Raw genomic sequence first — 259,949 nt, forward strand, 5'->3', positions numbered from 1 at the left:
CCCACTAGTGATGTGCGGGTTAGGGCTTCCCTGACCCGCACCCTACCCTAACCCACCCTGCTATGACCCGCGCCCGCAGCACCCGCTTCCGGGGGGCCTTTTATAGACCCGCCCTGCCGATGACGTCACAATGGCATCACAGAAGGGGCGGGACGAGCAGATGCGAGACTATAAAACCGGAAGTAGGATGCAGGCATTTGAAGGTGGCGAGGAACACTGCGAGGTCGACCTGAACTGGCTGACCTCTGAAAATCGAGATCAGGGCAGAGGACACACTGCCAGTGAATAGCCAGGAGGAGAAATCTAGCGCCTTTTCTTTAGAGGAGGGGAAGTGGAGTTTCTGTAAGTTATTTCTTAATAAAGGCTTTGCTATTTTAAATTTTAATTAGTCTTGGTGTTTTTTTTGATGTTACTGGTCCTTTAAATATATATATACCAGTTTGGTAAGATTCTTTAATATGCCACTTAATTTGATATAAACTGTTTGTTGCTTAAGTATTCATTTTGGGGGTATAGTTTTCCTTTAAATAGTGACTGTCTATGGCAGGCCATGACTGGCACTCTGTCGATTCTGACAAATGCCAGAGGAGCTGCTGTGAGATGCCATAGAAAGTCATTATTTAGTGGGCTGGTGGGGGATTGTTTGGACCTCTTTGTACGTGTAATGTTAGGGCCTATTTGGACTCCCAGTCCAGACCTGGTCTATGGCATCTTACAGGAGTCCCTCTAACATTTGCTGCAAGTTGCAACCCTCAGGCCTGCACTAATTGTAATAGGTTAGAAATTGTTGACCTGGCTTACTGAGCTGCTAGTGGGAAACATTGGATGGGGAAAACCTTGCAATTTTAAAGAGTTTACAAAATGGAAAGCATTAGAAATATGAAATGATTTACTAAAAAAAATGATTTTGTGCTATACAAAATGTTGGCGCTATATAAATACATGTTTATAATAATAATAATATTTAAAGCCGATGTGTTTTTGTGCAGACAACTGAATGTGTTGTGTATCTATGTGGAGTGCTGCCCCTCCAGGTACTGTATGATCAGGCCTGGATTTGTGGAGAGGCCACCAAGGCCCAGGCCTAGGGCGGCAGGATTTTAGGGGGCGGCATGCTGCCCAACCACACCCACATTGGTTCAGAAACACTGGGGATGTGCAGGTGATACAATAGCTTTTTAAATTTCCCTCAAATAAAAAGAAGGGAGCTGGGGTGATGAACAGCAGTGGGCCTAGGGGTGCCTCTGTGTATGATGCCACCACACCAGGCACACAAGAAGTGATGCCCCCCAGCCATGCTGCTGCCAGATCAATCCTGGACCTCTATAAGACAGTTGGGTGGTTGATGAGATGAATGTAAAAATAAACTTTATATAGGGACCTGTGTGCTGCCCTCCCTAAAGATGGCAACCTAAGCACCAGCACAGAGTTGCCCACTCCTTCCCACGCTGCTGCTTTCTTATGATCTTCATCAGATGTCAGAACCCTAACTGTCTATCAACCTTCTGGATTTTAGAATCATGCAATTACCTCTGAAACTACTAAATAGAAAAGGTGAATGTTCATTGTAAAAGTGCACAGAGCAGCGCCCTGTGTAAGTTTGATTAAATCATTTTTTAAAATTTCGATACCCTTTTAATATTTTTATTTTTTCTTGAGCTAAACAGGACAAACAGGGACATTGAAGAGACTCATGTGTGAGGTCAATATCCCCAGTGCACAGATAAGCCCCCTGCATAATGGACTGTTTACAAAACACAAAGACCAAATATGGAGTAGTTTGGATTTCCCAAAAAGCATGCTCAGCACAAGCCTAAGTATAACAAGGGGGTATATTGTGCCTTTAAAATATAAGAGTAGAGTTCCATTTAAGTAATGTTAGGATTCTGCTTCCCAAATAAATCATCCCAAGCCTGAACGTGAGTGCAAATGTTTTGGTTCCACTGAGTTGTGCAGAACAAGATGGGGGGGAAGTGAGTAAAACTGTCACTGGAAGCAGAGAATAATGATGTAACACAACCTCCCCAGCGTCTATATATTGTCATATTATAAATATAAGTTATCCAGCAGGAAGACTGCTATTGCTATTAGTAGCCTCCCCTAACAAATATGCCACCCTCCTCCCCTGGCTGTCAGTACAAACCATATCTGGCACTTGCCCACATTCCTGCCCGATGACTGCCATTCTCTGTATCTCACTCCCCCACTGTTAAACATCTCTTATTACCTGTTAGCTTAGTTATTTATCTGTCAGATGTTTTTTTCTGTACCACAAGTGCCAATTATAAAGTGAATGTGCTCACAGAGGAATACAATGGGAAATTGTCATAATTGCCCTTGTGTGTGGCTTTTGTTGCTCAGGTAACCTGCCAACACAGACCTGTGATTAAACAGCGGCACAGGATTTACACCCTCACATAGGGAATAAAGCAAACGTAATTCACTGAAAGACAAGCAGGTGCCAATCAGAAAGAACAGGAGTAACTGAAGGAAAGCAAACCACACAAACTTAACCCCCCCACTAATAAAAATTCCTACCTAGTACCCTACATAGTCCTCCCTCCCTAACTGATGTGTCCCGCGATCCAACCACACGTATGCCATACATTATGATCCAATCACAGGGGACTCCGGGGAAGGCTGGAGCAGCGTGAGGGGAGCAGTTATTACACAATGTGTATGTAATACGGACTGTTGTGATCAGGGCTGCCATCAGGGGGGCACAGGGGTACTGCTTTACCGGGACCTGGCTTTAAGGGGGGCATGGAAGTGCTGCACTATTCGAAAGAGCCGGGCCCCCCTTCCAAAGTCCCGAAATGCGGAAGTGACAAAAAGCCGAACAGCCAAAGTCCCGAAGCAGTGAAAAGACCCGAAGTCACGAAAACAGCCAAAATTGAAGTCCTAAAGCCAGGGCCGGAACTAGGGGCAGGCAGAAGAGGCACTTGCCTAAGGTGCAAAGTTAAGTGGGTGCCAGGCACGAACCTCTTCTGCCTGGCTGTCCCTAGTCTCTAGCCTGCCAGGTAGGGTTGCCACCTTTTTAAAAAAAATGTTACCGGCTGATGGGGGGGCGGGGACACAAAGGGGCGGGCCATTACATCAAAAGGGGTGGGGCCACGCCACGGACACCACGGACGCTAGAAGAGGCAAAATAAAAGGTAAGTTGCAGGGGATTGGGGGCAGGCCGAGGGCTCCTTTTAATTGTATTACAAATTTACCGGCAGCTACATTGCCGGTAAATTTGTAATACCGGCCTTGGCAGGTATTTTACCGGCCTAGCCGGTGGCAATCCTACTGCCAGGAGAGGATTTTCTCACCCACACCAACGTTTCGCATCCATACCGGCACAAGATCACCCCTCGCACACCTCAGGCATGTCACTACCACTCCTCCCGCCGCGACACTACCCCTCCCACTCCTCCCAGAGCGTTACTACCCCTCCCACTCCTCCCAGAGCGTTACTACCCCTCCCACTCCTCCCAGAGCGACACTAACCCTCTCATGCCTCCTGGGATGTAACAACCTCTTACACATCTCCCGCCCACCAAATGTGTCTCTGCGGAAGTGTGGGAGGCGGAGTGATGAGAGGGAATCGCCTTGGGTGCGCCAGTGAGTTGGCCCGGCCCTGCCTGAAGCAGCAAAAAGACCCAAAGTCACGAAAGGAGAAGTTGAAGTCCTGAAGCCACAAGTTCAATTCTACTGAACACCAATGTGTGTTTTTTTTCATTTATTTTAATCCTCTGGCCACAAATGTATTATTTTAATAGGCCCCTGCCACCAATGTTTTTTTTTTTAAAAAAAAACTTTTACGAGGGCCCTAGTGCCAATGTTTTTTCTTTAAATTATAGGTGGGCCGTGGTCACCAATTATTTGTTTTAACTTGTAGAAGGGGGGGGGGCCTAGCACCACAGTTTTTTTTAACTTATAAGTTGGCCCTGACCATCAATAGCTTTTTATAACTTCTGTGTGTAAAAATGTTGTTGTACAGCCTGTGATTTGTAACGGCAGCACAGGTTGTAAAGTAACAAGAGGTTCATAGTGAGAGAACACAGCAATATAAGGATAAACGTGAGGGCTTGCGCGCCGCTCTCACTTGCCTAAACATGTCACGTGACACTACTCACTATCGCCAAGCTCTCCAGCATTCGCTATAAATAAGGTTACACACGCGCGGCAGCTACAGTTACTGGGATCTGTCACTCAAAACTCACACCCGTGGGGCCTCCACGGCCACATACGCCCCACCCACCACCAGAAACACCGCCCATGCCGGCACGCGGCTCGTTGCCTTGGCGATTCCTGTTTTGTAGTTGCCGGAGCTCCGCCTCTGTTCCCGCCCAGTTGTCGGAGCTCTGCGCTTTAGCTGTGGAGACGGCTCCTCCCATGAGAGTATAAACCCCGCCGTGTTTGAAGCTTGTGCGGAGCGGCCGTGCGGGAGCTGCCAGGTAAGAGGCATAGGGTGGCGGCTATGGGGTGCGCTGCAGTGTCGTCAGTCAGTACGTGTGATCTAATGATGTGTTTGCGGTTACACACTGTATAGTGGCTGTCATTGGCTCTTTCACTCAGTGGGGCTCATTTATAAACAGCGGGCGAAGTTGCACCTGGACAGTAATCTGTGGCAACCAATCAGATGATTGCTTTGTGTTCAATCCACAGCTGGTCGAAATTAGATAATCAATGGTTGCTATGGGTTACTGCTCAGGTGCAAATGTGCCCAGTGTTTATAAATGAGCCCCAACTGACTGATATATCTGTGCCTACACTATTTTATTTATTCCCTCACTTTAGCCACATTGTGAGCTCTTTGGCCAAGGTTTTAACACAAAATGTAACTTGAACTCTTGATTTTTATTTCAACTGGTTTGTCCATAGATTGGGGGGGGGGGAGTAGTTACATACTCATGGCTGCTACATATTTCCACCCTACTGTATAAGGAACCCACTGCCTGTAACTTCAGTTCCACACGAATGGCACCTCTAAATGATTATTATTTTCTGTAAGCAAGTCATGACTCTCACTCACTCCTGGTGTAAGCTAGTCATGCAGAATTAATAGCAAATGGAGGGCACACCAAATCTTTCAAAAAGTAATATGAGGTGCAGAATCCCCTTGACAAAGGCCTTGGTGCCGAAACGTTGGGGCCATTCTCATTTTGCTGGTAGGTGTATCCGCTCCTTGTTGATGTCTTGCTTGCTATGTATAATTTATGGGTGGTAGACATTGTATATTGTTTTTGATGTTGTACAAATTATGCCATTTTGTTCTATGGTGTTGTTTATGTGAATTTTTTCTGCATAAAAGTAAAACAACTTTTTTTTAAACCCACTCGTGTTCTCTAAATTGTGTTTTTTGCGTGTGCAAACATATGGACAAATTGTAAGCTAGTCATGACCCACACACACACGTTCCTGGTGTTAAAGTGCCCATTCTGTGCCTCCCCATGGTTTTGGGGGAACACTGGATCCTTTTATAACTTTTTTTCATAGATAGAATTAGAATTCTACCTAAATCAGACATGAAACACATGCTACATACTGTACAATCCACTCATTTGGCTGATATGAACCAATTTGTTGGCCGCTGGCCTGTGCTCCAATTGCTGGATTTTAGTGGCCAATGCAGTCATCCTGATGTCCCAGTCCTGTGGGATATTCCAACCAGTCTGCTCAATATCTCCAACCAGAGATCACTTCGGAGTCCATGGTTTGGCTCATGAAGCTGCCAATTCTGTCAGATCTACTGTATGTACGGCCAATGATTAGAAGGGGTTTGTGACATGATATTCCTACAGAAATACTCCAGGCTGGTGCAGTTTTCAGGGAACAGGAGCACCGGCCCTGGGTCTCCGCTCATTATAACTTTCATTCTATTTTGTCTTTCTCATGCAGGTGGATCCTGCCCCCTATCATGCTCCGCACTTAAAACATTCATTCAGAGGGGGGCTACATCACTAATGCAATGAGCACAATAGCACAAATGTGGTTCATTGGTTATTACTAAAGACCAGTGGCTACTCTATAATGGTGCTGTGAATGTGGCCATACAGTGCATGTTTAATCTGGCAGTTTATCTGCCCATGACCTCCAATGGGAATATCAGGGCAAAAATCATCCAGATATCAGTTGGCCAGGTTTGATTTTCACGTTGGATAGGGGACTGCATTGGCTAGTTGATGTGGTCCTCATTCTGACAGCTCATATACCCACCATTGTAATTATTGTGAATTAAAGCCTGGTATCGTCCACATTAAGTAGGCATAACGGGGAAAGATCTGCTTGTTTGGTGGCCTCCCCAAATGAGTGGATCTTCTAGTGTATGGTCACCTGTGTGTGTTTATGCTGCTGCATGTACAAAGGTGAAGAGAAATATAATAGAACTGAAGTCAAATGGGCAAGAAAAGCAAATAAATAAAAGGCAATTTGCAACCTATTCTATAGAATTCACAGTTACAGTGACTTGTTAACTTTATTCCCCTAGTGATGGTTTGTCTTTTCCTCCCCTAGTATCGTCCTCTAACAGGGACTTGGCATTTTTGCTGTGTGTGAGCTGCAGTTCCAGTGGAACATTGAGATTACTGGCTTTCCTCTCTTTCGTTAGCATTAGTTATCAGGTAACATCACAGAGAGAGTTCAGAGTTGATTTAATCCCACTCATGGAATCCTTACAGCACATGTAATTAGACTGGCAGAAGACTGGCAAAATAAACCTTTTAAAATTTTAATGACGTCTTGAAATTGCACTGTTTGTTTGGAGATAGATAGCAGGCTTATTGTGAAGTTTGTATGTGAAGTCAGGTCTCCACACAAGCCTCTCCCCACAATTTCTCCACTAAAATCTCAAGTGAGAAAATGCCTTACAAGCGCCTGAACTAGAGTTTTCTGAAGTGCAACAGGCAGAACACCCCACTGCAACAACAGGAGCAAGCTACATCTGATACACACGCTACTCATGAGAATTACTATTAACCTCATGAGAAAGCAATGTAAAACAAACAACAAGAGCTGAGGAAATGGGTGAAACTGTAGACAGAAGGCAGATCTAACAGCAGCACAAGGGAAAGGAAGAGTTGCCAAACAGAAACCTACTATATACATAGTAACATAGGTTGAAACAAGACTATATCTATCAGGTGCAGCCTATGCTCAGCACTCTGTGTTGATATTGAGCAGTAATTTCAGCCTCTCTGTTCATGATTTTTGAGTCTCCCCCACCCTTGGGCCTATTGCACATGACTGTACAGCCTTTCATATAAATAATAATAAAAATAAATGGATGTTTGCGCCGAACACCCTAAAATGTGTCTTTACTGGTTTAATACAACTGTTACAGCAAGTGCTTGTTCGTTAGTGGCGTAACTACTGGGGGAGCAGGGGGTGCAATTGCTTTTGCTATTACTTTAAAGCAGTGATCCCCAACCAGTAGCTCGCGAGCAACAAGTTGCTCATCAACCCATTGGATGTTGCTCCCAGTGGCCTCAAAGCAGGTGCTTATTTTTGAATTCCTGACTTGGAGGCAAGTTTTAATTGCATAAAAAACAGATGTACTGGCAAGAAGAGTTTCCTGTAGGCTGTCTGTCCACATAGGAGCTTCCAAATGGCCAATCACAGTACTTATCTGGCACCAACAGGAACTTTTTTCATGCTTGTGTTGCTCCCCAACTCTTTTTTTAAATTTGAATGTGGCTCATGGGTAAAAAAGGTTAGGGACCCCTGCTTTAAAGTAACAGTGGTTTAATCTCTCTTCTGATGAAAGGATTTTATCCACCTGAAACATTCTCTGTGGCCATAATAAACGGGTATAAACCTTTTTATGCAATGTGTGTGTGTGGTTCCAATCTCTTTCTATTGCATACTCTACCTTTCACCCACTGATAAATACACCCATAGGAATGAATAGTAAGTAGATGAGGTATTGGGGGAGTATGATGTATATAGTGGGAGGTGTAGAAGAGGAATGTTGATGAAGTTATAAGTATGTGATGCTGCTACCCGTAACTCAGAATTATCAGTGTTTTCAAAATTCACATACAATCATACATCTAAAATGTATATAATGTTGGGCAGGGCAGGCAAGTGGCTTTATTAATTTTCAGATTTCAGTGACTCACAGAGTGATGGGGTCAGCTTTGGGCTGATAGCAACCTTACATTGAATTACTGTTATCTGGTTTTCCATCTCTCAAGTCTAGTAGAAAATCATGTAAACATTAAAGGGGACCTGTCACCCTAAGAAGTAATTCCAAATTATTTTTCATCATATTAGTTGAGCAAAATAAAACTTGCACTACATTTATTATTTAAATTGTGTTTCCTTCAGTCTTGAAATTTCACAATCACAGCATGCAGGCAGGAGCCATTTTGGGGACACTGTTATTAAGACAAGTTGTGTATTGTCCCAAAATCTTCTGTATGTGCCCGAATGGGGGACCTAATGCCCATGCACATTGCCCTACACAATTGTAGAGTGAGGAGGGATGGGGAATGTGGCGAGAGCAGTGACATCTAGGAATTACTGAATGGAAAGTGAAAATAGACTGCCCCACCTCTATGCCTCGGGCATGGAGACGGGGAAGGTAATATTTGATTGAGAGCTCAGATATTTAAACGCCTTTATGACAGGTATGGATGGTTTAGTGAAAAAAACAATATGGGTTTCATGTTTGATTTGCAAATGACTTTTGTTATAGAGCATTTTATGTGTAGGTGACAGGTCCGCTTTAAATAAACCCAATAAGCTGGTTTTGCTTAAAATACGGATTAATTATATTTTAGTTGGGATCAAGTACAAGGTACTACTTTATTATTACAGAGAAAAGGAAATCACTTATAAAAGTTTGGATAAAATGGAGTCTATAGGGCATAATTTTCTATTCACCTTACTTCAGCAAAGTTTGCCTCACTTCACCAGGTGTATTTTCACAACACATCTCCATATTTACTAAAAATCGTCGGTTCACATTTTCAAGAGAAATGTGGTGAACTTTCTCCTGGTGTAAATAAATTTGCCAGTATATTTCCCCATACAATAGAAGTGGGGAAAATTCTCAAGAGAATTTTCACATGGAGAAAATTAGAATGGAAAGGGCAATGTTGATTGCGATTTAAACGTGGCTGCTCTATCTTTATAATGTAAGTTCGGCAGCCTGAACCTGGCGAAAAGGGTAATTTTTTACACTTTGATAAATTACTGGATTTTTGCCAGCCTGGGAAAAAAATTGCCTGGTGAAATGGCACAAATTGCCTTTCTCGCCTTTTAATAAATGGGCGAATTCACTGCAAATTGTCATTTACTCTTTAGTAAACGTGCCCCTATGGGAAACAGCCTTTCCATAATTCTTTCTGGATAACGGTTTTCTGAATAATGGATCCCATGCCTGTATGAGGCAAGGCCACATGGTGGGGTGAAAACTGTTAACTGAAATCCTCTGGCTGATTTCTGTCCTACTGAAGGCAGTAGCCTCCTCTTTCTTCCGAATTAAATTTACTCGTTGCAAAGAGGCTCTAGCCTAATAAGGGATATAAATATGTGATAACAGTTACCTTTTAACCTTGCATCTACTGGGCACTATAGTAACCATACACTGAGCAGGGCAATGTGTTATATGACCCCTGTTAAATGTAATAAAGAAGATATCTGGCTACCCTGTTCTAGACTAGCGTGCTCTTGCAGCCACACACCCATGTTCTCCAAGCTGACTTACCATACATAAAAACGAAAAGTAATTATAACGTTTGCCATTCTATTTTCCAGCATGGGTCATCGGGGCACCCAGACCTATTTCTTTATGTGACAGGGATAGCAGCAAAAATGGCTGAGCTGGAAACCTATTGTAAACCGTAAATAAAGTTAAATCATCCATATCTTGCTTTGTCTCAGCTGAACAAACTACAATACCAAATATTTAGTGGGATATTTACTTAGTTACAGGAAAGTTGCAGCCCCCTGGCTGGGGTTCTGCTTCATTCCACACACAAGCACCTTGCTGTTCTGTCCACTCTAATAACATTTTATAAGTGGGAGTTGTGGGATAGAAACATAACGGTAATTAATGACATCTCACAGATCAGTGACTACAGTATGCTTCTAATTGTTCATTTTGTCCATGATTCAATGAATTTAATATATTGTTAGCGACCCCATGGGCTTTTATATGGCTTTTATGTTCTGCCAATGTTCTCCGAGCCTGAGGCACTAAAGGAAATATATATAATAATTGATGTTCATGTTAAAACATACATTATTTAAGGTTATTTACATTTTGGTAATTTAGATTTTCACACAGAATACTGTAAACGTGGTGGTTAAATTTTAATGGTACAAATAGGTTATTCCAGGCCAGTGTATCATGCTTTCCATTGACTTTTAGAGGAATTTAACAGTTTTTAGATGTTGTGTTCGAACTTGGATTCTTGGCAGCTTTGGGTATTTTAATCTTTTTTTATTTTATTTTTTTCTGTAAAAATTCAACTTAAAAAAAAAAAATCCAAGTTTTAATAAATAACCCCCATTATGTTTTTTTATGAAATTTAGTTGTTTTTAGCGGGCCACCAGGAAAATGTAAAAGCAGGGTTCTACTGTATATACATGTTTATATACTTACTGTGTATTTTATTTATAATTATAACTTTGTTATAAAATACAAAGTATTTATTTCCATTACTAATGTTTATTTATTTAATCAGGGAGTTCTTTAAGCGTCTTCGTTGGTGCTGATCTGTCCGCAAGAGAAATGAGCCACTGGCAGGAGAGTTTGGCTCCGTGCAATGCAAGGGATTTTCCGCACTGTTCTGAAAAGAGAAATGTTCCTGACCAGATATATGTTGAGTCAGCAAAAATCTTTCAAGATATTCATATCAAGAAACCTCCAGATAGGATTGTCGTAAAGTATGGTAATGACTCTGGTATGCCTTTATCCAGCTTTAAGGATGAAAAATCTCGGTGCTGGGCTTATGAGCTGGCTTTTAATACTCTAAAATGTAAGTTGAAATAATTATACATTAACAATTTTTTTTGGACTTGAGTGAAATATTTGGTGTGTGTCAGGGTGCATTATAGAGGGTTAAGCAGAAAAAGTAGGGTGTATTTGCAGTCGCAATCTCACATCTCATGTCTTACCTGTTTTCTACTTTTCTTTCCACCTTTATACTACCTGGTTGTCTTATAACATGATGCATGTGGCAAAGAAAAGGCTGGCCTGTGCCTACACCTCACTGAATTTCTTATCTTGTGTAGAGTGCAGCCAGGCACCGGACAGAAGTCCTCTTTAAATGAGCATTGTGGGGCAATTATCTTCATGCATTTTTGTGTAAGGTCCTGGTGGCAAAAATTAACATATTGCCCATACTACAACCATACTGCCCAACTCTTGGGTAACCAATGTCACGTCAGGATCAGTTTTGAGACAAGTCTGCAATTGATCTGTAAAAACTGAAAATTGTATTTATTAATGCACCTAGTTGGTTGGGGCATGGTGCCCTGGCTGATCCATAAATCTTTGCTTTCTGTCTGTTTTGGGAATCATATTGTTTCTGGTGCCAATGTATGGGCACCTTAAAGCAAATTAGCATTACTCTTTTTTTTTTTCATGTTGGTTTGGCCAATAGAGGGTACTGCTGAGTAATTAGTTATTTCCACTCTCATAAATAAACACAAATAGGCAGACAAATAATGATTACTCCATTCAGTATATATGTGTGTGTTACATGTGCCATGTGCATGGTTAAAATATGTTAGGCAAACCCCACTAAGTTGTTTTTTTTTTTTTTTTTTTTTTTTAGTGCTTGTTTTAGGAAAAATTGCTGTAGATGTAACCAAGGCGTATGTATTGTGGGTTATGTGCATGTTTTGAATGAATATTTTGAATAATAAAATGTTTTCCTTTCTCATGGAGTTGGATTTAATGGGACTTTCCCAGACATTTGTGTCACATGAAAAAAAGAGCAGGGCCAGATGGGTTTATGGAATGTATTGCTGCTTGTTACAATATGTTGCTAGGTGCCAGTGCTAGAATGTTTAATCAGGATTGGATTGCAGTGATAAGTGACGCAGCATCTTGCTTGTACCATTATATAACTTCTAAAGTCAATTTGCATAAGGATGAAACCCTTTGATATGTGTGAGAGTTTGTTTAGTTTATACTGACCAACATACAGTATTATCAGTCTCATTATTCTCACACACTTAATAATATAAACAGATATGGGACCTGTTATCCAGAATGCTCGCAACCTGGGGATTTCCACACGTTAAAGGAAAACTATACCCCCAAAATGAATACTTAAGCAACAGATAGTTTATATCAAATTGAATGACATATTAAAGAATCTTACCAAACTGGAATATATATTTACATAAATATTGCCCTTTTACATCTCTTGCCTTGATCCACCATTTCGTGACTCTATCTGTGCTGCCTCAGAGATCACCTGACCAGAAATACTACAACTCTAACTGTAACAGGAAGAAGTGAGGAAGCAAAAGGCAGAACTCTGTCTGTTAATTGGCTCATGTGACCTTATATGTGGTTTGTATGTGTGCACAGTGAATCGTACGATCTCAGGGGGCGGCCCTTATTTTTTAAAATGGCAATTTTCTATTTTTGATTACCCAATGGCACATACTACTAAAGTATATTATTATGATAATGGTTCATTTACATGAAGCAGGGTTTTACACATGAGCTGTTTTACTCAGTATCTTTTAATAGAGACCTACATTGTTTGGGGGGTATAGTTTTCCTTTAAGGGCAGAGACAAACTGGGAGAATTGCCTGGCGACTAATCGCCTCTTCTTTGGGCGACTAATCTCGCTGCAATCCGGGCCTGGCTGCAATGCCTTCCCGCCGGCTAGAATCTAAATCGCTGATGGGATGGCACTCTGAGCACTTTGTTTTCTGAAGTCGCCGGAGGTTTCCTCGTGTGGCCAGTGATTTTATGATTCTAGCTGGCAGGGAAGGCAGTTTGGGGAGATAAGTTGCCCGAAGAAGAGTCGATTTGTAGCCGGGCCACTAAATATCCCCGAAATCTACACGTGTCTCTGCCCTTAGACTGATAAAAATAATTTCAATTTTAAATAAACCCTGTGGAATTGTTTAATCTCTAATAAAGATTAATTATATCTTAGTTGGTATCATGTACAAGGTACTGTTTTATTATTACAGTGAAAAAGGAAAACATTTTTTTAAAAATGTGAATTATTTGTTTAAAATGCAGTACATAGCTTTCCTGTAATTAATGACTTGGATGGGTGTTAGAGCTCAGTACCAGAAATTAGCTCTGACAAAATGAAGCAGGTGAAGAACTGACACAGATCTGCTTTGATATTTTACAAACCCATTTCTGGCTATCAAGAAACTGCTGAGAGTCCTTCAGTATTCCTTAGTTTGACATTTTCCCCAACAGATATTCCATGTAAGCTTCCTTGGGGGGGCAGTTTAAACAGATTGTCCTATCGTATGGTCATTGCATGGCAGTTTGTCTGGAAATGAATTTTGCTTGGTGTATGGTAGATCTGCAAGAGAGTCCTTGCTTTTCGAACACCATACATTTTGAGCATATTCATCAAAATAATGGCGCCCAGATACACCACACATCACCAGGCATTTGTGGGTAAAACAATGGGTATATGAAGTTGTATATTTATTTTCAGCTACTTTGTTCCTCTTTGTAAAAATCCAGCATAAAAGTAATCTTCTGCTTGAAAATATGAGGAAAATACACTTTTCCAGAGCGACTTTCAGCAGAACTTGCTTCTTGAATTTTGCAAGTTTGTTGTTAAATAAAACACATGCCTTGATAAATTTGCCATTTATTTACACCGATTCTTAACACCATTTTTTTCAGTGTAAATCGATGTACACAGTATGATAAATAGACCCTTCAGAGTATTATAAATCCATACATCAGAATATGAAACTTTTTCTGTTCTTTGCAGATCAAGATCTACTTGAAACCATATTACTGGACAGCGGCTTCTACCATTCTCAGCCACTAGTAAGTAAAACCTTATTATATGTATATAATGCTGTGAGTATATTCAGTAAGTTGTAATGTAGTGGGAGAGGTTTTATGGAGGGCTGTAAGCACCCAGCCTTGCATTTCATGTAGCAATTGTTCCTTACATGCTGCAGATGAGTAGCTCAGTCAGGATCAAACTCTGAAAACACGGCATCATTTATCACTGGGATAGCAGTTAAACATTTTTACATTACTATGAATAGCTGTCGTTGGATTATACTTTTGTTTTAAACAAACCGATCAGATAAGTGTGCGTGTGCAAACATGTTCATATCCAGTAACAATATAGATTGAATTATACAGATAAGTATCTGTTATCTGAAATTCTTGGGACCTGGGCTATTCCTGATGAGGGTTTTTTTTTCCCCATGATGTAGATCACCATTCCTTACAGCTACTAAAATGAAATTTAAAACCACTGACCCACTGTTAATGTTCATCATTACAAATATACCATCATTCGTTATACATGTTTGCAGGAAAACTTACACACATGTTAGTCTTACATCAGACACCCCAAAACATACCAACATCCAGACAATTCATTCGCTGCCAACATTGATCATTAACGGGCAATAGAAACCTATGTGACTATTCACCTGCCCTCTATCACAGGTAATAACTCACAATGCTCCAATCAATGCATCTCTCACTCTCTCTCACTCTCTCTCTCCCCTTCGTGAGACAAGAGTTGGAAACTTTTTTTTTTTATACTATAATAACAGAGGGCCAGTGACTTCCATTTTTCCTTTGGGTCTTTTCTTGATTTCCCTGATCAATTTCTCTGTTTACTTTTTTTTGTTCTTCATCTCTCACCGTTTTCCTGCTGCAATGATTTTAGCCGGACGAGATGACCAGTCTTGTCATGGTGATGCTGTATGACTTCCAAGACCGAAAGTTTCAGCCGCGCTGTTTGTTCCGTACAGAGGAAACCATAGAGGAGGTGCAAGAAGTGGAAAAATTACTTTGCGGGTAAGTGCCAAAGCACCAAATGTAATATTTACAGGATACTAACTGTATGTTGGGTTTGGGTTTTCTTTGTGTGTGATGAAAAACATGGGTGGGTGGGAGGGGTAATTATATCTGTTATTAATAGTGCAATATGCGTCCAAGTCTACAATTCACTGATTGGCTTCTAAATCTTTAGGCTAATGCCAGACGTGGCTGATTCTTGGCCTGCGAATAAACACCGGCAGAGAATTTAGCCCCTCCACTGGCACCAGCCTTTCCCTATGTCTGTACCTAAATTCATTGCATCGGCCCAGATCAAGGCACATTGAGCATATTTCCATGCAGAAACGCACAAGTATGAATTCTGTTGCTGAAATCTGCTCCATGTGCCTGCACCTGGGCCCAAACAATGCTACCTACAACTAAACCCAACATCTCAGCTTCCCAGTGACAGCCTGGCTTCACCCACTTTTTCTAGGAGGGGGTGGGTCTAGAGGGGTAATCCTTAATCACCCCCTGTGTCTTTGAGTCATTAAATATACCCCAGTTATTGGGGAAATATCAGGTCTGCACTTAGTAGTATTTTGCTACGCACCCTCCGCTAAGTATCTCCTCATCCTCCCTGTGCTGCTATCACTTACCAACTCACATTGCACCCTAGGCTGCTGCATCCCCCCCAGTTCTGGCCTTACTCCCCTCTGGCAAGTAGAAGTTGGTCACTCGTAGAAGTGGGAAAGGATCCCAAATTGAGTTTAAGAGCTTTACAACTTCTCACTAGTGCCTATCATTTCTAAAATGCTTTTTATTATTCTAATATCCTATGTTATTTCATCTTAGGTCCAATACCAGACTGTCTGCTGCCCTTGCAAGAAGTCGGATTAAACATGCCATTCCATCCATTGAGTTTATATTGCCAGAAGGTGTTAGAAAGCAAGAGCAGCGATCATCTACAGTACCACTCTATGCCTGGGTTAATACCGCCAAAACCAGGTAATTCCTAATGCTGTTCTTCTCAATATGCATGCTAGCTATTGTACAGACAACTATATTGGGCTTTCCCCAATCGCAATGACTTTAGGACAAAGCCTATATCACACCACAATTCTGTGCCATTATTTTACCAAGAAAGACCACAAAATAAATGTATGTTTAATGCTTGGGTGCAAGTTACCCTTCTGTTTCTTTCTTTGAATTCAGATATTTATTATATTATGGATACATAAGAAATAGTTGTTAATATAGCAATATATATTTTCTCAAAAATCTGTATAATATTTAATTAATATTTTCCATGAAACAGAATGCTAGCAGTGCTTTTATGGATGTAGATTATAATGGGACAATATCACTAAAAGGATTTGTAAAGTATGGGTACTTCTGGCTTAAAGGATAATTAGCTGGTGTAATGCCCATGTAAAGCATGGAAAAAAGAGGATGCTTTGAACATCCTATCCCTTATATATAAAATAAAACCCTCGGGTAGTTGCTATGTACTTGGAAGCCTAAACAGCAGTTTTTATTATGTATTTTGCATATTATAAAAACTTGGTGTCTGGTCAGTAGATTTGCTGCAGATCTTTCTAAGCAACTCTAATGCATTAAATGGTTTTTGCAAACAGTGTGACCGAAGCCTGTGATGCGCTGAAGAGCGAAGGTTTTACTAAAGCTGACTCTCCAATGGATTTGGTTGGTTATAGATATTGTATGGACAAGCACTGCCTGGATGTACTGGTGTTTCCTCCTTATCTTAAAGATAAACTCTGCAACCTGGAACTATTCATGCATTACAAACTTGTACTACAGGTAAGCACATTGTGATTATTCCTCAAACAGAACATGTATTCACTAAACAGGGTTGTGTGCTAATCCAGATCTGAACAGAACTGCACTTCCAGCTACTGATCTATAAATTGGATCGGTGCCGTTTGGAGATATGTGTGTGGTTAGACTTCAGTAAACCTAGACGCTGGTCCTACATATTTGGTTATCCCAAAGGTGCAGCCATCATGAGTTCATCAGTGAAAGTGATTTTCTCATCCGCATACGGCTCTTTATGGGGGTAGCTTCTTTTGTGCTGAGAAAGTTTCTACTCTTGTGTGTTTGCATTACTTTATGGGGCAGATTCAATAACGGATTCAATAACGAATTTTTGTCAGCTTTGCACCCATCGCACCACTTCACCAGGCACAAATACGCTACGAATATGAATCAGGTCTGGACTGGGAGTCAAAATAAGCCCTGGCATTCCAAGTACAAAGAGGCCCAAACAGGTCCTAGCAGCCCACTAAATAGTGACTTTCTATGTCCCCTGATAACAGCCCCTCTGGCATTTGCCAGAACCCACAGATTGCCAGTCCGGGCCTGAATATGATAATTCACTAAAATGCGAAGTTTCGTCCCGGGCGTCGAATGCTGGCGTCTTTTCGCTAGCGTTACGAGAAAATTCCCTAGTGATCTTACGCTTAGGTCAATTTGCATAGGGCAGGAAATTTAAATTTGTATGGCGGTCTTTATTATAAATGTTGGAGCAAATGGTTTAAGTTACCGGTTTATATTAAACATGTCCAGGGAACCTTAATAAAGACGAGAGTTATTATAATGCCCTACACATGAGCCCACTGTAAAATTAACATTCCATATGTTATAAAATGTCTGGAGAAAACCGTTTACCGAAAAAAGTAACGTCTGTTTGCCAGATCGAAAAGTCGTCTGGCGATATAGTGCGAATGACCGCTAATGAATGTCCCCATTCGCTAGTGAATTTGCGCCTGTTAGTTAATTGGCGATGTCCCTAAGGGTGGTAACACTGGTGAAAAAGTCTCTAGCATTGGCCACTTCGCTCTTTAATAAATCTGCCCCAATGAGTGGAGATGTCATTGCTTGCCTTGGCTGAGAATGCTTTGTCCCTAAACATATGCCACACAATAAAAATGGTTTCTTGCTATATATAGATAGATCTTCTACCATAAGAGACAAAATAGTTTAGGGGGGTTATGTGTGCTGGTTTTCACTTCATTCTATTATCGTATTTGGTTTCCAAGTAGGATATTAATTTGGCTCCTCTTTTTCTGGTTTAGAAAATTAAAAGTAAAAGCTCCAGACATTCATAGGATGAGAGTGTATGATTTATTACTTTATTGTCTTGTCTCTCCAGGCTGGGAAGAGTTCCTCAATGCTAAAAAGCAAATCATTGCACCAGTGGAAGCGTTGCGTGGCAACACATTTATATAAGGCTATTTATCAGCGCAAGCACAATCTGCCCAGTTTGGGAGCTTGATCTTTTAATCCTTTAAAAACAGCCCGAACATAAAATATTTGTGGGCTTCTCTAAGCATAGACCGTTGCAGTGCTGCATGAGCCGAGATAGTGTAGGAGTAGAATGGATTTCCATGGTAACAGTCATAAAGACACCGATCAGCTGGGTCATGTATTCCATGTTTTGTCTTACACAGTGGGAACAATGTCTTCCTCCACCTTTTGTCTGCCTTTTATGTTTCAACTTTAATACAATTCTCTTGTTAAATGTTACATTTTGCATTTGAACTTCAGATTGGGGTTTCAGCTATTGTCAAGTAAAAACTGCTGACAAGGGCCATTCCTTTAACCATCCCTCTAAATCGTATCAGATTTACGGACAATAGTTACTTCCATATAATTCTGTATATCACGGCTGTCCAAGACTTCTGTGGTGATTTAAAGGAAAACTACACCGCCAGAATGAATACTTAAGCAACAGTTTATGTTATATAAGTGGTCTATTAAAGAATCTTGCCAAACTGGAATGTAGATTTATCTGTAAATATTGTCCTTTACCTTGACGATTTTATGATATTCTCTGTGCTGCCTCAGAGATCACCTGACCAGAAATACTGCAGCTGTAACCAGAAGAAGAAGACACAACTTTGCCCATTAATTGGCTCATGTGACCTAACCTGTATGTGTGCCCTTGTTTTGTTTGTGTGCACTGTGAATTGGTCCCAGGGGGCTGGCCATTTAGAATTATCAAATGGCACATACTACTAAAGTATGGAAAATGGTTTATTTGAATAAAGCAGGGTTGTGCCAGAGGTGCACGATTAATAATTTTGATATATATGCATATAAAGGATCAGTACTCTCCTTTTGTAGTGAAGTATATGTGCTTTTTTAAAGTAACATGATAGTTTAGTATCTTAATTGAGGTTGAGCATAACTGTTCTATATTCTACACAACAGCCATAAAGAACCTATAAATATACAGTTATTAATGGTTTATTTATATACAGCATTTACAAGCACAGCTTTGGTGTCTGCAAGAGTGAATGTTCCTTGGTGTTGATCATACCATGTATTGCCAGATTTAGAATTAGGAAGTGTGCCCCCCCCTTCTGCAACTGTTTCAGCAAGGAATATTATTTCTTACCCAGACTTCAAATCTCAAGAGGTGCTTTAACTCAAGAAATGTCCAGCTGTTGACATTGAATGAACTGTAGAAATAGGGATGCACCGAAACCACTATTTTGGATTCGGCTGAATCCTCGAATCCTTTGTGAAAGATTCGGCCGAACCGAATCCTAATTTGCATATTCAAATTATGGATGGGAAGAGGAAAACGTGTTTTACTTCCTTGTTTTGTGACAAAAAGTCACGCGATTTCCCTCCCCACCCCTAATTTGCATATGCAAATTCGGTTTGGCCAGACAGAAGCATTTGGCTGAATACGAATCTTCTGAAAAAGGCAGAATCCCGAACTGAATCCAGGTTTCGGTGCATCCCTATGTATAAATCCCCTTACTGCTGGATGAGGCTAGAGCGATGGCATGTTGCTTATTGAAGAAATTTATTGAGCCATAAAGAGTAATGGGACACCTGGTTAAATGCTGTCTTTTTTTTTTATATTATAATGTACCTTTAATGAATAGCGATAAGTAGATGTAAGGTAGCAATACTTTAAAGCGGTAATGTGGCCAATATACAGTATGAACAGGAATGAAAGGTACCCAATTTATAATTCTAGCAACAGGTTCATGCTAAGGTTCATGTAAGACATTGTTGCATGAGACAGTTAAAAGTGAAAGGCCGGCCTTGATCTTCTTCATGTAGTTGTTGCCAATAGGCTGCAGCATTTGCTAACTAGCCTCACGCCATTCTGTGACTTCCCTGCTCATATTTTTGCTGTTCTTAAGATTTGTGTAGCTTTCCTATATCATCTCCAAATGACACATGTACCCAAAGCATTGTGTGTATTTGTATGCATGCAGTGATGTGGCTAGCCTGGTTATTAGTCAACCATGCAGCAAGGGGATTTCATACCTCCCAACTGTCCCGTTTTGAGTGGGACAGTCCTGATTTTGACAGCTCAACCCGCAGTCCCGCATTTGCACTGAAATGTCCCAACTTTCTTTGATTTCCTGCACTGAACAGCCAGAAAAAGATACAAAGTTTCTAAATGAACTGGCTTTTGGCAGAGAGCCCAGAATAGATACTTTTGTAACAGTTTTAGACAAGATGGTCTCTTGGGGAAACTGATTTGCAGCTTAAGGGCAGAGACACGCTGCTATTTTGGGAGATTAGTTGCCCAGCAAAAAATGGTTCTTCTTCGGGCGACTAATCTCCCAGAACTTCCTTACTGCCAGCCAGAATGAAAATCGCCGGCGGGATGGCACTATTATCGATTTGGCTTTCCGAAGTCGCCTGAAGTTTCCTCGTGAATTGGTGACTACGGAAAACGAAGCATTTGGAGTGCCATCCCGCCGGCGATTTACATTCTAGCCAACGGGAAGACGGTTCGGGGAGATTAGTTGCCCGAAGAAGAAGTGATTTGTCGCTGGCTAATTTCCCAAAATAGCAGTGTGTGTCTCTGCTATAAAGGAAAATTCACTTTCATTAGCAAAACTGTTATAAGAAATAAAAACCACAAATGTGTTCAAACTTTCATAACTTGACAGATTGTGTTCAATGGATATGTTAATGGGGGGTGCCACAAAATGGGTTTTGTCAAAGTTTTTTGCCGTGCTTCACGCGCCAAATGTATTTGCCAAATGTATCGGTTTCCAAAATGTTTGGAGGTATGGGATTTTATAGGTTTGCTAGTTTTATGGTTTCCCCCTAATCCCCCCCCCCTAAAACTTGCTAAAAATGAATTAAGCAGCGTAGCACTAAACTAGGTGACATCAGGTGTTCTTTATAATTCTCTCATATTTAAAGTATATTGTAGAAGTAGAAGGGCCAAGGTGAGACGTTGGGGATTTCAGCACGGGACTTCACATGACATTATTTCCATCACAATCTCTGTTTTATGGCGAGTCATTTGTATACAATAGAGGAATTATTATATACAGTAACTGTTTCTTCATTCTTGTCTGTTTCCAGGACAAAGCCCATATTGTTTCTGTACATTCAGTGAGAGCTTTGATGAATGTGGAGGATGACATTATTGTGGCTGTGCCTTGTCCAGGGTACATTCTGGCCCACATGTCAGTGCTGACCAATCAATATGCCTCTAGAATCTTTGTATGTGGAATAAAGTCTGAAGCAAAGGAACAAGCTCTGCAGGAACTGCTTGTTGATATGGGATGTAAAAGTAGGTGACTTCCTCCAGACTGTAAATGTATTTAATTAGAGATCCTTCCCATTGGGGTAAATTGCTACAACACTATACTGAGAGCATAGCTAAAATGTCTGTCCATCTTCCATGGACCTACCACTGACACGTTATGTTCTAAGTGTGTCTCGCATCTACTATTTCATGTATAGCACAATAGTTTATTTTTCCCTTTGTAGCTACTACCACATCACCCTTGCCTGTCTATCCACCATACAAGAACTAATCATAATACAGGTATGGGACCTGTTATCCAGAATGCTTGGGACCTGGAGTTTTCCTGAAAACAGATATTTCTGTAATTTGGATCTTCATACCTTAAATGGGTGATTCACCTTTAAGTTGATTTTTAGTATGTTAAAGAATAGACCATTCTAAGCAACTTTTCAGTTGGTCTTCATTAATTGTTTTGTATAGTTTTTTTTGTTAATTATTTGCCTACTTTTGGCTCTTTCCAGCTTTCTGATAGGGGGTCACTGACCCCATCTAAAACAAATGCCTGGTAAGGCTACAAAAGTATTCTTATTGTGACTTTTTTTTTGTTACTCATATTACTATTCAGACCCTCCCCTAATTAGATTCCAGTCTGTTGCTCAAATCAGTGCATGGTTACTAGGGTACTTTGGACCCTAGCAACCAGATTGCTGAAACTGCAAACTGGAGAGCTCCTAAATAACTCAAAACCCACAAATAATAAATTAAAAACCTATTGTAAAGTGTCTCAGAATATCACTCTCTATATCATACTAAAAGTTAACTCAAAGATGAACAACCCTTTATGTCTGCTAGAAAATCATGAAATCATGCTTCTAATAATGATATTTTAGTTTGGATCAAGTACAAGGCACTGTTTTTTATTATTACAGAGAAATTTTTTTTTTAAAATTTTTCGTCTATAGGAGGCGGCCTTTCCATAATTCGGAGCTTTCTTGGTAATGGATCCTATACCTGTAGTTATCTGAATAGTTTAGCATATTGATCTCTATTGATTTCATTAGTAGGAACCATGATAAGATAACCTCATCCACAAACTGCAATTGTTTTTTCAGATGTTAAACTGCTGAAGGAAAGCTTCACTGATCTGGACCCAAGTGATCCGAGGTTACAGAAGGCTAAAATTATTCTCTTGCTGCCTCAATGCTCTGGATCTGGAGTCAGTGACCCAGTACAGTTTGTTTTGAATCAGCATGGAGGTACTGTGTATGTTTAGAAATTTGTTAGCTTTTGGGAAGGGAAAAGCATTTTGAATTATTCCTGTCCTCATGTAGCATCCATCAATTTATTTAGAGAAAGTACCGTAATGCCAATGAAGAGGGAATATTACACTTCATACCAGTAACGTTAAATTAATAAATGTATAAAAAGAAGATATTGGCACTAAAACCAGTGTAAATACCCTATTCAGCTCACAGGACACATCTATAAAAATTCCTTTACGTTGCCTTTAAATAATAACGGGCAGTGCTGCTAATGAAACAGGGGTCATTTACTATGTTCCTGGGGAGAAGGTCAAAAGTGTGCCCCTTACTGTGTGCAGTGTAGGCGGGCACAGACTAGCTCTATTTAAAGGGGAAATATTGCGAAAATGAAAATTATTAATATAAGCTTCAGCTTGCTGAAATAAGAAACTTTCTAAATACAATCAATTAAAAATTCTGTTGGATTTATTGGACCATTCATCTGACACCCAACTGCTGCATGAAGACAGAATGAAGAGAAACAGATGCAATAGTGAACATTATTTCAGAAACAATTCAGAATGTTTAATTGATTGTATTTAGAAAGTTTCTTACTTTGTATGAGGAAGCTTCTATTATCCCCTTTAATATTTGCTATAGGGTAGGCAGTACAAGACCCCCTTGCAGTCTGTTCCCACCACTGCCGTCTAATGCCACACAAGTTGGAGGACATGTAAGGGCTTGGGAGGCATGCAGACACCCCTTATGAATACATAAACGCCAAATGACTGGCAGCACTGTACTCATGGGTGCAGCCTCAGGTCTTTGTGCTCCATAATGAAGACTCACTGGGAGAGGACCACATAGATGTGCTAATACTGGCCTCACATGATTGTATAACCTGCCAGATATCAGTCAAGCAGGCTGTGAAGAGGGCACCATTTTTTTTTGATTTAGCAAAACTTTCCAAACTGTATTCAAATATGATGCGGTTTAGTGAGGGGCAGTGTAATGGGTGAAATATTTGTATGTAACTTTCCTTATCCACTAATGTGAATTTCTCCAAGTCCACACAGATGTTTTGGCTGCAAATAAGTGAAATACGATTTCAGTGTTGTTCTCTTTTGTGCAGACACGTCTTTGCTTCAGGATTTTTCCCAAGGATCTGTCAGAAGTGATAAGCTAAACGCCCTTTCCAAGCAGCAGGTCACAGAGCTAAGCCATGCAATGACATGTAAGTGAATGGGAAACTCACCCAGACAGCACTTGGGGAAATATACCCTCTTTTATTTGGATACATACATACATACATACATACATACATACATACATACATACATACATACATACACTCATGTATGGAGATCTCAATAAAACATCCTTAGAATTTCAGCACATTTGCTGTTGTGAGTGCCATTCTGTTGACCAATGCTCTTATTACCTCTTTTGCAGACTTGGCTTCCAGTATCCTGGGCCAAATAGAGGTCAATCCAGTCAATAATCTATCATACTGTGGTTAATATACACAAGCCAGGAGACTGCATCTACAAGTCAATGCAGTCCTCATTTAACATGATTTCCTAACTCACCCAACAGATATTTGGCCAATTTTCAGCCAGATGTCAGGCAGCCAGCAAGGCCCCACCCCATACACAGGCTAATCTGCCAATTTGGTCTGGAGGAGTCTACAGATTTTATTGTTTTGTTTTACTGCATTTGCCTTATGACTAGACATTTGTTCTAAACCAGTAAGATAGTCCTGACTCTGTTACTTCATTTTTGGCTTTAGTCAATAAAGTGCAAGCTCTTGTGTACTGTACCTGCTCAGTCTACCATGAAGAAAACGAGGAGGTAATAAATCAAACTTTGGGACAGAAACCAGAAAGCAACAAAGTTCACACATATAGGTAAGTTGTTCCTTTATAAATAGAAAAAGTGTAGCCTATTGCTGAAAACTGTGATGCACATTGCTCACTGGACTATTTTTTAGATTATTGGTAAAAAAAAAAAAACACTGGCACAGATGATTGAAATCTCCATAAGCTTACTTTCAGAAGTGGAAATTTTAATGGAATTACTGATTAATAGTATAGAACAGGGATCCCCAACTTTTTTTTATTTATTTATTTATTTTTTTACACCCATGAGCCACATTCAAATATAAAAAGAGTTGGGGAGCAACACAAGCATGAAAAAAGTTTCTGGGGATACCAAATAAGAGCTGTGATTGACTACTGGTAGCCCCTATGTGGACTGGCAGCCTACACGAGGCTCTGTTTGGCAGTACACATGGATTTTATACAACCAAAACTTGCCTCCAAGCCTGAAATTCAAAAAGTAACACCTGCTTTGAGGCCACTGGGAGCAACAGCCAAGGGGTTGGTGAGAAACGTGTTGCTCGTGAGCCACTGGTTGGAGATCAGGTCCGGACTGAGAATTTAAATAGGCCCTGGCATTTCAGGTACACAGAGGCCCAAATAAGCCCACACAGAGGCCCAAACAGCCCCCACTAGCCCTCTAAATACTAACTTTCTATGGCACATTATAGCAGCCCCTCTGGCATTTGCCAGAACCCACAGATTGCCAGTCCGGGCCTGTTGGAGATCACTGGTATAGAACAATGTCCTTTGCAGCCACATTCCACATGGGCTAACTGGATGATCCTACAGAGTTGATGATAGGAATGAGGCAAGATTTCATTTAACACTCTGAAAGGACCTTAGATTAGTCAAGTTATGAAATTTCTAATTGGCAGTCACATCCAGCCTGTAGTCCTCCTGTTGGGATAGCCCTGGTCTTGGGAGATCCTTCTGGTGTGTTTTTTTTTTTTTTCAAATATAAATATCATACTTTCTAGAAATGGTTCCATAATATGCTAACTAAATTAACATTACATGCAAATATTTTGAAGGCATTTTCATTCCTGGCTTTACCTCCCCTTTTATTCTAAAACTGTTGTGTTGCCTTCCACAGGATTGTCTCTCCAGTTATTCCGCTTACCTCATCAGAACTCACATCAGCATCTGATAAGTTTATTAAAGTCCATCCAGCTGAGACTACCAATGGATTCTTCCTGGCTGTCTTGACAAAGGAGGTAAGACACATAATTTACTAACAGAAGCGGCTGCGACACCCTCCTATTGGCACACCTTACCACTTTTTTCCAGCAGAATCATGTTTTTGCAGGGGAGGTGAGGGTTTGGGGTTAATGCTAATTTGCTGATGCTTTGTCTGAACATTCCATTATGAGTTTCTGCTGCCCATTCCCCAGTGTGACATCAGCTGTTCTAATATGTCCCCTCCTTATATAGTTACATATTCAGACATGAATAGTCGCAATGGATGCCTGAGAAAGCAGTCAAGATGGAGCACAGCCCTATAGTACAATTACTGCATACAAAAGAAAATGCAACAGCCCGGGGGCCTTCCCCCTCCCCCCTATTTTTATTCCTGGCTTTACCTCCCCTTTTATTTTAAAACTGTTGTTACTGTCCACAAGATTGGATCTCCAGTTATTCCACTTTCCTAATAGAATTCACATCAGCACTGCCATCTTGAATATTTTCCCAGGTATTTTTTTGGCAGTGCTGTTCAACTTCTGTGGTACAGAGGGCCTGAATTGTTCTGCCATATGTGATGGAGGACGAAATGGAAGCCAGTGTTGACCACTCTCCATTTTAAAACTACACCCACTATAGGCACGTGCCTAGGGCGCAAAGTTTGGGGGGCGCCAAGCATTTACCTTCCCTGACGCCTACCCCCTAGTCCAGCAAGTGTTCCCTCCGGCACAGACAAGCTCCACATTGGTGCGCACCAGTTTACACATGCATGTGATCGTCTGTGCGACTGTATGCGTGCTCATGCTTGTTTGCGCGCATGCGGGTAGGGGCGGCACGGCTGTCCTGGCCCAGCACTGGTTCTCACATAAACTTCTAAGATCCACATTTATATCTACATTAATTGTAGCATCACACCAAAAACCAAATGGTTGTTGCTCACTGCAGGGATATAACAGCAAACATGTAATGGTATATCTGCAGGAATAGCGACACTCACGGGACTCTTCTGAAGCTTAACAAATGTGATACTGTATTGAGTCTCCAATAAAGTATCACATTTGTTAAGCTTCTAGAGAGAGATCTCTACATATGCCGCCTCCTTCCCATAGCTAGCACAGCAAATCCCAGCACATAATAAAATACAATAGGGACCCCTAACAACTATTACCAAATGCTAACACCTCCCCCCCACTAGACTCTTACATTCAGCATAGGACAGACAGAGTATGGCAAACACAGGGAGTGTGGGGCACACTCACGGGCAGTGTATGGCACACACAAACACCTTCTGCACATGTTCCTGCAGGCAGTTCTTTGTCCATGTACAAACAGCACCGCCAAGACCATTATAACTTCATATAAAAAGCAAGCATTTAAACATTTCAACATTCTTGGCAGCACTTAGTAGGTCACATACTTGTAACCTCATTGTCCAACTTCCTCCTAAATCAAATGATAATGCCACTCATCGGCATAATCTTCAGTTTGATCTCTTAACAATCAAAATACATGGCAACATGAAGACTTCTTGTTCATAGGTTTCTAACTAAAGCTCTCTAGATACATCTTCTCAATCTGACTATCCCCCAAATATTTTAAGAATACTTCCAGTTCTAATTACTAAGAATATGATGGACTCATTCCTTCCTGTCTTTTGTAGCCAATTCCAACTGAAGCTGTGTCTGCAACTGACATTTTGGCTAGAGCTGCCTCAAAGGGCCTTCTTGATGGCATTGGGAAACAAAAATCCAAAAAAGAGGGGAAGAAAAAGAAAGGAAGGGCAGCTGTTCAAGGCACGACTTCTACTCCGGCAAAGATCAGCGATTTTCTAGACCTAGAAAACCGAGTTGCAGCAAAGTCATTGACCCCTGATGTTGCCAAGTCAAATGTACAGCCAGTTGGCATTGTGGGCAGGAAGCCCTCCAAGCAAGTCATTGTTACACCTCCTACAACTGCAAGAGACAGAAGTTCCAAAAGTCAAAAACCTGCTAAGCCTAAAGTTTTGGGTAATGATGGAATTTCTCCCAGGATAAAGGCACATGAAAACATGGTGGTGCTTCAGCCTGTGAAGATTATGTTGCCACCAGTAATGATGGCATTTTATAGTAACCCACTAGCAGCCAGAGTACGGAACCCCATTCCTCATTACCCTCCTCGCTGGAATTTTGGAATGGGGAGCAGGACATCTGATGCCTTCGTATCAAAACTATCAACGGCTGTCAAACCTCGGGATAAAGTGCCCTCCAGTGTCCTTCAGCATCCCAAACCTTGGCACTAATGGGTCAAATCTGGGTCTGATTTATTTTGTAAATTTGTCATTCTATTTAACATGAGTATTGGACTTTTGTGTGCACAAAGAACACAAATGGAAAAAGTTACATGTCATTCACCGTTTCTCTGGTATGTACAGGAAAAAAAAACTACTGTGGGGAAGACTTGGGTTTATCATAAGGAGTTCCGAAAATTATAATTATTCATACCCCAAGGCTCATGTTGCCACCGACACACATGGTGAATTGCAGAAATCCTTGCCTCTTCCCTACAGTTATTAAAGGATAAGTAAACCTTAAAAATAAGTGAATGTAACATTGATGAGGGTGGTATTCTGAGCACATTTGCAATGTACATTTATTATTTTTAAGTTCCAATATATTAAGTGATACATGTACTTTTAATATGAATAAATTTTGTTACAACAGCTCTGATGTTCTTCTGCTTAGGAAAAAAAATAGAAACCTTTCTCAAAACTTTCCTAAGCAGAAGAACATCAGCGCAGCCTCTTCTGTTCTCCTGACAACTTCCTTGACTAAATAGTGGTCAGACTGGTCGGAAAATGACTTGGAATTTAAAAAAAGAATAAATAATGAATGTAAATTGCAAAATTGCTTAGAATAGCACCCTCATCAATTTTACATTCACTTATTTTAAAGGTTTACTTATCCTTTAAGTCTGAGTCGTTACATCGGGTTAGGGATCCTGAGAACCAATCACAGAAGAGAGAAGGATATAAGATCTAACCTGAGTTAACATTCAGATAAATAGGAGAGGGTTTAAACAGAAAGATATAAATGTTGCTCAGTTCAGTGAGTACAAGTTGAATGTGATTTGGTACATTCCAGGAGGGGTAGAGGGTTTGAGGGTTTGCATGTGGGGCAGGACAGGAATGTGTGTTTGTACTGTGACCCACCATCACATGGAAGAGCAGAGATAAAAGCATAAAGGATATATTATATCATGTAGCAATCACTACATATACAGGTTTTGTATCTGTTATCCTGAAACTGCTTATCTAGAAAGCTCTGAAATGCTTCATTGCCATATACCGGACAATTTTTTATATTTTAGTGATTTCCTCTTTCTCTGTAATAATAAAACAGTAGCTTGTACCTAATGGCAAGTAACCTGCATGAATCCATACTGGTGGCAAAACTGTACTACTGGGTTTATTTAACTCTTAAAGGTATCTAGCAGCCTCGTGATCCACATATTGAAAAGCCCCCTTTTCCAGATATAAAATGCTGGTCCCAAGCATTCCAGGGAATACACCCCGTACCTGTATTCAGAGTGATGTCCAACATACTGTGCTCCAGCTGTTGATGCAACTCCAGCATCCCATGGGCCTCCTCTACAGCCTTATGCCTGATGTTGGGCTTTTGTGTATTATATGAATATAAATGAATACCACGCTGAGCAATACAGAGGATAGCAGTACAGAAGAACTGGCCTCTCATGAAAAGTGTCATTCATTGAGGTTGTATTTATTATCCTGCAGTGCTTTATGCCCTATTATATTGACATTAAAAGTGCCCCTAGTGCGGAGGAATTTATTTTGCACAGCAGCTCATTACTGGAATGAAGAGTCTCTCTCTCTCTACTTTGTCTTCACTTGTCTGGAATTACTGGGACACTGGAGGGGATCGTGTCTCTCACAGCCGGAGAATCTGATGAAGAATATGATGAAACTTGTCTGATTAAAAAGCTGCAGCTCTCAGCACTTGACAGGAGCCTTCCTCCCAGACACATCAGCTCAGGCCTCATCAAACAAGAGGCAGCACCAGGCCCAGATCATGCCGACGTGGCAATTAGCTGCCAAACTGTCAACAAAAAACTTGTAGCAGCGGCAGCAGAGAGTGGTAGCTAGCCATGCCATATTTTTTATATAGAACTTAACGAACCAGCCTAAAGCTTCAGCATCTCTATAGTAGCAGTTACGATACCTGGTCAGTGACTGTGCAAACACACGACTATTTAATGACTATACAGATAGGGAAATTAGATGTGAATATTCAGAGTAGAAAAGGATACATTAGATTGAAATTTAAACAGAACTTTATGTACATAAATCTCCAGCAATATACCAAAAAAATGTTGCGTGGGTGTGGGCCCAGCCCAATAAAAGTAATGGAACGTATAAAACATGAAATTACTAACAAAAACACCATTAATTGTCACTGTTCCACTAAAGAGGCTAATTCGCTGCAGTTTGGTGCATAAATCATACAGGAAAATAATATGTAACAAGAGCTCACCACAACACCCAGTCATATTCACAAATTAATTAGCTTGGACTAATGCAATGCTAATATGGATTTAGGGTAATACAGACTCATGCTAATGTCTCTGGATAAAGAGATTCAGCCACAGATTAGTATAGCTAGATGCCTATGCAGCCAGATAGGGATAATACCACCATTATGCAGATTGGTTACTCAAATGCTAATAGAGAGGTTTATAATGCATTGCTGGTGCTTATGGGGGGAATGAAAAGCTAATGCACATTAGTTATATCACAGACAGCTTTAAAGCAGAACTAAAGCCTAACTAAAGAAGTAGCTAGAAATGTTATTATGTTTTGTGCTTCTGTACCAGCCCAAGGCAACCACAGCCCTTTAGCAGTAAAGATCTGTGTCTCCAAAGATGCCCCAGTAGCTCCCCGTCTTTTTTTCTGCTGATTCACTGCACATGCTCTGTGCTGCTGTCACTTACTGAGCTTAGGGAGCCACTCACAATATACAGTACACATAGAATAGAAATGTCACAATTCTATTGGCATGTAATTACTACATGGCAGCACAGAAACCAGTACAACTCACATCAGAATTTAATAATCAGTTTTGTAACATCCATTTATATTATATGCCAACCTCATTTTCTGCTTCATACTTAGTGACGACCCCTAAGCTTAGCTTCTCAACAGCTGCTCAGAGCCCACTGAGCATGTGAGTGTCACAGACACTTTCCAAGATGGTGACCCCCTGTGACAAGTTTGAAGTCCTGGATCATTGCTGCTATTGACAAGCTGAAACTTTAGGCTGGTGAAATAAGTTGATCGAACGATTTTTCTTCGACCAAAAAATAGTTAGAAAGCCTATGGGGACCTTCCCCATAGGCTAACATTGAGGTTCGGTAGGTTTTACTTGGCGAAGTAGGGGGTCTAAGTTTTTTTTAAAGAGACAGTACTTCGACTATCGAATGGTCGAATATTCGAACGATTTTTAGTTCGATTCAAAGTCGTAGTCGAAGGTCGAAGTAGCCAAAAAAACATTCAAAATTCAACGTTTTTTTTATTCTATTCCTTCACTCGAGCAAAGTAAATGGGCCCCCTAATGTGCAGACAAGTCATGGGGCAGCTACTATAGGCGTTTGTGAGGGAGGCGCTGGTGGAAAGGGGGGGGGGGTCTGTGCATGGAGTCCAGCAGGGCTCAACCCTGTCACATGACTTGGGGCAGCTGGGAAATTGACAAAATGTCTAGCCCCATGTCAGATTTCAAAATTGAATATAAAAAAAAATCTGTTTGCTCTTTTGAGAAATGGGTTTCAGTGCAGAATTCTGCTGGAGCAGCACTATTAACTGATTCATTTTGAAAAAAATATTTTTCCCATGACAGTATCCCTTTAACTTTTTACTTACCCCTCGGAGCAGATTTAGGCATCAGAATTCACGGGCACCATCTTTAGCTGCTTCGGTAATCTTCAGAATGAGACCAACGCTTTGGTAAAACTGGTGCGCTGCTTCAGAAACACTACTATAGTTTATATAAACAAGCTGCTGTGTAGCCATGGGGGCAGCCATTCAAGCACAGGATACACAGTAGTTAATAGATACATTCTGAACAATTCCATTGTATACTACAGAGCTTATCTGTTATCAGCTGTGTATCCTGTGCCTTTTCTCCTTTTTCAGCTTTGAATGGCTGCCCCCATGGCTACACAGCAGCTTGTTCATATAAACTATAGTAGTGATTCTGAAGCAAACACATCAGTTTTACCAGTGCAGGGCAACAAGAAATTATATTTTCATTACTTTAATACACTTTAATTTTTTGATGTTACTGTTCCTTTAATATGGCAGTGTTTCATTCTGATATTATCCAGTGGTACATTCTATAAGAAAATATATATTTTATTATTTTTCATATAGTCACATTGTTACTATTCTGTTTGATAACCGATTAGAAACTTGTATATGCTAACTTTTTTATTTCATATTCAAGTTCTTTTTGAACTAGCACACTTATGTGTAAGGCTAGGACTACACGGCCGACGCTGGGCGACTAAACGCACGTGTCAAGTCGGTTGCGACAGGAACAAGGTAAGTAAATATAATGTCATAGTGTCGCAACTGTTATCCGACGCCACACGACTGTCGGATGCAGATACAGCTTGCAGTGTTTGTATCTGACAGTCGTGTTGGATCACCGTTGCAACACAATCCGACTTTATATTTACTTACCTTGTTCCTGCCGCATCCGACTTGACATGTGCGTATAGTCGCCCAGCGTCGGATCGCATCAATGCCGGTCCTAGCCTTACTTGTTATATAATTTGAGTCTGCAGGAAAGTAGCTGTCATGTTGTTATCGTCTTGCTGTTTATTGTGAAACATCCAATAAAAATATTTGAAACAAAAAAGACAATATATATACCTAGTGATATACAGACATTCTACTGGAATCAGATGAAAGTGAGTGCAGGACTGTCCAGATAAAGTATCTTCAATATATTGCAATATATGGACGAATAATTCCTTTCTTAGGGTTTTTTCCTTTATTATAGTGACATGAGCTGTCTGTACAGGTACAAGTGTGGCCAATAAGGGGCTCATGAGGATAATATGGCTGCACATCAACTGAGAGTAGAACAGGAATCACACAAAGAAGAGAAAGGCACGACGTATAGTGAACATGGCTGTTTATAGAGCCGCTGCATACAAATAATGCATAGATAAATGAACTCGTACTAACACGTTGCCATTTAGTCACACATACCACATACATACTTTTTTGGCCGTAAAAAAAAGTGACTTCTTTTTTAATTACAATTGGTTTTACAAAATAATCTTTAAGTTAATATATGCAAAGCTATTTTTAAAACAAAATATCTGCAAAGGATGTTCCTTTTCCCATAGATCACGTCCGTCATTTCATCTGAGGCCAGAGTTTATGGATTGGGAGACCCTGGGCAATGAAGGAAGGCCCTGGGCAATGAAGGAAGGCTCTGGGCAATGAAGGAAGGCCCTGGGCAGTGAAGGAAGGCTGGGGCTCCAGCATGAACCAGATCCTGTTAGCTAAAGCACATAGGAAGGGCCCTGTAATGTCTGACACAGAAAGCACAAAGTGCTGCATTAAGTAACTGGCAATATGTTGCTTTTAGGCTTCCAGTTTCATTTTGGACACTTTCTATTACATTGATTGAGATACCCATGATGCACTAGAGAAGGCAGTGCATCATGGGTATCACTGTTCCCTGGGGGCTACACTCTGCCAATGGAACTGCCATGCCCAAGTGTAATTACACTAATTACATCTAAGGCAGGAGTGCCCATACTTTACTAATGTAATGTCTACTTTTAGTTATATTGTCCCATTATCATCTACATCAAAGTATTGTTAGCATTCAGTTCCATGGAAAATATTACTTAAATATTGATTTATGAGAAAATGTATATTGCTATATTTAACAAACAGCTATTTCTTAAGTAACCTTAACATAATAAATATCGGAATGAAATGCAGGTCACAGGAGGATGATTTAGACAAGTTGTTTGTCTTGAGATCTACTGATCAGCAGCTAAAGGTCTACTAGTAGATCCCAATTTTAAGTCTAATTTTGGCAGCCCTTGTGGAATTTTTCCGAGTGCCTGATACCCCGTTTTTTGTATGCTGCTCATGTACACAAGGGGACTGGAACTTGTGGCTGACATATGGTGCAATAGGATCCATTTATTGCCTGTTAGCTTAGCTTGGGATTGCTGGGAGCAGCAGTGTATATATCATGTCAGTGCTTCAGTCACATTGGGAATTCTTCGCTATTGTTTTCATGAAGAATTCTAACCAAAATAATAAATTGTATACGGTCTGGGACAAGGCACTTGCGCTTATGTAGGGCCACTCACCATAAGGGGAGCCAGTTGGACGGACATGTAAACCCCCTCCACAAAAATGTAATCATTGAACAGCCTCTTTGAAATCTTTAGAGAACTGCCACTCTGGTTGTTAAAAGGTTAACAGTAAGGCTGCAGCATCCCTTTAATTACTTAGAAATCCTTCTCCTCCTCTAACCCACTCCCCCCCTCCCTTAGGAATTTACTTTGGATGTTGGCTCATGAGCATGCTCAGTTCTTCTCAGCTCAGATCACTAAACACACCCTCCAGTCTAACACCTAATGAAGAGACAGCATTGCTGGTTCTTATAGAAACTCTAGCTGTCTGATCCGATTTTTTCTCCTAATCACCTCTGCTGAGCTCAGCTTAGTTCCGAGAGACTGGCAAATTGCCAATATGGTGTCTCTATTCAAAAAAGGTTCCGTTCTCAGCCTCAAAACTATAGGCCAGTTAGTCTGACGTCCATGGTAGGAAAGCTTTTTGAAGGGTTAATAAAGGATAAGATACTGGAGTTTATAGCAAATCATAATACTATGAGTGTGTGCCAGCATGGTTTTATGTGTAATAGATCTTGCCATACTAACAATTTCTTTTTATGAGAAGGTAAGTAGAGACCTCGATTTATGCACTTTGGCAAAAATAATATAAATTCAAGGTATACACTAAAGTGTGTTGGGAGTTTCCTTATAAGAGAAGGATCTTGGGGTCTTTGTTGATAACAAGTTGTCTAATTCTGGGCAGTGTCATTCTGTGGCTACTAAAGCAAATAAAGTTCTGTCTTGCATAAAAAACGGCATTAACTCAAGGGATGAAGACATAATTCTGCCTCTTTATAGGTCCTTGGTGAGGCCTCATCTGGAGTATGCAGTGCAGTTTTGGACTCCAGTCCTTAAGAGGGATATAAATGAGCTGGAGAGAGTGCAGAGACTAAGTGCAACTAAATTGGTTAGAGGGATGGAAGACTTAAATTATGAGGGTAGACTGTCAAGGTTGGGGTTGTTTTCTCTGGAAAAAAGGCGCTTGCGAGGGAATATGATTACACTTTACAAGTACATTAGAGGACATTATAGACAAATAGCAGGGGACCTTTTTGCCCATAAAGTGGATCACCGTACCAGAGGCCTCCCCTTCAGACTAGAAGAAAAGAACTTTCATTTGAAGCAACGTAGGGGGTTCTTCACAGTCAGGACAGTGAGGTTGTGGAATGCACTGCCGGGTGATGTTGTGATGCTGATTCAGTTAATGACTATAAGAGGGACTTGGATGATTTTTTGGACAGACATAATATCAAAGGCTATTGTGATACTAAGCTCTATAGTTAGTATAGGTATGGGTATATAGAATTTATGTGAAAGTAGGGAGGGGTGTGTGTATGGGGCTGGGATTTCATTTGGAGGCGTTGAACTTGATGGACTTTGTCTTTTTTCAACTCAATTTAACTATGTAACTATTACATTGTTTAACCCCAGCAGAACTTTTTATCAAAGTATGTTGTGTCTGTGTGCATGTGTGTAACCAGCATTCTGCATTGCATGAACTTTACAGCATTCATGTCCTGTTTGCACATGTCAATGTTACTGATGATGTGTCAGAGGGAAAATGGCCGCCGGGTGAAAGCTGCTATTTGTTTTAGGAAAATGTTATAGCGCTGGCAAATGGAGGGGTATATGAGGTACAATGATGTGACTTGGGTGGGGAAGATATGCCCAACTTATATCCATGGAGCCTTTACATGTCCTTTAAGGTAGTAGTAAGATCCAGCAAGCTCAGTATGACATTGAGTGAGTCAGTTCCCTCTATTGTGATTACATGTCACTTGTAAAAATTCTACTTAATGATAATTATCCCCTAATACGACATTACCCTAAAAGATGTTCAAAGGAGCCTCTTGGGTCAGTCTCCTGTCAGTAGAATCAGGTAGAAGGAAAGCTGCAAACAGAAACAATAAAGAGTATACACATGGCCCTGGGGCGGCTGATACGTGAGAGCCATGGGGAAGGGAACGTTTAATAATGGAAAGTCTGTCCATCAGGTAGAGCCTCAAACAAGGCAAAACTGTTCATTTCTCTCCCTCATTAAATGCATGGCTTGTTCATAGGAGTATATTTATCAAAGAGTAAAGTAAGAGATCTCCACAGTCCACTAGAGTGAAATTCCGCCTCTCTCCATTCATTTCTATGGGATATTGAAAGGCTCATTTATCAAAGGATGAACTTTCACTTTCACTTTCACCCATTGATAAATACTCTTTTAAAAATCCCATAGAAATGAATGGAGAGAGGCGGAATTTCACTGGAGAGGACTGTGGCGATCTCTAACTTCACTCTTAGATAAATATACCCCATTGACTGAACACAGATACCACCCATAGCCAGAAATGATCATTTGAATACATACATATTATCTGTCTGTCACTTACAGTATCTATTCCAGCAACTCATTGGCATGAGAATATTACAATAAACAATTCCAAATACCTGTTGATGAATTAGCCCCACAGTTGAGCAATGAGCCAGGACATATTACACTGGAGATTCTATAATAAATGAGGGCAACACAAAATCCAACTTAATATTGGGGATCATGTGCTCTTTCCCAAAAATGATAAAAATAACAGTGGTCACCTGGGATGGGGCATTTATATGTCCCCTGGAAGAAAGGCAGTGATCAACATTCTTGTCTATGGCCTGTAGATAGTTATGAATCTAGAGCCTAAAATGTAGTCTTCTCAGTTCATGTCTAACAGGCAGCAGCATCTGGCACAAGTTTAGTGATCGCCGAGAGGATTTATAGTCACGTTATTGCACACAATTTAATCTCCGCTCCCCCATATTCAGTATTCATGTTCCATCTCCATAATAACCACTGTGATGAGATGTAACCCAGCCAATCATGACAGCCCCTAACCTCGCTGCGCAACTTTGCATTGTGGCCACAAGTACAAGGGTGCTGCTCTTGGCAGTCTGATGATGTGCTCTATATCTTTTCTTGAACAACATGTCCCAGCCTCCTCTACATGCTAATGTGTATACGACGGAGCTGTAACTACAAAGGACTGCAGCTTATACCTTGTGTCTTGTTCCCAGCCCTGGATGAGGACAACATGTCTGTGTGCACTAGGCCATAGCATAATATTGGTTTTATTCTCTTTTAATGCATTTATCTTTAATGTATTCTTATTCATTTTAGATTCTGCTTTTAAAAAAAAAAATACTATTTTTTTATGCTTCTGTCATACCTCCCAACATTTTTGAAATAGAAAGAGGGACAAGATTTGCCGTGCGTAGAGCACTACATTTTTTTGACCATGCCCATTTTTGTAGCCACACCACCTAATTATCATGTCCATTTTAAAAAAAAATAGCAAGTTATGAAAGTTTGAACACATATCTGTGGTTTTTATGTGTTATTACAGTTTTGCTAATGAAAGTGAATTGAACTTTAAGCTGCAAATCACCGTTTCCCCAAGAGACCTGCTTATCTTTAATTGTAACCATTGTTTCTTTGCTTATCTTAAATTGCTACAATTACTAATTTGCTTATCTTAAATTGTTACAAAGATATCCAAGTGCACCTGCCACATATTCTGGTCTCTCTGCCAAAAAGCCAATTAAGTTAGAAACGTTGTATCTTTTTCCGGCTGCTCAGTGCAGGAGATCAAAGAGAAAGGCGGGACATTTCAGTAACAACCCAGAACTGAGAGTTGAGCTGATAAAATCGGGACTGTCCTGCTCAAAACGGGACAGTATGTTTCTGTGACTAATGCTGACGGTAGATAAACCCTATGCAAAAAGCTATGGCCGGCCAAGGTTCAGACTGATGTCCCTGCCATATCTTTTTGCTCCAGTATTTTGGGAGGAGAGCCTATACGATTTTGCTTTATGTGCGTCACACATTCAGTTTGTGAGGGCTACTGGCCCTAGTAACCAGACGTCAGATTAAACAGCAGATTTGTAGAAACGTAGACCAGAAATAGGAAGCAGTTGAAAAGCTCCCAATAAAGCAGGTTACCACTGCCTACAACACATGAAAAGCTGCTTTTAGGGCTTTAGCACATGGGCAGATTCGGGGGGGTTTTAGTCACCTGGCGACTAATCGCCTCTTCTTTGGGTGACAATCTCCCTGAACTGCCTTCCGCCTGCTAAAATGAAAAATCGACTGCAGCAATGCACTCGCGGCACTTCGATTTCCGAAGTCACCCGAAGTTTCCTCGTGAGGCAACATCAGGCGACTTCGGTAATCGAAGCGCCGTGAGTGCATTGCCGCAGGCAATTTTTCATTTTTACAGACGGAAGGCAGTTCAGGGAGATTGTCGCCCCGAAGAAGAGGCGATTAGTCGCCAGGCAACTAAATCTCCCCGAATCTGCCCATGTGCTAAAGCCCTTAAGGTGAAACTTGCATTTGCTATAAATCAAAATCTTTGAGCATGAAAATAATTAAGTGCCGTCGGGTCTGGTTAGAGAAATCCCAGGGAGTGACTTTGGCAACGCATGATCTTTACCTTCCATCAGGTAACAGCTACCTCCATTGAGGACATTATGGCAGCATTGAGTGAGTGAGGCTTATTAGATGTTCAGCGATGAAATGAGGCAGTGAACTAGGGGCGGCTGAGTAATCCTTAACATTGAAGTACTCCATGGCATTCACTACTAGGAGAGTGCAGAGAATCTCATCTCGTCATGAAATGTTCATCGTATTTACAATCTGAAACAGAATATCCAATGCATGAAATGACAACCACTGACAGGGAAAAGGAAAAGTTATGAGTAGATATAGATTTAAATTCATGCTTCTTTTTGCAGTACGCCATGGTGTCGGAGAACAAGAACATGCTCGTCGAACAGCGGGTAAGGGTTAAGTTCTCTGAAGACAAAGCAGCAGAAAGATGACTGTACTGCGCCGCTGTCCTTGAGTGCGCTACTTTCACTTTAGTGATGACGTCATACTCAAGTGATGACAATTCAGCCCTTTGCTTGTGCTTATGGCATGTCGGCAACGGGACGTTTCTGTTTCAAAGTGTCAATTAGGGACAAAACCCCGCGTTTTACGCTAGTTGTAACTCTTCGGGTCACAGAGTCCAATGGAGGAGGTGGAGGCGGTGCCTTCTGAGAGGGAGGCCTGGCAACCAGGCACTTCTGATACCGCAACTGCAAAAACAAACACAGTCTGAGTGTTAATGGTACAGTAGGCCAATAAATGTTCTCCCGCTGTGTGTGTGATATGTAGTGAAGTCAGCGTACCTGCTAAAATGATATCCTCACCTGAGGCCATTTATGTTTGTACTATATATGGCAGCATATAACCTTGATGCCATGTCTTAGCTTAAAGGAGAAGGAAAGGCTAAAATTAAGTAAGCTTTATCAGAAAGGTCTATATAAATACACCAGTAAACCCTCAAAGTAGTGCTGCTCTGAGTCCTCTGTCAAAAGAAACACTGCATCTCTTTCCTTTTATTGTGTACACATGGGCTTCTGTATCAGACTTCCAGTTTTTAGCTTGAACCTCCAGGGCTAGGGCTTGAGCATGCTCAGTTTGCTCCTCTCCCTCTCCCCCTCCCTCCTTCCCTTCCTGCTGTAATCTGAGCCCAGAGCTATGAGTGAGCAGGGAGAGACTCAGGCAGGAAGTGATGTAACACCAAGCTAATATGGCAGCTGCTATCCTTAACAGAGAGAGTTACTAGTGCTGTTTACTCAGGTATGGTAAAGCATTCAGCAGAATAAATATAGTGTTATAGCTTGCACTGTTGTGGCTAATCTATTGGCAATAAACTGGCTCATTAGCTTTCCTTCTCCTTTAAGACATATGTTGCCCATGTTAAAGCGGGTGATTTATGGACTTTAAATACTTTTGGTGTTTTTGGAGTAATCATGCAAACCAGTCAGTTCTTTGTAGCTGTGAGATGACGGACGCATGAGATATTTCTCATTAGCTATTCTACAGTATTGCCCCATTTTTACGTTGAATAAATGTGAAAATCTTGTAGCTGACCTACTTTACAAAGCCCCCACACCCAATCATCATCTGCTTTGTCCTTACCATTACCCATAACTTTCCTCCAGAGATCTTCTCCCGCTACTATACACCATTTCCTAAGAGCATTCAAGCAAATTCCATATGTCTCCACTGAAAATATGCACATCTCATAATCATACTTTATCGTACAATTATTCTGCTCGACAAACAAAGCAGTCAGGGCATTGCGTGGTGTCTGCCCAGCAGCTCCCTTCTCTCAATATATTCATTTGTACCAACGAGTAAGCAGTCGCCCGAAGAAGGGGCGATTTGACGCCGGGAGACTAAATCTCCCGGAATCTCCACGTGTGTCTCTGCCCTTAAGGTAATGAAAATATCATGTACTGTTGCCCTGCACTGGTAAAACGGATGTGTTTGCTTCAGAAACACTACTATAGTTCATATAAACAAGCTGCTGTGTAGCAACGGTGGGAATTGAAAAAAGACTATATGGCACAGGATAAATAGTAGATATCAGACTACACCATTGTGTTGTACAGGTCTTATCTGCTGTCTGCTGTTTAACCTGAGCCTTTGAATGGCTGCCCCCATTGCTACACAGCAGCTTATTTATATAAACAATAGTAGTGTTTCTGAAGCAAACACATCAGTTTTACCAGTGCAGGGCAACACTGCATTATGTTTTTATTCATTTAAAAACACTTATTTTTTTATGTTACTGTTCCTTTAAATTAAGAAATATTTATGGTTTAAAAGGGGTGTTAGTTAGGTTTACAACATAATGTTGCATTAGTGCTCTATGATTAAGAAAATATGGAAACCTGACACCCAGTTAACCCAAGATCAGTTTAGAATTATTTATATCATTTTTATTACTATTGTCTATTACGGTAGGATGTTTCACTTCCTTATATGGGGTTATGGTGACCAAACCACCTGTTTTTGTTTCCCAACCCATAAGTTTAGGACCCCTGTGTTAGATTACCATGCATGCAGCTTGGACGGCTTCAGAGACGCTTGCTGCATTGGGCTCACACCAAAACACGTGAGTCTCGAAATGCTGATTCCCAGAATCCATGATGAAGGCGAATGTACGAACGTCTTTCCCAACTCCCATGAAGGACAGGAAGCGAACTCTGCATTCCACTATGACCTCTTCGTCCTACCAAAGAGAGAACCACAGGTAACTGAAAGGTAAGAACAGTTTGTCTTTTGTCTGTAGGGGGCAATCTCTTGCCACTTAGACTCAATGCCAAGAAATCACTATTAATGGTACATAATCTTCCCACTAACTGAAGATGGACTTCTAAAACAAGCGCATAGTTGGGAAAAAAAATCAATCTCAGGTCAAAATCAAGCTGAGCGATATTCTAGCGCACTGAGAATGACACATGAGTGCAACAAGCCTTAAAGGGCATGTAAAGTCTAAAATAGAATAAGACTAGAAATGCAATATTTTGTATACTAAACATAAGCATGAAGTTACTGCACCACAAGCCTAATCAAACAAATAATTGATCTTTCAAAGTTGGCTACAGGGGGTCACCATCTTGTAACTTTGTTAAACATCTTTGCAAGATTAAGACTGTGCACATGCTCAGTGTGGTCTGGGCTGCTTAGGGATCGTCATAAACAAAGCTGCTTGAGTTCTGCATGGCTGGGAAGTAAGGTGGGGGCTCCCCCTGCTGTTCATAAGTATGATTGTTTCCCTGCTCAGCAGTTAGGGACCGTCTGACAATTCCTATCCACAGCAGTAAATGAAGGGAGAATTTCACTGCATACAGTTAGGTTTCTTATAAAAACGGTACACATTTTTTAATCAAAGTATATTGGAGATAGGTTTCTTTTTCATTAAAGAAAGTAAAAATGGGATTTTATTTTTTTGCCTTTACATGCCCTTTAATAAATAATGGCCTTTCTCGCAGAGATGACAAACATCTTGATATCAAATGATTATTCCATGTCTCAAAGCCTCCGAGTTGGTTGGTACATTGCTGCATTAACAGCAGCACCTTATCATACAAAAGGTAATGAAATGTGAACGGTGGGATTATAGAGCCGCAGGTTTATCGGCAGTAGCAGGGAACATCTGTGAAGGATGACTAAAGAGTCGGCCATTGCTGATAAGGAAATCATAGGGCAGGAAGCAATTACAGGGAAAAGTTCATGCCAAACAAATGCAGCAACCTGGGAAAAGAAACCAAGTGGAATATTCTCACTTTTGAACAGAGTTCCATATGAAATATCAGTATGTTAGATGACATTTAGCGGCACGGGGATCTGTTATACGCAAGGAAATTGATTTGCCGTTGGTTGCCCAATGATGAAATTGCTTATATTTTATTAATGATCTTGATGCTGAAAATCTCATCTCTTTATTTATTCATGATAAAGATACAGGTGCACAAATAAGAGCTAAAAGTAGCAAACTTTGTACGTGTACACCAGCAAATAATAACTGCTGATTGGTTGCTGTGGGTTATATGTCTGATTTACCCATAGCTTGATTAAAGGCCGCACTGCCTGAAATGTTGCTGTAATGTCCGTGCACCAATAAAGGCTTTTATATTCAGAATTGAGTTGGTGCTGTTCTAACTCTTCTACTAATACTGCCAGTGGAAAGTGGCCATTGGAAAATGTGCACCAACAAAAGGAAAAAGGTGATTGTCGTGCTGACTACTTGCTTACTGATTTACACATACATAAATGCACTGACCGAGGAATAGGCAACCTTTTGGCTTCTCCCTTGCATCACACCACATGATTGGCCTTCAAAGCAGTTACGGATACCAACTTGCTGGAGGGAAAATAATTACTAGCAACAAAAATGTCACCCATGAAAGGGAGGCGAGCGCAATGTTGCCTCTTCACAGATCAAAAGATAAATTCTAGATGATGAATTCCATTGAACATTGAAGGTTTCTGAACCAGGGATGATAGTAGGATCCAGAAAGGACGTGCAATGTAATGTTTTAGGGTCACAGTTAGGGCTAAAAGACACAAGCGACTTCCAGTCTACAAAATGTTGAGCATATGAAATATTTTACTTTGTTGTATGTCACAATTTCCAATAAATATAAACCAGGACATGCAAACATGTATGAGATGTGTTGTAATCAAATTCTCACATGTAACAAATTCATCAAGTAGTTTGTCATCACCCAAAGATATCCACTGAAATATGCTGGTTGCCTGTCTAGTTTAGCTGTATAAGAACATGTACATGTATCTATAACTTTCTTTATTAGAGATGACACTTATTATGCACTGAAGGCTGAGACCATTCGGCCATGATCTACATAAAGTGGCACCAACATCTGCCAGGTGTGAGGACTTCAGCCAATGAAATTACCAATCCATAAAGCACAATAAAATGTTGTTTACATGTAATATGGACTAGTCAGTTGGTTCACTACATTCATTGGGGTAAATTTACTAAGCGGCGAAGATTTGCCAGCGACGGCTTCCCACCCATCGATACACTTCGCTAGGCAAAAATTTGCTCAGACAACAAATTTTTGCTAGCGTTACTTCAGCAATCAAAGCGAAGATGCGCTAGCGTTCAATTATGTTACGCCTGCGCCCGTTAGTAAATCGGCAAAGTGCCTGAAAGTGGTAACGCTGGCGAATCTGCCCCTTAGTGAGACTCAGTACATAAGCTGCCCATAAGCCCTTGTATAAACCACACTTTGCATAATCAGTTCCATTTCCCATCCTCTCATTTCCTACCAAAATCTCAAGATGTCACTTTCCATGAACAGCAAAAGCAAACCACATCCAAAACTGATCTGTTTTAGAAGTTGAGCGCACATGTGCTCAACTTACATGTGCTACATGTGCTCTTTCAAACGACTACTACTTTATCATGTGTCTGCTCCATAGGGGACAGTAGTAATGTTACTTTGGCACAGTGAAAAGCACTTTTTTGATCCTGGCCCAAACTGTCCATAATTCTAGACCAGTTGCATTTCATAAAATGTGCTGCATTTACAAGTCACATAACAGAACAAAGGACATGAATAAGAAAAATTGAGAACCATTTGTCTGAGGGGGGAACTATCACAAAATGCTAATTTAATTTAAGATTCATCTCACTTTCTAAATCTCACTTTCTAAAATCTTTAATCAATTCAACATGCAGTACTGTTTCTAAAATAAAGAAATGACTCTTTCTCCAACCCACTCTCTTCACCTGTCTTTCTTTCTTCTCTCTCTTTTTAAGGGAGTTGAAGTCAGTGTTGAATTAACATTTAGGTCTAATCGTTTCTTTGAGGGGGGCTGCTTTGTCTAAAACGGGTAGGCAACCTGCGGCTCCGGAGCCTCGTGCGGCACTTCATCCAGCTTGCTGCGGCTCGGTCTTGCGGCTTTGCCTGGCACGTCGTCTATACAGCCTTCACACCTGCTGGCGGCTTCTTGAGTGTGCGACCGCGGTAAGCTAATGGTTAGTTTACCGCGGTTGCACACTCAGGAAGCCACCAGCAGGTGCAAGGACTGTATAGACGTCCCAGGAGTGACAGGCAAGACCGAGCCGCAGCAAGATGATTCATCATGGTCCTTACCGCGGTCACACACTCAAGACGAGAAGGAAGATCAGCATGGAGTTTCAAAAATAGAAGTCACATTAACCAGATGAGAACACTAGCATTTAATAGGGCTATTCAGTGTTTAATTTATTTCAAAGTAGCCCTACACATACACACTGCACTTCTGTTCGTTGTATTCTGTAACAGTTAAAATTAAAAAAAGGTTAAAACTTTCAAAAGTTTATAAGCGGTGTTATGTTTTGCGGCTCCAGACTATTTTTCTTTAGTGGAAGAGGGGGCAAAATGGCTCTTTTGATAGTAAAGGTTGCTGACCCCTGGTCTAAAAGGTAAAGGAAGAGCTTTCTCTTTTCAAGATAATCAGAAATACTGTCTCTCTTCATGCAGGATTTGTGCCAGAGTCAGTTATTTTGTTAGATTTTGTTTGTGCTGGGGTTGGTTATTTAATTTAATTTAACTTTTAGTATGATTTAGAGAGTGATATGCTGAGGCAATTTGCAATTTTTTGAGTTATTTATCTTTTTATTCAGCAGCTCTCCAGTTTGCCATGTCAGCAATCTGGTTGCTAGGGGCCAAATGACCCTAACAACCATGCTTTGATATGAATGAGAGACTGAAATATGAATAGGAGAGGCCTGAATAGAAATAGGAGTAAAAAAGTAGACACTAAGGGGCAAATTCACTAAGATTCGTAGTTGCGCCAGGCGTAACTTCGCCACACTTTGCCAGGCGTAGTTTGTTTAGCGATCCGCAAATTCACTAAAATCCGAAGTTGCACTCAGGGGTAGCGTAAGGTTGCGAAGTTGCGCTAGCGTTGATTCGCTAAGCGAAGCGAAGTTACGCTAGCGATGGTTAATTTGCATATGTCGCCAAATTCAAATTTCAATGGAGGAATACGTAGAATCACTACAAATGCCTGGGAAACCTTCAAAACATCAAATAAAATTTTATTTTGCCCTACACATGTGCCCACTGTATAGTTAAGTTGCCATGAGTTAGGAAATGTTGGGGGGAAGGAGGGGAGCCCCAAAAATTTTTTCGATCTTTTTCAGCCTATCACCCATAATATTGAAAAAACGCCAGCTTTTTTTGGGACTTAGAAAAAATTTGAACTTTTTTTGAAGCAATCCCTATCTACTCTATTGCGCCTCGCCTGGTCTGAGGTGGTGAAGGAAGTCTAGCGTAAAAGGTAGCGTTCAGAACAATGCGCGCGTTCGTGAATTTGCGTAGTTACGTCCATTGCACAAATTCGCCAGGCGTAAGGGTGCGAAGTATCACTAGCGAATGTACGTCAGCGTTCGTTAGTGAATTTGCGATGTAACGAAAATGACCAACGCTAGCGAATTGACGCTAGCGTTAGGCGCTTCGGCGCTTAGTGAATTTGCCCCTAAATGTGTAGCCTTCCAGAGAATTTGTTTTCAGATGGGGTCAGCGACCCCCTTTTGAAAGCTGGAAAAAGTCAGAAGAAGAAGGCAAGTCTCACCTTTTCTTTTATCACTGTCACTGTTGCATCAGCCACATTCATGATAACAGGAGTCCCGTCTTCCTTGTTTGATGGGGTCAAAAGACTTTCAATGGCATCATTCAGGATTTCAATACCTATTAGTAGTAAATAAACAACACCAACACAATCGCATTATTCTGATGAGAAATTCCTCGGTAATGCTTTGCTAAAGCTGCTTATGACGTATTCTTCATAAGAAATAAGATACAGAGCAAATGTACCTGAACAGGTCTGCTCTGAAGGCAATGGCACATGAGTATTTAGATCACTGCTGCACCCACACTTATTATATTCCTTTAAATTACAGGATTTATGCGGTAACTTACCAATGGGTTTAGAGACTTCTATCATTCCCAGATACTGAACATGAAACTTCTGTACAAGCTCTGTCTTTGGTGTTGGAAATTCTACTGCTTGGGAGGAAAAGGACTGGAGTTAGAAAGGGATTACTGGGAAATAAACAATCACTTTAAATGTATGTGAAGCTTCTCTCTGAAGGGTATGATCCTCATAGATTACTTGTCTACTGGATTCTGTTGGTGGAATACATTCCCTGCAAGTAGGGTTGCCACCTTTTCCAGAAGAAAATACCAGCCTTCCTATATATTTATCATTTTTCCCTATAATAACATTGGGATCAACCATAATTTTTACAGGCCAGGCCTGTAAAATATCAGCCAGGTGGCAACCCTACCTGCAAGCCCTGTAAGGCTTCATCTACATACCTTGGTCAGTCTTCCATCAGCCTTAATCAGATCTATACAGACACACTTGTGAGCTGGATCTGAATGCAACGTTCTAAACATCAATGTTTAAGCTATTAGGATGCAGAACTGTATTAAGGTCCGATGCTGCCCTAGGGAATCCGTGGAAGAGACTCTGCGATTTTTTTCTAAATATCAAAGAATAAATTTATAGGCACGCTTAGGTGCCTTAATATAAATATGGCCCTGTTAGGATGTGCTTCAAAGCTATACAGACCCACATTTTTTACTTTTGTAAACCTGTAATCTGATTTCTATTATACTTCTGACCCTCAGAGAAAAAAAGATATGGGTGAAATTAAAGGGCTCAAAAGAAAAGACCAATAAATATATGGGATCCCTTATCTGGAAACCAGTTATCCAGAAAGCTCTCCCATAGACTCCATTTTATCCCAATATTCCAAATTTTTATAAAAGATTTCCTTTTTCTCTAATAAAACAGTAGCTTGTTCTTAATCCCAACCAAGATATAATTAATCCTTATTGGAAGCAAAACCAGCCTATTGGGTTTATTTCATGTTTACATGATTTTATAGTGGACGTAAGATATGAAGATCCAAATTATGGAATGATCCATTATCCAGAAAACCCCAGGTCCCAAGCATTCTGGATAACAGGTCCCATACCTGTATTAAGGCTAGTATGAGATTTTACTGGGAACTTCTCCCATTTACGGGCAACAATGAACAATATATTATCAGGCTTATGGGGGTCAGTAGATGCTTCCAATTATTGTCTGTATGGCCAAATAGTTGATGGAAGAAGAACCAAACTAGCCTCCTAGACCTGGAAAGAATGGTTTCATGGCCCACATTTCAATACACAGCAAACTGGGAAATTAAAAGTTCAAATTTTTTTTTTGTAAAAGCTGAATGTCTCGTTGCTCAATCATCATCATCTGTTCCTTCGACTCCCAGTGGAGTATAGAACATCCATGAAGACTCTCCATTCAGATCTATTTGTTGCTATTCTCTTGATCTCATTCCATGTTTTTCCCATCTTTATAATGTCTTCTTCCATTGATCTTCTCCATGTTTTTCGAGGCTGTGCCTTTCTTCTTGATCCTTGTGGATTCCATTCTAGGGCTCTTCTTTCTATAGATTCCTCACCCTTCCTGAATGTGTGGCTCAATAACACCATTATTTTATATTCTAATAAACCACTGCTTACTTTGCCCATTTAATTTGCTACATTATTGTTCTACATTGGGAAATTGCATACATATAACAAATGCTGTTACTACTGGCAGCAAGCCTCCTGGGCTAGCATCACGTACCCTGCAATGGGACATCTAGGCTGGCATGTGGCCTCTCCTGCATTGAGCTGCAAGCCGTAGCTTTGGCATTTTTCCTCTCTGCCATAATCTGTTTGGAAAAGCAATTGCATATTGATCAGAGCATGGCTGAAGGGCCAACATTTTAAATTATTTCATGCATGAATTTACTGTACAAGCACAAGAATATTTCACCATTATCTGTAACCTTTTCTTACACGGATATGGTTTCTGAGCAGAGCGGGGGCTGTAAATTATGGCACTTGCAAAACGAAAGAGATAAATGAATGTAATTGAATACATAACAGAAGAATCAGAAAAACATACAAAAGAAAGGTCTTTGTGGTGTGTCTAAGCTTTGTGTAAATGTGACTGATCAGCCCATGGGCTATTTGGTCAGGTTCTTGCAGCCTGTGGGTACAAACATGAGAAATGTGCACATAATACAGATGTGCCAGTCCAGTCTCAAGTTGACTAATTTGTAGCATTCTGTAGCCAGAAACTGGAGATTTGCCTACTGGATGTCCCTGATATAAACGGGGGTCTTGAAAAAAATATATATGATATATTCTCTCCCATAAATCCTGTCCTGGGTACCAGCTAAGACAAGCTTGGTCTATCCAGGCTTCATACCCAACACTGCCAGCAAAATAATGGCCTACCCCCTCCATCCGTGAGTCTTTCTTACCTTAGAACAGATTTCGTGAAGACTTGTAGCAATTGCCTTAGCTGGTGTGTCACACCGGAACACGTGACATTTTAATATTCTTGTATCTTTGTCTCTTGCCACATAAGCAAAGTCCCTGCGCAGAAAAAAAACGAGAAGTTTAAATATATATAGAGAGATGAACGGCCATTGATATAAATGTCATCAGACTGTAGTAGATGTTTACTTATTTTTCAGAGATTTTATTTTCCTTATAGTTTTAAGAAATAAATGGCTTAATATTCTACTGCAAGGCACCCAACCATGCTGTGTATCAGCTGTGCACAGCAAATTGCTGACTCGGTCTGGAACCAGCCAATTAGAAAAGGTAAATTTGTCAGTGACTCACAGCATCAGTGTGTTGGCTGTAGCTTGTAGAAAAGTTAGGTTGTAGAATTAATAAATGAACTGATAACTTCTAATATAAGTCTTGAGTGGGAGCACCCGGGAGATATATATCTATATCTATCTATCTACCTATCTATATATCTATTTATTTATTTATTTATATATATACACACACCTCTAAGGAAATAAAATATTGAACTATTTGTGACAGATTTATATAGTTGAGCTAATAATTAATATGAACAATTCTGCCCCATGAAGGTTCACATAATGAAAAATTATTGTGGAAATAAAGGTCCAGAATAGACATTATTCAGTACTGCTTCTGAGGGGTGAATATTGTAACAACAAAAAATAAAAACAGAAGCCCCACTGTGGGAAAGATCCCAAGATCGGGGGCAGTGGTGTAACTAGAGTGCGCCGGGCCCCAACTGCAAAAAAAACCTTCAGAGGGGCCCCGCGCACTCCTATGCCAATCATCCCGCCTGCATCCAGTCTGACTCCGCCCCCATCTGGACTCCGCCCATGGCTTGCCCCGACTTGCTTCCCCTTCCTTGCCGGTAAGAGAGCGTCTGGGGAGGAGGGTTTTTTTATTAGCTATATAGAGGAAGCAGACCACACAGTCCGGGCCCCCCTGCAACTGCGGGCTCTGCTTTCTCTATAGTTATGCCACTGATCAAGGGAGCATTTTACCCCATTACTCTCTCTGCAAGCTAACAGTGTGCATTGATGGAAAAAACACAGCTACGTCTGCCACCAGGACAAGTGATAAAGACATGAGATGCTCAGAGATGCCTATATTGGGCTTAAGTCACTGCAAAATGTAATTGTGTATTTTCCAGCAAGGGAGCAAATAAAACCTGCCACCCTGAATTGTGCATTGCAAATGAGCAAAACCCGGGTGTAATATATTTCCCCATGCAGCTTAATTGGAATTCCGGTTTCTTCATTGAGATGTAAGGGGTGCATCTCTGTGCTCATAAACATTGAGAGCGGCTGGAAATCCTGCTGTTATCTGTGAAGACATGACCAAGTGCACTTTGTGCCTGATCTATATTTCATACTTGGTGAGAAGAATTGGGGTGCCAGGCCCACTCTCATACACAATGCTCAGATCTCACCCCAGCAGATTCAGGGCATGACTGGCACTTGTCACAATTCCCATTGCTGCCACTGACAACTGATATGGTGGGAACTATAGCGAAAATGAAAATGTAATATATGTTTCATCATACTGAATTAAGAAAATTTCTAAATACAATCTATTAAATATTCTGCATTGTTTCTGAAATAATCAAGTTTATGTTCACTATTCCTCTCTCACATCTGTTTCTCTTCATTCTGTCTTCATTCAGCAGTTGGGTGTCAGATGAATGATCTTATAGGGGGGCTTCCTTTCCTAGCAGAAGTAGTCAGGGGCGATCCTGTCCATTTTGCCGACTGAGGCGGCCTTCATTTTGCCGCCCCCACCCCACTCATCTTTTCAGTGCTGGAGGGGGTCGGGCGGTCCATGTTGCGCTGGAGGGGTCGGGCTGTCCACGTAGCGCAGAGGGTGTCGGGGTGGTCCACGTCGCGAGTGCAATTTCGCTCTCTGCACTAAAAGAGCCGAATTTCCGGATTGAAAAACGGAAATTCGTCTCTTAGTTACCAGGAGCAGCATTTTTGTTGCCTTTGGCAACTAGGGGGGGCGCTCAACTCGCCTCATTGGTGGAGCACCCCTGGATGTATTAGAGCTCATTCAAATAACTGATTCCAGTACAAACAAAATCACTGCCTTTTGCACAAATCCTGCATGTAGAGAGACATGCTGTCTGGTGATTTTAATAGAGTGAGCTCTAATACATCTTCTAGGCAAAAGGAGCCCCCCTATAAGATATATTGGATTTAACTGTCAATGATTATCTGACACCCAACTGCTGCATGAAGACAGAATGAAGAGAAACAGATGCTGAGAGAGGGATAGTGAACATATACGTGATTATTTCAGAAACAATGTAGAATATTTAATTGATTGTATTTAGAAAGTTATGAGGAAGCTTTTATTAAATTGTCATTTTCGCGATCGTTCCTCTTTACAGACTATAGTAGAAGCATTAGATTGCAGACTTGTCCAAACGGAGACCAGTGTGCCAGATGTGGCCCTCCAGGAATGGAGATATCCATAGACCTCTTTGTAGGAGATAATACCTTTATAGTAATGCTGAGCCCCAAATATATAACATGGAAGAAAGCAAAGCTAATTGACAGCTCTAGTCTATTGCATGTTGTGACTCGAGTAACAAAACTGTTGTACAAGTACAGGCATCGGTCTTACTAATGACCTGGGTATGACAGAAGATATTTGGTATTTACTGATAAACCAGCAATCAGCAGTCATGTTGTACAGTGCATGGAGATGTCACAATATCCTGATAGCTCTTATAAAGGGCTGTAAGATTCCTCAATGTGCTTCAGCTTTGTGTTCATCTTTGTCGCTAGGGAAGAATGAAGCTCCTTAATGTGCTACTGGTCAATGTGCGAACAAGAGAATTGTGACGGGAATGTGTAATGCCAACTTTGTTTACATTGTGGTTTATTAGAAAGCAGTAAAGGGTAAGTAATGTGCACATCAGTCTTGTAGACATTACAGCCCTCCTAAAAAAAAGAAATTATCCAAGGGCAAAAGCGCCATTCTCTAACAATTGGGACTGTGACTTGGCCGTCTAGGAATGTTAATTGAGAACTCGCTTCAATCGATGGGGCTCTCGAGGGGCTCCCGTACATATCTGTCCTTTCCAGGAAATCATGGAGCAGCTTGTCACTATCCAAACGCTTTCACCTTGACCTTTCCACAGGAGCGCTGGGCAGCCATAAAAGCTTCATTACTGGCCCAAACCTCCCTGCTCACTCATTAGAAATACATTGAGCTGAATGGGGAGGTGAATGCAGCTGGCCTGGGATTATGTGACCGCCTACACAACACACAGCAGGCTACATTTGAGACTAGTTAGCAGGCTAGTTTAGAGATGAGTTAGCAGGCTAGATTTGAGACTTGTTAGCAGGCTAGATTAGAGACTAGTTAGCATGCTAGATTAGAGATTAGTTAGCAGGCTAGACTAGAGACTATAATTTATGTTGGTGCCAAAGAAATATGTAATTATGTAGGTACTACTACAAAACTAATTAATAATTCAAAGTCAAATATTATTAAAGTTAATCATGGAGAATATTTCAAAAAAGGAAAATGTGAGTATCCCCAAAAATAATGAATCAATCAATTAAAAAATTGAAAAATTTATTAGGACATCAGAGCAAGACCTAACGCGTTTCGTGCCTGCTGGGGCACTTACTAATTGTTTTCTGATTGGCTGTATGCTGTATAAAAGCTCATTTCCTGTGGGTGAGACCTTAGCCCATGATTAAGTACCTTGTTGGTGCGAAACGCGTAGGGCCTATGGAGATTAATTTATACTTTTAATTATGACCACTAAAGATTTAACCTTTTAACTTAACTAAAACTATTGGCCCTGTGGATTCCTCTGAGTGCCGGATAGCCCTGTGCTGTTGCTGTGCGACCTAATGCCCATGCGCAGGGCCCTACACAATTATAGAGCCTGAGGAAGGAAGGGGAAATGTGAGGAGTGCAGTGATATGTAGGAATTGCTGAATGGAAAGTGAAAGTAATTGACTGCCCCACTTTTATGCGTCAGGCATATAGACAGGGCAGGTAATGTTTGATTGATAGCTCAAATATAAAAACCCTTTTATAACAGGTATGGATATTTTAATGAAAACAAGAATTTAGGTTCCATGTTTAATTTGCAAAGGACTTTCATTATACAGCTTTTTATGTGTAGGGGACAGGTCTGCTTTAATATGAATGTGATCCATTACTCGCGGGTAACAAAAGTTACTTGTCAACTTAGTGAGTATAAAAATAGACAACATTTTATACTCTGATTGCTGGTTATGACTGTATGACATACCCCAACAACTCTTACTCTCTACTTACTACACACACACAGCCACACAAACACACAAACACAGGGGCACATTTACTAAGAGTCGAATATCGTGGGTCAATTAACCCTCGATATTCGACCATCGAAGTAAAATCCTTCGACTTCGAATATCAAAGTATTTACTGCAAATACTTTGATCGAACGATCGAAGGAAAAATCATTCGATCTAACGATTAAATCCTTTTAATCGAACGATGTGATGGATTTTAATCCATCGATCGAAGGATTTTCCTTCGATCAAAAAAAGCATAGAAATCTTATGGGGAAGGTCCCCATAGGCTAAATTTGATGCTCGCTAGGTTTAAAGTGCCGAAGTAGTTAGTCAAAGCTTTTTATAAAGAGACAGTACTTCGACTATCGAATGGTCGAATAGAAGAACGAGTTTTAGTTCGAATCGTTCGATTCAAAGTCGTGGTCGAAGTAGCCTATTCGATGGTCGAAGTACCCCAAAAAAAACTTTGAAATTCAAAGGTTTTTTACTTTGAATCCTTCACTCGAGCTTAGTGAATGTGCCCCACAGTGAAATCTAGAAAAACATACAACACATAGACACAACCCTTGCCATGAAAGTCACAGTTGTAAGTGGTATAACATGTTATCACACAGCTACTGCATATTAATGGCTTCCTTACATTCAGCTTATCTCAGCCTTAGAAAAGTGAGTCAGAATAATCATTGCTGCCTTCATTGATTTCCTCTGCGGCCCCTTGTGGGGTCTATCAGCTAATAGCTTTGTTAAGATGTAACACAACCTTCCGAGAGGGCAGGACGCACTCGCTGGGATGTCTAGATTAAAGATCTACCAAATCCTCCCAGGGTTTTCCTATTGGCTGGCAGATAGATTAAGTCATCCCGCTTGCTTAGAATTGGAGGAAAAATGAATGAATAAATAGAGAGAAAATTCTTTGGTATTGACCTATTGACCAACAATCTTTCTCCTGATCGTTTTAATTCATCAAAAAGCTGCTTAGCAACAGGGTTTTTTGCAGCTCACGTTTACTCACTCTTTGGGGGGGCTTGAATTTTTTTTAACCTGATTTCCAAGTACACTGTTCTAAACTTTCTAAATACAGTCAATTAAATATTCTGTACCGTTACTAAAACAATCAAGTTTATCTTCACTTTCCCTCTCTCATCATCTGTTTCTCCTCATGTCTTCATGCAGCAGTTGGGGGCTCCTTTTGCCTAGAAGATGTATTATACAGTAGCTCACTCTATTAAAATCACCAGACATCATGTCTCTCTACATGCAGAATTTGTGCAAAAGGCAGTTATTTTACTATTTTGTTAGATTTTGTTTGTACTGGAATTAGCTCTAATTCATCTGCTAGGAAAGGGAGCCCCCCTATAAGATATATTGGATCATTCATCTGACACCCAACTCCTGAATGAAGACTAATGAAGAGAGACAGATGCTGAGAGAGGGATAGTGAAGATAAACTTAATTATTTCAGAAAGAGTACAGAATGTTTAATTAATTGTATTTAGAAAGTTTCTTACTTCAGTATGAGGAAGCTCATATTAAATTTTCATTTTCGCGATAGTTCCCCTTTACGCAACTTTCAATATAAACACAAAAAATAAATTTTCCATGGTTTTAAAGTTGTGTGTAAATGCAATTGCTGTTGAAAGTAGTGTTTATTCTTTTGTACTCTCTGGGTTTGACCTTTAAAACAATGTAACAGGAGTCAGTTCTCCTCTAGGTCCTTTAATCAGCCGGCTTGCAACATTATTTCAGGAGTCAGAGCCAGACGTACGGAGAATATAAACAAACAGACAGTACTTCCAATGGTGTGCATGCACAGTGCAGTGGGGTGGGCAGTGGGGGAACTAGAGTTGTGGCAGGGGGCCTGGGGGGGCCTGAGACAGCAGCCCCGGTGGGCCCCGGGCTCCCCAGTCCGACCCTGGTGATTCTATTTGAAAGCTGGAAAGATTCATAAGAAGGTGGCATATAATTAAAAAAAAAATATTCAAAAATAATGAATTAACGATTCTATAACCTACTAAAAGTTAGTATGAATCACCACTTTAAAGGGTGACATACAGTAATGTTTATGAAAAGCCAAATATAAACACACAGTATGCAATAAAGATGTTTATTCTTTAACCATAAACCTGACAATTAAAAAGGACAGCTGATACCAATTCTACCAGTAAGGATGAAATAAAGTAGAAATTGTATTATATTTCTGCCAAAGGTGGCAACCCTAAAGAATTTTTTAATTGGACATATATGAAATGCTTGAAACTACAATCCCCTTTTAAGGCTACAATGGTAAACTCTGCCCTTTGTGTTGTGGGGCCCTTGATAGATTTGAAAATGATATATCCCATTCAGTGGGAACCATATATAAAATCACAGACATTTTATCGTCATTGCGAGGAACCCAGAAGCCCAAGGCACACGTGAAATATAACTGCACGGTTTAGCAAGCCTGCAAGGTTTTGATAGGAAATATACACATAGAATGCATGCAACAAAGAATAAAATGATTTACCTCTCCCTGTATCCAGGACAGCATGAAGAAATAAAGCAGAAAAGGCAGGTTAGAGGCAGGTTAGGAAGCAGAGTTTACAAATTCAAGGCACCCAGAGCATAAAGAAGTGAATGACTATGTTCATCTCCCATTTACACAAACTATGTTAAGGTTGAGTTTATCACTATACAGCTAATTGCTTCTCCTTGGCTGCTAAACCAACATGCCATTAGCTGAACTCCATTCCCAAGCAGCACTGAAGGCTGTGCATGTTGGAAGGCAAAAAGCAAGGCAGGGTGATGCTGCAGAGCCAATTCCACAGGCAAAGAATGGAGCCAACCCCTGGCAGCTGGATTTGGAGACGCAGCATATGCATGTGAGCAGCATCACCTCTCCGAACTGATAAATGAGGGAGGGGAGGTTGGGGAGCGCAATAAATCAAGGGATCGGGCAGCATTAAAGTATCAAGCATCCTTATGTTCCAATCAAAGTTACCGCCATGTGTTATAGGTGAAGTGATATACAGGTTTATTGCGGGGAGTTGATGAATGGGCTTCAGGGATTCTTTACAACACTCACTATATGTCAGTGGCATTGGAATATGTTGTTACTGAGAAAGGCCAATGCTGATTTATTATAACAAAAGAGCAAACGGTAAGAATGTACACAAGGTCTCCTTTACACAATCATTTCCATTGTATTTAACTGTATGGCATAACAAGAAATGAGTCTGTAATATCCCATTGCATTCCCATACCTTCTGCTATACATTGAATAAATGGAAACCTTTATTTCTTTATGAGTTTCAGGGTACCCGCAAGTCATTTCCTTCGGCAGAGAGAAAGAGCTCTAGGAATGAACCTGATCTTGTCTTCACTTTCCAGCAATAACAACATTACTGAAATCCAGCAAGGAGATGGAAAAGTAACCAGTGGCAGAACTACCGGGGGAGCAGGGGGTGCGGGCGGGCCAGGGCCCGCACCCACTCAGGGCCCCCCGGCAGTCCGTGCGCCACTGAGAAATGCGGGCTAATGCGGCGGTACGGAGGGGGGCGGGGCCTGGCTGCGCATCACGCACCAGTGCCCGCCTCCTCAACGAACGCTACTGAAAGTAACTCATGTCACAGATAAGTGACTCAAGGGATGGATAAGTGAATCCATATCATATGGTGGGAAGTACTTTCTCTCTCTAATGAGCTGTATTTAGGGTGATTAAAAAGAGGGATGACTGGCTTTGTTCCCAGGTAGGTAGGAAAACTATTGGCAGCAGTTATAGTGGCGCAAGAAAATGACAGTAAAGGCGGCCATACACGGAGATATCCGCTCGTTTGGCGAGGTCGCCCCGATATGCCCCGATATGGGCAATATCGGGCTGATCCGATCGTGGGCCCTAGGGCCCAACGATCGGATCCTAACGAATAGTAACGGGCGGTTGGATCGCGGGACCACATCAATGAACAGATGCGGCCGCGATCCAACGGGATTTTTAGTCCCATCCGATCTAGATCTGCCCGACTTTCGGCCAGATCTCGATCGGAGAAGCCCGTCGGGGGGCCCCATACATGGGCCGATAAGCTGCCGTCGGTCTGTCTGCAGCTTTTATCGGCCCGTGTATGGCCACCTTAACGTCAAACCAGTGTTTTTAAAATGTACCGTAGTTGTTTTGAAATGCAAAGTGAGGAGATACTGAAAGTCTAATTTGTCCTAGACCCTTCCACAACTCAAAGTGACCCCCCATCTACACATATTAGACAAGATATAATGTTTAAATGCTTTTTTAATGAAGATTTAGAGGCCCTTTATTATTAAGGGAAGCATAATTATTGCAGCTGCTGAAACTGAAAGCTTAATTGCAATAAACTCCCTGCACTGAAGTACCCCAGAGACATACACGCATCATAACAAACCACAATGTTGTAGCTGATCCTATTGCATATAGTGATTGTGATTCCTTTTGGTGTCTGTTGGCTACTACTTGCTCCCTTCTGTGCTACAACAAAGCATTCCCTAAAGCACCAACTACCCATAAACCTGTAAACATTCCCTTATTCTATTCTTACGATATTTCAAGCCTTCTATCATTCTACCAAATAATGTGAGGTTTTAATAAAGACAAAGAATGAGTTCCATGGAAGAATATTCCATTGGATATATGTACATCAATGGAGGCTTGGGGGCCGATTTACTTAGGTTCGAATGGTAAATTCAAATTTTCGAATTTTTTTTTTTTGGGTCAAAACTCACAAATTCGAATTTAAAACCGCCAATTCAAATTTCAATGTAAGATTTATCACAACTCGACCCTGGAAACAGTTCTAATTTGACTATTCACAACCTTAAATCTGCCAAGTGCATGTACAAGTCAATGGCAGAGGTCTGTTGAACCATTTGAAGATGTTAATTTTCTTCCTGACATTCAAGTTTTTTTCAGAGGAAAACTCGATTCGAATTCGATACAAATTTTCGGGCCATTCTTACTCAATCCAGGCCCGGATTTGTGTCAAGGGCCACAAAGGCCCGGGCCTAGGGCTGCCCAGCTGCTTCTAGAGATATATTGTGAGCCACGTGCGGTCACATGCTCGCAGGGGGAGGATGTGCGCAAGTTCGCCGGCAGGCACTAGGACCTGGTGGCCGGCACATGCGACCGAAGGGGGGGCGTGCGCACGGGTGGGCGATAGGACCCAGATGGCCAAGGGGTGGCAAAAAACGGAAATCCGGCCCTGATTTGATCGAATATTAGACATTCAAGTGCTTTTATAAATAACCTCCAATCCGAGTTGTGAGTACATTCGAATTTATTAGAGTAAAAAAAATTCACACATATTCTAAATTTGACCTTTGATAAATAACCCCCATGTCATTCCTTCTTTTCTGGGTTATATTTTCTTTTATGTATGTAGGGTGGGAGATTTATCCCAAATTTTTCTTTTTATGTCAGAGATACAGATTGCTTGTTGTTCTGCTGTAATTGTGGATTTGGAATAAGCAAGTTTATGCAGGGAGCCATCCGTATGGCATGCGAAAATCTGTCCCCGGCTCTATCTACATCTGACTCATCCATGTAATATTATATACTCATCCGCTTAAAAAAAAAAAAAAAGGTGATTATTAATAAACAGAGGCTCCAATAATAGGGCTAATTAGGGAGAAATGGATGGTTAAATACCAATGTGCAGATCTGCCAATATGACTGTTGGTCGTGGGCGTGTGATGCGGTGAAGCGGACGTGCAAATCATTTCACATGAGGAACTAATGATTCCTTGCTGTGCGCTGCAGGGTGCGGGGCGAGTCTGAATTTCCATTTCTGTCTTCCTATTAGCCACGTAACAAGCTTTTCCCTGAATACACTGTATACACCACTGTTCTGTAGGTGTCTGGAAATGTAGTCTCACCTTTACTAAATGCCTAAATATCCAGCTGTGCAGAAAGGAGAGTCAAAATATATAAATAGTAATGGCAGAGCTTAAAAAAGAGTTTACAATCACTGAACATCTTTTATGAAGCCAGGCGTTTTATGCCTCTTTGCTGCTACACAGTCTGTTGCAAGGGGATGTAAACTAAAATGCAATTTACAGTCATTTGCTACTTTTATTGGTATTAGCAGTTTTATTGGTTTCATGTTGCTAGGCAGGCTTCAGCACAACAGCATTGAAGGCAAAGTGTATCAGGAACTGGGGGCAATTTATAAACACTTGGCAAATTTGCACCTGGGCAGTAACCCCCGGCAACCAATCAGATGTTCATACCTCCCAACTGTCCTTTTTTCAGAGGGACAGTCCCTCATTTGTACTGGAAAGTCCATATTTCCTCTGCACTGAACAGCCAGAAAAAGAAACAAAGTTTCTCACTTAATTGGCTTTTAGCAGAGACCACAGAACAGCTAAAATGTGCAAATAAGATACTTTGTAACAATTTTGAGACACAAAAAACAGTTTAGATAAGGAGAAATATTTTCAAAACTTTTCATAACCTGCCAAATTTTGTAAAATGAACATGGTAATTAGGGGGTGTGGCCACAGAAAGGGGCGTGCTCAAAAAATTCTACGTGTTCTACGTGTGAAAACATTTTTTGTCCCTCTTTTTACTTCCAAAATGTTGGGAGGTATGGATGTTTACTTTCACTGTCCTACCTGCAGATGGCTGAAAAAAGGTAATCACAGATTGGTTGCTATAGGTTATAGATTTTTTTATATTCAATTTTGAAATCTGACATGGGGCTAGACATTTTGTCAATTCCCCAGCTACCCCTGGTCATGTGACTTGTGCCTGCACTTTAGGAGAGAAATGCTTTCTGGCAGGCTGCTGTTTTTCCTTCTCAATGTAACTGAATGTGTCTCAGTGGGACATGGGTTTTTACTATTGAGTGTTGTTCTTAGATCTACTAGGCAGCTGTTATCTTGTGTTAGGGAGCTGCTATCTGGTTACCTTCCCATTGTTCTTTTGTTTGGCTGCTGGGGGGAAAAAGGGAGGGGGTGATATCACTCCAACTTGCAGTACAGCAGTAAAGAGTGATTGAAGTTTATCAGAGCACAAGTCACATGACTTGGGGCAGCTGGGAAATTGACAACATGTCTAGCCCCATGTCAGATTTCAAAATTGAATATAAAAAAAATCTGTTTGCTCTTTTGAGAAATGGATTTCAGTGCAGAATTCTGCTGGAGCAGCACTATTAACTGATTCATTTTGAAAAAAAAAAAATTCCATGACAGTATCCCTTTAAGGTATGAAGATCCAAATTACAGAAAGATCCATTATCTGGAAAACCCCAGGTCCTGAGCATTCTGGATAACAGGTCTCATACCTGTATTAACCAGCAAAGCAAAAAACTGTACAACCCGTTTTTCTTATGTCAGTCTAAATTGCAAGGAAGAGGAAATGAAGTAGTTAAGGACATAAGGGTCCCAGCCTCTTGTTTTCTTTTCCAGAGCTGAGCACTTTCAAGCCCCTCACACACATCGGCTTCCCTCCATTCAGCTCCTCATTAAACACTCATCTCAAATTTCTTGACATTTTATCAATTGCTAAATGTATGTATATGTGACTCTATTAGAGCTTATCTGCCAGGAGGAAATAGTAAGGCTGTAGATAAGAAGGATATAATATTCAACTATTAATGGACAGATTAGGAAAAAAATTCACAATTTTTAAAAAATCACTCTTAATGTACTTTGTCAGTTTTGCTATTAAAGGGCCACTATACCCCACAGAATTGCACTTACTATATGGATTGTCTACACGGGCATAGTCATATGTTGACTGTACAGTCATACTTTCATTCTGCCAAGGTAAAACGATTACGGTTCATAAACTAAACCAATCAACAACCTCAGAGCTGAAATGATACAAAACATACAGATAAATGGTTTGTGACAGAATGTATATGGGGTTTTGGTTCAGACAATCACACTAGGGGTAGTGGAATCCTTCATCAGGTTCTGGAATGGTTTCCTTCCCTATTTCAGCCTATAGAAGGACAGCGCCAACCCAGTCCAGCGTAACAGAGAAGTGTCAGCTCTGTGGGAACTGTAAGTAACACTGGGCTGGGGAACAGTTAAGAGAATATATGATCTATCAATTGTACAAACATATCAGTATAACTTTTGCATTTAATTAGAAATGTAAAAATTAGAGGAGAATAACGAGTAGGGTGATCTCCAGTAGTGTAACTTCAATGCAGCAGGCTGTGGGGACAGACCCTGGGTCTCCTATATGGTAGTACCCCTGCCCAGCCTCTTCTGCCATATTAACTATGCCACTTGCTGCAAACGAGCGACAAATTGGGAGAGAATGAGAAGGGGCTGTTATTAAAGGCCCTAAAACGCATGTTTATTCTTGGGATCCTATTGGGCCTGTACCTGCAGGACAGCAGTCCTACTCTGAACACAAACGAGATGCTACAGGTTGTAACCTCCTGTCAGATGATTATGTTTCCCTGTACTTATATACTTAGGTGATCCAGAGTATACATGAATACATGAAATTCCCTATATGACTCCAAACTGTCATACATGTAATACTGTCCCAGCATTTAATGATCTTCTAAAAATGTATCCAACCCCTTACTGAAACGCTGAAACTACAGCACATCTTACTGTGAAAAAAAACTTGCATGGCAGAAGTCCCTTTATTCATTTTGTCGCCTTTATCTATTCTCCTCCAAGTTGTTAAATGCCCCTTTAGACAAGAGGGATTGATCCAAGTTGACTTCTAATAACCCCATATTGTATAGCAGGTAATACAGTAGAAACCCCATTTTACGTCTCCCGGAATTGGTGCCATAAGTCACTGTCCCATTCAGGCAAATTTTCTTTACTGGATTTAAAGAGGTTGTTCACCTTCAGTCTGACCCGATACCCGTGGGTCACCTACCAAATGCCGGCTTCCAACTTCCTGGTTGAACTTTTATAGACACACACCTCTCGCCCCGCCCCTTTTGTGGCGTCGTCGGTCTATAAAAGGAACCCGGAAGTCGGGCTCAGGCAGGTGCGGGTGGTGGCAGAGCGGGTGGCGGGTCGGGAAGCCCAACCCACACATCACTAGTAGAGAGTGATATTCTGAGACAATTTGTTTTCATTTTTTATTATTGAAGGTTTTTGAGTTATTTAGCTATTTATCAGCAGCTCTTCAATTTGCATCTTAACCAATCTGGTAACTAGGGTCCAAATTACCCTAGCAACCATGTATTGATTTGAATAAAAAACTGGAATATTAATAGCAGAGGCCTGAATAGAAGGTTCAGTAATAAAAAGTAGCAATAACAATACATTTGTAGCCTTACAGAGAATTTGTTTTTTAGATGGGGTCAGCGACGCTCATTTGAAAGCTGCAAAGAGTCAGAAGAAAAAGGCAAATAACTATAAAACTATTATATTTTTTAAAAATAAATAATGAAAACTAATTGAAAAGTTGCTTAGAATTGGCCATTCTGTAACATAAGAAAAGTTTTATTTACACAGTTTTGGCACAATCCCCTGTGAAAAATAAAATCGGGGTATTTTAGTTTAAGGCAGTTATGTCACACAAATGACATCACTAACATTTACAACTGATGACATCACTAAGCTCTGTTTATAAGGTTATATCATATACAGATGAGAGCCTTACAAAGCAGATTATCAGTTATCTGCAGTTGGTACTGATGAAAAAGAAGTGCAGTGCAGGCAGAATAAAAAATCGACAATAATAAATGTTACTTTTCATTTAAAAGCACTCAAAAGCTATAAAGCTACATGAAGTCCAAGGGTTACTGTGACAAGTGTAGTTAATTTGTTGCCAGCAAGTTACCCCGCACTAAGCAACGTTATTTCTGATGTACAGCAAATGTAATTGCTTGTTTGAGCTGGGAAAATGTTTGGAGCTCCGTGTCGTGATTCCAAAGTAACGCTTTCTATTCATTCACAGGGCGCTGGTGTGATTGTGAAGCGAGTGCTTAGCAACAGCCTCCTTCCCTAAGAAAAACAGAATTTCCCACGACAAAGAGACGGCACGGTGGGTGCAAATCAGAGAGCCGATCAAAGATCTGGGAGAGTTTGCTGAATGGGCAGCTGGGAAACATTCCCAATGAACAGTGATGGCTTTGGCAATACCAGAACCAACTTTTTTTTGGCTGTGGTTGGAGTCTTATGGAATCAGGGACACGTTGGTACCCAGTGATCCCCCAGAAAATATCTGATTCCCGAGTATATCATGTGTTTGCAGTCGTCTCTTATTATCATTAGTCTATGACAGTGATAGAGCCTGTGTGTGGGCTTTGTGACTTTTACTGAGAATATGCCGTCTTGTAAAAAATACATTTCTTGGGATTCATCATTCACTCTATGGTCACTTATAGGTTTAGAGTCTCTGAGTACTGTGAGGTCACACTCATACCAAGTAAACAAGAACATATACGACAACATTACAGAGTATGGCATTTAAAGGGCAAGTCAACCCCAAAATAAATAAATTGCCTAATAAAAGAAAATATAAGTCTAAGCAACTTTCCAATATACATTCGTTACAAATTTTTAGTTACTTGTAAAAACAATTGCTATTGAAAGGAGCATTTGCTTAACTCCAAGTTGTAAACAATGTTGCAACAGATTTGTTAATCAGCTGCCTTGTCTTACATTGTATCAACAGTCTGAGCCATCAGGGCAGATAATAAGCAGGGACAGACACTGATTTCAATAGCAATACATATACAAATAACTTAAAAACATAGAAAATTTGAGTAATGAGCGTATATTGCAAAGTTGCTTAGAATAATGTTTTATTTTATTAGGCAAATTTTTGTTTTGGGGTTGACTTGCCCTTTAAGTATCGAATTAACCCTATGGCTGCACCCTGAGTGACCGAGCCGTAGCTTTGTGTGTTAAAAAAGCAGTTTTACTGAAAATGCCTTTAGGCTGCACAATGGAGAGTCAATAGCAAGGAAAGGGTAGCTCTTGTGTGCAAACAGTCTGGCTCGTATGAAGAACAGCGTCCTGAAGTGTCATTGTTCCAGCTCACACTCACACTCACACCAAGGTCATACAGAGAGATAAATCAAAGAATTACAGCCCTGGCGGATGCTTTGGCAAATGAGCTTTTCTACAATATACAGCCCTGGCATGATTTAGTCTTTTGCACACAGTAGAGGTGATTGCTAAAAATAATGCCATTTGTGAACCATAAAAAATCAAGCACATAAGTCACAAACCTGTGATGATAAGGAGGATCAGCAGCAGCAGGTAAAGCACAGGGAGCAGATAGGATTCATGGATCTTGATGTGAGCACATGCAGCATCGCCAGCTTTCCATCAAGAACTGGAAGAGGCAAATGCTGTGAGACCCCTCCCATCAACACCAAAAATACTTCCAGCTCTGTGTGCAGCGCTCCCAGTCTCTCTTCTGCCGTGCAGCCATGAAGGTTAACCGACTTGAGACCACAGAAAGATGCATTTTCTATACGATGAACTTGCACAAATGTCAACATTGAGCTCACCAGAGAGATACGGTCTGATATGCTCCACACTCGCCCAGTAACTGCTATTAATAACCATGCACAGTTCTTATTATGGCACAGTTACAGATATGACTTTAAAGGGATCCTGTCATCGGAAAACATTTTCAATTTTGAAATCTGACATGGGGCTAGACATTTTGTCAATTTCCCAGCTGGCCCTGGTCATGTGAGTTGTGCCTGGAGAGAAATGCTTTCTGGCAGGCTGCTGTTTTTCCTTCTCAATGTAACTGAATGTGTCTCAGTGGGACATGGGTTTTTACTATTGAGTGTTGTTCTTAGATCTACCAGGCAGCTGTTATCTTGTGTTATGGAGCTGTTATCTGGTTACCTTCCCATTGTTCTTTTGTTTGGCTGCTGGGGGGGAAAAGGGAGGGGGTTGATATCACTGCAACTTGCAGTACAGCAGTAAAGAGTGATTGAAGTTTATTAGAGCACAAGTCACATGACTTGGGGCAGCTGGGAAATTGACAATATGTCTAGCCCCATGTCAGATTTCAAAATTGAATATAAAAAAATCTGTTTGCTCTTTTGAGAAATGCATTTCAGTGCATAATTCTACTGGAGCAGCACTATTAACTGCTTCATTTTGACAGTATCCCTTTAAGTGGACAGATTTCTGGCTAAAATCTTGGTACTGGCCTGATGGAAGTTTTACCCCTTCTAACTTAAATTGGAGAGGGGATCAACTAGTAGTTTATTAGGATAAGAGGTTGAACTGAATGATTATGCTCCTTTTTTCAATGTAATTATGTAAGCAAGAATGGAAACCCAGGCAGTTATGGATATTTCCAGCGACAGAAGAACGTCTCTCACCCTTGTGCCATCTTCAATTGACATGAAAACACTCCCATGAGCCATTAGCCGGGCATCTTTTCCATTACATGTTGTTCCACAAAGAATTCATCTATATTTGTAGCTTTTGGGCCATTCCATATAACAATCATCAGAATGAGATTAGGTGGTTTAATTGTAGGCTCTGCACTTCCATAAAACTAAATGGAGCATGGAATATATAATAATATAATAAAGGTTACACTCCTGCCGGAGACCAAGCCAGATTTAAACCTTATTAAACAGCCATACATCAGCAAAAGATCACTGAGCTCTGCTCACTGAAGCAGGTTTCTGCTAGTAGATGATACAGAATTACGGAGCAAATGAATGAATTGCAGGGGACCCATTACACCCATTGACCTGTCACCTATAATGCTGCTGCTGCACTTTTGATCTTATTATCGCTTTGTCACATATTTTGCCAATGAAACACAATGTTCTAGTTATTTAGTCTGAAAGAAGGGCACCAGACTGGCCATCACTTTTGTATACTGTCATCTTGTAAACTAAAATAAATGAAAGGACAGTAAAAAATGTGAAATATCAGCCGGTGGGTGTGCACTGAAAGGGAAGATACTTACATTAATATTTTATGTTGGTTTTTAATTTTTGGAAGGTGCCCAATGTAGAAAATTGCCATTTCCCTAATAGTGGAAATTTCAAGGGACACTGCAATATTTAATAATTTAATATTTTGCCTAGTGATTACACATACATTCAACAAGGCAGAGGCACCTTCCTTTTAGAATGGGAAACAAACAAACAAACAAATCCCCATACAATTTACGAGGTATGATTATCATTGCAGTGAATTAGTCAGATTATTTAATAAGGCAATATTATTGCACACTGCTTTATTCCAACTGAATCTATGGCCACATAGATCAGTCAGTGGGACTCTTGTGTTTTGCAGCCACACTGGGATGCTCAATGTTTGCCAAAAATCTTTAGTCTGTGTATAAATGAGCCCCGGCTGATATTGACTGCCTTGAGCACTATACTCCAAACAGCAGTGTGCATCCCAATCATTACTCAACTCCTTCCTTGATCAATTATTGGGAACAGCATGTAATGCAAATGACAGTAAAAGAGCAATAATTTAAAAAGGCAATTAATATGCTAATAAGGTCCTTGCTGGCCTTAATTTGGATGTACATAACAAGTGTAGTTATCAGTCGGCATCACTTTTAGATCACACGCAACCGGAGGCAAAGCAATTAAAGCTTGAACTCTATTACCAAATAAGTAGGTATATGAATTAAGGGTTTTTTCACCTTCCTCTGGATCAACTTGAAATTAGGAAGGATTTACTTGGGCAAAGGTCCAGCTTGATGGCAGCTATTATGTAATCAGGAACAAACTCAAACAGTGATATTAAACAGAAAATCACACTTTCCCAAACTGGATACTTTTTATTCAGGGCATCATAAGCACAAATGAGCCTTATGAGTAAAACGTAGCATAAGATATAAGGAAATGTAGGATATTGCTGCACAAACACTACATGTCCTCATCCAAAATCTGATAAAAGTAAAGGAATTGCCAAACAGCCTGTTCAAGGATCTCAGTACAGTATTTGGCGAGCGGGGCTTACAAATTCTACCTATAAAGAACCACATTAAAGATTTTTAAACAAACAAAATATTCTTGTATTTCTGATTGGTTGCTCTGGATGTCCAAGTGCCAGTGGATATTACGATCAGCCTTTATTTAAACGGCAGTAACATATAATACACTTTTTTACTATTCTTTGTTACTAAAACTTATTATTAAACCTATTTCCTTTCACAAATATATATATATATATATATATATATATATATATATATATATATTATATGAGGCATACATTTTAAATGCAAATATGCTTAATATCAGTAAATTACATAGTGTTCCAGAGAAAAATAAAATAAAAATAAGTATGTGTAAAGAAATACTCTGGAAGGCTCTATACTAACAACACAACAGACAAAAACATGATTTCCATCCAGCACAGCTCCACCTTTATGTATAAACAACAGATCCCTCATCGGAAAGATGTCACTGTTTGAATAAATTGCTGTTTTTCTTTAAATGAGTGTGTCTGTCACTAAGATGCATGAGTTGCATGTGTGAATCAACTCCATTGTCTTCACATTTGCTAATCACAAACCCTGTGCTGCACTTGATGACCTTCAAATAAAAACTGGTCAGTGCATAGATTTGGTGCTTATTTTGTTTTTCCTGAAAATAGGAAAACTTGAAGCAGAAGGGCCCTTCCCATGGAATGGTGTTGTGCATGAATACAAGGACTCCCTTGTCATTAGAAAAAAAGGAGGTCTCATCTTCTGCGCCTGAGTGTTTGCTAGGAGAATGTGCATCATATCTGTGAAATACACTTGCTAAAGAAGATGCAGAACGAATACACAATAGTGTCAGTCTCTCACACTCACCGTTGTCCATGTTGCTGCCCATTCTTTAAAAATTCTGCAGTTATGGTTTATTATAAGTATGGATATTTATTCCAAACCCCTTTATCTGGCATCACATTACTTTTCCTTCAGCATAAACCCCTATATAGCAATGCCCCACTAACCTGATCAATCACTGCTAGTCCCAATTAGTACAGTTTTTTAACTCTGCTTTAATATCTTTTCTACAGAAATAAAAAGTAGGATAAAGAAATAGAGCAAATACAGGGGCCTGTACTCTGCCAGACTATGGGGGCTTGCTGCTGCCATCAGAGGGGGTCCACTGTGCTAGAAGAGCTGAATTGGGGGTTTGAAAATGGGAAATCTGGCTCTTAAAGGAGAAGAAAAGGTACAGAGACAGTTTATTGCCAATAGATTAGCCACAATAGTGCAAGCTATAACACTATATTTATTCTGTAGAATACTTTACCATACCTGAGTAAACTAGACACGCTCTCTGTTTGTTTAGGATAGCAGCTACCATATTAGCTTGGTGTGACATCACTTCCTGGATGAGTCTCCACCCAGATTACAGCAGGGAGGGGAGGAGGGAGGGAGAGAGGAGCAAACTGAGCATGCGCAAGCCCTAGCTCTGGAGATTTAAGCTGAAAACAGAAAGTCAGATACAGAAGCCCATGTGTAACAATAGAAGAAAATAAAAGCTGTGTTTCTTTTGACAGAGGACTCAGAGCAGCATTACCATTAAGGGTTTAGTGGTGTATTTATATAGACCTTTCTGATAAAGCTTACTTAGTTTTAGTTTCCTTCTCCTTTAAAGTTAGCAGTAGCGGAAGAATTGGGATGCTGCAGCTTGAGGTGAGTTTCTCAACTCGCCTCATTGACACAGCTCCCCTGAGCAAATATATGTAAAATCCCCAAATAGCATTTATATACTTTTTTTTTCTAAGCTGAAAGGCAGTACACCATTGTCTTTTAGCTTACCCTGTAAAATACATCCTTTAATATCAATATCTTTTTGATGAAATAGATATGCTAATGCATCACTGTAGGTTCTTATCTATCTGGGAAATGTATGGAAAGGAGCCTTATTACAATTAGGCTCTTCTCTTAATTATTTTCCATCTCCACAGAATAAGGTGCGGGTTAGCAATCTAGATTGGACTGTGCTTTATGTCCCATTGACCCCATGGATAAAGCCATTAAGCTATTAGGTACGCAAGTATTTTCCCAGTATTGATGAATTTCGCAGATTGCAGGTGACCTTGAAGATAATTCATGTCCCCTTAATTATGACAGTTAAATGAAAGGAAGCCTATCTTCCTGTAATTTCCTTGCCTGATCTACAGTCAGAACTGCTTATAAAATGTAAGCTTACAGTAAAATAAAGCTTGTGTAAATGTGACGCCACACCTGTACCCCATTCAAAAATAAATAGTAGGTTTTGCTCTAGACCTGGGATGCCAGTTTAGAAGAAGCTCACAAACACGACGGTCAATTAATCACATGACATTTAATCACAAACATTTTGGAGGAAAGCTTGAGGAGCAGTTCCCCAGCACATCTCAGCTACATGGATCTGATGAACCTGCTTTGGATCTTATATAAATCTTTGCCTTAATTTGGTGAATACTTGTGTAGCTTGTCATTCTGGTGGACACTGGGCTTTTCCAAGATTATTTATATTTACATAGGTACCATTAAGAGCCTCAGGCGGCTCCTCAATTAGAAACGACGCTGGTTGTAGCTAGCCACTAATTACATATTCTTAATTTTCCATCTTGACTATATTGCTGATTAGAACTTGCACAATAACCCCTATGTTCATAAATCAACTCCAAAGTCTTCTGTGCCAGGAATTGGCCAAATGTTTAGGCATAGCCAAGTAATGTTTCTAATTCAAGTGTCATTAGTAACTAAGCAACCATAGGAAGGCTTTTGCTTGCTTCTCCAAGGAACAAGCTACTAGTTATAGGTCAAACTACCAGACATGGTCTTAATCTAAAAGGTCTAGGCTGAACTTGGCTAAAGAAAGGTCTTAGTTGGGGCTCTGCAAGAGAAACCCAATATACATTTGTAGGAAACATTGGATATGCTTTATCTGTGATTTTACTTTTCCATGAGTGCATGATATCGACTTTCTAAAAACATAGTTTAATCAGTGACAGTGAGGGTTGCACAAGGCAGTTGCCCAACATTTATGTCTTTCTTTAGAAGACAGAACAATGGCAAGGAAACGTGATTATGAAATGTAGGTTTATTCACTCATAAATCATCAGGCTGTTGATAACATGACATTAAAATCACATTATGTTGAGCGTATTATTGCATTTTAACCGAGTGATATATGATCCTTGTGGCTCAATGTTAGAACAATGGAATACCCCGAGGCATGTTGGAGAAATTGCCTGAACTTCATTGGCAGGAAATTGGCAGGTATTTCACTCATGTAGGGGCACAGGTACCTTGTGGCAGCATACATGGAGATGCAATAATAGCCTTGGAATTTAAAACAGAAGACGTCTACAGCCTATGGTACTTTGAGATGATAAGACAAATTATTCATATGAAGTAAAATGACTGGTACACTTGTGGGGCTCAGGTGCAGTGCACCAGAATTTGCTGTTCAAGAATGTGAGCAACATTTAAACTACACTATCATTTAACTTGAACCAGATCTGCTGCCATCGGAATTTCATCACTGAAATTGTAGGACCTCCATAGGGTTCACCAACTGTATCTATTAAAGGAAAACTATACCCCCTGAACAATGTAGGTCTCCATAAAAAGATATCGCATAAAACAGCTCATATGTAAAACCCTGCTTCATGTAAATAAACCATGTTCATAATAATATACTGTTTTAGCAGTGCCACTGTGTAATCCTAAATAGAAAATTGGCATTTTAAAAAATAAGGGCCGCCCCCCTGGGATCGTAGGATTCACGGTGCAAACAAACAAACCAAGCAACCCATACATGTGAGATCACATGAGCCAATTAACAGACAGAGTTCTGTCTTTTGCTTCTACACTTCTTCCTGTTACAGTTAGAGTTGCATTATTTATGGTCAGGTGACCTCTGAGGCAGCACACAGACCATCATGAAATAGTGGTTCATTTACTTAAATTTATACACGAGTTTGGTAAGATTCTTTAATATGCCACTTTACGATATAAACTGCTGCTTAAAGGAGACATTTTGTGTAAAAAATTAGAATGTACCAGTGCGTTATACTCATTTAGATATAGAAGAATTGTGCTTAAAAAAGTAGTGTTTCAAGCTGATTTATTGAATATTTCTGCAAAAACCCTAATAATCCCTCCCTTCTCTTCCACTTCCTGCTCCCTGAATTCCCAGGCTGTGCAGGGGAGCCGGCGGCTCTCAGCTCACTGCACTGTAGGACAGGAACCAATCAGAAGCTAGCAGGACCTGATAGGGAACTGAAGTCTGTCTGTGCTTATGTGACTGCAGGGCTGTGATTGGCTGTCCCCCTCTGCAGGGACCATTAGAACTAGCCCACCCCTCATTTGAAAACACATTCAGGGACCACATTAGGGTTTTTTCACTTTTCCTATATGTCTCCTTTAAATATTAATTTAGGGGGTAAAATTTTAACAAACCTTATTAGTTTGTTTTCTCTGATTCAGCGTCCAACCCTTACCAAACTGATAACTACTCATCAGAGAGTAAACACATATGTCAAATAGGTCACTGTCCTATAAGTGTGAGACATAATCCAGACCAGATGGAGTAGTGCAATGGTGTAAATCTACAATCTGCCTTATCTAATAATATACTTGTTAGCTTGAAGTATCAGGTAGAGCTTAATCCTAAAGGTAATGTCACACCTGGAGATTCGGGGAGATTTCCTCCCCTCTTCTCTTCTTTGGGGCAACTAATCTCCCCGAACTGCTTCCCCGTGTCTTCTAGTAGCAACTATTTGTCGTGGCTACAAAATGCTAAAAAAATACCCTGCTGTAGACAATACTGAGAATTACCTCTGTATGTAGTGTCTTACCAAAGCCAATTATCACTATTGTCTATATTGTAGCCGTGACAAGTTGCTGTTACTAGTAGCTCTGTGTGTCTTCACTCTAAATTGCTTCAAGGCAAGAAACTGGGATTTCCAGAATAATTTTGTTTGTATAAAGGCAAATGATATATAATATCAATAAAATGTTTTTTCAGACTTTGTTAATTTGGTTAAAGATGTCAAAGATGGGAAGTCACAAAGTGAAAGGCATCTTTATCTGGCCAAAACCTGCTCAATAATAGTTTGGTTTAAAGGTCCCCATAGACGCAAAGATTTTTCTTGCCTAACGACCGATTTTAGCGAAGTCCGACCAATCCATCGAAATTATGGTGCATTTAGTGGGATTCGAATGATCGTACATCTTACGATTTTTCGGCCGACATCTGTCAGAAAATTGATTGGCCAGGTTAAAAAATCTTTATCGGTCCCAGTGCAATCTATCTATGTTTGCAGGGACAAGCAGTTTTCCTGGCTATTTCGCCTGAAATGGTCTTTTTAATTGATGGACAATTCGTACGATCGTTTCGAGATAATCGTGGTCTCACGATGACGATCGGATCTTTTAAAAATCTTTACATCTATGGCCAGTTTAACTTAGATGATACAATAAAACATCTTATCGTTCTGGTGGGTTGCTTTTGGCTTCTTTATGTGGCAAAAGTAAATAGACTGAATGCAGGTCACATATATCGGCTCCTTAGTTAGAATATGAATAGCTGATAGATAAGAGAAGAACAAGAGAAGTAGAGAAGAACAGAAATTGCATTCTGATTACATCTTCTATGCTAAAGCTGGCAATCAAGAGTCTATTGTAGTTTTCTTTCTATAGAGATATACTCTTACCAATATGCTCGCCACTAGCACCACAGCTCTGGATAAAGGCCTGTAGGATTGTCTTGCACAAATGTAGAAGTGCACTTGCCCAGAACTAAAGTGCCTGGGGATTGTATTTCAAATTTCATGTGTGACATTCATATCTCAGGGACTACCATTGGCTGCTCATTATTTCCTACAGTCTACAGCCAAACTTTCTGCAGGTGATTACCCCCTGATGAGAATGGGATGTGCTATGAGTTGCCACAGCAGTTCCAGTATAACAGGGATATTTACTCAATTTAGCCACAGGAAATCTCAATATAGGCAAATTCAGTTGTGGTTTTACCTTAAGGGTAAGGGCACACCTGTCTAACTAATCGCCTCTTCTTTGGGGCAACTAAACTCCCCAAACGGCTTCCCCCTGTCTTCCGCCGGCTATAATGAAAAATTGCCTGCGGCATGGCACACGCGTCGCTTCGTATTCCGAAGGGGGAAGCCATTCGTGGGAGATTAGTTGCCCCAAAGAAGAGGCTATTAGTCGCCAGGCGACTAAATCTCCCTGAATCGCCAGGTGTGCCCTTACCCTAAGCACTTGCCACAAACTGACCAATGATACATAATAGTACAAAAAGTGTAATCACAAAAAACTCTTTTTATATTGAATCAAGTCCAATTTTGTGTGTCCATGTGATCCATCTGTTTTGATCAGTATTTCTCCCAAGTCCTATTTATTGTCCATAACAGGGAAATTGCCTTTCATAGGTCTAATCCTGGTAAATACTAAGTACTGCTGGAAACAGCCTACTCAAAGGTTATGCTAGACATGTAGCATTCATTAATCATTACTATATATATATATCCAGCTTGTATTATATGTAGCTCCTGTATCGGTAGCATATACAAATTATTTACACGTGTATTTACTTACACGGCAGGAGATCCGTGATTTCAAGGGCTAGCTGGTTCTTAGCACCTGAATTTTCCTGGTATACAGAAATATTGATCAATGGACTCCCCTTGACAAAGACTTATAACCGAAACTTCAGGGTAATTCTCATTCTGTGGCAAAGGTATCCTTACTTTGTATACAGTATATGACTAAACTGACTTTTTTCTGTGATTGCTTATTTTTTTGTAAATATAGATCTTTTGCAATAACACTTTGTCTGTTTTTTCGGTGTGCAAGCCCTCTCTATGAAATTTTCCTGGTATCCCAGTGGGCCAGTCCGACACTGGTGCAACGTTTTGGAGTAGAACCCATTTGACAAGCAAGGTTAGATTAATTAATCAATCTATCAATGGTTGTGTGCTAGCCTAGAATCAAGTAACTGCTATTTCAGACGCAGGATAAGTACTGTAAATGTGAAAAAAACATCAGTCAGTGATCACATTGGCTGTACTTAGTATTTAGGGAGTATTTAGTCTCGGTTTGGATGTCTCACTATGCAGATTTATCAAATGATATCTGCCTACATTGTCAATACATGTTTACTTGGATGCCATTCCTGAATATCAGCAAACTGGCCAAAGATGTTCAGTGATCTTAGTTTGAAGCTTGTCCCCTGGCACTGTCAGTTCTATTATTTCCCATAGGCACCAGACATTAGCAATCAGCATGTTACATTAATTATGCTTTGTTAAGAGCCAGATGATGATGTTTAGCAATGCTCACTGATGAGCTACAAATATTCATAAATTCACATGCAAAAAAACCAAGCACTTTGAGTAAAGAAACTATGTTGGCCACAAATTGCTGCATATCTCTGGCTCTATGTCCAATGTTATTACAAGGAGGGTATGCCCATTTTTGTGCTCCAGATGGTTTAGAGCTAATAAAGAATTCTATGAAGCGTCTGAGTTTGCACATGCTCACTTTTGGGCAGGCACCAGAAAACTCAACTGCTAACATATTTAAAATCTCGTGTTCTATTCATGAAGAACGACACCAGCAACACACCCAAACTTCTGAAGAGAACACAACATGGAGTTTTTCCAAGAAATACCGCAAAATCAGGTAAATAATTGGTATTCGGAAAATGCTCATGAACCCAGTGCTGTGATAGTACAGCTCTGAGAAACGACTGCTGTTTTACTACTGTTGTAGAAATGTCTGCTGTTTTACTCTTAGCTTAATAACCGTGTTAAAGGAAAACTATACCCCCAAAATGAATACTTAAGCAACAGATAGTTTATATCAAATTGAATGACATATTAAAGAATCTTACCAAACTGGAATATATATTTACATAAATATTGCCCTTTTACATCTCTTGCCTTGAACCACCATTTCGTGACTCTATCTGTGCTGCCTCAGAGATCACCTGACCAGAAATACTACAACTCTAACTGTAACAGGAAGAAGTGAGGAAGCAAAAGGCAGAACTCTGTCTGTTAATTGGCTCATGTGACCTTACATGTGGTTTGTATGTGTGCACAGTGAATCTTACGATCTCAGGGGGCGGCCCTTATTTTTTAAAATGGCAATTTTCTATTTATGATTACCCAATGGCACATACTACTAAAAAAGTATAATATTATGATAATGGTTCACTTACATGAAGCAGGGTTTTACACATGAGCTGTTTTACTCAGTATCTTTTAATAGAGACCTACATTGTTTGGGGGGTATAGTTTTCCTTTAAATGAACAATTTCACAGGGCTTATATAGACAACAGTAATTGCCCGCAATATATAAATAACTGATCTGAAATAAGTGGGATAAAGCTATTTCTCATAGGAGTTAAGAAAGACATCAGGCAAACCATGGGAATTTTCATACACAGACAGCAGAGAATTAAATGCATTGGGCAGACATTTAAATAGCTTCTTAATTGATAAAAATGGCACCTGTTTTGTTAAAAGACACAGCTTGTGGCAATTCCAAGCTACACAGTCGCTTCTAACGATCCCCCATGCACAGCCTTATATGACTTATCAAGCAAAGAGACTTTCAATCCTGAATGCATCCAATGCAATGCTATCTGATCTTGACTACTTGTTGGCTCCACAAAATGTGGTGGGCCTCCTTGTGCACAGCATTCTTTTATATGTTGCTTTCTACAATACATCTAGCACCTGCCCTCCTATCCTGTGTGTCATGGATTCCTATCACTGGGTCTCTAGCTATTGTTGGACAACGACATGTATCCTTTGGCATATAACCAAGGATGAAAGCTTTCTGGGGGTTGCTGTCCAGCAAAGTAAGGGGACCCAAGGTTAGGAAACAAGTAACCATCATCAAATTGAGTTATGCCTTAACCATTTCATGGGTAGAAACAATATACAGGATATACAGTGGCTTAAGCTGGCCATACAAGGGCCGATAAAAGCTGTCGACAGACCAAGTCGGCAGCTTATTGGCCAGTGTGTGGGGACCTCCGATGGGCTTCCCGCTCGATATCTGGCCGAAAGTCGGGCAGATGTGGATCGGCAGGGTTAAAAATTCCATCGGCACACGTCGCAACTGTTTGTTGATGAGCCCGTATTGTCTGCATTATGATCAGCCCAATATTGCCCACCTCAATGTGAGCTTATCGGGAGAGATCCTCTCGTTTGGCAATTGGCGAGAGATCCGCTCGTTTGGCGATTTATGTGTTTGGCCACCTTTAAGCAGATAGGCAATACCATGGCACATTGAACTGTTATAGAGGAGACAGGTATGGGACACTACTGCTTTTAATAGCCACAAACAAGGTAAGATGTTAAACCTACTCCCATAGGTATTTAATGCCGTCTGACCTACTTCTTGCCGAGAGCTAGTGTCTCTCTGCACAGTCTGTATGCTGAGATGAAACACTCAGGATGCAATGAAGTCAATTAAGAGATAAATAAGTCATAAAGTTCAAACATTTATTTTAAAAATGGACTGGAACGCATTCTGCTGCTATGGCACATGAAAAATCTCTTACAAAAGCAAAATATGAAAAATGTGCCAGGGATTATAGGGGTACTTTACCCAAAAACTTTTTTTTGCATGAAAAATGAAATGCTAAGCAATTATCCATTAATAGAACAAAAAAAGCCATTGGTTTTACAGTTATTTGTAAATTAAATGAACTGCTACTAAAAGCAGTATTTTCTTATCCTTTTCTCTTCTATGGTTCTGACTCTTGAAACAATGTAGCAGTCAGTCAGTCCTCAAAACAGGTCTGCTTTATAAGCTGCCTTCTGGTACATGGGTTCAGGAGTCAGGAATGCAGAGAATAAACACAGCCAGACAGACACTGCTTTTAACAGCAATTACGTTTCCAAATAACATGAATGCATAATATGAAAGAATATTATTGTCGTTTTCTTTTTTTCTTTTTGCGGAGAACCCTTTAAATGCCAGCAATCTCTCACCACCAGAGTTGTGGGATGAGCTACTTACTGACATGGAGGAATGGAGGAAAAAGTAGTGACAGCTTAAGTACGACATACACCAATGGCCTTTAAATACACAAATCTTGGTAATAGGTAGCAAATTTGAATTCACATATCAACGCACCACATTTGATTTTGATATACACACATGTGGTTAGCACCACTCTTGGCATTAATGTTTTAACACAATTAGGAAAGTGGGCTGAGTGCCTTCTGCCCTCAGTCCTCTTCCTTCTGCCCCCGCTCACCACTTTAGAAACTTAGGGACAAGACTGTCGGCTGAAAAGAGAGTGCTGAAGAAAAGAGGGTGGAGGGCTGAGCAGGGAGGGCGGAGGGAAGAGGGCGGAAGGCAGAGGACTGAGGCCGGAAGGCAGAGGGCAGAGGACTGAGGGAGGAAGGGAGGGTAGAGGACGGAGGTGTGATTGCAGATTTGGACGATGAGTGATGGTAAAAGCAGCCGATGCACCATTCCAAAGGCATAGGACATTGCATGAAGGACATGCATGAAGGATGTCCTAAAATGTGTTCCGTAGTGCAGGGAATTGTGGGGTTTGGAGAATGAAGGCTGAGGACAGGTGGCTGTTGATACAAAGTAACAGTAGTCAGCCAGCTCAGCAAAGTAGTCAGACAGATCAGCAAGAGAGCAGGGGGCTAGGCTTAGGGAACTGTTCCAAACCATTAACAATCATGACAAGTCTGCATATTTTTTAAATAATGTATATTGCAAAGTTGCTTGAAATTATGTTTATAAAACACAGGTATTGGACTTAAAAAACATGAAATAAAAAAATAGGATTGTTTTGCTTCCAATAAGGATTTATTATATCTTAGTTTAGATCAAGCACAAGGTACTGTTTTATTATTACAGAGAAAATGGATATCATTTTTAAGGGTAGGACTACACGGGCATTTTCTGTGCAATACGACGCGCTGCGCAAAAACGCAGGTGTCAAGTCGGATGCGATGGAAGTAAAGTAAGATATACAAATGTCGGATGGTGTTGAAGCATTGATCCGACGCGACACGACTGTTCCAATCGCTCCAAAATCGTCAGTGTAGTCCTACCCTTAAAGTGTCAATTATTTGATTAAAATATGGCCTATCTGGATAACAGCTTTTTGGATAACGGAAACCTATACTTGTATATATTACACAAGCATCAAATAGTCAAAAAATCAATAGTTTTGTAGACTAGGGAGAGGGCTAAATGGCATATTAATAAATCAGTAATGTTGAGACGTATGATATTTTTTCTGCCCTGTTTAAATACAACTCAGTCATGTCTAGTTACATTATATATTCAATTCTTTGCATGGGCAAAATGTGGGGCCCCTATACTAGTGTAACAGTGAGGCTGAATGTTTCTTATAATTCTGGACTTCTTGGTGCACATATATGGATATTTATAGTAATATACTATAGGGATTTTGTAAGCAGGCCCTGCCTTGGCTACACTGAATGCTTTATCTAAGAGTATCTGTGTTTGGAAAACATACACAGCTAAAGGATATTACACATTCCCCTCCTATGATCTATAACTCAGTTAGTATTAGGCTAATGCATAAAAGCTTGGGGCATGGGTTGCCACATTAACTGCATGTTTATTTCTTTAAGGCTTTATTGATTGCAGGAAATGATGTTAAGATGTTAAGTAACCGGCTATGAACAAAATGAATATAATGGTCAGACACTAGAAATAAATCACGGCACAGAGTTGGCCAGTACTTAATTAACATGTTTTCTTGCCTCACTTAAATAAATTTCCCATGGAGGTTATAAAAATGTAAAATGTTATCTCTGGGAATAATTCCTGTGTTGTAGGTAAATTTGGAGGCATATGATAAAATGAAATTTTTATCAGCCCGCTCTCTGGGTGCCATTAATATTTAATTATTGCATGACTTAGTAAATCATTTTCTTTGATGTTGCTTCGGAAGCTTTCATCTTCTCAGGTTCAACCAGTGTAAAAGTAATGGGAAAAATACATGAATTGATAATAAAAAGCTTGAATTTGTATCAGTTTCAATAAAAGGCAAGATGCTTTTTCCATATTGTCCTTCTTGTAATGGGGTTGGAATGTTTCGAAGTCTTTACGTGACCATGAGACTCTGCAGTAGGGGGCAGATTTATGAAACCTCGGGTAGGGTGTCTGTGGACAGACTGCAATGTCAGAGCCCCTCCATATAACAAACATCACTAAGAGGCAAATTAGAGGGGACTTCCATAGGGGCCAGGAACAATGAGTGAGTGCCAGTATTGCAGTGTGTTCTATTTATCAGCAAGCAAAAAACACTGGATATTCATGTAAACCCTTAATTATATCCGATGACATACACACGTAAAAGCCGATCCATGGAGCTCACACTCTACAGGCAGGAGGTCAAGAGCTTGTCCCCACTTAGAAAGTCCTTAGTACCCCACCCCAGGTTACACATTCACTCACTCGCTAACAGCAACTTCTCATACATCAACACCCGGGCTATATAAAATATATGGCAGTAAGTGCTGTGCTGCATTAGCAAAGTGATTCTTCAGATGGATTTCACAGACGGAGACGGAGTTAATGTTTTTTATATTTTTGTTCTCTTGAAATATTCATTTTTATTGGTTAAAAGCTATGTTTGATTTATTCTCTCACGCACGTTGTTATTATTATTCTCAAGAGCTTGCACATGTAAAGCCACAGATAAAGAAACTTTCAACAAACTAGTAAAAAAAAAAAACGTTCTGGAGATGATTAAAATATATGGCTTGTACAGCTATGGGATCCATTATCCGGAAACCGATTATCCAGAATTACGGAAAGGCCCATAGATTCCATTTTATCCATATAATCTAGATTTTTAAAAATGATTCTTTTTTCTCTGTTATAATAAAACAGTGCCTTGTGCCTGAAGTTAAAATTAATCCTTATTGGAAGCAGCCTATTGGGTTTATTTAATGTTTACATGATTTTCTAGTAGACTTAAGATGGTCACGATCGGACTTTCCCATCTCCCGACCTGCCACTAACCATTCAGATCAAAGTCTTACCATTCAGATCAAATAAAGTACCTCTGACAGCAATCGTACGATAGTTATGTCTGACAAAGCTGGTGACAGTCTCCCACTGAAAATCGTATGATCGGCAATACACGCAGAGATATTATCGGCAGCTGACAGAAATTTTCTAACCTGTCCGATCGACCAAGCAACCGATCTCCGCCGGACGAAAAATGTCGGGACTCTACACACACGGTCCGAAAATCACACGAATCCACGATTCGTACGGTTGGATTGTTGCGTCTGTGGCCAGCTTTAACGTATGAAGATCCCAGGCCCTGTGGATTCTGGATAACAGGCCGCATACCTATATTACGACACTGCTATGTAATAAAGATAACCCCAACAGTAAATTGTCTGGAGGGAATAACTGCCTTACGGGGAAACTTCAGACAAATTCGGAAAACAAAGCCCTCCAAGGGCCATCACGCCGGCGATTTACATTCTAGCCGGCGGGAGGCAGTTGAGGGAGAATAGTCACCCCGAAGAAGAGGATATTTGTCGCCGGGCGACTAATCTCCCTGAATCTGAGCGTGTGCCCTGGCCCTTATTGTGTTAGAGTAGTGCCCCCCACTCTACAGACAGAAGCAGTGTACCCTCTTTCTCTAGGCAGGTACCCACCAATACAGATAAAGAGTGTGTATTTTGCATGGAAGAACTAGGGCTCAGAAATAAAAAGGCAAGGTCCAAGAGCAGGAATACTTAGGGCCACAACCTACATCCATGCAATAAGTTGTTTGCACTTAGCCCTTATGCTGCTACAGTTCCAAATGAAGTTGCAAGATTCAAGGAGCTCAAATTTTTTTATGAAGAACGGCCGAGGGCAACTCATACTGCCGCCTTCTACCCCTGAACTACAGTTACATGCAGCATCCCAAATCCAAGAATATTCCTTTATTATGCTGACATTTCAGTGAAGCTCGGTAGATTTTCTTTTGAAAGAATTATGAAATGAATTTGCTAAAGATGTTCTACCATCAGTACTTTCCTGTGTGTAGCCTGAATACTAGTGCATTTATTTAAATCAACCAGAGATAGCACCTGATTGGATGTTTGTGTTAAGTACAATACCATATAAAAGACTGAAATGTACAGGGAACACAACAAAATACAGTTCTTCTATAGTGGCAAAACTAGAGGGGACAGGCTGAGGGTGTGAATACAGCACAGTCTGTCCCTCCCCGGCCATGGGGGCACACTAGGAGGAGTTCATGCTGCAGCCCTCAGGGGCATTCATAGATATCTTTTTTGGTAAGGAAGATTTATTTATTAAAGGGGTTGTTTACCTTTAAATTAACTTTTAGGGGCAGATTTTTGATTTTCGAATTAAAATTTCAAGTTTATTTTAGTGTAATTTGACTAGGGAATAGTCCAAATTAGATTCGAGTTTTTAAAAAAATCGAAATTCAAATTTCGAAATTTATCATCCTTTTAAAAATTTGATTTAGACTATTCGCCATCTAAAACCTGCCGAATTGCTGTTTTAGCCTATGGGGGACGTTCTACAATCAATTTGGAGTCATTTGGTGGACTTTTAAAAATCTAATTTTTTTTGTTGAAAAAACTAATCAAATTCGATTCAAGTTTGCGGGTCGTCGATCCTATTCTGCCGAATTTAAAAAATTAGATTTTTTTTTTCTTTTTAAGAAATTTAGAAACTCCCATAAACTTGAAATTGGACCCTTGATAAATCTGCCCCTTAGTCTGATGTAGAGAGTAATACTCTGAGACAATTTGCAATAGGTTTTCATTTTTTATTATTTGTGGTTTTTACGTTATTTAGCAACCTTCTGGTTGCTAGGGTCCAAATTACCCTAGCAACCAGGCACTGATCTGAATAAGAGGCTGGGATATGAATAGGAGAGGTCTGAATAGAAAGACGAGTAATAAAAAGCAGCAATAACAATTAATGTGTAGCCTTACAGAGCATTTGTTTTTTTTAGATGGGGTCTGTGACCCCGATTTGAAAGCTGTAAAGAGTCCAAAAAAAAAAAAAAAGGCAAATAATTCACAAACTACAAAAAATATATAATGAAGACCAATTAAAAATTTGCTTAGAACTGGCCATTCTATATGATACTAAAAGTTAACTGAAAGGTGAACCACTCCATAAAGGGATTTAGTTATGTTACTGTTCTTCTTCATGTTCCAGTTCCTATAGTTCTTAATAGTGGCATGAAACATGCTCTTGTGCTCACCTGCTAAGGTCCTCTAACCCCTAGAGTGTTGGGTAGAAGAAGGGAAAAATCATGCACAGCTTTATTTGTGGAAAGGCCCAAGGTGTCCAGAACATTAACTGTGTCTATGAAGTATTGTAAATAGAAGGAGAAGTGTGGGGACTCCTAACAATGCCTGAGGACTGATGACCCCAAGATATGTCCAACCTGCAGCCTTTCAGTTGTTGCTGAACTAAAACTTTCAGCAAGGTCCCCTATAAAAAAAAAAAAAGCCTTTGGGTGGGCTCTTGGTGGATTCTGGGAATGAGAGATCAGAAGCAGTTGGAGAGTCACGGTTTGCTAGTTAGTATTTTAATTTGACAATAATATATAGAGATTAAGTTAAGTATGTCATGTAATAAGATTAAGATGTAATGTGAACCAAAGATCTTCCCTGGCAAAGCACAAAATACTCACTCGTCCTGGAAGTAAGCCTGGTTTCTTGAATTAGCAGAATCAATTAATGTGAAGAGATTGACGTAGTTAGTTAAAACAAATCTTTTTAGAAATGTTGTATCCCAAGCACTTAGGGTTTGCTCCAGTTCCTCTCTTGTACAAAGCCCAGTGCATTACTCAGGCTCAGGTGATCTTATACAACATGAAAAGCCAGGCAGTCGGAAGAGCAGGGAAAGAGCAGCCTGTACTTCTGACAGTTATTGAAGGGAGGCAGTTTATAGGCTGAACCACGACAAATATCAAAGGAGGTTTAACTGTAATGACAGCACCGGGGAAGATAAAAGCAACGTGCCTGAGGGACAGAGACAGGAGAGATATGAAAGGAAACCACAGGCAACTCAGAGACATGGGAGTGTAGTTTTTTTTCAGACAGGATCCTATGTGACCCGAAGCCCATGGGCATAAAGCAGTCTCTCTGTCTACTGAGAAAATCGACAGTCGCTGCTGACTTTTTATTCAGTGAAACCTTATTCAAAAGGAGGATAGTGAAACAGTACATTAAACATAGATTACACCAGGGTGAAGTGGGATTGCCTGCTCTAAAAACAAAACGCATCAGTTCCTAAATTCCTTCAAAAGTCAGAACCAGCAGTGCAGAGAACAGAAAGGGACAGAAACGCCGCTTTCAGCAGAAATTATATTTACATATAACACTCAAACCGGGGAAAATGTTCAATTAAACGTATAATGGAAAGCAAATTAGAATTACACGCTCTTTGCAAACATAAATTGGCTTGAGGTCTCTTTAAAGTGCTGAAACTTGTCCTCCATGAGTCGCACACAGACAAGAAGTGAGTCTGAAATGTATATCTGAGTGATAATCACATGGGCCATTCCCATTTACAGCATAATCATTGGAGTTGATGCACAGCAATTGCCTTTGTTTAATTATATGTTTCCTAGAGAACGCTACGACAATAAAATCACTTTCCCATGTTCTGTGGACCACTTGTTGCTCTAATCAGATTAGAACTCGTATTCATAAGCACATCTACCGATAACGGTTCTGTATAAAAAATGATAAAGCGCCAATCTGAATAACAGAATGCTTCTAAGTCATTGAGCTGCAATCATAAATCCAATATATGATATACTATGAAGCAGAGACCTTGAATCTGGCTCCTGTATAAGCATGGATATGAGTTGATGGGCTACATATCACAAATAGTTGTTACAGGAAAACATTATACCTGAATAATATCTGACCCCTCTGTTTAAAGGGATACTGTCATGGGAACATTTTTTTAAATGCATCAGTTAATAGTGCTGCTCCAGTAGAATTCTGCACTGAAATAAGTTTCTCAAAAGAGCAAACACATTTTTTTATATTTAATTTTGAAACCTGAAATGGGGCTAGACAAATTGTCAGTTTCCCAGTTGCTCCAGTCATGTGACTTGTGCTCTGATAAACTTCAGTCACTCTTTACTGCTCTACTGCAAGTTGGAGTGATATCACCCCCTTCCTTCCCACCCCCAGCAGCCTAACAACAGAACAATGGGAAGGTAAACAGATAACAGCTCCCTGGTAGATCTAAGAACAGCACTCAATAGTCCCACTGCGACACATTCAGTTACATTGAGTAGGAAAAACAACAGCCTGCCAGAAAGCAGTTCCACCCTGAAGTGCTAGCTCCTTCTGAAAGCACATGACCAGGCAAAATGACCTGAGATGGCGCCTACACACCAATATTACAACTAAAAAAATACACTTGTTGATTCAGGAATTAAATTTTATATTGTAGAGTGAATTATTTGCAGTGTAAACAGTGTAATTTATATATAAAAACTACATCATAATAATCATGACAGAATCCCTTTAACAGCACCAAGTAGCCATCTAATGAAATGTTTAAAGTCAAGTTCAGACAAGTCACTGTACTTACCGTCCATTGTCCCGGCCAACACCCCAGACTCGAATACTAACAATGGGCTGAGAGTGAAGCAGTGTACGGTCCATAGGGTCCACCAGGTTCAGCAAGTCATTTTCCAAGATCAAGTACATGTCTTTACCCTACAAGAGGGGACAGAAGAAGAATAACACTGTTGCCTCTAGACATTAGAGATTCTACTTTAACAGTATGTATTATGAGCCTTGGTTTCAAATGCTCACTTCTGTCCTGTTAGGAGTACTGTGATGAGAGAAACGTTCTGATCACAGACAAAACCCAATTTGATATCACAAAATGGCACATGGCTCTCATTGTATCTACTCCCTTGTATAGAGCAACAACTACAGCAAGGACAAGAACTCCAGTTGTGGTTGTGCTAAATCTTCCAGCACTGAAGCCCCACAGGACACACACAGAATACCTGCCCCTAATTTTCTGATGTTTTAAATTATGAATACTAACTAAATTGCATGACTTAAATGTAGTATTATACTATATAAAAAATAAAAAAAATTTTATTGGGTGGATATTCTCTTTATCCGTCATGAAATTGTGGAACAATAACTAATTGTGGTGACAATGACTACATCCACTTGTTTCAGCAGTATGAATGTCTGCTGCATTAGACCTGTTTAGAGCAGCAAAAATATATAATTGTTCACATTCACCTCAATGAGATGAGATCCTGACTTCCGGATATTTTTTCAGGGACATCAAGTTACAATTTAGCAACATATATATAGAGAGAAGGCAGTCAGGCATGTACGGTATTTAAGAAGATATATTTGTTTTGGTTCTGCTAACTGGTGCTGGGATTGATGCCATGCACTCGGGAGCTCAGGTCAGGCTTAAAACAGGTCTAAGTGTGCAAGGAATGGGTGCCAAATCTAAATGAAGGGTGAGGCAGGTGGGGGTCAAGTAACAAGACTGGGAAGATCCTAGTTGGCTCAAGAATAGATATGATAAAGCCAGCAGAATGGCTAGTTAACTTTGAAACATGACTTGGGCAACAGAGTCTCCATGATATGGTGAATGCAGAAGAGACGCATCATCTGCCACCTATTACTGGAGAAGAAAGGAGGCAACTTTCCATGGCCAGAACTGGCGTTAAAAGGATTATTCAACTGAATTATCTTTTAATATGACACATTGATATGGTAAGACAATTTGCTGTTGGTCATTATTTGTCTTCTTAAATTATTTAGTTTTTTGGTTCAGCGGCTCTCTGGTTTTGAATCTTGCAAACTATCTGGTTGCTAGGGTCCCATTTAGCTTTAAAGTCTGAATTTGAGACTGGGATATACAGTAAGGGTTTCAGTATACTGTAAATACAAGTAATAAATAGTAACAATAACATTGTAGCCTTACAGAGCAAAAGGTTTTTGGATGCCAGGGTCAGTGACCCTATCTGAAAGCTGGAAATTGGCAAAAGAAGGGAAATAATTCCAAACTCTAAATTAAAGAGAAGATCAAGTGACAAATTGCTAAGAATAGAACATACAAATGAACACACTTGAATTGAACTCTATAAGCTGACATATGTATCTAGAGGAATACCGATACGTTTGATAAAATTTGGGCACCCTGGACTTCATCCCCTGCGACAAAATACATAACACTGTATAAGATTTCTGCCAAACTTTTGTTTGTTATGTTTATCTGTTTAAACAGTTACACCTACTAAAAAGATACTCTTTAAAAAATGATGTGGAGTGACCCTTTTTTGTGTGAAAATGAGACAAAATATCTTATGAGAATTTCATATGGTCAGTGAGGAAATCGGTGATTTTATATGGAAATCGGTTTTATCAAACAAATATTAAGCACCCTTGTCCAAATCATGTTATAAGATCCAGTCCAGCATTGAGAAACGTAATTAAAAAGCCCAGTTGTTGTAGTAGTAAGTGCCAAAGTGCTTAGGGGTTTTTTTTTTTAATAAAGTCCAAATGTCAAAAACCTGAAAAAAATTTTTTGCTATAAAATCCGAATTTTTAGTGGAAAAAAAACCCTCACATTTTTCGAGATTTATTATACCCCAAGGATGGAAAAAGTCTGAATCCAAATATCCTGCATCTCAGACCTGCTGAGGTTGAACATAAGTCAATGGGAGAGGTCTCTATTAATTTGGTCTAGCCTGAAAATCCACTATTTCTGACTTTTTGGTAAAAAATTTGAAAAATTGAGGCTTTTCTGGAAAAAGCAAGAAAAAATTAGCAGTTTGTGATAATAAATCCGAAAAAAATTAACCGATTTGTGGAAATAAATCCCAAAAAATCATATGATTTGGATTTTCGCTCGATTTGATCGAGTTTGTCCCCAATCTGATTAAATCGTGCTTTTTAAATAATAATATGGTCAAATCATGGATTCTAGTTTGCTCAGACTTTTTTTTAATAATGCTATCAGAAAAATTCAGATTTTGATAAATAAGGCCTCCCATGTGGATTCTGAATGTTGGTCTGAATTAAATAACTTGAAGAAGAAGCAGGGCCACAGGATCGGAGAGAATAAGTTTAAAAAATATTTTTATTTATACAAATTTAAAAAATGTATATCTGCATCTCCATTCGCCCTACGCCTTTTCGCACCCACGTAGGGCACTTAGTCATGGGCTCACTGAACTAAATAACAATAGCCTCTTGCCTTAGCAAACAGATACCTGAGACCTTTATGCTGCGCATTGGCTGCAATCCCGTAACATGACAAAAAACATAAGTGACTTAAAGCTAAAACTGTTCATGAGCAACAGGACAAACTTTCGGGACTCTAAGGTCCAATTTGGCACATTACTGCTAATATTACAATGATTACCAACACAATTTGGCATCTATAGTATCACTTAAATTCCCCTTCCATATTTCAACACAATTGATTTTCAGAAATGCATCTAACATGCTGCAGTGTGAAGCAGTCAGAACTCATTCATATTCATTCTTTAGCTTCCTATGCCTTTGGGCAAATATGTTTATATCTCCTTGTTTCTTACTGCCAAAAATTACTTTGTGAAGTATGGGCCAGAGACTTAACATGCCAGAAGAATATGCGCTCAGTGCAGTGTTAAATTAGTAGCGTTACACAGGGAATAAAATTTGACAAAACACATAATTTATTTTTTCTTAACTTCATAGAAATAGTAACTTCTAACACCCAACATTGAGTGTTGTTATTTTAGAAACCCTGCACCCCTTCTTGAGTTGCCAAAAAGAAAGGGCGTGCTAAGTGTGCTTACCTCTCCCCAAATGCCAACAGTGTCTCGGATGTCATTCTTGCTGTATGATAATTGCCGGATACAATTGTTCACTGCAACGCTGCTTTTTCCTGGAGCCAAGTCTTCTTCTGCCATTTCTACCCAGCCCAAAGAGCGCACTGCAAAACACTAAAAAAAAAAAAGAAAATTAGGACATGAGTATAAATGTACAACAGAAACCTGACGACTGGGTAAACATTATCACATTAATACTTCATGAAGATTTGGGGCAAATTCACTAACCGCGAAAATTCGCCAGAGCTGGCTTTGCGCACATCGCAACGCTTCACCAGGCGTAAATAGCCTGGACAACGCTAATTCACAAAGATCCGAAGTTGCGCACAGGGTAACGAACGCCTGCGAAATTACGCCAGCTCAGCAGTTCGAAGTTACGCTAGGTGATGGCTAATTAGCATATGGTGTGCAGTTAAAGTACAATGGACGTATATGCTGCAGCAAATACATTACACTACACAAGGCCAGGGAACCTTAATAAAATTATATAAAGTTGTTATAATGCCCTACACATGTGCCCACAGTATAGTTTAGGTGCTGGTCTGAGGTAGCGAAGGCAAGTCTGGCGACAGAGGTAACGTTCAGTAATATCAAAAACTTAGTGAATTTGCGTAGTAACACTACCGAAAATTTGCCTGGCGCTAGAGGGCGAAGTTGCGTCAGAGTCTATTTCCTTGGCGAAATTAGGCCAGAGATTTAAGCCAGCTACCGTTAGTAAATCGACGAAGTGCCAAAATGGCGTCACGCTGGCAAATTTTCGCCAGCGTTAGCCACTTCGCACTTCGCCCAAGGGCTTGCTGTGTCTCTGAGAGAACACAAAGCGATTTCACAATGGTCAGTATTGGGTGAAGAAGTAGGAACTCACATTACTACAGTCTAAGGGGCAGATTTATTAAGGTTTGAAGTGATTCAAATTCTAATTTTTTTTTGGTCAAAACTCTCAAATTCGAATAGTGATTTATCCAAACTCCATTGGAGTTTTAATTTGAATTTCAAGATTTATCATGGTCCTTTGAGAACTAGGATTCAAGTCAATGGGAGAGGTCCAGGGATCAATTTGGTGATGTTTGTAGCCTTCTTGACATTCCGAAAAAACTTGGAGTTTTTATAATTGAAATCGAATTTGATTCGAGTTTTCGGGTCGTTTCACAAATTAGATTTTGCCAATAAATTTCCACTAGTCCAATTTCGAATTGATGGGACTTTACAAAAACTCACATGAATTCTAAATTTGTCCCTTGATAAATGTGCCTCTAAGTTGTAGACCATCTCCAGGTCCCTGATGCCCAGCTCACCCACTTTTATGATTGTATTGTTTATCTTCCCTTTAAAGGTGCCAGCTTATGATTCCTCCCAAACCTTATAACTGGGTTAGCGATGTGGGCAAACATTTGCTGTTGGACTGTTGGAGGTTTCATTTGTTTATATTATGCATGCATTATTGCCCTCGGGTTATCATATAGAAATACATAATGTAACGCTGAATCCCATATATGCTTAAACATACATGCTCATAAGATTCCAAGCCTTATATCTTGGATATACTCTAGTCACTTGTACTTTCCCCTTTTTTTATTTTTTTACACAATGTATTTTCTATCTTTACGGTATTACAGTGAGTGTGTGGAAATTATATGTTATTGCATTATTTATCTGGCAAGTGAGCTGATGAAAAATTAAAATGGCTATTCAAGGAACCAGTTGGTGTCCCAAATGGATAAAAACAGACAGATCTGCTTCTAGCAGCTACTAAGATGCCAATACAAAGCCCACACATACATACATAGTCCAGTACTGATAAATTGCTTACAATTAGGGGCACATTTACTTAGCTCGAATGAAGGATTAGAAGGAAAAGTACTTTGAATTTCGAAGTATTTTTTTGGCTACTTCGACCATCGAATTGGCTACTTCGACCTTCAACTACAACTTCGAATCGAACGATTCCAACTAAAAATCGTTCGACTATTCGACCATTCGATAGTCGAAGTACTGTCTCTTTAAAAAAAACTTTGACCACCAACTTCGCCACCTAAAACCTACCGAGCACCAATGTTAGCCTATGGGGAAGTCTCCATAGGCTTTCTAGGCAATTTGTGATCGAAGGAAAATCGTTCGATCGATGGATTAAAATCCATCGATCGAACGAATTGAGGTTAATCCTTCGACTTCAAAGTCGAAGGATTTTACTTCGATGGTCAAATATCGAGGGTTAATTAACCCTCGATATTCAACCCATAGTAAATGTGCCCCTTAATACCTGGCCAGCATTTCATCGGCCTGGCCGGTAAAAATAATGGTTGATCCCAATGTTATTAATAGGGAAAAAAAGATAAATATAAAGGAATCCGGTATTTTTTTCCAGAAAAGGTGGCAATTTACAATTGGTGCCTTGAGTAAGAGGGAGATTTCACCAGCAGCACAAAACAAATCTGTCACTTTTACACCCTCCACCACCACATACAAACAGTAGAGCTTGTAATAGGCATCAATGTGTATTCTTGGACTTATGTAAATCATTTATCTCATATAAAACAACAAACCTCTTTCCATGGCTTCTTCACTCAAATTTTACTATAAAATAGAGATCACCTATGATCATGGGACCCTGAGACAGCTTCAATATCCTTATATTATATAACAGGGGGAACATGATTCCTGATCTAATGTCACAGTAACAATGTAACTCATGTAGAGTGGGAAGTAACCCCAAGATTTTATTTGCTGCATTGTTACTTAATTTTAATAGTGGGAAAAGATAAAAGGGAAAACACAGTACAGAAAAAATAACAGAGAAGTAAGCAAAGCGATAGCTTTCCCCCCACATCCACCCCTACAACCATCTCTATAACTGATCTAGCCAATAAACATTCACAGTAACATGGCAAGACATAAATGAGCTATCCACTCTAACGACTTCCATTCGTTTTTTTTTAGAAATCAATCTCTTTTTAAATAATGACTTCCTGTTTTGGCAGAAAAGAATGATGATTTAAAAGAGACCAATTGCTATATATAAATATTATAGATAGAAGTTCTCACACAAGACGATTTTTAGATAATGTCCTCCTGGACTACCTGTACCAGCTGGAGAAAATTGGAATTAGAATACAAATTCAAATACAGCTGGAGGGCATAATAATTTACCTTGAAGTCCCTTAAAGGAGAACTAAAGCCTAAACATGAATATGGCTAAAAATACCATATTTTATATAATGAACTTATTGCACCAGCTTAAAGTTTAAGCTTGTCAATAGCAGCAATGATCCAGGACTTCAGACTTGTCACAGGGGGTCACCATCTTGGAAAGTGTCTGTGACACTCACATGCTCAGTGGGCTCTGAGCAGCTGTTGAGAAGCTAAGCTTAGGGGTCGTCACTAATTATCCAGCAGAAAATGAGGTTGGTCTGTAATATAAACTGATGCTACAGGGCTGATTATTAAATTCTGATGCTAATTGCACTGGTTTCTGTGTTGCCATGTAGTAATTATCTGTATTAATTACTAATCAGACTTTTATTGTGACATTTCTATTCTATGTGTACTGTATATTGTGAGTGGGTCCCTAAGCTCAGTAAGTGACAGCAGCACAGAGCATGTGCAGTGAATCAGTAGAAAAGAAGATGGGGAGCTACTGGGGCATCTTCAGAGACACAGATCTTTACTGTTAAAGGGCTGTGGTTGTGTTGGGCAGGTACAGAAGCACAAAACATAATGTACAACATTTCTAGCTACTTCTCTACTTAAGCGTAACTTCACCTTTAACCTGAAAGAGGCCAGCAGGTTTTTGACTACAAACACCTCTCCAATATTTTCCATGTATTACAGAACAGGCCTCACCCTACTGCAAATGAAAAGTATATTTAAAGTAAATATGACATAAGTAATCTGTATAAAGCAATCAACCCCATTGTCTTATGAGTTATATATATATATATATATATATATATATATATATATATATATATATATATATATATATATATATATATAAAACTTCCAATGAGTATTCACACTTCAAGGCTAATTTAGGTTAGTTTTCTTTGTTTCCTTTTAGAATTGATAAGAAATGGATATTATGGACACTGTAACATGAACTTTTTTAGAAAGCACTGGTGACACCTTGTGGAGACAATAAGGTTTTTACATTTTTATGCTTTTATTTGATTATTCACTCGGGCATAGACACAGATATTTAAAAAAAAATTGTTATTGGATATTTATATATTTATAAAGTACAATATTTTGGATATGTATGTCACATGATATTGATATGTCTCTTAAAAAATCTTTTTCACATGAATTGTAATGTTATCTAACCCGAGGTTCATAGAACCAATTAATCAATTAAAAGAGTGGACACCTGAGCACGGATTGGCTTGTTGTGAAGCACACGGGTTTTTAAGGTTTGGTTTTATTATACTTTGTATCATCCTTGAAAAAGGTCCCAATGGGGACCGAAACGTTGGATATTGATACTATGCAACAATAAAAATTATGTTTTTTTAAGGGAGTGCTGGTCTGGAAACTATTGGTATATCATATATACATATATGATAAAAAGCCATGAATATCCTGTAAATTATATCCTTATAAACGGTGAGTTCTGATGTCATTTCTGTCACATGACTCACTTAAATTTGTGTAATATAATAAATAAAGTACCCCCAGTTGCAAAATATGAGGATATTATAAGTTATCTCGGAGTTCCATGACCTGTATAAAAATACTCGGCCTTCGGCCTCGTGTTTTTATGTGGTCATGAAACTACTCGGTAACTTATAATATCCTTATATTTTACAAGAGGGGGTACTTTATTCACTATATATTTATATATATATATATATATATATATATATATATATATATATAAAATTACAGAAAATACGGTAAAATCCTTTCATAGGATTTATTAAACAATTAAAGTCAGGGATGATCTAAAGAAGGATCAGAAAGAAGTGCAGATGCCACTCTATAATTGCTGAACCTACAGCACTGGGCAAACTGGACACATGTTTCTGTAGAACACAAGCTTCACGTGCTACATCCTAATGTCACATCCAGCTTGGCTAAGTTCAGAGCACAAGAACATTTCTTGGTACTTTACTAAAAATGTATTCCTCCCCAGAGTGGCCAGCTCTTTATATTCTGGTGTTAGTACGGTTAGTACATTACCAGGCACTGTTCCTCCAATGCTTTAAAATAAGTAAGGCAAAATCCTGCCAAAATGTTTAAAAAGGATGTTAAAACACTGAGATTATTTTAATAGCTAATGATTCAGAACTGCAAAGTGGGAATAGTTATAATAATTGCCACATTATCTATACATGAAAAATTATCAGTGAAGCATCATCAGAGCAGTGCTGCCTCCATGTGGTCATAAATGATGCTTCCTTTTTAAGAGTAGAGATAAAAGATATTAATACCCTGTTTCCCTGAAAACTCTTTCATTTCCATTGTCTGTCTGTTTTCAAACAAGGTGAAGCGGTAGTGTCTCAGGAATTCTATGCGTTTGGTGCTGATCCATTTTATGGTATAGACTTGAGCTTAAGTCTTTGTTCTCCTATTATCCAGAATATTTCCTGTACGCTGAGGATTTGGGGAGTTAACTCTTTATACTCATTCCAGGAGTCCGTAAGTCACGTGACACATAAGAACTGGGCTCACACCCTGCATTAATGATAAAGTCTTTTTAATAGATAACATTAGGAAAATGCTTCTATGAACAATGTCTAGTTCTGTTGAAACTACTGTTTATATGTGCATATCTCAGGCTCAGTGTAGTACATGTATGGGACCTGTTATCCAGAATGCTTGGGACCTAGGGTTTTCCAGATAAGGGATCTTTCCATAATTTGCATCTCCATAAGTCTACTAGAAAATCATTTAAACATTAATAGGATTGTTTTGCATCCAATAAGGATTCATTATATCTTTGTTGGTATCCAGTACAAGCTACTGTTTAATTATTATAGAGATTTGTTTTTTTTTTTAAATCAGAATTATTTCATTAAAACTGAGTCTATGGAGACTGCCTTCCAGTCATTCGGAGCTTTCGGGACAACGGGTCTCCAGATAACGAATGCCATGCTTGTATGGAGTTTTGAGAAAGAGGGGTGTTTCTGTCATGAGGCCATATAAACTCAAAGGTATTGTTTCATTGCTACAGAGAAATAATTAAAAAAAATTTTTTAATTTTTATTATAATGGAGTCTATGGGAGACCTTTCCGTAATTCGGAGCTTTCTGGATAACGGGTTTCCAGATAACGGATCCCATACCTGTACTGAGCTTTCCTCTAGGTTGATGAGCCCCTTGTTAGAAGTGGTGGTTCCAAAGCAACAGCACGTGTTACCGTTGCATAGTGCTGCAGTATGCGTCTGCAACTTTCTTCTATGGCTGAACTCTAATGCTTGGTCAGGCAAACAGCCAAGTCTTGCTGCAAAGCAGCCATATTTAAGCACTGCAGTTGCTGTCACAGCCCTGAGAAAACTGTGCAAGGTAACCTCTGTTTCATATGTAAACTAAAGTAATAGACCCCAATAAGGACATAGTTGTTGGCTTACATGATGATTAAATGGGGATTTAGGTATATCCTGCTGTAAATGAGTCACCCCCGGTGTTCCATGGCTATTTAATGGTAGGAGTGATTTTATACAGGTCAAGGAACTTGGGAGCAAATTTACTTACCTTCGAAGTTGCGCCAGCGTTGACTTCACTTCACCAGGCGTAGGTTCGCCAGGGCTGTGCAAATTCACGAAGATCCAAAGTTGTGCACAAGCTACCAATCATTTGCAAAGTTACGCTAGCTATGTTACGATCAGCGGTTCAAAGTTACGCTAGCGATCGGAAATTTGCATATGGCGTGCAGTTAAAGCATAATGGCCGTATATACAGCAGAAAACACATTATACTACACAAGGCCTGGGAACCTTAATAAATGTATTCTAATGCCCTACACATGTGCCCACAGTTTATGTGCCATATGTTATCAAATGTAGGGGGGAAGGAGGGTAGCCTAAAAAAATTCGCTAATTTTCAGCCTATCACCCTTTAAAAAGTAAAAAAGACGCCAGCGTTTTTTTGGGACTTAGAAAAAATTGCAACTGTTTTTGGACCAATCCCTATCTACTCTATTGCACTTCGCCTGGTCTGAGGTGATGAAGTAAAGTCTGGTGCAAGAGGTAACATTGACGAAAATCCGCAACTTAGTGAATTAGCGTAGTTACGTCCCTTACTTCGCCTGGTGTAAGGGAGTGAAGTAGTGCTAGAGTACTACTCAAGTGGGAGCATCTAATGGGACGGGGATTACAAAGATTTAGGGGCAGATTTATCAAGAGTCAAATTTCGAATTCATGTGAGTTTTTTAAAACTCCCCTAAAGTCCAATGAACTCGAAATTCGACCAATCGAAATTTATTATAATAATCAAATTTTTTAAACTCGGGTGAAAAGGATCGACCCAAACACTTGAATCGAATTTGAATCGAATTCGATTTGAATTTTAAAAACTCGATTTGAGTTTTTCTCTGAAAAAAAACTCAATTGTCAGGAAGGCTGCAAACAACTCCAAATTGATCCCTGGATGTCTTCCATTGACTTTAACAGCAATTCAGCAGGTTTTAGGTGGCGAATAGTCAAATTTGAGTTCTTAAAGGGCCAGATTCTGATACATCCTGAAAATCTATTTGAATTTTTTGAAAAACTCGTTTTGACCAAAAAAACTTGAAAATTCTAAATTCAACCCTTGATAAATCTGCACCTTAGTGTAGCACAGAAAGGTCCTGGATGTGTGAAGAGGTAACAATAGAAGGGAGAGGAGAAGGTTACATCTGGGATGAACTTTGTGACTTAGGACCCCTAAAGAAGGTTGTGCCCCAGATTACCTACTGAACCAGTTATACCTTGTCTGCTTCTAGGTAGCAGGTTAAATTGCAATTTATCCACATGGCACAAACAGCACAACAAGCATGTACCAAATATTCCTAATGACCTCATAACGGCCACATTACTCAACCATATCTCCATGTGTCACCAGCTTAATACTTATACAATGGCTGCAACTCAGGCCTTTCCCACCCACAAAAACACAATCTCTCTCTCTAATATATAGATGAAATGATTGCTGCTTGGCTGTAGGCGAGCCATATTTCTATCTCTGTGGTGCCAGCTTATCTGCCATTGTAAATTAAATATGCCTCCTCGCAAACAGCACAGCATGAAAATAATTTATATGCAAATTATTTTCAGGAGGGTTGCTAAATAAATGGATCTGCATGTTTTATGATTGCGAGATTGCCAGCGTTAATTAAAATTAATTGCTTGTACAATCCATGGGAGCCAGCTGCAATAAAACATTCCATGAAGAAGAGCTCACTTAGAAAAGTTTTTTCCAGATTCACAGATATACAAGTGACATGCTCTAAAATAACCTGATAACTGACGGTATATAAGCCCTATGTAAGCCGTTGCCACATATAAGGCAGCACTTTCTTATTTGTATGGTGCTCATATTGTCCTTCAATGCCTACTACTAGAACTGAATATAGTGTATAGGCAGTAGCACCCAGGACTACCATCAGGGATTGCAGATTATTCTATCAGGGGGTTCAGAGGCAGAGTTTGGGTGGGTCAGCTTGGGCGGGTGGCAGGCATGCATGCGGGGCCCCACCATATTCTTCATGACTGGCCAGCAGGGAAAAGGGGCTAGACGTCTGGATGTTGTAATTGGAGAGGACAGGGGACAGGAGAGATGGTGCAGATTGAGTAGAGATTGGGTGAATAGGCATGATTACAAAGCTGTTGTGGGGGGATAGAAGGGGACCAGGGATATTGGTGGACCAGGGGTAGAACAAATGGGAATTACAAATTTATAAATATTGCCCATGTGGCAACCATAACAAGAGGCAGCCGAGCAACAGGAATGAAGAACCCTTTTTGAAACAGGGTTTACATAAAAACCTGCAATCTGTATATTTTCCTCTGTGCTGCCCCAGAGATATGATAAAAGGGGTTAAATATCCAATCCAGATCTAAAACCCAAAGAAAAGGCTTTACAGAACCAGGGAAACTAGGCCTTTTGACATATTCTGAGATATTCAATAGTTGCTCTCTTGTGATTTTCACTTTTCCCAATTCTAACAATAATTAGTAAAATCCACAAACATAGCCATAAACCATAATAAAATAATGGAAACCCTGATGTAAAGAATCTCACGTTGAAGGGGTCAGTAAAGGTGGCCATACACGGGCAGATTAAAGCTACCAATATCTGTCCTTTAGACCAATTCGGCAGCTTATCTGCCCTTGTGCGGGGCTCCCGGCGGGTCCTCCTGATCGATATTAGGCCAAAAATTGGCCAGATATCGATCGGTCAAGTTTGATTTTTCTGTGATCAGGACTGCAATTGCCTAGTTGATGCGGTCCCGAGACCCATCGGCCCCCAGGGCCAAACGTTCGGATTCACCCAATATCAAGCAGCCTTAGTGGGCATTTCAGGTTAAGATCCCCTTGTTTGGCAACCATTCCAAAGGAGCGGATCTTATAGTGTATGGCCACATTTAGCCTCTATCATACTAAGCCAGCAAGGAAAAGGTGAAATGTTAAGACCCTCTACATCTTGATAATTAATACAGAAAAAGAAAGTTGGCCAGGGCTGATGTCAGAGGAGCACTTCAGGAGACAGGGGAATCTTATTCCCAAACGTCTGCCAGTATGTGCAAAAATAATCTGCCAGCATTAAAACAATACAGAGCTTAACGTATAATAAAAATACATATGCAGCAGTGACAGTCACTTCAGCTTGTTGAATAGCAGCAAAGTGGTTGATTTGTATGATAGAATAAGCACAGTGGCCCAAGCACCCAAGTTTTGGGCCCATTTTAGCCCATTTACAAGCCAAGCATTCGGGTTTTTCAGAACTGCTCACTGATAAGTCAAGTCATCTGTATTAGAAAAATACTGTATTCAACTACCAATCCAGGCTTAATGGTAAATAAATACAAGGATCACTGGCTTTGTACATCCACAAGGTGGCAGGAACATCCTATGAATGTTAGAGCGGAATCACATCTGCATTGTGGAATGGTTCCTGACTTTACCAAGCACAACATACGCCTGAAGAGAAGCCAATGAATGACAAACAGGGTATATTGCATTAAAAAAGCAAAGAAAAAGAATAGTGCTATCACTATTATACATATTTGCTATACATTTGGCACTGAGACATATTTATACATTATTTCCCATGGAATATAGTTTGCAATGCTAGGGCAATCTATGACCCCATAAAGGTCCAACTTACTTAAAGGGGAACTCCACACAAACATAACGTAAGCTTTTTGCAAAGTAAACATGATTTCAAGCAACTTTGCAATATACACCAATTAAAAAATATACAGACTTTTCATGATTTTTAATGGTTTGGAACAGTTCCCTAAGCCTAGTCCCCTGCTCTCCTGCTGATCTGTCTGACTACTTTATCTAATGAATCAGATAAAATTGAGCATAGGACTGGCCAGATATGGGATGACTTTGAAGTAGTTGGCCAGCTTAAATATATTGCAATATATGGACAAACAATCCCTGTTTTGTTTAAAGGGTAAGGCATTTTTTAGTAGCAGTATGCACAAAATGTCGCTGTCTTAAATATATTGATAATGGGTTGAGTGCAGAGGACTCTTGTATTTGACTATATGTATTTTGTGGTCACAGCCTCATTGCACCCCCGCCTAATGGTTTTAAAAAATAGTGGTGAGCACAACTTTCCCTTGTTTGTTATAGTTTATACAGGAGCAGTGACCAGCTCCATGTTGTAGCTCCCACCCTTCCCAGCTATAGTCAGGTGATCCCACTGGTGTCTAATAAAAGGGCAGCCAAGTTTGGGGTTTTACTTTGAAAGCAGCAAGTTAAGTTGCAGGTAAAACCAAGTCCCTTTGTAAAATGTATAATGAAGCAACAGAATTCTTAATGAATCAGATAAAATTGAGCATAGGACTGGCCAGATATGGGATGACTTTAACGTAGTTGGCCAGCTTAAATATATTGCAATATATGGACAAACAATCCCTGTTTTGTTTAAAGGGTAAGGCATTTTTTAGTAGCAGTATGCACAAAATGTCTCTGTCTTAAATATATTGATAATGGGTTGAGTGCAGAGGACTCTTGTATTTGACTATATGTATTTTGTGGTCACAGCCTCATTGCACCCCCGCCTAATGGTTTTAAAAAATAGTGGTGAGCACAACTTTCCCTTGTTTGTTATACTTTGCTGAGCTGTCTGACTACTGTTACTTTGTATCAGCAGCCATCTGTCCTCAGCCTGTTAGTGACACTGATGGCCATTTTGACTGTTGTACAGCGGAGAATGGCACTTAAAATTCCCATGTAAACAAAATGTACACACTGAAATCAAATGAATGTACTATAAAAGTGTTCAGATTGCTCTTTTGAGCACTTTTACAACATAAATATATTTTTCTGTATATTATTCGTTTTTATATTGTGATCCAGTCACAGTCTTGATCACAACCCAAGTGAGAACCGGGGACCTGTTTGAGAAAAGAGCTTCACACATTTCAACCCCACTCACCTGAAGAAAATATGCAGTGAAGAATGGGCCAAAATCTAGTGCACTGATCCCCAAGAACTAAAACTTTTATTATTGCACTTATTAAGCACTAATACTAATGCAAATAGGCAATTGTAGTTGTTTTATTTTTGAGCATTTTTTCTAACACATTGCTTTGCAATACAACATTTCACAGGAAACAACATTTTCTGTGGCATTATTTAGAAGATAAGTCAAGAATTTTAAAACTCATCAGTGCTCTGTGCTCTATAAACTAAATCTTCATTTATAGTATATTCAGCTGAGCATAAAAGTCTACTAACAAAATGGTGACACTTGGAGATGTTTAGTGCCTGATGGCAGTATTCTTACCTTGGATTCAGGGTCACTGTTAATGCTAGAGGAATCCTCTTCTTCAGACTGAGGCCCATTTCTAAAAATCAGAAGACATGTGTCTTTTAGGGCCACACATATATAAATGAAAAAAATACACGTTAGTAAAGTAATATTCAACTAAAAGTGTCCTCATACTTTAAGTTACCAATATTTTAAGCTACCACAATTACTGGGCAATTATAGCTCTCTGTTTTAGAGGATTTGCTAACAAAAGAGAAACTTTTCAGGTCTATCTATACTATTTGTCACCTTAAAGGGATCCTGTCATCGGAAAACATGTTTTTTTCAAAACGCATCAGTTAATAGTGCTACTCCAGCAGAATTCTGCACTGAAATCCATTTCTCAAAAGAGCAAACAGATTTTTTTTTATATATAATTTTGAAATCTGACATGGGGCTAGACATTTTGTCAATTTCCCAGCTGCCCCCAGTCATGTGACTGGTGCCTGTACTTTAGGAGAGAAATGCTTTCTGGCAGGCTGCTGTTTTTCCTTCTCAATGTAACTGAATGTGTCTCAGTGGGACATGGGTTTTTACTATTGAGTGCTGTTCTTAGATCTACCAGGCAGCTGTTATCTTGTGTTAGGGAGCTGATATCTGGTTCAACTGGAAATATAAAAACTAAATCATTGTACACTGGAAAAATGCATTCAGTGCAGGTATGGCTGGGATCCCTAATTCACAAGCCCATTATACAGAAAGCTCCAAATTATGGGGAAATAATGTAATAATAAACAGTAACTTTTACTTGATCCCATCTAAGCTACATGAATCCACATTGGTGGCAAAACAATCCTATAGGGTTTATGTAATGTTTTCATGATTTTTAGCAGATTTGGTACGGCAATCCAAATTAATTAGAAGAACACTTATTCGGAAAGCCACAGTTCCCAATTATTCTGGATAATAGATCCTACACCTGTACTGGAACTTGCCATTAAAGTGGACCTGTCACCCAGACAAAAAAACTGTATAATAAAAGTCCTTCTCAAATTAAACATGAAATCCAAATTCTATTTTTTATCAAAGCATTCATAGCTGTTGTAAACATTTAAAAATCTCAACAGTCAATCAAATATTGTCTGCCCGTCCTCTATGCCTTAGGCATAGAGGTGGGGCAGGCAGTTACTTTCACTTTCCATTGAGCACTTCCTAGATGTCACTTCTCTCCCCACATTCCCCCAAATCTCTTAACCATTTAATTATGTATCCAGGGCATGGGGATGGACATCAGGTCCCCCATTCTGGTGCACAAACAAGATTCTGAGATGATACAAGGCTTGTCTTAATAACAGTGTCCACAAAATGGCTCCTGCCTGCTTGCTATAATTATGAATTCCCAGACTGAAGGAAACATTTGGAATATTTTCATTGGGTGAAGGGTCCCCTTTAAGATTGCTACAAAATGATTCTTGCCTTAGCTTTAAAGAGGCGTAGCGTAATGTTGCTCCTTCAAACTCTTTTAGGCTCGGATCTGGGTTGACTGTGGCTGCATGCAAATCCTAAAGAAATAAGAAATATCTCAGGTTACAGCATGAATGTAGTAAGGTTCACAGAACGGCTGAAAACAAGGGAGAAGCAAAGATAGTTGTACATGTTTATAAAGATACCTTGTACAAAGAACTATTGTGTATATGCATCAAATGTCCATTCTGCACTTATTGTATGTAAAATAACTTGGTGCAGCTCTGATATCTATATCCTGACTTCAAGTAAAGCAGTAGTATACGTTTTCTACAGACTTGGATGGCTGGCATTTGATGAATATACCCCAAGGTATCTTCAGGTTTCTTGGAAAAACAAAAACAGGTGCACTTTTTCTCCAAGCAAAGAAGCATACAGGATTTGACTCAAAAGAAAAGTTCATGCGCTTTATGCTAATATCCAGATCAAGAAACATATTCTCAAAGAAAAAAACTGGTTAGAAAGCCGAAAAGGAATAAGGAAGAATTTGGTACCACATCAGATAAAGAAAACCTGGGATTTTGCTTTTAGGCTAAAGCCGCACCTGGAGATTTGACAGTGTGACTTCTCCTGAGACAAAGGGCATGTCTACATTTTGGGGATAATACGGTATTATTCTCATAGGCTTTCAAGAGGTTTAGTCAACGTGACCCGGTGCTAAATCTGCCTGGTCTATGAATGATAATTGTAAAAAAAAGCAGCCACTGCCATGCAAACAGAAATAATAGGGTTGCACTTTGAAAACCAGATACTTGCCTTCCAAATGTCAACATTAATCTTTCCCCCATTCAGAACCGCAAAATCACTCCAAAGCTGTTTCTATACAATTATTCACACAGGAGGAGGCACATTGGTAAAAACAAACAGAACAAAAAAACACAAGACAGTCTCGTTAGCATATAATAAGATGGTAGGTTACCATCTAATTCAATTCATTGGTGCAGACACATAAATGGAGCAGTATATGCTCAACATATTGTTTTGCCTATTTTAATTAAGGAATATCTATAGTGATTTGTTATTTTCCCCACCTTAACAGGCAAAGACTGAATGTCTGCCTGTGGTTCTTCTGAGCAACTGTGAGAAGGAGAGAAGGCCCTCTGTATAATGAACTACTTTTTTAGGCTGATGCTATGAGTGGTTTGTTTATACATAGCTCAATATTCCTATTTAAACAAGCTGTCTGCATTACAGTGGGATGGGGAGCAAAAGCAGTGAAGAAAATATGCTTTGTTTTTAATTAAAAGAATAGGCAGAATACAATTTCAACAGAAACCCTATTTATTGTGCTCATATTGAACTTAGGTATATATAGGTGTGTACTGCTCCTTAAAACAGGCATACATACTGCCAAGTTGGGGGCGGGGGGTCCACCCTTATACTAGTATCACTTACAGAAAATTCTATAGTAAAGATGGGCAAATTCGTTCCACGAAATTTGCAAAACGGTGAAAAATTTGCAAAACATTTGACGCACATTAAAGTCAATGGTAGTAAGTTTAATTGTCGTCAGCGGCGAAATTGTCACCGGCGTCAACGTTTTTGAATTTTCGCGAATTTATTCGCCGGTGGCAAATAAATTTGCCCATCACGATTCTCTAATGCTCATACAACATATTAAAGGCTAAATATACCACTAGAACTTAAAAATTGTTTAAAATAAAAATACTATAATTTATGCACTAGACTTACTCAAAGGTACAGTACCCAAGGTTCTATCAGAACCTCCCCAATTTTGCTTTCCTGGCCAGGTCTCTCCCTACTGTCTGAGACACACACATTCTGAGTGCTCTATACGTGCTATTACTAAGCTTGGTTCAGAAATCACAATAAAACAACACAAGCAGAAGAAGGTTGCTCACTTTTAAATGAACTTTTAGTATGATATAGAGCAGGGGGTCCTCAACCTTTTTTTTACAGTGAACCTCATTCAAGTGTAAAATAATGTTGGAGAGCATCCAAGTTCATGGGGCTTCCAAATAAGGTCTGTGATTGGGTATCGGTAGCTCCTATGTGGACTTGCAGCCAACGGGAGGCTCTGTTTGACAGTACACATGTTTTTTATGCAACTAAAGCTTGCCATGAATTCAAAAAGACGCACCTGCTTGGAGGCAACATCCAAGGGTTCATCCAAGCAACCATGCACTGATTTGAATTTGACTTGATTATGAGGTCTTAATAGAAAGATGTGTAATAAAAAGTAACAATAACAATGAATGTGTAGTCTTACAGAGCATTTGTTTTTAGATGCAGTCAGTGACCCCCATTTGAAAGCTGGAAAGAGTCAGTGGAAAAATGTAAATTATTTAGAAAAACAATAAAAAATAAAAAATAAATTCTAATTGAAACGTTGCTTAGAATTAGCCATTCTATAACATACTAAAAGTTAACTTAAATCTGAACCACACTTTTAATGTGATAGCTACTAAAGGCAGTGTCTGTCTGGCTGCTTCTTTGCCCAACTGGTTCTCAGCTTCTGTAGCAGAAGCAGCCGATTAACAGATCTGGAGGAGAATTGACTTCTACTGCATTGGTCAGACATAGAGAACAGAAAAGGATAAACAAACAGCTTTTCATTGGAATAACAGTTACAAATAACTTTAAAACCAATGAAATGATTAATGAATGTATACTGGAAAGTCCCTTAGAATTACTCATTTTCTTTCATTTGGATGGAGGTCCCCTTTTATACAATGAAGTATAGAATAAAAATTGTGGTAATCGCCGGGGCAACTAATCTCCCCGAATTGCAGCGTGTGTCTCTGCCCTCTGACATTAGGCTCTTTACTGCTCTATACCTCTAGTGCAATAAGTTGATAACACAAGAAATGCCATTTCACTTTTAATATTTTGTTATACTTTAGTTCCCTTTAAGCAGGATGTCTGCTACCAATGTTGGCATTCAATTCAGTGATTTATGATGGATGTTTAAGCAAACCTGCTCCTGAAATCATGGAACAATATGCATGTGAATGGCGTAAATGCTCAGCATATAAAATACAAAGTACAGGTATGGGATCTGTTATCAGGAAACCTGTTATCCAGAAAGCTCTGAATTACGCAAAGGGCATCTTCCATAGACTCCAAATAATCCAAAATTTGAAAAATAATTTCCCTTTTCTCTGTGTAATAATGAAACAGTACCTTGTACTTAATCCAAACTAAAATATAGCTAATCCTTATTATAAGCAAAACCAGCCTATTGGGTTTATTGACATGATTTTCTAGTAGAATTAAGGCATGACGATCCAAATTACAGAAAGATCTGTTATCTGGAAAACTCCAGATCCCAAGCAATCTGAATAATAGGTCCCATACCTGTATATGTGAAACTAAGATTAAGATCATGAACAAAGAAATTTTATCTATAGAGATCTGGCTGCCAAACAATAATCTCAGATTCACATATTACAACTCGCTATTCTTCAACCAAATTTCCAAGAGCCCAAAAATACAGTCATTATTACAGCATTTTTTGACATTTTCAACATATTTAAACATACAGGTATTGACTTCTATACAGCCTTTGCCAGCTACTTGAATTTAGGGACTGACTCAGAATATACAATATATATATATATATATATATATATATATATATATATATATATATATATATATATATATATATATATATATATAGATATATATATATATATATTAGTTCTTGTGGACGCACACCTTCAGCCAGATCAGAACCCGGGTGCTAGTCGAGGTAGGTTAAATGTAGGTAAGCAAATAGACAGCACTCCAAGGAATATTCACCAGGGTAATATATGCGAAAGAAGTTTTATTGAATCCGACGTTTCAGCTCTATTGCAGAGCTTTCATCAGGGAAGGGAAAACAGAGAATGGTGTCCAGTGAGGGATTTAAAAACGCTATTTTGGCGCCAATGAACGTTGCTATGCAACCAAAACGCGTGGAGATGGGGGGGTGTGACCGCTTGCACCTCGATAGCCGCTCCGCCCACCGAACCTCTGTGTCATAGACACCGCCCACCAATACAGCACCATGGACGGGGCGGTAACCACGCCCACAGTACACCCACTTTAGCAGCTGTCGCTTTCTGGCCACAATATTCAGCTGACACTTAGCCGGGAGACTGGAGATTGCGCTATAGAGGAGTAGGTCACCATGTATAAGCTTGTTTGGCACTGACACTTTCCGCACAGTCCTATGTTGTTTTGGTTGCATAGCAACGTTCATTGGCGCCAAAATAGCGTTTTTAAATCCCTCACTGGACACCATTCTCTGTTTTCCCTTCCCTGATGAAAGCTCTGCAATAGAGCTGAAACGTCGGATTCAATAAAACTTCTTTCGCATATATTACCCTGGTGAATATTCCTTGGAGTGCTGTCTATTTGCTTACCTATATATATATATATATAGATATATAGATATATATATATATTGTAAGGGGCAGATTTATCAAGGGTAGTGGTGGGCGAATTTCGCAGCGAATTTCCACGTTTCGCCATTGCCAAATAAATTTGCGAATTTGGTGCGAAAATTAGAAAAAACTTTGAAGCTGGCGACGGTTCCAACGCCAACGTTTTTTGGTCGCTGGCAACAGTTCAGAAACCGTTGACGATTAATGGACGCCCATTGATTTTAATGAGTGTCCAATGTCGGCTGCGCCAAAGTTGCTGCCGGCGTCAAAATTTGCGTTTCACTAATTTCCCATCACTGATCAAGGGTCGAAGTGAAAATTCAAATTAAAAAAAATTCGAATTTCAAGCTATTTTTTGTGTACTTCGACTCGGGAATAGTCCAAATTCGATTAGAATTTTAAAAAAAATATATTTTTTTTTATTCAAATTTTGAAGTTTTTTTTTTATTCGAAATTCAACCCTTGATACAGTAAATCTGCCCCAAATTATCACAAATTAACCCCTCCAAGGGAGCCAGTCTCACAGTTTGGGAAGCACTGCCCAAGAACATAAAAACTTCTGATTGAAAAGGTTATATGTATTTTATTTTGCTTTTTATTTTGCTTTTTGACAGGCCTGTCAAAAAGAAAGGGTATGAAGTGCTAAGATATGTTCTTGTTGTTTGAGAGGGCACTTAGCAATTCAAGATGAGCATGTACATTTCTATAAATATGATATCACCTAAGGAAACGTCCATTTTTCCATGTGGTCGGTCTGCAGAACGGAGGTAAATTCTATACTTCACATTCACCTTTATGTCAGAAAACATTACATTATGGAAATATGGAAAAGTGCAAAGTCAGCCAAATGTGCTAAATGTCAGCTAAGAGTCATTTGTATTGTTAGAAAAAATAAACAGCTCTGGAGAAAGGAGACAATCTCTCTTATAGCCGGCAAAGGACAAATGAATGGATAATGGGTTTCACCAGGGGCGATCCTGGCCCCTCTGTCGCCTGAGGCAGCAGCAGTTGCTGCTGCCCCCCCTCCCCTGGAAATTCGCTCTTAAAGTACCAGGAGCAGCATTTTTGCTGCCCCTGGTACCTTGTGGGGTGCTGCCACCTGAGGCGACAGCCTCAACTTGCCTCATTGTCGAAGCACCCCTGGGTTTCACCAACAACAAAAAAAAAAAACACTTTGGGAGTTGTGAGCCGTTTAATAATCCTCAATGCTTACATTTTCTACAATGGGCAGAAAGAACACAAAAGTGCTATTGTATTTATAAAAATTAATACATGGTATAAGAATAGAATCAAACATAGAATTTACTCATTTCATATATTATTGTCTGAAGCACAGTTACAAATATTGTTTTAATAGTTTCAGTTGTCTTTAATTTGGGTTGAAAACGTCCAAACCTCCAAATGACCCCCTCTGCATGTTTACAGATACCTAGACAGATCAATATACTCATATATATAAAAATATATATACCAATATCTATTCCAAATTAACTGAAAGATCACAATAATCCTGGGATTTAAATTTAGATTTAATCTGCCATCACTGACATGGGCATTGTACAACCTTGCTGCCCTCACCATAAAGAACCAACTACACTGCTTCAAATGAAAGTTCTGTTCCTCTAGTCTAAAGGGATGGCCTCTTGTTAATTTCTATGTGAAAATAGACCCCCCCCTATCTGTCTATAATGTCCTCTAATGTACAGTACTTGTAAAGAGTAATCATGTCTTCTCACAAGTGTCTTTTGCTGTGACAGCCTTTCTTCAAAGTTTAATTGTTACATTTCTTTTACCAGATTAGTTGCACATATCTAATATCTCTGGCACATTAATATCCTTTTTTAAGGACTGGTGTCCAAAATGTAACTGCATACTCAAAGTGAGGTCTGACTAGAGGCATAAAAAGTGGAAAAAATATTCTTTTATCCCTCAAATTAATGAGCTTGTTTATGCAAAACTGTACTTTATTCGCTTTAGTTGCCACTGACTGGTACAGCCGAGAGTTAACATAGTTTGATAACCGGAAAGATCCCCAAATCCTTCACAACATTACTATTTAGTGAATAAGTAGCATTTCTGCCAAGTGCATAACCTTGCATTTATCAACAGTGAACGTGATTTGTCTGTTTGTCTGCCCAGTAACCATCTGTGTGGTACTGTATTAAGGCTTTAGCAAAGAAAAAAAAAAACAATCCACTCCAACTCCAATGTCTAAGTTTCTACTCAGCTTCTCATAAAAGGAAATTACATCTGTATTCATTGCACAAACAAATATGCTGGCACAAACTCATAGATTTCTAATTTGAAATGTATTTCAGTATTTTATCTCTTACTAAATTAACAGGCCTAGTTTTCACACACAGAACGGGATCCCTTTTTGAATAACTGCATCAGCACCATGCCAAACAGGTCCAGTAAAATTAGCAATTTGCAATCACAGAGCTGAGTTCTTACCCTGGGTTAAATGTCATCAGGTGCTGCAAATTTGTTTATTTTCATGTGTTCTAGCCTCTTAAGGATAGAACTCCAGAGTACAGCTCGAGCCAACACATTGCCATGCGACGAAACGCATATGACGTGTTGGATGTGCTGAAGATACAGGAAGTGAAGGAGAAATTGCAGGCAAGATGTACATTTATCCAACTGTTGGGTGAAAACGCAGCGTACCAGAAGAGGATCGCTCCGTGGTACTCACTGGTATAACCCTGGGCCAGTGCAGTTTTCTGCTGATAGGAGCACCACCCCGGGGTTTCAGGGTTTTCAATCACTTTGGCTCCCCCAAGTGCACAAAGCCTTTCCTTTACCTTTAATGATAATAATAATAACCATAAAAAGCCACATTATTGATTAAAGTCAGCGTGGTCAGAAGCATAGATTCAGTGGTAAAATTATGCATGTTAAATCAAACCTCAGAACACTGATCATTGCTACTGTATCTAACAGTTGAGTACATTGAGAATGAAAGATGCTTTGATAGCCATACAAATACTAAGATAAATTAGCTTTTATTAGCCTATTTTTTAATTTTTACACTACAGAAAATACACAATCAAAAAAGAACTTTTTAAGGAAACATCAACATTTCTTTCCTGTTGGAGTCTGGCCATCAACTAATTCAAATGTTCTCCTCTTCCTTCTAGATTCCTTATGATAAAAGCAGGAAGCACATTAAGGAAGCTCAGCTATGCCGGGAAGGAATATGTTTCAGTGTGGCAGATATAGTACTGTGCATATTAGGAACACAGTAACCTTCAATGCATTAAGCCAGAATTTTGAATAACAGGATATGAAGCACACCATTCTCAGGCTAAACTATTTAAAAATCCTCCTTTATTTTCATATAGAACAGGGAGAACAATAGGAGAAATGGTATCCAAAAAAGTCCTAAAAAAAGATAGGAATATTGGATTATTGGCACCCCTAAAATATGGCACTTTTGTATGTGGAGATTGTGCACACTGTAATGGAATCATACGTGGGGAGACGATAACACACCCAACAAAAGGTTTTCCCATTAGGATTAATGGGCACTTTACATGTAATAGTAAGGAAGTAATCTATATGTTAAAATGCCCATGTGGATTAACATATATAGGGCAGACGAGTAGATCCATTAAGACTCGGTTAAATGAACATAAAAGCAAAATAAGAAATTATACAGCAAAGCTGGAAGAAACAAATAAACAGGAAGAAAAGAAAGACAGAATCTCTGAATTATCAGTAGCCAAACATTTTTTTCACAGTAAACACACAGTGTCGCAGTTAAGATGGACAATATTAGAGCAAGTAAGTTCTGTCAGAGCAGGTAACATACAGAAACAGTTACTAAGAAAAGAGGCAGTGTGGATAAAACGACTAGATTCTCTAATGCCGATGGGATTAAATTAAAATTTTAGTTTGCAATGTTTTTTATAACTGAATAATGTAAGACTTTGATATTGGATTAATTTGTATGATGTACTAACTGTATTAACTGGTTTTAAAATTAAGATGAATTATTTATTTATGTATTACAGGTATTAAATTATGTACCTATAATGAATTGAGAGTGTATGGAATAAGGACTTTTTGTACTAAGATGTTAAGGGGTTAATGAAGTTGGTGAACGGTCACATGATGTAAGGGGCACTTAAAGCATGAGGTTCACTGTGTGTGTAATGCACCTGAGGAAGGGGTTTTCCCCCGAAAGATTGTGTGTGAAATTCCGCTGAAATAAAATGTTTTAAGGGCAAAGCCTGAGGATGGTGTGCTTCATATCCTGTTATTCAAGATAAGGAATTTGGCTGACTTGGAGGCAGCTTGGGAGTGGATGCACCCTGAAAAAAGTAAGTGGTGTGCTGAAGAAAAATCGTATTAAGCCAGAATTTGTCAAATGCATCAAGTTATTCTTGAAAACTGTATTCTAGATTTTCGGTTTGGTGTTAATAACCCTGACCTTTGCAACTGAAGTGGGGAGGGGCGAAGCTTCTCAGTTACTTGTTTGGGGGTAAGTGTATAAAATCATCAATTAGGAAGTCCTTATGACCCAGTTGCCAAATATAACACCAAAGCTGACAGATTCATGGTGCTTTGGGCCCAACGAAACAGACAGACAGAGAATTCAAGGCTTTGGGGAACGTGATAGATCATTTCTAATTGTTTGTACCAGTGTCGAACTGGAACACCAGGGGCCCACCCAAAAACCTTAGACCAGGGGCCCACCAAGGAACCATAGACCAGGGGTTCAATCTCAGCACTATTATTATTATTCTCCTCACTCAACCTCTATTCTCCTAGTCTTTATTCTTTACATACTATAATCTATTATTCCATCTATTTAGCCTCTTTGTTCTCAAAGAAATAGGAAATGGCCATGAAATAGGCCAAATCCTTAGCAGCACAAGGGCCCCCTGACACCTGGGCCCACCGGGAGTTTTCCTGGTATCCTGGTGGGCCAGTCCGACACTGGTTTATACAAATTTTGACCACATCAAGGTTTATATTAAAAGAATGGTTGACCTTTACTTAACTTTTAGTATGCTATAAATAGCCTATTTCTAGCAACTTTGCAATTGGTTCACTCCTGAATCTATAAGCTAATAACACCTGTAAATTATTTAGAATTTAAATTAATTTAGTATCTACAATCAGGTGACTGATAGCAGCTTCTCTTCCAGTAGCACAATTGACTCAACCTGCAAAGAGCCAGCAGTAACTCCATTTTATTTATATTTTCCCCATAAGCTTACATGTACTTATTGTGCTGACAATGGCTACTATCAGAGCAGACCCTTACAGCCTTCCTAAAAATACATTCAAATATATATTTATTAAGCACTGGGCACCTTCTAGATTTAGTTACCCGAAACATTAAATTATTATTATTATTTTTTGATTTGTATAGAATAGGTATAATATAGAATTAGGCTGTCATCCTTAACCACTGGAGAGCAGGTACTAGATTTTCATTTAGGGTAATGCCATAAGCCTAGGAAAGAAGCTCAAAGGGTGCCAAGATGCCTTCAATAAAGTCTTAAGGGTTAGGGCAACAGAGTGTGCCTTACTGATTTTGGCCTCAGAAGACACAATATTGAACGGTGCAATTATTTGCCCATTTATGAGCGGGAACAACCGTACCTTAGGAATGTGACTCAAGCCTTAGTCTCAGCCTAAAGTTGGTTAAATGCCTCTCCTTCCAGGCATTGATTCACTTCCCATGAGATGTACACCAATCACGCAGCCCTGAAGGGTATTATAAATGTAGTGGAAATCTCCAAAAACAATACATAATCAATTAGCTTCTCTTATTTTTGTATACTGTTAAATAATTACTTCCAATGCACAATTGATTTCTGCTCAGTAACGATTACTGTGACGGAGCCCCCAAAGGTACAGTTGAGGTTTAATGATTATTTAAATATTAAAAATTAATTATAGAACTATAAATATACATTCAATAAAGTTGTATGTATTTGTATGTATTAAACACAGTATCTCTGTTCTCTAAGTCAGTTCTCCTCCAGGTCTGTGACTCAACTGGCTTCTGCTACACTGTTTTAGAAGTCAGAACCAGCAGAGCAGAGACTATAAATAGCCAGTCAGATACTGCTTTCAGTAGAAATAACATTTATAAATAAATTTAAAACCAAAGATAATTTTTAATTCATGTAAACTGGAGAATCGATTAGAATTATTTTCTTATTATTATGCAAAAGCAAGTTTTGGGTGGGGATCCCCTTTAATGCTTAAAAGCCATATAAAAGTGGCACGGGTGCAAATAAACAGCACTGGAAAGCAAAGCACACTATGCTCACTTAAACAATAGAACAATTCACTTAGAGGCACATTTGACAAAGGTCACATTTTTAAAAAGTTTTTAAAAACTACCCTAAACTCCCATAAATTCGACCAATCGAAATTTATTGAAAAAAAAAAATCAAATTTTTTAAACTCGGATCAATGAATTTGATTCGAATTTTAAAAACTCGATTCGAGTTTTTTCTCAGAAAAAAACCTGAATGTCAGGAAGGCTGCAAACAACTCCCAATCTGATCCCTGGATCTCTCCCATTGACTTAAAAAGCAATTTGGCAGGTTTTAGGTGGCAAAGTCGAATTCGAATTCTTAAAAGGCCAGAGCATGATAAATCTCGAAAATCAAATTTAAATTTTTTTTAAAAAAATGTAATTGAAATTGAATAATTCCCTAGCCAAATTTGAAGGCTTTGACCATAAAAAACCGAAAATTTTAAAATTTTCAATTCGACCCCATTTTACAGAGTTTGCCACACACAACTCTAAAGGCATACCATTGGATTGTAACCTGCCTGTCTAACCCACTTAGTTAACCCATTACTTTATAACATATGATTCTGGCTTAGAGCATGTCCAGACAAGCATTTTTCCCTGTGCTTAGTGTAATGGGGTTATTTACTAAACTCCGAATGCAAAAATCATTAAAAATTGGTATTTTTCTTTTTATAAAACCTGACTTTTAAAAAATCATGAACTTCTTGGAAATGTATTAAATCCCGAGGATGGAAAAGTCCAAATCAGAAAATCCGGCATCTCAGATCTGTCGAGGTTAGATATAAGTCAATGGGAGAAGTCCCACATGAAAGATCCTAAAAAATCTTGAAAATCGGATGAAAAATCAGAAAAGAACTTGAAAATCAGATTTTTTTCCGCAAAGCAAATTTTTGGGAAAATGTAATAATAAATAAGCGCAAAAAACAGGAGCAAATTTGATGGGAGTTTGTAGCAGAAAATATTGAGATAAATTCAAACTTTGATAAATAACCCCCCAAATGTGTTCAGCCACAAGAGAGCGCAGGAAGGAAAGCAGACTATTAATTTAAAGGGGCAAGTACTGACACAAGTGCTGAAGCAAGTGGAATGAAACATGCTGCTTTACACCTGCGATCGGCACTTACATGCTTCTATATTAGTACGGGCCCATAAAGAAGAGTCCACTGCATTCCTTCCTGCTCTCCCCTGCATCTGAACGCATTTAAATTGAACACAGAGGAGACCAGGGAAAAGAGTTTGTTGGGACGAGCCCTTAGGATGCAGAAGCCACAAATATGTTCAGTTTTTGGAATCTCTCTCTTGGACTGCTGCAACCCTCTCAGTTGCCTTTTAGCAAACCCCTCACCTAACGATCAAGCTGACAATAAAACTTCAGGTCCAAAATTGGTAAAATTCAGTTTTTGTGGGTTGCAATATGTCTCCTCAAATATGTTTGCATAAGCAATGGCAGGTACCTTCCCTTGTGGTAGAACAAGGCATTTAAAAGAAAACACAGAACCCAATTCTAGGTATCTACATTCTTCCTCCCAGGTCCGGACTGAGAATTAAAATAGGCCCTGGCATTTGAGGTACACAGAGGCCCAATAAGCCTACACAGAGGCCCAAACAGCTCCCACCACCAGCCCACTAAATACTGACTTTCTATGGAACCTTATAACAGCCCCTCTGGCATTTGTCAGAACCCACAGATTGCGAGTCCGGGCCTGCTTCCTCCGATTAACGGCATTCACACAAGGAAGATGGCCATGGTGCTTGCTCTACCTTAGCATACTAAATCAGCATTTAAACAGTGGCCATAATGTAAATGTATGGCTATGTTATAAGTATAACTTAAAATAGGAATCATCTGTGCACAAACAGCCAACTAAGCTCCACTAGGGCAGCCATACTTAGTAATAGGGCAGTTGATTTCATAAGAACATGCTAGAAATGCAACTGTAAGTTGTACCTCATATTCTGGTGTGGGGGATGAGGTGACAGAGCTAAGTGATCCCTTGCTTGAGGCTGGGAGATCTGTAGGTGCTGACTCAGGGTGCTCCCACTGAGTTGCTCCAGTCGGTATATGCCAGTAGTAGATGCCAGCAATATCACTGATTTTCTTCCAGCCAGGTGGCAGGTCTGGATCAGTTTGAAAAGAGTGGTCGCTCCATATATCTGCTGTGAAATATAAAGAAAGAAGGAATCAGAACACCAAATTAGCCATCGTGTTAATTGGATATTGTTACATTACAGCTTTCTCCCTAATTTCCAAGGACAGTACTTTGTTTAACTCCTGGTCCCTGGAAATGCACCTTTCTTCAATGGTGATTCAATGGTGCAAGTCTGGCGCAAGAGGTAACGTTCAGTAAAATCCGCATTTTAGTGAATTCGCCTGAGAGCAACTTTACCAGGCGTAAGGGAGCGAATTACCGCTAGAGTCTATCTCCTTCACTAGCGAAGTTATGCTGTGCCCGTTAGTAAATTGGCAAAGTAACAAAATTACTTCTCGCTAGCGAATTTTCGCTAACATTAGTCACTTCGCCCTTTAGTAAATCCCCTATAGGAGCTAACAGATATGATGCCTCCTTAAGCACAATTTTCAGATGCACAAAATGTACCTGAAAATGATGACAAATAAGAACTTAAACTGTGACAAGAGCAAGCAGAGACTCAGTGAGTTTATAGGACAATATAAGGAAAGGCTAACTACAAACCAGTCAAGCCGAGCTATCAAACTTGACACTAGGAAAAATATTTTTTAAAGAAATGGAATAGAAAATAAAAATGACCACTAATATGAATGATGGAGTTATCTGGATAATTAGTTATTTAAAGAACCGTTAAATGCAAGAAGGATTAATGTTTTCTGGGAAACTGGAAAACACTGCTTAAAATAAAAAGGAATGTTCCACGTCTGAAATGACTTTTAATGGAGGCTTAAAATAGGCATTTTTGTCTTAAAACATTAATGAAGTGTTAGAACTATGCCAAACTATTCTATTTTATCCTTATAAGCTTGCTAGCAATGAAAGGCACAAGTGGAAGAAAACTACACACAGTGGTCACAATCTCCCTCTCTATATATATTTTCCCAAAAGCACCATTCTATTCTGTATTGCATACACTTTTATGTATTAATAACATCCAGTTCTTTACTATACAACTGGAGAAAGGACTTGGCCCTACAATGTTTTGCTTTGCCCCAGTATAACTTCCGGTAAATCAGACTAAAATGACCAGGTCTCCTTGTTGATAGTTGTGCTCTAAGCCATGAAGCTAAAGGTGGCCATACACGGGCAGATAAAGCTGCCGATATCGGTCATTTAGTCCAATTTGGCAGCTTATCTGCCCGTGTATGGGGGCTTCCGACGGGTCTTCCCGATCGATATCGATAGGGAAGGTTTGATTTTTACCCGACCGACCCGTCGGAGCCCCTTGGCGTATCGTAATTATATCGTCCGACCATATGGCCGAACGTTCGAATTACTTCCGATATAGCCATGCCGTTAGTGGCATATCGGGGAAAGATCCGCTCGTTTGGCAATGTCGCCAAAAAAACGGATTTTTGAGTCTATGGCCAGCTTTAGACAGCATTATTTTTCAGTGGGTACAATAAATGAATCCCATGTCACAAAGAGTAAGCAACACTATCCCACAGTAACCAACAGCTAGATATTTTCAAGTCTAAGAGAGAGAGATCCGCTCGTTTGGTGACACCTTGAGGTGGGCAATATCGGGCTGATCCGATTGTGGACCCTAGGGCCCAACGATCGGATCCTAAGGAATAGTAATGGGCGGTCGGATCGTGGAACCGCATCAACGAATAGACGCAGCCGCGATCCGAAGGAATTTTTCGTCCCATCCAATCGAGGGCCAGATCTCGATTGGAGAAGCCCATCGGGGGGCCCAAAACGCGGGCCAATAAGCTGCCGACACGGTCTGTCGGCAGCTTTTATCGACCTGTGTATGGCCACCTTATGGCAGTTGAATAAATAAAAGTAATACTTTCTGGGTATGGAACACGACACAGCACTCTAGCTTGAAAGGGCATGGCACTCTAATGTTTAACGTACTGGAGATCTCCAGTATATAAGTAGAATAATAAAGCACTTGAACAGGAGTAAAACAGATAAACCTTGCACTAGTGTACAAGCAAACTCCAGGTTTTTTTTATAATGTGTTTGCCTTGCAGTGTGGCTCTGTGTGTTTCACCGATAGTAACGTGTGTTAAATGAGGTATCCCTTAGGAAACAAAGATCAACACAGAACACTATACAAACTGGTCTTTATTTTGGTCAGAGTCGGCACATACTCAGTGGGGAACATTAATGAGACCAATTTTATTAAATACTTAACTCTGATGGTGTAAAAAAATGATATACTGTATATGGCACACGGCTTCAAAAATGTTACCAAGGTTCACGGTAAAGTAGACATAGAATTCAATTCACACAAACAACGGGACTTTTATAACATTAGAAAATGTGTATTAAACACATACAGTCAAAATGTATGAGTAAGTGCCCACCTTTGGCACAAAACGTGTCAGGCTTGAATATGTCCAAATAAAGATTTTTCTACTTTTTATATATCATCTGGGCTTCTTTTTCAACTAACAATAAGTCTATCCTGTTTATGTTTTTCGTTTGATTTTACTCATGGCCCTTAAACTGGGGGTCTACTTGGGATTAGACTACTGTGAAGGACTTTGATTTTAAGGAATAAAATCATTTGGAATTCCCGTTGATTTTTGGATTATGTTTAATCAGTAGAAGTACACACCACAGCTATATAGTTATTTAATTAGAATCAGATGGCAGAAAAATTAACTGTAACACTTCCAAACTGAAAATAAGCAACATTGTAGAGTGCCTCTTTATTAACCTTAGATACAATTTTTTTGATATCCCTTTAGGAAATAGTCTCTACTGCCTGCATTAGGACTCTCTCCAATAAAATTCAACTTGATTGTTTTAATTCAATAATAATATATTATGCAGACTTTTTGTTTCACACCTCATCTTTTGGTCAACATTTGTACAGGCCAACCTTGGCTTAAAATAAGGGTTCCAAAGCTCTCTCTGATGATTCTACACACTGGACCCTAACACTGGACCTCCTTGGGGGCAGCCCCGCAGAATGAGAAAAATGTTACATTGTTTCTATTTGTTTTAGTACTTTTATACAATTTCTGGATACTCTGAAGTCTGGTTGAAAGTAGAAATAAAACGCTGAGCTTGTATTTCTGTTCTTTTAACTGACTCTTAAATGGAACAGAGCAATCTCATATTCAGCAGTATAAAGGTTTCCCTTGAGCTGCCATTTCTGTTGAGCAGACATGAGGACTGTCAGCAAACAGAAAGTACCCAGCACAGGTGCTCAAAATAGCCCATGAGGATTCAGCCTACCGGTATGATAACACATGAATAATAACGAAGGATCATATTTTTACCATGATAAAAAAGCTAAGAGTAAAATCTAAGAATAAAAACATGTTTTTTTAAACAGTACTTTCATTTTGCTGCATGGATGAAGGCATTCAAATGGGTTGTTCACCTTTAAAGGAGAAGTAAAGGTTAAAACTAAGTGAGCCTTATCAGAAAGGTCCACCAGTAAACCCTCAAAGTAATGCTGCTCTGAGTCCTCTGTCAAAAGAAACAGCATTTCTTTCCTTCTATTGTGTACACATGGGCTTCTGTATCAGACTTCCTGCCTTCAGCTTAAACCTCCTTGCCCCGGGTGTGAGCATGCTCAGTTTGCTCCTCTCCCCCCTTCTCTGCTGCAATCTGAGCCCAGAGCTATAAGTGAGCAGGGAGAGACTCGGGCAGGAAGTGATGTCACACCAAGCTAATACTGCAGCTGCTATCCTAAACAAACAGAGAGCTTCTAGAGCTTTTTACTCAGGTATGGTAAAGCATTCTACAGAATAAATATAGCATTCTAGCTTGCACTATTGTGGCTAATCTATTGGCAATAAAATGTCTGTAGCTTTCCTTCTCCTTAAGCTTCTAGTATAATGTAGAGGGTGATATTCTGAGATAATTTGCAATTGATTTTCTTCTTTTATTATTTGTGTTTTTTTAATGAAGGTCAATTAAAAAGTTGCTTATAATTAACCCCTCCCGGGGGCGTAACTATAGAGGAAGCAGACTCTGCGTCCTGTAGGGGGGCCAGGAGGTATAGGGGCCCCACGAGGCCCTAATTCATATACAGTTTCAATAAATATTGTTAAAAAACATCAACTGCTAAACATTTTGGGGCCTGAAAAAGAATTTGCTGTGGGGCCCAGTAATATCTACTTACACCCATGGCCCTTCCATAACATACTAAATGTAAGCTCAGCCTTGACGTGGCGTAAACTTACATATTTTGACCAAAGTGTGGTACCAACACCTCATTTTTTGTGAATTATTTTTAAAGGCAAACCATGCGCTGGCAATTTTCTCTTTCTCCCCCTCTTTAAAGATGTAAAACCTCTGCCTGCTGAACTAATAAACATACTACAATTGGAATAACCTGGACTCTCAAGAATGTTGACTGATATATACAAAGTTACATTTAGGTCAGTTACATTTAGATCAGTTACATTTTAGACAAGGCTATCAATTATGACTTTTTCAGTGATCATATGCTTTGAAGAGATTTGCTCATGCTTAGCAGGCGCTGATTATTGACCATGGGTGCTAACAGGTAGGTTACTATGAGGTGCACAATATCGAAGTCATATTATACCTCCCTGTTAAAGGTTAAGAATAAGAATAGGCTTAGTCAAGCTTAGTATCCCCTGAAATTGACCAAGAACAATATATATGTATATAGTATTGGGTCTGGTCCCAACCATGGCAGAATTGTACTGGTCTGACCAATAGGCGCAGGGAACTCATACAATTGCAGGGAAGCAGAAGAAGGGATACTGACACTTCTGGGGTCAGCAAACCGCCCTTTCACAGTACTACATACATTTGCCAGGAATCAGAAGATTGCGGTTAATCAAAAGCCCAATGTGGTGGTTTTCAAAGAAGGTTTGGCCCACTTGAATGTATATTATTCTTAATACTCTTAATGCTAGAGCACATTCTATCTTACTGTGAGAGCCACAGGTTGGGAATTCCCTGTGCTAAGCCCTGTGGGCCCTCTACCTGTTCCATAAAAGAATTCCTCCTGATTCGCCTTGTGCCTTAATGGATTTACAGCATTGCGAAGTATATCTTTCAATAATTAAACAGATGCATAATAAAACTTTCATGCCAGTGCTAGAAGTTGAGAATCTTGCACTAAGTCCTCTGTGGCAGCGTTCATATTTCTGGCTAACAGATGCTACGGCCCACACAGAAATTCCTGCTCTGAATTCCCTATATGGAGGGGGGGGAGCTGCTACCTACCCTGGTAATTAAGAATGACGATGGTCAGCATACAGGATCCTGGCACAGCAGAAACATTAGGAACAGCTCACAGGCAAACAAGGCAACACTAAAGCTCTATTTTTGGTAACACTGCTCATCATTGAGCGAGAAATAAACAGAGATAGAAAGGGAATGCTCCCTGCTTTGCTGTGTGATGGGGTCGTCATAGCAACAGAAAGTGCAGCTCCCATGCAGATATCAGTGAAATCATCCCTTGGTGGGAGGGGATACACTGAGCTGAAAGAGTAGAATTTAGGAATACCTGATGGTAGTGATGTGCGGGACCCAAGGGCAGGTTCGGGTCGACCTTGCACTGCTCCTTGCTGGTGGCGGGTTGAACTCTTCTCCTGCTCTCGCCGCCCGCCACCTTCAAATACCGGCATCCGACTTCCGGTTTTATAGTCTCGCGTCTGCTCGCCCGCCCCTTTTGTGACGTCATTGTGACGTCATCAGCGTGGTGACGCGGGTCTATAAAAGGACCCCGGAAGCGCGGGTGTGGGCGGGCGCGGGCTGCAGCAGGGCGGGTTATGGACGGGTGCAGCCAGGAAAACCCTGACCCACACATCACTACCTGATGGTTATACTGTAGGTGCCAGACTATCAAACAACAGAAGAATCTTACATTTTGCCAACGTGCCTATTGTTGACAAGATACTTTATTTACCTAATGCAAAAAGGAAAGTTTGTGGGAGCACTCCATGGCTTAATAAAAATGTACTAAAATACAATGGAAGTGCTACTGATCTGGCCAAATTAACTACAGACATAGAGAAAAAGAAGAGAAATTGATCAATGCACATTCCCTGGAGGCTTATCAATTTTATGATCATAATTTTGTAACTAAAAAACCCCTGTCTTTGTAAATACATGCATCTGCATAGATTACTTACACGACAGGGGACCAGGGAATGTGCATTGATCAATTTCTCTTCTTTTACTTTATTTACCTGCCTGCTTACAATGTGATCATCTATAACTGCAACAGAAGCTGTGAGATCACCCTGACCTAACCAAAACAGAAATAAACATGAACCACAGCCATAAGCCATTAATTCTCCTGTTTTTTTTCTCAATACATTTACCCCAAACACTTATAGTATTGTTATATCAGAATTTTCCCCTTTGTATTTGATTAATGTTAATATTAAAAGGTGAATGAATTCTTAGATCCCTATGAAGGTAATATTGACTCTACATGCAGTGTCAGCCTTGTGTAAGTCTCCATTGTTTTCATTCCCCCTACCGCAGCTCTTTGTAGTGTTATAATTCCCTTACAAGATGCCTATAGGCGTATGGTTTAGTGAGCAGGGTCACCTTTTCCAGCATTGGGGATAAAAACAGACAAAAAACACCACCTATGTCATATCTGCACCAGTTTTATATTGCCATCTAAACAGGCCGTGAGTATATCTAGCAACTTTCTACATATACTCATGTTCTGTTTAGATGGTAATACAGGTATGGGGTCCGTTATCTGGAAACCCGTTATCCAGAAAGCTCAGAATTACCGGATGTCCGTCTCTCATAGACTCAGTTTTATCCAAATAATCCAATTTTTTCAAAATTATACCCTTTTCCTCTGTAATAATAAAACAGTACCTTGTACTTGATCCACACTAAGATTTAATTAATCCTTACTGGAAGCAAAACCAGCCTATTGGGGTTATTTAATGTTTAATTGATTTTCTAGTAGACTTAAGGAATGAAGACCCAAATTACAGAAAGATAGGTTATACGGAATAACCCAGGTCCCGAGCATTCTGGATAATAGGTCCCATACCTGTATAAAACTATGTCAATTTAGCCATTCAGCAGTACTAAGCACAAAGCAACAGTAACATTACAGGGTAACTCATTAAATCCAAAGTTATTCTCCAACCCTAGGGAACGTACAGTAAAGCCTCCAAATTGGTTAACAAAAGTTCTAAAAACAAACCTTAAAAACAGCCACAAATTTATGGAAAATCAATAAAATTTCAAATAAAAAAAAACACCCCACAAAAATTATTTTAAAATAAGTTGTTCATATTATTTGGTGCTAATTAAATAAATGCTACATTTCTATAAAAATGTGAAATGGTTAAACCAAAAGAAGTTAACATACTGTACAAGTCAAGGATAAATAATACAGAAATAGTTCCCTTGTAATAATATTTATGGAGAAATGGTGCCGTTGGCAGGAAATGGCTGCGCTCGAGTGATGATTATGAACATTCTTTCACCCATAAGCACTTTCTCTGCTGGTTTCTGTGCAACTTCAAGTTTTTATTTGCAATTTATCAAGATGGGAGGCTTTTGAGAGAAGTATCCTCCAGCCAAGGGTATGATTGTTCTACTGTGTATTGTAGTAACTAGGGAACATCTCTATAATGAATGTACCACAGGACTGGGAAAACCCAACCGAGTACTACAGACAGTAGCTATGTCTGTTATTGTAATATAGTGTTAATGATCAGCTAGACAGATGGTCTTCTCGTCTTAAATAACAAGGAAATGCCACACTTAATACTAGCTTTGTTTAATATGTATTAGGGCATTATATTGATCTGATACTACTTTCCAATTTATGCACTCCCAAAGTGGAAGGGGCCAAGGGCAGACCTGGACTTCTCTGTAAGGAACGTGGCATGGATATATCACACTTATACCATATCATTTCAAATGGAAGTGCAATGTGTAAATGTAAGCACTATTGAGGATAGTGTATCTTTTCATTTTCTGAGTTTGACTCTAATGGACAGATTTATCGAATTTATGTGAATTTTGTTTTTACTCGAATAAATTCAAATATACTCAAAATTCGAATGTGAGATTATTTAAGAAAAAGTTTGATTGTCTAATATTCGATTGAATAGTCCAGACCCAAATTTTTTTTTTTTTGGAATTCGAATCAAGTTTTCCCTAAGAAAAAAACTAGAATGTCCTATATTTAAGCAGCTGGACTAGTGTGTAGGAGAGAAATGTATCAGCTTCACTGCACTTGCAGTAAAGCAGAAGAATAAAAAAGAACAAAATAAAAAAAAGTATTTATTTATGAAACAACAGCAACACAATAAACTTCATATTATTATGACCCCAAAGACCTCTTGAATTGTGCTGTATCGAGCAGAGAATGAAATACATGTCTTGTAGAGAATGCCGTTTTTAGAAGCATGAACTACTGTATTTCTAATCCATATGCCAATCTGAGATTTCATACAGAGTACAATCAGGCTTAGAGCTCTCAATCCCTGCCTCCCTTCTGTATTCACCCTCCCTACACCAACTCAATTTATGCTGCTGCAGAAAGCCCAAGCCATGTCCCCAGCTCAGTTATAATGATTAGAATCAGAGGACGTTATGTCATCCAAGGTCCAACAAACCCAAGAATTGAGCTAAACTCTGATGGTGTTGATACCAGAGGATGCTGTATCTGTAGCACCAGCTCAAGCAAAACAAACTTCAGATATTTACGTAGGTCTTTAGATTATATGGTTCAAAGTATTCAGATACCTGCCAGTCCAACATCTCATTCTGAAACCAAAAGTATTAATATGAAATTGGTCCTCCCTTTAATGCAGCTATAAGAGCCACTGCTCTTCTCTGATTTGGTTTCACTAGAGTTTGGAACACTGTTGGAGGGCCTTGTTTTCATTCAGCCAAAAAATCATTAGTGCATTTGGGCACAGACGTTGAGAATTAGGCCTGGCTTACAGTTCATCTCAGGTCGACACATCTCAAGAACTAAACCCTAAAAATTAATATGGCTAGAAATGCCATGTTTTATATATTGGAGAAAATACCGGCAACACACTAAATGGGTTGTAGTAGTGCACAACAAGAATTTTACCTGCGAGTATATTTTGAATTAGTACCTAAACTCCGTAACTGACAGTAGCCCAGAGCATGTGAAGTGAATCATCAGAAAAGAAGATGGGGAGCAACTGGGGCATTTTTGGAGGCACACATTTTTACTGCTAAATGGGCTGTGGTTGCCTTGGGCTGGTGCAGAAGCCCAAAACATAATGTAGAAAATATCTAGCTACTTCTTTACTTAAGCTTTAAGAGTTTTGGGCAAGCCAGACATCGCTTTGTGCACAGGGACACTTATATTGAAGCAGTTAAAGGCCTTCCCCAAACAGCTGCTTTAATAGGACAAGGGGTCTTAGACCAATATATTTAAAACAACCCAAGACCATTGGGTCTTGAGTCGACATTCCACATTCTAAGAAGTATAATATAAACAAGAATAACTACGACCAACAAAATGGCAAGGTTCAAGTTTTCACTTGAGTAAAATTATGAGATGCATATATTGGAATGAACCTTTGGGACCCAGTGAGCTTTTATTTATGGCTGGACCATTAGTTATGGGCTTACTACCCAACCCACCAACATATACTTTATGTTTGGCTATGAAATTAGCTTTCAATCTTATGTCTGTGTGCTCTATGGACTGACTGTTTTGCCCAATTCATTCCAGCTATTCTGTTCTATGCAGTACTGTATATTTTATGTACCCCATACAGCACAGTGTGCATTTTAGTTATCTCATCTGGGTATTCAGCATGTCACACACAAATAACTTGTAAATTCTAAAGCCCCAAATGCCAATAATTGAATCTTGCACAATTCATGAATTTGGCAGCACACAATTATACATAAAAATTACCTAAATCCCACAAACACAGGCATTACCATCTTTAGTCACTGGATAGGGCGATTGGGCTGCTGTGTGTTTATGAGGCCAGGCTGAACCAATCTACCAGTATCACCATGTGACAATCATAAACATTTACTTCCCCCCCTCTACAACCATTAAATTCACCAGAAAAAGTATTTAGAATAGGCATCTGTGATATGTTACATAGCCCTCAAACCAAGACCAATAAAGAACTTTAGTGAATATTAATTATTCATTCAAGAAAATGGTACCCTTTGCCCAGCTTTAGGTTAACAATTTGCTTGCTTTCTCTGCCTTTCTCCAGCATTCAAATAGGGGTCACTGACCCCAGCCTCCAAACAAACTATTGCTCTGTGAAGTTATATTTACATTATTTATTATTATATATCTTTCTATTCAGGCCTCCTCTTATTCATATTCTAGTCTCTCATTCAAACCTGGCTTCTATGGAGAATCGGACCCTTGCAACCAGATAGCTACTAAAATCCAAAGCTGAGAGCTGCTGAACATAAAAAAGCTAAATATTTAAAAAACCAATAAAAAAATTAAAGTCTCAGAAAATTACGATCTACATCACACCAAACGTCAATTTAAAGGTGAACTAACCCTTTAATAATAATTTATCAAACACAGCTGCATTATCACCTTCTAAGTATCAAAAGTAAACAATTCATATTGTTCTTCAAGAATAAACAAATTATGTGATGTCATGTGGGCATCACTGTATAATGGTGGCCATAGATGTTAAGATTTTTAAAACATCTTTTCGTTATTGTAAGACCAAGAGATCTTGAAATGATCTTTAAATGTACAATTTGTCCATCAACTAAAAAGACCATTTTAAGCGATATCGTCTAGTAGACTCTAGTTGAAGCTAGGGAAACCGTGGGTAGCCCCTGCAAACAATTAGACAATGGATAAATTTCACTATGACCAATGAATAATTCCTAACCTGCCCGATCGTTTTTGTTACCAATGTCGTAGAAAAATCGTTAGATGGACAATAGTTCGGTTTCCACTAACCTCACGATAATTTGACAGATTTGTCAGATTACACTAAAATCGGTGGTTAAGGAGAGAAGCATCTTAATAAAGTTCATAAAGTTCTCCAAAGTTCTTCTCGTCTTTGACTATCCAATGAAATATTGCCAGGGGTTCTGCTTAGCGTTTACATATATTCTCGAGGCACTGACAATTCCATTGTCCAGAGAATATGGGCAGGGCTGCTGACACATGACATTATGTAAGAACAGGAAAGAGAGCCAGAGGATACAGGACCTAACCAATAGCCAACTTGCAATAAAACCAGTGCTCATTTCCAATACTTTATTAACATGACCAGCATTGGCAGAGACCCAGCAACTTTGATAAGTCGCAGTTAAAATGTCCATTTTGGTGACATTACCTTAGCTCACACTTTATGGAGGCACTGTCAAATATATTTAATTGGGTGTAAGTGAATGAAAAACACAAAAGTGAAATTTTATGAGAACTATATTTTTCTTGGTTGGAGGTGCTTGGCTTTTTACAACCAGCAATAATTCCCCTGTCCCTTTTGAGCTAAACTAGCTCATGAAAGGTACAGTAATTTATCAGTATTCCTTATTAATGGAGGCTTTATATCACTTCCAGAATACTAGTTGATATCATTATGTGAAAAGCAGTCCCCATGGGAAGGTCAGGACATTATTAATCTGTGCTACTAACAACCTGAATAAAATGCAATATTTAATTACAGTAGACAACGAGAACATGCTCATCAGCATCCAAATCAAATCATTCATAACCCAATTTAACAAAAACACAAGATTTAGTTTATAAATACAAGTACTGATTATTAGTCAGCTAATACCTACTGTATTCTATCAACTGCAGCATGTGAAACCCAGGAGTGTAAACTTGAGCAGCAATTATATTATAGCATGAGACTTTCTCATGGCTGCTAAATTGTACAAGGAAGTCCTCAAAAATGTGCAGGGTTGCCCTCTTGGGTGCCACCAGCCGCCAGCCAGGTTTGTCAACTGAGACACTTGCTAGGTAATCACCACAACAGGAACATAACAGGTCAATCTGCTTTTCAGGACACTTCTAAAAATGAGCCAAGCTGTGATAGTATGGTGCACTCTATTAAATGAAGCCGTGCAGCAATGTCATTTTTAGCTTAAAACAGAACGAAAATCTAATGACAACCACAGCAGATGTCAACTGACAACCCTGCTGAAAAACTCTGTGGTCCAGGAGACCTTTTGACGGGGTTTTTTTTCTCCTGTAACAGGGGTGGGGCTGGCCCACACCTCACTCGTGAGTATTGTTCTCGTTACATTTGCATTAGCTGTTTCTAACGGATAGGGCAGAATGGGATATGGTCATGTTTTTGGAGGTTGGAAATTATATAAGGATAGTGATAGAGAACCATTCTGTAAGCCTAGAATATGAAAAGGCGTATTGTTACATAGTAAGTAAGGTTAAAAAAAAGACACACATACATCAAGTTCAAACTTTTAAGTCAATATATAACCTACCTAACTGCTATATGATCCAGAGGAAGGCAAAAACACCCATTTGAAGTCTCTCCAATTTGGGGGAAATTCCTTCCTGACTCCAGTCCCTGGATCATCTTGTACTATGAGCTATCTCCCATAACCCTGTATTCCCTCACTTGCTAAAAAGCCATCCAACCCCTTCTTAAAGTTATCTAATGTATCAGCCTGTAAAACTGATTCAGGGAGAGAATTCCACATCTTCACAGCTCTCACTGTAAAAAACCCCTTCCGAATATTTAGCCAGAACCTCCTTTTTTCTAATCAGAATGAGTGACCTTGTGTCAACTGGAAAGACCTACTGGTATATTGATGAATATTATCTAGTCTGTAGAAAAGAAGAGATATGTTCCGTGAACTTTAGATTGAGAGTGGACTAAGAGGCCACACAACCCACTCTGAGCACAGAGCAACTCATGTCTAAAGATTAGAATCCGCAAATAAAAAGGAAACTATATAGCATTATGGCATCTCCTACTATTATGTAGGAAAACTTGCTGGGTTGGCAAAAGGGCAGTCTGTAGAAAAGAAGAGTTGTGTTCCATGAACTTTAGATTGACAGTAGACAATGAGGCCACACAACCCACTCTGAGCACAGAGCAATTCATCTCTTAAGATTAGAATCTGCAAATAAAAAGGAACCTATAAAGTATTATGGCATCTCCTACTATTATGGAGAAAAACTTGCAGGGTTGGCAAAAGGGCAGAAAATTATTACATATAAACATAAATATCTGTGCAGGCAAAGAGCCATTCCCCCATACTTTACTGTGTATTCAACTGGGTACATTTTTCCTATATGCAAATACAAGAAAATGCATTAAATCCATTAGGCAGCAAAAGCCATAAAGTATTCTCTCCTTTATCATGTTCTCTGCAATTTTCCCTTTGGCTGTCATTTCACCAGTAATTTAATAGGGATTTTACCTGTGGATGTACTTTTACAGCTTTTATTAACAGCCCTGATAGACTATGTTCATTCAGCGCATTTTTATTCTCTACGGTTTCCATAAAAGTGATCCCATGCTAACTGAAAACCATAATAGAATTTTGTTTTCCTAAGATATGTAGTACCTAAGATTAGTAAAGATATGCAGAGTGGGAAAATAATAATGAAAAAATATTCAGGAGAAAACTACTTGTCTCATTGCCTCCGACTTAGTTTATTATAACAAAACACAATCAATATGAAAAGCCAAGCCAAGAGCAAGAGGGGATAAATGAGTGGGGAACAGCTCTTGTTTCCCTGCACTCTGGCAGATTGAAAGTATACATTATACAAAAGGATTCTAAGGACAAATACAACTTTAAAACAAGATACTAAAGTGCAAGTTATTCTGACATAAAATAAAATATGTGGCAACACTCAGGGCAAGGGTTTCCATAACCTGGCAGATCATAGACCAGGGATTCTTAACATCTGGGTGAGGGTCCAATATGAGTTTCATGCTATTTACAGAGGGTTCGTGTAATCCCCTGAATACAGAGACATTTCCTCCTGCAACAGAAAATGGTAATAAGAATTAAGTGCATAACTGGTTCTAAACTACCCTTTGGGTGGCAAAGCTGATTCCCTGACTTAATTTGGGTTCCCTTAGTTACAGGTTAATAAATATTTGGGAAATGATATTCTGTTTGCATTCAGCTCTTACTGTTTGTTATCTCAGAATAACAAAAGATACCTCACCCGGTGACACCCAAGAGGAGAAAGGAGAAGAGCTTGGTCAGTAACGTAACTTGGTGGGGGCGGGCCCTGGTGCGGGCCGTGCAGATGGGCCCGCCCCCACCCTCATCTGCGCGATTTTTCTCTGCCGCCGACTCCAGCGCGCACGATCTTCCGGGGGGGCCCTGCGGGGGTGCGGGCCCTGGCCCATTTGCACCCCCTGCTCCCCCGGTAGTTACGCCCCTGAGCTTGGTCTAGTAGTCAAAAAGGGCCCACAAGATGTATTTCTTGGGTTGTTGAGCAATAATTTCAAAACCCACATATTACTATGTGGAACAACCATATTTCTCTAATGACTTTATTACCTATGGGAAATTGTTAAAAATTGTAATCTCAAAGTCACATGACTTTTAAACACCAGGCAACTACAGGTGACAGTTGATATTTGCAATTTCCTCCCAAAATCTGAATATGTAAATTAGGTTTGTATGTGGCAAAATCTTTGGTAAGATTCTGAATTTGGCTAAATCCAAATTGATTTGGTGCATCTCTACCTTATAACATTACATTGAGAAAAAGAATATAATGATGTATTGAAATAAACAGAACGCATTTCACGTCCAGTTTTATTTTAACCAAGAAGGCTTTTAGGGCAAATCTCTGCTTCTGTAATTTACTCATCACCAATTTAATCTCTATCTTTGGGCACCTTAAACTAATCTAGAGATCTACAGAGCTGCCCACCCGGAATGCTCAAGGGCTCCATAGATTTCTTTTTTAATTATAATCCGTCCAAGAAAACATAGGAAATCAATGGACCACGATATTTCAGAAGTTGAACCTTACTGCACAATTAAGTCTTGGAAGACTGTACAGGGTAAAATAAAAAGTTAAAAAATGTAATACAATAACTAGTTCTAAAACAGAACCAAAAGGGCAAAGGCATAATAATTAATTTGTATCCATAATTAGAATAACTATTCATGCTTAACAATAAAGAAAGAATCTTAATATTTTGCCTTCAGACCCATTTCACGGGTAAAAAGTAAAGTTCTATTCTCTATGTATGTCAGTGGCAAAGCTAGATGTTATTAGGCCCTTCGCCTACATAAACCTTACTGAAGACATAATCCTTTGCACACTTTATAATATTAAAGTTATCAGTCACGTCCCTCATTAGGCCATCAAGAGAGGGACAGAGACAAGAAGAAAAACAGAAATGGTATAATACTCACCAGTCTTTTGGTGCTTGCTTAACCTTAAGTGTCCTCCTATCAGCATTCTCTGTTAGCTATTGTAAATGTCAACCCAACTAGCCTCATTCTCCCCTTCCATTAAAATATACCAGCAGTGCAATGGAATCCCAGTTTTTAGGAGGTGCTAGAGAACGGCAATGCTGAAGAGACTGCTTCTTTTCATAAAATGGTTTGGAGACACCACATGTTGCTCTCATAGGACTGCCCACCCCGTCCAGACGCAAGACACCACAGAGATAAAGAAATTAGAGCATCTCTATCCAATTGATTTCAGAAAGACATTGACATATTTTCTGCCTCCCTTTGTTCAGGACACAGGCTCAGTAAATACATAAAGAATGAATTCAAACTGTAAGCCAGAGAACATCAATTGTGTTAATACAGCAGTGTCCTGCATTAACATCTACTCTGCCAAATGGTCTGGGTTGTTTGATTCACTGTGTTAAATTAAGTGTATCATAAGGCACTAAAAGCCTAGCAGATACATGTTAATACAAAAAAGTGAATATGGTGTATTATAGGCATCACCTAAAGATTCCTAGAATATAAAAATAAAGATAAACAGCATAGATTTTATGGGTTGGAATTAACAAGAACCCCTGTGCATTCACAGCATCAAAACTTCATCTCCCTGAAGGTGCATTGCAGCATTGGACAGAATTGATTTAGTGGAAGACTTCTATTAACGAGAGTGCTTCTCTCCTGTCATCGTTCCCTCCCATAGTTATAATCTATCATTTATGCTCTGCTGAGAGCCAGGGCTGTTTTTTATTCAGCAGCAATACTTCAACTAATATACAAACCCCCACCTTCCCACAAAAATACTGTGTCCTGAGTAATGCGGGAGGGCTGGGGTCAATGTCCCCTTTCAAAGAAAAATTATATTGTTGGTGGGTTGGTCCAAATCTATCCAGAGTAGGGTTAGACTGAATCCACTATTTCGAATTTGGCTGAACCCCTGAAAAAAAAGATTTGCGAAAGATTCGGCCGAATACCGAAATCCTACTTTGCATATGTAAATTAGGGGTGGGAAGGGGAAAATTTTTTTGACAAAAAGTCATGCCATTTCCCTCCCCGCCCCTAATTAGGATTCGGATTCCATTCGGCCTAGCAGTATTCGGCCGAATCCGAATCCTGCTGAAAAAGGCGGAATCCTGGCCTAAAACCCGAACCGAATACTGGATTCGGTGCATCCCTAATTCAGAGTATGTGCATACACAATGTTTCATCAACTTGAACTTGTGTGCATGAATGGTACAACACAGGTTAAAAGGGGCAATGGCTAAAATGTCGATCTGATGGAAGGATATCTAGTTGGAATTGCACTGGTGCATATTGTGGCATATAGAGACACATTTATCAAGGGTTGAATTTTGAGTTTTTTTAAAACTCACTAAAATCCGACTGAATTCGAAATTCAACTTAAGGTAATTTATTAATTAAATTGAATTGTAAAAACTCAAATGAATTTAAACGACCTTGATTCAAATTCGATCAAACTCGATTCAAGTTTTTTCTCAGAAGGAAGGAAGGCTGGAAACATTTCCAAATTGATCCCTGCCCCTCTCCCATTGACTTATACTGCAATTCGCCAGGTTTTAGGTGGCGAATAGTCAAATTCTAATTCTTAAAGGGCCAAAGTATGATAAATCTCGCAAAAACAAATTCACATTTTTTTTAAAAACTCGAACCGAGTTTGGATAATTCCCTAGTTGAATTTGACAGTTTTGACCATAAAAAAAATTTGAAAATTCGGATTTTAATTTTCAATTCGACCCCTACTAGGTCTCCCCCATAGTCTATAATCTTGAGTCTAAATCTGCATGGGTACAACTCCATGAAGTGTCATTATACTATGAAATAGGGGAAAAAATAGCCCAGGTATGGGATCCTTTATCTGAAAACTTGTTATCCTGAAAGCTCTGTTGTGACTTCCAATATATAAGTAACCTAAGCTTGGAGTTGTCTGTGGCCAAGTGCCTTTTTATGCTAATTAGACCACTTTTCTATCTTTTTCATTTACCGATCCATTATCCTTTTAAGTGCATGCATGATAAAATAGGATAAAATGGGATTAGGATTTTTTTTTTTTTTTGGGTGACGGGTCCCTTTAAAATAAAGATTTCCTTCTCCAAGTGCTGTATATAACCCAACATCATAAACACCTAAACTTTAGCTAGAAATCTATTGCAGAAAGAACTTCCAAACATTAATCATACTAGAGTACATAAAATGTTAGAATACGTTTAAAATTTTATCTGTTTTTATGCTTTATACCAAGGGCCGGGACAGGCCTGGAGCTGAACATTTTAATGACTGTACTCTCCAGATGGTTTTAAAAGATTAAATGAAAAAAAATTACAATATATACAGATCCCGTAATCTCTGCTGCATTGAAAAAGTGAAACAGAAACATTATACATCTCTCTATTTATCTAATAACACATATTGGCCCACTCTGTATACATACAAGCTGGAGAAAAAAAATATACAAAAACAATTTACATATTAATACTGTTGTGAAGTCCTTTGTTCTCTGTGCCTGCAGGTTTCAGGATTTTAAGGTGAGCCTGGAGCTGCTGCTCCTTATGGTTTATTCTCAATCTGTATCTGCAAACAGTAATGTAACTAGAGGGGGGACGGGCCCTGGTGCGTGACGGGCAGCCGGGCCCGCGCCCCCCTCCGTACGCAATTTTCGGCCCGCATTTTAGTGGCGCACAGGCTGCCGGGGGGCCCTGAGGGGGGGCGTCCCTGGCTCCTCCGGTACTAAGGTACAATTCCCTGTATACCGAGAGTAATCTGAATCATGATTAATAGGTTCCTCCTTAACTGTTCAGCTGAATGACTGGCACCTGATAAAATGGGACCTTTAACAAACATAAAATGCTGCATTCCTCTCAATATTTTGTAAATAAAAAGATCAAGTAAGTAAGAGTAAATAAATAAAAAGCTGCCGCTCGGGGGAAAATTTGTTGCCCGCCACCCAATTGCCATATTCATTTTACAACATTTGTCAGGTTATGAAAGTTTGAACATATTTCTGTATTTTTTTCAGTTATTACAGTTTTGCTGACTTGACCTTTAAGCTGTGAGTCCCCAGATTTAAATTGTTACAATTACTTTTCTTTGCTTATCTCATAATTGTTACAAAAGCCAATTAAGTTAGAAACTTTGTATCTTTTTCTACCTGTTCAGCATACTTCTCAACTGTCCCGTTTTCAGCGGGACAGTCACGCTTTTTACACATTTTTTTTTAACACGTTTGTACTGAAAAGTCCCAGCTTTCTCTGCGCTGAACAGCCAGAAAAAGAAACAAGGATTCTAACTTAATTGGCGTGTGGCTGAGAGCCACCAGGAACAACTAAGATACTTTTTAACAATTTTGAGAAAAGCAAATAAGTAATTGTAACAATTTAGATAAGGAGGTCCCTTGGGAAAAGTTAGACTCACAGCTTAAAGGGCAATTCACCTTTATTAGCAAAACTTTAATAACTGAAAAAAAACACAGAAATATGTTCAGACTTTCACAACCTGACAAATTTTGTAAAATGAACATGGTAATTAGGGGGTGATGCCACAAAAATGAGCGTGGTCAAAAAATTGGCGAGCTTTGCCCGCCAAATGTTTTGTTCCTCTTTCTATTTCCAAAATGTTGTGAGGTATGTGTTCAATGCAGAGAAAGTCGGGACATTTCAGTACAAATGCGGGACTGCAGGTTGAGCTGTCAAAAGCGGGACTGTCCTGCTGAAAACGGGACAGTTAGGAGGTATGAATACTGTACATTTCCATAAAACCTTTCAACAGTTGGTAACCAGTTCCTACTAAGAGGAGCAATGTTTGGGTACAACTCAAATTCAGTGAAATAATGATAACCCTTCCAACAAGGCTGCAATTATTTAAGTTCTCTAATTATTTTGTCTAGCGCATACTTGAGACCAAAACTAATGGAGTTATGTTCAACCACTAGTCCCACCTCTTTATATTATGTGAAGGCAACTTGCAGAGCATTACTGCTCTGAGCCTGATTGTGACTGTAATAATGAATACACAGGGACAGCCACAAATTAAGAACATAGCCCACTATGTTGAAATAATAAAAAATAAGGAAGTATGTAATTTTTTTTTTACTTTTGTCTAGTGCCGAAAAAACATTTCAGAAATTCACAGTAGTGACCCCCTCTGGCCTTGTGATCCCATAAAAAAGCTCAAAACTACGATAAGCGCTCATATATACACATAGATTTGTTACTGTTATTGCACATAATATCTACTGCATATTATTGCTTTAATCTGGTTTGCAACAGTGATTTGTGATCAGAAGTATAGTAAGGACATTGTAAAATCCCACTATCAACTGATATTTCATTAAAATACTTTCAAATCAAACTGCTGTGACATCCAGTGGCTTTTTGTGTCCCAATTTTATGCAGTATATTTTGTATTAAGTTGCTACAAACACATTTTAGTTCAGGACAGTATTTAGCCTAGGGCCAGCCCTGATCATACCTTTAATACTTAACCTCAAAAATGTGAAGTCATTGAGGACTTAAATTTGTCCTCTAGCCCTGTACAGTATATGATAATATTTGCCTACAGGCTGTTAATTCAGATAGTATTTATTCAGACCTGTGTATGGATATACATTGGCGGCGGATTTATCAAAGGTCGAATTTTCGAAGTTATGTACATTTTTTCAAAAGTACTCACAACTCGAATGGGAGGTTATATTTGAATAAACTCGAACATCTAGGGGCAGATTTATCAAGGGTCGAATTTCGAAGTGGAAAAAACTGCGAAATTCGACCATTGAATTGCATACTTCGATATTCAAAGTAGAATTCGAAGGATTTTTAATATCCTATGATAGTACTCCGATCGTAGTACATTGTACTTCGAATCGAATGATTTTATCGTACGATTGTACGATTAAACTTGACTTCTAAAAACGTAGACAAATGTTGGCTATGTGTTCTAGAAGGTCCCCATAGGCTAACATAGCAATTCGGCAGGTTTAAGGTGGCGAAGTGTTGAAGTTGAAGTTTTTTTAAGAGACAGTACTTCGATTATCGAATGGTTGAATAGACAAAGTATTTTCACTTCGAGTCGAAGTCGAATTTAGGTCTATTCGAAGTACCCAAAAAATAGTTTGAAATTCGAAGTTTTTAACTTCGAATATTCACTTCGACCCTTGATAAACCTGCCCCCTAATATTCAATTGAATACGAACGACCCGAAAATTTCAAGCTTTCCTCTGAAAAAAAACTCAAATGTAAGGAAGGCAATTAACATCTTTAAATGGTTCAACGGGCCTCTGAACGCGGCAGGTTTTAGGTGGCGAATATTAAATTAGAACTGTTTCCAGGGTCGAGGTGTGATAAAACTCACATTCAAATTCGAGTTGGTGATTTAAAATTCTAAATTGTGAGTTTTACCAAAAAAACTATAAAATTTTTAAAATTTACCATTCAAACCTTAATAAATCTGCCCCTTATATAAGTAAGTGTGTTTAGACTTTTGGGTTCAAGACAAAGATTTTTCATAAAACTCTAGCCCATTACAGACGTTTTAAAGATATATTTAATGCACCGTTGATTTAATGATAGCAATATCAGTAAAATGCCCCAAATTTTACCCTACCCTGGCAGTCTGGCCAACTTATTTATTGCTTTTGGTTCAGGAATCTGTGTCGAATTTGGACCTAATGGGAAGCAATACCTAGCCTCAGATGTAAAATCCAGTTTAATGTGTTTGTTTGTTTTTTTTGATCACTTTTCAAATTTATGTGGGCCATGTAATTCTCCTTAACAAGTAACACTCATATATTCTCTGCTTAATTATGTCTAATTCTCACAACTAACTGATTATATTGAGAAGGTAAATCAAGGTAACGGTTTCAAAATGCATCTAAGTAATCACCTAAAAGCTAACCAGAAACATTTTAATAAATATATAGCAGTACATTTCTGTGCAATAACCTTTATGTAGCAGTTTAATATATGTGATTGGAATATATTTCTATGTATAACATTTCACAGATCATAAAAAAGGCAAATCATTGAAATGTTGCAATGGCATAATGTTGCTTAGTAGGTTATATTTAAATAAATTAAACTGTGCTGCTGAGCTGCCGCCTGAAATGGCACAATATTGCTTTTATAGCTGGCATTGGGATGCTGTGATTTACACTGATTTTATAAATTAACAGTTTTAGCTAACTGTGGATGCATTTTAAAAAAAAATCCAGCATTACTGCAATATGTAATTTACCAAAATCTGCGAAGAAATTTCACTTAAATGTGCTTTAGCTTTAGACCCTCGACAAATGTTCTCTATGATATTTTTATATAGACTCAAATATATGTATGCTGTATTTAATCAGCACCTCTGTAGATACATTTGCTTTGTAAATTTTTTGGGATAAAAATGTACCAGATTTTCCCACTGAGCGGCAGATCAGACACAGGCTGTTCAGGTAAATTGTAGAGGGAAAAATGATTGAATCAAACTAAAGGCAAAACCTGTAGGAAGTTTGAGACTAAGATACACTTTCTGGTCAAAATTCAAAGCAATATACGTGCCACTAAATTTACACACATCTCCAACACAGCACACTTAGGGGCAGATTTATCAAGGGTCGAATTTCGAAGTGGAAAATACTTCGAAATTCGACCATTGAATAGAATCCTCCAATATTCGAAGTCGGAGGATTTTATTCATCGTACTTTGAATCGCACGATTCGAACAATTTTATCTTACGATCGTACGATTTTCCTTCAAACCCCAAAAACATAGAAATATGATCTGGCCGGTCCCCATAGGCTAACATAGCACTTTGGCAGGTTTAAGTTGGCGAAGTATTGAAGTCGAAGTTTTTTTTTAAAGAGACAGTACTTAGATTATCGAATGGTCAAATAGTCAAGCAATTTTTACTTCGAATTGAAGTCGAAGGAAATTCGAAGTCGTAGTATCCTATTCGATGGTCGAAGTATCCAAAAAATTACTTTGAATTTAGAATTTTTTTACTTCGAAAATTGCCACTAATTCACTTTGACCCTTGATAAATCTGCCCCTTACTGTGAGGTAAGATAGTGGTAGCTACATTCTGTAGGACTGCTTTTCATCAGTATGGACTAGGCATTATGATAAAATAGAAGAAAAATATTGAGAAATACAAGAAAATACTGAAAGGGAAGCTGCGCTTTTCTAAAGGACAAAGCAGGACAAGAGAATGCTTAAAGGGGAACTCCACAAAAACATAACTTTGCTTTTTAAAAAGTAAACATAATTTCAAGCAACTTTACAATATACATCAATTAAAAAATATGCAGAGTTTTTATGACTTTTAATGGTTTCTGACAGTTCCCTAAGCCTAGCCCCCTGCTCTTCTGCTGATCTGTCTGACTACTTTGCTGAGCTGTCTGACTACTGTTACTTTGTTTTAGCAGCAAGCTGTCCCTTAGACTGCATCCTCCTGCACACGTGATTTCAATAAGGAAAGGAAAATCACAGTGCAATGCATTGTGGGTTATGCAGTTCCTGCATGCTGTCTGTAAGCTGTGGAGAAGTTCTTACAATTTGTAACATCAGTGTTTAGTCCCTCCTTCCCTGCCAGGATCTCAAATGATGCAGAAAGAGAAGAACTGTTAAACAGCTGGATTGCAGCATAGCAAATGGCATTTATTCATACTTTTTGAAGACGCAGGAAACTGTGATTGTATATTAGGGGTTTTCTGCCTTATGTGGGTCTCTTTATCAAATTTTTTTTTGGAAGCCAGAGTTCCCCTATAATAGACCTGTCATGTCATGTTCTATGATTTAACGGAGAATCTAATTCTAACCTAAAGTGCACAAGTGACATCTGACTTACCTCAACAACAAAGTAATTATGCCTAAACGGCAGGGCACACACCTTGAAAATAGTGTACAAAGCTGGTACAATACAAAACTCAACAGACAACCTTTTACATGGCATAGAACACAGAATCTATGCCCCCCTGTATCCCTGTATAAAAAGGCAATAACTTAATTTAGTTGTTTAACTTATGTAACTGCACAGGGCACCACATAGAGGAAAAGCATTTAACTTCTTCCATCCATATATGACAGAGAAGTCTGGCTGCAGAATTAAGCCTTAAAGGGATTCTGTCATGATTTTAGATCTACCAGGCAGCTGATATCTTGTGTTAGGGAGCTACTATCTGGTTACCTTCCCATTCTTCTGTTGTTAGGCTGCTGGGGGGGAGGGGGGTAATATCACTCCAATTTGCAGTACAGCAGTAAAGTGTGGCTGAAGTTTATCAGAGTACAAGTCACATGACTGGGGGCAGCTGGGAAACTGACAATATGTTTAGCCCCAAGTCAGATTTCAAAATTAAATATAAAAAAAATCAGTTTGCTCGTTTGAGAAACCGATTTCAGTGCAGAATTCTGCTGGAGCAGCACTATTAAATGTGTTTTGAAAAAAAAAAAATTCCCATTACAGTATCCCTGTAAGCTGTAGTACAACAACATATGGAGGGTCCAGAAGATGGACATGCTTGATGGAAACATGTGTAATAAACAATAATTATTGTAAACAATATCATATTTGATCATTGTATGCTTATTTTCTATATAATGACAGAAACACACAACATTTTGGCTCAGTTAATCTGTGTTATCCTGTGTACCTATACAGTTAATGCTAAGCTAATGCAAAAACTTTCTTCTTTATTAATTGGTTACCTGTCTCATCTGGAGATACAAGGGATGCACTGTCTTGGGACAAAGTGGTCCAGCTTGAATCTTCATCACTTGGAGCCAGGTTCTGGATTCGGTGTAGAGCACAGTCAGTCTTTGCACCAGTTTTTGGGTGGTCTTTCTTAGTCTCTGGGCTAGATGATACAGTAGGGCCCCGACTATCCTCAGGACTTGAGATATTGTTCTGTTTAGATGGCAGCAAATCCCCATTGGTAAGAATGTCAGGTTCTTGAATATTAATCCATGTGGAGTTTTCCTCCTCTACTACATGCCCATTGCTTTGCTCCAGGTCAATGGAGGTATCCAAGTCTGCATAGTAATTGAGAAAACTCTTGGTTTTTCTAGGAATTAAAGGTAGAATTTCAGAACATTCTGGATCATCTGGGATCTCTGTGTTCCCTTCTAGTTTCTCTGAGATTCTATTTACAGTTTCTTCTAAACTCAAATTTTTATTTTGGTCTTGAAGCCCATTTTCAGCAGCTTTCCTTAGCTGATTTTCCCCATTCTTCACTACCTTAATGTTTGGAGAACTGTTTCCCAACAGAGGCTGAGATACAGGATCAGACAAGCCCATAGCTGCCTGGATATTTGTCAGCGCATATTTTTTCCTGCATTTCGGTGGAGTGATGCTCTTGGTTTCAACATGCTTTAGGTCTGCATTCAGTAGCTCATTGTGGGAACAGCGTAAGTTCAACGTATTTGGTGGGCTAGCTGGACCATTTCGATTCACAATGTCCGTGGCGCTGTGGCTTGCCATAAAAACTGGAAGTTTTTCCACACTTGAATCGACTACAAAGAAACATTGAGAGAAAAGTTTAGGAGGCATGCTTTTAATATGAGACACTTTCTCCTAACTGATCTGCTAACTAGACTTGAACAATGTAGCATAGCATTCTGTTTTAATTGGATTTCTACTGCAGCTGGAGAGGATGTTTCTAGCACTGCTTCTCTTTGTCTATCTCTCTGTCGCAGTTCTACCATTCATACAGTGGCAGCATGCAGTCAAGCTTGCATCACAAATTATATTTATACCTTCTGAGACAGCGTTCTAGTGAGAGCACACCAAACTGTCCAGTAACACATCAGACACTGAGGCATCACTATGCATACCTGGGAATAGAAATTCTACTCTGAAATATCTGCACCTGTTGCCTATAATATTATGTTCTATCCAAGGATAACAATGGGAGCCAAGACCTTGGGTGCCAGTTGAGTTTGGATAACATGCAGTTGCTCACTTTGTTAACAGAGTGGACAACTTTATAACCCTACTAAAAAAAATCCCAACTGCATAGCTGCACAACTCCCAGCTTTCCTGAAAAAAACAACCAACTGCATAGTGGTACAACTCCCAGCTTTCCTGCACATGTACAAATGTCTGAAGGATGCATGTTGTAGTTCTGAGATATCTGAAGCTGGGACCAGGCCAAAACGTCAGTCTGTAACTTCTTAACAAAACATTTTCCTTTTAAGAAGTCCTGAGAGTGCGGACCTTATGGCATTTTGGATTGGATAAATACTTGGGATACTGCACGTAGGCATGTAAACCTTTTTTTTGAGAGTGCTGGCAACATGGAGGTTGTGTATATATATATATATATATATATATATATATATATATATATATATATATATATATATATATATATATATATATATATATACACATATACACACACACACACACACACACACACATTTACACATATACAAGCATGGGATCCGTTATCAGGAAACCCATTATCTCGAATTACGGAAAAGCCATCTCAGAAAGACCCCATTATAATTAATTAATCCCAATTATTAAAAAGTATTTCCTTTTTCTCTGTAATAATAAAACAGTATCTTGTACTTGACCCAAAATAAGATATAATTAATCCTTATTGGAAGCAAAACCAGCCTATTGGGTTTATTTAATGTTTACACAATGTATGTAGATCCGCCGCCCACAGTGCTCTAGGGAGCACAGGTACATCGGAGCATTGGGGAGCTGCGTATCCCCGGTGCTCCCTATAGATCGGCTGGGTGGCCTTTAATATCTTAAATAAAACATTCAAATGAACTTTAAAAAATCAGTAAAATAAACATCAGCCTGTGTTATTAAGGGACAGAAGTACTGGTACAGGTATGGGATCCGTTATCCGGAAACCCGTTATCCAGAAAGCTTCGAATTATGGAAAGGCTGTCCCCCATAGACTCCATTTTATCCAAATAATACAATTTGTTTTGAAAATGATTTCCTTTTTCTCTGTAATAATAAAACAGTACCATGTACTTGATCCAAACTAAGATATAATTAATCCTTATTGGAAGCAAAACCAGCCTGTTGGGTTTATTTCATGTTTACATGATTTTTTTGTAGACTTAAGTTATGAAGATCCTAATTACAGAAAGATCTGTTATTCGGAAAACCCCAATCCCGAGCACTCTGGATAACAGGTCCCATACCTATACTTGCATAATATAGTGCTTCTTGATATTTGTGACTACTTTTTAAAAATAGAACATGAGGCACTTCTTGCTTTATAGCTAGGATGCTAGATATAGATTTAGATCAAGTTTCACAAGGCTCGTGTGTAAGCCTATGGCACACTCCTTTTGTGTACAGGCAAAAAAAAGTATGGTCAAATTGAATTTACCTAACCCATATTTTTTTTATTCAGTCAAATATGAAATCCACCACAAATTCTCGCTGAATCTCAAAGCTCAAATCGCATTTGCATATTCAAGTGTGAATAATTTAAATATAAAAATATCTGTTAATAAATATATCATTTTCATTGCAAGTCACAAATTTAAGGATTCAGATCAGCCAAAGGTTTGCCCAAATTGGAATCCTGAACAAATGACTGGGATTTGGAAAACCATATCATTGATTTAGTGAATTACTAGATCTCTATCACTGCTTGCCACTGAGATATATGGGAAACATGCTGCCTTAGGCTGAATTGGTGGTTACCTCTTAGAAAAACTCAAGCAAACATGAGCACTGGTTCCCCCTGCCAGCACTAGGTTAGTAGTAGCAGCATATTTCCCAATTGAGTGCCCTATCAGTTACACTAAGCAGTAGTTGCCACAATACATAAATGGGCTGGAGTACTGTTTACATTAGTGTTCCAACCTCTCAGCCTCCAGCCAGTCCACTGTGGCTAACGGAATAGCTCTCACTGCTTACCAGTGTTTAGGGGAGTCCTTTATTACTAGTGATAGTGACGCAATTCTATCAATTGTAGGTACATTCCAGTATCACTTTAATAAAGCCTCAATGAGTGCCTTAAGAATGCATGTAAGTATGCAGGGAAGAAATGTTCTGCACATACTGTACCCATGCCCCATATTGGCCACCCAACTCTACCTAAAGTATGGGAGGTTTTTTTTATTTATAACATGCCATACACATAAATTATCCTGTTTAATATGAAAGAAGCTCAGCAGAATACATTTTACCTCCGTTTATTTGGTGTTCCTTGAATTGCATGGTGCTTTTGTTAGGGATGTACTGAATACAGGTTTTAGTTTTGGATTCAGCCCTCTTCAGCAATCCATTTTGCTTCAAACCAATCCGAACCCTTAAAATCGTGTGAAAGTATTGTTTCCACATATGGTACGTGGTTCCAGTAGCGCAACTAGAGGGGGCGGGCCCGGTGCGTGAAGCGCAGCCGGGCCCCGCCCCCTCCGTACCGCACGCATTTTCAGTGGTGCGCGGGCTGCCGGGGGTCCCTGCTCCCCCGGTAGTTCCGCCACTGCATGGTTCTCTTTACCCCTTCCTTGCCTTTATTTGCTAATGCAGATTAGGGTGTGAATTCAATTTAAAGATTCAGCCAAATCTTCATGAAGGATTCAGCCAAATCCCAAAATAGTGGATTTGTTACTACAAAAAAATGAGAATAATAAAACAAGCAAAGCAGAAATGAAAAACAGAAACATACAAATGAACAAGAAGGGGATGTAAAGGACAGTGCTTGCTCTTGAGAATAACAAATGATAAGGGAATCTAACCTTGAAGGACTTCAGACATGGATCAGAAGGGCGCCAGCAATGGATCAGGATATTGGTTAAGGTTAGAAATCTGAAAAGAGGGATGATTAAAGAAATTAAAACAAAAGAAAAATTTGGTTGTAGCTGGGATGGGTAAATAAAATGAAGAAGTTAACATAATCCAGTGAATTCAGTCCAGCATTTCCATCCTCATTGGGCTGAAATTAGTAATTAAAAGAATGCTTCTCTATTACTTTAAAGCTATATTAACATAAATTTGGCAGATCAGTTAATGAAACCATGGTTACTCCCTTTTCTGGAATAACAGCACTCTTAGTGCTATTACATGTCTTATACACCTTCCCAATTTAAAACATTATTATTATCCTTTGTTTATAATCAACTTCCATTTGTATCAGCTAGCCAAGTGTCAACACATAGGGGGTTATTTATTAAAGTCTGAATTCCAAAAACTCAAAAAAAATTGTTGTTTTTTTGGGAAAAAGTCAGAAAAAATTGCACAATTTGGGAAAAAACAAACAAATCGTACAATTTAGATTTACGTTCGTATTTTCGAGTTTTTAACCAATCCGAATAAATCGAGTTTTTTTTAATAAGAAATAAGGTCTAATTGTGGATTCTAGTTTGGTCGGGCTTTTTTAATTTAAATACTCAGAAAAATTTGGATTTAAATAAGGCCCCCAAAGTGACAAGATGTGAGCAACTGCTTTCCTGCAGGAGTGATTGGTTAATGGCAAACACTTAGAGGTAATAATAAGGTCTGCAGATCAAACAATGGAATGTAAACTCAATATAAATTCAAGAAACATTTAAGAAAGACAGAGGAAAAGAAATTACAAAATGAATAAGCAAAAACTATTTACTTAAAGTAAAATATTGATATTCTATTTCAGTTTTAGACTGCCCACTACTAGATAATGTTAATATTGAACATCTCATCTTCTACTTATAGATCACAAGCATGGACCTATCATCTTCTACACGTAACTTGCAGACAAAGACCTTTAGACTTTACTTGTAACTTTCATGTAAGATTCTTTCCTTCTCTATGTGCCACTCACAAGAATATTTCATCTACAGATAACTCACAAACGTATCTATGCATAACTCACAAGAGTAGCTCATCTTCTCAGGGCTGTTCCTGCCATGAGGCAAGGTGAATGGCCAGTAACAAGGCGCGGCAAAAAGCTGCCTCCTGTAACTTTAAGAGCCGAAATTCAGTTTTTTAAACCGGAAATTCAGCTGTGCTAGTGCAGAAAGCGCAGTAGGCGATGCAGCCCCTTTTGACCCTCGACGACGCTAAACTATTAAGCGCAGAGCGGGAGAGGGGGGCGGCATCGGGGTCGCTGCCTTAAGAGGCAGAAGCCCACGGATCGCCCCTGCATCTTCTACAGAGAACTCACAAACAAACAGTATACCTGTCTACTTCTATGTGTAACTGACAAGAGGCACTCATTCTCTACATGTAACTTACAAAGGAGCACATCTCATACATTACAACAGTGATCCCCAGCCAGTAGCTTGTGATCAACATGTTGCTGTCTGACCCCCTTGGATGTTACTTCCAGTGACCTCAAAGCAGGTGCTTATTCTTGGATTCCTGGCTTGGAGGCAACTTTTGGATGCATAAAAACCAGGTGTACTGCCAAACAGAGCCTCCTGTAGGCTGTAAGTCCACATAGGAACAACCAATTCCCAATGACATTCCATCCATTGCACCCTATGTCCAATCTAGGAACTTCTTGCATTATTATATTGCTCTCCAACTTATTTTACATTTAAATGGGTAGAAAGGGTTGGGGGCCCCCTGCTCTACAGTATTGATCTTCACCTTTTCAATAAAGTAGGCAAGATACCTAAGTGTACTACAGGTTTTTATCTTTTAAATGGGCCAAGCATAAAAGTACCTCACATTCTGTGACCAATGAAAATTTTCTAACCCGGCTGATCAATTACATGCTTTGTAAAATAAACAGCGACAAAATATACCACACATCACCAGACCTCAATGTGTAAGGGCTCTTACTCACTGGCGTTCTGACCTGCGCTCCCCTGCGTTCCGTTTTTTGGCGTTCAGCCGCAGGGGAGCGCAGGAATAGACGCATGTCATTATTTCAAATGGGGCTGTACTCACTCAGGCGCGTGTAGGCGCCGAACGCAGGTTGAGACGCAACATGCTGCATTTTTCCTGCGTTCGGCGCCTACACGCGCCTGAGTGAGTACAGCCCCATTTGAAATAATGACATGAGTCTATTCCTGCGCTCCCCTGCGGCTGAACGCCAAAAAACGGAACGCAGGGGAGCGCAGGTCAGAACGCCAGTGAGTAAGAGCCCTAATAAAACAGCATAAGTATCATGTTGTGTATTTATTTTGAGCGATTGCATCCCTCTGACTAAAAATCTGGAGTAAATGGATGCAGCTGTTTGAAAATGTTATGGGAAAATGAATCAATTAATTAGGCAAGGTTTGAAGTGGTGTAAAGGCGGCCATAGACGTAGAGATTTTTCTCTCCTGAACGACCAATTCTTGTGTGATTGGACAAATTCATCAAATTATCTGTGAGGTTAGTGGGAATTGAACGATTGTGCATCTAACGATCACACTGGTCAGAAAATTGATCAGCCGGGTTAGAAAATTTTCATCGGTCACAGTGAAATCTATCTATTGTCCAGTTGTTTGCAGGGCCAAGCAGGCAGCTTCCCTCAGTTTTCCTGGCTTCAACTAGACAACATCGCTTGTAATTGTCTTTTTAGTTGATGGACAAATCGTACATTTAAACGATCTTTTCAAGATAAGCTTGGTCTACTGATAATGAAAAGATCCTTTAAAAATCCTACCGTCTATGGCCAGCTTTAGATAATGGTGTAAAATAAAACATCCACCTTCATAAATGTTGCCAAGAACTATAATTCTGGCGATTATTGTTTTACACAGTAAGTGAAATAGGCTATGTATATCCTAAATTATGTAGTAGAATCAGCTCCCAAACTTTGTCAATTTGTGGGTCCTGGTGCACGTACCCTGACTGGCCACCTTCCAATCCTTTCACAAGTCCTGCCAGTGTTCCAATAAAGGCATTTTTATTTATAGAAAAGACTTGTGTTGCTGTACTTCAATCAATACTTATGTATATGCTAAAAGCAAGGGCAATGCATCCTCTATATATGACAAACAAGGCCTTATCTTTTACATAAACTGTAACTAACATCATCTATAAATCAGAGTGGCCTGATGTGGCTTTGAAAGGATTTTTATTGCCTCCAGTCTGACCAAGGGCTCCAAGACCTTTGTATTAGACAAAATAACATACATACATACATACATATTTTTTTAAAGTATTCACAGTAAGATGAATTGTAAAGCAACATTTTGGTACATTTTCTAGCCTATGAATAAGTAGCAGCAGCAACTCCCATGATCGGAATGTGAGCCTTAAGTCGCAGGCTGCTTATCGTTACAGTATACATGGAAGTATAAATGTCACCCGGTATGATAGACAGCCAAAAAGTTTCAGTTCAATGTTTTGCTAAATCCCTTTGTCAATGGAAAAATACATGTACGTACTTGATATAAGGTTTCCCAGCTATGAAGAAAAAAACCTTTTCTCCGCCAGAAGGCACCCAGTAATTTGGTGTCGTTTTTCCAAGTACACAGAAGAGATGGAAGGGATCTGAGGTAGATTGCTGAAGGAAATGATTCAATTCTAATCTTATATACATCAGACAGCCTTACAGAGGAAGCTGTGCTTCCTATTCATAGAACAAAACTAGTGCTTTCATTCAATCTGGTACGGACACACTCAAAAACTATCCAAGGTTCGAGGCATTGACGTGAAGTATCAGGAAGTGAAGACTGGGAATGTAAGGTATTTATAAACCTTTTTATATTTTCGCAGTACAAACTGACTGTTTTAGGGAATATTTGTCTCCAGAACAGTCTAAAATTGTTTATCATTTCAAACTGTAAGTATTTGTGTACCTGTTGCCCAAAATGATCTGCTACCATATGTTCTCAATGTCCAAGTTAGAGATATTCAAAGAATATATTATAGCTATAGCTATTTACAGTCCAGAGCCATGTGATATTGGTACTGTAACTCTGTATAATGCAACTGTGAAACAAAAAAGAACAGTTTCCACAAATGCCACAGCCACAAATCTTCTACATCTTCCCAAAGAGTAATACAAGAAGTGTGTTAAGGTCTGGGGTTACCATTTACTGCCTTGTTAGTGCTCAGACATCCCTATGATTTAAAGGAATAGTAACACCAAAAAAATGTGTACTAAAGTAATGAAAATATAATGTACTGACTGAGCTACACTGGTACAGCCGGTGTGTTTGCTTCAGAAACTCTGCTGTAGTTTATATAAACAAGCTGCTGAGTAGCCATGGGGCAGCCATTAAGGGTAAGGCCAGACGAGGAGATTCGGGGAGATTTTGACGCCTGACGACTTATCGCCACGTCTTTTGCGCGACTATCTCCCCGAACTGCCTCAGCGTTTTTTCTCCATAGGCTAGAATGAAAAGTCGCCTGCGCTAATGCACACGTGGCGATGCGTTTTCAATAGTCGCCCAAAGTTGAAAACACATCGCCGCGTGTGCATTAGCGCAGGCGATTTTGCGCTGTAGCCTATGGGGAAAAGACGCTGAGGCAGTTCGGGGAGATAGTCGCCCAAAAGACGAGGCGATAAGTCGCCAGGCGACATAATCTCCCCGAATCTCCTCGTCTGGCCTTACCCTAAAAGCTGAAAAAGGAGAAAAGACACAGGATACTCTACAGAAGCTATGTGGTATACAATGGGTTTCTTCACAACTTATCTGTGTATCCTGTGTATCCTGTGCTTGAATGGCTGCCCCCATGACTAGCAAGAAATGAAAATTCACTGCTGCACACCACTTACTTGCATGTAGGGTGCATTCAATTCCCAGACTGCCCCCAAGTCCAATAGTATCCAAGTTATGCAATTCACATGGGCTTAAGCCTTCATCTTGTTTATTGCAGACATTGTGGCACAAGCTTTCTTGGGACCAACCCCTTCCTCCGGTGCACATACATGCCCCCATAAATACACAGCAGCTTGTTTATATAAACTATAGTAGTGATTCTGAAGCAAACACAACGGTTTTACCAGTGCAGCATAATGAGTACATTATATTTTCATCATTTTAATAATACACATTCATTTTTTGGTGCTACTGTTCCTTTAATCAAGAGCAGTCATTCCAGGTGGCCATTGCTATTAAAGGAACAGTAACGTCAAAAAATGAAAGTGTTTTAACGTAATAAAAATATATTGTACTGTTGCCCTGCACTGCTAAAACTGCTGTTTTCAGGGCCGGATTTACATACCGGGTGCCCCTAGGACTAATGCCGTTTGACGCCCGTCTCCTAAGCTTTATTCATGCAAATTTTCATCGGGACCTGAGCAATGGGAATTGCTGCATGAGAAATTTAAAAAATGATTACTATATCTCCTGCGCATACCCAGTATTTATTAACCAATTTGGGTGTGGTTGGGCCTTTCCACAAATCCGGGCCTGGCTGTGTTTGCTTCAGAAACCCTACTATTGTTTGTATAAATAAGCTGCTCTGTAGCAATGTTGGCGGCCATTCAAAGGAGAAAAGGATTAAGTCACACAGCAGATAAGCTCTGTAGAACATAATGGTGTTATCTGTTATCCACTATTTAACCTGTGCCATATAGCCTTTTTTCACTTCCGCCATTGCTACTCAGCAGCTGGTTTATATGAACTATAATAGTGTTTCTAAAATAAACATATCAGTTTTACCAGTGCAGGGCAACATTACATGATATTTTTATTACTTTAAAACACTTTCACTTTTTGATGTTACTGTTCCTTTAAGACTTAGAAACATATATATATCTGGCGAGGCACATTGGTACTATGTAAGCACCACTCCTGTTCTCCTTGTACTAACCGGTAAATATCATTTTAGAAAAAAAAACGAAAAAATATGCACTTGTATGTTTGTCAGTCTATGGCAGCAGGGTGTGGGTGGGCTGCAACACAACTCCTCATGATTTTCATTTGTTTACAGACAGACACAATGGGAGTCCAGAGATTTCCTTGAAATAGTTTCTTATATACTTATTAGGGATGCACCGAATCCAGGATTCGGTTCGGGATTCGGCCTTTTTCAGCAGGATTTGGATTCAGCTGAATCCTTCTGCCCACCTGAACCGAATCCGAATTTGCATATGCAAATTAGGGGTGGGAGGGAAATCGCGTCAGACAACAAGGAAGTAAAAAATGGTTTCCCTTTCCCACCCCTAATTTACATATGCAAATTAGGGTTCAGATTCTGTTGAGTATTCGGCCGAATCTTTACCAAAGGATTCGGGGGTTCGGCTGAATTCAAAATAGTGAATTTGATGCATCCCTAATACTTATGTTATTAATCTAGGCTCTCTTCAGGGTCTGGGCCACACAAGCAGATTCGGGGAGATTAGTCGCCCCAACGACAAATCTCCTCTTCTTCGATGCGACAATCCCCCCGAACTGCCTTCCCTCTGCCCTCCGCCGGCTAAAATGAAAATAGTCTGCAGAAATGCACATGCGGCGCTTAGTTTTCCGAAGTTGCATGAAGTTTCCAAGGCAACTTCGGACGACTTCGGAAAATGAAGCGCCGCGTTGTCACAGGTGATTTTCTCCGGCAGAGGGCAGGCATTTTGGGGAGATTGTCGCCCCGAAGGAAAGGAGATTTGTCGCTGGGGCGACTAATCTCCCCGAATCTGCTCGTGTGGCCAAACCCTTAAATTAGAGTACAGTTCGGTAATTCCTATAGTGAATATACATTTCAAAATTATTTTTCCAATAACCCCTAATATTTCCAATTTCTTATGAAAACATTTCCATAATTTTACATATTTCCATCTTCTTTTTCCTCTATAAGTAATTTTACATATTTCCTCTTTAAGTATTTTTAACACAGTTTATATTCTTTAACCATACCTAATATCAAGCTTCCTTTTGCAAGTTACAACATTAACTTTGCATTCATACAGTTCTGAACATTGTTATTTCACAATGCAACTAATTTCTTAGGAGTGTCCCCCCCCCCAAAAAAAACCTGTACAACCAATACAATGTTAAAAACACAGAGGGGCAGATTTATCAAGGGTCGAATTTCAAGTTCATGGGAGTTATTTAAAAGTCCCATGAACTCGAAATTCGAACAATTGCAATTTATTAAAAAAAATAACATTTTGGAAACTCGGGTGAATAGGATCGACCCGCAAACTCAATTTGAATTTGAATCAAATTCGATTTGAGTTTTTTCTCTGAAAAAAACTCAAATGTCAGGAACGCTGCAAACAACTCCAAATTGATCCCAGGACGTCTTCAATAGGCTAAAACAGCAATTTGTCAGGTTTAAGGTTGCGAATAGTCTATTTCTAGTTCTTAAAGGGCCAGTGTATAAATCTAGAAAATCTAATTAAAATTTTTAAAAAAAACTTGAATCAAATTTTAACAATTCCCTAGTCAAATTTCGCAGTTTTGGCAATAAAAAAACTCGAAAATTTTAATTTTCACTTCGACCCTTGATTAATCTGCCCGTGAATGTAAACATTTGCACTGATGACTCATTACATTGCTCAGTGCTGAAATCTAATTAAAATTTTTAAAAAAACTTGAATCAAAATTAATAGCCAGAACACTACTTCCTGCTTTGCAGCTCTCTTGGTTTCCACTGTTTGGTTACCAGGCAGTAACCAAACAGAGACTTGAGGGGGAGGCACACGGGTCATAACTGTTGCTTTTGAATCTGAGCTGAATGCTGAGGATCAATTGCAAACTCACTGAACAGTTATGTCCCATGTGGCCCCCCGTAAAGTCACTGACTAACTCAGAGTTAGAGAGCTGAAAAGCAGGAATTAGTGTTCTGGCTATTATGTTAGACATCCAGTCACTCCAGAGTTTATACATTACATTTTTGCCTAACTAACTATATCAGAAACATTTTTTATTTTGTACATCTATTTATCTATTTTTTATTCTTACACTGAACTGTTCCTTTAAGGCTGTACCCCATCAATTGCATTGGACCTCCCCGCAGGCCACCCCAGTTATCTCTCTTATCACATTTATGTTTTCCCTTATAAATGGCCTTGGCGTGTTTCTCTGCAATGTATCCAGCTCCTCAAGATCATGAACCATACACAGTTCTCCCTCACTGCTTGGCATAAACTTGGGCACATGGTCTTGATCTTTCCGTTTGGAGACAGAATATATTAAGATATTGTCTGCAGGGAATGGGTAAAAATAGCTGTATTTGTTCTTCAGCCGTAACCACAATGCATGTTCTGGAAAATTTCAACGAATCAATAACAGCCCTAATCATGGCACAAGCTCTGTCAAATCCCCTGGGAATTTATATCCAATGAAGGAAGCACCTGGTGTTAGAACAAACATAGGCAACTAAATAATTGCCCCAAACGTCTGCAAATAATATCATCCTTGCTCTTCCACTGCTTCTTATACCCGGCATGGGACACTGCATGGGAACAGCAAGACTACGTCAGTCTTTGGCTCTCCAGATGTTGTTGCACTGCAATTCCCACCATCTCACCCAACAGATAAATATTTAGTAGTAAACTGATAATGCTGATGATGGCTGTTATGTTTGCATGTCAACAACGTGTAGCAAAGGAGCCACAGCTACACTGGTATTTAACACAAGCTGGATAACATTCTTAGAATTTAAAGGGGAACTATCGCAAAATGAAAATGTAATATAAGCTGCATCATACTGAAGGAAGAAACTTCCTAAAAACATTCAATGAAAAATTCTGCATTGTTTCTGAAATAATCAAGTTTATATTTACTATTGTGTGTCAGATGAATGATCCAATATATCTTATGGGGGGGGGGGGCTCCCTTTCCTAGCAGATATATTAGAGCTCACTCAAATAACTAATTCCAGTACAAACAAAATCTAACAAAATAACTGCACAAATCCTGCATGTAGAGAGACAAGAGTTCTGGTGATTTTAATGAGTGATCTCTAATACATCTTCTAGGCAAAAGGAGCCCCCCTATAAGATATATTGGACCATTCAGCTGACACCCAACTCCTGAACAAAGACAGAATGAGGAGAAACAGATGCTGAGAGAGGAATAGTGAAGATAAACTTGATTATTTTAGAACCAGTACAGAATTTTTAATTGATTGTATTTAGAAAGTTTCTTATTTCAGTATGAGGAAGCCAATAGCTCCCATTTAAGTTCATTGCTCCTTCCAACACTGCTTTAAATTTATACTAAACGATTTTGTCTTATTAGGTTCAATAAAGCACCAACTGCAGTTTCTGCAGAATGTTGCCCTCATTTGTCATTAAAGGGGTGTTTCACCTTTGAGTTAAGTTTTAGCATATTATGCAGCAGAATGCACGAGTCATTGAACTTTGCAATTGGTGTTTGTTATTTATTTTTTGTATTTGCTTTCCTCTTCTACATCTTTCCAGCTTTCAAATGCGGTCAGTGGGGACCGGGGCTGCTACTCTGTATGCTTACAATTGCATTATTAATTTTATTTTTAATTCCTAATGTTTCTATTTAGTCCCTCTTCTTTTCATATGCCAGTTTCTCATTCAAACCACTGTCTGGTTGATAAGGTAAACAATACCATAGCAATTCCAAACTGGAGAACTGCTGAACAAGAAGGAAAATAACTATAATGTCTATTTCAACATTTGTGAGATGAATCACAGTTTTTCTGCAGAACAGTGAGCTAAAAACAAATTATGGAAATTAATTTATTATTTGCTATCTTCCTTTAAACCCACTATACTGGAGATTTGAACAATACAACAATATTTACTTTTCAAGTAGGAATGCACCGAATCCACTATTTTGGATTCGGCCGAACCCCTGAATCCTTCTCGAAAGATTCAGCCAAATACCGAACCTGAATCCTAATTTGCATATGTAAATTAGGAGTGGGAAAGGGAAAACACTTTTTACTTCCTTGTTTTGGGACAAAATGTCACGCAATTTCCCTCCCGCCCCTAATTTACATATGCAAAATAGTATTCAGTTTGGCCGGGCAGAAGGATTCGGCCAAATCAGAATCCTGCTGAAAAAGCCCGAATCCTGGCCGAATCCTGGATTCGGTGCATCCCTATTTTCAAGCTATACGAGGGTCTGTAAAACTTACATGAACTGCTAGGTCTGTAGCTTGAACCAGGATATCTCCTACCCATTGTGGATGGTCAGAACATGACAACTGGCTCGATGGAGCAGACAAGGTGAACTTCCAAACAGATCAAACCATGGACCTGAAAAACGGAAAAAAAAGGAATTGGTTTGAATTACATAGCCATGAAGAGCATCTATCTATATATCTATCTAGCTAACAATCTACACCCAAGTTCATGCTTCTGTTATGTCTGTGTGTATGTAGATATATAGCACACATATTACACAGTGTGATAGATAGATAGTAGGATAGATAGGTGTATTTATCATAAAGAGGGGCCCTGATCAATAAATCTTACATACAATAATTACATAACATGCTTACAGGAGAACTAACCCCTAAAAAAATTAATATGGTTTAAAATGCCATATTTTATATACTGAACTTATTGTACCAGTCTAAAGTTTTAGCATCTAAGTAACAGCAAACTTGTCACAGGGGGTCACCATCTTGGAAAGTGTCTGTGACACTCACATGCTCAGTGGGCTCTGAGCAGCTGTTGAGAAGCTAAGCTTAGGGCTCGTCACTAATTATCCAGCAGAAAATGAGGTTGGTCTGTAATATAAGCAGATGCTACAGGGCTGATTATTAAATTCTGATGCTAATTGCATTGGTTTCTCTGCTGCCATGTAGTAATTATCTGTATTAATTACTAATCAGCCTTATATTGTGACATTTCTATTCTATGTGTACTGTATATTGTGAGTGGGTCCCTAAGCTCAGTAAGTGACAGCAGCACAGAGCATTTGCAGTGAATCAGCAGAAAAGAAGATGGGGAGCTACTGGGGCATCTTTGGAGACACAGATCTGTACTGCTAAAGGGCTGTGGTTGCCTTGGGCTGGTACAGAAGCACAAAACATAATTTCTAGACTACTTCTTTAGTTAGGCTTTAGTTCTCATTTAATATACTGTACATCTAAACCAGGCATGTCCAAGTGTCCCTCATTGCAAAAAGTATGGACACTCCAGATCTAAACATACATAGTGAATACAAATACAGGCAAATAAAAGCAGTATCTTTCTCTGCACTTCTGAAACATTGTTGCTGGATAAAAGCCTCTACGTAGTCGGTGACACTTTTGGTGGCGCTTATCTGGGTTGGGTCACAAATGAATTCTATTTTGCTATGAATTGTGCCATTTAGTCTTGGTCTATGGTAAGATAATGATGAGTTAACTTTACAGAGTGGAGCCAATCTATTGCATGTTTTGGATCAAACAGATCCTTCCTCAGGTGCCAGTGAACACTGGCACCTGAGGAAGGATCTGTTTGATCGGAAACATGTAGTGCAATTGAATAAAGGATCACTTGTTTGACTGCAATGGTTCTCCAGAGTGATGTATCTTAATTTGTGATGAACCTAAAACTGTGAGAACGGAAAGAAAGTAAATGTGAAATTGAATCATTTCAGTGAAGTATTATCAAGATGTTGACAGTCATTAAAGGAACAGTAACACAAAAAAAAAATGTAAGTGGTTTAAAATAATGAAAATATCATGTACTATTGCCCTGCACTGGTAAAACTTATCTTTTTGCTTCAGAAACACTACTATAGTTCATATAAACAAGCTGCAGTGTAGCAATGGTGGAAATTGAAAAAAGGCTATATGGCACAGGATAAATAGTGGATAACAGATAACATTATGTTCTACAGAGCTTATCTGCTGTGTAACCTGAGCCTTTTCTACTTTGAATGGCTGCCCCCATGGCTACACAGCAGCTTATTTATATAAACAATAGTAGTGTTTCTGAAGCAAACACATCAGTTTTACCAGTGCCGGGCAACATTGCATTATATTTGTATTACTTTAAAATACTTAAATTTTTTAATTTCTTGATGTTGATAGGAAATTCATTCCTAGTTGAGAGCTGCCAAGACAAGAGACACTGCTGAAAACATTATCTGTGTTTGCCTGCAGCAACATAAACAGACACAAGACAGCAACAGTGCTGTGACAGATGAAATGACAAAGCTACAATCACAAGAGGAAAGCAAAACATCACAGGGATTATGTGTCAGACTTTTGGCTTGCCCTGGAAATCGCACAAGCAGGGACTGCATATCAAACTGGCTCTGCTAGCTGTGATCTTTATTGGCTTCCTATCTTCCTATTACTCTGATATTTGATGTATTTGTTTATAACTAAATCTGCTGTACATTATTAATTTGATGTGCCATTCTGGAGTTTCTCCAGGCCTCCCAGTAGCAATAACAGTTTTTTTTCAGCAGAATGCATTGTATTGCATTATTTTAGAGAAAAAATGAGCTGCAGTACCCAGATTTTATTGTTAGTCTTCTGACTCGTAGTAAGTACTCTTACAAACTTAGCCACTTTCTTATTACTGGTTGAGAAGTCCTGACACCTGGCTCTCTAACAATGCTCCCTTCTGCTTTCTCATTCATATGCCCAGTTTATTACTGTTTCAGAACATGTCCCACTAGTCTAGTCTTTACTGCAACCTTCACTGACATTAATTTGTTGCTACCTCTCTCTGCTTTTACTGCATTAATTCTGACAACAAGGACTGACCTTCCACAATGTAATCTCCCCATTACCTGAGTGGATTCTCCTGGATTTTATGACCATGTAAATATTGCCACTTTCACACATATCAGGACTTTTGTGTTACACATTTGTAGTGTTACATAGCACCGCTTCCCAGATTTCTGTAAACATACAGTACATAATTATTTCTTAATATAAAGTCATTCTTTTCCAAATTATCAAACAAACATCTGCCAAGATAAAATACTGCAAAAAGAATTTGGCCTAATCCTGAACGGAATCCTGGATTCTATGCATCTCATCATTGGCCCCATTAATGAGCCCAAAATAACTAGAATGCCTGATAAAAATCAATCAAAGATGAAACTTATAATGTAGGTTTTAAAAAGGATAACTATATGTGCATGCAATTTTGTTGGCCATCTCCATGGATTACTATCCAGTTATGGATTTATTAACCCATTCTGTTATATAATCAACAGCCAATCTGATCATTAGATTACCCTAAAGGTGTTTAGCCTGATCCTACTTGGTAAGTATAAGCAAATATCTCTAGCAAAGCAACATGTAATAGATAGGTATAATGGAAATCCCTGGTAGAGATAAATTGGCACATAACAAACAATATTCTCTCTCCCTATAGAAAAGTGTGCATCGCTTATCCACCAAAATAGTCAAACCTGGTCAGTCAGGGAGCCCCTTACATGGGCATATAAGCAGCTTACTCTGTCTGAAGGGGCCAACTGGGGAAGTAGTAAATTAACAACATAACCTAGGTTCTGCTTTATAATATAATAAAAAAATAATATAATAAAAAAATACAGATATTTGTTTAATTAAAATAATAGGCAGAATGTATTTTCCGCATACATTCTATTCATTTTGCCCATGCTGAAAACATGTATATAGATGTATAATATCCCCTATAAAAGAGTAAAGTAGAACATACATGCTCATAAAGTTTGGCAAATTTTAACCATATTTCCTAAACATCTGGTCATGTATGGGCAGACGTGGGGCCATTCAGACTGAAAATTCTGTGAACTGTAAAAGCTGCATCTCTACAGGTCCTCTTTACTTATAGCTCTTCTGATCACTCAGCCGGAATGTATGGAACAATGCAAAGGTGGCCATTCATGTTTGTGGCACCTTCTATGCTTCCCATTTGTTCGGCCCACAGACTGATTGGTTGGATCCTGTGCAGGTCAGGAAGTGAACATGCAATTTCTATCTACACAACTCCATTCCCCCAAACTTTTGCACCTTTATTACTGTCCAAGGTAAATGCTGAATAGAAAACATTTAGCCAACTGAAAAGACAACAACCAGTGTGGATCTTTCACAGAAAAGTAGGAGGCTAGCAAGATATTTTATCAGGGCGTGAGTCTAAAATGTATGTTATTCATGATCAATTTAAACTTTATTATTCAGAACTGGTAACTCGCAAAACATAAGAAGATATTAAAAGCAAAGGAAAAAAACAGAAAAATGCATAGCTCTTTTGTAAATTCGATGGAAGTCACTTCCAACAAGCCAAAGTCAAACTCAACATGAATGAATGAATGAATGAAATCTGTTACTTGAAGACTTAGTTATCACCAACTGCCCTATTCACTGAAAAGAGGTCAAAACATCCAACAGACTTTTTAGTTTAAATATCTGTAGATGAGATAATCGGGGGGGACATTGTTTTAAACAAAATTCCTTGACTTGTCAGTATACTGTACCAGATCAATAAATTACTTTTAGACACCTATAGCTTTCAAAGAAATTCAATCACTTACATACAAATAATTATTCTGTATATTCAATTAATTATACTATATTCTTACACAGAAGAATGGGAGCTGCCATAACTGCTTGCTGCTACAGTGCCTAGTTTCATTTTATTTATAGACACCAATAAAGTACTTTACTATTGTCATGAAGAATAATAGATTGTTTGCTTAGTCTCCAAGCAACTCGTTTTACATTCAGAAACCTCCACACATGGAAGCAGGACTGGACTTTTCAGCATCTGTATTTGGCCAAGTGTATTCTGTAAAATCTTACTGTAAGGGACTAGGTTTATTTCTGCTGGTGGCATTGACTGTATTTGTACAATGCTGTGGAATAAGTTGGAACACTACAAATAAACCATAATTATGGTTTTTTTTCTTTTTAATCTCCAAAAGCCTGAATTCAATATTTCTCAGGACTCTAACAGGAGATGAAGTGTATACAAACATGCTGGCACAAACGGATTTGCAGCTCTTGATATTTTGGGTTAAATTCAGATTATTTACCATTTTAAGTGGTTGGCAGGGAGAATGGAATATGCATAATAAACTGTGGATGACAGGAATCATTCTTATTTCTAACTGCCCCTAACAGCTTGGATGCCATCATCTTTTGGCATTATAAAATCTGACAGATGTAGTCACCAGCTGCTGCATATTAATGCTGTACTATTAAGTATATTTTCAGTGTTGGTAAGGGCAAATTTAGTGCTACTTGGATTGTACAAATGCATAGGGAACACAAAAATAAACTTTTTAAAGCAATTATATATTTATATACAGTCATATGAAAAAGTTTGGGAACCCCTCTTAATTCTTTGTAGTTTTGTTTATCATTGGCTGAGCTTTCAAAGTAGCAACTACCTTTTAATGTATAACGTGCCTTTTGGAAACAGTAGTATTTTAGCAGTGACAAGTTTATTGGGTTAACAGAGCATATGCAATAAATTTGGCCACCCCAACAGAAATATTACATCAATACTTAGTGGAGCCTCCTTTTGCAAATCTAACAGCCTCTAGATGCCTCCTATAGCCTTTGATGAGTGTCTGGATTCTGGATGGCGGTATTTTTGACCATTCGTCCATACAAAATCTCTCTTTGATGGCTGCCGAGCATGGACAGCCTGCTTCAAATCATCCCATAGAACATAGATTTTCCATGATATTCATCGAATGTGATGGCCATTTCAGAATATTGTACTTCTCCCTCTGCATAAATGCCTTTGTAGATTTCAACGTGTGTTTAGGGTCATTGTCTTGTTGGAATATCCAACCCCTGAGTAACTTCAACTTTGTGACTGATGCTTGAACATTATCCTGAAGATTTTGTTTATATTGGGTTGAATTTGACCCTCTACTTTGACAAGGGCCCCAGTCCCTGAACTAGCCACACAGCCCCACAGCATGATGGAACCTCCACCAAATTTGACAGTAGGTAGCAGGTGTTTTACTTGGAAAGCAGTGTTTTTCTTCCGCCATGCAAAGCGATTTTTGTTATGACCAAATAACTCAATTTTTGTCTCATCAGTCCAAGAACTTTGTTCCAAAAAGACTGTGGCTTGTCTAAAGGAGCTTTTGCATACAAGTGACTGTTTGTGAGTGAGTGCAGAAAGGGCTTCTTTCTCATCACCCTGCCATACAGATGTTCTTTGTGCAAATTGAGCTGAATTGTAGAACGATGCACAGATACACCATCTGCAGCAATATGTTCTTGCAGGTCTTTGTAGGTGATATTTGGGTTGTCTGTAACCATTTTCACAATCCTCCACATATGCCACTCTTGTATTTTTCTTGGCCTTCCAGATCTGGGTTTTACAGCAAATGTGCCTGTGGCCTTCCATTTCCTGATTACATTCCTTACAGTTGAAAGGACAGTTTAAACCTCTGAGAAAGTTTTTTTTAGCCTTCCCCTTAAGCATGATACTGAACAATCTTTGTTTTCAGATCTTTTGAGAGTTGCTTTAAAGGATCCCATGCTGTCACCCTTCAGAGGAGAGTCGAACAAAAGCACAACTTGCAATTGGCCACCTTAAATATCTTTTCTCGTGATTGGACACACCTGCCAATGAAGTTCAAGGCTTAATGAGCTAATACAACCAATTTGGTGTTGCCAGTAATCAGTATTGAGCAGTTATATGCATTCAAATTAGCAAAATTACAAGGGTACCCACATTTTTGCACAGACAGTTTTTCACATTTGATTTAATTTCATACAACTGAATACTGCTTCACTTAAAATTTTTGTTGATTAAACACCCCAGTACTCAGATGTTCCCGGGAATGAAAGACATACCACTGGTATCTTTTTTGTTGATTGTTGAGTAAATTATATAGTCTGAGAGGGCTTCCCAAACTTTTTCATATGACTGTATATTAAATATTAATGGGTGAATTTAATATGTTTTGCAAACGTTAGCGTCCATGTTTGCACCATTTATGACTGATTTAAAGACCTCAATGACTTCCTCGCTAAGTTTGCGTCCAAATTGCTTTTGTTAGCGTTCGCAGTGTATATAACAAAATTTTGCATTCACAAACCATTTTTTGCGACAAAATATTACGAAACTCCAGAGCAGGTGTTAAAGGTTCACAGTTTGCAGTTAAGATTTGTGATGCAATAAAAGCCTATCGAAGAATATTACATTGCGACAGGCCAATTTTTATTTCCAAAGTTTTGCTCTTTGCAAATTGTATTACATTTCACCCTTAGTGCCTACATATAATCAAACTTTCAATATGAGAGTTTCAAAAGCAACAATACAGAACTAAAAGTTATAGTAACAGGTCAAATAATTTGTGCCGAAAATCCAAGGAGATGGAAAATGATGCAATCTGTCAAGGAGTACAGAGTGACAATGAGGGTGGAACATGCCAAGGAAGAATATGTCAACCTCCCACACCATGGTATTACTAGGCCTTGCCCTCTGACCATGTCCAAAATATGTTCCCAGTTTTGCCTGAGCATAGCATCTCAAAGCATAAGATACCTACAATATAGAGTAGGGTTTAAAGTACTGATACTATCAAATATATATTTTATGGGAGACCCAAGACCTATAGGGAGTGGGAGACCTGATAAAAATCTGGGTAGAGTTGACATGTGTGCAAGGAAAACCTGCCTCACAATACAGGTATTGGTCTCAATATTAAGCTTGCACCCATACAGAAGTGTATAGTTACAAAATATGGGCACACCGAAACCCAACTTTGACTTTTATTGTAGATCTGATACAAAAATCTAAAAAGTTATATTTATTTCAGCTGTCAACTGAAAACTAACCAAATACAATTTGCCAATAATTTAGCTAAAACTTTGTCTAAAGGCTCATCTTTTTCCTCATCTTGTTACACTGCATGGGCTCAGTCTTTACAGTCTTTACAGAAAACCAATGCAATGTCTTTAATTCACACTATTCCCACAATTGTATGGGCTGAATTTGTGACAAACTAATGGGGGAATGTAACGTTGGTCAGTAAAGCAAAAACAGTTCGCATATGCGAATAAATGTTAGCAATATTGCCTTAACGAACACTTTGCCTCTCACACAACAGATAGTGATAGTGCCAATTTTATAATTTGCAAAGTGCAATTAAGATTTGCAATGCAATAAAAGCCTAATGAAGAATATTACATTGCGACATGTGAATTGTTATTCGTAAGTTTGTTCTCTTTGCGAATGTTATTACATTTTCCCCTATTTGTTTCCACGTCATATTGTGTAAAATGGAATGTAACCTTCCAGGTCTACAACACACAGTCCTTTGTCAGGTCTAGTTTTTATCTTGTAAAAGTAGTAATGTTCAATAGCTCAAAACAATGCCCTGGTTCAAGTCCTAGAGGGGATGGTTGATAATGTTGTCACTTTACCTTAATAGGTACACCATTAATAATGCACAAGGACATCCCCAGGCAAACACTTTTGTTACCCAGATCATAGTGAAACTGTCCCAAGTACCCAAATTTTCCCATGACTTCCATTTCTAATAAAGTATTCATTTCATCTGTCCCATAACATTAGCCTGGAGGGGTCATCCATTCACCTTAATGAATCAAAGACCATGGATGGAATACACAAAAGAAATTACAGGAAAGTCAATACCTAACATAATTCAAAAGATTTAAGCTACATGGAAAGCCTATATTGCTATAAAAAGAAAACAAACCCAATGATTTGGGTTTAGAATTTAGGGTGCTTCTCTGAGCACTGTTGTAATCTACATTCATTTTTCATGGTTTCTAAGATAATTGCTAACTCTAGTCTTTTGGCTCAACTGAAAGTCAGCAACCTAAGGGTTAACTAAATACAGGAAGTACATAGTAAGTGGGCCTTCAAAAGACTACTGAGCTGAAAGCCTGCCTGGTAGTATAAAACTAATATCTCAGAAACCACTTAAAATAGATAATTAATGTAAATTGCAAAAGTGTGCAGGGCCGAGCAAGTTCATACCTATTAATTTGTTGGTTTAAAATCCTCTTCAAAATGAAATCAAATTGGCTCTCAGATCTCCTCCAAAGGGAAGCCATGAGGATTGATGGCATTGCACAGCTAAGGATCAAGTAGTTGTACAAAAAATGCTAACAAGCTGAGCAATTAACTTAGTGGCCAACAGCTTGGAAGAGGTCTGTTATTCTGTATTCCAATACTAAAAAAAATGGGACCAGAAAAAATGTTCTAACTATATATACTATATAACTATATAACTATAGTACCATTTCCCTTATATGCCATGCCAGTGCCAGTAAAATGATACTAAAGATCATTAAATGCAGACGAAAGCCCAAAGAAATAGAATTGCCAGATGTAGGAATTGGATTCAGGAAAGGAGATATATTAATACTGATCCATGCGAGATGATTAAAAAAGCAAAGGAATAAAGCAAGACAGTCAACATAAGCTTAACTGATTGCAGCAAAGCCTTTAATTGCTTCAATAATGTTAACTATGGAATGTCCTCTGAAACAGGTGTACCTTAGTATCTGTGTTTTCACAAGGGACCTCTACATTGAGCACAAAGCCACAGTTATAACAAAAAAAAAAATAGTTAAAACAGACCCATTTTGTGAGGGGTGAAAGATTTGAGAAAGGTGATTCAAGGATTCAAGACTAAGCAACCTGTGAGCAAGCATCAGCAACCTTTGATAATCTTACACTACTCTAGTTAAAAGAACTAAAAATGAAGTAGAAAAGAGTAGCAAAACACAGAAAAGAGAGGCAAATGTATTGTTGATGCGAAGACCTGCCATAATATACAGTCTATTTCCTTGTATTAGTTATTACAAAAAAACGGATGCAGCAGATGCAAGCAATTTGTCACAGGCTGGTATGATTTAGAAATGTTCTTCAAATGTGTTGATGTGTTGTCTATAAAACAATTGTATTTTCTGTAAGTAAGTTTATGTTCACTATCCCTCTCTCAGCATCTGTTTCTCTTCATTCTGTCTTTATGCAGCAGTTGGGTGTCAGATATTCATTGACAGTTAGATTCAATATATCTTATAGGGGGGATCGTTTCCTAGCAGATGAATTAGAGCTCACTCAAGCCTTTCGCACAAATCCTGCATGTAGAGAGACATGATGTCTGGTGATTTTAAAAGAGTGAGCTCTAATACATCTTATAGGCCAGGGGTGCCCAAAAGGTAGATCGGGATCTACCAGTAGACCTTTACCCAGTGATCAGTAGATCTCAAGACACTGTCAACCAACAGTGAAGCGTTTTTAATTGATTGTATATAGAAGGCTTCTTATTTCAGTATGATGAAGCTTATATTATATTTTAATTTTCACAATAGTTCCCCTTTAAGGCAGGCTTTCATTTCCTGGGTGTCTGCCTCATGTCCAATAATATTGGGAGACTGAACTGCCCAATAAATGCTTTTACCAGCACTGGGCCTTCTATTTATTTGCCTAGTACCTTACTGCAGTACAGAAAGTAGCACATATTTTTGCTCCTACTCCATGGTATTATTATAGTTCCAATTGTGCCAGTCAGTAGCCTTCTGCTCACTTCAATCGGTCTCTCCTATTCATTGGAACTTTTAGTGTACAGGTATAGGATCCCTTATCCGGAAACCCGATATCCAGAAAGCTCCGAATTACGGAATGTCTCTCATAGACTCCATTTTATCCAAATAATCCAAATTTTTAAAAATGATTTCCTTTTTCTCTGTAATAATAAAACAGTAGCTTGTACTTGATCCCAACTAAGATATAATTAATCCTTATTGGAAGAAAAACCAGCCTATTGGGTTTATTTAATGTTTAAATTAATTTCTAGTAGACTTACGGCACGAAGACCCAAATTATGGAAAGATCCGTTACCCGGAAACCCCCAGGTCCCGATACCTGTACTGGATAACAGGTCCCATACCTGTACTACAAATCCCATCTTCCTCTCTTGGACTTCAGCTAGTTGAAGTTCAGGGAGCTTAAGTTCAGCAATACTTTCCCTACCTCTGATACAGAACCACAACTTCCAATATCCACAGACAGGATCTTTTCACATGTTGACAGCTATCTTTCACAAATAATATCTGATTTTGTAATAATCGTGAGCCTTTAATTTTTCTCTCCCTAAAGTGGAAGATCTCAGCTACCCACTAGGGTGATTTATGGAAATGTTTATGCTAATTAATGAATTGCTTGCATGCTAACTTCAGCTTATCTGTCAGGGCTGAAAATTCTCCTACACAGGTTAATAGATAAACAAGCGGCATGCATATTCACATCATGTTTGATGCAGACTATATTAGACTATATCAGAGAAATACAATCAAATGTTGCAACAGAACTTCTCTTTATCTTCTTGATATATTTTACATGATCAGTTTGTGCCACCTCTTCTTTCTTTCACATCTGTAGGTAAAAACTTGGCTATGCAATTGGATTGTTATGTGGCTAGGCTTATCATTCAACTGTTCTTAATTATTCTTGCATACAGTACAGAGGGAAACTGCTTTCTGTCACTGTCAATAGGAATCAAGCTGCATTGCAGTATAGCAACAGGTGCAATGCTCAGTCTGAAAAATGGGTAAAAATGTGTTGTTTTTGGAAAGACTTTTGCCTGCATGCCAAATGCAGCATCATAATTGCTTATTTTTTATATCTTGTCCTTGTATTTTTCCAGTTACAAAACTCAAACGTTTGAATGAACTTGAAAACCTTGAATGAACTTGAATGACCTTGAAACTCGAATAGCATCTTTTTAAGAAAAAACTCGAACGTCAAAAACTCAAAAGAATATTACTGCCCCGAAAAATTATTTGAATTGAATTAGAAGGAACTCGAATCAAGTTTTTTCCATGAAAAAATGTCAGGAAGGCTGTTAACATCTTCAAATGGGTCACTGAACCTCTGCCATTGACTTCTAAATGAACTTGGTTTTAGGTGGTGTACTATGGAATTTCGAGTTTTCCCAGAGTCGAGGTGTGAAAAACCTTAATAAATCTGCCCCCTAAGTAACACGTAAGAAAGCAGAAAATATCTATATGTTCCTTTTTCTTCCCTATACCCAGCACATTATTCCTATCATAACATTTACAGGTGAGAATGCTGGCAACTACTCTGATGGCACCAAGCTGATAACATTACACAAAACATGCGACTAAGTTTATCCTCCCAACAGGTCGCAAGATTGGGTGGCAAAACAACCTGCTGTCAGTGCCAGTGGGTCTGCCCCACTTCCTATGCTGAATCACACACAAGTGCACCTACTAACTGAGGGGAACCATGCAGCTATTGCCAGTGTCGTACTGGCCCACCGGGATACCAGGAAAACTCCCAGTGGGCCCAGGTGTCAGTGGGCCCTTCTGTTGGTCTATTTCATGGTCGTTGCCTATTTCTATGAGAATAAAGGCTAAATAGATGGAATAACAGGTTATAGTATGTAAAGAAAAGAGAATAGGAGAATAGAGGTTGAGTCAGGAGAGAAAGAAAATAATTCTTAGAGTGGGCCCCTGGTCTAAAGGTTTTTGGATGGGCCCCTGGTATAAGGGTTTTTGGTGGGACCCTGGTGTCCCAGTCCGACACTGGCTATTGCTACTTTCAAGCTGGCAGTAATTCCAGGGTTCCCACTGGGCTACATCAAAAGCAGCAGCTGACTGGTCAACAAGCACAATTGAACACGTTTTGCTGCATCAGGTACAACTCCCCCTTGCAAGTATATTCATGCTAGAATTGTGGCACAAAACACTGTATTCTGGGTAAAAGATATGGCAAATTGCTTCTGAAACAGTACTTTGCACAGGCTTTTGTAAATGTGCCCTTTCATGTGCCAGGGCCAAAGGGTACATATTTCAGCTTGCTGTGTCTGTTCATTCTCTGCTTGCACAATCAGACAGAAATGCTGTTAAAAGCCAAAAACCTTGTCGCCTTTTCTTTTCTACTTAACACTGCAATATTTTGGAGACTGCCAAGCCACACCTGATAAGGACTGAGGACAATCTATGAACACTTCTCTATTTCCTAGATTCTGAATATATGAAAATCATTTCATAAAAAGCGATATCATACTATAAGTGCTGGGAGTATTTTTGACAGAGGACTCAGAGCAGCATTACTTTGAGGGTTTACTGGTGTATTTATATAGACAGTTCTGACAAAGCTTACTTAGTTTTAACCTTTCCTTCTCTTAAAGTAATTCAAATGAATCCATCTAAAAAGGAAACAGCAACAGAACATACTCAATGTTTTCTATAAAGTAAAATAAACCGTAGCTAAAGCCTAATAGATTGTGTACAGGCAGCTCAATTCAGCAGATGTCTATTTACAGCTCTTGCATATCACGGTGGTATCCGAGAACCACAGCTGCAGGTCGCCCCTCTAGTGACAACTCCTGCAGTGACGCTTTATCTCTCACCATGAGCACAAAATAGATGAATCACCTTCAAGGACCTGAGTGACCCAGGCTCCTCCAGAGGCTGATTCAAACTATTTTATCTGCAGCAAGGAATGGAAAAAAACAGCCTCTTATTTATGGAACATAGAATAATGCCAACCTGATCTCTAGGGCATAGCACTAATCCTGTACAATAAGGCAGGCTATGTCCTCTGTTTCTTTGGCACTGGCTGTATTATGGATCTGTGCATCTGTTCCACTAATCACATAAGGGCTTTGGATGTGAGTAAAAAAGCAAACATAATTTGTATGGAGTTATGGAGTCAAGAAATTAATGTATTCTAGGTTAAAGTAGGAAGGAATACACATTGCTCTCCATCATGCTTTACATGTTGTTTTGCATCTACATCTCATGGGACCTTAAATGGAAGGTGTCATAAACCTCTCAGTGGAAAATGTAATGCTTTATGATCAGTACAGGGATAAAAATCATTGTACTGGCTTGTTTGATTCCTATATAAATCTTCAAATACACACACGCATATATATGTGTATCAGTAGAAGGGCAGTAAAAATATATCTGCTGTAAGTCAAAAGCCCATTACAGTGTGGAGTTGGAAGAAATGCAAGACACTCAACTCAGCAGAAATGATAGTAAAAATGACAAATGCAAAATGGCTCTCCAAAACAAGGACAAGCAAAGAGAAAGCATCCCTCAGTGCACACGTGCAAGCAGCCCGAGTTTTCTTTAGGCAGTCCTAAGCAAGGTGAATAATGCCCCAGAGTAGCCACTGAAGGTAAGAATAATGTGGTGTTATCTGGTACATATAATAAACAAGATGGCAGTGAAGAGACTTTATGTGAGTGCTGCCTAATCTGCAACCTTTCGGCAGTTGTTTAAGAACAACTCCTACCACCCAAAACAGCCTGGTGCAAGGTGAATAATGGGCATAGTTATATCTGCCTGCTCACGGTGCTGCCACTAATAAAAATAGGCCTGCAAGTCGCATGGTGGTATCTCTACTCCCACTTTTTTTTTTTTTTTTACAGAAGAACAAATCTCAGTTCTTATACTTCATATGATAAATTGTTTCTGTAAAAGTCTTCAAGCAAGGTTGCACTCTGATCAAAATCTACTGCCGCCATAACATTACGTCTGAGGCTTTGTACTTCTAAATTCCAGTTTATCAAAGAAGCGTGTTAAAGTGCCATTTGCTTCATCCGCTCTCAGTTCCAGCAAACCATGTACTGTCACAGGAGTTATAAACGATGACGGCTAAATCAGCAGGGCGTGTAGGGTTTAAACGGGAAATAAGCTTCAGACTGAGGCAGGTAGGATGTCAAGCTGAAAATAAAATATACCGAACACAGAGGGAAAGTCTTTTTTTCTGAAACCTTTAAGCCAGGACTCATGGGGGGGGGGGGGGGCATAGAGAAAGCCAATATCAGAACCACCAAAAAAAATAAAATATTCAGTTGTCAGTGATTAATATGGGCTTCACACTGTCACTAACATATGGTAATTGCCTTCAGCACAAGGAGCTGAACAAAGCTTCTCAAATAGATTTACAAAACGTATTTCCCTTTCTATCTTCAAATGCATTTTCCTAGGAATAGAGATTGCTAGATTTTAAGGGTCCTGGCACAGAGAGAAGCAAATCCATGTGCTAAACTTCCTCCCCCAATGAAAGCATTTCCTTTAATTTTGAATGGGAACCACTAGCCTGTGGTACGCTGCAGCAACACTTTGCAACTGTCTGACAAATGACACCACACATAAGGCATCAAGTTTCGCCTTTAACAGAAGGAAATTGAGCTGGTGGTGGACAAAGGCATCTCACAGCTTTCGTCCTGAAATGCAACCAGTGTTAAAAATGTACAATGTGTCATTGCCTTAAATAGGCATTATCAAAGGCACGATGCAGCAGCTGCTATACTACATTCCTTCTGGCAGACTGTCACATAAAATAGGCTCCACCCAATTAAATGACATCATGTACATTACATCATTTTTTATGGATACATGTCAGTGTAAAAGACTGTGCTCAGTTTATCTACGAATTCCCCCAAATAGTTTTTCACAGCCCTGTCATATAAGTAATCATAATGTGTGGCACAGCTACTTATACAACTTGTCTTGGTTCATCTGCCATTGCCCCAGCCTCCAAGGTTTAGACTGGTGTAGCTAGGGGCACATTTTGTATCCTAAATCTGAAGGTATTGGATACATTGATAAATGTATGTCTGAACATAGAACAATAATACTCAATTTACAATTAACAAATGTAAAGTTCCCCAAAAGTGGATATTAAGGTTGGGCACCTATCAGTCTGGAAGTGGCCTCACCAAAATGTCAAGTCCTCTTTGTAAAATGTTGTGGTAACATTTTTTTCCTTTTTTGGGGGGGTGTTTAATGTATTATCTTTGCATTGGTATCATACATTTTAGGATGTATTGGTTTTATTGGTTTAAATGGGTTGTTCACTTTCAAACAACTAGTTGTTTCAGATAGATCACCAGAAATAATGAATTTTTTCAATGACTTTCTATTTTCTATGTGTCACCGTTTTTCTAATATTGAAGTGTAATTTTTCACCTTCTAAAGCAGGTCTGGGAAGGGGGGTCGCCGACCCTGTAAACTGTTCTAAATTGATACATTTAGTTGTTACATTTCTTATCTTTGTCCCTGCTGAACAGAATCACTGGGATTCATTAAAGGGCATGTAAAGGCAAAAAAATAAAATCCCATTTTTACTTTCTTTAATGAAAAAGAAACCTATCTCCAATATACTTTGATTAAAAAAATGTGTACCGTTTTTATAAGAAACCTGACTGTATTCAGTGAAATTCTCCCTTCATTTACTGCTGTGGATAGGAATTGTCAGATGGTCCCTAACTGCTGAGCAGGGAAACAATCATACTTATGAACAGCAGGGGGAGCCCCCGCCTTACTTCCCAGCCATGCAGAACTCAAGCAGCTTTGTTTATGACAATCCCTAAGCAGCCCAGACCACACTGAGCATGTGCACAGTCTTAGTCTTGCAAAGATGTTTAATAAAGTTACAAGATGGTGACCCCCTGTAGCCAACTTTGATGTTTATATTTAGTATACAAAATACAGCATTTCTAGCCTTTTTCTATTTTAAACTTTACATGCCCTTTAAAGGCAGCTGTTAGAATTGATACAATAGTTGCTAATATTCCAGAGATGCTGCTGAGAAATACAACAACTACATGTTGTAAAATTGTTACTGAGCTGCCAGACTCAAACACCAGAGACACGAACATTCAATTTGAAACTTTTTTGGAAAAACAGTAACAAATAAATAATGGAAAGTAATTGAAAAGTCTTTGTTTCTGGGGAACAATCTGAAAACAACCAAACTGAAAAAATAGTTTGGAAGGTGAACAACCCCTTTAATATAATTTTTAGTTAGAGTGTAACTCATGTTATTTCCAGTCTAGGAATATACAGTTATCTCTTTTACTGCTGGGATTTAAAGAGATTATGAGGTATGTATACGTAATTTAACTGGATGATCACCATTGCAGTATGAATCAGATAATTGTTTAACCTACAACTAACCCTCCCATTTTATTTCTAATTATATATGATGTGTATGTGACATACACATAAAATCTACAGTAAATGACTATGATGAGACAATAAAATTGAGGAATGACCATAACATACTCCTTAAAACAGGCTCTGCCTCTTGATTAAGCCATGCTGGTGGCAAAACAGTCATTGTGGTGCAGTGATTGGAGGAAAGAGGGTCATTCCTGGACAACATTTGCTATATAGGAGACTGAAGCCAACATCAGAGATTTCAAGGTACATGCTATAATGCAACCCAGAGTTGGGGAGTGGACTGTGTAGATGTGGACACTCAGCACACATAACAGTCAATATTAATTGACTGCATATTTATGGTCACATACATTTTTACAACATAGTGTATTAACCAAAGACTGATTAGTGGGTAACACCTTACTGCCATGGAGTATGGAATGTTGAACGTCACTGATCAGCATCAACTGTTTGAGACTGCTGACTGACCTGTTCTGCATATACGTATGTGTGTACTATAGACTTTCTGGGAGTAAATGAGAACTGTTCAGTATTAATAATTCATATTATATTTTGATTATTGATGGGATATCCCCTCCTGGTTTTGCTGTCAAAGTTTTTAATATGAATTCAATAAATGTTATTCTATTATTATTTATCCTTTCCACATATTGGCTTTGGAATGAGTATCAGCTTTTTATAGTATTCCTGAGGTGTAGCTATTCAAATTCTCAGTTATTTAGTATCCTTCTAAACATATGTAAATTTCATGTACAACACTCATGATTCATGTGTTCAAATTTTCGTCATATTAATGATTGAGATACTAATAGATATGAAAATATTAAAATCACTGGAGTTCTAGCAGGAAATATCACTAGCTTGGTTTATTCTATATTATACAAAGGATTGTTTGTGCTAGAACAAGATACTGAAAGGGCCCAGGGAGTCAATCAGCACCTGCCACTATTCTGCCCTATGGTTCTCCCCTGCTCATAATGGTGCTCTGTACAGAACTCGTCTTTACACCCAGGTGTTCTACATTCCTACATGCAGTCAGTCCTAGTCAGATATAGGGGTGAGTCCTTATCACCAGAGACAAAAAGTTCATCTGCACTGACAAGTATATTTACTAAATCAATGAACCCCAAGCTTGTGATCAATAGCCCCTGCGAAAATACATCAATCATATGAACATTCATTGAACTGCATTTATTTATGCTGTTTATTACCATATATTTTTTCTGGCTCTTAAAAACTAGTGAATTAAAAGTCCGAGATAGGCAGAGAAATGCAGGTAGGAAAGCTATTTCCCTTGCTTTTCATTCATTATGGTTCAAGCATCTAGCTGTAAGCGACTGCATTATTAAATTATTCATCACTGGCATTACATTGGACAAGATTTTTTCTTATTTGCTAATTACCCCTTTCATCTCAGAGCAGACTGTTTAGTTGTCAAGATCTGAAATAATATATATCAATATGAATTTATCTTACCTTTGTGCAGCTATTTTGCTGTCTGTATTCAAATGGAGATTTAGCTCATCTCGGCTAATGCACTGCTTGAATGCTGCATGAAAATAATGAGAGTGATGGAATTTATTAAAACACTAGAAAGTGAATGGAAAAAAGCAATAACCTCTTGTGGTGATAATACAATTCAGCCTATACACTATGCAACCGGATGGCATATATATATATATATATATATATATATATATATATATATATATATATATATATATATATATATGTCCACCAATAAAAAAACTGTTTTGACGTTATTATAGCATTACTGTATAATAAGAGTGCAAGCTTTTGGGAATAGCATCTAGCCCCCTCGCCACATGCAAATTAAAGGGAGATCATGTACTTATAAATGATACATCAATAAAGGAATCTCTGCTCAAGTCCACTCTGCCTAATTAAAATTAATTTGATGAACAGCATGATAAATATTGGGCTCCAACTACCTCCGTCCAATGGAGGCATTCATCTATATTAATAAAATGTAAAGGACCAAATTACACAGCACTGGTAAACAGTACAAACAGATCTATTATCCAGAAACTTGTTTTTGACAAAGCTCTGAAATACGGCATTCACAAAATTATACAAATTCCCCCTTCTTAAAACATTCCAGACAACAGATGCCACATCTGTATCTGAGAAGGGATGTATATCGGACAAGAATTCAACTTGATATTGTAGTATAGGTATTTATTGGTCTAGGAACCCATAGCAACCAATCAGATGTCTTTTTTTCAAATAGCTGACCAATAAATGGCACCTGCTCATTGGCTGTTTTGGGTTATGGCACTAATAGAAGGTTAATAAACATTAACCACAAAACCTATGGGTCAAGACCCAAAACTGGGTCCCCATCTAGTAAGCCTTTCATAAAATTAAGTTTCCTCCTATAATACAGGTATGGGACCTGTTATCCAGAATGCTCAGAACCTGGGATTTTCTGATTTTTCTTTCCATAATTTAGACCTTCTTGACCTTAAATCTACTAGAACATCATTAAAACATTAAAAAAAAACGAGTTTGCTTCCTATAAGTATTAATTATATCTTAGTTTGGATCAAGTACAAGGTACGGTTTTATTATTACAGGGAAAAGGAAATCATTTTTTAAAATTTGAATTATTTGGATAAAATTGAGTCTATGGGAGACAGCCATGCCATAACTTGGAGCTTTCTGGATAACGGGTTTCTGGATAACAGATCCCATACCTGTAAATAAAATAGATAATGACAAGTTAGAAGAGCTGCATGGTTACTTCTAATTAAATTTTGGCTGAAATTGTCGATACTGCCTGCTTAGGCATTATGCCATGTTGGTTGTTTCTATAGCTAATCCTGCAATGCTCTTGGATCACATGTTCATATTTGAATATGTCAGCCAGTATGAATGAAGCATTATTTTAGAGTTTGACTTGGGGCCCACTCGGTCTGCTGTATTGATCAGTAATTGCATATTATCTGTATATTTGATGCATTCTGTACATCTCATTAACTGTATAGGGTAAAGCACTGCAGAAACCATTGCTGATTTATAAATATTCGTTAATAAAAATACAGGTATGGGATCTGTTATCTGCTTTGGGTTTGGGTTTTTTTGGTCTGGTAATTTCTGTAATTAATTTCACCATATTGTTTTGCCATGAGCATAGTTTATGCAACTTTGTTACCATCAAGATGAAGTTTATTTTTTACAGTGAAAAGGGAAATAATATAAAAAATAATAATGATGTGTTTAAATAGACCTCTATGGATAATGCACTTTTGAGCTTTCTGGATAATACATTAAGATATTTTATTTATTATACTTGTAAAAAAAACCCAATAATAATACAGAGCAACAGGGAAAGAAGCTATACTAGCTAGCTTTATTTAGATATGTAGGCATTACACATCTAACGTTGCTTAGAATAATACGTGCCATGCAGGCCCGGACTGGCAATCTGTGGGTTCTGGCAAATGCCAGAGGGGCTGCTGTATGGTTACATAGAAAGTTACCATATAGTGGGCTTGTAGGGGGCTGTTTGGGCTGGTAGTAGGCTGTTTGGGCCTCTGAGTACTTTGAATGACAAGTCCTATTTTGACTCCCAGTCCAAGCCTGGTGCCATGCCCTCATGAAAGAAGATTGTGCAGAGCTTACTGTTTCTCATCTGGAGTTAAAAAGAAAAGTGTGTATTTAAGTCAATGGGGAATTTTGCTGCATACCTTGTTACGTAGCAACGAGCTACACACCCATGTGCACAAAGCACGACAACTATGCCAAGTATGTGGCTTGTAGGCACAAGGAAATGAACATCACCTCCAGCAACCTGCTCTGAGACTTGGCCTGAATAGATCACACATTCCACAACAATGCATTGTTATCTCTGCTCTCCTCTGGCCAAGTAAAACTCAGGCTTATTAAGCAGCTATTAAGAAAGCCTGTTTTGTGGCCTGTAGGTAAACTCTGTTCTTGGTGAGCAACACCCAACCTGGATTCCTTGAAATAAAATGAACTGGACGTGTGCCCAGTGCCTCGTACAGTATCAACACATAAAAGGCACAGATGAACACAGTCACCCAAGCCTATAAAAAACACTCACTTCTGTTCAGTAAATATAAAAAAAAAGGTAAAGGGGAAGTTCAACCTTAAACTCTAGATCAGGGGTCCCCAACTTTTTTTTACCCATGAGACACATTCAAATGTAAAAAGAGTTGGGGATCAACACAAACATGAAAAAGTCCCTTGTGGTGGCAAATAAGTGCCATGGTAGCCCCTATGTGGACTGGCAACCTACAGGAGACTCTACTTGCCAGTATACTTAGTTTTCATGCAATTAATTCCATGCCTGGAATTTAAAAATAAGCACCAGCTTTGAGGCCAGTGAGAGCAACATCCAAGGGTTTGGGGAGCAACATGTTGCTCAAGAACTACTGGTAGGGGATCACTGCTCTAGATGTTGAGAAACTGTCTACGCTATCTATCTATTTATTTACCAACATACAGTAAGTACCCTGATTGCCTCCATAATGCTATCAACATCCTAAAATCCCCTTCAGGCAGCTATCAGTAGGGCACAGGTTACACTCCGCTTACATACAGAATACGCTGTTATAGATGTAGTAAGCAGGGTTATATTATATATTATATAATATATTATATAATATAAAAGCATACATGTAACTGGTTCATTGCACAGTTGTCTACTTTCCTATATTTTCTGCTAATCCTGTAGATTTACATACGGGAAAGAAGAATGGAGGCAAGTTTGTGAAGTGACAATGCATAGTCAAGGCATAGTTGAAATGTTACTGCGCATGCCATGGGGTAAGATCATAATTATTTTAAAAATTTCTCCCAGAAGGTTAAATAATGTCTTAACTGAATAGAATCAAATAATTCACATTATAGCAACGGTACCAATATGGTGCAATGTAAGAGAATACAAGAGTGCCAGCAGGGTCGGACTGGGGGGCCGGGGCCCACCGGGACTGGTGTCCAGGGCCCCCCCCACCTACTTGTAAGGTGAATCGCCGCTCGGCATAATTGCCAAGGCGGCGCATCCCGCATGCGCAAACGGCGCTAGGCGCGCATGCGTAAACGTTGCGCATGCGCAAACGGCGCTGCGATGTGCCGAATTTTTTTTTAAAAAACTGTTTGGGAGAGGGAGTCTGGCCCGGCGGGGGCCCACTAGGGTCGGGGCCCACCGGGTATTTTCCCGGTATCCCGCCGGGCCAGTCCGACACTGAGTGCCAGAAGCAATAGCATCAGTACACTGTTATCAGTAGTGTCTATCACTCATGGGAAGGCTGTATACTGTATATAGAAGGAACACCAGGTAAGTGAATTAATGAGCCTCTTTAGCCAGGAGTGTTTCTGCCACGAGGCAAGGTGAGCACCAAAGTAGGCTGGTAACTTTAAAAGGGAACTATTGTGATAATGAAAATTTAATATAAGCTTCAGCATACTGAAATAATAAACTTTCTAAATACAATCAATTAAAAATTCTGCATGTTTCTGAAATAATCAAGTTTATGTTCACTATTCCTCTTTCAGCATCTGTTTCTCTTCATTGTGTCTTCATGCAGCAGTTGGGTGTCAGATATTCATTGACAGTTAGATCCAATATATCTTATAGGGGGGCTCCTTTTGTCTAGAAGATGTATTAGAGCTCACTCTTTTGTGCAAAAGGCAGTTATTTTGTTAGATTTTGTTTTCAATTTGAAATTCAAATTCAAAAAGACCAAAACTAAGTCCAATTTTTTTTGGTCGAATAGGTCAATAGGTCAGTTTTTTTTTTGGTCGAATAGGTTCATATTCGGCCGAATTCGAATCATACGAATCAAAGGAATAGCGCATTCGATCAAATTGGATTTAACGTTTTTCCCAAAAAAAGTTTTTCAAAGTCCACCAATTAACTCCAAATCGGTTCTAGGAGGTCCCCCATAGCCTAAAATAGCAATTTGGCAAGTTTTAGATAGCGAATGGTCGAAGTCGAATTTTTAAAGAGACAGTACATGATAAATTTCGATATTCAAATTTTTTCAATTAGAAAATTCACCTCGACCTTTGATAAATCTGCCCCTATATGTAACAGGAAGAAGTGTTGAAGCAAAAGACAGAAATCTGTCTGTTAATTGGCTCATGTGACCTAACAAATATAGTTTGTTTGGCATGTTTGTGTGCACAGTGAATCGTACAATCCCAGGGGGAGGCCCTTATTTTTTTAAAATGGCCATTTTCTATTTATGATTACCCAATAGCACATACTACTAGAAATGTATATTATGAAAATGGTTTATTTACATGAAGCAGGGTTTTACTTTTGAGCTGTTTTATGCAATATCTTTTTATAGAGACCTACATTGTTTGGGGGGTATAGTTTTCCTTTAAGCACAAATTTATTTTTGGGGTTGACATTTCCTTTATTAAGCTACGCGTGTTCTCTCTGTGGAAGCATTAGGGGCAAGTATTTTAAAATTAAGTTGAGGTCACTATTTGGGAATCCCAGAAATGAATAATAAGGGCACAATAAATGACACAAAGTTTACACAAGGTCTAGTATCTAATAGCAACAGTCATCTTTGATTTTGCTGTTTGAAATCTGATCGGTTGCCAAGGGTTTCTAGACCAACATTAGAATATTAGAAGAGTGAGATTAAATGTAAATGTCCGGGAGGGGGATGCCACATCAGTTTGGAGGCCCCAGGCTCTGCTTTCTTGTTTACACGGCTGCATTTGCCTTACTGTTCTCTCCTCGCTGTATAATAAGAGATTTCTGCATATAGTTTTTCCCTTGGCAGATGTGTCAATATTTCTAGGAACCCATTAAAAACTGTGATTGTACCAAGTTGACAGCAATGAAACAGCTATGAGTCCCAGAATACATTAAGTTTCTCGAGAGCTCATTACACAGTCTGCAGTAATGGCATGGACGGAAGCATAAAATAAGTTACACTTTCATGCACAGATGTTATTTTATACACTCCCTTTACAATATAAAAAGAAACACACAAGTTATACACCAATGTTAATTATGAGGAATGAGAAAGTAAATAGTAAAAGCAACCCATATACTAGAGGGGCATCTCTGTATTGTCCTTCTTTTCTGGCAAAAAATGAGCAGATCTTTGCTTATTTGGCCACCCAGCTGTTGGGCAAGTAAGGCTGATTGATGGCTTGGCCCCAACAATCAAGTTATAACAGGGGCCTATGCAGACACATTGGGAGAGGAATGAATCAATAGTGCAATTCAAACCTGCCTGGTGTAGATAATTCCAGGCCAGAAATAAAGCCCACAGATGGACATTAGCAAATATACATAAGCTAATAATCGAGTCCAGTCTAAAGTGGCAGCTAATATTAGCCCATGTATTATAATTTAACTCAGAACCAGCTTTCCTTTTGAAACACAAAAAAACACACTTTGACACAATTGTAACTTTTATTATTATATGTGAATTATGTTTTGTCCTTGAGTAAGTAGTTCTCTTCATTCATTACATGATACATATTGCTAAAATTGCATTTTACTATTATCTCTACTACTAAGCAATACTAGGAGCAGTATTTTTCAGCCAGCTGTGAAGCACCCAACGAGGCTGTGCAGCCTGTCTCTACACGTGTGTATTGAGACTAATGATTTTTCTTGGAAAGATCTTTTCCTATAAAGATTGAAATTGTTAAGTTTATGGCCACCTTTATAGTCAGTTAGTGATAAGCAGATTCAACTGAATTAGACTAATATCACATGGGGCTGATTATTGGCCTACAGAAAAATTGATCTGATGTCCATGTATTGGCTGATTCTTAATCAGCCCCATGTGATATTAGCCTTAGATGATAGGCTGCCCTGTAAAATGTAAAAATCTAACAAAGAATTCACACTTGGAATCACCTAGTGTATAAATACACTTGCATTTATCAGTCATCAAGCCAAGGACGTGCACAATGGATCATCCACTTTTTTCTGCCTGCACCTAACTGGAGCTGCACTGGGGGGGGGGGGTTATTTATCAAAATCTGAAAGTATCTCAGAAGTTTCTGCAAACTACTCCGACCAAATCCGCACAGATTATTTTCCCCCTTATTTATCAATACATTTTCCAGAACATTTCTCAAAAAAATCGTGAAAAAGTCCAAATAACACAACTTTTCGGATTTGTCGCTGAAAACTGAGACTTTTTCAGATTTGACGCCCGAAAACCGCAAAATCTTCAGATTATTGCACAAAATCCTGTGCTGATCAGGATTTCGTAGAGAATTATCCTATTGAATTCTACATGAATTTGGCAGTTCTGAGTTGGAGTACTTTTTTATTCAGACTTTTAACACCCTTTGGGGGTTTAATAAATCCCGAAATATTTTAGTTTTTTTTCCACCAAAAAACTGTGTTTTCCCCTTTAAAAGGCCAACAAGAAAAAAAATCAGACTTTAATAAATAATTTGTTTCTGTTCGTTTCTTAACAATATTAACCAATTCTGACTCCTGAAAGCCAGCCTATGCAAGCACATGGCCTAATAAGCAGGTGCACTGCAAGCAAGAACATATGACCTTATTATAAAAAAATATAAACTATTTTTTTATCCAAAATTGCTAACAAAGCTAAGTTTTTATTTAAAAACAACTTTCTGTTTACAGTACAAGGCCGTCCGTCTCAGTGCAAAGTGCCATTGTCTAAATCTATGCAAAGTTTGCACCACCTTCACAAGAATGCAGAGTGATTTGTTCAGCAGCCCCACTCAAGGCTTTTCCTGTCACTAGTGTTCACACAGCTGTGTCCTGCGACTTTACATTGATCTCTACTGAAAGGGACTTGTGTTATAAAACAATTGCAGCTCGAAGAAGACTAAAAGGTAGACATAGTTTACATTCTAGTCAGTCCCGGACGGGCAATCTGTAGGTTCTGGCAAATGCCAGAGGGACTGCTGTGAGATGCCAAAGAGAGTCACTTTTTATTGGGCTTGGGAGGGGGTTGTTTTGGCCTCTGTGTACTTGAAATGCCAGGGCCTATTTGTAATCCCAATATGGACCAAATTTTAGTTGCATATAGTTTACCAGATATGGGATTTATTATGCACTACAGTTCCTTATTTTGTAATATATTTGAAAACAAATGCTTTACTCTAAGATCATACCTCCCAACATTTTGGAAGTAAAAAGAGGGACAACAATTTTTTTCGCAGGTTGAGCTGTCAAAAGAGGGACTGTCCCTCAGAAAAAGGGACAGTTGGGAGGTATGTAAGATCAACGCAGCTCAAAAATAAATGTTACTGCAAGCAAAAGAGGCACAAGCAACATCCACTAATTTAGTTATGGTAAATTGTGGAATTCTTTATGACAGAAGCACTCCAAGGTGCTATGGCCCTATGGGAGGAACTCCACGGATGATTTCCGACGTGCTGCGCAAAAACGCAGGTGTCTAGTCGGAACATCGGTTGGTGTCGCAGCGTTCGTCCGACGCGACATGACTGTCGGATGCAGACGCTGCATCTGAGAGTCGTGCCGCGTCGGATGAACGATGCGACTTCATCCGACATTTCCATATCAACTTATTTCTGTCGCATTCCGACTTGACGCCTGCTTTTTTTGCACATTGCGTCGGATAGCACCGAAATCGCCTGTGGAGTTCTACCCTATCTGCCAATCATAACCCACATACAGTGAGGGTACAGGTTGTGAACAGTGTGCTGAAACAGTAAGTGGGGCCCCAAGGTTCTAGGCAAGAGTACACCTAACGCAAGGATCAAACACAGGCATTTCATTCCATACAAATAGCAGCTACACTTGAGCTTGAAGTGAAAATAATAGATCAAACTTTATCTAGACACTTGACTAAAACAACTCACCATCTCCTACTTTTATATTCACTGAAACAAAAAGAAACAAAGTAGCTCAGGTTTCATTCTATAAGATATGTCCTACCATGCTGCTATGGAATTTAATTTCCCACCCTACCCAAACTCTGTTTTACTAGTTCAATGCATGCTGTAACAGACCATTAGGTAGGCCATAAGAGCTCTCCAGTAGTGGCCATGGCTCTTCTAAGGGAGATATTACAAAATCAATAAAGACCAACCATTAGAGCTCTGTGTTTTATCACAAGTGACATCAACCAGGGCCTGGAATGTATCCTGATCATAGGGTTACAATTAAGAAAATCCCCTTGATGTCAAGAACCCAGGACAGAAATAGTGTTTGGGTCCCCGTTAATCAATAATAAATAATAAGCTTTAACGATCTGTTTTTGATTAGGCCGTTCCTCATTCTTCCTCTTGTAGAACAGCCATGCTGAGCAACAACAGGTAACTCAAGCTCAATCAGTAGTGAATGCCTTCACCATAAATTGTTTGCAGAACTGTTGTTTATACCCAAAGTTTTAATAAAAAAAAGCAAAAGGATGCATGCAAAAACTTTGTGGAAAAAGTAGTAAAAACAATTTGACTTTTGACATAAAGGGAAAAAAATGCAGTATAGTTCAACTGAATCATACTGACAGCTCCCCATTACTGAGAATGGTGATACTGCTCCCACTTCCATTGGGGTGCTTTATTGCCACAATTTCACCTGAGAAGGGTTAGGGTTTGGGATTAACAAATTGAACGTGATGTTTCATTTAAGGCACGATTCTTTTCTTAAACCCTGTAATTTCTAACAGGCCACAAAGATAATTGGATTTTGGCTAGCCCAAGTATATTATTATACAAAACACACCAAGTGGCATTCATATTATCCATACAAGGTCATTTTTCTATACACCAGCAAATAGTGCAATTCATTGCGTAGATTTACGTTTTTTAATTATACCTTGCAATGTTGTGGTTTTTGCATGCTGCATTTCTTTCTGACGGGATACAAAGGGTTCTAATTCCCAATTGGCAAAAAGCAAAGCCATGATTTGTTTGTTTGCCTTGTCCTTTGGTTTAGAGCTGGTGGATTCTAAGAAATACAGAATAGTAAACTTGAATGTAACTTGTGCATTCTAAAAGCAAATTTAATTCTAAACAATTTTCCAGTATTCATAAATGAAAGATTTTCAATACTTTTAAAGGTATTTGCAATGAACTCAAAAACTGTGTTTCTGATATTCAGAACCTGCAAGGCATTGGGGGATTTGGAGCCTTTTGATGAAGCGACACTGTATACTATAATAAAATTAAAGATGGGAAGTCTAACCTACAGTTACGGTTTTTTTCAACAGACTCTTTGGCTAACCATGGATTGAGGACTTCCGCCAGCCTGATATAAATATTAACTCTCACCATTTTGACCTATTGCCTAAAGACGATAAATCTCTTTAAAGGTTGTTGTACTATGACACCCACTCAGGGTCAGACTGGGCTAACGGGACACTGGGAAAAAACCCGGTGGGCCACAGCCCTCATGGGCCCCAGACCTGCTCCCCCGGCGTTTTTCGCCCATGTGAGCGTCACTCAGTTTTCCGTACTTCACAGGTTTTTCAATGAATGCACGTGGCGTGAGTTTAGCGGTTGGGAGGGGGCCCCCAGGGACTGCCAGGAGGGCCCTTCATTTTGCAGCCCTGGTGGGCCCCCAAGGCTCCAGTCAGACGCTGCACCCATTAAAGGAGAACTAAACCCTAAAAATTAATATGCCTAAAAATTCCATATTTTATATACTGAACTTATTGCACCAGCCTAAAGTTTCAGCTACTCAATAGCAGCAATGATCCAGGACTTCAAACTTGTCACAGGGGGTCACCATCTTGGAAAGTGTCTGTGACACTCACATGCTCAGTGGGCTCTGAGCAGCTGTTGAGAAGCTAAGTTTAGGGGTCGTCACAAATTATCAAGCAGAAAATGAGGTCTGTCTGTAATATAAGCTGATGCTACAGGGCTGATTATTAAATTCTGATGCTAGTTGCACTGGTTTCTGTGCTGCCATGTAGTAATTATCCATATTAATTACTAATCAACCTTATATTGTGACATTTCTATTCTATGTGTACTGTACAGTATATTTAGATCCCTAAGCCAGTGGTGGAACTACCGGGGGAGCAGGGGGTGCGAGCGGGCCAAGGCCTGCAACCCCTCAGGGCCCCCCGGCAGTCCGTTCACCGCTGAAAATGCGGCCAAATGTGGCCGTACGGAGGGGGCGGGGCCCGGCTGCGCGTCACGCAGCAGGGCCCGTCCCCCTCTAGGATCGCTACTGCCCTAAGCTCAGTAAGTGACAGCAGCACAGAGCATGTGCAGTGAATCAGCAGAAAAAAAGATGGGAAGCTACTGGGGCATCTTTGGAGACACAGATTCTTGCTAAAGGGCTGTGGTTGCCTTGGGCTGGTACAGAAGCCCAAAACATAATGTACAACAATCCTAGCTTACTTCTTTAGTTACAATTTAGTTATCCTTTAACCTGTCTCAAAAGAATAAATGTCTTCTTTTTTAACCAATATAGCTTTATAAGAGTAAAATAAGAAAAGAAAATGACAACTGCACCTCCAATGTGCACAAGAGGGCATACACAGCATTACATTTCTTTTCCATCAGTGCGTTTTCTAATACACAGTATGTATGATTGGCTTTCTCCCAGTCTTATTTATGAAATAGCAATATATGTTTAATAGATAAATTGCTGTTTTTAGCATCGCTCTGTGAATGCAGCCATTCAGAATACAGATGGCCAAGGAAATTACATTTAATTTTAACTCCTGCCATCATTCTCTGAGATAAATGCCTCTCTGCAGAGAAGCTAAGTACAAATGTAAATTATTTGCTTTAGATCATGTTTCTCCTTATTAACTTTTGTTCAACAAGAATAAAAAGGGTGGTCTCCATGGAATACCCATTTCCCCCAAAAAACTGTTTATGGTATAGCTAGAGCAATGGAGCCTTCGGCACATGGGGAAATTTCAGGACATTTTTATTGCCCCGTATTTATGTTTAACCTAATTCTAAAGCCCAATGTAAAGCAATTGTCAGGTGCTTGGAAACATGTCCCCTAGCAAAACTGGAAGTCCAAACGGAATATTTGCGACTGGGAAAAAAAAAATATAAGCAGAAACTGGATTTGCATGCATGTTTGTGTGCTTTTGATTGTAAGCTCCACAAGTTAGAAACTGATATGAATGATTCAGTTGTCTCTAAAGGGCTGTGAGCTAATACTAAAAAGTTACTTATAAAGTAGCACAAGTTAAACCCTTCTCAAGTTTAAATAAATAAAAGCAGGGCACAAGCGGGAGAAATGGATGTAGGTATAGAAATACATCTGGGTTTCCAGGCAAGCAGAGCTAAAAACCAGATGTGGAATTTATTATGCTATTAACACTACTGTTCCCTACTGTTAATTTTATTCTTTGTGGAGAAATAAAAACAATATCCAATCAGCCAGTATTACATTTTGAAAGTACTGTGGATCTGTACAAGTGAGTACAGCGTGAATGCAAGTGTCCAGTCCAACACAGGATTGCCATTTGCAGATGGGCCCAGAAATGAAAGTGTTGCCTGTATTTATTTCAAGCTGTATGGATTGAAAATTCCACATTCCGTGGAAAAAATGAGCAACAGATCATATATTTAGTTGTGTGTAACCCAGTAAGAATAAAAGAATTTGTAAAACGATGCACTGCTACCTCAATTACTCACCAAGTCTGAATGCGCCCTTACTCACCGAGCTTTAGCAAGAAGACACATGGATGAGACAATTCAACGTGAAAGCTTATTTTATATACTGTTTGGCATTACACAGCGGGCACATATGCATCTAGGAGCACAAATTAGCATACATTTCACCAGCTGCATCTCTCTTATGAGCTCACGTCAAAGGAACCGGTGTCTGGGAAACAATTTAAATGCAATGTATTCAATCACTTTAGTTCAACTTCCTTGAAAATAACTCTATAAGGATCTGTGCTTACCTTGTAATATGCAGCCTGTGGTTATTTTATTATTTATTTAAGGCAGTGTACTGAAGAAAACCAAGACCAAGGTAGGGTGTCTAAGCTAAGTAAATAATGGCAACGGCCCTTGTGGACACAAACCTTTAAAGAATTTTCAAAAATGATAAATGGTATTTTAGGGTTATTGGTATCAATTATACTGCAAAAGGCAATACTATCAAACTGTCTTAAAGAAACAGTAACCACCAAAAAATGAAAGTGTTTTGAATTAATAATACTGTAGTCCTGCACTGGTACCACTGGTGTATTTGCTTCAGAAACACTACTATAGTTTATATAAACAAGCTGCTGTGTAGCCATGGGGGCAGCCATTTAAAGCTGAAAAAGGAGAAAAGGCACAGGTTAAGTGATAACAGATAAGCTCCGTAGTAATACTTGGATTCTTCAGAATGTATCTTATCTACTGTGTATCCTATGCTTGAATGGCTGCCCCCATGGCTACACAGCAGCTTGTTTATATAAACTATAGTAGTGTTTCTGAAGCAAACACACCAGTTTTTTCAAGTTTTCATTCTTTGGTTTTACTTTAAACGTATATATGTCAAGTGCCCCAATTTTTGCTTGCAAGAACGGATGCAGCTTTCTGGAAAGCAGCAGATATTCAGAACAAACAAATGTGGCCAAAATGCCTTGATTTTCTTAGCTAAAAACACAGGTACTTATGGAAGTGCTTTATTATTAATGGGTGACATTTGAACATTGAAAGGTACAGGTATGGGAGCTGTTATCCAGAATGTTCAAGACGACCTGTACCTGTATGATAATAGTAACATTTTTTAAAATGTTTGAATTACAGCATTGGCTTTATCACGTTAAATGAATAAGGCACTGTATAGGCCAATAAAATATTCCCTCTCATTTAAAATAAACAAAACAACCCAAAAAGTCCCCCAGAAATATCTATTAAAAGAACAACAAGCCAATCAGAAATGTTAAAAGCCACATTGCCCCTGTCCACACAAAACAAGCACGTCTTGATTCAGCATTATTGAGCAAATATTTTGTCTGCCCCAAATACAAGTTTGGTACATTTAGGCCCTAACATGTTACTCTAGCTTTCTTCTACTCTGATTCATTACTTTGCTAATGCCCCTCTATTGACAGTTACCTAAGCTGTTTAATCATCTCAGTGCATTTCTATAATTCAGTCATTGCTCATCGTGATGGATGCATAGGCTGCCTTATGTCTTGCACCCAAAAGCTAGCTAAAAGCTTTCTCATAGCTGCAGCTGGGGCTCCCAAGAGAACACTTGAATATTCACACAAATAAAGGGCCAACAAAAATAATAATACAGGTATGGAATCTGTTATTCAGAATGCTCAGGACCTGGGGTTTTCCGGATAACTGATCTTTCTGTAATTTGTATCTTCCTATTTTTATCTACTAGAAAATCATGCAAACATGAAATAAACCTAATAGGCTGGTTCTGCTTCCAATAAGGATTAATTATATCTTAGTTTGGATCAAGTACAAGGTACTGTTTTATTATTACAGAGAAAAAGGAAATCATTTTTACAAATTTGGATTGTTTGGATAAAATGGAGTCTATGGGAGATGGCCTTTCCGTAATTCTGAACTTTCTGGATAACGGATTTCCGGATAACAGATCCCATACCTGTATATAAAATGTTAATATCCAAAGTTAGAAATTACAGTTTTCCAAGGTCTAAAAATGCAGAACAACGAATAGGAAATTGGCTTTGATCATAACAAACAATAGCCATCTTATTACATTCTTCCCAGAGGGCAGCCCATTACATAAGACCTTCAAAATGATTTACATCTATAAACGCAATTGTGGTTTTATCATTTTTCAACCTGACGAACCCAAACTAAAGACTAACTAATGGACAAAGCTGTTATGTATACATGTACGCTATTCTGCTTTATAAGCTCTTCAGAATGTGGGTTGTTAGAGACGGATTAACCGCACAAAAAAGTTTAAAAACTTGTATTTTTGATGGACAGTATTTCAAAAACTTTGATGCTACACCTACAGTATTTACTGAACTGAAATATCTTTTTCGAGCACAGCAGAATCAGCATGAGTTTAGCTGTATGTTTGGCACATTTTGTACACCAGCTGCTGACAAGACAGTAGCACTATTTACATATTTGATGTTATTAATAAAAAAAGTTGGCATTGACTTCTACAGTAGTTTTCATATCTTAGCCAGTGTCGGACTGGCCCCCCGGGATACCAGGAAAACTCCCGGTGGGCCCAGGTGTCAGTGGGCCCTCTTGCCTCTAACCATTTGGCCTATTTCATGGTCATTCCCTATTTATTTATGGGAAAAAAGAGGCTTAATAATGGAAGAATAGAGTATAGTATGTAGAGATAAAAGACTAGGAGAATAAAGAGGTTGAGTGGGGAGAGGAGGAATAATAGTTTGGAAAGTGGGCCCACGGTTTAAGGTTTCCTGGTGGGCCTCTGGCATTCAGTCCGACACTGATCTTAGCTTTTTTGCTTTCTGTAACATTGTACATAACCCATTAAGAAACATAGGAAGTGGTTCACTGACATTTACACTTGAAGCGCTTCATAACTACATGGCCATCTATCAACATAAAGATGAAAAGAACCTGTACCGAAGAACTAAAGATAAAAATTGCCTGGAGCATCTCCTAAGCAACCATGCTTCAAAAAGCAAGAAGCTGACATACAGGCCAGCCTTAACAAGTCTACATATGTATGGAATGCACAAAGAAGGTGGAAGACATTTTCCCAATAACTACAGGAGTAGTTATTACTACTTCACCAAGCACTGCACCTGTATCACAGACCCAAATAGAAATTGAAATAAAGGACACATGAATTTTTATTCCAGTCTCAAGCTACATTCTGTGGCTGCAAAAATCTATATAATATCTATTGTATTGTAACGAACTTACCTGGTGGTCTAGTGGGGGGACGGCAGGGACGCCTGCCGCCCCCTCGGCGAGGACGCTCGCCGCACTGAGCCGCGCCGGTCTGTTAGGGCGCGCGCGCCTCTTCCTTGGTTTTATGCGCATCACGTCAGCGCGCAGTGGCGCGAAATTCAAATACTATTTAAAGGGATCCCTGGTTTTGTTCAGTGCCCGTGATAGGATTTCGTTTCCTGGTGCTTTGAGCTATATTCTGAATCTGTTTGATCCCTGTTTTGACCCCTGCCTGGCTATTTTGACTATTCTGAATTCTGGATCCTGACCTTGCCTGCTTACGACTACTCTACTGTTTAACCCTTCGATTGATCAGCCGGTTTTGACCCTTTTGCCTGTTTGACGATTCTTGTTATCTGCCTGCCTCGACCCAGCCTGTTTGACAATTCTTGTTATCTGCCTGCCTCGACCCAGCCTGTCTGACGATTCTGTTGCCTGTTCCATTTGTACCGTGACCTTCGGCCCAAAAGACTCTGCTACCTGCCGTGCCCCTCTGCTAGCCAGAACATCTTGCCTTGTACCCCTTGTTGAGTCCAGGTGGCACCCAAGTAAGCTGAGGGCTCCTCCCGAAGCCCAACGGTGGTCACACTACTGGTGAAGCCGAGCCAAGACCAGGGTACTTAGCACCTGTTCTGGTATTGGGTGCCGGCTGTGACAAGTATAAGTACAATAAGAGTTTCGTATTTCAAATTCATGCGAGTTTTTTTTTATTTTCTAATAAATTTGAATATATTTGAAATTCGATTGGGGGGTTATTTGATAAAAAAAATTGAATATCTAAAACTCTTTTGAATGTCAGGAAGGCTAGTCACATTTCCAAATTGGTCCCTGGACCTCTCCCATTGACTTATACATGAACTCGGCAGGTTTAAGGTGGCAAATTAAAATTCGAATCAAATTTGGATAATTCACAATTCAAATTTGAGAGTTTTGACCAAAAAAAAAAAATTCAAAAATTCGAATTTTTAATTTGACCCCTTAATAAATCTGACCCTTAGGGGGCCGATTCACTAAATTCGAGTGAAGGATTCGAAGTAAAAAAACTTCGAATTTCGAAGTATTTTTTGGGCTACTTTGACCATCGAATGGGCTACTTCGACCTTCGACTACGACTTCGAATCGAAGGATTCGAACTAAAAATCGTTCGACTATTCGACCATTCGATAGTCGAAGTACTGTCTCTTTAAAAATAACTTCGACCCCCTACTTCGGCAGCTAAAAGCTACCGAAGTCAATGTTAGCCTATGGGGAAGGTCCCCATAGGCTTTCCTAAGTTTTTTTGATCGAAGGATATTCCTTCGATCGTTGGATTTAAATCCTTCGAATCGTTCGATTCGAAGGATTTAATCGTTCGATCGAAGGAATAATCTTTCGATCGTATGATCGCAGTATTTGCGCTAAATCCTCAATTCCTAGTCGAATATCGAGGGTTAATTAACCCTCGATATTTGACCCTTAGTGAATCAGCCCCTTAGTGAAGATTAATATGGAAAACAAAGCAAACTGCTGCTTAGCCCACTGAATAGTCAAAAACAGCTTGGTATGGGATCAAGAAACCCCCTATCTAGAAATTACAGGAAGACCATGTCCCACAGACTCTATCTTAATCAAATTCAAATTTTTAAAAATGATTTCCTTTTACTCTGTAATATTAACAGTACTTGATCCCAAATAAGATATAATGAATCCTTGTAGGAGGCAAAACAATCCTATTGGGTTGATTTAATGTTTAAATCATTTTTTGGTAGACTTAAGGTATTTATCTGGCAAACCCCTGGTCCTGCACCTGAATAACAGGAACCATATCTGTAGCAACTATACTCTGCATGAAAATAATCTTGCAAGATAATAAACAATAACACATGCATTCAGCTATGATCAGCCATCAATATGTATGATTTACATTATGAAGCTATGCTTATTAACACTACAGAGATAAGCTTTGTTTTTCAGATACAGAGCTCTGTATTTTATGGCTGTATTTAGCTCCCTTCTGGCTGATGGTTTGCACACAATAAAATGTAAAACAGACAGCACTGAGAGGGACAGTATAGAGGCACAAACCAATGAACTGCACAGGATATGGGGTCTCTGGAGTATTTACACTCACTATACCACCTGCTGTGCACACTTTTAAGAATAGAAGGGTGTATTTAATTGTACATTCACTCACAGTTGTATTACACGTGCTAACAGATCTTCCTCAAAGGAAATCAAGTGAACCAGTTCCCCTTGAATTGCAGATGACTAAATAAAGGTTCCAGCACCTTCCTCAGTGCTGCAATGTGAGTTAAAAATGTGACCCTTGTTATAATGTATAGTAAAAAGTAAAGTGTAGGGATACAAGTAGTGCTGTATAATTAAATATATACACACATGATTTTAAGGATTTTCATGAAGAATTCTTTTCCTGGTACTCATGACTATTTCTGTTTATCTTCCAGAAGGTCTGCCCTGCTTTACAGCAGACAGTCTCTATGTATATACTCAATATCCAATAGGACAATGTGGTATCAGTTACTCTTCATCTGAATAGCTTAATAATGTTGATATTAATAAGCTATTTATAACTGCTAAATGGCAATACCTGCAGCTGATTTAACAAGGAAAGTGACAGATTAAGAACCCCCCAAATCATATGGTCACTTTCAATTGTCTGCTCATCGACATACAGCTGAATATGGAAGCATAGCTGGTAACCTGGATCCATTCCAAATGGAAGCACAGAGTTAACAAAAACAAACCCTTTTTCACATGGTTGGAACAGCAGATATATTATTGTAGATACAGAGGTGGACCACAAGTATTTCATAACAGACAGATGTCACAATGGTGGCCTCCCAAGCAACCCATGCTCCATGTCCTGTACTCTTCTGACAGAAGTGTTCTATGTAGTATAGGTAGTGAAGTCAGTCTCATCCCGTGACTAGGGTTGCCACCTTTTCTGGAAAGAAATACCGACCCTCTTATCTTATATATTTATCCTTTTTCCCTATTAATAACATTGGGATTAACCATCATTTTTACCGACCAGGCCGGTAAAATGCTGGCCGGGTGGCAACCCTACACGTGACAACTAGCAAGTAAACAGGACATTTAAGAGGCTATATGAAACCACAGACTGGGTGCCACAAAATGGGACAGTAGGGAAGTATAATTATTGTGATACCGGTTCAAATTATTCTTAGCAGGTAATGGGCCTGTAACTGCAGAAGGTTTAAACCTGGCGATTCCTGTAACTTGATGTATTTCCAGAAGTGGCACAACCAAAGATCGTGGTCTCCAACACTGCTGTAGATCTCTGCAGTTCTAGGGGAACTACAGGGCAAAGTTAGGCTGGGTCAAATGGCAGTGATGTAGTTAGATAGGGGCCTGAGCACTGACACTATACTGGAAAATGTGCAGGGTGGTTTATTTGACCACCATTTTCTGCAGGACAGTCCTGATTTCAACAGCTCAGCCTGCAGTCCAGAGTTTCTTACTGAAAAGTGCAGAGTTTCTTTTTGTATCTTTTTCTGGCATCAGTGCTGGAAATCAAAGTTTCTGAATCTTAACTAAAATAAGAGGCTTTTTGGCAGAAAGCCCAGATCACTGAGTAGCTGCACTTCAATACATTTGTAACAATTTAAGATAAGCAAAGATACAAATGTAACTATTTTATGGCTTAAAGGGCAACTGCACCTTAATTAGCAAAACTGTTATAACACATAAAACACAGCCCAAAAACGCCCAGAAATGTGTTAAATCTTTAATAACCTGCCAAATTTTGTATAATGGACACATGGTAATAAGGGGGTGTAGTCATAAATGGGCGTGATCAAAAATGTTTCACCGTGCTGTGTTTTGTCCCTCTTTACACTTTTCAAATGTTGGGAGTTATATGGGGCTATACATAGTGTCAGTTTCCCAGGTGTCCCCAATCATGTGACTTGTGCTCTGACAAACTTTAGTCACTCTTAACTAGGGATGCACCGAATCCACTTTTTTGTGTGAAAAAATCCTGTGTGAAAGATTTGGCCAAATACCGAACCAAATCCTAATTTGCATATGCAAATTAGGGGTGGGAAGGGGAACTTTTTTTACTTCCTTGTTTTCTGACAAAAAAGTCACGCAATTTCCCTCCCTGCCCCTAATTTGCATATGCAAATTAGGATTTGGTTCGGCCGGGCAGATGGATTCGGCCAAATCCGAATCCAGCTGAAAAAGGCCGAATCCTGGCTGAATCCCGAACCGAATCCTGAATTCGGTGCATCCCTACTCTTAACTGCAAGTTGGAGTGATATCATCCCGCTCCCTTTCTCACCGAGCAGCCCACCATCAGAACAATGGGAATGTAACCAGATAACTGCTCCCTGGTGGGTGATAATAGCACTCAATAGTAAAAATCCTTCAGTTACATTGAGTATGAAATAGAATATCCTGTCTGAAAGCAGTTTCATCATGAAGAGCTGGCTCTTTCTGAAAGCACAGGATCAGTCAAAATGACCTGAGATGGCTGACTACACACCAATATCACATCTAAAAAAATAAACTTGATGGCTCAGGAATAAAAATGTATATGGTAGATTGAATTATTTGCAGTGTAAACAATGTAATTTAGAAATAAAAAATATATAATAAAAATCATGACAGTATCCATTTAACTCACATATAATTTTGGTGAGTGAACTTAACCAATAGTCAAATAATACGAAGAAGTCTAATACATTTCAGATAATTGCTAATAAGTGCATAAGAGTACCAGTGTAGTGTGTACATATGAGAAATACTTTAGATTAAGTTCTATGACACATGTTTTTTTACATTCCATTGCTCTATATTTATGTCAGTATTGTCATTTTTATTGTGTTTTAAATATTCCTATGCTATATAAATAATGCCAAACACAGAATTAACGCATGGACTGGCTGGAGGCTTTTTGGACAAATCTTGGCAGACCACAGAACAGAGAAAAGAAACACTCAAATGTATCAAGGGAATTAGCAGAGTTCAGGAGGGATGCAGCAGATGGAGTGTGAAAAATGGAAAGGGAACATATGGAAACACCTATTTACAGAAGGGGCAACAGATACATTATATCAGGGCTGGTGTTTGGCATGAAAGACTTGTGGGGTCACACAGGGTGACACAAGAAAGAGACCATAACCCTTCCATAGAAACACTTCTGTTACGATAACCACACAGTATTTTTTTGGACATTAGCCATTAACACTTAAAGGTACAAAATATTAGCCTGCTATTTGTATTTAAATGTATTTCAAGGGAGCACTGTTCTTAGACTCTGTACACTGTTAGCCCTGTGTGGAGAAGACTCCTGCAGAACAAAACAATTTAGATACATAATGGCTTAATATACAAATCAAAATTAATCATTTTATGGGCAGAATATACTGATCACCTGGTTCTTCTCTGTCAAATTCTGTGTTTAAAGCACACTTACGCGGGCATCCTACCAGATAATTTACTGATAACTACCCATATATTTGCCCTATGTTCCTTGCTAACGTACAGAGGTGCAAAAGTCATACAGGTGTAGGATCCATTATCCTGAAAGCTCCAAATGATGGCAAAGCAGATAGACTCCATTTTAATCAAATTATTCAAAAATGTAAAAACTATTTCCCTTTTCTCTATAACAATAAAACAGTACTTTGTACCAGTATCTCCTTATTGGAGGTAAAACAATCATATCGGGTTAAAGTAATGCGTAAATTATTTTTTAGCAGACAAAGTATGGAGATCCAAATTATGGAAAAAAAAACCCAGGTCCAGAACATACCAGATAATAGGTCCCATACCTGTACTGGCACAAAACTTAACTCCTATCAGATGAGCAAGGAAAGTAGAAGGGTGTGCCAGAATTTTAAATCCTCACTGTGTGCGTAACACTAGAATAAATGTAAAAGACAAATTGGTAGGATTTTATTTACAGGTACATATATGGGATCAGTTAAGTTCCACATTACGGAATGGACTTCTCCCATAGACTCCATCATAATCAAATAATCAAATATTTTAAAAATTATTTCCCTTTTACAACAGTAGCTTGTACTTGATCCAAACTAAGATATAAGTAATCCTTATTGGAAGCAAACCCAGCTTATTGGGTTTGTGTAATGTTTATATGATTTTGTATTAGACTTAAGAAATGAAATTATGGAAAGATCCGTTATCTGGAAAACGCCAGGTCCCAAGTATTCTGGATAACAGGTCCAATACCTGTATAAGGAGTGCATTTTAGTGCAATTTATCATTTATGCTTAAATCAATAATTTTTGCCAAGTTTGACCATAACTTCAATTTGTCCAACGTGCATTTACATTGTATTAGGAAGGAACATATACAATTGAAAATATTGCTTAAATAGAGGTTAACAACACTTAATGCCAAGGTTATTTTCTGAGAAATAGAGCAGTGTAGTTTAATCTAATTCCTGCTGAACCCAGGTTTACACGTGGCACACAGTGTCCCCATATAGGATTAGTCTGTAGGCTTCTCTGAGCTGTTTATGCTTGGAATGGCACACATGATGTCCAATTAACACACTGCTGGGATTAAAAGCAATTAAAATGATAGCTTCCTGTGAAAACCAAGGATCAAAATAGCTCTCTAGGGATTTTGTGTAAAACGAAAATTGTCTGTCCAGTTCATTTAATAAACAAGGCAAATGGACCAAAAGGGAGTGGTAGTACAAAAAAAGCAACAAAATAGAAAGCAGGGGGAAAACAGTTAAACATATTTTAAATATTCCTCAGCAGTAAGAAACCCAAATCACATTTACCAGTTTTATGGAGACCCAGCCACAATTTCTGGAACAAAATGTCATACATATAAAACTGCCATCTTTTTTTTGGGGGGGGGGGGGTGGCTTGGTGGAAAAGACCAATGATGAATGCAAACAACATTCTGTCTGTTAAAAATCAGATAAATTCATTCAGAGTTCAACCTCGTCCAATTAACATATCATTATGCATTACGTTCCATTTTACATTTTTTCTATGAAAATCTGTACTTCAAAAAAAATCACAACGACATTGAGAAGCAGCCCTACACCAAGCAAGTCACGTCAAATATTAAATACATCAGGCTGATGAGTGCCCAGATAACAGACCCATTTTTCAGTGAGAGCTCATTTCACATGTCCCCACCTCCTTTTGAAGGTACAACTACTTTATCAGTTCCCTTGATTTGGAAATAGATACATTTTTATTTTACTGCATTCCAAAAATGCTTTCAAGTTGCCCTGGCTTCATTTTTAGCAGATATCGGATTAAAGTACTCCCTTGTTCTACTTTTCAAAGATGGGGATTTGCAGTTTGCCATTTATATTATTATTGAATATTTGACATACCTGCATCTAAGTAATAATAACACTGAATCCACTGCAAAGTGCAAGGCACAGTACAGTAAGTGCAACACAGCCCTGTTTTATTTTTAACAGCTGGCAAAACTGTGGGTTACATGAAATGAGGTTTCCATCCATGTTTCATCCGTCATACCCTCTTCCCCTTTAGATTCTAAGATCTAAAGATTTTGGCCAACTTTACCAACTATATCTGTGAGCATTTGTATAGAATATGTATGTTTCTTGCCAACACCCTTCTAGTACAGAGCCTCACATAGTATACTGGTAGTGCTTGCAGGACTCTTGAGTTAGATACCTGCTAGTCCCTAACAGATCAAATTAAGTTCTTATTAGGAATGCACCGAATCCACTATTTTGGATTCAGCCGAACCCCTGAATCCTTCGTGAAAGATTCGGCCGAATACCGAACCAAATCCGAACCCTAATTAGCATATGCAAATTAGGGATGGGAAGGGGAAAACATTTTTACTTCCCTGTTTTTGGACAAAAACTCCCCACCTCTAATTTGCATATGCTAATTAGGATTCGGTTCGGCTGGGCAGAAGGATTCGACCGAATCCAGCTGAAAAACGCAGAATCCTGGCCGAATCCCGAACCGAATCCTGGATTCGGTGCATCCCTAGTTTTTATAAAATAACATGTTTAATAAATACTCTTTATTTATTTTAGTTTTCTTTGCCTTTGCTTCAGTTTCTAATCTCGGGAACAGGAAGAGTCCTGTAGGAACTGTGATAAAAGATTCTGATAAAAGTATACCTTGGAATGTCAATAACAAAGAAGGCCAGAAGACAAAGTTACATAAATAATATCAAAGTTTTTCATAATGTATATGTAAGATAAATATCTTTACCCTAAGCCTTCTTTATAAAGAGATCTATAGCTCGGCTACTCTACCAGTCCTCCAAACTGCATAGCTTTAGCCACTGAGCCTGTGATCAGTGTTCAGTATATCTAAATTTTATTTATACTCATTGCTCACTCATTCCATATCTGTGGCTTTTCCTTTTGTCTTTACCTACAGAGGTGTGTGCTGTTTACACACTGATTCATCTGATACCACATACTGAACTGGTGCTGGTTTGATATAGATAGCCAAAACTACCCATGCTGCCTGTTATTGAGTGGGCATCCAGGTGTTCTTTCCCTAAACTATCTGGATAGGTATTAGCTTTATGTGCTCCACTGTCATGGTTAAATTAGACGACTTAGCAAATCCGAAGCGATTCGTATGCCATCCCACCGGCGATTCATATTCATGCCGGCGGGAAGGCTTTTGGGGAGATAAGTCGCCCGTAGTAGAGAAGATTTGTCTCTGGGCAACTAATCTTCCCACCTTATGACTTCCCCAGGCAACAATAAGTAAAGGTGGCCATACACCAGCCCGTATGTGAGGCCCTTCAACTGGTTCCCGATCGATATATGTCCGAGATTCGGCCAGATATCTATAGGGCAGGGGTAAAAATCCCATTGGTTTGCGGACTGCATCTGTTCGTTGATGCTTTGTTATGACCACGATCGGATCAGCCCCATATCGCCCACCTCAAGATGGGCATATCGGGGAGAGATCTGCTCATTTGGCGAAATCACGAAACGAGTGGAACTCTATGTGTATGGCCACCTTAAAACCTTTCAGCTAAGTGATTCTGTTATGTGATTGGATCCTGAATGTATCTCTAAAGCCCCTGCCACAAAATAAAAGAGGATGGTTGTGTTTTTCCCAGAAGGAAATAGAAATGGGCCAGAGAACCACACAAGTAAATCTTTTTTCCCCAAGAAATAGCCTGCTTTACACTGTTCACAGACATAAATACACTTCTGTTGTTTAACATTGTTTGCAGGTATAAGTAAACTATCACTCTTTCACTACAGGGCACTAATAAAAAGAGAGAATACATTTGATAAATATTGCATTTAAAACAGAATGTAATAACATTTTTTACGGCGCTTAGAATACACTCCTTACTTGATTAGCAACCGGTCATAAAAGATAAAAATCTACAACATAATATTGCTGAAGGTGGGTGCAAGGGTAACGCACATAGATTAAATCTTACTCTCAGGCTCATTAATCTGAACTATATGCTAGGAAAATTAAATCTTAGTAACTTTATAACAGAATGGGTTTATATGCTAAAATATGACTTCTCTAACACATAAAGGAGAAAGTTCTTTCCATTCCTCCATACAGCAAGCGAGTCAGGTTGTTTCCTACAATATAACAGAATGGGAGCAGTACACCAGCCCATCATTTTGATGCAATATTTCATCATACCAATCCAACAAAATTTCTGCAGGTTTTAAAATTGAGGCTGTCCATAAATTAATGTAGACCACATCTTCCATGATGGCTCTCATACACGGGCCGATAGCTGCCGAGTCGGCAGTTTATTGGCCCGTATGTGGGGCCATCCGACGGGCTTCCCCAATTGATATCTGGCCGATCTGGTCACTTACTGAGCTTAGGGACCCACTTAAAATATACAGTACACATAGAATAGAAATGCCACAATGTAAGGCTGATTAGTAATTAATACAGATAATTACTACACGGCAGCACAGAAGCCAATGTAAGTGGCATTTTTAGTCACATTCATTTTTAGGGTTTAGTTCTCCTTTAAGGACACATACCACACTGATAATGTTAATTCAATACAATATTACTCAAACCTGAATTATCCACAATACAACTTGAACATGATAAAAAAGTATTCTTGGGTTTACAATGGAATCCATGTACAGTACAATGCAAGAAGTTATGGATCTGTTAGTGGATATTTAGTGCAGCAAAGCAGAAGCAGTTGATTATTGTGCCTAGAAAAGTTGCACTGATGGGCTGTGATGACAGCAGGCAATTGAACAACTCCTTCAACCTTAATCCCTTGCTGAAGCAATATGCAAAGAGACAATAAACCAGTTGAAACAAGACACCTTCCATGAAAGGCAAATAAGCAGACAGCCCCCAGAAAACTGTGAATTCCATCAATCTGGCTTGTTTAAGCATAGTTATGCAACTGTGATCCCAGCAGATAAGCAAGTCATTTATCTGAAAACCTAGGCAGCTGCTGCTACCTTTCTTCACCCTTCAGGCTCAATACTCTACTTCCCTGGTGGGATTTTTCTGACATTTGATATCCAAGAAATGCCAAAGTAATCACTTATTTTCTTTCCTCATAATGAGGCATGGTAAAAAAAGATAAAAACTGTGACCAGAGAATGGCTAGATTTATAGCCATAGATATACTGTGCCTTGCTGAATTATTCAAACCTCCACCATTTCCTTCTCTGTGATACTTTAAAAAGGGAAAATTATTTTTTAACATGACCTTGTTTTATGTTAGAAACAAATCTTAGTAAAAATATAAAGAATAATAGGTCAAGGATTAAACTACATTTCCTACATCCATTACGGTTACAGCAAACGAGTCAACGAGAGCCCAGCAGCAGACCCTCCGACCCTCCAAAAAAATTTCATAGCCAGGACCGCCATCAGAAATCGCAGGACCCCATACGACAAAATTTCCGGGGGCCCCATCGGCTGCGCCCACTGCAAGCCCCACCTACAGGTCCGCCCCCCACCACACAGTAAAAAAACAAAAATAAATATTGGTGGCTAGGGTTACCACATGTTTATAAATAATAAAAGATATTTGTGCCCAGGGCCCCCCCATTAAAAAATATTGGTGGCTAGGACCCCACGAGAAAAAAAAATTGGTGGCCAAAATTGGTGGCCAGGGCCCCTCACATTACAAGAAAATTCGTGGCCAGGGCCATGCCTTCCCAAAGTCTGCAGCTCTCACAAAGATGGGGGGCCCGGCAAATCAAGTAAGTGTGGCGTGGCCGGCCCCCCTTACCCTTGGGGCCCCCTACAACTCTCCCCCCTGTCCCCCCCTGATGGCGGCCCTGGTCTTAGCCTTTAGTCTGCTAAAGGGCTTTGCAGAGTTCTTTGTATGACATAATTATTTTAATACAATGATTTTTATGACCCAGAAATACTAAGATCTATGCCACTATCTTTTTTTCGATTCCAGGTGTCCCCTGGGCAAGTGTACAAAACTTTTTTTTTAGAGAATTCTGTACTGGGCATGTGCCTAAGCATAATTTTAATAATAATAATAACAACAATAATAAAAATTATAAGTTAGCTGGTGCTCAGAAAATCCTGGGATATTGCATTTTTTGAAAAAGAGGGTAACAGGTAAGTACCTATAGTCATTGAGTGCTGCCTTGTGATTATACATTTCCTCCTTTTATAAGATTGGCCCCTTGATCTCATTAAAACCAAAGCTATAACTCTGTAAAAGAGCAAATAGCTATTAAAATGATGTGTATAACTGATCCTAAACCAAGGTATACTCAAACACATGAATATGTGGTGAAGAATTTGCAAGTGAGGCACAATGTACAACAGACCTCCCCTGTATCGTTTTACAGGGGAGTAATGTTTCACAAAAGCTTTATCCTGAATTCTTCTATAAATGTTTTTTGCAAAAAAAACATAATTATTAGAACATAATAATAATTATTGTAACACCTTAGTTACAAGTGTCACCCAAAAGAATGGGTAAACAATATTTAGGTTTACTATTACACAGTGTCATCTCCAGACAAACATTTCCCAGTGTGTTTCAACATGCCTTCAACTCAAGTAAACGCAGGAACTACAGGATAAATTGTAATCAGAGCTAAGTGCATTATGAGGCAGGTATGTATAACAGACGCATCTCACTCTTCTGATATATGCCTGACGCACCTTCCAGCATTCACAATGTAATTAGGATTACTCACAACTTTGTAAGAAAAACATTGCTAAATACAACTGTCTGTATGTGCCATTATCACCTTGGCTGTAATTGAATACATGTGACAAAATGCCACATTGTGATCAGTATCAATGAAGACATTCAACTGGGGAAAAAGGAAGGCCACACAGTATAAAGTACATAATTAACCAGAAGGAATAGAACAAAGGCCTGTGGGTAAACAGCTACAACAGACTTCAGTACAGCAATTTATCATGCATAACAATATTCCAGGTATGGGATCCCTTATCCAGAAAGCTCTGAAGCGCAAGATGGCCATCTCCCATAGAGTCCATTTTCAGCAAATAATTCAAAATTGTAAGAATAATTTCCTCTGTAGTAATTAAACAGTACCTTATATTTGGTGGTAACTAAACTGCATGGATCCATATTGGTGGTAAAATAATCCTATTAGGGTTATTTATAGTTTAAATGATTTTGGAAGAAAGGTGATCCAATTTATGTAATGATGCCTTATCCGGAAAACCCAGGTCCTGACTCCTAAGCATTCTGCATAACAGATCCTATACATGTACTACTTGTGCTTATACATTTTGCTGAGACCAAAGGGTTACTGAATGGAGATCTCTGCAATATAATATAAATATATGCTTTAGTGTTATCTGCTTTCAAAAAGCAATTCAAGTGCACTGTTCATTCCTCTAACAAAGTTTAAAATATATTCCTTAAAGGGGTGGTACACCCTTAAATTAACTTTTAATATGATATAGATAGTGATATTCAGAGACACTTTGCTGTTGTTTTTAATTTTGTGGCTTTTGAGTTATTTAGCTTTTTATTCCGCAGCTCTCCATTTTACAATTTCAGCAGTCTGGTTTCTAGGATCCAAGCTCCCCTAGCAACCATGCAGTGATTTCAATAAGAGACTGGCATATTGTCTCTAGGAGAGGCCTGAATAGAAACATGAGTAATAAAAAGAAGCAATAATACAAGTGTAGCCTTAAAAAGCATTTGTTGTTTAAATGGGGTCAGTGACCCCCATTTGAAAGCTGGAGAGTGTCACACAAACAAGGTAATTAATACAACTATAAAATATAAACACTGAAGACCATTTAAAAAGTTGCTTAGAATCGGCAATCCTATAACATACTAAAAGTTTCCTTAAAGGTGAACTACCCATTTAAGAGACATTATATTTAGCCAGTACTTTATATAGCTCAGTCACAATACTCAGCACTTTGCTTGGAATTTTATATTAATTTGCATATCTGACTAAAGGTGGCCATACACGGGCCAATAAAAGCTGCCGACAGACCAAGTCGGCGGTTTATTGGCCCGTGTATGGGGCCCCACTGACGGGCTTCCCTGATTGAGATCTGGTCGAAAGTCGGCCAGATCTCGATCGGATGGAAAATCCCTTCGGATCGTGGCCGCATCTGTTCGTTGATGCAGTCCCGCAATCCGAACGTCCATTACCATTCGTTAGGATCCGATCGTTGGGCCCTAGGGCCCACGATCGGATCAGCCCGATATTTCCCACCTCAAGGTGGGCATTTGGGGGAGAGATGCGCTCGTTTGGAGACATCGCCAAACGAGCGGATCTCACCGTATATGGCCACCTTTATGCTTTATTGGAGCTTACAGTTTATTTTGTAAAACCCTTTTACAAGCATGGTCATATATCTGTTAACACAAGTATGTTTTTGGATTGTGGAAGGAACCTGAAGACACAGACTAGTGCCTTGGTCAGAACGGAGCAATCAATTACACTATAGTAAAAGGGCATTAGCATGCTTGCAGCTGGCTTGGACTGTCACACACACTGGAGAAAGGCAAACTGGCAGAAATAAAATGGAAACATTCGTAGGATAAATGTAACAGGTTGGAATCTCTTGAGAAGTGTTATTTTGCATTTTCATAGAGATTACAAAGTATCAGTTTGTATTGCAGGTCCTTTCTGATAAAATGTGTTGCGTCTGTTCCTGCATGATATCATCTGCCCACAGATGCCAGAAATCAAGGGTAGCCACACACATCTGTTCTACATATAAATTCCTTTTTCAATGACAATAAAGTGATACGAAAACTGGGATGTTCCCTCACTCCTACTCAATAAAAGGCATTTGTTTAAGCAGATGCAGGTCTCCTGTTTAAAGCTCAGTGGATGGAAAGCCTGTGAAGGGGTTGATAGTCTCCCAGCCCTGAGGCCATACATTCCTGTCACTGAAGGTACAGCTAGTCCCAGCGGCTGCTCCAGCAAGCACGTAGCAGGGACACACATGAGTGGAGCTGGGGAGCACTGCACTGCAAGGATAACGTATGGGTGACTGCTGTTGAGCAAGTCATTGCAGTATATACACGGTTACTGAATGTCCCCGTCGGTGAGCGAGCAAACTGGACTATACACTGGCTACCATACATACAACCTCTGCATGCCTTCAACACAGTATCCTTGTATGGAGCCTATTGCTCACACAGAGAAAGCCCATATGTATATACATGGCAAATAATAGTGATTAAGCACTATGCATAAATCACTGGCTCATTCAAGGTACAGTGATTCATGCTGGTATCATATATACTGCTTATTTCAATACACTGGCAATACAGAGCACAGCAGGCTAAACAGACACAAGGCTATCACTATAAAAAAGGCTGCCATTCCTTCCTCCAGCAGACTGTATAACATAACCGGTATAAGGGAACAGAGCCCATTAAGGGACAAGTGAAGCTAGAAATGCAGCACAGTCTGCGTCCCCACAGCCCCCATGCCTGCTGCTGCATTCCATACCGATTCTGCATTCCACTGGAATTCTACATTCTGGAGTACTGCAATAAGCTACACACAGCAGAACAATCACAGTATGTCTCCCAGCAGCTAAATCCAACAGATCCTCCTCCATACAACTGGAAATCATCAAGCAGTGAAGCTCACTTACTGTGTGTAGAACTGTCAGTGATCCATCCAGTACTGGCTGATAGCTTTCCCTGCTCTCTGCTCTCTCTCCCCCAGACCAGAAGCTGCAGCCGGAAGCTGATTCCAGCTCTCAGCCCTCAACTCAGGAAACAATTCCCAGCCCCTCCTTTCCTCTTCCATACTACTGGCTTGGAATGAATGTACTAGTCTCAAAGGTGTCTGGTGCCATCTGCTGTACTTTGTATAGTATGCATTTGCATCCTTGCAAGGGAGTCAGCTTGTTTATTGCAGTATGTTTCATCATGCCTGCGTCAGCTCTGCACCCTACATCAGACATTTAGCAGCATACAAATACAAGAAGTAATATTTTAATAAAAACAAGTAAAAACCAGAGCTTTATACTGGAATTCTGGTAAACAATGCTGCATTTTGGTTAACAATCATATTTAAAAAAATGTCATTTTCTCAGCATTAGTACAAACAATTCCTTAGCTTTATACCAGCTGCATTTTAAGGCGCCCGGTTATAGAAGGGCATACAACAAATAAAATCTAGTTTCCACTGCACTTTGTAATACCATGTTAAAATGGTGCCTTTAAAAATCTCTGGAATTCTATTTCATGATGTTGTGTAACTGTATGAATTGTAAAGACATTTGCCATTCAAGAGAAAAGAAAAGGTTAATTCACTAGGGACACTAATGTTAGGCACTACCCAACAATTATAAACACTATAAGTACTGCAAATTTATAGAAATGGGAGCACCTACCACCAATTGAGAAACGAACGAATGGTGTGCAGGGTCAATTAGAATATAATATATGCAACATTTAGAAGAAAGAATGACCTCGAAGATTGCACCACCCCATTAGGTATTTCATGATTCCCAAGAACAGAAAAGAATTAAAGCTTAACGTTTAATAATATATTAAAATAATCCAGGCTATGGAAAAAATTCTAATTAGGGTGGGGCACAATGTGAGCTGTTAACTTGCAGTTTAACCCCCAGTGCACATCGATCGAATCGTATTAAAGGGTAAGAGTTGCAGCGCCCTGCCTATTCAAAGCTACCGCATCGACGTCTCTTTTCCCATGGGTATTAGAGTCAATAGTTCTACAGCTACAATACCTGATCAGCCCAACACAACCCATGAGTTCCCCCGCATATCTGTGGACCTGGCCGTTGAATAAAGATTTGCTCCCTGCCTAATTAATCTAAAAGAGAGAACCAGCGCCTGACATGAGTTTCACTCGGTGAGCTTTGTCAAAGGCATAGCCTGGATTATTTTAATATATTATTAAATGTTAAGTTTTAATCCTTTTTTGTTCTTGGGAATCATGAAATACCTAATGGGGTGGTGCAATCTTCGAGGTCATTCTTTCTTCTAAATGTTGCATAAATTATAAACACTTACCTGATATCCCACTCTGGTATTCCTGTTAACAGAAAACTGTACCAGCCCAGGGTATTCATTGTCTTCTTCTGCTTCTTCATTCTTCAATGGCACCGAGACAACGACAAAGCTTTGCTTTCCACTCTAGTGGCAACCTTGTGAAGAAGCAGAAAGTGCTGCTTGCACAGAAGTACCCTGGGCCGGAGCAGTTTTTTGTTAACAGGAGCACAGGCCCAGGATATCAGATATGTGATTATAATGATGAGTAGGTGGTGCCTGACATTTGTTACCCTCCAGTAATTTCATATTTCCCTCTTTTTTAAAGGAGAATGAAATCTACCGAAGCAGTTTATTGCCACAATAGTGCAAGCTATAACAATATATTTATTCTGTAGAATGCTGTACCATACCTGAGTAAACAGCTGTAGACACTGTCTGTTTGTTTAGGATAGCAGCTGCCATATTAGCTTGATTTGACATCCCTTCCTGCCTGAGTCTCTCCCTGCTGCTCATAGCTCTGGGCTCAGATTACAGCAGGAAGGGAGAGGAGCAAACTGAGCATGCTCAACTTCAAGCCCTGGAGGTTTAAGCTGAAAACAGAAAGTCTGATACAGAAGCCCATGTGTACACAATAGAAGGAAAGAAATGTTGTGTTTCTTTTGACAGAGGACTCATAGTAGCAATACTTTAAGGGTTTACTGGTGTATTTACTGTTTAAAGACCTTTCTAATACAGCTTACTTAATTTTAGCCTTTTCTTCTTCTTTAAGGTAGACCCTTAGATAGTAAAAATTGGCCCTTATCTGTACAGGTATGGATAGCTAAAATCTGGAAAACCATTATCCTGACAACTCTATAGATGCCTCTTTAAGTAAGCAATTTGTAATGGCTGTAACACTGAAACAATGCCTTGTAATTGATGCAAATTAAGCTGCTTAAATCCATATTATTTATTAAAAAATTCTTAATGGGTTTTTTAATGGTCAAAATATTTAGTAGCCTTAAAGCACCTTGGGCCTTGTATTTTGCACTTTTACACCTTGCCCCTTGTTTTATAAGGAATTCTAATGAATATGTGAGATGTAGTATCTCTAATGTTGATATGTTAGAGGTAATTGTTTAGAGGCCTAGTTTCAGCTGTTATACTTCTGGCTAAAACTAGAGGATCTCCAGTAGCGTATCTACTGCCCAACAAAAGGCCTCACAGGAAGGTTTGGGTGAAGTCCTTCAACTGGGTAAGCAAAAAGCGAGGCAGATAGTCTGACAGTTTCGCATTTATTGTGACATGGTGGTGAATCACTGTCTAATTGCGGACAGGAGGGCTCATCAGAGTAACTGAAACGGGCTATTTAAGTGCAATTTTGGGAGCAAGTTACCACATTTTTACCCACAATGCAAGCACCTTTAATAAATGTAGTTGTTCATGCAACAGTCGCAGAAAAAGCTGTGGGACTGCAACAAGCCTGAACTTCGATTCAAAATAATGAATCAATAGAATTCTTAATGAATCAGATGAAAATTGAGCGTAGGACTGGCCAGATATGGGATGACTGACGTAGTTGGCGAGCTTAAATATATTGCAATATATGGACAAACAATCCCTGTTTTGTTTAAAGGGTAAGGCATTTTTCAGTAGCAGTATGCACAAAATGTCTCTGTATTAAATATATTGATAATGGGTTGAGTGCAGAGAACTCAATAAATAGTGACTGTCTATGGCATCTTACAGCAGCCCCTCAGGCATTTGCCAGAATTCAGACTGCCAGTCTGGACTTGGACTGCAAATGCACTTAATAAATGAGCCCTAGGCAGTCTGTATCAAAGGAAGGAACTTCAGCAAATGGCAGACTGGGTCTGAACCAGGGACAGTATAAATGGGCTTTTGACAATACTAATGGAACTCCTGGATGAAAATATGAAGAAATATGGTGGTAATTTCAAGTTTCCCACAGCAGTCAATAGCCACATCAGATTTGTGCCAAAAGAATCACACAATATGCTGGACACCATAATTAACACAGTCCTCACTTTCAAAATGTTAGTCGCAACTTGCACCACAATCACATTATAAGCATATATGGCTGTGTGCATCAGGTGTAATTGTGGTGGATGCAATTCAGTCTAAATCCGGCGCGTCTGCCTGCACCCAAGCGGAGACAATGCTTTCGGGGGCAGGCAAAGATTCTCAGGCCTGTGTTTCTCTGCAGGCTGAGATGCGCAATTGTCTGGCCCCAGCCTTATGTTGTAGAGCCCTAGAATCTGCTTGGTCTGGAGCTCTGAAATGCTTAGAACCACCCTAGGACAGCCAGCACCACAGTGTTTTGGAGGAAAAAACAGAGAACCACTGCTGGTTCTAACCAGGGTCAGACTGGGGTGTGCAAGGCCCACTGGGGCTGCTACCCCACCTGCCAGCTCACTCACCCACTGCCAGCCCCTACCCCGCGTGTACCTGCAGGGCAGCGATGGAACATGAGGGGCGACCACAACAGTGAAGCAGGTGGGGATGGGGTCTGAGAATGCAGGGCCCACCATTTTTTTTTTTTTTGGTATCCTGCCAGCCCAGTCCAACCCCTCATACAATGCATTAGAAGTCTGCTTTGCACAGTGTCAGCACTGGGAAAAAACCCAGTGGCCTCTGCCCTTGTGGGCCTTTCAGCCCAGATCCACTAATTACTTTGCCGGGAGATAGGGTTGTGTGCTGCTCAGAGGTATGTGCTGAGAAGTAGTTGAGGGGTGTGCAGCAGAGAGGTACATACTGGGGAGGGTGACTGGCGTGTGGGTACATGTTGGGGAGGGGGAGTACGGGGCGTGAATATATGTTGGGGATAGGGTTGCCGCTTTTGTGTAGCTCACGATCTAGGCAGGGGACCGGTCATAACATCACCAGGGCGAGTCAACAAAGTTGTGGGCGGGGCATGCTACATCACATGGGCTGGGCTATGACATGGCAATCAGTCACGACATGTCAATCAGGGGAGATCCTGTCTGGTTTTCATTTTTTGGAAAACTGCACAGACTGTCTTAAGCCAGGCAGTCCTTCTGAAAACCAGGCTGTCCAGGTCAAATCTGAACAGGTGGCAACCCTAGTTGGGAGGAGGGTGTGGCTGAGAGTGTTCATGGCTGGGGTGATGGGTGCTCAAGGTGGCAGAACTGGTGGGCCCCCCTGACTCCTTAGTCCGCCTCTGGCCTTTGTGCTTCTGCTTTTTTTCTAGTGATGAGCGGTCAGACCTGAAACCCATGGGTTGGTGGGTTTCAGATTGACTTTCCACACATTTGAAGGTCGCAGTCTCACAGACAGTTGGAGTTGAGATCTTCCTTCCAATCTCCCTGACTGCCACCTCCTTCCTCTTGTATCTACTTTTTTTGCCGGCAGCGACTATTAATAATCATGCACATACCTTGCCTTGGTGACATCACAAATGAGTGGGTCGGAGTCAGAGAGGGGTTTTGTCACCCACACACAGGGCCGCCATCGGGGGGACAGTTGTAGGGGGCCCGAGGGTAAGGGGGGCCCGACCACGCCACACTTACTTGATTAGTCGGGCCCCCCATCCACAGCCCAGGGGGCCCAGGTAATTTTGTCGTATGGGGCCCTGTGATTTCTGATGGCGGTCCTGCCCACACATCACTATTCCTGAGAGCTCTGTTAGCCACTTGACTTGTGCTACATTACAGTTCAGATTGCAGAGACAAGCAAGGGGCAAATACTTCTCTCAATAGTCGTTTTTATTAACAAATAATTGTAAATTCACTAAACGTGGTATGAATGCAAATGGGAAGAACGTTTAGCATTACATTTATTTCATCAAGCATTTATTTTTAGGTTTACAAATTGCATCCCCTTTTTAAGTGCGACAGACTTTTGCAGTTACCACAGCCTCACTTACCGGTTGCCAGGTCTAATTTTATAAACCAGCCAAGTCAGCTAAAAAACCAGCCAAGAGGCATTTCAAACGTCGGCACAAAAATAGCACAATATGTGCACTGAAAAAAAAAAAAGTCTAAAAAATAGATGAATATATGTAAAAATACAACTTTTTCCAAATTTCAATGTATCGCAAATTTTTCTGTTAAGCAAAATGGGACAGATTTGACCCGTCACCTGGGGTGTAACTATAAAGGGGGGCCCAGGAGGTATAGGGGCTAAATAAGGCCCTAATACATATACAATTTCAGTAAATATTGGTAACAGCTGAACCTCTAGACATTTTTGTGGCCAGTAGATTCTAGCCCCAAAATTGTCTGAAATTGAGGAAAGTCACAGAAAATGTTTAAAAGTGATGGGAGCAGGGGCGCTTCGCCAATGAGGCAAGTTAAGGCTGTCGCCTCATGCGGCAGCACGCCACTAGGTACCAGGGGCAGCAAAAATGCCGTTCCTGGTACTTTAAGAGCTGAATTGCCAGTTCTTAAACCAGAAATGCGGCTCTTCTAGCACAGAGAGCGCAGTTAGGCCCTCTGCGCTAGCGTACTGGCCCTCTCTGATGCCCTCCTGGACCCCCTCAGGGGCAAAAAGGTAAACGCACGGGGGAGCAACTGCTGCTGCCTCAGGCGGTGGAGGGGCAGGATCGCCCCTGGACGGGAGACTGGGTTACCAAGCTCAAAATCTGGTAACTCCCGACTTCTACACACGTTCTAGTCCCGTTTAGGGATGCACCGAATCCAGGATTCGGTTCTGGATTTGGCCTTTTTCCTAATTGCATATGCAAATTGAGGGCTGGGAGGGAAATCGCATGACTTTTTGTCACAAAACAAGGAAGTAAAAACGGTTTTCCCCTTCCGACCCCTAATTTGCACATGCAAATTCGGATTCGCCCGAATCTTTCGCAAAGGATTTGGGGGTTCGGCCGAATCCAAAATAGTGTATTTCCCTAGTCCCGTTGCATGCTGGGTGTTGTAGTCTTACATTAAACATTTGGCAGTCGACAAATTGATAAACAAAAACGACATTACCCAACATGCATTGGAAGACGCAGGCTTGGCACATTAGTACAAAAAAAAAACTTTGGCTGGTTTCCAAAGTAAAAACCAGTCAAAAGCCGATAAAGTTGCCCCAAATCCTGACTTTGGCTAGTTTGTACTTTCAAAACCAGCCTGGGCTTTAAATTAGTAGCCCAATATGACTGGAAACCCACCAACCTGTCAACCCAGCGCTAATAGGATTTAAGCCTATGACCACACCCATATAACAGAATAGTCGCTTCCCAGAATAAACGAGAAGATGAAATAACTCACTGCCCTTGCGTATACCAGCCGTCGCACTAATATATCCATAAAAAGGGGCGCGTCCCTCACAAATACAAAGTCAACTCTTAGCTATTAACTCATCTTCACCCATGATTAATTTCGGCCAGGAGACGCTAGAACCTTCCTATTCGGTAACGACAAAGGGGTGGTTCGGCTATGCAGTAGCAACGTAATGGTACCAGCTGATCGCCTTTCACCCCCCTTCCTTTGTCACGCGTTGGTACCTTACCGGGTTTATAAAAGCAGCTGAGGCGGTGCCCTCGCTTATCAATCAGCGTTGAGTCAGGAGCAGAGTGAGTTGGTGTTGTGAGACGTAATTTAGCAGCCATGCAGTGGAGAGCGATGGAAATCAATCCTGAGGTGAGTCAAGAGCTCGCGGCTTTCGTTGTGTTCGACTGAGGTGGATGCGTTCTGTTCTGAGTCATTTACGTGCATTTTTCTTGTCTTCACAGATGCTGAACAAAGTGAGTGGTGGCGAAATAGGAAAGGCCCTTATTTTATCCATGTGGCGCATTTGTCTCTGAACAAGCTCGTGCAGTTGTCTTCTTGGTCTGTGCAATGAGTATACTGTTGTCAGGGCGTGGCCCCAGGCTCCTGTGGTACCTGCTACATCCCTGTATTTCTCCTCAGCAGGTGCACAGATGGAGCCAGGGCTGCTTTACTATAGGGAGCCTTGGGCTTTATAGACATAGGCAACGATAGCAATCTGTTTATTACATAAAAACTAACAAGATGGTCTTTATTTTATAGCACTTATATTAATGTTCGATTGAGGCGTGGGGTCTCTTAACGCACTCATGCTGGTATTTAGGGAGTTGTAGGCGGGCAATGCCGGAAGGGTTGCATGATCCAGACTTATTTTACAGGTAACTAGTGTGAAAATTAACTTTTAGGGACATATTTATCGAGGGTTGAACTTCGAATTGAAATTTTTTTTTGAAATTCAAAAAGACCAACTGAAAATAAGTCGGGCAGTTTTTTTGGGTCGAAAAGGTGGGTATTTGCCTGAATTCGAATCAAAGGGAATAGTGCATTCAATCAAATTCAATTAGAAGTTTTTCCCAAAAAAAACCTTCGATTTTTTTTTTTTCAAAGTCCACCAATTGACTCCAAATAGGTTCTAGGAGGTCCCCCATAGGCGTAAAAAAGCAGGTTTAAGATGGGGAATGGTCGAGACAGTACGTGATAAATTTTCGATATTCGAATTTTCAAGTTTCAAATTGAATTTGGACTATTCCCTAGTCGAAGTACACTAAAAATAGCTCGAAATTCGAATTTTTTTCATTTGAAAATTCACCTCAACCTTTGATAAATTTGCCCTTTAATATAAGCTTACTCATACTGAAATAAGAAACTTTCTAAATATAGTCAATTCTGCATTGTTTCTGAAATAATCAAGTTTATGTTCACTATTCCTCTCTCAGCATCTGTTTCTCTTCATTTTGTCTTCATGCAGCAGTTGGGTGTCAGATAATCTGACAGTTAGATCCAATATATCTTATAGGGGGGCTTCCTTTCCTAGCAGATGTATTAGATCTCACTCAAATAACTGATTCCAGTACAAACAAAATCTAACAAAACTGCCTTTTGCACAATTTCTTCTTGTAGATAGACAGGGTTTCTGGTGAATTAAATAGAGTGAGCTCTAATACATCGCCTAGGCAAAAGGAGCCCCCCTATAAGATATATTGGATCATTCATCTGACGTAAAGGTTGCCACCTTTTCTGGAAAAAAAAATACCGGCTTTCCTATATTCTTGCCATTTTTTCCTATTAATAACATTGGCATCAAGCATCATTTTTACCGGCCAGGCCGGTAAAATACTGGCCAGTTGGCAACCCTTTTTGACTAGCCTATGAGTAAGTGCCCTATCGGGCACGAAACGCCTTAGGTCTTATGTCCTAATAAATTTTCTACTTTTTAAAAAAATCTAGCTCTTTATTATTGGAGATCCTCACATTCTTCCTTTTGGATATAGTGTTTTTAACCCTTTTTGACTCCCAACTCTTGAATGAGGAGAAACCGATGCTGAGAGAGGAATAGTGAAGATAAACTTGATTATTTCAGAAACGGTACAGAATTTTTAATTGTTTGTATTTAGAAAATTCCGTATTTTAGTATGCTGAAGCTAACATTAAATTTTCACTATAGTTCCTCTACATATTTGTGCTCATCATTACTTCCCTGTGCATCTGCATTTATTTTAATTTTTCTTTATTTATGAATTTCACCTATAACATATGAATAAGGAAAGGACGTAAGAGAATGCTGAAATATTATAGATAGAAGACGGATATGGGCCTCATATTGCATTTAAAGAGTGGAGAGAATTTGTACAGTTTTGAGTACTAATATGTCACTAGGGAGATCCCTATTGAGTGTCTTTGGTAGATCAAGGGCACTGCTTTCTCTGGGTCCTGACCCAGAATCATTTTTAAAGGTAGCATAGAGGGGCAACCAATATAATAGGGGCTCCTTGGTGCCAAGGGAAAAATGGAGATCTATTTACGGAGGCTCAGTGCAGGCACTCTTTATTATCAAGTTTATACGTTTCCCATAGTGTTCTGCTTTGAATGATTTATTATCTGTATAAGATACTTGATTATAACTAAGTTAGCACAACTCTGTAACAATGGCAAAACAATCATATTAGGTTTTTAATGTGTAAATAATAGCCCAAAGGCATGGCACTCATTAGGGAATGACTCCCCCTGAAAACCATTCCCCCATACCTGTCTTCAAACATCACCTAGTAGATTATACCACCCCAGGATCACTCAACCGCATTTGGCTCATGAGGGGATGCTGGGAAGTGTAGTATAATAGCTGGAAAGGCAGCAGGTTGGGCATCTTTAGTTTATATAACACCTTCTCCACTGACTTTCTGCATTACCTGGGGCCACCATCTCATCTCTGGCTTTGTTTTTATATATTGGGATTATTTAGTGGTAAAAGTTCTGTGCTACGAGAGGACTTTCCCTGAATATAGTGGGAGAAATTATCATGACGAATCCATTCTGTCTTGCTGAATTTAATTAGTACATTTGTTTGACCTTATACAGAGAGATAAGTAAGTATATACTGCCACATTCTCTGATAAACCAGACTGTTCAACTATTCTCCAGAAGGTTCTGTAGGAGGCATAATCTCCCTCTCTACCTCATTTTTATATGGTCACGAGGGCTCTTATTTAAATAGGTCCTGAGAGATTGCAATTTCCAGTAACTGACCCTACCACACCCACACTGCAGTCTTGGATACATCGTTTAATCGGAAGTGAACAGGGAAACCACATAATTGGCTTTGTACAATTCTATGCTACAGAAAGGAATCCAGAGGCAACCCCGTCTTTTTACTTTGAAAGATTAATATTTTAGGACCAACTTCACTCTATTAAACTAAAATCATAGCCCTGAAACCCAGAAAAGCAGCTTTTTTTTGTTTTTATGAATGCCATGCTCACTAAGCATAGTTATACATGTAATGGCTTTTTTTTTTTAATTGAATTAATTTGCTGTTTATCACTACAGCTTTCTCTGTTTAAAATGAAAGTATGCTTTCCTAATCCTGGGGTTATAGTTTCAAGGATTGTAGTAATCCTACCTATTTAGTAAGGAGGTTGGGTATTTAAGCACATGTATGCGTAACGTAACTTTCTATGTCTTTGAGCTACTCTGTTGTTGTATTTATCTGTTGGCTACTTCCAAACCAGAGGTACATTTTAAAAGGATTGAAATATTTGTATTTATCTATAAAATCATTATAGAATCTTATAATTACCCAATTTAAAAACTGTTCAGATAGTCTGCAGTTGGTGAGTGTGCTACTGTGCACCCCAATACAGCTTCAATCTTGTTTTTGTGCAGGAAGATTTAACTCTTAAAAGTAAATTGTATTCCCTGGCAACACAGGTATCTTCTTGTTTCTGTAGTAAGGCAGTCTTTCGCCGAACCATGCCTCCAGGTATGTACTGTACACTCAGAACTTCATGTTACTATAGCCTGTTTCACAATGCAATTACTGCTCAAAATATTCACCACTCCTCTACATTTTAAATGGCTAAACCCTAATTAGAATGTAGAATCCGGTATTCTGAAGGACAGAATTTGTCTTTGATTGTGATGCAGATGATTAATGTCATCTAAACCGGGAAGAGCTATGGAAAGATCTTTACTGTGCAATTCCCGTTAAGTAGTGTAGAATACAGAAATGGTAGTGTTGGGTTATGAGTTAGACCTTGACGGGATTGTTCATCTTTTAGTATCATGTAGTGTGATATTCTTATACATTTAAAAAAAAAATTAAACTTTCGGTTCTTTTTATTTATATATAAGTAATTTATTCAGCAGATCTCCAGTTTGCAATTTCAGCAACATTTTGCTGGGGTCAAAATTACCCAAGCAACCATAAGATACTGGAATATGAATAGGTGAGGACCTGTAGTAAGTCAATACATTTGTAACCTTGCAGAGCATGGCATAAAATGCCAAAATAGAAAAAATGAAAGCCAGTTGAAATGTTGCTTGGAATTAACCATTCTGTAAAATAATAACAGTTAAACTTAAAGGTGAACCATCGCTTTAATTACAGGTGTGTTGGCCCTCCCATGCGCATATGCACACGAAAACCACCAATAATTAACCATCCATTTAATAAGCTACCTATGAATAAAATATATGAAGAAATAATCAAAGAACAATGGCTCCGTACTCCTACTCCGCTATTACTGATGTTAATTAGATACAATTGCTTTTTTTGATTTAGATAAATAAATCAGTGAAGAGATTTGGTGACCTGTAGCTCCTGCAGAAGCTGAAAAATAAACTGGGTTTAATTGATTTTGGCATTGGATTGGAGAAATTACTCTAAACCAACGAAAGCTGCAGTCACATCAGGATAATGAATGTGCAGATCTGCTATTCTGGTTTTCCTTACCACACTCCATGGGTATACAAGCAGGTTAACTGGCTTCTGATCAAACTGGCCCCATTGTTTGTGAATATGACAGTGAGCCCCATTTGGACAAGGAATGATAACGAAAACACATACATATATGAAATATTACTTCTAACAAAGTAATATTTTGTTTATTAAATATATCAATTCATTGATACTGATTCCAGTAGTGCAGCAAGATCAGATCTAGATTTACATGACTGATTTTCATAAGTAGGTTTAATTTACTGATGCAGGTTCTAAAGTATACGGTAGTTACTTGTAGAAATCAGGAGTTTATTATGATCAGTCATCCATAAGTTATAAGCTAAAGGCCAAAAACTGATGGGTTATTGCACTGGTGCAAAATAGCAGCTTTAATTGTACATCAGCTCCTATATGTATTTTTCACCCTTTGGCTTTAAAAATTACTCCTGTTGTGGCCTGGCCAAACACTTAAGGGGCAAATTTATCAAGGGTCGAATTTGAATTTTCGAGTTTATTTTATGGCCAAAATTGTCAAATTCGACAAGTTATCCAAATTCGATATTCGATAATAGTTATTAAAAAATTCGAGATTTCATACTCTGGCCCTTTAAGAACTCTAATTTGACTATTCGCCACCAAAAACCTGCTGAAAAGCTGTATAAGTAAATGTGAGGGAACAATTTGATGATTTTTGCAGCCTTCCTGACATTCAAATTTTTTTTCGGGGTAAAAATCTCGAATTGAGTTTTTAAAACTTGAATCGAATTAGATTCCAGTTTTTTTGGGTCGATCCTATTCACCAGAGTTTGAAAGACTCAATTTATGTAATGAATTTTGATTACCGGTAGTTACATTTCGAGTTCATGGGAGTTTAAAAAACCTTGAATGAATTTGAAATTTGACCCTTGGGTCCTAAACATGATCTAATCTTCACTTTTTATTTATGCAGGTTTTGGCCCAGTTGGGTGTGTCTGGTGCCTGGAAATTTGTGGATGTCTTGGGATTTGAGGATGAATCTCTGAACAATGTTCTCACACCAGTCTGTGCATTACTGCTACTTTTCCCCCTTACCCCACAGGTAAGGTAGCAAAATGTTTGTGTTTGTTCATTTTAGTTTATAGTACAGCAAGTAGCAATTATAGTAAACTGTCTTGTATTATTTTTCTGAAAGTGATTTTTAATCTTGAAAAAAGATTTTTAGCCAACATATATATATATATATATATATATATATATATATATATATATATATATATATATATATATATATATATAATTATAATGCAGGATGCTTTTAAATACTGTCCAGGTTTAAAGGGAACGTATAACTCCCATTTTTGACATTTACTAATTTAGTTGGGCTCTGTAAAAGGTGCATAAGCACTATCTGAATTTCCAAAAAACATATTTTTTACACACATACCTGATTCTGCAAAAAGCCACAATACTCTTATGTTGCAATACTCAATGTAAAGCTGGCCATAGATGTTGAGATTTTTAAAAGATCCGATCCTCATTGTGAGACCATGATTTTCTCGGTACGATCGCACTAATTGACCATCAACTAAAAAGACCAATTTGCCAGGAAAACAAAGGGGAGCTGCCTGCTTGGCCCTGCAAACATAGATAGATTGCACTGGGACCGACAAAGATTTTTTTAACCTGGCCAACGATGTACAATCATTTGAATCCCACTAACCGCACAATAATTTCAAAGGATTGGTCGGACTTCGCTAAAGTCGTTCAGCAAGAAGAATCGTCGCGTCTATGGGTAGCTTAATGCAACCTCCACCCACCCATACCTTGTTCCATTATGAAGTGATGAATCCTGGAACCTGATGTCCCTCTGCTTTTCAATGGATCTGTTCATCACCTTTTTTTGGAAAGCAGAGAATTAAAGACCCAGAATTCATAATTTCACAATGAAACAAATTGTTAGAGGGGCTGCATTACGCTGTGAGCCCAAGAGGGTTGTGAAAGGGGTTATTACAAGTTACATGCATATAATCTTAAAGAAGCAAAGCAAAGGGGGCCCTTTATATTAAAGTTCACCTTTGAGTTGCTTTTAGAATGATGTAGAGTGATATTCTGAGAATTTGCAATTGGTTTTCATTTTTAATTATTTAAGGTTTTTGAGTTATTTAGCTTTTTATTTAGCAGCTCTTCAATTTGCATTATAAACAATCTGGTAGCTAGGGTCCAACTTACTGGAAAATGAATGGCGGACGACCTTGCTAGAAAGATGAGAAATAAAAAAAAAAATAGCAATAACAAATTTGTAGCCTTACAGAGCATTTGCTTTTTAGATGGGGTCAGCAACCCCCATTTGAAAGCTGGAAAGAGTTAGAATAAAGATGCAAATAATTATAAAACTGGAAAATAAATAATGAAAACCAATGGAAAAGTTGCTTAGAACTGGCCATTCTGCAACATACTAAACGTTTACATAAAGGTGAACTACCGCTTTAAGCAGAGCTAAACTGTGGGTAAGAGGGGACTATGTAGCACTTAATAGCAGGTAATATGTGTGTGACATCAAGATAGACTATTCAATTTATACACTTAAATGATGATCTAATATGTACAAGACTCAATATTTTTGTATCCTATATGTGGCACAACCTACTAATGCTTTGCATTATGTTTTGCACAGCATGAAAACTTTAGAAAGTGCCAAATAAAGGAGCTGCAAGAGAAGAATGCAAACAATAAAGTGTATTTCTTAAAACAGACCATTGGTAATTCCTGTGGCACAGTTGGGCTTATTCATGCTGTGGCTAATAATAAAGATAAATTTAATTTTGGTAAGTATTAATTTAGAAAAGTTAATGTAAAAATCTAGCCCTATATAATAACTTAAAACAATGATGTTTTGTTATACAATAGTGATGTCACACCCTCAAATTGTGTTTATAAGTACAAATTGTTTTAAAATAAAATGTTCACATAGTCTTCATTATTTCTAAAAAGCAGGATATAATGAAATGACTATTCTTGATTGTTCTAACACTCTTGAGTGACAATAGCAACTGGCACCATACTTAGACTGGCGCTTGCATCCACATACTTTCAGGGCAGCCCGAATGATAGTATGTTTCATTGATCTTTGTTTTACAGATCTCTTCTTTAATTCATTTTACAGTTTTGTAATTTCCATAATGAGGCCGTCAAGTGTATTCTACATTATTTTATTTGGAAAAAAAAATAAAAAATCAGGCTAAGTTGGGTTTGTTTCGGAAACAAGATTTCTGCTTAGTGAAGACTGCAATAAAACAGGAGTATGCAGGGTGGCAATAACTGTCAGTTGATGCATTACTTAAAGTGATACACTAAAAAAACTGCTTTTTAAAATATGAAATTTACATTAAAAGTTACCTGTAGGTCATGTTCATTTTTTGTGGAGAGGTTTGGTTATCTAAGTTATTGTTAGTTGAAGTTTCTAAATCTGACTGTTTTGCCAACCTACCTGACTGTCCCATCTTGGCCTGTCCAATGTTAACAGATTTCTGCTGTGCAAACATGGCAGCCCCCTCATACAGGAACATGGGGCATCAGACGGGTAATTAGGGAGGGTTCAGAATTCGGCCTTTTTCAGCAGGATTTGGATTTGGCCGATCCTTCTGCCCAGGCGAACCGAATCCTAATTTGCATATGCGAATTAGGGGCGAGGAGGGAAATTGTGTGAATTTTTGTCACAAAACAAGGAAGTAAATGTTTTCCCTTCCCACCCCTAATTTGCATATGTAAATTAGGGTTCGGTATTCAGCCAAATCTTTCGCGAAGGGTTCGGGGGTTTGGCCAAATACGAAATAATGGATTTGGTGCACCCCTACAGGTAATTTAAAAGCATTGTGCAAATACTTTATGGCAAAGTTATAAGTAGCTTTCAAAGGCAATATTATGATGTAAAAAAGTTTTAATTTATGGTGTCAGTGTCTTTGCTATTATACCCAGTTACACTAGAAGTCTGTTTTTTTTTTTTTATCTGGGGTCCTAAATTTAATCTTTACCAGGACTTTATCTACAAGGTTAATATATGTGTAGTTCCTGTTATTTGGTACAAGATTAATTGGCTGCAGATGAAATGGTGATGGTGTCCAGGTATGTATATACTCCTACTTAGTCCACAGGGACATAGCTGAGGGGTCTGTATGGATAACGGAGGGCATCAAGCTAGGTCCTGCCATCTTGATCGGGGGAACATCTCTGAGGCTTTAGTTTGGCTCCATGTTTTGAAGTAACGTAGACAAATACTTACAAAAATGATTTTAAACTTAAAGAAACTTTAATTTTTAACCGTCATCTATACTATTCCGTTTTCTTACCAATGCAGCTGAAAACTCTGTGTTAAATGGTTTTATCGAACAAACTGCTGCACTTTCACCTGAAGAAAGGGCAATTCACCTAGAAAAAAATGAGGTAATGTTTGGAATTTGCATATCTGTATTAAGTAATGCAGAATGGTTTCAAATTTAAATGTATATCTACACACATACATGTATGGGATCAGTTATCCGGAAAGCTCCGAATTACGGAAAGGCCATCTCCCATAAACTCGATTAATCAAATCTAAATTTTGTAAAATGATTTCCTTTTTATAATGATTCCTTAATTGAAGCAAATTCAGCTATTTGGGTTTATTGTTTACATGATTTTCTAGTAGATTTTAAGTATGAAGATCCAAATTATGGAAAGATCAGTTATCTGGAAAACACCAGGTCCTACACCTGTTTATGTATATGTGTCACAGGCTGAGATGAGATGTAGACTACCCTCTACTTAGTTTGCTTCACTGGACACTACAGTGTAACATATATTTCTAGTCAATCAAACTGTGCTAAGTTACAGATTAAATTTATTTATGTAAACACTGCATAGCAATGACTCCAGGAAACTTGTATATTTGAATAAGTATCCATTTTGACGTTAATCTAGTTTGATGGCTTATTATACAATTTATATAACTTTTTAACTGCAGATCTGTGGTATTAATCTGCATTTCTCTAAGTCATCTTGGGGGACACTGGGACAGTGGGTATAGCTGGTACATCCAGGAGGGCAGGACACAATAGAAGGAAAAACTAGCCCCTCCTCTACTGGCTACACCCTCAGCAGGCGGAGCTTAGATCAGTTTTTGTTGTGTCCTCAGGAGGATAAGATGTAATATTATACTGTTTATTATTTTCAATTTTGTCAATTGCTTGACATCAGGGAATGCCCAGGCCCTCTACACTGAGCAAAGGATACCCATAGGCATTCCCCAACGTGGGACCTGCCTCAGAGGTCCCTGATTTTTCAAGACCACCCAGTCTCATACTGGTCTTCCCTTTTTATAGGTGGAGACTGACTGGCCGGAGGACAGAGAAGAATGTTTCTGGACACAGTATATATTCTTGGCTGTCCTCTTCTCCTCTCATATCCCTCTCCCTGCATATCGGGAGAGAGGTCTGTCTCCTAAAGAGCCTTGTCCCCTGCTCCAACGCTAGCAATATCGCATCAACTGTGCGACTCTCCCAGTGTGTCTCTCCCACACCAGGTACGCTCTGTCAGGGTACTAGGAATATCCCTGTGCGTTTGGGAGCTACTAAGGGGGAGTAGTAATGCTACTCGCCGTTTTTCTGTGACAGAGCGATGATGTGAGTGGGTTGCACTAGTTCTCGCGCACTCCCTCAGTCGGGGCGGCCATCTTGTTTCCCGCACCGGAGTTACTGTGCACACAGTCAAGCGCAACGGCAGACTCCCTTGTTCCCCTGGCGCTCCTGAGCCTCCAAAACACCAGCGGGTCATACAGGGGACAGTCGCCTTTGTAGTTCTTGCACAAAGCATATCAGGGACACGGACATTTACTGGGAGACGCAGTAACAGGCTATATTAACAACAGCCTCCTCTGCTGGCTTTCGCACAGCACGGTTGACCAATATATATTTTATATATATATATATATATATATATATATATATATATATATATATATATATATATATATATATATATATATATATATATAGATACACAAAACTGGAGCACTCGTTGTATAGCAACAACTGCCTGGGTGCAGAATTCAAAAAATTATGTAAACCAAATTGCTGTACAAAAAACGCACAACCAGGTCTTTTCAAAGGTGTCCAAAAACCAAAATTTTATTTCGACGTTTCGGCTTCTATACTGAAGCCTTTCTCAAGAGACCTCTTGAGAAAGGCTTCAGTATAGAAGCCGAAACGTCGAAATAAAATTTTGGTTTTTTGGACACCTTTGAAAAGACCTGGTTGTGCGTTTTTTGTACAGCAATTTGGTTTATATATATATATATATATATATATATTCATTTACTACGATAGTGCCTTGTTACTACCATGTCTGTATGATCTGGTGACAGGCTTTTTTCCAGGGGGGCACCTTCTGCCCAAGTAAGATACTTGGCTTGTGCCACAAACGTTTTCCCCCTGGGCACAAAGAGCCTTTATGTACTAAGTGCAAACCACCTGTGGTTGGTCCTGAACCTCCAGAACCTGCTCCTCCCCAGGTAGACCGCATCTCTGCACAGAGACTCTCCACCTCCAGGCCCATCTCATAAGCAACATTCCACTCCAGAGTGGGCATCACAGCTAGCTTCTGGGTTTCCAAAGTTAGCCCATTCACTAGACAAGCTGCTTTCCCGTCTTGACAAGCCCAAGGGGAGAGTTTCAAAACGCAGAGCTCCTTCTCCATCCGAGGAAGAGAGCGATTCTCCTCCCAGATGTTTTTTACCAGATTCCGGAGATAACTTTGATTGATCAGAAGGCGAGCTCTCATCGGACTACGCAAAGGAGGATGAGGATTCACATAAGAGTTCTTCAGTGTCGGTGGATGCATTAATTACCTCGGTACTTGAAACTCTTAATCTTCAAGAACCAGGAGCATCGTCTGACACAGCAAAGAGCCTGTTCAAACGTCATAGTAAGACTTTACCTGTTTTGCCTGCTCATTCTCAACTTGATCAGATCATACAACAGGAATGGGATAGTTAGGGGTCATGGTGTCCACCATAGAAGCAGTACCATTAGCCCATAATATTCTGAGGGTTTGGAAGAGGAAATCCCTCCTTCAAGAGATCCGACTCTCCTGCAAGACAAAAGCATCTCTCCTCTGGTGGTTGGACAACACACATCTGTCCTTGGGCAAACCCATGGGAGAACCAATATGCCGCATCCTCACGACGGATGCTTGTCTATTCGGCAGGGGAGCAGTTCTCGAGGGCCACTCTGCTCAGGGTCAGTGGAACCCACGGGAAGTGAAACTGCAGACCAACCTGCTTGAGATTCGTGCAATCCGTCTAGCCCTAATCCATTGGCAGCAAATTCTACAAGGTCAGTCTGTAAAAATACAGTCCGACAACGCCACAGTGGTGGCCTATATCAACCACCGGGGGGCACAAGAAGCAAAGGAGCACTAGATCTCACTTTCAAGTGGGCCGAAGCTCACCAGGCCCATCTGTCAGCCATTTACATCCCAGGGCTGCTAAACTGGGAAGCGGACTATCTAAGCAGACCATCCTTAGACCCGGGAGAGTGGTCATGGAAGGACGAGATCTTCCAGGAGATAACACAGAGGTGGGGCACCCAGAGGTGGATCTTATGGCGACCAGGCACAACCGTAAGGTCCCAACGTTTATAGCTCGATACAGGGATCCACTAGCCATAACGGCCGACACTCTAAACAGCCAAGTGGCCTATGCCTTTCCACCCCTGCCTCTTGTACCCAGGACTTCAGGAAACTACAGCGAGTGCAGACCACTCTCATCCTCATAGCACCAAGGTGGCCTTGGCGCTCCTGGTACACAGACCTTCTCAACATGTCAGTGTCAGAGCCTTGGACCCTGCCTCAAGTCCCGGACCTTCTAACTCAAGGACTGATCCTTCACCCAAACCCAACAAATCTAAATTTGACAGTGTGGCTCTTAAAAACCAAGAACCTGACCCAGAAGGGGTTTTTTTAAGGCGGTAACCAACACCATGTGCGCAGCCAGAAAGCCTGTCTCTGCAAAGACTTACCATAGAGTCTGGTCCACCAGTGGTGTGTACATCACAAGAAGCCGTTCAAACGATTCTCCATTCCTGACATCCTAGAGTTCCTGCAAGAGGGCCTTTCCATGGGTCTATCCCTTGGCTCTCTTAAGTCACAAGTCTCTGCTCTATTAGTCCTTTTTCAGAAACAAATTGCTTTTTTACCTGATATCAAGACTTTTATGCAAGGAGTAGCACATTTGGCTCCTCCAGTTCGAGCACCAGCTCCTTTATGGGACCTCGCCTTAGTCCTACGAGCCCTTCAAGACCCTCCTTTTGAGCAATTCGGATCTGTACTGCTTCTCTGGCTTACCTGGAAAACTGTCTTCCTTCTGGCTATTGCCTCTGCAAGATGTGTTTCAGAACTCACACTGTCATGCAAAACGCCTTTCCTCGTTTTTCACCATGATAGGGCGGTCCTACGCACTATTCCATCTTTTTTGCCAAAGGTAGCATCTGAATTTCACCTGAACCAGGAGATTACAATACCGCCCTTCACCTTCCAATCCTAAGGAGAAGGCTCTACATACCCTGGATCCTGTTAGAGCTCTAAAGTTTTACCTGCACAGAGTCCAGGACATTCGCATGGTGGACTCCTTGCTTGTCATTCCTTCTGGCCCTCACCAAGGAGGGGCGGCCACAAAATCGTCCATTCATCGAGCCTACATGGCAAAACACCACTCAAAGCCCATTCTACTAGGGAACAAACTGATCTAAGCTCCACCTGCTGGTGGTATAGACAGTAGAGGAGGGGCTAGTTTTTCCTACTGTTGTGTCCTGCCCTCCTGGATGTACCAGCTATACCCACTGTCCCTGTGTCCCCCAAGTGACTGAAGAGAAAAAGATTTTAACTGAGTATACAAAATCTCCTTTTTTTTGCAGGCTATAAAGTCTGCTCACAACTCTGTGGCTGCTGAAGGACAATGCAGGGTAAGTTGTAAAGCCTCTAAAAATTTTACCGTTGTTTTACTACTTCAAACCTAAGGGTGGATTGTGAAGATTTGAGCTTTTAAGACATTTTTTTGCAGAGCATTCCTTCTCTGTAACGAATGCTTGCTTGTCTGGGCTATATCTGCAACCACTGGTGTCTAATAAAAGGGCAGCCAAGTTTGGGAGTTTTACTTTGAAAGCAGCAAGCAAGTTGCAGGTAAAACTCAGTCCCTTTGTAAAATGTATAACGAAGCAATAGAATGCTTAATGAATCAGATGAAAATTGAGCTTAGGACTGGCCAGATATGGGATGACTTTGACGTAGTTGGCCAACTTAAAAATATTGCAATATATGGACAAACAATCCCTGTTTTGTTTAAAGGGTAAGGCATTTTTTAGTAGTAGTATGCACAAAATGTCTGTTTTGAAGGAATAGTTCAGTGTGAAAATAAAAATTGTGTAAATAGATAGGCTGTGTAAAATAAAAAATGTTTCTAATATAGTTAGTTATCCAAAAATGTAATGTATAAAGGCTGGAGTGAACAGATATCTAATAAAACAGCCAGAATCAAACTTCGTGCTTTTCAGCTTTTCAGCTCTTTAACTCTGAGTTAGTCAGCGACTTGAAGGGGGGCCACATGGTACATTTCTGTTCGGTGTGTTTGTAGTTGATCCTCAGCATTCAGCTCAGATTCAAAAGCAACAGATATGACCCATGTGGCCCCCCCCTCAAGTCTCTGATTGGTTACTGCCTACATTCATTTCTATGGGGTTTTGAAAGGCGTATTTATCAAAGGATGAACTTTTGCCCATTGATAAATACTCTTTTTAAAAAGCCCAAGAGTTGCAGAATTTCACTCTAGCGAACTGTGGCGATCTCCAACTTCACTTTTTGATAAATATACCCCAAGGAATCCAGTTAGCAACTGGGGTGACATTGTTGACTGTAAATATCCAATTTGTAACAAATACAAAATATAAATCTTAGTTATGCACACACCACTAGAATATGTCGGTGTAGTACCAATACTAACGAAAAGGCGATGTGGCAATGGTGGAGCTCTTCCCATGCACGCCAGCTCCTGCTAAGCCGCAGCTCTTGTGATGTATCTGCTCCTTCTGACCGGCTACTACATCAAACCTCTGTTACCGCTACAGAGCGCTGACGCATTTCGTGTCGGAAGACCTGACACTTCATCATGAAGTGTCAGGTCTTCTGACACGAAACGCGTTAGATGTAAATCCCCTCCTTTGTAATTTTAAAAACCGCAGAATAAAGCCGACACATTGGTATTAACCTTCCAGACTCTAAGAATGCTTTGATCAGCGCTCTGCAGCGGTAACAGAGGTTTCATGTAGTACCAATACTATCATTGTTTTTGGATAAGCTCAGATGCTGTTCCACAAAAGCTCCAAATAAATTAACTGGTTGCATCAGTGGCCGAGATTCTGTCCCAATGTTGACATTAGCTTTCTAACTTTGGCTGCACCTTGAACCATTGGCCTTGGTGCAGGCACACATGTTGGCTTTTTAATACAAGTAATTCAAAAATAAATGTGTTGGCTTTTGGTGCAGAAATGCTCCAGTTTGCCTTTGCTCTTCTGTGGATATCTGAGTAAAAATGCAGAGATCAGCTTTCGAATGGCATTAGCCTTAGAAATGTGACGTTCTTTGTGCTTTGAATTGGAAATGTGTTGATAGCACTGGTATAGATGCTTTTCCACTCAAACATTCCACAAAGCACCAGCGATATCACATGCTTGACGTGAAAGGGGAGTGTTTCAAATTCAATGTTTGCCATCAGCAAATTAAGGTACAATTGACAATTCAAAGGTTCACAAAAGATAAGGTTGCTTTTTTACATTTGGAAAAATAAAACCCTTTTATTTTAAATGTTATAACACCTACCAGCTTAAAGTGATATGGGTGTAAATTATGTACCTCCACATTCTGCCATATTCTCAACATGAATTACTGCAACAAATAAAATTAAATGATGTATTTGTCATTTATAGTATTTAAATCTAAAGCAAAAACTGTCAATCATGGAAACATCTGCTTAAAGAATAGGGTCTTGGTTGGAATATCGACATGGAGTTGACCTATCTAATATCCCCTTTTCCCTATAAATGTCTCCTAGGGTATATTCGATCATTTTTTTTGTCCCTTTCCTTTTTTTTTTGCTCATCTTTGCTATAAGATAGTTTCCTGTGAAAATTAGAACAGGTTAAAATGTTGATATTTTTCGTTAACGATCACATTTTGTATATTAGTAAAATTATGCTGCTGTAATCTGTTTTGCTAATGAATATGTTGGATTATATAATCATTGTTTTTACAGATGTTTATTGTCACAAATTGTTTTATGTACAAACAATAAAAATGTATTGAAGTAAAGAATAGGGTCTTAAACTCCTATATCAGTGATGGTGCTACACTGTTTAAAGCTGATTCCTGATAACGTGCTTTTAGTGTAGCAATCACAGCTTGTTGAGTGGCATATGTTTCATTGTGCCCTTTAATGATTTTTAATTTTGCAGGAGAACAGTGATGTAAACTTTCATTTTATATTGTTCACTGCTGTTGATGGACATCTTTATGAGTTGGGTAAGTGGGTTATCTTTCTTTTTTTTTGTATTTTATACTATACCTTCTAATTTGTTATAATTTATTTGATTTACTGCAGGCTTTTCTGCTATGAGGCAAGGTGAAAAACTTTTTTTTTCCCTAGAAAGGGAAATACAGAAATTTAGAAAGGTCAGGTTGTTCTGAACAAAACTATGAATAACGTATAGTTTTGCTAGGTAAACTAAGGGGCAGATTTACTTAAGGTCTAATATCGAGGGTTAATTAACCCTCGATATTCGACTGTCGAGGTTAAATCCTTTGTTAGATTTGAAGGATTTTAATCCATCGATCGAACGATTTTTGTTCGACCCAAAAAAGCTGAGGAAGCCCCATAGGTTAACATTGACTTCGGTAGCTTTTAGGTGGTGAACTAGGGGGTCGAAGTTTTTTCTTAAAGAGACAGTACTTCGACTATCGAATGGTCGAATAGTTGAACAATTTTTAGTTCGATTCGAAGGTCGAAGTAGCCGAAAAAAAAATTCGAAATTCAGTTTTTTTCCTCTATTCCTTCACTCGAGCTAAGTAAATGGGGCCCCTAAGAGTCCCCTCCAGGAAATGTCACTAAAGTAAATGCACAAAAGGGGGAACAAAAACTAAAAATTACAAGCAATGTTTAAACTGATGTTTTTGCAAATTTTTATGGATTATCGCAGTGTAAAATTATTTGCTGTCGAATATTACATAGATAAGCAAAGGTTAGCATTAACACCTGCTCTGAAGTTTTGTTAAATATTTTGGCCCAAAATACGCTTTGTGACTGTGAAATTTTATTACATACACTGCAAATGTTCGCAAAAGCCATTTCGTTGCAAACTTTGTGAGGAAGTCGGTGAGGTCTGTAATTGGCCAAAATGGACACAAACATGGTTGCTTACATTCACAATGGTCTTTCTGAATGCTTCTTGCGCTAACCAAACATATTGCATTCCCCCAATAGTTTTCAAGAAGTGTCTTGCAAATTGTGATGGGCAATTCTGACCACTTTCACTTCACCAAAAATTTGTGAAAAACGCAAAAATGTCTCCTAACACTGAAGACAATGGATGTTTTTTTTGCGTGATAAATTTCCAAACCGCTCAACAATTTAACCGTGCAACATTTTATAACTTTATATCTGTTAAGTCTATGGGCATTGTTTTTTTCTTTGCGAAACGCAGAGCTGAATTTCGCATTTAATTTGCAAGGATGAGCAAAATAGTTTAACCGTTAAAAGGGTTAAATGTTCATTTCCAGCTATATACTTAATGGACAGAGGCAGCAGCAGTTCCGAAAAAGCTAGTAGATGCCACAGTTTTTTAAGATATTCTTTGTGCCAGAACTTTGCCATAAAATGGAAGTGTTACACCTTTTCATTTGATAAAATTGACTGCATAATTGAAATCATTCAAGGTTTGATGTATTGTCAAAATATCTTTACTTTCAATTCATAATAAATTGGCTTGTGGTGAACATTCTATTCTCTTAGATGGCAGACTTCCTTCCCCTGTGGAACATGATCCAACCGCTGAAGGCACTTTACTAAAGGTACAATTTCAGCTTACTTGTGTTTTTTTTGTTTTTTTTTTTAAACTTGGGACACCTCCTTTTAGTGTGGTGGCCAAATGATCAGATCAGCTAGATTTGGTTTGGTAACCTTGCCAAATTAGTGGATCTTAATATGCATGGCCAGCTTTACTCTTGAATATTAGGTCTAAACTTCACTGGAGTTTTTGAAGGATGGTGTCTGACAAAACGCATCCTACAAAATGGATGTAGTCACATCAGTCAGAATGTAATGGAACCGATACAAAAAATGTGATGGGTGAATTACATGGAAAATGTTACATCTGACACAACTGTCATGAAAACGCAGCATGCAGCTTTCTCTGTCGTCTCAAGGGGGACACAGAGACCACCCTCTAGGAGGCAGGACAGAATAATAAAAATGGGGCATGCCAGGTACTCTGGCTTAACCTAACACAACACCAATCCGATCGTTTTTTTAAGTGTCCTGCTTCCTAGGAGGATGGACAGTCATCAAGCAAGAGGTTCTCCAGATCAAATTAATATTGGCATATGAGGTGATACCAGGAACAGGGCTACCTGTATCCATTTAGGTACACCTCCTTCGGTGTGGGTGAAAAGTGAGTATGACTGCCTGTCTTACTTGCTTCTGGTTGCTCTCCCCCCTATCTGGCTGTTTTCCGCGTCACCCCCCCCCCCTTTCATACCAGGTCAGGGTGAACAGAAGGGGTTTGGGAAGCGCTCCGGGAGTTCTCCCCCGGTCACTACTCAGTGTGCACACACTGCTCCCACAGGCGCACGCTCTCCGCTCTCCCCACTCGTGCTGCTTGGACAGGGTATTCGCCAAGTTCCCTTCCGGCTCTTACCTGGGGAGGCGAAGTATGTGTTCAGGCGCCATCTTGTTTTGCGTCTTAGGTGGAACGCAAGGCAGGCATGAGCTTCTAGGAGGCAGACCTTGCATTTCACTGCCATTTTGAGCTTTGCGCTTTTGTGCAGCACACAGCTCCTTATACAAGAACGGGGGTAGCTTGGTCGCATTACAGGACTCCCACCCCCTTTGCTAGTGGGCACTAAGACTCTTGGGCAGCTTCCTGACACAGCAGAGCCCCTGCTTAGGCTGGCAGCTACTGCATACCATCCCTTTCGCAGTTACCACAGCCACTGCTAATATGGCAGAAGGTATAGCCAAAGCCATACAGGCATGGTCCGAATTCCTCCTCATGGATATTCAAGAGGGTGTTCCCAGGTCTGACCTCCTAACATCAGCACAATCTATAGTGGAGGCATCTGCTTATTTGTGTGATGCCACCCTAGACATGGCACAGATCACAGCACGTACGTCAGCCATATCCATAGTGGCTTGTCGAACCTTATGGCTGAAGAACTGAGCAGCTGACCTTAGCTCAAAGAAGTCCTTAACTTCCCTCCCCAAAACAAGACTGTTTGGTGAAAAGCTTTAGCCACAGGGGGTAAAAGTACATTTCTTTCCCAGTCTAAAAATACAGTAAGTCTTTGACATCCTTTCGACGAAAAATTTTTTCTAGGCCAATCTAGTCGATTCACAAGATGATAGTCCTCCTCATTGCTCCAACTTTCACTCCAAACCAGCCGATAAGGGGTGCCCACCATGGAAGACCAACAAATTTCATCACAAGCCCGCTTCAGGCCGATGGGCACCCCCTCTGGGATTACACCAGGCCATAGGGGCAGGCTTCTGCAGTTATGGGAGGTCTGGAACCGACAGATGCCTGGGTCAATGAGATCATGACAGAAGGCTACCACCTGGACCTCTCTTACTACCCTCCCAGAAAATTCTTCTACTCCAATCTGTTCCTAGTCCCAAAGAGGGACAGCTTATTCAGACCGGTACTGGACTTTTTCAAGTACATTCAGTACAATTCAAAATGGAGACCCTACGATCAGTAATCTGAGGAATGGAGTCGGGGCAATTGATGTCTCGACATCAAGGATGCATAGCTCCACATACAATTCTGCCCACCCCATCATCAGTTCCTGAGGTTTGCCTTCAAGAATCAACGCTTCCAATTTGTGGCACTCACCTCTGGCCTCCCGTCAGCCCCCAGAGTCTTCACCAAACTCAGGGCGGTGACTGCGGCATTACTAAGGCTCCAGGTTAGTTTCTATAACTTCCTACTTGGGACGATCTGCTACTGAAGGCCAGGACAGAGGAAAAGAGCAAAGTGGATCTCCAGAAGGCGATCTCCCTCCTGCAAGACTTTGGCTGGACCATCAATTGAAGCAAGTCCAATCTGATCCCCATTCACCAGATGACATTCCTAGGTCTCGAGTTCAACACTCTCATTAAGCCTGCCATTAGACAAACAGAGGATAAGAGGTCAGGCCAACCTCTTGCTACAGACTCAAAGACCCACAATCCACCTGGTGATGAAAGTACTGAGGTTGATGGCTTCCTCCATCGATGTGCTACATCTATGTCCGCTCCAAGCCAACATTCTAGCTGTATGGAAGGGGGGGGGTCCCTTATCTCAGAGACTCACTTCTGACTTCGACAAGGGAGTCTTTCCTTTGGTGGCTCAGAACAATCTATCTGCGGGTCAATTCTGGGCAACGCCAGATTGGATAGTGTTAACAGATGCTAGTCTACAGGGTTGGGGTGCTAAGTGGCTACGGGCAGTAAAACTATCACTTTACCACATCTCCAAACAAAGGCAGTACGGGTTCAAAGCAACAATTCCACTGCAGTCGCATACATAAACAGACAAGGAGGAACCCGCAGCGCTAGCAGAGGCTCAACAAATTGAGCTGGGTGGAATTCAACTCGGTAAGACTGTCTGCCATTCACATCCTGGGAGTGGCCAACACGAGGGCACATTTTCTCATTCTATACTTACTGGATCCAGGGGAATGGGAACTTCACCCAGAAACATTTGCAGAGCTCATCAGTCATTGGGGCCAACCTCAAATCAACCTAATGGCAACCAATCGCAAGATGACCACCTTTTTTGCCCGCTCGCGGGATCCACTAGCAGTGGGAGCAGATGCAATGACACTGCTGGCAGTTCGACCTTGCCTACGTCTTCCCGTCTCCCCCCATGCTGCCGTGGGTCCTAAAGAAGATCAGGCAATCTCACATCCTGTTTATCATGATGGCACCGTATTGGCCCAGGAGAACTTGGTTCTCGGATCTTCAGGAGATGTCCATTGCACAGCCCATTAGTTTAGCTCCCAAATTAGTTTGGGACCCTGCTCTGTCAGGGTCCCATAGCCTACCAAAACCCAGGCCTCTTCGCTTTGACGAGATGGCTGTTAAAGAGAGATCGGAGGATGTAATTTCCATGATGTTCAAGTCTTGCAAGCCTACATCTAGGCCATATCACAGAGTGTGGCACAGCTATTGCAGAGAGACCTCCAGCAGAAGTGTCTTCCTTCCTTGAACGCAACATCCCTAGGGTCCTATCCTTCCTCCAGCAAGGCCTTCAGTTAGCACTCAGTACTGCTTCAGTCACGACTGGCCATGTATGACTCCGTCCATTTATTCTTACAGGGAGTCGTTAATGTCGCTACCCCGTTTTCATCCACCGATTCCAGGTTAGACCTCAACATCGTTCTGGAAGCTCTTCTGGATCCTTCTTTTGATCCTCTAGGGACAATTTCAGATGAACGGCTAACCTGGATCTGGTGGCAATCTCATCAGCCAGACGGGTATCGGATATCGGTGCCATATCCTGCATTCCTAATTTTCCACAAGGACAAGGCAGTGCTGCGCACAGTCCCATCATTCCTCCCAAATCTGCGATCGTCTTGCCATATAAATCAAGAAATTGTGGTGCCATCTGTGTCTAGATCCTAAGAATAATAAGGAGCGAAGATTTCACAGCCTGGATGTGGTCAGAGCGCGTCGTTGGTACCTTCAAATGATCCAAATCTTTCAGACAGTCTCAGACTCAATTGCGCAGTGGTTAAAGGAGATCATCAGGCAGGCCTACCTATCCAAGGGAAAATCACCTCCAGAGGGAATTCAAGCTCATTATACAAGGTCAGTGGGAGCCTCTTGGGCATGGCGCAATGCAGCCTCCTTGGATCAGATCTGCAGAGCAGCTACCTGGTCCTCGGCACATACATTCACAAAATTCTACAGTCTGGACATGTTTGAGGCTTCCATCGGCTGTAAGGTATTGCACTCGGTGCAATAACATCATAATTCTCGCTCCAACCCTGCTGTTTTGGGGCTGCTTGGTTCCTTGAGACGACAGAGAAAACAGGATTTTTGATGCTCGCCAAAAACTGTCTCTGTGGTCGATAGGGGGACACGGCTTCATGTCCCTATAGCGAGGTGACCATGTTGATCTGCATGAGAGGTTTTTCTGTTTTACCAGTTCTGCAGTTGATTCATTTATTCTGTTTCAGTGGTCTCTTTGGTACAAACTTATTGGATTGGTGTAGTTAGGTTAAGCCAGAGAACCTGGCTGGCCCCTTTTTCATTATTCTTTCATACGAGCGTCCTACCTGTCCCTGTGTCCCCCTATCGACTACAGTGAAACATTTAACGGTGAGTATTAAAAATCCTGTTTTCACACCCACAGGCTAAAATCTGATGGTGTCTGACCAACTGTTTCTGTTGAAATCCATCAAATGTCATATGAAGATATATGAACAAACTACACCATATAACTTCTTCTGATCTGACTTTACATTCTAGCTATAGGAGGATTCGATTTCGTAGCATCCTACAAATATTGTTGTTGGATGACAAGATCAGATAAAATATGACCCACAAAATCTGATCAAAATCTCCTGTGTAGTTTTACCTGTACACTTAACCCCCCCCCAAGAAGTAACCCAAAAGTCAAATAGAGCATTGTTTAGTTTTTGTTTTTTAGTTTTTTTGTTATTATTATGCTAACTTCAACTCTTTTTTTCCCCCCTTCTAGGATGCAGCCAAAATATGCAGACAGTTTACTGAGCGTGAACAAGGAGAAGTTCGTTTTTCTGCTGTGGCTCTAAGCAAATCTGCTTAACTTTGCGAATACAAAGCACCTTAATTCGGTATACACTTGTAGACTGTGCAGCTTGATTATCTGTTCAGAGAAGTCATTCCCTTTCTTGCTCCGTGCACTTGTGTGTACAAAGTGCTGATCTGCACATATGGGTACAAATCTAAATGTAGTTGCTGTGATCTGATGCTTTACTTGCCTTTTCAATTTGTAATTGCTAACCACTTAAGTGCCACGCCTTGTTCTGTTGAAATAAAACGCTGTTTCCAACTAAACCTGATGTGATTTATTCAAAATGGGGAATAGCTGTACTCTAATGGCCAGTATTGTAACTAGATATTACTGGACCTTACAGCAAATTATTTTTCAGGCCCCCAAAATGTTAAGCAGTTGACCTGTTTTACCAATATTTATTGTATATGACGGGGCCCAGAAAGCAGGTTAACCCAGAGGCTATTTTCAAATTATGTATTGTCAGGCCCTCATATGTGCAGCTTGTCTATTAAGCAAACCATTGCCTGGTTGTTGGTTGTAAAGCTGGCCATACTGTACATGTATACATTTGACTTTCTCGACAAATGAGCAGACGTTTCACGGATATGCCCACTTTGAGGTGAACAATACGGATTTGATCCGATCGTTTGTATAAAGATGGCCATACACGGGCCGATAAAAGCTGCTGACCGAGTTGGCAGCTTATCGGCCCGTGTATGGTGCCCCTTGACTTTCTCGACAAACGAGCAGATGTTAGACGGATACGCCCATTATGATCCGATCATTGAGCCCTAGAGCTCACGATCGGATCAGCCCGATATAGCCCACCTCAAGGTGGGCATATCGGGGAGAGATCCACTTGTTTGGCATCTGTGTCTGGCCAAAAATCAACCAGATGCTATTTGGGCAGGTTAAAAAATCCAGTCTGATTGCAGCTGCATCTGTTCGTGGATGTTTTCCCATGATCCTCCCTCACTTGGCCTCCATTCTGATTCGATCGTTGGTCCTTAGGATCAGCCCAATATCGCCCACTTCAATGTGGACATATCGGGGAGAGATCTGCTTGTGTAGCGACATCGCCAAGCGAGCGGATCTCCCTGTGTATGGCCACCTTAAGGGTGGCCATACACAACCATATTTAAGCTGTAGGGGCATCTGTCCGTGTATGGGGCTCAGGATATCTGCAAGATTTTGATCTGACAGGTTTGATTTTCATGTCAGAATGGATCAACAGCCGTCATAGTGCCCACTATTGGTGAGACCTTTTCAAAGTCACAGATATACCAATGTTTAGGTGGGAGATATTGTGATGACCCAGGGCCCAACGATCCAATAACAAGAATACGGGTGGTCAGATCGAGGTCCCCATCAATGAACAGATGTGGTGCTTGATCAGATGGGATTTTTAAACCTCCCCAATCGACAACTGGCCAATTTTGCAGCCAGATATTGATTGTAAATGAAACATATGGCTGCAGTGTCTGTATTTCACCAGCTGAGGGTGCTGCTGTTTTAAAAGAAACCCTTTCTAAATTAATTTCCTGGGCTTTGTTTTGTTGTCATTCCTGTTTTTAGCAGGGAGAATTGTATAAAGCATCTGACTGTCCCCAGGGGTTGGGCCCTGAAATTTACTGTTATTTGCAAAACAATTTGCTTTGTTAAAGCAATCTACTCATGAAAATATATATATTTCTTCAGAAAAACTGATAAGATATGCAGTCAGCCCTGTGCTTTAGAACTAGGAACTCAATCTAAAGGTGGCCATAGACACACAGATCCGATCGTACGAATCGAGGATTCGTACGATTTTCGGATCGTGTGTGGCGTGTCCCGACTTCTTTCGTCCGGCGGAGATCGGTCGTTTGGTCGATCGGTCAGGTTTGATTTTGACCCGACCGATCCCGCCGGAACCCAGGGCACATCGTAATCGGATCGTTTGGCCATGCGGCCGAACAATCAGATTACACCCGATATAGCCATGTTTGTTAATGGCATATCGGGGAAAGATCCGCTCGTTTGGCGATGTTGCCAAACGAGCAGATCTTTGCATCTATGGCCACCTTTACAGGGAGGCATAGTAATGTTAACATTTCTGTTCCTCTAGTTTTGTTCTTTCATAGTAGCCCTGGCTCCCCTTTTCTCTTAGGCCTTGTGCTTATCCTAATGCGCTCTCGGGCCTCAACCATTCATTATAACTGCCAAAACTATAGTTACAGCTCTCTGCAGACACAATTGTTATGTAAATACTGTATTTCATTGCATAAGAAAAGTTCTGGTTTAATTGCCATGCAGTAATGGAGTTTTTCCATATCTTTTATACCTTGGTACGCTTTCATTTTTTGGTGCTACTGTTCCTTTAAGAATGAGTTTTGTTTTTATACCATCTAAAGTCTATTGGCAGCTTGCACAAAATGGGAGATTTTCCTGATCAAAAAAATGACGAATAGCTGAAAACAAAACGACGTTAGAAAGGTTGTGTGAGTGCCTGTGTATTCAAGAGTGTCAAACATGGGGAAGTTAATTATAGAAAGGTGGCATAACTGTAGGGCAGAAATGCCAATGGTTTGGAACCTAAATCACCGACAATGTCTGCTCATCCTCATGCTCTGCCTTATTTTTACATCACAACAGGTGCTTACTGCAGAGCCACATAGTCACAAGTCGGACTGCTCCAAACAGGTGATGGGGAATTCTTACAGCTGGCATTCCACTTAGGCTTGAGGAATGTTGAAGTCTGTTGAATAGCTATTCTTCTGTTCCATGGTATTTCATACATTTGCACCACATCCTTAGGGCAGTGCCACACAGGCTGATTATACACAGAGCAAGAATCAAAAGATATGCTGGACTGCACTCATGCCTGTGCATGCACTAGTGATGTGCAGGTCGGGCTTTTCCCCCTCCCACCCGAGCACGACTTCCGGGTTTCTTTTATAGACCTGCGCCGCCCTGCCGATGATTTCACATAAAAGCGCGTCTATAAAAGCTCAACCCGGAAGTCGGCATTTGGAAGGTTGTGAGCGGGGGGAGCAATCAGAAGAGCACAACCCGCAAGCGACCCGGAAAAGAGCGTGTGAGGTCGGCCCAAAACCACCGACCCACGGGTGCCCGCTCATAACTAGTCTGCACCAACCTGCATTTGCAAGTTTATTGCTTTTCTATAAGGGTAAGGGAGGAACTCCACAGGCGATTTCAGCACGATCAGACACTCTGCGCAACAACGCAGGCGTCAAGTCGGATGCGATGGAAATAAGGTAAGAGATGGAAATGTTGGATGAAGTCACAGGCGAACGCTGTGACACCATCCAACGTTCCTGTTGCTTACCTTTTTTTCTGTTGCATCCGACTTGACGGATCGTGCCGAAATCGCTTGTGGAGTTCCTCCCTTAAACTCCTTAAGGTCAGATTTTATCTGATCCACCACACACCAGCACAAGATTTTGTAGGATACTACAAAATCTGATCCCCCCCCCCCAGGCTAGAATGTAAAGTCGTATCAGAGAAAGTCGGATGGAGTCTTTCCTTCATGCATTTACATCCACCAGTCAATATACAATATAGAGGCCCATTCATCATTGGTCGAATTTCGAATTCATGTGAATTTTTTTGAATTCAAATATACTGGGAGGTTATTTAAGAAAAAAAATCAAAATGTCTAATACTCAATCTAATGGTTCCAACCAGAAAATTATAATTGTATTCGATTTGGTTTGTATGAATCCAGTTTTTCCCCCTGAAAAAAACCTTGAATGTCAGGAAGGCTATGAACATCTCAATCATCTCAACCGACCTCAGCCGTTGATTTGTAAATGAACTTGGCAGGCTTTAGGTGGTGGATATTCGAATTAGAAATGTTTCCAGGGTCGAGATGTGATAAAGCTCGCATTTGAATTTACATTCGAATAGAGGGATTAAAATTCAGATATGTAAATTTTAAAACTGGAACATTCGAATTTACCCTTGATAAATCTGACCCATAGTGTTTCAATGAGATAAAGTCTTGTCTGACAACACCCAGTTTTATCTTGTCGGATGAAGACGCAGCATGCAGCCTTCATATCTGACAGTCATGTCTGATGGAAAATTTTACATATAGTTTATCAGATTTCTAAGTCCCATTATATTTTGACCCATGCAACTGCATCCGACTTGTCCGATGCGTTTTGTCGATCCGACACCATCCAACATCGTGGAGTTTAGCCCTAACTACAGATTAGGCAATAGATTTAGTGGATAGTTAATTACTATAGCTAGCAACTTTGTCCTGACCTTTGTTTGCTTTTGTAGATGTTTTCATCCCAATGACGGCAGATGAATAAAAATAGCTTATTGCTTGGGTGTGCCATTGGCATTCTGTAATAAGTGCTAGGTTTTGGGCAAATTAACAGAATAGTACATGTAGTTCCTACTTAGATTTAATACCATTTTAAGCATTTGCAAGGCCCCTTGGTGTGAGCTGTCGTTAGCTAGTCTAGAAGTCAGCATATGTGCCAGGTATTAGGACATTCTGACCTCATATAAATTGCACTGATCCATCCATTATTATTAGTATAAGTACAGGCCTCTATTTCTGTGTCAAACTTAAGCACACCAAATCAGATCAGAGTTTGAAGTTCTCTTATTTAAGGTCTAGGTAGGGTTTCTTTCTTTTAGTACATTTTAGATGAAGATTAACATTTATATAGGTACTGTACATGCAAATTAAAAAAGAAAACAAAAAACTGTTTTTATTGCTTGAAAGTGAGTGGGTGGGGTGGGCTTGTTTAAGGCCAGGGCACACAGGCAGATTCGGGGAGATTAGTCGCCCGGCGACAAGTCTCTTCTTCGGGGTGACCAATCTCCCAGAACTGCCTTCCCGCTGGCTAAAATGTAAATCGCTGGCAGGATGGCCCTTGGAGCGATTCGTTTCCCTCAGTCGCCTGAATCGCCGGCGGGATGGCACGTCGGGCGACTTCGGAAAACGAATCGCTCTGAGTGCCATCCCGCTGGCGCTTTGGCCGACTTCGGAAAACGAATAGCTCAGAGGCAGTTAGTGAGATTAGTCGACCCGAAGAAGAGGAGATATGTTGCCGGGCGACTAATCTCCCTGAATCTACCTGTGTGCCCTGACCCTAAGGCAATATTAAACTAAACAAATACAGTACAGCCATAGACTTCTTCAGATCATGTTGTGACCTGAGCAATGGCACATAGAGAAACTGTGAACACCCCCCCCCCCCCCCCATGGCCACTTATATGTCCTTTGCTGCGGGATAAAATACTTGGAATTGGACCCCATTCATTATAGGAGTACACGTATGCCAAAAGGTTGTGGTTGGGAATTGCTGATGGAGCAGATACTCTAGATCTTAACCTTACTAGCCCGTGAGACATACAGCTCTACTGACAGCTCCTGGCACCAGGATGTTAATATTGCATGTAGAAGAAAACAATTCTCACATGCAATAGTCTAAAATATTTTGTAAATAAAATGTTTAATTGCATCATGATTGGAACTACCATGCATTTTTGTGCTGAGCTCATCGGCCATACTGATTATTTTGGATTACATATTTTCAACATACAAATAAATGTAGGCCTCCCTGCACTCTAAGGACCACAGATGTAAAAGTAAAAACGTTTATTGGAAATAATTAAAATATAAACATCTACAGAAACCCTATACATTTCGTGCTCAGCAAGCACTTCGTATTTTCAACATACACCAATAGTACAGTGGAATATGCTGGGGTTTTTTTGGCCACGAGATTTTGATATATTAAAGAAAGTGACTGTTAGTTCAGGTGAAGCAGTCAGACATCCATAGGAACCTTTGGTAAATGTATTAGAACATAACAGGTAAGACTGACCTGCTCTATGCTGCGCTCAGTTTAGACAGAAGCAGGAATAAGAATCTTAAGACAATGACAAAACAGCAGGAATGCCCTTAACCAAAATGTCCACCCAAGCAGGTTACCACAAAGCATTCTACAGACAATGGGGCAAATTCACTAACCTCCAAAAAACACTTCGCCAGGCGTAGATTCGCCAGGACAACGCTAATTCACTAAAATCCGAATATGCATCCAGGGCACCAAACGCTGGCGAACTTGCGCTAGCATTAGTGTGCCAAGCGAAGTTGTGCTAACATTGGCTAATTTGCATACAGCGGGAAGTTAAAGTTGAATGGACATATGTTGCAGCAAATACATTACACTACACAAGCCCAGAGAAACCTTAATAAAATAAAGTTGTTATATTGCCCTACACATGAGCCCAGAAGTTACGCCGGCGACCGTTAGTAAATTGGCGAAGTACCGAAATGACGTCACACTGGGGAATTTTGAGATGCGTACAACCTTGATGTGCTGGCTTTCGGCTCTGGCAGCCTCCATTTATAGAGTTGTACCTGCCCTGCCTCCTTTCGTAACATAAGAGATGGGCAGCTAGCCAGGTATAGGTCTATTCGGGAGCGGGTGGTTAGGATCATTAGTGCAAAGTTCCATTTTTAGATGTAAATCCCTATTGTTGTGTTGTCCATAGTGTTTTTTTCCCAGTATTCCAGCACAATTTCACCCAGTGTGTCAAAATGAACACTGTTACGTTTGTGTTTTTCCATGGGGATGCAGGTTGTCACCAATATGGGAACCGTGTCACTTTGGGCATGCAGCGTTAAAACGGTATTAGCATGTGATGCGTTTGACACAAGTTTACTGAGCCTTTTAACACAATCCACTATGGGAACTCTGGAATTACAGCCTTGTTCAGGGTTGTGATAACTCTTTAAAGGAAAGCTATACCACCGCAAACAATTTAAGTCTCTATAAAAATATATTGCATATAACTGCTGATGTATAAAAACCTACTTCATGTAAATAAACCATTTTCAAATTAATATACTTTTTTAGTAGTATGTGCCATTGGGTAATGATAAATAGAAAATTGCCATTTTTAAAAATAAGGGCCGCCCCCTGGGATCCTATGATTCACGGTGCACACAAACACACAAAAACAAAAATTTCTTTATGGGGAAAATGCTTAATAATGGGAGCATATTGTAAGTATATATAAAAGACTAGGAGAATAAAGTGGTTGAGTGAGTAGAGAAGGAATAATAGTTTGGAAAGTTTCCCAGACCAACACTGGTTTTACCACTGTTGGGCAACAATACATATTGTCATTCCTTTAAAAAAAACTTTCATTTTTTGGTGTTACTGTTCCTTTAAATCTCAGCCTAAATGGTCTCACTATATCTGAACTTCAGGCTGGGCTCCATGAATATTTATGGCAGAAAATAAGTCAGGGCCCGATCTAGGCAGTAGAGGCACCTGCTTATAGGGCGGGTTCTGGACAGGTACCTGTTCATGTGTCTTCTGCCTACACCTAAAAGCAAGAAAAAAATGTCTGCATTTGGCCAAAATGAAATTAGAGACAGCATTGCTTGGGATCCTAAAGGGGTTTTGGATTAAAACAAACTCCTGATGTTAGCAGACTCTTGATGTTAGCTAGTTGAAAACACTAGAAAAAGAGCTCTCTGCTGTACTAGCGGATCAATAAAAGCACAATCTTTGCAGCAATGTACTCCGTTTGACCAAGTTCTTATCCACATTTATTTGTATGGAACCCCACGAAATGCTTTTGCAAACAATATATAGGCATTGAAGTTCTGAGTTCCAAGCCCCTGCCATGGAATTTAATATTGAGATAAAAAACAAAGTTTATTTGAAATGAGCTCCATGGATTCTGAACTCAGAAAGAGTGAGATCCCCAAACAAAGGAAGCACCGAGATTTATTGACTTGGGAACATATGACATGAGCATGTACAAGTACAGGAGTAAAAGGGAGAGGTGAGAGAGCATAAGGATATTGCTTCACATCACAGAAAAACAAAGAACTGCTCTTATAGCCAAGTAGGTGGCTCTGCTCTCAAGGACAGGGTTTTAATGACCAAGACTAGCTTGAGAACAGAAGAAGGAAGAACATCCAAGTAATTTGGCTCATGGAGAATCAACATACACAGAATTGTATTCTCTCACCTGTTACACAGTTGAGCAGATTTTTTGTAAAACAGATTAAATATATGATGGGTACAAAACACAGCACCTTTGTCACACAAATAAAGCAATAAAAAGAACATTTACATGATAGCATTGATTTGTTGGTATAGTCAAAGCATTTCATATGAGGAGCATAAGATGTGCTTTGCAGTCCAGCAAGAGAAGGTCAGAGTTTGGTGAGTGGAAAAGGTTATAGCTGAGGATTCCATGCATTCACTGCGTTATTCCTCAGGAAAGAAACGTGCCCTGTTTATTTGTATCCGTGATTTATTTTTATTTTAGCAATCCGACCACCAATTTATGACTTCTTATCTGTCTAAACAGAATAATGATTGTGTTCTAGTGTTGCAAACACTTCATAAATTCAGGAGAGAAAATCCAACAAAGTGTTGAAATCCTTAGTCCCAGGAAATCCAAATATTTACTTTAAAGTGAAATAATATAGCAATGGCACACAACCAAGCCTTTCGTTTGTTTTTCTGCTACAGCTGGGACAAATATGGCCGCGCTTGTTAACTACTTCTTTAAAGAAAGATCTTGTATACAGCAAAATCAACTTAAGGACAGGCCTGGCAAAGTTTTGCTGGAAGGAAATAAAAGAAATTTGGGAACAACAAAATCATTTTTGAAGTGGAATGCATTTTAGCTTTTATTCCAATCAAACTAAACTAAGCCACCTAGAGTTTGCTTAGTCAGTGATGAATGTTGCTGTGGATAGTTCAGACTTGAAGTTGGACATATGAATGAGCAGACCACTGATGTCATACTGCACTAGATCTCTCGTAAGTTTTTTATTCTTAATTCCCTGAGCAATAATTTAGATGAATTCAACAGCATGGTCGCCTTTAGGTCATTTACTGTAAAGAAAGGAACACACATGCTTGTTGTGGTTCGGGAAAGTTGATGAATGGATTTTAGCAAATGACATACATTGCATCATCACAAATACATCACTAGCTAGCCTCGGTGGATGTATTTAAAGTAGGCCATACTAAATGCATCTGTTTCTACTCAGAAGTACTTTTGAAGTTTGGGGAACAGGAGTTGAATTATATACAGAGAGAGAACATCGGCTCAGTCCCCAAAATGTAAAATAAAGTTAACGGCTCACCCAGTACAGAGTAGGACCCTGTTGTATAAACCCTGGGTCTATCGTAGCGGGGTGTAGCTTTGACCAGTATATAGCATTCAAATCATAGATATCCACAGCAATCTTGTATAAGTGGAAACTCACCGAAGATGTTAGGTGGCCCAGGTGCAGCGCCCCGAACCCGTAGCTGGGGGAGTGACTCAATGTAGATAGCGAAGAAGCACGCACTCCATGGCCCATGGAGTGCGTGCTTCTTCGCTATCTACGAACAGGAGTTGAAACATATTTAGACTTTTTTATGGCTTTGTAATACAGTTTCAACAAGGGCAGATGACTGGTGGGCACTTACAGTATGTAATATATGTGCATGCATTGCCTAGTATTTGTTGGACATAACTTTTGTACAATTACTCTAAGAACACCACACATAGATCGGAGCTCTCCAACCCCCCTTCTGATTTGTGAAATCAAGACTTAAATGCACATAAGGCGTAATTGAATTACGCTAACTTTCATGGAATTATTGAAGTGCAATTCCTTAATGGCTCACCAAATGGGTAACCTAGTTCTGGTGCTCATGCCCCGAACCCTCCGCTTAACAATATTTATCCAAACACGTGCAGATATTAGGGTCACTCGCCGCTCCTTCTCGATGGCCCGGTTGCAGCGCCCCGAACCCTCAGCAAGGGGAGACATCAACACCACACCAATAGCACGCACTCCACGGGACTTCAGGCAGCGGTAAAATCCAAATAGCTATTTGGATTTTACCGCTGCCTGAAGTCCCGAGGAGTGCATGCCATTTGTGTGGTGTTGATTTTTTACAATTATTGTCACAGCCAGAACATTGTCTGATCTGTTCATTTACTAATCTAAATGGTTAGTTGCAGGTCAGAAGATTGCAACACATGAACGTTCATCGGACATGAGGCTAAAACCTGCATGTCTATGGCCAGCTTAAGGTAAAGTGCAGTTGAGGTTGATCGTTGACTTGCGTGCATAGAGTTTATCACAGTATTTATTTTGTGTTTCCTCTTCACAATGTATGAGTTCCCCATTTTTAGGTTTACTCTTTATTTTTTATAGAAGGAATGAAGAAGTATGATAAACAATTGTGAAATTCTGCAGCCCTGCCTCATTCCATGTTTTATGGGTTGTGGTTTGGAAGTTACTGCCAATTTTCAGTAGCTACATGACTGACATGGATTCCAAATCAACATTTGTTATCATTTTAAAGGATCCCATTTTGAAGAGGAGAAATGTATGCTTACAAGATAGACCACCCATTGCAAAACCTTGGAGAACACCTGGTAACTGCTGGTAACCTTAAAGGGATACTGTCATGGGAAAAAAACAATTTTTCAAAATGAATCAGTTAATAGTGCTGCTTCAGCAGAATTCTGCACTGAAATCAATTTCTCAAAAGAGCAAACAGATTTTTTTATATTCAATTTTGAAATCCGACATGGGGCTAGACATATTGTCAATTTCCCAGCTGCCCCAAGTCATGTGACTTGTGCTCTGATAAACTTCAATCACTCTTTACTGCTGTACTGCAAGTTGGAGTGATATCACCCCCTCCCTTTTCCCCCAGCAGCCAAACAAAAGAACAATGGGAAGGTAACCAGATAGCAGCTCCCTAACACAAGATAACAGCTGCCTGGTAGATCTAAGAACAGCACTCAATAGTAAAAACCCATGTCCCACTGAGACACATTCAGTTACATTGAGAAGTAAAAACAGCAGCCTGCCAGAAAGCATTTCTCTCCTAAAGTGCAGGCACAAATCACATAACTGGGGGCAGCTGGGAAATTGACAAAATGTCTAGCCCAATGTCAGATTTCAAAATTGAATATAAAAAAATCTGTTTGCTCTTTTGAGAAATGGATTTCAGTGCAGAATTCTGCTGGAGCAGCACTATTAACTGATGCGCTTTGAAAAAAACATTTTTTCCGATGACAGGATCCCTTTAAGAGCCGAATTAAAGTTTTTTAAAATCTACTCTTCTAATGCAGAGAGCCCAACTGCGTTCTTTACACTAGCGAAGGGACCCCCACCTGTGCCAAAAAGGTGAAAACCACCTTGGGTGGCAGAGAGGTCAGGATCACCCCTGAGCAGTTTGGGCTGGTTTTAGGGGATTATACTCTTTCCTAGTTTTCCTTTTTTTTGTAACTTTTTTTCATTTTATGAATAGATAGTTACAACAATAACATTTACTGTACTTTACAATAACAACAGAAAGTGCATGCAAAGTAAAGCAAGAATTGATACAAGCATTCTAATAAAATATACATTTTAAAAACCAAATATATCAGATTTTTAGTACAAGTACTATACTATAGTCAAGTGAGATTGGATATTATAGGACTATTGTCTAAAATATAGTCCTGATTTAGATTTTATTATTTTTATAAAAGTACAAGCTAGTGTCAATGACATCCATTATCTCAGGAGGATTTGGTTTGATCCAATTTTTGAGGATGCTTCTCTTAGCTGCAATTAATATTAAGGGGCACATTTACTAAGGGTCAAATATCGAGGGTTAATTAACACTCGATATTCGACTATCGAAGTTAAATCCTTCGACTTCGAATATCGAAGTCGAAGGATTTACCGCTATTCGTTTGATCGAATGATCGAAGGAATAATCGTTCGATCGAACGATTAAATCCTTCGAATCGAACGTTTCGAAGGATTTTAATCCATCGATCGAACGAAATTCCTACGATCAAAAATTAGCTAGAAAGCCTATGGGGACCTTCCCCATAGGCTAACATTGATGCTCGGTAGGTTTTAGGTGGCGAAGTAGGGGGCGGAAGTTTTTTTAAAGAGACAGTACTTCGACTATCGAATGGTCGAATAGTCAAACGTTTTTTAGTTCGAATCGTTCGTTTCGAAGTCGTAGTCGAAGGTCGAAGTAGCCAATTCGATGGTCGAAGTAGCCAAAAAAAAATCTTCGAAATTCAAAGTATTTTTTATTCTATTCCTTCACTCAAGCTAAGTAATGGGCCCCTTAATGTGTGTAATGCAGTGAATAGGATATATTCCCAAATTTAGGTTGAAGAATGTGGCTGGCTGATTTGATTGAGTCATCCGAAAAATTTAAAGGGCTCTTTTTGGGGGTTTCTAGTTTTCCTTTAGTGCATTTGCATTGTCTTTTCAGGGAAATCATGACCTGGATGATAGGGGTATTTTTCAAGGCATATGAAATAGTCATTTACCATAATAAGCAGGAAGAGAGGTTACATATCTCCAAAATATACTACATTATCATATAAATTGTATAGCATTAATGCTGAATTAAAGCAAATGGAGTTTCTGGGCTTACGGATTAATGATTTGATAAGTTGGCGCTAGTTTTATGAAAGTTGCCACTGTGTTTTTCTGACCAATTACCATTGTCAATGTTTTATTTGTTATAATAGCTTGTCCAAGTAAACTGCAGTGGTGACTTTCACAGTCAGTAAAGGGACAATATCATGAAAATAAGTGTTTTTACCTAAAAATACATGCATGGTTTAGTAAATGGGACTGAGAAAATTCTATTTGTTTTCATTATGAAAATGTTAGAGGCACATTTTATCTTAAATATTTCCTGATACACATCGGCATTCCTTTTCACCAATAATGTTGTTCTGCCTCAATCATACCTGAGTAAGTCATTGCTCAGATATCATGATTATGCCTTATTTACATGTTTGGGGAAACAAAAAACAAAAAAGTAGTTTCAATTTCATAAGAGGTACAGCTTTTGTAATTATTACTATTGTTATATCTCTTTTACCATATGCCAAAACAAACTCACTTGAAGCCTCTCCAAGTTGCCTCAGAGGGGAAAAAAATTCCTTCCTGACTCCAAAATGGCAATTGGACCCGTCCCTGGATCAACTTGTACTATGAGTTATCTTCTATAACCCTGTATTCCCTCACTTGCTAAAAAGCCATCAAACCTCATGTACAACTGATTCAGGGAGAGAATTCCACATCTTCACAGCTCTCACTGTAACAAACCCCTTCTGAATATTTAGCCGGAACCTCCTTTCTTCTAATCGGAATGGGTGACCTTGTGTCAGCTGGAAAGACCTACTGGTAAATAAAACATTAGAGAGATTATTATATGTTCCCCTTATATATTTATACATAGTTATCGTATCTCACCTTAAGCACCTCTTCCCCAGCATGAACATCCCCAACTTGGCCAGTCTTTCCTCATAGCTAAGATTTTCAATACCTTTTACCAGCTGAGTTGCCCTTCTCTGTACCCTCTCTAATTCAATAATGTCCCGTTCGATTGATGGAGACCAAAACTGTTCAGCATATCTAGATGGAGCCTTACTAGCGCTCTGTACAGTGGAAGAATAATCCCCTCCTTCCTCAAATGTATGCCCCTTTTAATTCAGTTCAAGAGTGACTGAATGGCCATTGCTTGCTACAGCCAAGTTTATTATCTACAAGGACTCCAAGGTCCTTTTCTATTATGGAATGGCCTAGTGTTGCCTAGTACCATTAAGGGTATAAGTGGCTTGGATATTTTTACATCCCAGGTGCATGAATTTACATTTATCAACATTAAGGGGAAGATTTATTAAGGGTTGAATTTTGAATTTGAATATTCAATTGTTTTTTATGGTCAAAACTGTTGATTCGAGTTTTTTTTAAAAATTTGAATTTGATTTTTGATATTTATCATACTCTGGCCCTTTAAGCATTCTAATTGGACTTTTTGCCACCTAAAACCTGCCGGTTTCTTGTATAAGTCAATGGAAGAGGTCCAGTGACCAACTTGGAGATGTTTGCAGCCTTCCTGACATTCAAGTTTTTTTCAGAGAAGAAACTCTAATCGAGTTTGGTAGAATTCGAATCAAATTCGATTTGAGTTTTCAGATTGGTAAAATTCGGCCGACTTTTACATTTTCTATTTTTTGGTCTTCGTCATTTTTTATAGTGTTTGAATTCCAGCTCTTTCCAGCTTTCAAATGGTTCATTGCTGATTCTCATTACTCATCTCTCAGGTCCTCCCAGTCTTTTATTCAAATTCAGTGTCGGACTGGCCCGGCGGGACACCGGGAAAAAACCCGGTGGGCCCCGACCCACATGGGCCCCCGCCGGGCCAGACCCCCCTCTCCTGTTGCTCGTTTTTTGTTTTCTTTTTTAAAAGCGATCTTCCTGACGCACATGCGCGCCGATGGGGCGTCTTGTGCGCATATGCGCCGGGGGCACCATGTGCGCATGCGCGCCAAGGGGATGGCACACAGCACCGCACGGTGCGCTACAGCAGGGGGACGGGGGGCCTGTAGGGGGCCCTTGACTGCAGTCCCGGTGGGCCCCGGGCCCCCAGTCCGACCCTGTTCAAATTAATGCATGGTTAGTAGAGTAATTTGGGTCCTAGCAACTAGATTTTGCAAATTGCAAACCGGAGAGCTGCTTAATAAAAAGCCAAATAATTAAAAAACCACACAAAATAAAAAATGAATGCCCATTGCAAATTGTCTTACAATATCACTCGCTACATCATACTAAAAGTTAATTTCAAAGGTAAACAACCCCCTTTAGGGTGGTGGCAGACTGGGAGATTAGTCGCCCAGTGACAAATCTTCGATTCTGTGGCTACTAATTTCCCTGAAATGCCTTCCCGCCAGCAAGAATACTAGTCGCCGGCAGGATGGCATATGAATCGCTTTGGGTTTCCGAAGTCGATGGACGATTAATCTCCCTGTCTGCCACCAGGTGCAAAGTTTGCTTTGTAATCCCTAGAAACCCAATGTTTGCTTTCAAACAATATTAACTAGGACTGGAAGCAACATATAACATTAGTGTGCGGCATTGTGAATCTCTCCATTTGCTGTCAGTTTTGACTAGAAAATGGATTCCGCATTGACACATACAGTATACCAATTATTATTTATCCTTAAATGCAGAACTCCCAGCATCATTACATCATATTATGCAGCTGCAGAGCCACAGAATGGGAATTCCTGGTGGAAATAGCACATTTTGATTGAGGATTCCGCATGAATTCTTAGCTCCCCATCTGTTTAGACACGGCTCTCCTGACAACAGCTTTTTCCACTGTACATATGGAAAGTTATTTATTATTTTTATTGCCGGACATGTTCAGGTTTCCATTGATACATCTCTTGGGGGGAGACGCTCTAATTCAATTTATTGTACAATTCACCTCTAGCAAATACTATTATGGAAGCAGGAGTAAACCTGTGTTTTTCATGTCCTGCTTCCCTGGAGAACATGGGTAGCAAATGGTTTGCTTTTATGTACGCAAATGAGCTACACAGACCTCAAAACTAACCGAAGTGGATAAGACCTTCCCATCATCTTTAACCCAAAATATGCAATTGCAAATCCACAAAGGGGTACTTCATTATAAACTGAAGTAGCATATGGTTTAGCATGACACAGCCAGAAAGCTCCTCGTACTGCACAAGAATCCCCAAAGCTAGCTGGATATTTGGTACAGACAATGCGTTATGCTGTTTCATTTCATTTCAGATTTTTGACCTTTAATTATTTCCCATGGCAGAATGAAGTACCTGCTAATTAACTTATGGACAGGAGACTACATTGGGAACATTACCCTACAGATGGACAAGACAAGGCCATGGAGCATGACATAGGCAACCAGAAACTGGATTGAAATGAGGTGAGATTATCATTACCTATTTTTTCTCTTTGGAATATACAACAGATATGGTTAGGCGGTTTGGCTTTGACCATATACCTGCTGTTCCAATCATCTGGGCAATTGCCAGGGCCATATTTATATGGGGCCTGTGCCTAGGGCGGCAGGTTTTGGGGGGCAGCCCTTGGGTGCCTAAAAAATTCATCCAACCTCTTCCAAGGATTCGGTGAATGAGCTGGGGGGGGGTGAGGGGTAGGGGCCGGCTGGCTGGCAGAAATGACATCACTTCTGCGCAGCACGTGATGTCACTTCCGGTACGTCCGTGCGTGTGACGTCACACACACAACACGCTGAAATCACACACGGCATGTAGGGGGAGTGTTTACGTCCGATGACTAGGGCAGCATCGGACCTAAATACAGTCCTGGCAATTGCCATAGTCAAACAGAACCATACGTTTAGCATATGTAAACAGCATACATGTGAATGACTCCTGATAAATGTTGTGGAAATCCAGTTTCTGGAGACAACTTGAGGTAAAAGACACAGACTTCGTGAAGTCTGAACTCACAAAGAGTCAGAACAAATGAATCACAGAGTTTTCATAGACTTGCATAAAGAGAGTTACTGTAGGGAGAGCATAGAGATATAGCTTCACAGCACAGAAAAATAAACAGGTGGCTCTGCCCTCAAGGCCAGGGTACTAGTGACCAAGGCTAGTGTGAGAACAGAATCAAGTGGTGCGTAGAGCAGCACCAGACCTAAATACAGCCCTGACCCATGGCGGGCTACAACAGGATCACACCTTTCTAAGCCTCATTCATTGGAACCCTCTCCTAACGTTTACTGATGTACTCTCCTTGCCTCAGAGCCCCTCTCTTTTATCGGAGCCTTCATCTTTCTTTCTGAGGTCTGCCTCCGGTATTGTGGATCCATCAACTTCTATTCACAGACTGGAGGCCAAAGACACTGAAGAATGGTATATTCCCATTATTGAACAGGGAGTACCCATAATTTACATGCTCTGGGCTGCTGTCAGTTACCCGATCTTTACAGCTCACAATACAAGGCCAATTAGCAATGAATTTAGATTTACATTAGAGGGCATCATAGAAAGCAGTGCATTCTGCATCAGATTAAATTAATATTCAGTCCTGTATCACCAGTTTTTATAATTTATAAATTCACTTTCTACTAATAGTTAGCTAAGCTTCTCAGCAGCAGCCCAGAGCACACTGAGTAGTGTGAAGGTGAATGCTAGCGATGATGCACAACACCACTGTTGATGATGCTCAGTGTTAATGTCTATCAAAAAATCCCATAAAATGTACATTTGTGCATGACTTCTAGCAGCCAGATGGCAGTAAGGGGTCAGATTGGCTTCCAGTGCTGTTTTCAAGGGGACTCGGAAGCAAGAGTTACTGTTTCATTTAACAAGGCAGGAAACAGACTAGGCTGGTTGACAGATAAGAAGGTGCTGGCCCAGTCTAGAACAATGGGAAATCAGAGCAGGGGGGAAACTCTTGCTTGAATTTATGTCCAAGACAGGATAAGTGCTTTTTCCCATGCAGTCGTGAGAATGGAAATACACGTGTGCTCTAATTTCTTCTATGGAATGTTGCTTGTCTTTCCTATTTATGAGGCAAATGTGAGTAGAGTTGACTGACAAAAGTTACATATCTTTAAATAGTCACAGCAACATCTGCCTGGGTTATTTATAGCAGGTGAATTCTCTTACTCCTTCCCTGTGCCACTCCAATGGGTAAACTCATGGTTATATTAGAGCACAACAAGAACATCTGAGTTTGTGGCCTTTTTCAAGTGCCCAAATCTTACTGCATGCAAAACTGGGATGTAATGTATCTTGTGCATGGCAGCACATTGTTATTGTGATGTATAGCCGCTAGCTATGTACTGCTATGTGTCGTACAAGGGCCCACCACCATAGCCGCCAAAGCCCTCACCACCACAAATCTCTGGCAGTCGGCACTGCAAATAGGGTTGCCATCTGTCCAGTTTTCACCCAGACAGCCCTGTTTTTTGGAAGGGCTGGTCAGGTGAAAACTACCTGTCTGGATTACCAGATTAGGAAATCCAGACACAGGCCCGTATTTGTGGGAAGGCCACAAAAGCCCGGGCCTAGGGCGGCAACGTTTTAGGGGCAGTAGGCTGCCCACTTGCCTACTGATAGGGAACGCTAACTGACTATTGAACCTGCTTTCAAATCTTCTGTACTTAGTGTGGCCCCTGTTTCTGCTGTAGAGCTATGGGAGGAGGGAGTGGGCAGAGCTCCCTAGCAGTTCTCACACATGTGCACACACGGGGGCTAAAATGGTATCATAGGCCAGCCTAGGGCGCATAAATTTAATCTGACCCTGTCCAGACAAAATTTGAAGTGAATCAGTGATCTGGTATCATAGTCCCTTCCCTGACATCATTGCACTGCCCATGGACAGTCACCTACGCTGATCCTGTCATTATCTGCCCATGACATCACTGGCCCACTCCCCTGCCCAGATTTCAACACAAAGATGGCAACCCTAGCTGCAAACACTACCAACAGTGGCGTAACTACCAGGGGAGCAGGAAGTGCAATTGCATCAGGGCCCGGGTGCACATCCTGGGCCCGGAGGCTGTAAGTTATGTTACTGTGTGTACACTGGCATCTAACACCATATGGATTTAATGAATCGCGTCAATACCTACAACATTTGCATCTATTTTAGTGTGAGCACACTTGCACTTACAATCATGAATAAGGCTTATTATTTGTCAATGTAAATAAGTTAAAATCATGGGGAAACGGCCTTCCACCATCATCATCAACTGATTTGAATCGTTGCAACTCAATATTATATGCGGTACCCAAGTTCATGGTACTAATAGAAGTTTACGATTTATAGCGGTGTTGCTTTCAAGATTATTTTTTTCCCATCTGGGCCACACAGGGCAAATGCTGTATGATGTCATGTTACTGATATTCATTTAGGTGAAGGGTGTGATATTTAGTTCCCCAGAATTTTTAGTGTGGAGGTATAATATTTAGCGTGTAAGCTATAAAATATGTCATTACTGTGGCTGCCAGCTCTGCTCATGTTTCATATATGGTACGGAGCATATGGATCTGCAGTGAGTGGCCCTAACCAGTATTGCTGAAACACTTGCATTCTGAATTTTCAGCAAGAGATTCCTATTTCTGGGAAGGGCCAGTTTTGATTCAGATGCACTAGCTGTAGCTCTAGACTGTCAGCATCGCAAGGGTCCATTCAAAGGACATGTTATAATATCTATATATATATATATATATATATATATATATATATATATATATATATATTTAATACACAATATTTATTTTATAGTATACTTTATAGATACACTGTTTTCAGCATGAACAATGCCGCCCTGCTGTTGCTTAACTGCAGCTCACTGCATCCCACCAAGGGCTCACTATGAAATTGCACAGTGTAAAAATAATTATTGTTCCAGCTTCATCACAAAACGTTGCAATTTTTGCTAGGTACAATCTATACATCATAATTGTCTGCAGCGTACAGGACTGTCATCATGGGCATCATGTGGGTGTTTTCTAATATGCTTTCTGTTTCCCTGCTTGTCAGTTAGTGGAAAATAATTTTCATGGGGGAGTGGTAGTAATGTTACCACGGCCAGATTTTTATCTGATCCTAGGCAAAATTGCCCTCTCCTCTACCTCCTTCTGGCACTTCTCTATTCCTTACTCCTTTCCCGTCTCAAAAATTACCCCTAACCTGTCCCCCTTGTACCACTAGCAATCCTCAATGTGGCTCCTTCTTTCTATTTCTAAGGGATATGTACATTCAATGACCAATGTGGTCCGTGGGCGGTATGGTGCCCATAAAAATTAGCCACTCCGCACCCTGATCTTTTTGGCCTTTTATCATTCAGGCCTGAATGTATAAGAACTATAGTGATATTTGTTATTGTCAGTACAGGAACAATTTGCAGCCTCTGAAAAAGGGCAGAAACATGTAAACCTGAAAAGCATCAGACACATTTTATCTCGAGGGATTAGAAATTCTCTGCAGTGTCAAATCCCTCTCCAGGAGGATTGCATCAGGGTTGCTATGTGAGTTTCAAACACAGGATCTCCATAAAAGCAGATTATCCAGACAGTTTCAAATCCGAGCATTATATTTATTACTAATATTCCTCTCAAGAAAGACTATGATAGGGAGATTTACATTCTGTAGCAATGCAATCATATACAAGGTTTTTTATTGAAAGATTGTAGTTCATTAGTTATCCTTTGTACTTATTTGTGCAAAAATGTGTAGCAGTGTGTGTGGTGCTTGTGCTAAAGTACGGCTTTATAATTCCACTGATACAGAAATCCCAGGGCAGTCACATTAAAGGAGAACTAAAGCCTAACTAAAGAAGTAGCTAGAAATGTTGTTCATTATGTTTTGGGCTTCTGTACCAGCCCAATGCAACCACAGCCCTTTAGCAGTAAAGATCTGTGTCTCCAAAGATGCCCCAGTAGCTCCCCATCTTCTTTTCTGCTGATTCACTGCACATGCTCTGTGCTGCTGTCACTTACTGATCTTAGGGACCCACTCACAATATACAGTACACATAGAATAGAAATGTCACAATATAAGACTGATTAGTAATTAATACACATAATTACTACATGGCAGCTCAAAAACCAGCACAATTAGCGTCAAAGATAATAATCAGCATTGTAGCATCATCTTATATTACAAACCAACCTCATTTTCTGCTGGATAATTTGCAACAATCCCTAAACTCAGCTTCTCAACAGCTGCCCACTGAGCATGTGAGTATCATGGACACTTTCCAAGATGGTGACCCCCTGTGACAAGTTTGAAGTCCTGGATCATTGCTGCTATTGACAAGCTGAAACTTTAGGCTGGTGCAATAAATTCAGAAAACAAAATATAGCATTTTTAGTCATATTCATTTTTAGGGTTTAGAGTCCTCAAAACTGCTCTGTTTATGTGATTCTCTGTAGAAAGACCACCGTGCCAGTCCCATGACCATACAGAGCTACAGTCTGGTGTATTTGTGTCAAGCCTGGTAGTGGAGACAGAACATGGAGGTACATGTGGCAAATTTTCGCAAATTATCCACCATTTCGCGGGAAATTCGCTGATTTTTCGGCGAAGCAAAATGGGGGAAATTCACTACTCTATATGGGATATTTGACTAGGTGCAAACCTTGATCAAGAGTGAGTTTATTGTCATTTCATCCATATACGTTTGTACAGTACACAGTGAAACGAAACAAGGTTCCTCTAGGACCATGGTGCTACACACAACATAAATGTACCGGACAACAGACAAAAAGTGCAAGTGCAAAAATATGCAACTCCTGCAAGACAGGACAGCACAGTGCAGGGACAGGACAAGACAATGCACACTCAGCAGATGTAATATGTTAAGTAAATAATGCTAAACGTCAGACATGATACAGATGCTCAGTATGCTCTCGATAGGCCCTCTGTAGAAGGTTTTGAGTATGGATGGTGGGAGATGGGATTTCCTCAGCTCTGGAGCCTTCCTTGGGCAGGCTGGACTTTATAAACTACATTATGGTTCACAAGGAAACACTGACATAAATATTATTCTTTTTTTGAATAGTCTAATGCAGTGGTCCCCAACCAGTTGCTCACCAGCAACATGTTGCTCACCAATCCCTTGGATGTTCCTCCCAGTGGCCTCAAAGCAGGTGATTATTTTTGAATTCCAGAGTTGGAGGCAAGTGTTGGTTGTATAAAAACCAGGTGCACTGCCAAACAGAGTCTTTCCATTTAAATGTGGCTCACGAGTAAAAATGTGTGGATACCCGGTCCTATTTTCCCATACTGCATTTGCTAAATGAAGATGGTGATGATCTGTTTCCATACTGCAGCTGACCCTATAAGCAACGTCCCACCATGATATTCTGTCAGTAGCAATGTCTTTCAATCCTTTCAGTAGCTTCCCTGTGACTTTCACAATAGTGTCTAGCCATCTGATCCTTTGTCTTCCTCCTCGTCTTTTGCCCTCACATTTTCCCACCATGGTGTCTCTTTCTAGGGAATAATCACTTCTCCTGCTACGGCCAGAAAGTTTGTGCTTGAGTTCGATAACAGCTGCCTCTAGAGAGCATTTAGCTTTGATCTAAATTTGGGGATATATGTGCCTTGTTGCCCATGATAGATGCAATATTTTCCTTCAGTACTAGTTTCTAGGCATTGGCTCCATATTTTGATATGACAGCTGCCTCATTTATACAATTCAGCAAAGCTGTTGATTGTTTCTAATCGCCTGTTCTTGAGATTTACCATCGTTGTGGCCATTGGATTTCATGTACATGGGATCCAATAACTTGGTACAAGTGCAATCCATAATGAATTTAGATCGTCATACCCAGGAATCTGATGCACTGGACAGTTTTTCCTTGTTCATTGTTAGTTTGTATACAATTAGTTGAACTAACTGAAAGAATATCTACAGTATACTGAGTATATGGGAGAAAACAGCGAGATTTTTTTTTGCATATTTATGCCCTACTCTGTATTACTTCAGGTCTTTTGGCTGGTGCAGAGTCTCCCCTCTGTACACTTGCATTTGGCAGAACTGTATTTATGAGGAGCACAAACAGTGGTGTAACTAGATGTTACCTGGCCCCATAGAAAATTAATTTAAGGGTCCCAACATTTCTAGTGGACAGACCGACATCAGTTGTCGGTGGCTTTCCCCACTCAAGGCCCAGCGTCAAGGTGTCCCTAAACATTCTTTTCAAATCCTGCCAGTCACAGTCTCTTACTCTCCTTAAAGGAGAAGGAAAGCTACAGAAGAAGTTTATTGCCAATAGCTAGCCACAATACTGCAAGCATAACACTATATTTATTCTGCAGAATGCTTTACCATTCCTGAGTAAACAGCTCTAGAATGTCTCTTTGTTTGTTTAGTATAGCAGCTGCCATATTAGCTTTGTGTGACATCACTTCTTGCCTGAGTTTCTCCCTGCTCACTCCCTGGGCTCAGTTTACAGCAGGCAGGGGAGAAGGGAGGGAGAGACAAGCAAACTGAGCATGCTCAAGCCCTAGCCCTGGAGGTTTAAGCTGAAAACAGAAAGTCTGATACAGAAGTCCATGTGTACACAATAGAAGGAAAGAAATGCTGTGTTTCTTTTGACAGAGGACTCAGAGGAGCAGTATTACTTTACTGGTGTATTTATATAGTCGTTTCTGATAAAGCTTACTTAATTTTTGCCTTTCCTTCTCCTTTATGCACACATCAACAGCAGAGAAGCATAAGATATACAGAACAAAATAGACAGCAGTCTGTTAATTATCTCTATTTATTTTAAAAGATTTCTAGTCTCTGCCCCAGCAGAGCTTACACTCTAAAAGTCTCTATGATACTCACACAGACACTACGGTAAATTTCATCAGGAGCCAGTTAACCTGACTTCCACTCTCCTCCATATCTTCAGATTCTTTCAGTGTAATTATGACCTTTTATGGTCTGCTGGAGGAATATGGCCAGAATAGTGTGTAAGGATGATCCAGTAGTTTACAAACAGCTAAAATATAGTTATACAGAGTACAAAAGAGTTCACTGTGATTCAGGAATGTGAATGAACATATTTCTACCAAGGCTATATTCTAGGATAATAGAGATAAAGGAACAGTGATCATTATTTTTTTTCCTTTGTAGCTGTGAGTTGTACTGTGTAATTGGATAATGTAAACAGTGGACATTTAAGGGTGTGCGCCCCATGAAGTAAGGGTGCAGATATGGCCTGATGCACACAGAAGACAAGCTTACAAGACCATTCTTAGCTCTGGTGAGATAAAATCTTTCAGCTTGAAGTCATTTTTAAATTGTACCATATGCTTTTCCAAGAAAATTATAGCCATCAGTGTTTTGAGGGCCTCCTACAATATGGTGCTCTGTTGCACTGTTTGTACAGGCTACATAACATCGCCTGGCTATTTTTGTGCAATGGAGCCAATTGAGCCTAAATGTAGAACAAACAGGTGCACCAAAGTCACATTATAAGCACCCTTCAAAGTTAAAGGGGTAGTTCACCATTACGTTAACGTTTAATATATTATAGAATGTTACAGAATATTCTTAGCAATATTTCAGTTGGTCTTCATTTTTTAAAGCTTTTGAATTGTTTCCTTGCCCCTTTACAGCTTTCAAATGACAATCACCGACTCAAGCTTGTAAAGCTCCAGCTATAATCTTCTATTCCTATCCCAGTCTCACATTGGTAAACTGGACCCTAGCAACCAGATAGCCGCTGAAATTGCAAACTGTTTTCATTGATGTGGTTGGTTTAGCTTTTTACCTAAATACTGTGATGACAAGAAGCTATACTTGCAAATTGTAATTGTATACTACAGTATTTAATGAACAGTTAAGTCACAACAGGCACTTAAGGTCACCTTGGCCAGGCTTCAGTTATACAGTGCTTTAACTGTTATTACATGTTTGCATTTTTATTAGGGATGCACTGAATCCAGGATTTGGTTCGGGATTTGGCCAGGATTTGGCCTTTTCCGGCAGGATTCGGATTCGGTCAAATCCTTCTGCCCAGCCTAACCCAGATCCTAATTTGCATATTCAATTTAGGGACAGGGAAGGTAAATCACGTGACTTTTTGTCACAAAACAAGGTTAGTAAACAAGTAAAAACAAGTAAAAAATGTTTCCCCCTTCCCACCCCTAATTTGTATATGCAAATTAGGATTTGGATTCGGTTCGGTATTCGGCCGAATCTTTCGCGAAGGATTCGGGGGTTCAAAATATTGGATTCGGTACATCCCTAATTTTTATAACTGTCTTTAAATTAAGTTGCACTTTTTTTTTTTCTTCCATGTTTGTTCTTTTTTTCTCCTGTCTTCCACTTTCAAATTTCAGAGGAGATTTTGTCACAAATGGTAGCATTAAAGGAAAACTATACCCCCAAAATGAATACTTGCGCAACAGTGTCATATTAAAGAATTTTGTCATACCGATATATATATATTTAACTAAATATTGACCTTTTACATCTCTTGCCTTGAACCGTCATTTTGTGATGGTCTCTGTGCTGCCTCCGATATCAGCTGACCAGAAAAATTGCTTAGATTAGAATTAGCTATTCCATAACATACTAAAAGTTAACTTAAAGGTGAACCACCCGTTTAAAGCCCAAGGCATTTTCACGAAACTGCCTGTAACCAGTAACCATTGTTTCCGATAACAAAACAATTGTTAGCGCTTGGTGAAAATATAATGATGGCTTCATATGTAAAAAAAAAAAACTTTTTTAATATGGAACAATATCTGAATCTTTAATTTATTTGCAATTATCAGGTATTTACAATTCTGCCATTGGGTGTAAATGCTGCTGCTGCTCAGCTTTAACACATTTGGTCGGACTGACTCTTGTATCTGCATTGATAAATGTGTCCGTTGGGAAAAATAGAAAACTGCTGGGAATCCCTCTGGATTCCTATATTCATAATACTGCCCCTTGTATCCTTTAAAAGGAAACTATCGCGAAAATGAACATTTAATCTGACACCCAACTCCTGAATGAAGACAGAATGAAGAGAAACAGATGCTGAGAGAGGGATAGTGAAGATAAACTTGACTATTTCAGAAACGATGCAGAATATTTAATTGACTGTATTTACAAAGATTATTATTTCAGTATGTTGAAGCTTATAATAATTTTAATTTTCGCTAAAGTTCCCCTTTAATATGAACTGAAAATAAGAATCATTTGTCTGAAAAAAATGTCTGTTTGAGTGGGTGGCTTCCCCTGGCTTGAGGCAGCCTCAGCCAACCAGACAGTCCCCAGTAAGGGCAGAGACACACGCTCAGATTCAGGGAGATTTAGTCGCCCGTCGATAAATCGCCTCTTCTTCGAGGCGACTAATCTCCCCGAACTGCCTCCCGCCAGCTAGAAAGTAAATCACCGAAGGGATGGCACTCGGAGCACTTTGTTTTCCGAAGTTGCCAGAAGTTTCCTCGTAAGGCAACTTCGAACGACTTCAAAAAACAAAGCGCACTGATTGCCATCCTACCAGCGATTTACATTCTAGCTGGTGGGAGGCAGTTCGTGGAGATCAGTCGACCCAAAGAAGAGGAGATTTGTCGCTGAGCGACTAATCTCCCTGAATCTGAGCGTGTGTCTTTGCCCTAAAGGGTAAAATGGTTTATAGGACAGCACAGGGTCACTAATACACAATACTGCAGCATCGATAAAGTGAAAGTTGTTTACATTTGTGTTTTTGGTGGCAGGTGCTCCATTCCATATTCAGAATTCATAGAGTGCACAGCTTTATTTTCCAATTGGGATCCAATAGGAAATATACCAGATTAACCTAAAAACTGTCCCCCAATTACACTCATGGTATCTCTTGCTTTATTCCCATGGTTTTTCAGTACTGTGAACGCTATATACTGAAATGGTTAAGACAAGTGAAGTCATGGATAAGCACACTGGTCTAACTACATGTTACTGGGCCCCACAGCAAATATTTTTTCAGGCCCCAAAAATGTCTAGAGATTGATCTGTTTCACCAATATTTATTGAAATTGTATCTGAATTAGGGCTTCCTGGGGCCCCTATACCTCCTGGGCCCCCAGCAGCTGCAGGGTCTGCTTCCTCTGTAGTTACGACCCTGGATACGCACACTTCTGCAGAACATACAAATATGGAAGGCTCTTCAGTAAACTGAGTAAAGCAAGTAAAGCAAACTTTTTGTAGACATTTGACTCCAGTGTCCTACCGTGTCACTCTATTTAAATATATCATCACACCTGTTTCCATTGAAATAATTGCTTTGATGCATTGTGCTGTTTGTGCTATGCTGCACCATATGATATCAAAGCAATGTCTTCTCCATCTGTATCTATGGTCTCTCTCTCACATTTGTTACCAGAGAAAAGACACAAAGTATATAACAGGATAAAGAGTATCACAATTAGGAAATGATCAACTAGTAGCATACCTCCCAACTGTCCTGTTTTTCGTGGGACAGTGCCGTTTTTCACAGTGCAGCTCGCAGTCCCAGAATTATTACTGAAATGTCCCAACTTTCTCATTGATCTCCTGCACTGAAGAACCAGCAAAATATACAAAGTTTCTAACTTAATATGCTTTTGGCAGAGATCCCAGAATAGATACTTAGATACTTTTGTAAAAGTTTAAGATATGCTGGTCTCTTGGGAGAACTTAGGGGCAAATTAACTAACCTCCGAAAATTCGCCAGCGACGACTTCGCTCTCAGCGTATCACTTTGCCAGGTGTAGATATGCTAAAATCTGAAGTTGTGTCCAGGGCACCGAACACTGGCGAAGTTGCACTAGCATTACTGCGCCAAGCAAAGCGAAGTTGTGCTAGCGCTGGCTAATTTGGATACGGTGGAAAGTTAAAGTTGAATGGACGTATATGTTGCAGCAAATGCATTACACTACACAAGCCAGGGAAACCTTAATAAAAGAAAATAAAGTTGTTATGTGCCCTACACATGAGCCCAGTGTATAGTTTATGTGCCATATGTTAGGAAATGTAGGGGGGAAGCTGGTTACCCTAAAAAAAAATTACGCTCTTTTTCAGCCTATCACCCTGAAAAAGGAAAAGACGCCAGCGTTTTTTTTCAACTATTTTTTATCAACTCCTATCTAATCTTCGCCTAGTCTGAGGTGGCGAAGGCAAGTCTGGCGCAAGAGGTAACGTTCAGTATAATCCGCATCTTAGTGAATTTGCGTAGTACCAAAATGATGTCACATTGGCGAATTTTCGCCCGCGTTAGACACTTAGCCCTTTAGTAATTTGCCCCCCAGACTCACAGCTTAAAGTGCAATTCATCAGCAAAACTGTAAAAAAAAATCTGTCAGTGACAGAGAAAAGGCCAAGTAATACAAACAATAAATAGTGAATAAAGTAGCCCCTCTTGTAAAATATAAGGATATTATAAGTTACCGAGGAGTTTCATGACCATATAAAAACGCGAGGCCGAAGGCCGAGTGTTTTTATACAGGTCATGGAACTCCGAGGTAACTTATAATATCCTCATATTTTACAACTGGGGGTACTTTATTTATTATAATACACAAATTTTAGTGAGTCATGTGACAGAAATTACATCACTACTCACCGTTTATAACTGATGACATCACTACTCACCGTTTATAAGGATATAATTTACAAGATATTCATGGCTTTTGTGTATTATACACATATAAAGACCACTATGTCGGTGACTGGAGGAATGAAATTTTAAACTCAAAGAAACATATACTATCTACCAATCACTGGAAAGGGAATTCAAACTGGCCCCATTCCTGGAAAGGTGATAAAACCCGAAACTTGAAAAGTGTTCTTATGCTCTGCCTTTGTTCAAGTTCAAGCACCAGTGCATCAATCCCTATCTGGGTTACCGTTGTCCTGATCTTTATACTTCCAATATAGTGATTGAGGAGAGCACTCAAAGAGCAAAACTGCTATGGTTAAGCTTTAATTCTGGACTATACAATTCCACAGCATGTTTCGGGCCTTATGTGCCCTTTCTCAAGTGTGATAAAACCCCTAAGACAGATCCTAAGCTGGTACACACTGCATACAGCTTGGAGATTGAACTGGGTCGGCACAGGCAGACCTACAGGCCCAGGGAGAGCAGACTGTGCCAATGATATAACCAGGAGGACCAGGCTCACTTCCTACTACAGTGCCCTAAATACTAAGCAGTTAGGGTCACCCACTTCTAGAAATTCTCCCATCACATCCCAGACTTCACTTCCAAAGACAAAGAGAGGAAACTCTACAATCTACTGGGAGAAGAGGCTCTGACAGTAATAATAACTGCACAATATCTAAGAGACTGGCATAGACTGAGAGAGACAGGACCCCCTATTCAGTGTCGGACTGGGACAACAGGGGCCCACCCAAAAAACTTTAGACCAGGGGCCCACTCTCAGAACTATTATTATTCTCTCTTCACTCAACCTCTATTCTCCTAGTCTCTTTTCTTTATATACTATAATCTATTATTCCATCTATTTAGCCTCTTTGTTCTTGTAGAAATAGGGAATGACCATGAACTAGACCAAATGTTTCTAAGCATAAGGGACCACTGACACCTGGGCCCACCGGGAGTTTTCCTGGTATCCTGGTGAGCCAGTCAGACACTGAACTTGTTCCTATAAACTGCACCCCCTATTTCACCCCCTACCTGATTTGACAATGGTAAATTGATTTGATCCAGGCTTACAGTTCCATGTTGCACACTACTGTGGCTGAAGTTCCTCCAATGTCCACTGCTTATGCGCATCTTCATTTCAGCTGACTACAAC

The 259,949-nt window shown here is 39.6% G+C and overlaps 3 protein-coding genes across 16 annotated transcripts; 2 read left to right on the plus strand and 1 right to left on the minus strand.

The window, feature by feature from the left end:
- The first annotated feature begins 4,182 nt into the window (after positions 1-4,182).
- On the plus strand, positions 4,183-28,458 carry nsun7.S (NOP2/Sun RNA methyltransferase family member 7 S homeolog). Its single transcript, XM_018243103.2, has 12 exons — positions 4,183-4,442; positions 10,680-10,973; positions 13,930-13,988; positions 14,854-14,984; positions 15,801-15,953; positions 16,583-16,766; positions 21,315-21,525; positions 22,596-22,739; positions 23,857-23,958; positions 24,514-24,631; positions 25,698-25,818; positions 27,444-28,458. The coding sequence occupies exons 2-12, from the start codon at positions 10,727-10,729 to the stop codon at positions 28,059-28,061; spliced, it is 2,088 nt and encodes a 695-aa protein (XP_018098592.1). The 5' UTR covers positions 4,183-4,442; positions 10,680-10,726; the 3' UTR covers positions 28,062-28,458.
- A 10,382-nt stretch (positions 28,459-38,840) lies between these two features.
- Positions 38,841-201,373, minus strand: apbb2.S (amyloid beta precursor protein binding family B member 2 S homeolog). Of its 14 annotated transcripts, none has more exons than XM_041579438.1 (18): positions 201,224-201,373; positions 170,817-170,889; positions 152,586-152,706; positions 142,406-142,475; positions 138,392-139,195; positions 114,112-114,320; positions 102,243-102,305; positions 101,439-101,524; positions 99,999-100,059; positions 88,027-88,173; positions 84,792-84,919; positions 55,775-55,780; positions 48,910-49,024; positions 48,225-48,312; positions 46,511-46,594; positions 46,164-46,279; positions 41,125-41,301; positions 38,841-39,313 (listed from the first exon to the last, which is right to left on the minus strand). In XM_041579438.1, exons 4-18 carry the CDS (start codon positions 142,422-142,424, stop codon positions 39,146-39,148), a joined length of 2,271 nt encoding a protein of 756 aa, XP_041435372.1. In that variant the 5' UTR covers positions 142,425-142,475; positions 152,586-152,706; positions 170,817-170,889; positions 201,224-201,373; the 3' UTR covers positions 38,841-39,145. The 14 variants fall into 14 exon arrangements, with proteins under 14 accessions (XP_041435372.1, XP_041435371.1, XP_041435370.1 ...); XM_041579437.1 differs by having other exon boundaries at positions 46,511-46,597; XM_041579436.1 differs by lacking the exon at positions 142,406-142,475 and having other exon boundaries at positions 46,511-46,597; positions 114,112-114,317.
- Positions 201,374-208,125: 6,752 nt separating this feature from the next.
- Positions 208,126-231,117, plus strand: uchl1.S (ubiquitin C-terminal hydrolase L1 S homeolog). Its single transcript, NM_001096657.2, is given in 9 exon segments — positions 208,126-208,198; positions 208,291-208,302; positions 213,712-213,840; positions 215,416-215,566; positions 217,096-217,181; positions 221,687-221,734; positions 224,276-224,342; positions 225,829-225,887; positions 230,780-231,117. Coding segments are annotated over 9 exon segments (672 nt in total). The 5' UTR covers positions 208,126-208,165; the 3' UTR covers positions 230,867-231,117.
- Positions 231,118-259,949: the final 28,832 nt, after the last annotated feature.

Source organism: Xenopus laevis, chromosome 1S (genome assembly GCF_017654675.1).
Source record: "Xenopus laevis strain J_2021 chromosome 1S, Xenopus_laevis_v10.1, whole genome shotgun sequence".
Taxonomy (NCBI): Eukaryota; Metazoa; Chordata; class Amphibia; order Anura; family Pipidae; genus Xenopus; species Xenopus laevis.

What these genes read in the sequence shown, in the direction of transcription:
- nsun7.S (XM_018243103.2), top strand. Translation starts at nt 10,727, where the DNA reads ATGAGCCACTGGCAGGAGAGTTTGGCTCCGTGCAATGCAAGGGATTTT. An exon ending in GGCTTTTAATACTCTAAAAT is followed by an intron (nt 10,974 to 13,929) that starts GTAAGTTGAAAT and finishes TGTTCTTTGCAG; the next exon opens with ATCAAGATCTACTTGAAACC. An exon ending in AACAAAGTTCACACATATAG is followed by an intron (nt 24,632 to 25,697) that starts GTAAGTTGTTCC and finishes TGCCTTCCACAG; the next exon opens with GATTGTCTCTCCAGTTATTC.
- apbb2.S (XM_041579432.1), bottom strand. Translation starts at nt 152,631, where the DNA reads ATGGGTAGGAGATATCCTGGTTCAAGCTACAGACCTAGCAGTTCAT. An exon ending in TTAATGTTGACATTTGGAAG is followed by an intron (nt 101,525 to 102,242) that starts GCAAGTATCTGG and finishes TTATTTCTTTAG; the next exon opens with GATTTGCATGCAGCCACAGT. An exon ending in CCTAGATGTCCCATTGCAGG is followed by an intron (nt 46,598 to 48,224) that starts GTACGTGATGCT and finishes TTTCCTCCCAAG; the next exon opens with CAGTAGAATTTCCAACACCA.